General features: G+C 38.7%; 6 protein-coding genes across 10 annotated transcripts in view; 3 read left to right on the top strand and 3 right to left on the bottom strand.

The window, feature by feature from the left end:
- Nucleotides 1-33,361: 33,361 nt before the first annotated feature.
- Nucleotides 33,362-113,323, bottom strand: UMAD1 (UBAP1-MVB12-associated (UMA) domain containing 1). Of its 2 annotated transcripts, none has more exons than XM_086742565.1 (4): nucleotides 113,295-113,323; nucleotides 105,703-105,815; nucleotides 51,445-51,530; nucleotides 33,362-34,842 (listed from the first exon to the last, which is right to left on the bottom strand). In XM_086742565.1, exons 2-4 carry the CDS (start codon nucleotides 105,782-105,784, stop codon nucleotides 34,585-34,587), a joined length of 426 nt encoding a protein of 141 aa, XP_086598691.1. In that variant the 5' UTR covers nucleotides 105,785-105,815; nucleotides 113,295-113,323; the 3' UTR covers nucleotides 33,362-34,584. The 2 variants fall into 2 exon arrangements, with proteins under 2 accessions (XP_086598691.1, XP_086598692.1); XM_086742566.1 differs by lacking the exon at nucleotides 113,295-113,323 and adding an exon at nucleotides 108,133-108,377.
- A 66-nt stretch (nucleotides 113,324-113,389) lies between these two features.
- Nucleotides 113,390-117,620, top strand: RPA3 (replication protein A3). The gene is made up of 4 exons (XM_086741632.1): nucleotides 113,390-113,531; nucleotides 113,835-113,909; nucleotides 116,047-116,155; nucleotides 116,650-117,620. Exons 1-4 carry the CDS (start codon nucleotides 113,433-113,435, stop codon nucleotides 116,730-116,732), a joined length of 366 nt encoding a protein of 121 aa, XP_086597758.1. The 5' UTR covers nucleotides 113,390-113,432; the 3' UTR covers nucleotides 116,733-117,620.
- A 3,201-nt stretch (nucleotides 117,621-120,821) lies between these two features.
- MIOS (meiosis regulator for oocyte development) lies at nucleotides 120,822-134,340 on the bottom strand. The gene is made up of 11 exons (XM_086742382.1): nucleotides 134,224-134,340; nucleotides 131,895-133,261; nucleotides 131,588-131,686; nucleotides 130,389-130,646; nucleotides 128,894-129,063; nucleotides 127,207-127,272; nucleotides 126,439-126,597; nucleotides 125,377-125,529; nucleotides 123,849-124,053; nucleotides 122,634-122,763; nucleotides 120,822-122,392 (listed from the first exon to the last, which is right to left on the bottom strand). The coding sequence occupies exons 2-11, from the start codon at nucleotides 133,189-133,191 to the stop codon at nucleotides 122,296-122,298; spliced, it is 2,634 nt and encodes an 877-aa protein (XP_086598508.1). The 5' UTR covers nucleotides 133,192-133,261; nucleotides 134,224-134,340; the 3' UTR covers nucleotides 120,822-122,295.
- A 14,787-nt stretch (nucleotides 134,341-149,127) lies between these two features.
- COL28A1 (collagen type XXVIII alpha 1 chain) lies at nucleotides 149,128-219,978 on the top strand. The gene is made up of 36 exons (XM_086742381.1): nucleotides 149,128-149,372; nucleotides 150,252-150,408; nucleotides 150,959-151,518; nucleotides 152,972-152,992; nucleotides 153,628-153,684; nucleotides 154,898-154,951; nucleotides 155,473-155,514; nucleotides 156,213-156,239; nucleotides 157,379-157,423; nucleotides 160,021-160,065; nucleotides 163,800-163,853; nucleotides 173,057-173,125; nucleotides 174,967-175,035; nucleotides 176,273-176,341; nucleotides 177,278-177,346; nucleotides 178,932-179,000; nucleotides 179,723-179,791; nucleotides 182,839-182,907; nucleotides 184,052-184,123; nucleotides 186,039-186,107; nucleotides 186,624-186,695; nucleotides 187,321-187,389; nucleotides 190,153-190,221; nucleotides 194,467-194,535; nucleotides 196,691-196,759; nucleotides 203,321-203,389; nucleotides 205,447-205,515; nucleotides 209,551-209,619; nucleotides 212,500-212,580; nucleotides 212,671-212,706; nucleotides 212,894-212,930; nucleotides 213,237-213,791; nucleotides 215,001-215,188; nucleotides 217,352-217,571; nucleotides 218,020-218,196; nucleotides 219,132-219,978. Exons 2-35 carry the CDS (start codon nucleotides 150,288-150,290, stop codon nucleotides 218,187-218,189), a joined length of 3,492 nt encoding a protein of 1,163 aa, XP_086598507.1. The 5' UTR covers nucleotides 149,128-149,372; nucleotides 150,252-150,287; the 3' UTR covers nucleotides 218,190-218,196; nucleotides 219,132-219,978.
- A 16,708-nt stretch (nucleotides 219,979-236,686) lies between these two features.
- On the bottom strand, nucleotides 236,687-248,488 carry C1GALT1 (core 1 synthase, glycoprotein-N-acetylgalactosamine 3-beta-galactosyltransferase 1). 2 transcript variants are annotated; one of them, XM_086742377.1, is made up of 4 exons: nucleotides 248,374-248,488; nucleotides 242,107-242,346; nucleotides 239,756-240,423; nucleotides 236,687-237,342 (listed from the first exon to the last, which is right to left on the bottom strand). In XM_086742377.1, exons 2-4 carry the CDS (start codon nucleotides 242,327-242,329, stop codon nucleotides 237,133-237,135), a joined length of 1,101 nt encoding a protein of 366 aa, XP_086598503.1. In that variant the 5' UTR covers nucleotides 242,330-242,346; nucleotides 248,374-248,488; the 3' UTR covers nucleotides 236,687-237,132. The 2 variants fall into 2 exon arrangements, with proteins under 2 accessions (XP_086598503.1, XP_086598504.1); XM_086742378.1 differs by lacking the exon at nucleotides 248,374-248,488 and adding an exon at nucleotides 247,922-248,236.
- An 11,016-nt stretch (nucleotides 248,489-259,504) lies between these two features.
- Nucleotides 259,505-263,538, top strand: part of ASNS (asparagine synthetase (glutamine-hydrolyzing)) — a 19,274-nt gene continuing 15,240 nt past the window's right edge. For 2 of the 3 annotated variants that reach the window (XM_086742372.1, XM_086742374.1), the window contains exons 1-3: nucleotides 259,505-259,563; nucleotides 260,761-261,043; nucleotides 263,303-263,538. The exon at nucleotides 263,303-263,538 is cut by the window's right edge and continues 2 nt beyond it. In XM_086742372.1, coding sequence (XP_086598498.1) covers nucleotides 260,795-261,043; nucleotides 263,303-263,538 — 485 coding nt within the window. In that variant the 5' untranslated portion in view covers nucleotides 259,505-259,563; nucleotides 260,761-260,794. The remainder of the gene's footprint in view (nucleotides 259,564-260,760; nucleotides 261,044-263,302) is intronic. The other variant, XM_086742373.1, reaches the window with a different exon arrangement.

The raw sequence follows: 263,538 nt of genomic DNA, 5'->3' as shown, positions 1-263,538 counted from the left end.
CGTGCTGCCCGTCGGGGGCGGTGCGGGCCCTTCGGGGCGGCGAAGGCGGGGACGGCTGCCGCTGCCGGCACGTGGCCCGGGCGCTGTCGGTCTGCGGTGGGCCAGGCCGGGCGAGGGGAGAGGAGCCGTCCCCGCCGCCCCGCTGTTGGCGGCCTGGCTGGCCCGCGGCCGCTGTGCTCATCGAGCTTCTCCCTCAGGGCAACGGCCGGTTTCACCCCACAAAGCTGCCGCCGCCCGGGCCGTCCGGCGCCGAGGTGCGGCAGCGGGAGGTAAAGATGGCCGCCTCCGCTGGCTCCCCGTCGGGCGCGGGGGGTGCTCGGCCTAGGGGGGCCCAGGGGACGCTGCAGTGGAACGCCCGAGCCCGCGGGGCTGAGGAGATGGGGAGTGCTGGGCTGTACTGGCGGTCTCTGGAAAGGGGGGACGGCAGCCCCGGCGCGGGGGGGGGGTAGTTGAGGGGCTGTTCAGTGAGGTACCAAGGTGTGCTCTTGAGTTTAGGAGGATACCAACTTAATACCAACTAAAGAGTGAGCCAGGTCTTGCACTACCCCTAATCCCAGATGACTCTCTGCCTGTAACCCACCTCCTCCCTTCACATGCATCAAAGGCTCACAAACAGAGCCAAAATCACCTGCAACAAAGTTTATTCATATCCATCATATGTGACTGTCAAGCCTTTACAATAATTTACAAAAGATCGTGATGTTCTTCTAATGAAGTGTGGTTTCGTCATTTCATATGAGTATTTATGAAATGCATGTGACTTTTTCTTAATATGCATCCAAAACCACTTCTCAAAGAATGTCAAGAGGAAAATAAAAGAAGTTTTACACTGATACTAAGAAAAATCCTTTTGTTCCTGGAGGAAGAGATCCCACTGGATGAATTGGTAACATGAGGCAATAGGACATAAAGAAAATAAAGATTAAGATGAGTAGCTTAATAGCTAAGAAAGTAAATGACTCTAAGATCAGAAAGATAAGTTGAGCTGAGTCCATCAAGAGAGCAGTGTTTATGTTGGATCTGACGCAAGTAGGATGCTAATGGAAGTGAAGGGAAAATGCAGTGAGTCTTGCTCCATGGAGGAAGCCAGCTCAGTGTGGTGGCCTCTCAGATTCAAGGTCTAGACTTTAAAAGAACAAAAAGGACATAGAATATAGATAGAAGTAGAATGGTTGATGTTTAACAAGCTATATTCTGCTTTATAAGATACTGTCTTTGAGTCAGCCAGTAATTGAGGGAAAGCGTCACAGAATTAACTACATCCCTTTTTTTTTTTATTATATGATAAACACTCAGTTTTCTTGTAGCACACTTCAGGTTACTATGCTTGCTCTGTACTTCTGAAGCTGTCCATACCTATCCTTGTCCTCGGTAGCCCAGGAACCAGTTGATAGTCCCAATGAGAAACTGTATTCTAGGAAAATGCATCTATTCATGGGCTGTTAATGAGACTTTGTTTGCACTAGCGCCATGTGATGCAGTCAGCACGGTTATGTTACAGAAAGGGTTGGAATAATACACCTCACATCCACATGAGCATGTGCTTTGGCAACACAGCCAATAATGTAAATTATTTTTAAGAAAAATCAGCAACCATGTATTTTTCCATTTGTCCAGTCTTTTTTTTTTCTCTGCTAGCATGAGCCAAATTTGTTTGTATAACTGTGGTGTAGAGACTTTTCCCCCAAGGATTTTGCACTGTACTTAATCACAGCTTATGAAGTCTATCTAGTTTATTTTTTCTGCTTCACTGCACTGGGATCAAAATGGCTGGAAAGCATTCACCTGTAGAAGTAGTCTGCCCACACTCGTACTGGGAGTGTTTTAAACAGTAAGCATATTTTCCTCTGTCTGTAGCTTTGTCAGATAACATTGCTGGTACAGTAATGTCTCATAGACTGAAAATCATTTGGTGTCAGCTGAGAGAGAAGGTGCATCTTTGACCAGGGCCGTAGCTGGTACATTGCAGCTCCTGCCAGCGCTACATCAGATTAAAGTAAAGATGAACTCTTGAATTTAGCTGTTTAGACACTATTCTGCAATCTGTGTGAGTAATTCCACCATGTTCTTCCCCATCAAAACAAGTGAGAGATTTGAACAGGAAGAATAGATGCATAAAGACAAGGTAAACATATGACACACACACACAAAAAATCCCATAAGCCCCAATACAAAAAGAACCCCCCAAACCGTAGGACACGGCAGTCTAAAGTATTAGTAGCAAGTCTTCCTTTCCAAACAAACAGAAGACCATGCCATAACGTTACAGTCTGAACTCAACCCACGCGTCACCTGCGTAGCCTTTAAAGCAAGCCATAGAAGAAAAGATCAACTGGGACCACTTCCAGTCAAACTGTTACCAGACACATCAACAGCTGCACAGGGGAGACTTCGCTCCCCAAAAGTTATTTCCATCTTCATCCCTTTCTTAACTAGAATTAGCATACATAGTATAATGCCACCGTGCCATGTGCCCAGGAAACAGTGATTTCAGAAGAGATTAAGAAAGTATTCTTCCTTATTTTAAGATGGTTTGCCAGCTGCTGAATTTTTCATTATGTTTTTGGTCTAGGTTTCAGAGTACTTCCCTCAGGTTTTGTAATATTCAGGAGAAGATGTAACAGGGAAAGTGAAGCAAAAACTGAGCTCCTATCAGAATCTTCATATAATTCAAAAACCGTTGTTTGCCTTAAGTACCTTGAGACAACTTTTCAAAAACCACATAAGAGGCGTTTCTTACTTCTCATTTCCATTTTAAGAAGCTCCCTTGTCGGATGGCGTGTGCTTAAGGGAGTTTACACTGGAGGTAACGGATATTTCTGAAACTCAAATCCTTTTGGGAGATGCGGGCATCCTTAGCACAGCTTCTGGGAGAGGCAGCCTGAAAGCAGTGGAAATCATACATCACAGCCAGAATGTGGGAGAAGGGAGTGAACTCAAGGAGTGGGGCAACAACAGGCAAGCGCAGAGCAAAGCTACACACCACTCTGTTATCAGTTACTAATGGGTTCATCTCTGGAGGGCAGAAACAGGTTTACTTGAGCACTTTGAGCCATGGAAATTCAGAAGGTTTAGGCAGTCACTAGACATAGTGCAATCCTAATTCTTAGTTTGTTCCTACTTGAAGGTTTTAGAGAAGAAAAACTCTTCAAATCTGGACATACCTTTTGTTTCTAGGCCCTTACCTGGGTGTAAGGCCATCAATACTCTGCTCCCAGTGTATCTACCTGCTTGTTTAATTATTTTTAATTCTCTCATATCTCCTTCTGTCTGTTTTCTTTGCTGCCCTTTGCCCATTCCACTTAGAAATGAGTCCTTTGTTACTACCTCCGAGGTTTTCACACAGCGCCTAACACAAAATAGTAATGAGAAAGGGTGCATTTATCTTCACCTATCTTCAGATACATTCCCTGTATCTCACTTATTTGTAATGAATATGCAATTAGGAATATTTGGGAAGAGAGAAATAAGAAGATGAAGTACTTACGTCTCAGTAATATTCTGGAAAAGACAATCAGAAAGCATTACCTGTGGCCAAAGACTAGAACAACCCCAAACAACCCAAGGTGCAGCTCTCAAATGATAAAACTGGGTTTAAAATCATCTTGCCACTGTGTGCTTGCGGCTTCCCTAGGCAGAAACGGGAGCATCACCTGTAGTCAGGGCTCCTGTGCGAAACGCTGCTTTCTGCCCCTGAGTAGCTCTGCTGGAGCAGGAGTGGCAAATTTTCATTGAAAATGTCTATCCCAACTTGTGGGGGTGTTGGTTTAGTTTTTGGCCTGTTTTGCCTTTTAAAAAAGTTCTCGCTAGAACAAGCCAGCCATGGGAAAAAACAAAATAGACGGATTTTTTTTACTACAAGATTTTTTGACAGCTGGACACTACCTTGGTCCAGCACACCCCATCTTCTCACAGCTCCAAAAGGTTCAATGGCACAGATACAATCTTCTCAGATCAGTTGAGCGCTCTCTGTCTGCAGGCTTCTTGGGACTTACGTGGGAGTTGTGCCCTTAAATTCTCCAGGGCTGCTGAGACAATGGCATTATCCCCACTGCTGGTTTTGTCAACACTCACCAAGGAGGAGGCTGGAGTTGACAAGTCTGGGTGAAATGCAGAGGAGCGAGAAGGGCGATAAGATATTAAAAAAATACGTTAAAAAGAAGGAAAGTATTTGGGAATGAGGCAGGAGGGCCAGGATTTAGGCACAGAGAATAAAGGAGAGCAGGAGCCAAAACAGGGCAGGTAGAGGCAGGCAAAACTTCTGCCTCCTCATTCACTGCCACTGACGGCACTTCCAACTCATTATGACTTTAAAGTCTCTACACGCTCAAGTTATCTTCCAAGAACAAAAGGAAACTCGCTACTGAGGACTTACCTTCACATTGCTGATCATCCAGTTTAGGGCCAAACATAGTCAAGTGTTAGATTTCCTTTCCTCATGTCTTTGTTTTCCTGGAGATGGGAAAAAAGCATGAAGTAAAGGAATGTTAGACCTGTAGAGTCAAATAGTATTTATACTAGGTGAAATTAGTATTTATGAATACTCACACACTGGAAAATTTCAGAATTAATTTTAGCATCGAATTGCAGGAAAAAAAAGAACTACTATAGTGCTGTCTTTTTAGTCAAATGCTGCTTGTTCCTGCATTTCATTCAGTGCACAGGATTGTCGCTGTGAATAAGGACTGCATAATGAACAAGCCAGGAAACTACAGAATAAGAACCGTAAGATTTTCCCTTAAGAAAATTGAATACCATTTGGGATAATTGTCTTTTTTTCCTGTCTGCCAGAGCTTTTTTTTTGTGATACTGAATAACTCACTAGAACTGCCCATTAACCATTACTTTTGTTATAACAAAATCTTATCTCATCTGGAATCAGACCTGCTGCTACATCCTCTTCTCTTCAGGAAAATAGGCCAACCACTTGGGACTTTTGAATTATGTATTCCTTACGCATTTGGTTTAACATAAAGGCAAACATTTAACTCACAGCTAAAATCACCAATCCTTCTTCTTTCCAGGCTCCTCATTCAGTCTGAAGTTTTTCTTTGTACCCATTTGCACAGGTAATTCCATTCAACACTTTCCTTTAGCTAACAAGTCAGGCATGTCAGACCGGACCCCATGAGAAGCTGAATTTTCTCCAGCCAGCAGCCCTGCCTTACATTACTGTTCCAAGTTTGGTCACTTGACTCAATCACCGTCTCCATGCCCTTTCCCCAGTTCATCATCTGGGAAAAGAAATCCGATTGGCACAGCTGGGATGAAGCCGAAGTGCTTTCATAGCAGCATCTGAGGCTTTTGCAGGTTTGTTTTCCCTTTATTCCTTCTCTAGGCAAGTGTTTGAGGACACTTGTAGCCAAATTTGTGTGGCTGCTGTACGCCAAAGTGAAGCTGATTGAAACAGTGTAATTTGACATGTCAAATGTAATGGACAGTTCTAGCGTTTTTTATCTTAATTTCTCTTGATAATGTCTTATCTGTAAAATGTCAGTAATAATAATAAAGTTGCAATAACACAACACTTCATGTTGCATGGACATAATGAAAATAATTCTTCCTATTTATAAAACACCCTCATGCTATGTCATAGAACCATCTGTGAGGAAACAAATTATGTTTTCAGGGTAGCCCAGGTACTCTATAGAATCACAGAATCATTAAGGTTGGAAAAGACCTCTAAGATCATCAAGTCCAACTGTTATCCCAACACCACCATGTCCACTAAACTGTGTCTCGAAGTGTCACATCAACACGTTTTTTGAACACCTCCAGGGATGGTGAATCCACCATTTCCCTGGGCAGCCTCTTCCAATGCTTGACCACTCTTTCAGTAAAAAAAATTTCCTAATATCCAATGCAATGTATGTTAAGTATGTACAGCAATAGTACCTTGAATGGAAAAGGTAGAAACAGTAAGCAAATACCAGTAGCAATTTGAATATATTCATATTGTTATATTCATTACTAATCATATCAAATATAATGAATGAAAGGAAAGACTCCATTTCATGTGAGCAGTTACCTTGCTAAGAATATTAGGAAAGCACAAATGTGCTGTATAGTACTTTGATTTGTATGGCATTTTACTTTTCAAATGATCAGTGCCCCCTTAATGAGGTAGATTTGAAGACAGTATGATCCATTAAAACAGTTACAAGTGTCTGATAGTAGAGTCCGTGACATCTTTCCATTAAGATTTATTGATTTGGTCTATATCTAGGTTTTTGTTGTTCTTTTTGAACTGTATTAACTGTGACTACCCCAACCACACCAGTGCCCTAGTTGTCGGGTTTGTGCTGGTGGGCACATTTTGACACATTTTGACAATACCGGTTTAAAAGGCAAATCTGAGGGTTTGGGAACTGCAACCTCCATTTCAGAAAGTCCTTCTCTGGATTTCTTCTACTTCTCTGTTTAGCATACTTTACTTTTTCTCACAAATAAAGCCTTGTTCACCACCATCTTTCTTCCTAGGCACAACAAACAGCACCGATCTTTATTTGGAGCTTGTCACCACTGTTCCTGTACCAGCCAAATGGGATGCTGTTGAGTGACGCAGTGGACTCCACAGCCACTACTGGGAAGTAAACACACTGTCTCTACCTCTTCAAAGCAAGAGAATATTCTCTTGTTAAGTAGATTTTGCAACCTGGTAGGAAGAATAAGAATAAAAAGTATTAGAGAGACACATATTTTAAAGAATTTTAGGGCTTGCTACTGCGTAAGTGACATACTTTTAATAAGGATGTTCCATTTTGAGAGCTTCTGTGCACACGACAGGTTATGGGGCCAGAGCAGAGTCACAGCACTGAGATGAAATGCTGGAAATAATTATTATTTCCAGGCAGGTAATATATTCGCCTGTAGAACAAATATTTACTTGTAAATGTGGTTTGTTGGTGTGACAGCTATAAAACAGGCTTTAACAGTTTGCCTAATGCTAATTTACATACAATAAAAGTGCATTTACATAACACTAAGGAACAAACCTGTAAAAACAAGGAAGCATGCAGTTAGCTTAAAAGTGTACTGTTGAGGTGGCACAGTATTTTAACTGCATTTCTGTTTTAACTGCACGTTTCCTTGAGTTTGTGGGTTCATGTCACAGCCTTAATTGCATTTAAAAGCAGGTTTGGGGATGTGAATTTCCTTTGTAGCTTTCACATCCCAAACTAAAATAGAATGCAAAACTTAGGCATCATTAAAGGAGAGACAAAGGAAAGGGAACTGCTAGTAGTTCTCAGCAGCTGGGATAATCTCCCGTGGGGAGAGGTGGAAACCTTATTCCATGAGTCATTTAATACCAAATAAACAAAGCATTGGACAAGAAATTGTAAGGCATTATTTTTTGTTGTTGTTGTTCATTGACAGAGGGAAGGCTACTTGACTTAATGGAGCTTTTCCTTTTTTAAGTTCTGTAGTAGTAGAAAGCATGGACAATGTTATGGATATAGGTTTTTGGTTTTGTTTTTGTTTTTTTTTTCCTCATTGTCATTTCGGTTCTTGCTGTAACTGTAACATAGTCAAGGCATGAGTAACTTTAGCCCCTGCACTGTGAAGTAAAACTTTATTTGCAAGATCAAGCCCTCAAGAGTTGCTGAAATTCAGGATCCTCTTAGAAAGTGGCCACCACTGATGTAGTTACATAGTGTTTTGATTATAGTTCCATAAAAGTTTTTGCACACCCGAGGTCCTGCTGTTAAATGCTACGCTTTAGTGACAAAGCTCTGAGGAAGGCAGCTGAGTAAGCTGTGTATGCTGGCATGGCATGTTCTTGGTCTCCAGTGGAATCCAGGAGACTGATAGAAGGCAACAAATGACCCCTTTGCATCAGTACAGTAGGAGCATGTCTGTAATCAAACATAATTACGGAATCACTACCAGTCAGAGCTGTTATAGACTCGCCTGTAATCAAGAACAGCATTATTGCAACATTATTATTCTCAAGAGTAGTGGAGATTTATGGGTCCCTGGAAAGAAAAGTGTTATTTGGCAAATCTATCTATATGTATCATTTACGCATAAAGAGCGTGCTTTCTTTGAGAGATCAGAGCAGTTCTGGTGAAGTACATCATTTGGATAATTTCTTCGGATTCTTCATAGTCTTAAAAGACAAAAAGCCCACACATTACTTGAAGAAAATATTTCCAAGCTTGTCGTGCAAACTGGGACTGGCCAACCAGGTAGATATAGACACACATAATTTCCCTGACACTTGGGATATGATGTAACCACTACTGATGGAGATAGAACTACCACATTCAAATAAACAGCTGAAGTCAGTGTCATCATGCAGAAACTGAACTCTTTGATGTAATTATTCAGTTTTTATAAGCCCAGGATGAAATCTCTGAAGGCGAGGACCTTCTATGGAAGTTACGGCTTTAGCTCTTCCAGCAGACAGTGTGTCTCTGTTACACTAGAGGGAATGTTAATCAGAAAATGTATTTGTCTAAAGGACAATATGTGAGATAACTCATCATAAGGAGTATAGAGAAAGGGAGTAAGAAGTGCGGTTGATCACGTAAGGGCAGAAGAAGCTGTATCTTTTAATTTTGGAAAGAAGAAGAAAAATATTTTTTTTTGTGACTTCTTAGCTCACAAGGGGATGGAAGACCATTTTGAATTCAGAAGTGGATATGAGTCAGAAAGCAGTGGAAGAAGGATAAGCTTGTTACCTTAAAAATGTTACCCCAAAAGGTTTGGAAACCAATTAATAAAACCACATCAAAGCTCCCCAAGGAAACTGTGTGTTTTGTTCTACAAGTTACATAGATGATCTGTAGAGTTGATCTGGAGGGCACAAAAGCTGATACAGACTCCTCCCCATCCCAAGCCTCTGAGGTTAGGAGAGCCAGCTCCTCTGTTTGTGTATATGGCAACAGTTCTGCCAAATACTTCTCAGATACGGCAGCTTTATCAATGAGAAGGATCTTGGCTGCCATGCAAAGATAATCCTCCCAGTGGTGTGTCAGGCTTGAGGAAGGGTGTGATTATCATTCCAGAGGAGTGTAACATGAACCTGTGCCTCCCATTCAGCCAAGTGGTGGCTAGATCAAGGAGGCTTCCACTCTTAGCTCATTCTTGCTTTTCTTCTCTTTCTTTGTTTCTTTCTTTCTTTCTTTCTTTCTTTCTTTCTTTCTTTCTTTCTTTCTTTCTTTCTTTCCTTCTTTCCTTCTTTCCTTCTTTCTTTCTTTCTTCTACCTTTCAGCAAACAACTTATCTTCATATTAACTTCTTTTATCATGGACATTTAAGATGTCCAAAGCGTAAACCAACACCTCAAGGCACAGTGATCCTTGGAAATGGATCTCCAACTAGACCATCAGCAGAGTACTAGGTAGACAGGAGTTTCCCATCTTGGAGTGCTTGTATGGCTGCTGGCTCTGACAGGCTTTCTCTGAAAACAGTCCAGTGGAGTCTTTCACTGGGCTGAATCAGCTTGGCTAAGCCTGGTGTTTCAAGACTTCTCTACCAGCCGCAGCCTGGGACGCACAAAGCTCCAGTCCTCACGTAACAGTGACATTACACTTCCACATCTTTGACCGAACAGGTCATAACGATGGATGTTGCCTGTTCTGTCACTTCGAGGAAGCAGGCCCTCATCTAATGAAATCGGGTGTCTGACCTCAGGTCTCCTGAATTGTGCATCCTTTTTTTTTTTTTTTCCACAGGAAGGACAAGGACATCAAACACCAGATGGGAGAATGGTGATCCTCTATCCACATGGACTCTGCTTATTTATGGGTCATAATGCAGAACCAAAATATTTGTGTTTGTCTGGGGTTTTGTTCTTGTCTTGCAGGTCCAGTAGCAATGATGGGAGTTGAGCCTGGAATTTAATACACAAAAAAATAGAGAAAAGTAAGGCTGACAAAACTCAAGATTAAACAAATAACTACTGCATGACAACAGCAAGTGAGCTTGATCTTTTAAAAACAGACCAATTCCTGTACTGAGGCCCCTTTCCTCACTGCTGGCTGCATAAAGGAAGAAGCAGAGGCAGCTGCAACCACCGCAGCTTCAGAGATGGGACTCCCAGTAGTCAGTCCTGCAAGAAAACACTTGGCCGGCCTTAATGAACGTTATTTTCTAGAATGTTCCTCGAGCGTGCTGGCAGGGAAATATACCTGCTTTATAAGGGAGAACGTAAAGAGGCAGTTCTGAAACAGCACATGGTTTGACTTACAAAAACTTTCCTTAAGGGCAGAATTAATTATATATCATACAGATCTATTATATATTCTGTTTATACAATTATAAAGCATTATGGTTAATTAGTTGTGGTACAGACTCCTGAAGCAGAGTCTGGTTAGAGAATAAACAAAACATTTAGTCAGCTGTGACGGTGGTTAACAACTTGCACTTTCATATCACCTTTCACGTTGAACTCTCTTGAAGTGATTCATAAGTTATGCAATCCAGTGGGCTTAAGTTTTATATTTTTGGAGGTTTTTGCTTTTATATAAAATTAGAGTATACTGACCCCAAATGGCCTGGAATTCTCACACCTTTAAGAAATTAAATTCAAGGTATTCCCTAAACCAACTTTAATTCAACTGGTTTTCCCATTTACTGTTGTAGTACCTGAGTGACCTAGTGGTTAATCATTATCCTATTGTGTCTGGCATTGTATATAGACAGAACATAAGTGCTTTTTCTTCCCCTTTTTGTCTCCTCATATATAGAGCTCTGACTGGTAGCAGTGGGAATCTCTATCTATCTGCCTCATTATTCTAAAAATAGAGGTGAAATCCTGATGGTGAAAAGATTTTGATTGGATGGAAGTGCACAATACTGCATAGGTTTAGTTTTCAAATTATATTTCTACTTTATTTTAATGCAATGAAATGGGCTGACATGCCACAATATTAATGCCTCAAGCCATCTGACGTCTTTGAACTTAATTACTTTTTTTGCCTTCACATTATTTAGTGCTGAGTCTTATTATTGTGTATATGCTGCTACAGGCGTCCGGGGAGAGGAAGTGTTTTTGGCAATCTCATTGGTGTCATGTAAGTATAGTTACAAAAAAATAAATTAGTATTATTTGTTGTGCATTGGGATGTTGTACTGGTTACTGTGCACACCCAAAAAGGCAGTTCTTAAAGCAAGAGCTTGTAAGATTTATAAGATAAATAGAAGTAAAAACAAAAAGAAGGGAGCAAGAGTGAAGTTAGGGTATGTATTTAATACAGACTAGATATCTATACTGCAGAATGTAACACACAGCATATTTACAAATTACAAATAAATTCAAAAGAGCACTCTCCACTGAAAATGCCAGACTGATAGCAATTCTCAGTTTCCTGAATGCATTATTAAAGTAGTGAGATTTCAGATAACTTTAAAGGAAGGCTGTGTAGTTTTTTTTACAGTCTGTTTTGGGGACAGTTCTCTAGAAGAAAGCTTGAAAGATGTGCATGTAAGAACTTCTGAGAGAGATGTATGGGCAACTGAAAATGGCTTGGAACAACAAACTGCAGAGTAAGATACAAGATAAGATTATAGATGAGTGCCCAATGGATGCCCCTAACTTGTATTCAAAATAGCAGTAAAGGGAAATGCCAGGAAAGGATACAAAGACAGGCTGATAAAATCAGAGAAAGAATTCAGGAAGGTCATCTTGACATCAGTGTTTTAGGCTCAAGGGGAAACCAGGTATGTGTAATGAAAAGTGGAGAACTTGCGTTGTAAAGATGACAGTTGCATTGATGCAATCACAAGAAATCACCCAAGAAAACACACAAGTAGAATAATAAGAGGTAAAAACAGAGCCTGGTGAGTTATCTGTTGAAAGAGAAAGCTAGGATAGAGATCTCTTCTGGCTGGAAGAAAGGTTAAGGTATTGGCAATGATTTGGAAAAGAAAACAAGAAAAGATGGAGAGTCAAGAGAGACAACATTTCAGAGTCACAGTATGAGCAATAATGTCACCGGCTGTAGAGATGGAAGGAGTCTTGAGATTCGGTCACATCATTAAAAGTGACCTCAGAAGAACTGAGTGGAGCATACACAGCCGAAATTAAAAGAGGACTTGGGGAAAAAGTCAAGTTGGCAGAAAGCCATCCAAGGTAATTGTTTCAGGCAATGCATTATTTTATTTTAGAGGTTATGGACAGGAGGAGAACTCAGCAGAAATGCGGGAGCAAAATGAGGTCAAGTGAAGGATTTTTAAAAAGTATGGATGAGAAAGAGATCCTTCTATGTATGTTGAGATGGCCATGAAGAGTTAAGAACAACAAAGAACAAGGAAAAAAAACCCAAACAAGTAGAAAATTACAGGATTACTGGTAAAGGAAGAGGGGTAAAATGAAAATCTGATAAGAATTGCCAGGATAAGGGATTGGGAGAGGAAAAAGTGGGAGACTGGATGAAAGGAGAAAGAATGTGGATTTGTTGATTAGATCTTCTCTTGAAAAAGAAAACTGGTAAGATGGATAAGAAGATGGCAGAGGTGTGTGAAGTTGATTTCAGGAGAGCATTATTTAAATTAAATGTATTATACAAAGCAAATATATTTTTACATTGTAAACATGGAGAAGTCATTACTTAATTTGAATCAATGTGACAAATACGTAAAAAGTAAAGAACTTTTTCCAGTCTCATGTCTGAAGTATAAATAATCTAAGATCCTCAGGTGGTGACAAAAAGTTTAAATATTGCCATGGATTTGTGTGAGAGCCGATTATTTTTCAAGCAACTATCAGAGAGCCATTTTTTGTCTTCTGCCACTCAGGAAATACGTGTCTGTGTGGATGAAAACAAGATGACATCTTCAAAAATGTTACTCCCTAGTATGTATTAACATTTCAGGCAACATAAGGAGATTTTTAAAAAAAAAAATTACAAGTCCTATTCTTGTGTTTTGTGCAAGTGGAGGACCACTTTTGCTGTTAGTGTTTTGCCAGCTCCCAGGCGTTACCCTGCTTCCTCACTTGCTGTGTGATGAATAACCCATAACTGCTGTGTAAACGTCATTTCATGTATCTGCTTGTTATTCTTACATATGTATAAATTAAGCTTCTTGCTGCTTAATTTTAGCAGTGACAGTGATCAGACACATGGGGGTAGAAAATATTTAGAAGCTAAGCTTGTCCATCCAATAGTATGAAAAGCTGGAATATTCCATCCAGTGGAGGTTTAAGTTCCCAAATAAAACAGCTTTTCTTCTTCCAAGTGGTAAACTTTCCAAAGAAGAGTTCTCATTTACGAATTCCCATTGAACACTTCATTAACTTTCAGTATTTTATTGCTGTTTTCCATATATGCACGTGAGCTATGCTAAATAACACTAAAAATATCCCACTTTATTATATGCAAGTGAGGAATTTTAATTGGCATTAATTTCATAAAAACACTCAAGAACTTGAGTAGCTGTAGAAGAGTCTTATGTACGAGCCACTACGTAAAGAATAACTATAAAGTTTATGAGAACAAAGATTCTATTGGTTCAGCTTTTGCAATAGAGTTTTAATTAATGGATTTGGAAACTGTAATACGCGCACTAGCGTGATCACTTTGATGCTTTGATCCAGGCATTGGGATGCATGAAACTGACATCGCTGTAATCTCTGCGTGCCATGTTAATACACGCCTCTCACTTTTAAAAGTTTGTAATAGGCAGGCAGGCCTTTTGTATTTGTGTATGGGCTTCGTTAAGTGTGCCTGTAGTCCAACATCATCTTTCTGAGGATGTCTTAGTGTTTGGGAAATCCCTGCTTTGCCCAGAGCTAGCACAGCCCTTGGCAGCCCAGAAGCATCCCTCAGCTAGCGTGGGCTCTTGGAGACACTGGCAGTGATAACGGTGATAAAAAAATAACTTTGCTTCCCTCCCACCGCCTTTCTACTCCAGTGCAGAGGGAAGGAAAGGATATTTAGATCTGAAACTAGAGAGAGTTCAAGTAATAATAGCATTTCAAGAATAACTCATGAGTATACACCTATTTCAGGCAGTTTCCACCTGCGCCCAAATTACAGCTTGTAGTGCATCGCTCCCCGCAGCAGCCTTACACGCTTGGTAGAAAAGTACTGGGCTGAGCCTACGTATAAACTACAATTTAACGTGTTCAAAAAGTATCATAAATCAAAAGTACAGAACAAGATGTTATAAGACATTTAAGTTTGTCTTGAAACCACCATTTTCTTTCAAGATGTGCAGCGCATTCACCAGCACACAGCAGCAGCTCCAAAAAACATTGTCCTCCAACATTCCAGCTTTTTTGGGTGTGCTTGAATTAAAAGGATTCTGCAGAACAGGGAAACCTGAATCTTTAGAAGAAAAACATTGATTATAAAAGTACACTATTATGAATTCATATAGACTCACAGAGAAAAGGAGTACTTATGGTAATTAAATGGTAGAATTTTAAGAAAACCAAGGAAGTTATTCTGTTATATATATCAGCAGTTTGGAAAGAGAAACCTTGATATTGATCTGCTGTTATCAAAATAATAATGGTACATCAATAGAGTAACAACATAATAAGGGTGATCTGGTACAGTTCATAGCTTATTTAAGGAAGAAACTTCTACAAGAAATTAATTGGAAGATGAGAGTCAGAATTACCAGCTCAGTTTTATATCCACATATCCTATTTTCCTCCTGAGATACTGAGCGTATGATATACACAGATAAATGTGTAGTTATTTGCACCAATAAAACCTGCCAACGGATTTCCTGTGAGATGCTTTTTCATGCTTTACCAAATCAATCCTAAATGGTTCTAATTATATATCATTTCTTAGAGCATGTCTTTGGTACTGGTTATGGCACATTTACTCTGGGAAGGCAAAGAACTCCTGCCTAAGGTAATTCTGCCCCTTGGAGGTGTTTATTTGTGAGTATCCTTATTGCTGGTATTGCTCAATGTGTAGTTGTCCTGTTGTCATTTTTTTTCAGAACGGATATTTCTTGTCTCTCAGTCTGCATTGAGATAATCTTTGATTTCTTGTGTGAGACTAATACTGCTCTCCACACAGTGGACTTGCACAGATTATCAGTGGAAACACAGAGTCTGCTACACCTCAGAATAAGTCATGATTCTCTTCATTGGTCTTTTTACAATCACACCCATAAGATCAGAGAACTTTATTTTTCTTGCCTAGGAAAAAAATCCTTCAGAGGTCCACCCTCCTGGCCTCACTCCTCTACTACCTGTCCTGGAACGGTGTTCTAGTCGCAAAATAAACCACTTTACAACTACTTTTAGTTATGTTCATGTTTAATATTTTGCAGGGGTACCTGATACACAAAAATTTGCATAAGGATGGCATGCATTTGGGCAACTTCTTCTGTTTTCATGTCAAGTATTGACTTTTTTATAGTAGATTCCATAGTGCAAATTGTTTTATCAGCCCAGTGAATACATAATGCCACAAAATTTTAATTTTTTAACTCTTCAGATTGACATGGAGGGTAAACGTTGTTATGCATGAAATTATTTGCTTAAAACATACATGATGTATGTGGATTGACACACTTGGTTCCACAGCGAGATCAGCACTCACTCCACAGAAACTGTCAAGGTTGTTTTCGAAGGACTGTTGTAAGAGGCAAAACCTTGCTTTCCTAATGGAGGAAAGTCAGAACAAAGTTCGTCTTTGCCATGGAGCATATTCCATAAATGCTGAGATGATTCCATAAAGACTGAGATGGCCTTTTTCTAATCACTTTCTTGATTAAGTTTTATCTCCCTTTCACGACTAGAAGTCTCTCAAATGGGTTGGATAGATCACAAATACAGAATATATACGTTGTAGGTGAAAAACTAATCCATGACACTACCTGAATAACACAGTGGAAGTGAAAGACTAACCTGATCCATGGTTTGGGGGAAATACATCACTGGCATGAAAGTCAAGCACAGCATGAGATCTTTGCACAGCGTGCAAGCACATGAACAGCCGTGGTCCAGCTTGCTGCTCAGTTGCGGTGATGGATTCCCAGAGGACAAACAGGGGGAGGAAGTGCTTGGGCCCTTCTCCTCCCACTGGAGGACATGGGTCCTCCCTGTACCAAGCAAGGAACTGTCTGGGCCAGCATGTAAGGGTGCACCACAATGGAAAGGACCATTTCTGGAAAAAGCAGGGAGCCAGACAAGTTTCTTCCCAGCAGCATGACTCACCCACCCGACACAGCGCCAGGTTGCCACCTTTTGCAGTGGGAATGAACCCAAAAATTCCTTCCTATGTCTCTGGCAGTAGTTTTTACCTCAGTAAGAGCAGCTGTATGTCACCTGTTATCAAGAGAGCGGTTGCTGGCCAGGAGACCTGTGTTACTCCCTTCTGGCTTTAGGTTTTAATTTTCAGCTGCTGTGGAGAGATAAAATGAATTCCAGTTTAGCTTGACGGTCCTGCTTGCACAGGTGTGCTGTAAGAATACCACTGTTGTGCTCAGCTGTGTGAATGTGCTAGATGACTACAGTAATTATCAACAGTATGGTTTTAGTTTCCCCCCCAACTTTAATCTGGATCAGATTTGCCAAATAGTTTCAGCTGACTTTTTTTTTTTTTTTTCTTTCCTAGATAAATAAAGCTGGAGGAGGAAAAGGAAAGGCTGCTGCCTCCTTTGATGCAATACCTGGCACTTGAACAATGCAGAATGTGGGTGCTGTGTATTCAAGACCTTCCTCTTCATGAGATTGTTTGAATTCAGATTTTTAATTTCCTACCTAAATTAGTCCTCTAATTATCATATTGTTAGCTTTTCCTGGGTGGGGTCCCCAGTCCCTGCACCTGATACTGGTGTATTTTGTGTCTGTAATTAAAGATCCAGGGTGGAGCAGCCCCTCAACAAGCAGGGAAGGTTAGGAGGAGCTCCAGGTCATCACCCTAAAGGTGTCCAGCTGCTGGCTCTTCTGCCTGCCTGGGCTGGGAAAGGGAGGCAAGAGCCAGTGCCTCTCCTTCTCTGCAGTCCTTCTTTCCATCCCTTTGCTCCTTTGGCAGAGGGAAAAAAATGTGAGAAGGAGTGGCATCTTATAGAGATGGGCATGGTGTCTGACTCAGCTGATATTTATTCTGCATTTTATATAGAAGTAGGATGGAAGAGTTGCAGCAGGAGACACTGAGGGAGATTCAGCTTTGACCATCCTGTCTCCTGAGGTTGGAGGGTCCCTCCAAATTTAACCTGGGTTGTCGTATCTCAGTGAGCGAAGGGGCATGACCATGCAGCTGTTCAGCAGGGGGAACCACCTACTCCAAACTTCAGTGAACTGAGCTCTCTGATTCCTCTTGTTCTAACTACCTCTAAATAAAATAGCTAATTTCCTGTCAAATGGAACAACTTACTCAAATTGGGACTTCTTCAGTTTTTCTTTTCCTCAAGGAAACTTTTTCACCTACAATGTATATATTCTGTATTTATGATCTATCCAACCCATTTGAGAGACTTCTAGTTGTGAAAGGGAGAAAGTGATTAGAAAAAGGCCATCTCAGTCTTAACAAGCATTTATGGAGTATGCTCCATGGCAAAGATGAATTTTGTTCTGACTTTCCTCCACTAGGAAAGCAAGGTTTTGCCTCTTACAATAGTCCTTTGAAAACAGTAGAAAAATTTTATTTTGGGTCAGTCTAAACAGATTTTATTTAATATTTCAGTTTGGCAACTGATCCAAAAAAATAATTTGCACAGCTCTAGTTCCACTGTTACCACTCAACAGTTTCTGTAAACATAGCAAATAATTTGCACTCTAAAAAGACTTAGTACAGCTAAAAAACCCTAGGATACAAAAGTACACCTAGATTATTTCTCTCTGTGTTAGTGCCACCTATGTCAGTCAGATTAGGCCATCTCTAACATCCATGTAATCTACAATTTCTAAATTCCCATCCAGCTACACCTATGGCATTCCTTTGTTTTCAGTGGCATTACACAGGATTAACTGAAGAGGGAACTGAGTCTACAAAGTTAATGAAAACAATGTTGATGATGACCAGGAAGGCCTACTGACAAGCTATAGGTAAAGAGATTTAGATGCTCAACGTGGGGCAGTTGTGCCCAGGCTTTCAAGCTCATGGCCTATGGAAGAAAAATGCTTCTGGTTTCTTGTGGCAGAGAACCTGCCAGCTGCACACGGAGTGAAGTATGGCTGCTTCGGTTTCCCCCAGAGGCCCTGTCTTCTCCTTCGTCTGGAGGCCCCAGCTTCTCAGTCCGGTGCTGTTACATCTTTAATAAGATCAATAATCTTCCTGGAGTTTAGCAGCCTCATGAATTCTGATTAAGCTCCACGACATTGGCTGTGTATTAAGAATAATAGGCAAGAAGAAGACTTTAGTGTCTCAATCCATGAGGCATGATAGTTTCTTCTTTAGGCAAACTGTTATTGATTTGATCTTGGGTTTTCTCAGCGTGGCCTCTGTAAATAAAGTGCTAGCACACAGTACACTTACTGCGCTGCTCCTCTTCCCTGCAGACCAATTCTTTCTGATGAAGACTTACTTTAATTGCTCCATGACTACTAATGTGTTTAATTAAGGCTCACGTGGCTGAGCCTTCGGTGAGAAAACGTGACGTGCTTACAAGAGTTAATATAGTAAGAAACCACAAAGGTACAATCAGGAGGAAAAAATCAGAGTGGTCTCTAGCACTGCCTTTTAACCGAATACCAGCGTGTGAGTTTCTGCGCAACATTAAAATTCAATTAAGTATTTTGGGAGAAAATGCCCGGCACTGACAGGATACGTCATGTGACCACAGGAAGCTGTGCTGACAAAAATTCATAAAGTGGAAATTGGAAACCCATACGCTAAAGCTTTCCTGTATTAACAGTTTAATGACCAGCTATGTAATATATAATTTATGAGAATTCTCTAATGTGATCCAGCCTCACATATTTTGCAATTTATTATTCTTTTTTTAGAAAGAAGTGAAGGCCAAATGATTCTCCCTGATTTCTGAAGCAGTTTTTTATCATTTTTAGTATGTACTTCTCATGGTCATGTTCCATAGACTCTACTTTGCAAACCCCTGTTTTCTGCCCTCCCTAGTGGGTTCATTTGGCTCACTTCTTGGCCCCTGTTTTCCTTTTGAAGACAGGGAAAAGTTTCAGGGAATTGGATATTTGTGGGGGGAGGGATGATGCACTGTGCAGAAACATAGATAGAATTATATCGTTGCTTTAATGTCTTTTTGTGAAAGTGTCATCTAAATGCTGTTCTGGAAGGACTCCTGTTGTCACCTTCTGGGATTTGATATAGCCATAAACATCCACAAATCCTCTTTCCATGCACTGGATGTTTTGTTTTCTCTAGTCTTGTATATACTTTGTGTTTTAAAAGCAGATTTCTTTGTTGCTTATGGTTCTTCTGTGACTACAGTAGTACCTAAGCATCTTGGTTTAATGACTTTATGGGGTTTGTGGATTTAAACCCTTTCATTTCTGCTACTTTTTTCTGACATGGATTATGTGGAAAAACATTCTGTAAAACTCCTTTGTAAATCTCATTTTTGTTTTTTAATATCTGCAGCTAGTTGTGAGTATCCACTCCATTGGGAGCCTCAAGAGATACGATAGATGCCAAAAGTACCATATTTGGGAGTGAACCTACAGTGGAACAAGAGAAAAAAAAAAACATCAATGTGCTTTATTTGGGAAGGAATCTGTGGCCTTTAAGAACCAGAAAGGAGAGAGGCCGCAGAGTATGAAAATACGAAGAAGGATAACAGGCAGGGCCTTACTGTGTGAAAATCTGCAGAAGCCCGAGGAGAAGGAGCCGTCAGCGAGCCCTCGGTAGCCGCCATGGCAAAGGTGACAATGCCCTTCAGAGCGGTTACCTCTGCAGTGAGATGGGAAAGCAGATATCCACGACCTCGGGGAATAGCTTGCGGCAGGATAAATATGCCACAAAGATGAAGCGAGGGGAAATTGAATCCAGAAACGGGGAAACTAAAATTCAGTGGAAAACAGTCTGATAAGGAAAAGCGAAAGAATAATCAAAGCATGGGGACTAAAAGAGAGATTTTTTTTTTTTTAGTTATTTCAAGATGTGAAAGGTTTCTCCACTATTTGCTATTTGCATTTTGAAGTAGTTAGACATCCTGGACTCAGGGTATCTAGAAGAGGACTAACCTGCTTCAGGTCAGTTCAAAGGTGACACAGAAGAGTATTCAAAACATGTTTGTTAAAAAAGTAAACTTCACCAAAGTTTACTTTAAACTTTCCCATACTGTTGCTCCAAGAATTGTCCAAGATTACTGTAACTGAAAAACAGAGGTGAGAAGAAAAACTCAATTTTATGGTACTTAACATTATATCTGTAGATATTTTCATATTGCCCTTTTTAAAAAAAATAAAAACACTCCCATTGATTGTCTGGGTCTTCCATACTGCAATAAGGAAGAAAAAAATGTTTAAAAAATTAACTGGACAAGCCTGAGTACTTACAGATAATTTATTATCACATTAGATTAGTACAGAGCGACTCTCAAGCTGAGGGTGTTCTTACAGATCCCAGTATGATAACAGGCAGAAAGTGCCAAAAAAAGTCTCTAACAATCCCATGGGCAAAGGTCAGGACCTAAATCTGATCAGCACACTGTTACCTTTAGTGCACTGTTACTCGCAAGCACTCGGTTTTTGGTGTTTAAGCACGAGGTTGCTTTTTCTCCACCAATTCCACACATAGGGACAAAACAGCTTTGCCAGTTAGGACACGGTGCAAAATAAAGGAGATTTCCTTCTTTGTCCTTTGTAATGATTGCTGTGGTTCCAGCCACACTGCTGTATGTGTGCAACAGGGTTTAATTACATAGAAGCCAAGATGAAAATGGAGGAGCCCTGTAACCATGGAGATTAGTGATCAATAATATAATACTATTTCTTTATAAATTATCCATAGCCCATCTACCCTTCTGTAAAAGGCACATGAGCAAGTGAGATCCAGGCAGCGTGCTAAATTTATTTATATTTTCTAAAATCAAATGGGATTATACTTTCTGTGGGTGACTTCCCATTAATAATGTTATTTTCAAATTGTTCAATACAGTATGGATTAGGTGAGATGACTGTGTATGGAGGAGAAATATAAAGCTCCTCAATAGAGGAGTCATATAAAAATAGCAGTCATAAAGCTACATCTGAAGGCTGTGCTTCTTCTTTCAACCAAAACTCTTAGTAGACACTACCAGGCCATGTTACATCTCACGGTGTGATTAGGAAAAAGTTATGAAAGCATGTGCACCACAGACAAAACACAATTCACATTCCTAATTCTTTTTCCAGTTAAAAAAATTCTCATCATCAAGCTCAGTAATGTGGCAATCAGAATTTGAAGGCTGTCTCAGATAATTATTATGAAGAACCTGGAGGAAATTTCAAAATCTTTCTTGCTTTCAGATAGATTAAGACATTTTCTGACTATAAGCATTGCTTATCTTCCTTCTTACTTTGAAAGAAGTAACTAATCAGTTTTACTGAGAATATTTTCCACTGGAAAGTCAATAGTCATCAAAATTTAAACTCTTCACAAACTTTACTGTTCTGGCAACTTTTTACTTGGAAAGAGAAGAAGAGTTTTTCATAATATCTATTTCAATGTTTTATTCTAGTTTGTTTTCAAAATTACTTTGCCAAAAATGAATATTAAAAGTATTTTACAGTTTTAAATAATGCAAATCCAGAAGTGACCAGTTTTATGTTTCACTCCATGAGTTTGTTTTCTTTCAAGTGGGAATAATAATTTTTAAAAAGTCTTCCAAAAATATAAAATCTGTCTCCCCAACAGTTATGTGAACAAAGGGCAAAGCATGGAGAATTAAGAGCCATTTCAGAATAATGTCTTTTCATATTTCAGTATATCCAGAGAGTGAATGGACGTAGGAAACTGGATGATATTCTAGAATAGAGATACGGTTATCTGATCTGCATCAAGAGGATAAGAGGATAACAGATTTTATGACAAATCTCACTTTTGTAGCAATTACATAATAATTACATAATTGCCGTAATAAATCTCTGTTTTGTGGCTTCACAAGACAATTCAGCATCTCTTCAGCTTGATCCTGTGTTTGCTGAGCTCTTCTAGTGAAGCCTTTTAAATATAAGGGGTGCACATATGTTAGCGTTTCGGTCTGGGAGTCTGGATCATCCCAACTTAGCATGTTTCCATTTGAATCATGGAGCCATCTTGGAGCAAGCTCATTTCCTTCTGAATTGAACAAAACCAGAAGATGTGCTCTAGGATCCATGGAACATTCAGCCCGTAGGGCAAGAGCAACAGTAGTCTGAACTAGAAGTGCTGTAAGAGCAGGTGTTAAACCCTCGGCCTTGGGTTTGTTTTTTTTTTCACTCTACAGATCCACTCCTCTTGGGCTGCACTACTTGCATGGATATGGCTAATGAGAAGTGTTACCACTCTGGGTATTAACCAACCATAGTTGCCATAGTATCATCTTAAACTGATGTCCATTTAAAAGGATGGAGAGGGCTCAGGATTTTCTGAAAACCCCTCATCCTGCACAGATGCGATCATCCTGTATGCATTTCAAACCCAGCTCTTCCATTACTCGCTGCTCCCACTGCATCCTTGCTCAGCGGGTTAAGAAACTGTAATTACGCCGTGTACGCCCTGAGACAGCTTACCAGTTGCCCTGGTAAACGGCAGATTGATTTTAAGTTGGCTCTGCTGGCTTTCAAAGAGCCTAATGGTGTTGGTCCTAGCAGGATGTGAATTTTTCCCCAAGTGCCTCCCACCAAGGCAGAGATCGTGCTGGGCCGCCTGAGGCACCGAGGGAGCGGCAGTGTTACTGCTGTGAACCCAAGCATGTAGAACTTGTTTGCCCGTGACATCAGGCTTAGTTCATCCTTCACTCCGAGCAACACCTGGAAACATTTGTTTTCCAATGGTGTTTTGAGTATGAACAGACTGTACTCGAATGATTTTCTCAGATTGTTTTTCTTAAAACCTTCTGTTCATTATAGCCAGCTTCTAAAGGTAGAACACCTACCCCTCTGCTTGAAACAGAGGAGGAAGGCAAGGATTTAACCCTGAGGGTCAAGGGCCCCCCATGAAAGCCATCAGACTGCTGCTGAATGTGAGCTTTGGGAAGGGATGCTCCGCGATGCTGGATGCTGTGTCCTGCGGGCCTGGATCTCTGGTGGTCTAGATGGGGATCTGCTGAAATGCACCACAGCTCCTCCTCTACCCACACACATTCTTTCCAAACGAAGGCAACGTGGGGAAAAAAATAGCAGACGCCACGGCCTCATCTTGATGTGCACCCAGGACACAATTTGTGTGTGTGTCTGAGGCAAGAAGTAAGTCTTTCTGACCCCTGTATTAGATGTATAATTGCTAGCAACTCTGAAGTAGGAGTCGGTGTCCATGAGAAGCAGGGTTCAGATCCAGCGGGAGCTTCGAAATGGGACCAACAACCAAGTCATGGGAGCAAAATGTTGCTTTCTTAAGAAAATAAAGCTCCTGGCTCCCAATTGATCTCCCTGCTTCCACAGAGATCAATGATCACTCTGTCTCCAGGAACAGCAGGTGAACCCAGCAAGGGGCTGCAGGCTCCAATCTATGTCAGCGAGCCAGACAATTAGCTGAAAGTGTGGTCCCACAAAGCACAGCTTCTGTGTCGGTCGCCTTTGAGGAACCCTGCAGTAACAGCCACTTTGCTGAGTTTCTGGAAATACTCCAGATGCAGACTGTTCCCCCCAGTGCAGCAGAATTCCCATGCTTTTTTTTTTAAAAAAATTAGAATTTATATGGCTGAAATTGTCTACATTTTAAAAATAAAAACAACTCCAGGACAAGGCGAACCCAGGTCTTTCCAAAAAATCTATCACATTGACTCAAACTGCCACCCCACCTGGGCTATCAACTGAGGTCCAACTGTCTCACCAGTCTGATAGGTGAAAGCACCATGAAAAAGTACAGAAGACTGTACGGCCAACATGTCTCAGGTATTTGCTCAGAGCAGAGAAAAGGTGAGACAGGGTTGCCTAAAAACAGAGAGGAGATGCAATTGCAGGGTGAGGGCTGTTGGCTGGAACACACAAGATGCAGACGGGCTCCTTGGCAGGCATTGCACACACACACAGCACATTTTTAAGAAGCATGGAAGGCAGCCACATTTTAATAGACTTTCTCCCTATCCTTTTTTTTAATCTTACTTCAAAGAACAGGTCACCACAATTCCTTCTCCCCAGACCTCATTCTTGGAAATACCTAAGTCACTTAGACTCAAAAAAAAAAAAAAAGTAAGAAAATGTAGACTACAAAAAAATGAGCTGGACGTGATCCCCTACCAAGAGGGATCACTGTTCTTAACCAGATTCTGCCAGCTCTTTCATTATGAGGAATTTCTCCACATTTTACACTTAAAATCAATCACTGGGAAAGGGATGGAGAAGGAGAGTGAAGGGAAGGCAGCAATCAAAATAATAAACTATTTGGTTCCTGATAGAGAATGTGTCCTTCTTTAAATGACAAGAAAAAGATTACAATGTGTTTTCTTTTGTGTACATGAAATCAAATCTTTTCACACTAAGTCAGTATTAACATTTTTAAAAAGCTTTAAAACATACAACCAGGTTTTGTAGTTGATGGGAAAACATTTTAAATTGGAAATGTGAATTTAATCCACTCAATTAAATGCAAAATATTTAAATACTTAACCTGATTGCTGCCAACTGCAATTTCCTATAATAAGGAATCATGAGGATGGTGAGTGGTTCTTAAAGGCACAGGGTTCACATGAAACCAGCAAAGATCAGGTCTAGAAACTGGAACTTCATTGATGGATATACATCTTCACCCCTTCACAAAAGTTATAAGTGGGAAAATTTTGAGTACTATTTTTTATGGTGCATTAAAAAAAAACCCTTTTTTTTTTTTTCCTTCATATGGACTAGCTGGTAACGGCATTATTGACAGCAGATATGGCACAATGAGACAGGTTTCCAGCCAGTCGAGTCATATGAAGCATCTGACATCTGAATTAAAGGACATAAGAAAATTATTCTGGAGAAACTGAGGACCAGTCTCACACAATGTATCTCTTTGTGAATAACCATCTTGTATATCTATGTATAGATAGATACACATCATATATACACCTCCATATGTACACACATACATAATAAATATCTGCATTCTCTCTATATGTACCTGAGTTTATGACACATTTCTGTTGACCAAACTTTTTACATTAATATTGTTATAACCTTTAAAACAAATCCTGTTCTCAGTTATGACAATGTAAATTATAACAGCTTTGCTGAAACCTAAGTGTGTGCAAATAATCTCTTTTTCCTTTCAGGACTGCTTTTTTTTTTTTTTAATGTGCATAAAATATCTCTACACTAAGGACAAGATGCAGGCACCAAATGGCAACCGAGCTTTGTGAAAGTTTTTTGAACTTCCAGGGTCATTTTCTCACAAATTCGGAGAATGAAGCAGATGATTGAAAAATGCTGGTTGCTGGCCTACAACTAAGCAGTGTATTCTGTGTTCCACCTCAATCCACTTCAGGAAGCGGTCATTATAAATTAACTTCATCTCTCTACTTTGAGCTGCTGTTCACTTCGTATCTAAAACTGCATCACGAGAATGAAGTTTTATTTTTATCTGACTTTTTCCTTAAATCCTGCATATTCTAATTTCCTCCTCCTCCCTCCATGGCTGGCAACAGACCAGCTCTTTATATTTGGAGCAAAGAACCAGCCCACTGAACCTTTCTTTCCCAGACCGCGCTGTCAGGACTTAAACACTCTGAAAAAAAAAAACCAAAAAAAAACCCCAGAACTTATTTAAAAGTAAACTAATTCCCATTTGTAATACAGCCTTCCACTGCTAATGACAAGTCTGATCTCTGCAGAAATAATTCACCGGGAGAGAAATAGGACAAAAAGGCTGATAGGGATAAATTTGCCCCGTTTCCAGGCACTTTGCTGGAGCCACCTCTGGCAGCAGCAGTCCCTGCGTAGACAGCCAGAGGAAGAGAGGACAAGCCAGAGGGTGAGTCTCATTTTAACGTTGGCCGACGAGCTCCTCTTTCCCTCCTCTCCTGCGAGCAAATGGAAACTAGGATGACTGGGATTGTAATTAAGCACATCAGCATGGAGGAAGCAGAGAAGAGAGAAGATTTGTATCTGAGAAATTCCCCGCTTGGACCTTGTGGCCCGGACTGAGCCAGCACACCACTGGGCACTTACGAAAGGCACCTACAAGTCCAGGTTGGATGTATCTGGGACAAAAGGTTCAAGGGAGGAAATTCTCAGATAAGAATCGTCCCTCTTCTCTGTTTACCTGAAATTTCATCATCTTAATAATGTAATAAACACTGTAGAAGAGGCTTTCTCTAGGTCAGAGGAGTTTAAGATCAATAGATATATACAGGAGGAAAAGGTAAACAGAGTAAGCCAGAGGTTGCCGAGTTACTGCGTTCTCAACATTTCTATCAGCTATTGCAAAGTAGACCCTCGGTATTTTTAAAAATACAAGCAAAGTGCCAAGCTGCCACCTCTCTCTCTTTTTTTTTTTTTAATGAAAAGCATAGGATATTCTCACTTCTGATGCCACCAGTGCTCTACATGAAATCCCATTGTGGAGATGTCTTCTCTCATCTTCTAACGCTCTGGCAATGCCTACGCTGATCCAGTTTGCTGAGATGGCTTTGCACGGATTATCTGTTCAGATACCAATTTTGGAATAAGCCCTAAAAGACAACAGTGATTTTTCAGTCTCTTGCAGACTGAAAAATCACTATGTCATGATTTCCAGACTAAAGTGATATATCTGAAGCAAGTGGTGTTTCAAAGGAGAACCTTTTCAGCATTATATTCATCATTTGTTTCTTTGGGGAAGCAGAATATTAGTTTGTGTACAAGCCAAAATAACTCTTTGAAGCAAGATGAGGCAGTAGGTGCCAGAAAGGCCTTGTTCAGTTAATTGCAATTTATCTAAAACCACAATAATCTATTTGCAAATTTCCAAGTAAGATTTTATCCTTCACTTGAATTGCCTCATCTGTTTAAGAAGGGTGTATTAGTGAGCTTTTATTCTTCCTAACTAACAATTCTTTTTCTTTTTGAGAAAATAATCTTTGTACAGCTAGGTTGCTGTTGCAGTGGACACACTAGGAACACCTTTCCTACTCTGTGCCATGAAGACAAGGGTATGCAAACCCATCTTATACCAAAAAGTGATTTTTTAGTCATGGTGCACATGTTCTTATAAATAGCCAGGGACTTCCATTGCTACAGGAGATCCTTGCAGAGCAAGTCTTATCTGACTTCTTTTTGGTATCTATGGTGAACAGATCAGTCTCGGGATGACTTCCTCTTCTAGGAGATAGCATTTAGCATCTTGGCCTAAATCTCCCCTTTTGGTCTAAGCAGAGTGAAATGGCTCAGGCAGTCTGATAAGACTGGCGGGTCACCAGAAGATGATCTTGCTCAGTTCAAAGTTTTTAAAGGTACGTTGTTTTTCCAAGAGGACAGAGCAGGACTTAAGCACCATCTTTGATGCTTAGAACAACTGTGTCAGGTCTCTCCCATTGCATCGCTAGTCATGTAGGAGATGATAGGAATGTAAGTCAGTCAAGTCTGTGCTGCTTTTACCTACAGGCTATCGATATGCAACATCATTTTCTTTAAGGACTATCACCCTTGAGATGCCTCTCAATTAGAATATGCCCCATCCCAGAAGCAAAGCATCTGTTCAGACCCAACTGGATGGAGCAGAGCATCCCCCAGGAGGCTTCAGGTTGATGTTTCTAAAATAGGACGCAACTTTCTTCTGAAGGAGAGACAGCCATTGGAGGTGGTGGAGAAGGGGGTTAGTTTGAGAAGACTTGGAGGTCTTAAATATGAAAGTGAACAGTTTTGGACAAAACCTATCATCCCAGAAAATGGCTTTATTCACAGAGGTTCTCTTAAATTTGTAAAAATCAATAGCTAGAACAACAGTCTGCCATACAAAATTTTAACAGAAATAAGTGCAACACGAATAGAGGTAATTTTGCTAGTTAGCCTCCAAGTAAACAAAAAAAAAATCAGCCATCTTTGTTCATTCACTTTTTTTTTTACAGTTGTCCTAAGATTTAAAACTTGTCTTCAATTTATATTAAGATACAAGATGGATCTTAATACTGATTTCTACTGTAAAGCATTTTAGAGATCTGCAGCAAAGCACTGCATTTCCATTTCCATTTCTCAATCAACAGCCTCTTATTTGATGTCATGTAAAACCTGATGGCAACTTCTAGCTTTGAAGTAGTTAATTGAACTTTATCATTGAGTGGATACATATACAGCACGCTACATGCAGTAAACATATAAAAAGGAATTATCAGTTGCTAATATGACACCTTCCCACTTTGCCTACCCCAAAAACATGTTAAATTACAACACAAGTTGAACTACATCAAAAGGTAAAGAATATTTTAACCCTATATGTCCAGTGTTAGCCATAATTATACTAAGATTGACATGTAATATCAGCAAGCACTGTAATAGTACTTGAAATAAAATTTAGAAGCCCTTTCTGGGATAAATTTAATGCATTTGTTCTATTCTACCCTATCAAGTAGAGGGAGAAGTGTAAATGTGTTTTTTTTTTTTTATTTGAGAGACAACTGAAGGAGAACTAACCAAACTGCAAAAGACATAAAAGTCAAATAACAACAAAAAGATTCTTTGAATCACTTGGTAAGATAAATATTAAGTCTTTGACAAAAGCCCTATCTAAACATATAATAGACAAAACCAGAGTTACAGGAATCTAAAAATGTCTTTAAGAGCAGAATAAACCAAGCAGATGCACCAGTAGTTTCTAAAAACAGCTGAACAAGGAAATTACAATAGTTTCCAAAATATCACACATGGCTTCATTTTCTTAAGGAAAACAAATAGCCAATCTCTTTATAAAAAGGGTGACACAGTGGTCAGACCAAAGTCCCAAAGTCTTTTTCAGCTCTAACAAGTATCAGTTGCTTTAAATAAGTAAGTTTTAAATTTAAATTTAAATAAGTAAGTTTAAAAAAACCTTCTCACCACGATGGTCCGTTTCACCTGACTCGTCATTTTCTGAGCCCATCTGCTTCAGACTTCTTTTCCAGTGAGATTTAGATGGATGCCCAAAGCCGACCTCTGGGAACAGTTACATGAACATTTGGACGTGAGTGGCTACTCTACCATAATGCTGATATCCAGGAACAGTTGGATGAGGGATGTTTATAATTGAAGCTCATCTTTTTATTGTTTGCTTTTGAGCAGTTTCTTTTATGTTCTGTTATTGAAGTGCATGTGTCGACTGACTTGAGAGGACAGCCTTGTAAATGAGATCTTTGATCTCAAGAGTTTATTTTATCTTTGCAGCAAGGAAAAGTGAATTGAATTGGCTGGCAGAACTAAGCCCTCTCTTGTCTCTGTTCTACAGCTGCTGTGTCCTTCTGAGGTCATCATAATTTCCACTTCCACTGCTAGATACTCTCTTTTGCCACAAAACTAAAAAAAGGCTTCTCCAACATCTCCTTATAACCTGCAGTAGAATGTTGAAAGCTTTACAGCTCCTGCTTCATTGTATGAACTTTAACAGAATATGCACTGAGTTTTTTTTGAGTAAAACATAGTCTAGAAAGACTACTGCATGGAAGGCTGCAGACTAAAAAGAAGTACCTGCTTTGAGATACTGAAAAGAGTATGTAAGCCAACATTACTCTCCCATTATTTATGTTAATGTACAGAGGCATTAACTTTAGGGACTGCTGTGCTATCTACTACATGTAGACAAAAAATACTCTATAGAGAACAACACCAATTTACCTGTGATTCAGATCACCAATATGATAGTGTCATCATATTCTTACCACTTGCACTTCATTTAGTTTCCAGATTTTCATTACAGCCAATGTTAGCTACTGCAGAAATAATATTCAATGAAAGCTGCTTTACATGCCATCCCCGCTTTAGTTTGATGTAACGCTACTACGTATTTTTCCTTCTATACAACTGAAATAAATAACGAACACATGACAACTCTGCCATTTCATAGCAGATAGGTATCTGTAAAAAACTAGTAAGTTTTAGTGGCCTCAAAGTACTGGCATGTAGAATAGCCAGGCTTAGTCAAGATCTCTAGCACTCACCATAAAGGTAGAAAAGCTTTCCATTAATATGTTTCAGAAAATAAAGTTTAAGACATTATTTTTTAGGAGTTCTATTGAATGCTTAAAATCAGTTTGGGAGTTAGACTAGATGACCTTTAAAGGTCCTTTCCAACCCAAACTATTCTATGATTCTATGATTCTTACACTCCTGGCATCTGAAAATAATGAAATTCTGAACTGACAAAAATCTCAGTTTAATTCTACGGGCAGTAATGCTTCCAAGTTAACTGACTGTCATCACAACAGGAACAAGGTAGAGTCTTTTCTCCCCTTCCAGTAAGCATGAATACTTACATTTCTTGTTCTGGATGGCTGGGGTTCAGCCAGAAGGAAGGCTAGGAGAGGGTCTATGGGAACATTCTTTTGCAGAATGAAGCCCAGATCTCTTTTCAGAAAACAGCCTCATCTCTGTGAAGGATGTTGAAAAGAAAGTAGTTCTCTAGGATACTCAAAGGATGTAAATATCTAACCAGTAAAGAAAGAACACGATCTCAATGCAGGATACAGGGAGATTAATAATTTTCCTTAGTTTAAAGAATTTGCCATATTGATGGGAAGAAACCAGGCCTAATGCACCTATTTCTAACTTTGCAAGCTTGTTACAGAATGCCAGGCTTAATGCTGATGAAGAGATGCAGCACAGCAGATGGGCTGAACAAATCCAACTTGGCTTATGAAACCTTCTCCCTATGGCACTAAACAGGAGCCTACCTTTGTATTTCACAGAGGATTTTCTGCCTTTCTGTTGCTGTAATAGACACTGTCTGGCTTGAAAGAAAATCTGGTTAATCTGGAATTGTCCTGTCATTAGTAGAAGAGTTGCAGTTACCTAAGAAGGGAAGGACTTAAGAGCTGCAGTTCTGGTTCCTCTCCGTACTCGCTGGGCTGAGCAGAGAAAACCCAAAGCAAGATGAATTATCATGTCATAAGAAAAGGGTGGTGGTGGGGAGAAGAGCGGTTTTGGCAGCGCAAGTTTTATGCTATTGTTCAGAACAACCCACTCGTCTTGCCCAGGAGGCTGCTTTAGTGCTTTCATGAACATAACAGGTTCTCCAGCTAAAAGTGCAATAAATTGTGTGTTATTTTGAGATACTGTAATTAGTGCAGTGAATAGGCTCTTTACCTTTTTCCTTTATTTGTTCTAGGGTCAAAACCTCCCATCTATGACCACCCAAGTGTACATCTGCCAGCTGCAGTACTGTAGCACCAGGATTTGGATCATACTTTACAGAAAACATCAGGAACTGGATCTGTAGCCACCTCCTTGACCGACCTGCCGGACACAGTACTGCCTGGTTCCACTTCTGAGTTTGTCACCGGGGAGTTGTCTGTAGGGACCAGCTCCTGATCAGCCTTCTGTCGGGCTGCTCTGGATGCAATTATTCTTTGATTTACCTTTGAACACGTAGGCTTTGCTCCCCTTTTTCTACATTTAAAATTAGACTTTTCCAGAGCCTGTATTTACAACTTTTCCAGAGGAAATAAGGAGTGTCTTGTTATGTTTGATTTATTAGACAGTTCCATAAGGAAGCTATCATACAATGCAGAGTACATCTCTTGCAGTAGGGAACTGCAAACGAGACTCAAAATCTTCCATGACCAAAGTAACTCTAAATAAACTATTTCATAAAGGAGTGCAGGCTTAGTAATATGTCCTCTAATGGCAGTGACAAAGCTCCCATGTACAGCATTTCACTGGCACAGGATCACACCTCAGTCTTTCATTATTAGTTCTGGAGTTGACAACCTATCCTAAATCTGACACTAATGACATCAGCGATGAAATATCTTTCGGTTGTCTAAGCAATTTACATATATACACATAACACAAAGCAAACAGTTCTACTCATGTTCTCATTTTTATATACAGAACATGGAGAAAGGACAGCCAGGGTGGTTTAATATTTTGATATCAATATTAATTATATTTTAATAGTTTTTAAACTTTGAAAAACTAACTACATTCCTTCATCAGTGGTCAAATGTTTGAATGACAATATATAGAACCATCCAGTATTTGCTGGCTGTTACAGATACACTTATATTCACATATATTCTATACAAAAACCACTTAGCATATGATGTTAAATGTACCTTATACAAGCAATTCACATTTTTATATGAACTAAGACTCTTTGATATCTTTAATTTTGTGCCATCTTCATGTTATTAGTGGGAAAATAGTAATATCCATAAATCTTACTAATGTGTAGCAGTTTAAGTGTATTTTTTTTCTTTTCCCAGTGGGAAGAAATTCACCTTTGCTGTCTGGATACCATTAGGCTCCAAACCACTTTTTATGGATGATGTCAAACAAGGGAGAGGCTTGAGCCCCAGCCCCTGCTAAAGAAAGGGCAGTCAGGAGACACATTCCCAGTACCCTTGCTCGTTACTAGCACTCTTGCTAGATGTAAATTTTACCCTTTACAGAACACGGTTAAGGATGAAGGCCAAATGTTTAACCTACCATCCACATTTCTCATCATGGGTGAATACAACCTCCTCCCTACTCTCCTTTGCCTCTCCTTTTCATTTGAAAGGATGCTTGCGAGTGTAACAGAGTACAATTCCGACAAGATGTAATTATTTTAGATAAATTATCTAACTTTACGCAAAAAAAAAGAATGCAAAAAATTATATAATTATATGTCAAGTCAGCTAGCAAAGAAAGAACAAGTATTGTCAGCTCATTTGGTCTTCAACAGTGTTTTGCAGTTCTGCTTCTAGACCAGCTGAGCTGCAGAAACATTTCAGATTTGAAATGGGCAACTTGAATGGAAACATCCTATTTGCAGAATGGTTAATTTCTTAATGATTACATATAAAACAATCATGAAAATTAAATTTAGTCCTTCAGGTATCTGTTAACTCGAAAACTCCACACACAAACCAGTTCTAAACAATTTTGTAAAATCAGTTCTTCCTTCCAAGAGGCCTGAGTACTTCCCAGCTCACAGCAGTGTTATGGATGCCACCTAAACCACCGCAAGTCACCAACACAGCACACAGAATACATCAAATGAAAGTGTGATACATTTGATCAGAAGGGCGCTGATTTTTAGATGACACTGAAAAGACTTCCAAATTGAATTCCCAAGTTCAAGCTCCCACGAAGTCTGACAAGCAATTACTCTGACACATAAAAAATAACTATTATTTAGCATTTTATTTTATTGGAGTGCAGCACAGATATTTCCCTGAAACAATAACTTCAAAACATTTATGAACATAGCTGTCAAAAATATTAAATGCATACATTTAAAAAAATCTAAAACACGAATATTTAACAACCTAAGACATATTCACAATGTAATTTCTCCATCATCTACAGTATCTCAAATACTGCAAGAGGATGCAAGTCTGATCACAGAGCACAGAAAATACATGAAAATATCTACTAACATTTGGCACAATATAAATATTCTACCCTGAAAGAGAAAACAAGTGTAGTCTTTTGTGTGACACAGATCATTATTCATCACAAATCCTGATGTTACATCAGAGAGCTGTTGCTCATGCAACAGCAGCTCCGGTTTTAGTCGGGAAAAACATGTAAGCAGGGCACACAGTGGTCTGTGAGAATGCATGTTTAGGTACTTAGCCATTTAATTTAGCTGGATAAGAAACAATGTAATGTTTTCCTGTTGTTAAACATTGCCATCTGTATCTCTGGCACACAAATTAAAAAAAGAAGGGTGTGACCATTAAAAGTACGTGTCCTGAGATTTCCTTCTTCAGGGGGCAAAGAGGTTAAAATGGAAAAGCTGATCTGTGTGTAAATCAGGAACACATGTGGTAATGAGAACAAACAGCAGCCAACAGGCAGGCAGGGAGGACCTCTCTAGGCACAACATGAGATGGACAAACATACCATCTACTGGAAAGGGAGCGAGGCAACCAATTTTCAGTTTAAAAAGGGTAAGTTCAATCAATTCTATTAAGTCTTCCTAATTATTTAAGTATTCATAATTAACTCTAAATTTTAAAACTTTGTTTCATTGGAAACCTGTCTGTCCAGTAGCGCAAAGCAGCGTTGCTTTAGCATTTATATTGGTTTCTCTCTGTAGAAAATCACAGCTGACCTTTAAAGAAACACATGTAACAGGATCTATGTGTTTTGTATCTGAGTGAAATAACAAAACAGTGCAGGCGTGTGTAGACTTCATCTTAAAGTTATGAAATGTTTGTGTGTACCTACTGGAAGTAGATACCAACAGCCAGGCTCTTACTCAGGCTGAAACAGTTTTGCTTGATTTCTTTGGAGATAAACAGAACATTTAACATAATAAGTTACAGTTCACTTATAGCTAGGAAATACAACACAGTTGTGAATAATAATCCTTTCGATCCAATGCATCTGATACACCAGTGGCAGGCCCCCAAAATATTAAGATGCTTAAAATGAGTCTTTATCTTCACCTTAAGACTTGTTCCTTCACACAGACAGAAAAAAAAATAAAGAAAACATTATGGATCACAAAGCACTGAATTTTCAAGTGTAAAGTCATACCAAAACTTTGATAAATTATCGTTGATGTCATAGGTGAGGAGTCGGTCAGGAACCTCATTATGGGTGCCCTGTACTGCTAACACATGTGGTGCTAGGGCAAAGGGTACGTCACTCAGAAGATCTGACGTGAAAGGGCTGCTTTCCAAATTTTGACTCCTTTCATTCCCCACCTCTGCACTTGATACAGTCAACTGCGATCGGTGCCCTGTATTTATCTAAAGAGAACAGAAGAACAGAAATTTAGACGCGACAAATCGGGCAGCTAAAGCTTTGTACTTAGAGCCATCATGACCTGTTTAAAAAAAAAAAAAAATAAACAAACAAACAACATCAGTTTCAGAGTTGGGGTCAGGTAGTTCTAAAATAGGAATTCTTCATACATGTCAGTATAATTCTTTGAGTCAGGCTGACTTGAATTAAGGTTAAAACAATAGATTTTTTTTAATGAGTAGTGGGATTTCTCTTCTTAATGTTACTCTGCATTTATGAAGCCCATAAGGCTGGTGGGGCTTTTTGTCATTATATTCAGTCTTGCTTAGGGGAAATTGCTTCATATAATTCCTTTCATAAACTGATGAAACTCCATCTTTTGTTCCCCCTGTGCCTTTTCAGAAGTTTCCCAACAAATGCATGACTTCGATAATTACAAAAAACTCCTGTTCCAGTATCCGTCCAAGTATTACTGATGTCGCTTTCCAATTTGAAATGGAATTGCAAGACTGGCTGGTAAGGTCTATTATATGACAATATATGCATTGCCAAATACATGCTTTATAGAAAAACACAGTTGAAAAAACTTAAAAACCCCTGAACAAAACCCAACAATGAAATAAAAAAACCCTGCCATATAGAAGAAGTCAATATAATTTATGGAAGATGCCAGCAGACAGAATGCTAGACCCCACAGACTTACAAGCTTTTGGCCTACCAATATAAACTTATTGTCTATCCTAAAACTTATAGCATTTTAAAAACAAAGAAAAGTCTATTTACTTTGCCTCTAGAAATCAAATCTGACTTGTTTTATTATTTATAGCAATAAAATGCTATGCAAACTGATAGCTCTCACGTCATCTCTAAGAGTAAGATGTTTGTTATATGGACTTCTATTTTGTATAAGCACACATACAGAAATATGCAGTAATTTGTTCAAGAGTGCTTAACAAATCATGTCAGAGCCAAGAACATCAGACATTAATTTCTGATTGCAGTCCTGACTTTTTCCTTTCAACCCTCCATACTCAGCAGAGCCAGAAAAATCCAAAGCTTACACTGTTGTTAGGGAAGGGAGAGCACTGAAAGCTTTAAACGCTAATATGGTGTTCAACTGATTGTAAGAGTTAACTGGACTTAGTTGTATGGAGGTTGCTTTCATCCTAAATTATTCCATGATTTTTAGGGGAGTTGTGCTGCTCAAGACCTCACCTGTGCTGGAGCCAAATGTTTCAGGTCATGGCTGTTACAGAGAACCTCAGGTTGTGGCTGTTTGACAGAAGGACAGGTTGGGCGGTGGGGTGGTGGTGGGGTTGTTTTTCCAGCCTGGGAGTATGTAACGCAGCGAAGCATTTAGTCAGGTAAAAGGCATGCCATCTCCTCAAAGGAAGGACTGGATTTGACTTGAACACAGCCTGAGCACTACTCATTCCTTACACAACGCTATATATAATCTAATAGGACAGATAAACAGACATTAAACCTTCTATTAAACTGTCCACAATGAAATAGATAATCTTGCCAATCTAAGTCCGTTCAGAGTCAGTACTTGTCCTAGGTGACGGAGGAAGCTTGCCCCTCCATAAGCTACTGGGACAGAAGGGGTTAGTGGTGCTGCATGCTCTGAAACGGACCCTCATTTGGAAGCTTTTGTTTATACTCACGAGAACCAGAAACCTAAAGCTTAAGATAAATCTAATCTGTTACTATTATGGTACAGGATAAAATAAAAAAAAAAATTCCTATGGTTAAAAAGTTTTAATAAAAGGAATGACTGCTAGATACAACCAATGAGCTCCAAAGGAGGCAAATGAGGAAAGTCCCTTCCTGCTGAGCTGCTGGGATTCACTTCTCAGTATAAATCCTGTTTGATTTTTTTCCCTTCTCTTTCAGATCACCTTCCGGCTAATTGCTATAAAACATTTTATTTTACAGGTATCAAAAAGGCAAGAGTAGCCTCATCATTGTCTATTCTTCTAGGCCACTTCTGAGCCTGCCGGAGATAGACAGGGTATGTCACTGGGTTTCTCCTGCTGCAGCAATATTCTCTAAGCTATTGTAATACTGACGGGTCTGCACTACATAATTCCTACAGCTACAGTTTACTGATATTTCTATTTGTTCTCCATTTCCCCTAGCTTTCATCTTCTCGGTTCTCTATTCTTAGGAGCAGCTAACAGCTCTTCAGAAAGCTATCTGCAACAGCAGAGGCAAGAGTTGATAAGGAAGATTTCTTTTAGCTTTCCTTACTGATTCTGGTATCTTTAGAGGGCAGGGAAAATAGGAGAGCCAGCAGAGAAGTTAGTAAGATAGCCTGCATAGTTCTCCAACTGCAGCTTTCCAAGCTCTGAACAAAAACCACAGGCAATAGCACTGTAAGTCTGTAAGTTCAGGAAAAACCCTAAAACCTCTTGTACTTGTCTGTTCTAATCAGCACAGTTATCTTCAAGTCGAAGATCAGCAGCTTACACTTTAAAGGGGATCTTAGTTTCTATAGCTGCTAATTGATAACACGTACAGAGAAGTCTTTCTTCTTGTCGTGGCTCTTGTCATAGGCTCAAGGTGTGCATCACCACAAAGTTCATAAACATCTTCACTACAGGCATATGCTCTTGATAAGAACGCTGCCAAACATGCAGAACATTTATTTATGTTAACTATATCTGAAAACAAAACAACTCCACAATACTTTAAGTAAGTACTTAAACTTGTAGCTGCTGCAAACTTAAAAACTTCCTTTAATTTCTACTCTGCACAAATTTGTTAAACTCCTTCTTGAAAGAAAGAACCTGGGGAGCATTTATTGAGGTGCTGGTATTTGCTTGTATTACATCAGTCCTCTATTCTGAAGGCGAGAGCAGAGCCAGAAAGCCCCAAATGAAAAACAGGAAAAGGTTACCTCTAGGAATCAGTTAAACAAGATCTTCAAAGACCCTTCTGTCTCCCCTCACTCCCACATTCCAGGGAAAAATGATCCCTCGCTTGCTGTCCTATTCCCAGAGCTCAGATGATAATCAGAAATCCCTAGAATCTAATGTTTATTTTGGTTGGCAAATTATACTTTTATGAACACCTGTTTATATCTTAATTGTCCCACAAACTGGATGAACTCAATTTTCCATGCAAATTAGACTACCATGTGGCAAAACTAACTTCAAAGAGGAGAAAAAAAAAAGAAATCGAGAGACCACAAAGTATCTTGGATCTTCTTTTTTCCTTCTGAAAGCTTACATTTGTTAGAAGGGTGCCAAATGGGAAGCCCCAGAAATTAAAACCCTTTCTGCACACAGCAGATACCACGTATTGACAACAACAGAGCAAGAACCAGCTTTTCTTACTCTCAAGTCCCGCTCCACATTTCAAAACAAGACTGCAGTAAGGAAGGAAAATCGCATTAGAATTATTTTAACGTTAAATATATTTTTACTATAATCAATCTCTGCATACTGTCAGCAAGGTTCTTAATAGTCTATAGATTCTGATACTATTTGCATAGTCAAACCAGTATCCTAAATAAAGCCCAAAATGGCCGGGAGCAACACAGTACAGATAAGTCAGGAACAAAGAGAAGTGTCAGGTCAGTATAACAAATGCCATAATCTGATCTCAGATCCAATGATATTCGGGTCCCAGTCCACCCAGCCTCTCATGAGAAGGTCTTGCATCCAATGTGACAAGATCAGCTTACAGCAGAAATGAGAAAAGGATTTGAGATTTCCTATTTCAGTTTCACAGAAAACCCACTACTGTCTCTCCCATGAAAATGGCTATTTTTCACTATCTTAAAACGTTCACATTCACTTTTTCATTTATAGCAAGTCACATTTTATGTTACTATTATTGAACTGACATCCCAGCAAATTATGCAATGGGAAAAATACAAAACCTGGGGAGGATGATTCTTTAATGCAGTATACAAAACTTAAACATGGTAGAAAAATGCTGGCCACAGTTAACTGGAAAGTTAACTGAAGATAGGCTGCTGGAAAACTGTCACATTTGCAGCTGAATTCCTTGAATGCCGTGGAGCCCATCCTTTTATCTGCTACACAGTGTGTCATATGCATTATGGCATATATTATATTATCTAAATATCATATTATCTACTAGGTATCTACATACAAAGAAAAAAGTTCCTGTCCTGAACAATTCAGATTGCAAGAAGTAATTTTTCAATTCTGCCTAGTGCAGTCATTAGAGGCAACCACTGCCCTTTGCTATGCAGAACTGTATCTGAGGACTCTTGCAGTGATATTTAGATAATGGCCTCATGTGCAAGATCTTATTAAGCTGAGACATATTTTTGTGCTTCCAAATCATAAAGACATCCTTTAAATGGACTAAAACATATTTCACTCATACGCTGGAGAATCCACATCAGTGAAAAGGCCTTGATGAACCCAACCTGACCAGCAGGCTTTTATAGCGACTGTGGTAACGTAATGAAGAACTAGACACTCTAGTAGAGAACATCAGTCACCCATCGATGCTGAGATCGCCCAAGCTGGTTACAATGCAAACACCAGCACAAAGCTATGTGATGCAATCAAAGTCAAGGTTATGAAATGGATTATGTTTTCATGCATGCATTCTCCAAGCATATATAGAACTGCAAGTCCTAGAGAATTTGATATCCCACATTAGTCACACTGGTTTCTACTTATATGCCTAACTTATTTATCCAGAATACAATCTATTCAGAGCATATTCTTTGGACATCAGCTAAACAAAGCACTGCCAAATGCTATGATACACAATCCTACTATGAGAAATATTAATTGAATGCACTTAGAAGATCATCAAACAATTTGCATTTTACCAAACACCAAGGAGTCAGAAAAATAATTTAAAATTACAGAAAGTATGGTAATAAAATTTAATTCAAATAAGCAAGGTGTTTTCTTCATTCTTAGTTTTTGATCCAAATGAACGGCAATAAAATAAACATTATGGAAACATATATGGTAGCTGGCCATCAGATACTAATTGCGCTCTGACAGCAAGGGTGTTTTACGTTATTTCAAAACTTTAAAAGTACAAAATTATCCTCTAGAGTAAATTCTTCCTTTTTGCTCTTTTTTTTTTTTTAATGTTTCTCAGCTGCCTTTAAAAACATCTAATTTGCTGCATCTCTGTGTGCTAACCATAAAGTCTGCCAAGAGTCTTGTAAGGAATAAAAAATGCATCGTTTACAATGTACTGAGACGCTGGATTTACGGGGCTCTGAAGGAGAATCAAAGATCAGTGCTAGCATTATTATCACCCAAACTACTGAACAAGGTTTTCTAACAAAAAGTTATTCATTTAAAGAAATTTGTACTTTCTGTAAAAAAAAGGTTGGGTTTGTTTTTTCTTTTTCCAGAAGCAGACCCATTTTCCTTAAAAAGACAGCCTTGAGAAACAAACAGTACATTCAGTCTTCCAGAATATTTAGTAAATATCCAGCAATATCATAATTATGACAGAGACCTACAATACTACTGGTGATATAGAAATATTAACTTTATTCCAGGCAATTTTGTGGTATTACAGCAAATAGGGCTTCACAATGTATCTCAGAATTTATTTAGCATTATGTAGTTATTTCTGATGTACCTAGAAATGGAAATTGTCTTACTGGATTGTTGTTCCAATTGCGTTTCAGTTGATGCTTTTTAGAGTATTCACTGGGCCTTTTTAGAAAATTTGTAGAAATTCCAGAGTGAGCATCTTCATTGATGACAACGATTCACTTTTCAAATAAGAACAGTAACGGCAAAGAGGAACAGAGGGGGAAAGAAAAATTACTCACAAGGTGCTCTGAATTGTTTCGCACTTTGTATTTGAAAATTTAAGCTAGGAAAAAAGGATCAGTAAAACCTTGCTGGAGAGGGAAAAAGTGCACGTTTTTAAATGCCACAAAAAACCCAATGCAAAACATCAACAACAAAACACCCCCATACCCAACACACCAGTAAGACTTATATCCTTACAGAACTGTAAGGAGGGAAGAAACCCACCCAGACAAGCACAATACAGATGTCCCTGAGATGGTTCAGAAAACCTCACGTGAATCATGAGAGCTGCTATTCTTTTGAGGCTCACCCTAAAGTTTAGTTAGCATCCCCTCCAGGGACTCAGGAAAAAAGTTATTGCTATCTGGAAGAGCAAAAGTAGATGGGGGAAGTAGTGCTGGAGACCTTGCAGTAGCTCCTTGCCATATCCAAATGGCTTCTGGTCGCTTCATTGCTTTCTTAACAGAAATGCAGTGAAGGGGATTGTAACACTAGCCCAAGACTGGTGTTGTCAGTGGTTGCAAGAGGGCAGACTTCCATGCTGAAAGCTTTGGGCTGAGATAGTCCTTGGAGAGGCTTTTAGAAGCAACAATGGCTGTCAATGGAAATCAGCTTTCCCGTTTACTTCGGGCTCTTGTTTCCCAGCTTCTTATGACTCTCATGCTGTAATACAGCAGTGATTTGTCTTTCTTAAAGAGCTCCTGCTACCTGTATAAATTTTGTGTGATTAGTAGGCAGCATGTTTTTTCTCCATTTATCACTATTGCTGTTCAGAGTAAAACAGAACCAGATTTTAAAATAAGCATTTAAGTATATTTTTGCTGATTTGTGACATATATTTTAGATATTTTTCTTTGTCATTTTCCACTTTAAAGCATGCTTTTTCAGCCATTCCTTATACTAGAACAGAATCAAGGTCAGGTTAAGGTTGCTGAAATCTTAAATAAAAAAAAAAATTCTAAAGAAGCAGTGAAAAGTACCTCTGACATTCTACAGTTTTTGGTTATTACAGCAAAGCTCCCCACAGAGTACCCTGGCCTGCAAAGAACAGGAGGGGAACCTTTGCTAAACTGCACTTTCAGTATCAATAATGATGTACATTTGTACATCCTTCTTGGCTTTAAAGTAATTAGAAAAGTGTAATTATTTATAACTAGCTTTTTCTGTAATGTAGGAACAATTTGACATTTTAAATGCAGAATGAACTTTCTGTAATTAGTACATGCTCCTTGCCCTCTGACACAGGCAAAACTGTTACTCTCTGTGAAGGGGAAGAATTGCAAGTTTGCCATTTGAACTGTGGATACTCCAATGTTCCACGGTTAAAGTGTGTTAGTTTAATTATCCTAGTGTGTTAGTGTAATTATCCTAGTAAATACTGGAGATACCTATGAGTTTTATTTATTAAACACTTGTAAAATGCAATTCTACCCTGGAAAGTATTCTTAAGTACCACAAAAGACTGTGTATCTTAGTGTCTAAACCAACTATCTCATTTGTTCATCCTAGAAGAAAAAAAAAATAAAAATGTTGTACTTCATTAACAATTTTGCAAGTATCTTAGAAGAAAGAGAGAGATGTGAGTTCAGTAAGGAACAGTTTATCTAGTTCCTCTGTTCCTTCGGAGCACTACGCGAGCTATTCATAGCAAGTATCTCATCCATTGTAATAAGCAACATGAACAATATTCAGCACATTGTGCTTCTGCCAGTGCCAGGAGATGTTACTAACTAGGCCAGATTTTTTTTTGTATTATTTTTTTCTGTAGCATATGTGCTGAAAGATTAAAAAGTTCACAAAAATTACTATAGTAAGCCAGAAGAACTGTAATTGAAAATGCGGGCAGCCGTAGACATCCAGCAGTGCATTCCCAGCCACAAATCAGAACTGAACACAAGTCCATATACTGCAAAATGAACAGAGAAGTCTGATAAATGCTGATAATGGATTTGTTCTATAACTTCAGTGTCATCCAAAAGCACAAAGTACTCACATTTATTCTGCTGCTATCTTCATTCCTGAAGTAACACAAAACTCAGATATTAACTACTAAAATTCAGTTATCTACTGAAGCAATTTTGAACCATGAATGAGTTCTTTATATGTGGGGCAATAATTTTTAAATAACTAGGATAACTAGTTATTTTTAAATACCTAGGATTACACACCTCCCTAGAAAATACTCTTTTAACAGAGTTGGAATCAGGAGGAAAGGCTGTATTTTAACTTTTCATCATAGCCAGAGAATATACTAAGAAATTATTTTTTTATGAAACTTTAATTGCATATTGAAATAAACAATATTTAAATAATCTGTTTTAATTTAGCAGCTACATTTGGCCGATGTAGCTAATGACAACAAGATTTGAGTTTTTCTCTACTGCTCCAAGGAAAAAAAATATCCTGAAGGCTTTTTGGGAAACTGATGTCCTGAATAGGAGGAGCTTAGACAAACTGGGTCTCTGCCTCCATGTCTCTACCTCTTGTTCCCGACTCCTGCTGTTGTAGAAACTCCAGTATGGTAACTTGCTATGGCAGGTAAAAGACGACAGTTTCTGAGACAGTAGATGTCCATGGAGCAGAGATAATACTGTGTTCCCTCATTATTCTGCTAAGTGTGTGAAAATCCAAGGACTTGAATGGGAAAGGAAGCTGTCTATTTAAGAAAAGAACTTAGAAAAGTCAATTAAACATAAAAGACTAGTAAGAAAATATTTAGCAAACATGGTTTCACAAAAAAAGCCAGTAAATTTTTCAGCAAGTTGGACCAACTGGGAAAAGCTGCCTAAATCAGAAGTTATTGTTTCGAGAAGAAAAGGTGATGTCTCCTTGAGTAACTGAGGTAGTCAGCAACATCCATTAAAGGTCTCACTAGAACATTAATATCAGTGAGAGGTAAAAGAGGGATAACAATTTCCATCTACAATGGAAAGGAAAGGAAAAGGAAATTATATTGGATTTGGTTTTCTGAAAAACCTAATTAAGTAGAGTGAACAGGAAAGAATTACTAGTCTGCATCCAAGTGAAGCTTCCTCCAGCAATACCTGCAAACAACGTCCTCAGTGATGATTCCAGAAGTTCTGTTAGGTAACTAAACCCCTGTCTCTCTCCTCAGTCTTGAAGAACATAAACTAATTCTCAGGCAGATGTGTGAATAAAAATTGCTGTACTAAGTGCTTTATTCTGAGGTTTTTATCCTGCTGCTTGAAATCAAGGCATGTGACAAGACTAGCAATATGCCCTATTTAGAAATTTAAAATACTCTAATGCTGAAAAAGTGAATTAGGCAAGTATCTCCCCACACATTTTACCTGCTATCTCCACAGAGATTCAAGTCAATAAGAGGAAGGAAGGATGGATATTTGACTTTCAGTTCCTCTATACACAGTGTGTAGCTGGAGCATTTCTCAATGGCACCTTCAGCAAACAGCTTAGGAGGAGTAAGAGTTTGTAAAGTGTCAATCTACAGGCAGTAACAAGACTGTGTTGTCCTTAGCACCTACTGCGTAGGCTTTTGAGATGAAGGAATAAAAGCATGAGGACTTTTAGAGCAGTAAAGGACCAAATAATTCATTAAATAAATAAAAGGAAATAAACATTGGTCATCTCTTTCAATTAAGGTGGCCTCTTTAAGGTTCTCTGCTAGTTCTCTATGGAAGGAAGATAACTGGACCATAATGAAAAGGAAGAGTACTGTTTTGGCTTTTTAAATACATTTGTTTTTATCAAGCTGGACTACTAATTGCATTACAACATGAGAAAAGAATTCTTAAAATTTGTAATACTGTGGAAGCAAAGAAAAGAAATTTGCAAACAAATATTTTCAATTTTATCTTGTATTTTTTTAGAAGTGCTTTAGAGCAAAATTTGATTTTGTGCTACCCAATGCAGTCTTTCACAAATCTGATAGAACTGAATATTGGTGAAGTTTTAGGGATTTTTTTCAAGGCTGAAATTATAGCAGTAGCAGATTGTGGTGAAAGGATCAAACCACGCTGATGGAAAGTACAGAAAAACATATTCCTGTCTTGTCACTATTAGCATTTTGGACTGAAATGAGGCAGTTTTCATGTCATACTTCCTTTCCATGAAAATGGACTGCCCACTGCTGTTTGTGGTGGGTTTTGTGGTTTTTCCCCACCCTCCCCAGAAAGTGGCAGTGAAATTAACCTAAGGACATTGTTATTTTCCTTACTTGCTCTTTAGAATAATTACTAATAAGTTGCCCTATACCACAGTCTTTCAGCCACCATTTTCAGCGAATACATCATGTTGTAAATATCACTGTACCATCAGGCTGTATTAGCATACAGTCTCATCAAGCGATGTATGATCTACATTGCATTTTAGATCAATTTTAATATTTAGAAAGCCCAGAAGGGTTGCTCCCAGAGGCAGGATGACTGACCAATCAATCTGTTGACAGCAGCAAAGTGAACCAGCATTACTGGCTTTTAGTCCAACCGCACGTGTTTGGGCAAGAGATACAGGATAATCAGTAGTTTTATCTGGGGATTAAGCTACTCTTAAAATTAGAGAAAGGCTAAAAAACGTGATGGGAACATCTGGGCACCCAATTTGAGCATTTCCTGCTACAGATAACCACCCAATATAACTGAATAAGCAAGCAATTAACTCAAGGGTATAGTGAGTCTCTGCCCAAACTCACTAGCTCTCAAAATGAAGAGGCTGCCAGTCAGGCTAATTTTACAATTTTATGAACTTTCTACATGCAGATATGTACTTTGATATTTGCAGGCACTAATCGAAGAAAATACACCCTGCTTGTGTGCCATTCTTTCCTTACAGGAAGTAGTTTTGTCTTCTGTTGCTCAAACCTCGCCGATCATACAGACCGACCACAGCATGGTCTCTGGACGCCACAGGCAGGGCTGTGGGAGGGAGGAATCTCCAATCCATTTGTTGTGTTTATGTGTATTTGCTGGCCAGGCAGAACATTCAAGTCCCATCTTAAAAGACTCTAAGGTTTCCTCAGTTCTTGTTGTAATGAAATCTCAACTGAAGCTGAACAAAGGGTTTAACAGTATTTCACACTTGCAAAGTGCTATAGAAAAGTGCTTTGTAAGAGAGCACTGCATGACTTTTTTCAAAATGAACTGTTTTCTAAGTTCAGAGAGGAAGTTGATGACAACCACGTTAATTCACATCTCTCAATTCCCACTCCAGTTCCCTATATCTAAAAATATAACGCTTACCTTTAAGAAAAAAGACAATGGACATAGCATTCTTGATGTTACTGTGATTGCTAAGTATCTGAAATAACCCCAGCTGTGTATCGTGTTACAGATATAACAAGTCTAACTCTTCACTTAAGAATGGAGAAAAACTCTACAAAGTGGTAGTCTTACAAGACACCCCAGGTCTTATTGGTTGACCTTGGGTCAATAGATCACACAAATTAAAGTATATAAAATGCTGTTTGTGAGGCCGTTGCAACTTAGCCTTCGTGATGCGCAGAAGGAGACTTTCTTACGGATTATCACGGTGCTTAAATTTTACCTCTGTTCTATGACTATCTAATATATTTATATATAATATGTACATACACTTTCCTCTCCCCCCCCAAGTTGCCCAGCTGTTGAGGGCACACAGAAGTCCAGTGGTCCATACGTTTTGGAGATCCTCCTAATATGAAAAGCCCTGTTAAATATTTGGTCAATATCAATTATCAAATCGATAGCAATATGAACATTACAATACAATGAAGCTTTATAAAGTAAATATGCTATTGCATAGGAATAGTTGTAATATGTAACAGCTGAGATTTTTTTTAGCTGACTGGGCTTTTTACTTTCGTCCTCAGTAAGATCACAACCATATACTGGGCTCTCCTTATCATATGGCAGTTCTCCTTGGTATGCACTTCCGATCTGTGGCTGCACACGGGTCCCCCAAAGAACTGCCAGCTATTGACTATACGTGCAAAGGATGGAGGGAGCTAAGAAAGACAATGTCCACTGCAGCCACCAACACTGAAAACTAGTAATCCTTTCTTAAAGGTAACATTAAAACTTCACTTCCTATAGCTTAGGATCCTACACAACAGTTGAGTAAAACCTAAGATCTTTCTTCTCATGGTACCAGGATTCACAGAAAAGCACACCCTTGATGACCTGCTGCAGACTTATTCCAGTCCCTTCTAAGAGTGGATAATTTCATTAAGTGATTATTGCTTACATACTCAATTAAGGAGAGAGAAAATATGGGCCAGCATGCTTTAAGGACTTTGTAGCTGAAAAAGAAGATCTTGGAGCTAATATGACATATGACAAGCAATTAATCTAACCAGGCCATGACTAGAATTCTAGCTTATGAGAGCTTAAAAAAAAAAAAAAAAAAAAAAGCCAATCCAACAGTAACATTTTCTACAGACACTGCAATTTGTCAAAATGGAAGAAACTAATCACAAAAATTGGCCAATAATTCTGAACTATAAAGCACCTGCTCAAACATAAATGTAGGGAATTTCAAATGATGCAGTAAATCTAGCCCAGAACACCCTTCTTGAGTTTTTACATATGGGACCCTCTGAACCATAGAAGCTAAGAGTCGGGTGACTGAATGGAGATCAGTAATATCTCATTTTCCACTAACTTGTAAAAATACTCCAGACAGCCAAGCTTTAGTAAAAACTAGGCAATAACAGGTCTGGAAGAACCCATTAATTTTTTTTTTTTCAAAAAGGAAAAAAAGATAACATTAGCATTTATGCCCTAGAATTATATCAGGTGATTTGCTCAAAAGGGTATCTTAAAACTCTATCAGCTTGAGCAATACTTGCTAATTTCTCTAGCTGAGTAAAAAGAAAATTAAATGAATTTTTTCCTCTACTCTGTGCACTCACAACTCCCGTTATCTCTTCCTTGGTATTTTATATCTCATAATACTTCTGTCTTTTCAATTGACTAACATGACCCCTAGCCATATGCCCAGAAAACTGTTATTTACATTCAGAATCCTTACCTAGCAGCTTTACAAAGGATCAGTTTAATGAGAATATTATCTGCCCATTCAGATATAAAAATATTTTTTTCTAATTTATTTAGATGCTTGTCCCAAAACAGTGCACACCAGTATCTATATACAGAAAAATATTGATAACTGTAAATTTACTTCACGAAACATAATCTTTCTATTTGCTACATTCTCAGTTTGTAGTAGCAAACTATACAAAGAAAGGGCACAAGAACTATAACAAAACTATTGCAATTCATAAAGAAAACTATGTCCTATGATGGTAAGTATCACAGCAAGGTACATAATTAAGAGTGGCTATAACAACAACATATAAATTAGATAATTATGGATTAAGCAATCCCTTGGGGGATTCTGTCTTGCCCTAGAAAACGTATAACAAGCTCCTTAGATAGAACGCAATAGCTATTGAGTTTCAGAGGGAGAAATAGAACTATAAAGAAAAACAAAACAAAAAAAACACCACACAGTAAGAGAAAAATCTTAATTGACAATCTAAAGATGCCTCTCATTTTTAGTAGTTTATTTTAATACACTTACTGGTACACAACAGTTTTCACCCATTAAATCTGCTGACATCTGTTGGCTAAAAAGCGCCTGTCAGATTATCAAGAAGTGCAATATCAAATAAACACGAGCTGCTTCTTGAGGTGACAGTAGGGAGACACAAAACACTGCAGCTATTACCAGAAATGTAATTTTTTTTGTTGTTGTTTCTTACATCAATTTAATAATCCCAGGTGTCCTGGACAACAGACATACATAATCTTCATAAATCCTAATTCACAGCCATACCATCTGTCAAAAATATTTTTATGTCTCCTAATAGATATGCTACATAATCGCTCTCACAGTAGGACAAAAATACATGGTTACACTAATTTGCTTTACCAATGGAATAGCTCATTATTAAAAATAACCCCAGCACATTACTAGCGTTTCTAGCACTCTTCATATATCAAAACTAACCTTTCCATTCTGTTATTTTCTATAACCTTAAATTCCCAGTGAAAGCAGATAAAGATTGAATTATCTGGAAATTGTACTATAATAATGGAAAACTCGCAAGCATGAAAAAATAAAACTGCAATATCTCTTTCTGTTATGATGGTGTTGCAGTTAAAATTAGAAGCTTTGTATTTCAGTGTCACAAAGAGACTAATTTAAGTACCCGGCCCTGCAGAGTGCTACGCATTTTGGCTTCGATCCAGAAAAGCACTTAAATGTGCATATGACTTTTAGTTCATCAGCCTGAAGCAACTTCAGTGGGATCGTACATGATTAGGCCCAGAGTGCTCATCACCCTGCCAGACAACGCATCTCCCTAGGACTCAATCGGCACGGGGAGACGATGCTCTGAACCCTCCATCCGTACTCGTGGAGATGGAGAGGATACTCCACATAGGACTGTTCAAAGTAGGAGCTTCTGTTCCTGCTCTCTGCAGCAGAAGATGAAATATTTGGACTAAAGTTGGCCTTTGAGAACACCCTTCCTCCAACAGGTTTCTAAATATCTGCAGTTCCTCTAACACACATGCAATATCGAAACCTCTTAAAATAACACGGACTGCAGGTATGGCGTTCTTACAAGACGTTCCATTACATGTTGCTAGTTGCAGCAAGATGATCTTGGTGTAAGCCTTGGTTTGTGCATTAGTTTAAATAATTTACGCAAGATCGCACAAAAATATGTACTCGAGAATTCAGCAATTGTACAGCGAACAAATCCAACAGTACCTAAGTAAATGGGAAATTCCAAAGATGATGACAGTTATGAAAAAATACTCCAGAAGGTTCTTTCTTCAAAAAATCAAACAACCTCATTTTCCTTTTGAATAAGGAAGTGACCCATGAACAAAGTATTACTTCATTCTTCTTCAAATCACATTTCCAAAAGCATTTTCCATGTTTCACAAAGTCTACATTAATAAGTTGTAAAGTAGTTTATATTTTAAAATAAAAGCAAGTTTCCAGCAATTGAAAGATGCAGTTGAAGAACTAAATTGTTCAACTTCTGTTCAACTTTGCATGACAAATATCTGATACTACTTTGCAGTTTAACAAATATCTTTTAAATACTGTACTATGTTTTTGAAGTATTCTTGTTTTAATGCTAACAAGTTTATTATTTCAATTAATAGGACATATTGAATATGTAATAAAATGCTTTTCCAGTTTTGCTACATTGGTAAGAGTTCTCTCACAAATTTATAAAAAGATACCCACTACTGCAAATAGCAATATTGCTTTCCCAATGGCAGAATTATCCATTTCATTTCCGTGATCCTCAGTTACTCTATTTAATTTGAGAAATTGAGAATTCCTTCGAGTAAACATGAACTTCAAATACTGAAATCTAGACTGGAATTTATGACTTAAATACTACCAAACGTTGTATTTTAAATTAAGTGATGTTGTTGCAAGCCAGTTCATATGAGTATTTTTGTGACATATAAGTCTTCTAATAGAAAGATTAAATTAAACCTTTGTTTTATTTTCACTGTAATATCTGCTATTTTATTTTGAAAACTTTGCTTCTGTTCTCTAACTCAGAAACACTTAAAATCTACACAGGTTCCTGTTTTACTGAAATTCCTCAAAATTGAACAAACCACTAACGCTACGATAAGTGGCAGTTCACAATACCTAGAGAGAACATCACATTAAGAGAAACCATGTCTGTGCAGTAGGCAACCACAACATCAATGCATAACACCGCCTCAAAATTGCAGGACTTCAGTTGCAAAACACCCTGGCTCAGATGTGCATGGATCCAGAAGTCAGACTAAAATTTTGCAATTAATTCTAACTAATTCATACTTCCACATTATCAGAAGGCAAACCACTCACTACTTATGATGAATTAAAGATTTCTGTACACAAATTGCAGACACAGTTTTTAATCTGAAATTTAAAAAGGAGACTACGGATAACACACACATCTTGACCACTCTTAAAGATGCAACATTATCACACAGACCTCTGATATACCAAGGGACTTAGTAATATTAAATACTAAAATGGCATCAAGAAGAGAGAGACAGAGACATAGTTAGTTCTAAGGCTAGATATGAGAAAGAGAGAGAGAAAGCATAGGTCAAGCAAAAAAAAAAACAAAACCCCAAGCAACCACAAAAGCAGAAAAAGTCCAAGTAAAATGTCTCACAGTTATCTCGCCAATATCTAAAACTATATGGCAGTGGAAAACAGGCTCATACTCATTGCAAAACCATTTTTGGGTGAGGTGGAGAAGAATAGATGTGTACATCATATGCATAAATAGTCTGAAAAGCCCTCTTTGGTATACAGGGGTTAAATATTAAATAAACTACATGACAAAAAAGAAGTCCAGATTTACAGCCACACAGTACTAAAACAGAAAGCAAGCACACAATGAGGACAGTCTATTATCCTCACACACTCACAACATGTTACTTATAATGGTGGCTGTGGAAATAAATGACTTATGTAAATATTTGACATTTTCCATCACTACTTACCATGCTAATGCTTCTATGCAATTCATTAACATTCCAGCTACGTGTTTCTAATACATTTCTAGTTTCATGCCTGCACATCTCAAGTATAAAAATAAGATACTCAGCCCAGCCTTCTTACTATTTCTTTTTCAAATCAGTATCGGTGGCCTTGATAATATTGCCATCGAATTGCTAGCAATGCTTCCTTTATGATAGATGACAAGGAAGGCTGAGGAGGCACTCAGACTATGGAAGATGTCAATGTGTTGAAACCTTCTCCTGCAGGACACTCATGCCTCTTACAGGAGCTGCTCTGGAAGTTTCATTATGTGCGCTTAAGGAAATAATCTCCTACCTGTAGAGGTTGGTTGTACATCGGTCTGGTCTCCGGAAATGAAGTTTTATCCTTTGACTCTCTACTTTGATCATCAATTGTGTCACCTAGCAAGATAAACAAAAATACCTATTAAATCACTGAAATCTTTCACATTTTATATGGAATAACTCTTGAGTCTTCCTAAAACAAAATTATACAATTCCCCGGGAAAGGGGGAACTCTGTTGCCACATGTATATTTTACAATTTTGAACACAAGGAAAGAGAGAGACATTGAGAAGTGGTCTTCAAAACCTGGGAATTAGTCTGTGTCGATTAGTTAAACGGAAAAATTCAGAGAAAAAAAAAAAGAGAGAAAGAAAAAAAGCAGGGCCCTTATTTTTGTACACTTTAAGACCACTACTAATACTGGCAAAGTGTCAAACAAAGGAGACACAGCAGCACAAGCACCCAGTACGACGGCAGATCTTTTCTGGAGTTGAAAAATGCTCCTCAGTAAACTAGTAACTCTCTACATAAAATATTCTAAAGCATTTGTATTCGCACCATCTCTTCAAAAAAAAAAAGGTGGGGGGGAGACCAAAGGAGATGGGGAGTCAGCTCATCTTTAATTCCACCTCACAACACTGTGAAAAACAAAATTTGTAAGCACCTATAAGATAATGAGGTGACAACCATGAAAATAAATTATGTCAAGCCATTAGTTTACATTTGTAATGAAGTAGAGAGGTCTGCAAAGAAAAAATATCACATGTTTTGTGAAAGCACTCTGCAATGAAAGATTGCAAAAACTTGGGAAGGCATGAAAATGGTTAATGGATACATGAAGAGGACAGCAAGACATATTTTTGGTATGTTTGATAAGAGTGCAAACAAGTTTAACTTGTAGCAAATTTAGGCTAGATCAGCTTCTCCAGGAGTAAGGCTACTTAAGCACTTGAAACAACGTAAGGAAATGGTCTCTCTAAACACTGGTCCATCTTCAAAAGATTTCAGAGGTAGGTCAAAGAAACATCTGTCATGAATAGTTTCAATTCCTCCAAGACAAGAAAGATGAATGACCTTTTGTATTCCCTTCTAGTCCTACATTCCATGAAGGATGCAGGAGGGAAGACTCCACAGGATACCCCTCCCTCAAGTGAGGATTTGTCAAGGGAACTTATGCTGGCTGCACGGAGACCTGTGAAGAGGAAACTTGACTGCAGCAAGCTGGACAAAGACTCATCAAGTTTGTAAGGGAAATGCTCCACAGCCACTCAGTAGCAAAGGGACAGCTACTTGAAGTCAGAGAGATGGCACATGCTGGGTAAAGTTGGGTGTATGCACAAACATCCTGAAAGAGAGTTACATTGGAGATTTAAGAAACACAGAAAACAATTTTTTACCCTTTGTCATTCCATACCATTCCTGAGAAAGCACTTGGAAGTTTTTATATGCAAGAGACCAAATTCATGTGTGTTAATGCTATCCAGAATATACATTTTTCCTGTGATTAGTTTTTCCTTAAGATTAAAAGAAATCTTAGTTTGAAATCAAGATCAAAAGGTCAAAAATGTAAAAATGTTCACTGGAAAGGAAGAATAAGAAACGCACATGTGTAGAGAAATTAATTTTTTTTTACTTAGAACTTTGACATCCAATTCCCAGAGGTCATAAGTTCTTACAGAGACCAAAATGTAGCAATATCTATAGTGTTTCACAACTCAAATTGCCTTTGTAAACTGAAATTTAATGCAGAGCTCTTATTTACTTTAAAAAAAAAATAAAAAAAATAAAGCAGCAAATGGGAAAACCCCAACATCTTGCCAAATTTTCAGGCATATGGTCCTGCAAGGATAAGCCATGAATCTTTGTATAGAACTGTTATTATTTGAGTTAATGGAGTTAAAGCAGCTATAGGCAGCTGCACACCGAGCTGCCAAAGATATCCACTAGGATAGAATAGTTTTCCAGAGAAACCAGTGCTTTCACCGTACTAATTTCACCAGTTCCTATCACAAATAGCCAAACACATTCATCATCTTTATTTCTACTAGGCCAAAAAATGAATTAATTCTCAAATACCTCCTCAGCTCTACCAGTTCCCAACCTTATCAAGCTTGCCATAGGTGACCCATCTTGTTTAGCCACTCCCAAATTTTTTTTTGTTCAGCTTGTCTTGGTTTCCCATTGACCTAAAATCTAATCTCTTCCCTTAACTGGAAGTTACAGTCTCTCTTCCCTCTGATCTGGCTTTTCCCGTTCTCCACTGCCACCCCACAACCCGTCTACCTACATGTTAGGAAGGCGGATGAAGGTAAACGCCAAATAGACAAACATCCCATGACAGCACAGGCCTTTTGAAAGCAGGAACTAACGTGGATTCTTTTGAGCACTTTACACATTCTGGTTGATAGTTTTTGACTGTGAAAAAAACCCAAACAACCAAACCATTCTTCCCCCTCAAACACCCTGCAAAAAAAAACCCCAAACCCAGATAATTCCCCTTACATAATCCTGATGTAAATAGGCACATAATTACAATTTTGCCAAACTAAGCAACTGAAATTCAGCTCTGAAAAAGTCATAAACACATGATCTTAGCAGGAAGGGCTGCAAAATACCAAACACCCACCACCACCCCTCAAAAAAGTCTTTCATGAGAATATGTTCAGAGATAAGGCCAGAGGGAGCACCATCATCATCTAGCCTAACCTCCTGTATAAATGTAGGCCATAAAATTTCTTGAATTAATTTGTTTAAATTAGAACAAGTTTAAAGCTGTATTTTCGTTAAGAGATAACAGACAAAATGATTCATTTTACAAAACAATTAGATGCTGGCTCATATATCCCTTGGTTTAAAAGCCTTATACAAAGTTTTAGTCATAAAAGTCCTATTAAAAAAAAAAGGCTAAGTCATACAACTAAAAATGTCATATACTATTTAGAGACTGTAAGAATTAGAAATTAAGGTTGCTTCATGCAGTGTAATATGGTTTAAACATCAGCAGCATGATCTGTAGTATGCAGGATATTATTGGGAAAATTTATCAGGAAAAAAATAATCATGCTTATTGCTGTAAAAGATTCCCTTACTTATCAATGGAAAAATATTTTCAAGTTTGAAAAGACAGCAGTAGACATATTTATCCTACTGTCCAGATAAGCCCACATTTCAAATCCTCAGTCCTGGGAGGCTGTTCTTAAGTTATATTAAGCCTCTTGCAGGCCCAAATGAATGGTGTTGCACTCAAAGGTCAGACATACGTTTCTCCTTTCACTGAGCTGGTGCTGGATTTACACCAACATTCTCCAAGTTCCTCTGGTATCTTGTTTTTCCAAGAATTGCAGCCAGGTGTTGCACAGGAAAGAGCTATTCAGTCCAGTCTTCAGTAATGTACTATGTACATCCCCCCTCAGACCTCAGAATTTTTTATTTCTTCAGAAATCTGGATTCAGCTGCCTATCTGGACCTCAGCAAACTCTCATACAGAAGGGTTCAACCACAAGTTTGGCTTCTACTCAACAAGGAAGTGGAGTTGCTATTTATACTCTTTCCTCTTCCAGCATTTTGTTATCTTCAAGCTGTGTAGTCTCTTGATCAACAGACAGCATTTAGAAGTCTATCCCACCCTCAGTTTAAAAAATGAAAACCAATTGTTAACACATTTTAGAGTCTTCTGTAACTTCGATTGCCATTTGTCCTGGACTGTGCAAGAATCCTGTGAGACAGTGAAGCATGTGCAAGACAGCATGAAGTAACTATCTACCAAATAATGGCTTTTCAAACGTCATCTTCAGCTTCAAAAGGAAGACAGTTATTTTCCATACTTGTTAGTTGCTTAACTCTTTGTTGCCTGTCATTATCTTCTTTACCCTACATAGAAATGGCAAGAATAAAGAGTTTTCTGGCTTCTACTTGAAAGCAAAAAGACAGAAAGTTTTAAGAGAGGATTAGTAGGACCTGAAAACAGGAGAGGCTGACTCTGTGGAAGCATCAAGGTTTTATTACTATCTCTTGCCCCTCTTCCTTACTCATCAGTCCCCTCTCTCTCCCTGAGATAAAGACGATAGGCCAGACACACCAATTTTAAGTCACTGCTCCAGAACAAACCAACAGAAGTTCAGGCTTCGGCCCATTGACAGTAGTAGTGCTTTCAGCCGAGGGAGGTATTGAAAAAGTATTGTAACTCCCTCTCCCTTCCCAACATCTGAGTCTCAGAACTCCCTACAATCTCACTTCCATGTAAAGAGACAGTATCACTTTTCTGAGTCCTGCTCTTCTCTTAACCTCATTTAAATAGCCTCCGGCTCCTTCAGCAGCGACGAAATGCTCAGTCCCTCCCCAGCCCTGCTTGTTTCTCAGCACCCACTGCCAAGGTCTCACAGCTTCCATTTGCTTCCAGCACCACTGCACGTTTATTAGTAAAAAGCTCTTTTCCTTTCTCTGCGCATACAGCAGACAGGCAATCAGCAATGAATGTCAAGTGGCTGCTTTTCTCCTCACTGCCATTTTCATCCCCAAGCCTCATCTCAGTCGCCCTGTTTCCTTTCAAGAAGAGTCCGTAGCTACTTTTAGTACCAAAGGAGAGTGCTGAGCTGCCAATCCAGAGTATCAGTCAAATATGCTTACCAGCCCCTTCCTGCCAGCGAGTGAGCTAGGGACTGCAGTGGGCAGTACTAGGGAACACTGATGGCAGTATCCAGAACACAAAATTGTACTAGTTTTATGGGATCAGGACAATGAACAGAAGACAGAGGGAAGACCTTTAGAAATCTTTGCTAACGAGCATCGAAACACAGAACAGTTTGGATTGGAAAGAGCCTTTAAAGTTTATCTAGTCCTCCTCCCCAAATGTACTGTACACAATTATAGCAAAATACAATAAACTGTAAGCTATTTGACAGTTCCCACTGGTGATTAATAGACCATCTAATTACCCATAGGAATCAAATATCAAATCACCTGATCAGGTGCTGTCCTCTTCAATGAGAGATGGGACATGGATGGATAGGTGGTTCTTCTCTTTTCTTAAAGTGAGACTACTATTCTGTCTAGAATTAGTGCTACAAAACTTACAAATTAATCCTCATTAGTTTCCACGTGCACGTGGCCAAGACATAATAGCTTTATAAGAATATGTGTAGTTGGCAAAACAATGAAGTCATCCTAGTTTCAGGTCATTTCATCCTGGTTTCATATTAAAGCTTCTCATATCAACAGCAGTTTCATTTCAACAAGCTAATAATACCTCCTAAAAATCCAATATATCAGCAAAAAGATTCTCCACAGCTGCAACTTTCAGCAAAACAAGAGTTTAAGAGTTTATGCTGCATAAGGGTGAATGAGAAGGAAGTCTGCGTAAGCCCATGCTAAGGCAGAGCTCTGTGTTAGCCAGAGCAGGCACACGGTAAGTCTGTGTTAGCCTTATATTGAGTTTCAACAGTGTTTTTGTAGCTGGGTATTAAGGGGTCCTACAAATAAATCTTTGACCAGCAGTAAAACTTAGCAGTATCTTCTCTAATTATCCTGATGAACCATGAGAAAAACCTATATAAACCTTGCAAAATGAGAACACTGAAAGACTGATTTCTTCAAACTTTTAAAAGGGAGGGAGGAAATTGTAACAAGGTAAACATTATCTTGAATGGTTTTGCATTTACAGACATGAAGCAACAAGGTTCAGTCCTTTCCCAATTAAGAGGAACAGCAAATCCAACCACAGCACATGCCACTGAAGGTTATGGGAGTGTCACTCCAAAGTGCCACTCCCTTTCATTTCAGTATCCCCTCCTTCTGCAGGTGATCTTAATGTAGAGTCTCTATTTTCCTAAACAATTCTGTCAGGGTCTTCTCAGCTCTCATCCCACTATCAAGATCACAGCAAAACCACAGATTAAGAACCCCTCTACAGAAATGAATTTTTTTCCCCCAGACTAAAATTTTTAGGGAGATGGCAATAGCAAAACAATATGAGAGGATTAGAGGCTCCTGTAGAGTTTCAGTATCCCAGATCTATATACTTTTAAGTTTGCAAAAAGCTTTTTATTTCTGTGCTTTTTTGTATTTCCAATTGAAAAATTCAACTTCTTTCAAAGCTTTCCTGGATCCTAAACCAAAAGACCCTTAGAGTTTAAATCCAACTCCATCTCCAACCACTTCACTGCGGCTAAATCATTCCATTTCCCCTGACCTCCAATTTTTTTTTTTTTTTAAGAAGTGCCCAGCTCTTTCTGAAAGCTGATGAATCAAAAGCCAAGTTTCATAGCAAAATTTTGGTTGGAAGGAATCCCTGGAGGTCACACTAGCCCAACCTCCAGTTCAGCACAGTGCTAATTTCTAACTGAAACTATGTTCCTCAGGTGCTTGCCCAAATGAATTTTGAGTCTCCAAAGACGGAGGCTCCACAGCCTCTCTCCTCTTGGTTTTATTTATCCCCCTACTATTTGTTAGTTCCAGGTCCACAGTCATGTTCAAAGAAAGCTGTAGAGTTCATTTATCCATAAGCCAGAATCCCCTGTGATGAAATGTTATTTTACGTTGGTTTTAACTCACCATACTTTCATGTCAAGCATGAAGACATGCTGAGGATCAATCTAATTCTGTTTTACTGGTGTATGTGTCCATGCAACTACTTTCTCCTCTATTATATGCACATACCAGCCTTTCTAAGTAGCCCACAAATACACTGAACCCCCTCACCACAGTACATCTTTCCATAGATCTCACTTTTCCATTTTGCTGTTTGGAAATCTCATTCTAGAGTTCATTACCCTAGATGCTGCGCACCTTTCTTATCTAGTTTTGCTATTGGAATGAACAGGCGATATGACTTACCAGCTGTTCAGTACATTCTTAGTACTGAAGCGACCAACATAGCGCAGATCCAAGTAAGCGCTTATGACATGTTCAATCATCTCATAAGAAAGAAGTTGAAAACAAAAGCTACACAGGAGAACTGTAAGTCCTCTAAGTCTTCTGACCCAACAACTGTGCTTATCTGGGTGAGTGTGTGCCCATGCCTCAGGGAGAACCTCAAAACTATTCACTGCTCTTCCTTTGTTCAACTGATACTGTTCTGCGGATAAGCCTGCAGCATATCTATTATATGTTAGCATCCATCATGAGCATTGTCCCTAAAAAAAATATCTGCAAAACTGCCTGGAAGGCATAGATTAGATGCTATAGGCTAGTCTCTACATGCATTAAGTTGCAGTTCTTGACATTCCTAGAGAACCTTTAAGTCTTCCTGTCATTGACTTTATCTGTCAGTTAAGCCCCTCCTCATCATATCAAAACAAATGCAACCTTCCAAGCCCAAGTGAATCATACTTTTCTGGGGAAGTAAATAACTTATAAAACTTTTCTTTTTCAAAAAAGCAATTAAGATGATTACTCTTTTCAGGTTTATTGTTTACAGAATCACAGAGTGTTAGCTTATTGTCATGGTCCCCTAGACCAGCTCAACCATCCCATAGAATAAGTCCATTGTTTTAAGGTTAAGAACAAAACAAGAAGTCCTTTAAAGTTTTCCATGTTTGGAGAAGTTCAGTGTTAATTCATATAATCTCTTTCCTTTCCACTTTACTCTCAAATCTGCTTCCTGGGTAGTGAAAGAAGTCTACACTTAGCATAATCCAACATTTCTATACGGATTGGTTGGTATGCAACAAGTGCAAAAGAAGCAGCAGTTTGAAAGCCAGATTTTCTTCCACAGTTGCAGTCTCCCACTAGATCCTTTTTGCCTTTCCAAGGGATGGGGACAAAGGCAATATTATTTGCTTTTATTTGGTCTGTTTCTCTTGCCTAACTATGTCTTCTTTACCTTTGATGAGAATATGACAGTCATGATCTTCACACTCTTTCCTGCATTTTCTTATTTTGCTTGGAAGGATGATAAAAAGTTTAATCTCAAAACAATAAAAGTCTTTACATCTTCAGTTCCTGATGAGCAGTAAATGGCTTTGAGGAAACATTAGTAACAACAACAAACTCAGTGGAAGACAATAGTACAGCTCACACAGTGTACTGCTGGCAAGCAACCTCCCTCAAACGCATTTTAGCAGTATCATTTTCTTGTCACTTGTTAAGCCAACCTATAAAACATATCTCAGATTACAGGCTCAAGTGTTGCTCAAAAGGTCAATACTTATCAAAACAACCAACTTCTCACTATGAAATTAAGATTATTTCATTATCCTCATTTAACTATGAGATTAGGACTCCCCTCCTTCCGTTTTATTCATGATGTAATTCTAAAGGCAATCCTGTCCAGAATGAAAAGAGCGCACTGAAGCCCACTTAGATGAGGACAGAGATTCTCCTAGCACTTAAAAACCTGCAGTATGGTCTGCCTGTTCAGTCTCTTGGTTACACTGTGTAACTTGCATGTCAGTAGGTCCAGCATGCATTAAAATTGTTTGCCTGTCAAAAACTGAGGTGCTGATAGCATAATATTTGCATACGAAGCTTGCTACATAAATGCAAATTATGTTAGAAAACAAATAATGCAAATTTAAGCTGGTTTCCTAAGGAATTAGACTTACATGGCTGATCTTCTCTCCCTGATAACACAGGAAAACATTGTCAAATGTGGCTGAAACTGGCCCAGAGATAGAAGACTCAAAGATGTTTACAGAATATAATCATCTGCAGCTGGGCAGTAAAAAGAAACCACCAGTAATGACCCTGCTGAAGGAAAAACCCCTTGCTCTCTGTTCTTCTTGGCCTGCTAGCAGGTCAGTTGGCAAATATTGCTGTAGCTGGTCACTGGGAATGAAGGCCAGGGAGGCCACTGTAATAATGCAGGGAAATAGCCAGCGCTGTTGTGGCAGAGTAAAAGCACTAGATCTTGAAGGAAGTCCTTCAGAAACTGAACTTCATAATTTCTCCTATACCAGGGAACACTGTGTTTTATTCTATCTTGATAGCATTTCAGGCATGTTTAAACAAGAAATAATTTTTACATAACGTACAAGAGGGGAAAATCCCACAGAAAAATTTGTAAATCAATCACTTGGCCTACCCATCACTTGGCCATTTACATCTTTGTCCCACTAGCTGCTGTGGGACGCACTGTAGTGAGCAGATGATCATACACAACCTCATGCCAATAACTACCCTTCATGTGTGAGCAGCTGCCAAAAACATTCATGTTAGTTACTAAGAACTTTTTTTGTGACATCTTCTAGAAACTCTGAAAGAAGAAAGCTGAGTTAATACTTTGTGGGAGAAGAATTCATCCATAGGACGGAACACTCATTTAAGGTAACTTTTATGCAACATAATCATAAGACATCTTCTCCAAAGTAATAATTCATACTTAAAGTGCTACCATCCTCTCAGAGGCATGGAAGCCCCCACATATGTGTGTGTGACATACAGGCACCAATACACCTGATGCAGAAAGTTAAATCACAACAGCTAAGCTTCCGTCAGAACCCTAACAAATATTGTGGCTCAAAAAGTTTCCCTCCCTGCATTTTTCTGAAAGTTGTTTTCTAGATGGCAGCCTGGCGATCCCATGTCACTGTGACAATCTATATAATGTCAGTTCTGAGCAGAAAACCTTATGTTATATCCACTGCTGCTTCTACATTTCTGACACATGCTTGCAGAGTATTTCTGAACATAGCATATTTCGTTTTCCTCTAAAAAGAAGTATAAATGCTCTGTTTGGATTTTGCATAGTAACAAGTTTACAAACACACCTAAAATTGTTACACAAAGGTTCTGAATAAAAAGAAAAAGGAAAATCTACATCCAAACGCAATCTCAGTAAATTATTCAGTAAAACAAACAAAATATTTGCCTCCACAACTCCTTGAAATATTACTTTTAGTTTACACTGTTAATTCCATTGTATTACTACCATCTTCTGGTCTACCTCAGCCTTAGGGGATCTAAGGGGATCCAAAACAAAAAAAAAAAAACCAAACAAAACAACCAGGTTAAGAATAGGCAGTCTCCTCACAAAATAAAACATATATCCACTTAACCTGTCCTCAGAAATGGCAAAAACCAGCACAGTAGCTAATCTTTGAATCAGACCTCTCTCATGAATAACCAGCTCCACACAGATTATTAAAGGACTACATAATTATCTTTATTTATTTATTTTTTAGAGCACATAGGTCAATAATGTGGATTAACTAGGATTAAAGTGTTCTTTTCCGATTACTTTTGTCTTTAAGCTGGTTTAGTATTTCTAGGAACTTTATTTTAAAGCCAGCTTCTAAGAAACTTCTTGTTTACTTTTGACTTGCGTGTAAACAACACGGAAATGTTCACTTCAATGTATCATCGCTAGATTGTTTGATTTTTAAAGGCAATAAGATAAATAGCAATAAAGATTCACAGATCTTTAGTATTTCTGGCTTCAGTACATTAAAACCTTTCTAACCATTGTTTGGACCTTCAATTGCATTTTCATATTACACAAATGTAGTAGTGGAGATCTGTTAGGAAAAAAATTGAAGCATGAGCACAAAATAGCACTAGCAGAATGCTTTAAAGGGATTCAAAAAGGAGGGCAGAACTTATTTTGAGGGGAAGAGAGATGAATGAGAATTTCTGAATTTAGTTTACAACATCTAAAAAAGCCGCACCACATTAAAATATCCATTTACAAAGATACCAGGGCAACAGATGTAAAAGTCCAATTGATATGTTTTTGGCTGCGTCTTTGCAATGTCCAAAGGTCTGCATATACACCACAAAGTGACATTAACACTGCCCACAAAGCAAAGAGGAAAAAAAAAGAATAATTGTGCAGCACTTGAATAAGTTATTAAAAATAAATAATTCTGCCAGGACTATATTCTTATAATACATAGACAAAATGAAGAAAGGTCACAGCCTGCTGTAACTTTTATCATCAGCTGTTGATGGTGTGGAACAATGAGGGCTATGATTATTTATGCCATGTTATGCCTACACCGTCCCTTCCCTAAACTCTGCACAGAAATGCCATTTTCCAGGTGAAACCAAATCATTTAAATTTGTCAAAAAAACAACAATAAAACACCCACGTAGGATCATACCAGCTTCAAGAGCACAAAGGCAGACAAGCAGTTTAAAAAAAAAAAAAAAAAACCAAAAAACAAACCAAAAACTATTTCTTTTTCCTAAGATGGCAACCACCCACTTCCCCAGAGGCCTTGGGGAGCTGGTGGGACAAGCTGCAGTGGGTTTCAAACTCTGCAGCCAGAGCTTCAAGGGAACTCCAGGCACTCAAGATCTGTGGTGATGTGTCAGCTATGTTAACAGGGGCTACCATATCTTCCAAGAACAACTTCCTGATGTTCAAAGTTGAAGGACCACTCTGTCTCAGGCTTTCGAGCTTGCAATGTTCAGCAGACCAGAAGTACAAAGGTTTCTGAATTCCCCAAAATCCAACAAGTAGATTGTCCCACAGGCTGAAGTACAACATTTCCCAGGTTCTGTTGCTCCTCACCCACTTACTCAACACCAAGTTCCCAGACAAGTCTGCCCTGCACATGTAATTTTTCTGCAGAACATTTTCATGCAATGACACGATTAGAACAGAGTAAGTATCTGTTTCAAAATAACAACACACTGAAAACAGACAAGGCCACCCTACAAAAACAAACTGCACACATATGGTAACTCCCTTCTGGCTACTGTTTGAAGAGCTGTCAGTCAACCTGCAGTGTGAACACTATTACCTAAGGGTGAGTTTTCACAACAGGGCTGAGTCAGGCTAACAGCTGGGTACTGCCAAAAGGTGCAGTCCTGCCCTTCCGCCCAGCCCTGGTGCTCCCATTGTTTCCTTTCTGGTGGCTCCCAGAGCCTCCTGAGGTCTTGCAAGCCACCTGAGCTCACTGAAGTGGTTAAAAAAGACAAATACACGCTCCCTTTCTTGCTGGGTTAGTTTTCTGCCAGTTTAGTGAGCTAAATCAGAGACATCAGATGAGCTCCAGAGCTGGGATGAGGATAATGAAAAGTAATCCTGCTTCCAGGAGCAAAAAGCAGGATGACCCATTCTTCAGACAGTTAAGTGCCTCAGCTGTGGAAAGATACACTATCATAGCATCAGTCTTGCTTTCCACTGTGAAAAAAAACAAGGCAGTATTTCAGACCTAGAAGTAGCCACCACTCTAGACATTATGCAAATCAACACGGAGTTTCAAGGGTGTGCTAGCACTCACATATCAAAAATATGATGAAATTTTTAAATGTACCAAAATAGCACTCACATATTAAAAACATGACATTTTTAAACGTAGCAAAACTCCCAAACAATTTATTACATTAGAAAGTGCTCCTTTTTGTTATTATCAGTAGGCTGTAGGAAACTAGAGATTAATACATATTTTTACTTTTCTTCCTAAGGGGCCAGCAGTGCAATGAGTTTTCTGTCTTTTGCTTTCTCCTTATGAGAAATTTGTTTCCACTTTTACTTTGTTAGTCCCAGAGAATCAGAGAAGCGGACACCCACTACAGAAAGCTGAACTGGTGTGTTCCAGGAGCCATCTCTGGAAGCAAACAGCATTAGTCTGGATTACAGCTGTTTCAGGACTTCCATAAGCTGGCTTTAGGAATTACTGTGGGCAAAGTAATTTTATGAAAAATCAGAAATCTTACTTGGTCAATGCAAAGAATCCATCCAAGTATTTAATGTCTTGCAGGTACAGCAGTAAAAAAGTAGGTAAGGTTATGTAATTTCTATACATTCTGTTTAAGATGCACTTACATGAACCTTAAACATGAGGAATTTTGTGAAGATGAGACATGAAACAATCGTATTGATATTCTTTCCCATTTCTAGCCATACTCCTTACCACCTCCATTTTAAGCTCAGTACTCAGAGAAAAGCACAGACCAACAATATAACTCTGCTGTCTCCCTGTAAAACAAGCCAACGAATGAACCCATCCAATATACAAAGGGCTGTGTTACCAGATACCTATTCAACCAGTTGAAAATTGGCAGATGAAATTCTAGGTCACAAAGACCTGAACTCCTGTATCTGATAGGCAGCCGCTACGGTAGATTAATGATTTTCACAAAAAAAAAAAAAAAAAAAAAAAAAAGGAGAGAATTCAGTTTCCATGATGCAAGTACTGCTTTACGTGTGCTCTACTCAGGAACGCGTCCTGGATTCAGAACCTGAAATCCTCACACTACGACCTACCCACAATCATTATGCAGCCTGATGTGCAGAAAAACTAGAAGAAAAAAAATCCAGGGCCACAAACACAAAATGACACCACCTTTCTTCCCCAGAGACACCGCCTCTGTCTGGAAGACAATTGATTTCATATCTCCTTGAGAAGAGGTAAGGATCACAGGCTTAGTGCCTGGAGGATACCATACGCAAGGACTGTAGTGGGACAGATACCATACATGGTTGCCATCAGATCTAGTCAATGCTGCAAAAATGAGTGGACCTCTCTTTCCTCTCTGTTCTGAGCTGTTTGCTCCTGCCATTCCCCTCATCTGTTCTCAGGCTATCCTGGTTCCTCAGGGTGCCCACTTAGCTCTCTAATCCAGAAGAACTGTTTCAGCTGGCTGAATTTGCTCCCACCTTAGTAAGCAGACCTGGCTCCCTATCAGGTATCTGAACAGTACCAAGTGATGAGACACTGAAGTGCAATCAAGCAGCTCACCAATGTCAAAGGATGTGTTTCCATTCATACCTCCCATTTCTGTCTTCCCTCTTACCTTACCTGGCTCCATCGCTCGACCCCTTTGAGCCAATTCACCTGACCAGAACAGCACAGCAGTAACCCAAAGAAAGTTTACAAAATTGCAGAAAATTAAATTACTAAGAAGGTAGAGTCTGAAGTGGGATAAAGGAACTTGCCCTCCTTCAGGGGGACAAAAGATCAGTCCAGCTACATATGGAGCTAGCCTACGATGGGGTGATTTTCTCAACAGCGCAACTATTTCTGCATGCAATATGATCAGTCATCTTTAATTGTCGCTTGAATAAAGGTGACATTGTGTCAGACAACACGAGCTGATCTAATCGCTCACCATCATTGAGGAGGGGAGTTCCTCTTCCCTCCACTTGAAGGCACTGCCCTTGCACTGACTGACAAACATCAGACTTCTGTTTATTAACCCATCCTCACAAAATCCAGCAAACACTGGAGCTGGGGCAAAGTAAGATTCACTGAAGTGGAGGCAAGTAGCACATTTGCTTTTGGTTGGCAGCAAGCTGCTAAAATCAGATTATCCTCTCTTGTAAAACTGCTGCTAACCAAACAACTCTTAGATGAATAAGATCAGACATGGGAGAAGACAGCATACAGGATTTTGCCTTTGAGATATCCCACAGTACTTAACTTTAAAGCTTTTGTGGTTAGAAAAAATTCCTTTGCTTTACTGTCCTGCTCCAAAGGGATTAATTACGAACAAAGGCCTCAAAACCAACCAGTCTCAAACTTTTTAAGCAACTTGGAGGTTAGAAGAGTGTCCCTGTTGTGAGTTTGTTAAAATGTAGGTGTGGTGTACAAATGCGCAGAATGATTTGCGGCTCATTTATTGGGAAAGTGGAACAGCTGCAAAGTAGACCCCTAAGTTAGGAGATCAGGCTCCCCATGCAGTTATTACTAACAGGCTTCCCCAAAAGGTGACTAGGAGCCACCTATGCTAAAAACATCTGCTCCATATGCAGAGAAGCATCTTTCCATCCAGTGACTAAATTGGAAGAATTGCTCCCAAATGAAGACATCTGAAGTAAAACACTCCTGTAAGGGACCTAATTCATGATTACTACACCATTCTCCAACATAAAGGGTGGACCAAACCTCGGCAGTTGTTCTGAAAGCCAGCGATCAGAAGAAAAGCTCTGGCACAGTGAGAAGAGTTTCAGATATGGGAAGTCCAGCATGTCTCCAAGAGCATCCCAGCAACTTGAGAGATTTGGGGAGAAGGAAAATGCTCTGGCACAAAAGACACTTCAGCCTCCCTCTAGTTACCTGAGGTCCATCCTGTATTGCAGCCATGCTGCACGTGTTTTCTTTTAGGCTTCAGTGCAAGGAATAGCAGGAACAGAGGTCTCTGCCTTAACCATGGGAAGATCCAACCCAGAAGCACCAGGGGACAAGAGTCAAAGCTTCACCTGGACTTCAGAGTATGTGTTGAATGAATGTGTAAGAGAGGGATTTTGAGTTTGCCTTGCTTGAATTTCTTTCTAAATTAATAGAAAACATTGTAAAAATTAACCAGACTACAAGTGTGTTCTGAAGTATGATTTCCTTCTCCCCATCTGCCACTTTAATCAATTTACAGTTATAGAGTTATAGTTGCAATTAAAAGTAATGAGGATACAATACATCTTAGAATTAGCATCTCTTTACTACTGTCCCAGAATCCCAAATTAAAAGTTGAGGATAGCTCAGTTGTATTAGTATCCAATCCAACCTTTACAAAACTTTGTCACAAGAGGTCTCAGATTTAAGAAATGGGCTCTCACCTCCACAGACATGCAAATAATTACTTTCTTTCACTATCTACTTCTAATGCACGGGTATCAGGTGAGTATATCCAAAGATCAAATCCCCAGCAGTACATCAGAGAATGGAGTTCAGAAAACAACCTGGCCACCTTTTGATCTACCACATGTGAGCTTAAAATATCCTAGCCCTACCAACACTCTCCATGTTCCCAGGGGTCCAGCAGGAAAACAGGATTATTTTCTTATCTCAGCCCACATGGCATGCATTTCTTTACCTGTATTAACCTGGGACCAGGCTGTTCTCATCTGAGGTCTGCATTACCTACCATCCTCCTAGCTTGCTTCCCACAAAACTAAGTGTCATTTGTGCTAATAGGCGCTAAGTGAACCAGAAAGAGAGAATGGCAGGGATCCAGCTGACTCATTAATACCAGTGTAACGGATTAACCCTTTTACATTGTCTTCTCACCCCCCCCAATTAGTCAGCATCAAAGAGGTTTGAGACTGCACACACTGGAAACATAAAATGGGACAAACCGTTTGAAAAGAAAGAACATCTAGGAGCAATATCATATTCTGCCCTTATCTTCATATTACTTGGAAATAGTATTTTTTTAAAAGTTAAGCTAAATTTTATGTAAAAGGCAGCATGAGAATGGAATAGCCTGTCTGAAGAGAGCAAAACATTCTGATCTGTGTAATTAATCCATAACAAACTTGTCACATATATGAAGAATGTATAGTTCAGCATGAAACATACAACTAGCCACTCCAAGTTCAAAATTGTTATTAACTGTGACTATAAAATTACTACAAAATGTTAAGACTTAACATTTCTTCTTTTTTTTTTTAACATGTGGGCAGCACTTTTTGATTTGTGATGTGAAACAAGATATTTTTGGTTTAGTCAAACACTGCTATTTAGAAAAATCTGTTCTAAAACAAACTGTCAGTCTGCGGTTTTACATTATATGAGATGGAGCACTTATTTCCCCAATACTTACCTGCTGTAAAAAGTTTTTCTAAACGTGTAACTGCGATAACTGCCACCAAAGATTAATGACTCCTCTTCGTGCCTCCAGTAGTCTTCTATTCCATTTGATGAAATACAAGCATTTTTATTTCTTAAAACAAATGTATGTATGCATACTTGATGTATATACCTACATTCAGACAAACAGTGTAACCCAGATATTTTAGAAAAAGACCTCAACTATATTTGTAATAATGTTTTTGGAAAAGCGAGGCATTTCTCATTATGCAGTTGTACACACACTTCACCAAAACCTGGATTACTGCACTGTATATCTTAAATGCTAATGCTGAAGACTTAAACCCTGTTTTATGCAATATATGTAAGAACATCTCCATACATAAAATGTTTTATCGTGTAGCAAATTGTCGCCTGTATAAATGCTTCTCATCCTTACAAAAATTCAGTTACAGTTTAGTGAATATTCTGCTTTTAAGACATCCATCCAGCATTTATATTTGCTTCACATAGTCTGACTCAATTATACTACAGCTGTCTCACAGGGCATAGCTAGCCATCTCCATCATGAACAACTACCACAGAATTTGAAGTTCTTGATTAAAAAGCAAAAAGCTTGGTTTTGTGAGCCAAGCTAAAACTACCGCAGCTGCTCCATTTCACAAACCGAGTGCCATTCAGCTGGGAAGAATGGCACCGACTCTGAATTGTTCTTCCTGAGAGTTTTTACAATAAAAACAAACCATGCTACTTCCAAATTTTCAAAGACTTTAAAAAAAAAGTTCTTCACTATTCTGGAAACAAGTGTTTTCTTTTTACTCCAAGCTTTTGATTTCTACGTCACTGTTCTTCTATGAATAAAAAAAACCCAAAACCAACCCCTCCCCCAAGCATACATGCACCACGCGGGTTCCTGTAGATACTTTTAATGACCATCTCCAGCAAGTCTGCAGATGTATTAAATAGGAACTGCAATGCTTAACTTTAAAAAAACCAACAAACCAAGATACTGCTAATCAGCTGATCACTACTGAAGCTGTTAAATACCATACTCAGTGACAGGATGACTCATTATTATTATCATTGTTGTTGTTATTGATATACCTTAACACAAGGATTAAAAAATCATAATTTTCTTCATCAAGACAAAATATCAGTCAACTCCTGATCACTTGCTCTCCAAGACCAAACATTTCTCTACAACATATGAAATAAAACAATCTTGTTATAGTCTTGTTAAGTGCAATCTTGTTATAGTCTTGTTAAGTGCATCTTGTCAAGTGCATCTTGTTAAGTGCAGCAAATTAATTCTTAATATGTAATTTGAATGAAAGGCAACTTGCAATACACAACTTCTGTATGTGTCATCTCATTTTTTCAGGTAACCACAACAAAATGTAGGTGCTGCTAATATTAAAAAACATAAGACACCCAAAACACACCCACAGCCCCTCTTTCAGTCTGGTCTTCTAAGGGGAACAAGCAACTCAGTTCAACCAAACGACACAAGGATGTAAGTCTCAAAATTATTACAGATCAACATATTTCATAGACAAGACAGCTGTGCAGACAGAAATTAAGCTTCCAACTGTAGAAAAACGTTCAGCCAGATTTTGCAACAAATCATGAGAAAAATCCCTAGGAGTCAGGACTACTGTAACTCCATCCCTCCCAGAAACAGCAGTGTAATTCTCACTCTCAATAACTTTTTCTTTTGTGTTTTCAGGATAACTGACATATAAGGTGCAGGTGGGGGGAAGAAGGAGGGAATGAGTGGACCTACATATTGTGCCTATATTCCGTTTTTTTTTAGTTTCTCTATAAAATCATTTCTCATTGTACTAGATCTCCTCAGAATGCCCATTTGAAAAGTTTCTAGGATCCTTGTCTCCTCCAAGCCCTCTGGTGTTTTTATAAAGATGCAAAGTTACTTATTTGCTGGCTGTTCCTCCATTTTGAATCCTTATTTTCAATCACAGATGGGCCTAACCCTTGGATCAGCAGGAAAATGTCTCACTTGAATTCACGAGGGGAGAGGATGCGGCGGAGAAAACCATTGAAAGTTTTTAATGAAAAATCCATTTGGTGTCTATTATGTGTGCATATCACATGTCACCATTTTCTTATGGCAATTGAGTATTTCTAGATGGGGAGAATGAGAAACTTAAAATATAATCTTTAATAATCTAATAAATGTTTAATCAAAAACATTATCTAGTCTAGAGGTTTTGAATTAAAAGAAATGCAGAATCAGCTTTCAGTTGCAAATTAAAGAAAGTTGTTTTAACCATAACACAGCATCATGAAACTCCTTCTGTACTTTTTACTTTGGATAATACTTTCCAATTCACTCAGATGGAAGACCTGCTACCACAGCAATGTTAGTAAGATAAATCAGGTGACATTCCTTAAGGGCTCAAAAGAAAGCTAGTAAGGAGCATGTAAACTAAGGTCAAAAATCAAAGTAAGGCCTCAAAACTTCTTCAAAGCAATTATTTTCAAATATATATTCTTCATACATAGCTAATTCAAAATGAAGCTAAACCGAGACATTTAGACAGGTAAAATAAAAACTAACCACAATCAATATACTTTCACAAAGACTGTGCTATGTATATGCACCATGCATATACAGCAGCCATTGTGTAAGTTATTTAGCAAGCCTGAAAGTTTGTACTGAGTATCACAAGGCTATAAAGTACCTTTTCTGAAATCCCAACTATTTAAGATTGACAGGGATTTTGTGACAAAGTGCAAGGCACAACCTGCAAAAAAAGTCTAAATCAAAAATAAGACTGCAATCAGAAATAAGCAGACCTAAGGTATTTCAAGGGGGGAGAAGGAGTGTTTGGATTCAATGCCCACTTTGATAAAATACCCTGGCAGTAACGGAATCAACTGGATAGTATCATAACCTTTGTTATGAAGCAAATCTCAATAACAGTTTTAAACAAGCTAGATACATTGTCATTTAGTATGAAAAGCCATAAAATCCCAAGCATTTCCCTCCCACTTAGTATTACTATATTTTCAGGTTGAGTACTGACTGAAATAATCCAGGATTAAAACCATTTAAATCACATTAACTCTTTGTTCTCAATCATCTGCACTTCCATTAATTTGATAGTGCCAGTGCTGATACTGGTATTTGAAAGAGTGTAATACCACCAGGTTCAAAAGCTACAACGTATTTTCCTTTACAAAAACCCCTGATAGAAGTCCTTCTCAGTGTGGACAACTGAAAGAAAGAGAGAATTAGCTTCAGTACTACCACACTAATATTATCAATAAATGGATATACACGGCAGTTTCCTCCTACTGCAATGGAACATTTTCCATATTGCATAATGTTTAACCTCTTATTCCCTTACTATTGATCTCCTACCAGTGATTGCAACATTCAGGACACGGGGGAGCAACTTAGAGCAATGGCTGTGTAGAAAGTCACGATGTGTTTTATAGCTTACATATTTTTTATTGATAATAAAAAGGTGATAGGAGTTTTTATTTTTTTTCCATACAGAAATGACTGATACAAGTTTGTTCTGAAATGGTAAGTCTAGAAACAGGCACTGTGAGTGGAAGGTAAAGAGCTGGAAGACAAGATTTGAGAAGCTGCACTTGCTGATATATAGGGCAGTAGAGGAAAGCAAAAGCACAGTGCCTTTGTGACACAGTTTGCATGTGAAGACTTCAGTCTCCGTTATGCGAGTCACTGTCCTGGACAGATTTCCACTTTCAAATTTGACAAAGACACTTATCACCCAGTTTGCACAGTGACCTGCTTTCTCCAGCATGAGATTGGTGGCCCAGTGGCTTTTGCACTTTCTTTCATACTTCTCCCTGAACTTGCACTATTTCAGAGAAGTGACAAGGGCCGATTTTACCACTCGCACATCGTAGAGATTCTCTGGAACTAGTACACAGAATCAGCAAAACACTGTCTGCAAGCTCCCATTTAACTAATAAAACATTTGTTTAGTGATCAATTTATGTTTAAAGTCTCTCCAGTCTAATGAAGCAATGCAAACATGAGGTACTAGTTTTGAAAGCACTGAATGTTTAAAAAAGTATTTGTTTATTTATGGTACAACAGAGAAATGTACAATATTGCTGCTTGGCCCCATGTAAAAGTTAAGGCAAATGGGAATCGACATTTGGGAGGACCATGTTCCTTTGGACTATCAGACACTGCTTAAATTGTCTTCTCTTGATGGCAATATTTGTCTTTGAGGTCTATCATTAGTAAAACAAAAAAGGCACCCCTTCATTCAATACCTTTTGTCTTATTTTGCTCTTAATGAAGCTCTTCTGTGCATTTTTATCTGCCAATTATGTCACTTCCTTTGTACCCTCTGATTACTACTCTCAGTCTTAGCTCAAACATTTGTTCAACAGCAACAGAACATCTTTGCGTTTTTACTGCAACTCAAAACACGTGACCTCTGAACAGTAGCTCAGGCTGATTTTACAGAGGATTTACCTGAAGCAACATGATTCTGTTTCCTATAAATCAGGTACTATGCAGTCACTCCTAGCCTGTAGTTTGAGGACAGCTAAGCCAAGGTAAGACCTCACTAAATCAGGTGGTCCTTCAGACTGTCTCTGTTGTTCATCCGATGCTTCAGCGAGACAGTTTAGTTTATTAAGCAGGCAGGAAACCCCAAAGCACGTGTGGAAGTGGGGCAGTGTGACTTGTTTTTCACCAGCTTAGTGAAATGAATCAAATCACCAAGAAATCAGAGAAGTGGCTAGACTGACTCAGGTGCAGCCAGTCCCTTCCCGTGACAGTGATCTGTTAAATGGACTCATCAGTCCCATTTGCACCTTAAGTGGGAGCCTCTTGGGCAAAGCCCCACAACATTATTCTCCCATTATTCATAAATTCTCTCTCCTCTTTTTTTAAACAGAAGGACGTTATAAGAATGGCACTTGCAGCTAGTACTAGGCTGTGCCTCAGAAAGGGGGGGTGCGTGTGAACGCTGACATTTATTGCAGATCAACTAAAAATCAGAAACTCACTGAGCTCTAAAATTTCATCATTAATCACACATAATGCAACATTGTTTTTTCCACAAAGTTTCAGTTTGCAAATATACCAATCAAAAAGCACCATGTTTTGGCACTGAAGTCAACTATTTTATAGTAAATTATTTGTGATGGGTATCTCCAGGGGCAAGTATGAAGGGTTGTTTTCAAATTTTTCCTCTTGCTTTGAAATTATCCCTAAGTAGAATGTTTCTTTAAAATGATTTGCAGCAGAAGCTGCTGGCATTTGAAAGTTTCAATGGCAGAGTAGCATCCCCACAGACAGAAAAACTGTTACAGTTCTGCTGAAAATAAAGTAGGAGAATTTTTAAAAAAGAATCACTTTATGTATGTCCAATACAGTCCAAATTACTTTTTTAAATTGCAGCCTGGGATTTAGTATGAAATGTCACATTGTGCATACCCTAAATTTCATTTGCATCTGACTCGATACTTCCTCAAGATACCAGTACATTTTCAACCTCTTATTACCAAGTGTTTTGTGACATTCACAATTTCCAAGATGTTGCCACTGCTCCCCAGTATTACACTTAAAGTACTTCTACAGTGGGCAAATGTCTTAAAACATTGCAGAAGAAAAAAAACAGGTTGCAAATATGCAAACCAAAGCCAAACCAGTAAAGTTAAACATTAACTGCTGGACAAGGTTTGTATGTGCACATCTGACTGCAGTGCCACTAGATCAAGCATATTACACTCTGTGTACGACTCTTGGACTAGATTGCCGTGACTAATGAATACAGTGCTGCTGCACTGGCGCAGAAGCAGATACTAAAAACGCTGAAAAAACCAGCAAGTCAGACATATTTATTTCACTTTTTTTTTTGTGCTCTGAGAAGGATCACTTTACTTAATTTCCAGCAAGTCCATATTCCTGTTGGCAGCGTTCCTCTGTGGGTAAAAGAGGCGCAATGCAGACTCAAGTAGTTTTCTCCCCTTTGCCTGTTCCCTCCTTATCCACTGTTTCTGGAATCGATTTACATTAGCCTTCTTCTCTGTATTTTAAATGAGGCCAAATATTTTCTTCTTCTTTTCTTTTTTTTTTTTTTGTGTTGGGTGGGGAAAGAGAAAAGGGAAGGATTTGGGTCTTTTTTTTTCCAAATAACCACAGGAGCAATACCAAGTTACATATGCTTTATAACAGGACTTTCAAAATACTAAGTAAACAAGAGTAAAAAGCAGCACCATCAAAACTCATGGCATCCCTAGCCATTTATTAAAAATCTACTGAATATCTATTTGGCATGAGTCTTTCTCAAAATAACCCCAATTCAAAAAAATTACTAAGCAGATCCCCACATGCTCTGGGGAACTAAATGGAAAGTTGTACCTTTCCCAACAGCCCTGACATGTAATGTTTGGAAAAGCTGCTGAGAAGTAAGCCAGAAATTCCAGATAATGTTATTTCTTCCCTTAATTGTGTTACCCTTAAAATATCCTTGTATCCTCTCATGCGGTTTGATCCTGGTCCTATGAAAAGTAATTATCTTCTGTGATGTAAGATCAAGCCTAGTACAGGAGGAGAAAGGTTCTACTGTCTATCTACTGAAAATAAGCTTGTCACAGATATCCACATGATCCAATACAAAGAATTCAATGAAGGCACCTAAATTAGAGTCTAGTGAGTTCACATAGTCATCAAAGTTTTCTGGGGGCAATTCAAGGTATTTAAGTAGAAATGCTAAATGTTTTATCATAAGATTTTACTTTATTACAAGAGCTTGACCTCTTGATTTGTTTATATCTGCTTTCTTTCTGCCTGCAACACAATGCTGCTTTGCTTCTCTGTTTATCCAGCTTAGATCACTGCCATTATTCTGGTTCTGAGGAAAAGGAAGGGAAGAAACATTAATCATATCCTTACTAGCTAACTTTGAACTGATAATCTGAGTATTTACAGTTAGTCTGAATAATGATGGCTATGCCTAGGTTATCAAGCCTACAATTACATTGTACATGTTTATTTTCCACAACATACATAACTAGCTGTGCTTTGTGTATGTGCTTGTTTTATATAAAATAGCATCACTCTTTTTTTTTTTAATCTATCAATTATTAAAATGTACAGAGACAGATTTCTTTGCAAAGAAATATGCAGTCAGTCCCTTCTGGTTTTTTAATTCATGACTTATGATCTATTAATTGTCTCAGTTTTGTGATTCTTTGTATAGTCTTCATGCTGTAAAGACAGATGATGTTTCTTTGTTAAATGCTTTGCTGTTTCCCGTTGTGAGAAATTAATTGACTGTTACTATTCAAGTCCTAACAAACAGCATTTCTACTGTCCTTTGCTAATTATGCCATGCTTGTGTTTTATATAGCATTTCACACTACATTTGTTTTTCCACTTTATATTTTAGGGCAGCTTATTTGAAGAATGCGCATTTATGTTCATATTATCTTGACCCAACAGACCAGATCTGATTGCTTTTTAAACGTATGCGAATAATTGGCTTGGAAACAACACGCAAATACAAGTGCTGCATTTAGTGTAAATGCAAAAAAAGTTAAATTGGGCTGGCACTTTAAATAAGCTCAACTTGCCAGTTTAAGTACATGTTTTGCTTTGGGACCAGTAACAATACAATAGACCTATATTTCGGATAATAGCAACTGTGTCTACTTATCTCACTGAAAAACAAGCCTAACCTGCTGGAGAACCTAAGTAGTAGACTGTGTTAAATGTAAAATCGTGGTCAAGAAAGAGTGAAGAGGGAAATATCCAAGATGATCTGTTAATATTCCCACACATGCTCTCAGACAACTATCAGAATAAAATAAATGTCTGTCAGTTACAGTATTGGCAAATAACAAGTGACTTTTAAAAATAACTGTAGTGGTGGTTTCTTGCAGTTGTAAAGCTCTAAGAACTTAGGCAGGACAAAGTCTACAAGCAAAGGTAATATATCTTCGTAGATCAACTAGAGTAAACAGAAATATTAGGCTTTGGGTCACAGAAATCCTTTAAGTCTAAAACCAGAAGCAATTTATCTTTGAAAATGGAATATGAGTTAAAAATAACTGTCTGGAGTTCACTACAGTTTCTACATTTTTAAGTAGTATCTATTATTTTCTCTAATGGACATTAAAATTGTGGCCTCAAGGAAGATCTTTGTTTTACAGCAATTCTAAATCCCCATTGCCTACAAAACTCTTCCTCCCACAAAAATCTGGGTCCCTATCACCTTTCCTCCCACCTCCACTAGTTCTTCCTCTCCTTCCAAAAGCATGAACTCTCTTTTCTTCCCAGGATGGTTTAGTTTACCTACATTTTGAGCAACTGTCTTGGATGCTATCTGTCTGAGGAGCAGCAGCAGCAGCAACTTTCATTTTCACACCTGAAGAAGGGCTGGTGTCTCCAAAAAGCTTGTATAGTTTATCTAACGATACTAATGGTTAATAGGAGATATTACCTCTGCCTGTTAAAGTTGTCCTGCCTAAAGGCATTTTACCAAACATACAAAGTATGTAAAATAAAACCTAAATGAATAAAAAAATCATTCTCAAAGACAAACTCTATACCAGTTACTGAGAGATCAGGTTACCTCAGAGTTACAACTGTTCAACATTTCCTTTGAGAAGCAGAGGAGAAATACAGAAGCTTTCAATACAATGTGTATGTTCTCATATACTGTGGTTTAGTGAGAGAAAATCTGAACTCAGCTTATGAAACACAAGGCAAATTCAATTAAATTTCTGCAATTTTAAGCTCAAAGACATTAGAGCAAAGAATCCGTAACATAAGGCAAAGATCATTTTTAAGCACAGAAAGCAAAGTTTATTTTAAAATAGCCTGTTGTCATTAATTAGAGCTGTTAATATGATGTGTATGGACAAACAGTTAACACAGTGTAATCAAGCCTTAACTTTTGCATTTCCTGACGTCGGTTCTCAGTTCCATAACTGACACCATCTGGCCAAAACCTCAAATACAGTCTCGCACGTTATCTATCGCACTAAGGATATCTGACACCAGTTGGAGCAGCTTGAGCAGTTCCCATCCCCACAGCTGCTGGTCACCAACCCTGCAGAACAGCCAGCAGAAGAAACCATACTGATGTTCTTAATCTCTTTTCAAAGCAAAATCTTAGGCCCACTTGCCCTAGAAAATACTGTGACTATGACTTGGAGAAAAAATAATAAAATTAGTGTAACTAATTAAGTTTCCTGTACTTTAAAAGGTAGTAATGGCCTTAATGTAAAGGCTGATTAGAAAAAAACCTTCACAGGTAACAATTCACTCCAAAAAGCCAGTATTTGAAGCTGAAGCCAGTATTTGAAGCTGAAGCATATGCTGGTCTGGGGCATGATAATTCACAACCCAAGAAATGAACAGGTTTCAAACCTTCTGCTGAGATGACAGTCAGGTTGACAAAACTGGTTATAAGTCTGTGCTGGCTGGCAACTCACTACATCAGTTAATGCTGTAACTATGTAATTAAAAAGTCTCTATGTAATGCACAAAAATCTGTAGTCACCACTAGTCTCTACAAGTTGTCCCTGTGCATAGTGTGGGCATCATTTTAGCTACAGCTATGAAAATTTGCTCCAGATAACTCAATTACCAAAATCATTCTGAGCTCATTTTCTGACTCACTGCCACCCTTTCCACATTAGCTCCTCACTCTGAAAAAGCCTTCACCATTTGTACTGCTGTTATTTTTCCTTTCCAATGTACCCATGAAGATAACATCAGCTGTTTCTCTGATGAACTCCCAGATGCCATCAGCCATGCGTGGGAAAAATTACAAAACAAAATTCGTAAGAGTTTTCAAGACAATTCTCAAAATTCTTCTCCCTGGAACATGTACACCAGTTTGCCATTCAGCAACAACCACCCCGACTTTATTTTTAAAAAACAAAAAACCCTCCACAATCTTTCTTATTTTTCTTGATTTGTGCAACAGTTATCTGTCTTTCAGGTGAAGAATTCTTGGGACAGGGACACTTTCCCTCACACTGCATCCTAAAGTTGGCTACTAGACAAGACAAAGTTATTACCAAACAGGAATTACTACTATGATTTTGTTTAAATCAGAGATGAAATACAGCTTTTATTACAAAGGCTGAAGGAATGGGATGAAAAAGAGAATAAGTAACTGCCATTGCAATTTTGTGAAAGCTATGTACAACTTTTTTTACTCCATCCCTAAAGTGAAAAATGCTTTGGCCTTTAACATGTCCATCTCCAAATGAGGAATTAAGCCAGTTCATTACCCCATATTTCCCTCTAATGGACTGTTTCTTTTCAAGCTATAGTCCCTGTACTAACACAATAAAATCCACCCCCACCCCCGCCCCCCAAAAAAGGTGTTGTGCTCCTGCAAGGACTTCAGAACTAGATGCTCAGAAAATAACCCAATGTCCCCTCCTCTAATGACGAGCCAGCAGGCGTGTTCAGGCCCAGTGTAATCACTTTTCCACTATACCCAGCATATTGCATTAAACTCTAATTTAATTGATCTACTTCTTGGAGTCATTTATTACATTCTGAGTTCTGTGGCTAGTGATAGGGCCATAAATGAAGCTATAAAAACCCAACTCTTATCAGCTGGACATCTATTTCTATTACATGAAAGTTTAGTAAATACGAAGATTTATTACTTGAGCAATGCTCCATGAGAACATTGTTTATATAGTAAAGTGGAGGTGATTTTTCTTTCTTTCTGTAGTTTCCTTCATTTGCTACTTGCACACTGTTTCAAAGTCGAACTGGTTACAGATTTCTAATGTACATTTATTTCTCAAAGTGAGATTTAATTCTTGACAAACTAATGTAGTCTTTTAAAGCATGTCTGATCAAGATTGAAACTCTGGTGTCAGTATCTGCATGGGTTTTTTAGGTTAGTGAGCAGTGACAATAGATGAGAAGTTCTGTCTGCCACGTACCTCGTCCCACGCTCTGTGATCAGAGCTTTGTGAAAGCTGGAATTTCCTATTTTGAACCAAAGCCCAAAGCTTTATATTGGTAAGTTAAAACTGTACATTCTATATGTGTCAAATAGATATTTAAAAAAACTAGTCTGCTTTTTCAGTTTTAAGGAATAAATTATTTTTGCTCTGTGTTTAACAGAACTTTGCTGTACAAACAGAATTATAAACAATCTGTCATTTAACAGGAAATGGCAAGTGACTAACTAGACAAATAAGACTTTTTCTTTTTAAAAACTCCTAAAATATCGATTTTCTATTCTTCAAAACATCCCTGCTATCACCATAAACAGAGGTATAATAACATGACTACGAAAAATGTATGCCAACACATGTCTTTGTTGACATTTAAGAATCTGCTCCATTTCTGGGATTTTAAGCAAAGTTGCAAAGTTCAAATATATGATTAAAAACTGTTTTGAAGAAACATGCACAAAGCTAATCCCATGCAGTAAGTTTTACACGTAGAAAATTAAAAAGGTAACGAAACAACTGCACTAGTACAACAGAGCAGCAGCTCTTCTACAGCTGAGATGGTGAGGACCCTCCCACATACACACATACACACACACTTTAATCTTACATCTATGGTGACTTTGGTTACCTTGAAATACGTTGTACAGCCCTGAAGCATGCTGTAAGGAAGCAGTTAGTTCTACTAGGGTTTTCCTACATACAGCTCCCTAATTTTGCAAGACTTTCTATGTAGCAGGATGTCCTGGTTTTAAACTGTTAAGTGTAACTGCTTGGAATTGTTACAGTAAATCAGCTTAGGAAAAAAACAGTTCTGAAGGTTAAGAATGTACTAATCTTTACCCAATTTGGTGACACTCTATCACAGCAATAAAACAAGAAGGAAAAAAGAAATACTGCATGAAAAACACCATTACTTAGTCATAGACAAATTGACAGAGTGAACCATAAATGAATGACTCAGGACTTTTCAGTCGGTATGACTTTTTAATGGAATAAAATTTCTAGTCTCATTTGAAAAATCTTGCAGCTGCTTAAAATATATTCCTTACTAAGAAACCAAGGTTCATATTTGCTTAAACTGTGCCAGGACAGAACTTTGCACCTAAAGAAAATTCTGATGAAGCCTCTAAGAGACTCAGAAACTCCTCAGAGATGTGCATACAGATTTATCATGGTCTCTACCTCCTCACTGATTTAACCTGATGGATCTAGCTCTGTAACACAAAAACAAGGAAACTGAGCAAGAGCAGCAAGCCAGACTATCAAGAAAGCTAACCACTGAATAACTATCTCAGTGGCATCAATACAGTCGGGATACGCTATCTTACACTGATTTTTCATTTACGTTAAAGATATTGCCCACTTAATTCTACGATATATTTCTAATTACTTTTTTCTATGTTGAGTTTTAAAAGTTATCAGTTTTCAGAAAAAAAAAGAACTGCAATTGAAAACAAGCCTCCCTTGCATTGCTTACACACATTTTCTGATCCACACTTGTGAAAAACAGCAACAGTTACTATGAACATTTAGACAACTGTAATAATTTTATAAGAAGCACTAGATTTTCCTCACCCCATGTTTATTTACAAAAATGTAGTCAGTACACATATGCTCTACAGGTTTACTTTGAGGATTGGTTTCACAATCAATTTAACCAACACTAAGTGCAAGCTGCAGCTGAAACCGCCTGTGCTGTCACCCCCCTCTCTCCACCTGCATCCCCACCCCAGCCAGACGGCATCATCGCCCCCAGGCCAGACTCTCAGCGTGTACCTGATTTAGCTGATCAGTCCTGTGACCCAACTTGTGTGCAGCCACACCAGCAGTGTTGGCACATGGAATATACGTGCCTGTCGTTTTTCAGGGGTTACACGTATAGGTGTGCAAAAAGCAACCATGGAACCCTAGATTAACAAAAACTATCTGCCAGCTTATCTCAAAATAGCATGCAAGATGGCAAATGTCATGGATAATAGTAAATGCTATATATAAATTTATATAAATTGCCATATATGCTATTTGGCAAATGATATATTGATTTCCTTTCTGTATCCTCTGTATCTGCCCTACAATCCTTTTACAGAAAGTTTAACACTGCACACACAGAAATCTTACTTAAAAAACTCACAAGTCTTACGACAGGTTTGCTTCATTTGAAGTTAATTAGCTGAAGTGTAGATTCTAGATGCCCTCTTCTCGTAAAGTACCAAAAATGTCCTTAATTGGCACAATTCAATGATAATTCCTGTTTAGTCTATTACAGAGTCTGCACTAGGTCACTGAAACCAGCCATGTTATTGCCAATGTAAGTGTTGAGCCTTTACTGCAAAAACAATACACTGTAGCTAAGTCCTGATATAGTCAGATAACAGAAAGCTACTAAGTTTAATACTATACAGAGATTTAGACGTCAATAAATTCGTAAAGACAGAAATCAGAATTTTCAACGTTCAATTACTTGTTTTGCAGAGTACACCATGTGAATGTATGATTAAAAGCCAAATTAGATCTTAATCATATAGCAACACACTACAATGACTCATTGAACACAAATGTCAACAAGAGATCTCAGTAAAATTAAGTTTATTTTTAGTATGTTATTCAGGAGCAGCTGAACACAAAAGTGAAAGAAAAAGATCAAGGATGAGGTTCTTCGCTAAACATGCTTAGCACAGGATGTAGTGGAAAACTAACGCAGTTTACCATATCAATTCACAATAAAAAAAAACCCCAAAACATAAAACTTACTTATCAGGATAAAAGTCTTAAGAGGGAAACAATTAGTGGTAAGAGCCTGGATGCCCCCATACCTTCCAAGTTGATAAATGTAGTACTTAATATCAAACAAACAGTAAAGAATCAGACAGGATCTTTAGCAAACGCAGATGGAACTGTTACAGATAAACTCACTAGAGCAGATTTGTGCTGTTTGTCAAAGAACATATCTCTTGAGCAGACAAAAAAAAAATTCCAACCCAAAAAAGAGTCTTTCAAAATATTCCACATCTGCAATTTCAGTGGCTCTCCTAAAATCAGCAGCTGGCCAGAAACACCATGGCAAAAATCAAATGTAAACATACCTGATAACTATTTACAATATGTTGTATACAACTTTAACTATTTTACCTTTAATGTTGACATCTACAGGACTTTCCAGTTAATGTAAAACTTCTCGTAAGACTTCTACATCAAGCCCTTCCAACCTGGCTAATTTTGTTATACTATGTTAAACACAATGGAGGAGGGGGAAACACTGTCCTCCTTCCAATTTGATTTTTTTTTTTTTTGTCAGCTACTACTATGATACACTTTTAGACTGAGACAAAATGGAAATTACTGTAGTCTTAATGTTAACAGTGTTAAAAATAGATCTTTAAAGAACATGACAGCACCCATGGCAAAATATTCTAAGTATTGCCAGTCAGCTTGTATTTTGAAAACCATAGACACATCTGTAAAAACCAAGCAGAGTTGTACCATGGTATCAGAATCAAACAGCAGGAGAAGCCAAGTCTTTTCAACTCCTCAGTCAAGAAAGTTTCCGCATCCAGTATATTCAGCTACAAAACCTGTGACTTTTTTTTTTTTTTTAAGGAATTGCTAAACATATCCTTGAGGAGAAGTCAGCAATTTATTTTCTTGGCAAGTCTGAATATCCTTAGATATTCTGGACAATCTATTTAGCTGAAGAGTGAGCCAGAACTGTTGACGTTATCACTATTAAAGCAGCAGATTTCAGGTAAGCAAATAGGAAGAACAAGAAAAGACACAGATACACTGCTGTGTAAGATACTACAGTGTGCCTCAATAACGAGCAGGATCTGCCATTAAAAACAGAGATCTAAAACTAGGTAGAATTTACATAACAGTATTTTTTCCCATTTCTTCTGTTTAATGCATAGGAAAAGAAATGGTAAACTCAAATTATCTGTTCTAATCACTTGATCAATGATAAGATGCAATATAAAACAACAATAGAAAACCTCGAAGGGCACAACTCTACTTTCAGTTTCTAAAGATGGGACACATAACTGAAGGAAGAAAGTTCATCATTACATATGCTCTTTAAGAATGACAAAATGTTAAAATTGTTTGAGTTAAAGACTAAGCTTTAAGGAAAGTTCCCAATTTCAATTAAAATGATTGACTAAAAATAATCACTTCTGGGAAAATTATACCAGTTGACAAGAGATTTAAGTGAACTTGTTATTAAACTAACAGGTTTGGAACAAGACTGATGCCAAAAAAAGGCATTTAATAGGACTTCCTTTTCTTGAACATGCTCAGAAGATTGTAAGACGTATGACCTTTAGTTCAAATATAGCCTCCCTCTGTTACGTTTTACTGGACTAACACTGCAAAGAAAGTTACAGTATAAATTCTGCAGCAGCCACCAGTCATAAATTAAGGTTTTTTTTAAGTTCTATTGGTCTCTTGAACCTAAAGAACCATGTTATTCAATAATCTTTTAAACCAATCAGTTTCCAGACAGAAATGAGTGACACACTTGCCCGTGAAACCGAGAATGCACCTTTATGGCTATATGCTGACAGACAAACTCCTTTGCCAACCCTTCTGCGCTGGCAGGAGTCAAGACAACTGCAGCAGTTTGTCAACTGCAGACAATGGAGCTCCGTTACCGTGACACTAGCATCCAGGCAATTAAAACTTTGCTCTCATCAGCTCAGGCACAACTCAACACTTGCATTCTAAGAAGTACAGAAGTCCCATGTCTGGACAACCTGCCAAGTTCAGGAAAAACGAACTGGAATCTGTCTGGAGTCATCCATACAGACAAACCCACACACTGAAGATACAACTTACAGTTAAATCAATCACAAAAGCCACAGACCATCCAGGCAGAAAGTTTAAGAAAATCCATAGCAGTATCACTACCATTCTCTTTCCGTCAAGGTTTTATTAGGGAAAAGGTAAGCAGCAAAAAAGTTAAAAAATACAGTGATGCCATTGCTCTTTGTTCGAGAGTACAAGAAACAACCCACCATTTCACATCTTGATTATGACACACAGGGATGGCAACAAGGTATTGTACTCCCAGATGCCAAAAGGCTGGCCTAGCCAATCCTGCTCATGGTATGCTCTTCTTCTTGCAAATTTTGGTCTTCATCTCCCCCTGGTGGACTACGTACAGGGAGGGGAAACTATGTTCCACCTAGAACAGCTCCACCTAGAAAGAACTTTGCTCCGTTTAAAAGGTCCCTCTCTAGAATCAACACAACTCCATTCGTCTTCCATTTATTAGGAAATCCTCACCTCAGATGGACCAATAGACAAAACTTGCAAGACCATCTAGAGTAAGTGGGTTCTGAGGCACTAGTGTGGCCAGCATGTGGCCAAATGGGCAGGTGTAGCTCCCTTGCTCTGGAACTCACCATACTGAACACTTAGAAAAAATAATTATTTTAATACATATACACAGATTTCTCTGCACTCACCTGCTGTGGCACTGGAAGACAGAACTAGAGTTCAGTTTGCACTTGAACAGGATGCAATGGAAGAAGTATGAAAGAATATCCAGAATTATTATAGACATCATATGAAATCTGGATCAATAACGCATGAGAGTATACAGACTCAGAATACCTAACAGCCTTTCTTACATTCTTTGAAAGATGTCAAAATACAATACTACTACCATTGTCCACATGCAACAGAACAGTTCATCAACTGACGTGCATAACAACAGTGAAAGACAAGTGAATCGACCTTTCCTGGCTGATACTAGTATTAAGCTTTGGTCAGCAGAGCCAACAGAAGCTCTCTATGCCAGACCCATACTCAACTTCTAGACCTATGCAACAAAATCCATCTCATGAATTGTTGCAGCTCCCTCACTTTTATACTGAGCATTTCTTTGTATTACTTTTCCTCCAAATTCTGTCCAAGGAATTCAGGAAATGGGCAATTGTTTGGCATTTGCTCTTTTGTTTGGCATTTGCATTTACTCAGCTATTTCCAAAAACCTACACTCAAAGTGTGAGTGGCACACTTGAGAGTAAATCTCAACTACAGGTACATTTTAATTTATAGCAGAAATAGCTACACGTTTCTATTCTGTATCTTCTAAGCCCCAAAAATTTAGCGATGTTTACATACTAGAAGGACATATAGCAATGTAGACAATGTAGATGGATGAACTTCAATATCAAACCAGATCTACCAACTACACTGTTTCATTCTCACAAGTCACTGTGGTGAACAGATAAACTAAAAGATACGTCTCCTCCCCAGTCTGAGTTAGTACAAGCTAAAACATGCCATGCAAACTTTCAGGGTGACAACTGCTCTGTTCAGCACTAGGGAATTCTTAAGTACTTACAATTCACTAAAAATAAATTTGAAGGTACTATCCACAGGCAATATTAAACACCTTAGCTCAATGTGTCAAGTACACAAAACTGTTTAACTTTCTAAAAACTTCACTTAATCATATCAATACTTTGCAATTCTTAGTGAAAGCTAACTTGGTCAACATGGAGGAAGGAGAAAAAAGATGAGTCTGCACATAGGGCAGAAATACAGATGATGAATACTTTTTCTGGAGACTAAGAGATTTTTTTTGCAGCCTTATAAAATGTTCTAGCTTTATCCAAGTCTGCTGATAAACAGCCATCTTTTGTGCTAGCACTGGAATAAGTTTTTCAAGCTTCTTCAGTCTGAATTCAGTGTGGGACACAACACACGTACTTAGAATAATTGTGCAAAAAACTGCTTTCATGCCACTTGTGGAAAAGTTTTTATTTAAAAACCAGTAGTAAACACCTTAAACATGCCAGTAAAAGTACTTAAACTACAGTTGAAAACACCTGAGAATCTATCAGCTTAAAAAACAAATTTACAATGGCTATGCAGATGCATCCGTATACATATAGGCATTATGTCAGCATTTTCTCCAACAATGTCAATGAATTGAGGGATCTGCTTTCTTCAGATGATGCTTGGCTTTAATAGTTAGGTTGCTCTGAAGCTATCAAGCAATACCTCTGTAGACCTGACTTCTTTCTTTGACTGTGTGTCACACTTCATTCACCTATTCTCAATCACCTTCACTACAATTCCAGGTGGCAACCTGTGTTCTCAGGAACAAAACAGTGGCATCCTGCTCCCAATTTATGGGACTTCTAAAAACCCTTTTTTTTTTTCTTTTTTTTTTTTAAATGTTTCTCTTGTACACTTGTCTTTCCTCCCTTTAAAGGACACAATTTGAGATAGCAAACCATCCAGGTATCTAGCCAGCATAGAGATTTGCAAAAGCAAGTGACTTTCTTTTATGGCATGATGCATCTGTGAAACATCATTGGCTTATCATACTCTTAAGTCAGCTTCTGGCATGTGGTTGCTCTCAGACAGGTTCCCTATAGTTGTTTCTACTGAAATGAGCGAGCTCACCAGTGACAGGCTTTGAACTCACCTAATACGATGCTTTCAGGGACGGCAAAGTTCACAGCTTTATTTCTGCAGAGAGTCACCCTGATCAATCTACATTCCAGCACATTTATTTCACTGTGTATTCCCTTATTCTGTTGTTCTTGATATCTTGCACACATTCTCATTTACTTTGAATTTGGAGATTGCAGCAAATTTCATAACAGGAAGGCACACCCTTAACATCCAGCTTTTGTATGCCTAGATGGCTTGTCATCTTCTCCTGGCATGTGGACAAATGATGGAAAACTTACTTGCCATGTAGAACAGTGAGAATCAAGTCCCTGGGAATAATCAGTGCTAACTTTTTTTTTTTCAGTTGAAACATATAACCTTTTTGCAGCTCTCAATAAAGTTACTTTCTTAGTAAGGTAAGTCAAATATAGACTTGACTACCTTTTATTTAAAAAAAAAAAAACCACACAAAACCCAACAAACTAAATTTGGGGTAAAATCCACCAAAGCCTAGGCAGTTAGGTGAAATAATTCCAAACAAAGGATAAAAATAGTTTCAATCAAAACAAAACAAAAGAATTAGTATCAATTCAGTATCACAATACTTCAGTTGTGTTTGTGGAACAAGCTAAGTTACAGCTACTCGAGTTTTTGTAGATGTAAAACTAATGTACCAAGTCCTGTATACATAAACAATACTGTTATTCCAATAAAAGAATACACTGCTGAACCACTCAGTTTTGAAAGCAAAAATAACAGTGACTCAGCATGAAAATCTAAGATTTATCCCACTTTTAATAAAGTGTTATGTAATGGTTAGAAACAAAGGAAAAGATTTGGAAAAGGTTGAACAATTTTTCTAAAAGAAAAAGTAAATTTAGAATAACAATGCACACATACCCTTTCACAAGGAAGAGATAAAAAAAAATCCTGGGGTTTTTAAAGCTTCAAGCTGTACAGCTAATTTTTTTTTTTTTAAAAAAAAGGCTTTTGCAATTGGATGGCCTGTGTGTTTTCCTTTGTTATTTATTGATAACTTTTGTGATCATTGGTCTGTGTCAATTAAGCTTGAACTAAGTCCCTAAACCAGAGCTGCTATGCCAGGCCAGCGCAACCAAGGGTTGTATGGCTGTGAGCAGCCTCTTGAGTCAGTTGTTACCCACCAGCGGCCCAAAGCCAAGTGCTCCATTGGGCTTTCTGAGGGCGGCTACGGTCCTGTGTGCCGGCCACGTGACTCGAACCAGCATGCCAGCTAGTATTGGAAGTGCCAAGCCATTAAAGGAGAGATTTGTGGGGAGAAGGGATGAGACTGAAGGAGGATAAGGGAGGAGGGCCAAGGCTAGAGAGCAGTAAAGCCATAGGGGAGCAGGCTGTATGGGGTTTGCTCGTAATGCAACAAGTTGTTTTGAAAGGTGCTTTTCCTTTCAGATGCATTGTGTGTTGCATATTATTGCAGCCTGCACTTACCTAATTCACAAAATGCATGATTTTCATACCTAGTTTAGCAGATGATGAAACACTCAGCATAACTATCCTATTTCAAATTTCAACCTTTTCACCTAGAAATGAATATTAAGTTAGAAATACTGCAAAAATATTTTTATCTAATTAGCTTCCACTAGAAGAAAAAAACAGAGGGCTGGAGCACTTCTCCTGTGAAGACAGGCTGAGTTGGAGTTGTTCAGCCTGGAGAAGAGAAGGCTCCTGAGAGACCTTATAGCAGCCTTCCAGTACCTGAAGGGAGTATACAGGTAAGACAGGGAGAAATTCCTCAGCAGGGACTGTTGTGACAGGATGAGGGGTAATGGTTTTAAAATAGAGGGAGGCAGATTCAGACCTGATCTAAGGAAAACATTTTTTACAATGAGGGTGACAGAACACTGGAACAGGTTGCCCAGAGAGGTGGTGGATGCCCCATCCCTGGAAATGTTCAAGGCCAGGTTGGACGGGGCTCTGAGCAACCTGATCTGGTTGGAGATGTCCCTGCTCCTTGCAGGCGGTTGGACTAGATGGCCTTTAAAGATCCCTTCCAACCCTAACTATTCTATAATTCTATGAAAAAGGATTTAAATTTATGTTTTTTTTTTCATTTTAATGCATAAATGTACTATTTAGTTCCCAAAATAACTTTTTATGGTTTTAGCACAAGAACATATTCCATGCTTGCTTTCATCACTATTATCTGCAATAATCAAATTATTTACCTCCCCAAAAAATGATGAGCAAAATATGCGCAAAATTTTTGGATAAGATAGGCTCTATTTTGTTGTTATTTTTCTCAATTATGGGCATCACTCTTGTGTCATCACTTTGGATTTTTAAAATAAAAATATAACACAACTTTGATTACATCATACAGATTTTTAGAGTCAGAAAGGCATGTGACAAAAATAAATGTGGAGAGGAAATGAAGGTATTTTCTAGAACTATTTATAGTAATCCAGTCATCCTGAACTGATTGTATTTCCTCCTATATTTAAAACGTACAGACAGCTGCATACAAAATAGATGTCATCTACTTTCAATTTCCATATCGTGCAAAAAATAACAACTAAACATATTCGTAAGTAGACCAACATTGCTTTCAGTTCACGCAGGGAAAGAAAATTTTACTGTGGCCAAATCTTGAAGCCAACAATTTGTACAGATAATCATATATCTCTGTGAAATATATTCACATATAAGAACTCCTAAAGATAAGGCTCATTTTCTTAAGAACTAAATTTTCACATTGGTACAATATTTATTTCGATGAAAGCACTTAGACACAAGTAAACTGTTGACACCATGAAGTTGCTTTTTATTTTTTAAATTAAAAGAAGTTACAAAGTGTAATTATAACCTAAAGTTTTCCCCAAGTGTCTGGAAACTGGCCAAGAGGTATTGGTTTCTGTAAGGTATAAGTCTTATAAACAACAGAAGCTGAATTCTGAACAGGGATAGCTAATACTTTGTATCATGTCTTTGGTAAATTATGCTTTTTCTATCTGTCTACCGTTTCATTTTAAAATTTGTTAGCTTTGGGGTCAAAAGGGCCCTCTAATTTACATGGACAAATGAACCTACTGGACAGGCCACCTGAAATCATTTACTTCAAAGGTAAATTAAAGACATATTGGGTCCCTCTCCCATTTCCTCTCACGTTCTAAGGCATTCACCGAGGATTCAGTTGCAGTGGTTCCACCCCACGCAATGTTTAATGTTCTGAAATTCCCCTTTGTCAAGAGAGCATGATCATGGAAGATACTAACACACCTGACTATATCCTGGTATCCTTCCAGTGAAGAATACCCACATACAGGAGTTAAATGGTGCTGTGAGACCAGACCAGGTACTGCTACTTTTGCTACTCTGCATATCCGTTAGCTGCCTGCTTGACGATCTCCCCTGGAAGATCTCACAGGAAAAAGACATAACTACGGAGCTCTGCTTAACTTAATTAATTCCACATTTAGCTTTGAATCTTTTCAACTTTAATGCTATACTGAAATTATCTCCAGTACACAAACTTGTTTTAATTGAGGCTATTCCTTTAATTCACTGTTCAGAAAATAATTAATTGGCAATAGAAAAGCATATACATATGGCTTGCTAGACATTTTTTGTTCAGAAGCAGGTGGTGCACATCCAGTAAAGTTTTAGTACTGTTCCATAAGGATCAATTCCATAGTCTAGTATTTCCGCTACACTGTGTAAGCAGGGGAAAAAGGGCGACAATTGACCATCCCATGCTAAAATAGGGACAGAATTTAAAGGGGAAAAATGTAACCAGACACTCAGTTTACAGTAAACTAAATATAACAAAGCCTCCCCCATCTGCAATGCTGTTTATCCGAACTGTATTTATTTGATCTATCTACAACATTTACATCAAGATCTAAAACATCCAAACACTTCCATCATGACTATAGCATGAATTATGCTCACTGGCAAAAAGAACCTCAGTTTTACCAACAAAAATAATTGTACATAAATCCACCTTGGGAAAGTAGGAAAGCCACAGACACGACCCCAAACAAACACATCCCTAAGGTTTCAAGGGAATCTACAAACCATTCCCGAGCTTCTTTACCATATCTCTTAGAAAGAGTCCATCACGCTTAGCTTCAGGGTGTACAGCACTATGTACAAACAAGACATTTCTATTTAAGAAGAAAAAATACTTTGTATTACTTAGTATCCCACTAGAATGTGAGGAGTGTAAGAATATAGAAAGCTCTTCCTTTGGATGTCTTTTTGTCCATCAAGCGTACAAGCCGAGACTCTTCTATCTGCCTTTTGTTAACAAATACATTAGAAGCTAGGAATATCTAAAAGTAGACAGGATTTTAACAACCGGCAAAAGTAAATGTACTTCAGGGTATTTCTGCCTCTGCCTGACTAGCATTTCAGCATGTTTCTAAAGCAGTGAGGGTCACATTACTTATGCTGATTACCTGCACATTGTATTTCACAACAAGATTTCATATACATAATTCAATTTATAATTCAGAATCCGAATTCCCAGTTAGAAGCTGTTGTTTTGGAGGAAAGAAAGAAGGACAAGGATCATGTTACATTATGTTCTGACCTTCAAATGATTTTGACAGGCAGTTTATATAGCATTTATCTATTTAGTTATCTTCAAGAACACACTCAAAATCCTGACCTCTCAAAAACTGTCTGCTTTTTTCCTTTCCACACCAGTTCTGTTCTTCTGGGTGGTTTAACAGTAATAAAAAGCACCTCAGACATACTTACAAAGTAAAACTAAAAGCAAAAATCAAACAATATTCCCACAGTATACCAGCTATCATCTGTTTGCAGCATATCAGTGTAGCACATGGTTCAGTCCTCTCAAAATGGGCAGAATACACTGGACTCCTTAAACACTACATCAATAGACTGGTCGGTAACACCCCCGGTATCACATCAGAGCACTTATGCTACTTCAAAGTCACACAGAGAGACAACAAAATTATTTGTTGCTGTCCAGTTGGCAAAGGTAACAGAGGGTACCCATGAGGAAAGTCATCAGCAGAACGGCAATAGAAGTTGTAAAGCTAGAGCCTCTCAGAGTGTGTTCATTTGCACCCCATGTTAAGCCTGACCTCCAAAGCCAAGATCAAAAGTGCCTAGACGTGTTCTCACCAGAAACTTCTTAACTTCATAATTCATTCTCTGCACAAGAAGTTCATTGACTTTAGCTACAGAATGTAAGCAAACACATGGCTTATGCTGCCAGGAATGTGCTGAAGACTTAAAGAAATATAAACCCAGAGGATTCAGAAGTTTCACTGGACCCGAGGGAGAGGGTAGGAAAAAAGAAAAAAGGGAAGTAGTAGATGACCAATTTCACATATCACACCTTCTGAAATAAGAACACAAAATAACAACACAGACATCCTTAGCTTTACACCTGATTCATCACATAGAGGTTAGAAAAGAAAGCACTTCTTGCTCAAGGGTAGCTGTTACGAAGGTCAGTGTGTAAGATGTGCAGCTGAAAGATACCTGCTGACATTAAGCAGGTATGAGCCTGTATTGCTTAACCAGGAAAAGATATCACAAAAAATTGTGGGGAAGGAGGATATTAAAAAAAAAAAAAAAGCTTTGCCTTTTTGTTTTAAAATAGAAAAGAATGCAAAAATCCAAGACACTGCAAGATAAAATAGCTCAGGAGTGTAAGGATAAAGAGTGGACCAACACTATTGCACTATGGCCCTGATCAACTTTAAATCAACTTTCAGAGCAGTACTGTGTGCTTCAGGTTAAAAAAAAAAAGCAAGATCCAGACAAATAAAATTTAGAAAACATTTTCTAATCTGAAATTCTCAAGAAATTCTTATAATCAAATCTGGAATCAGAATGTGCCAGCTAGCTTTTACTCTTATTTTACATACAAGAAGATCCCATGTCTTTTATCAGCCAGCGTTGTTAGCCCAAGCCCCTCGGGTGGGCTGGGGCCCGTGCTCACCAGATCGCTAAGCCGGCAGAAGGAGCACGCACAAATAAAATGCACCCTGTTCCGCCGAATTGCTATGCCTGCACCACACCTCCCAGCAACAAAGCAGGGCTTTTTAAAATCAGCTTTTGACTGATAATGAATGCATTTGTGGCTGTGACAAGCTGAATATCACCCAAAAGTATGATCCTCAATTATTTTTCTTAGAGTTCTCCCCCTTCTGTCTTTTAATAGTTTGTTAATACTCCAAAAAAGGTAATTTAGTCTAATAGCAAAGACTTGCAAGTATAGAATTTTACTGCTGTTTAAAGCTATTTAAAATGAAAAGCATATTATAACAAACTACGACTCATTATCTTCACACAGTACGCATATTTTGCTATCAACAAGATTAGAAGGGGTATGATGCCTAGAAAGGCATACTCAAACAATAATCTAAAAAAGCAGCTGTCTCAGAAGCCACAAAATACGTTAGGGAGCTAAATTGATTAGCCGTTGCTTCTGCACAGGAACACAAGTGTCCTGGAACTGATCCGGAAGCAGCTTAACTCCTGCCTCCCCTCACCTCCCCCACAGCATGTTCCAGGCATAACGGGCACCTTTTCCCTGGAAATTAAAACAGGAGAAACAAGAGCAGATACTGCTTTTCCCCTCACCTTCTAACTGGCCCACTCAAGAAGCAATGGACCTGGGATCTGGTCCCCGTAGTCTGAAGGTATTCAAGCTCCTGCCTCCCACAGGAAGCCCTCCCGGTTAGCTACACTTTAATTTGCTTGGAGCACCTTCCTCCTCTTCCCTTTGAAGCTGGACCTGGTTCACCCAAAAAGGAAAAGTTGCTTGGGACAGAGGTAAAACGAATCAGAAAGAGTTTGAGCCTGATACCAAAGAGCTGGCAACTCACTCTTGTCTATTCAGACTTTTTGAGGGGTTTGGTTTATTTTTTTTAACCTTTAGTGATTTAAGTTTAATTAAAAAAAAAAAAAAGTGCAAATGTGCAACACATAAGGTAGGGAGTAGAGACCAGTATTCCAGTCTCCTTACTCCCAGGTCACCGCAGTTCAAGGATTAATGCAGCATCAGAGAAGCCCTTACATCTTGTGTTATTGAAGTAGGACCACTGTACAGCCAATATAAACAGTGGAGATCCTCCCAGCTGGACTATTCTAGACTTTGATGCTAGAAGATGTGCATCTGACTGCGCTATGCCTATGCAGAACTAGATTTGAGGTCTCCCGCTTCTCGGATGAATGCTTGAATAAGCACAATTACACACCAAACATATTTCAAGAAGAACATGCTGTAACTTCAGCTTTTGGTTTTGAATCAAGCAGACAGACGTGCTTGATGTATGGCACCTTGATTCGGACACTTCAGCTCCAGAGCATAAAAAGAATTCAAGCTTACTGCCGGTCTCTGCTTTTGCCAGAGGGTCATTTTAGGCAAATATGCTCAAAACATATTTTGTAAACTGAATTTCAGAGATGTTTAATTCTACTTCTTGGTTCACTCTTTCCTATTTTTTTCAAAACACAGTGCACAAGTTGGAAACTACTACTGGTTCCTTCCTGGCTCTCACCTCTGGTTCACCTAGTAGTAAAGCAGGAGTAAATTTTCATAAGAGCTGGTATATTCAACTGAAGTTTATATTCAACTGGAGTCAGTATATTAAATTTTATTTAAATCTGAGGAAAGCTCTTTGTGCATCTTTCTGTAACAGCGTTGACATAACTTGTAGGTGAGTAAATAAAATAGTTCTAGAAAAAAAAATCTCCCCTCTAATTCTCTCTCCTAATGAAGGGGTTTTAAGTAATATTGGCTGCTTTCTGCTGTAATATTTGCTATTGCTTTTGTAAATCCTTTAGTCATAGCCCTCCTCTTCTGCAAGACCTAAGTATGAAATAATTCAGAAGAAATTATGTAGGCACGTTCCTATTGAAAAAAATAAAATGGCAGAGAAATAGCCATAAGTCCCATTCCCTCCCTCTCAAAAGCGTGAAGCTTCATAAAACTGAAAGAAGGATAAAAATTAATCTTGTAGGTTTTAAGTTGTTCCTCTCCCTTATTCAGCCTGGAATAGGAGACGTATAAGCTTAAACTCCAGAACAACTGCAGCATATTGCTGGTCTGGACAGGTCTGAGCAGAAAGAGATTTAGAATGACATGGTCTAACAGCAAAAAATTTTTTTTTTTTTTCGTTCCAGGAAAGCTCTGTGACTTTGGGTCATTTTGAAGAAACAATATACAGAATTAAGACTGTGGTTACACTTTGTGATGTCCATGGTTAACTGTAATAACAGCAAAGTGTGCACTGTTAAAGAAACAAACTGTACAAATGAAGCAGCCCACTACTTCTAGAAGATCTTTGTATTTCTCTGTATTTTTTACTACTAATGTAGAAGGACATCCCCATGACAATGGAAACAGAACTAGAATAATTTACTGAAAGATATAAAAAGCACAAAGTGAAGTGATCTTCGTCACAAAAAAAATTATTACTGTACAATTTCCCCAGTAAGCCATGGTCAATGCTGTGAGCAAATGCTTATTTTTGACTGAAGAAAGAGAGAATAATTTCAGAACTCACTCCTTGCAGCCCTCATTTGTGGGGGAAAAGCAGCATGAAAAAGCTGAAGATAATTTAGCTGTGTGAGCAGAGATCAGAAAGCACATTACATTTTTGTCAGCCACCAAAGATGTGTTACAGCAGAGGCAGATGAAATAACACTGAAGTGCAAAACAACTGACTGGATAAATCATCTATATCCTTTAATTTCTTTGGCTCTTACTGAAAGGTACTTAACCTAGTATATCAAGAAAGAGCAGCCAAAAAAATAGACACTTTTGTGCACAAGGTGACAAGGCATTTTTCGTTTTATAAAGAAAAGCCTTAAACTTATGTTACTATTTCACATTGAAGCCTAAGACACAACTGACGTGAAACACTTATGAAGCACAGATCATAACTGTCTCGAGTTTCTTTATACTACCTAGTTAAAAATAAGCAAGACTGTATCTTTGGCAAAGTAATGTTTCTTCTTCCACTGAAAAAAACATACAAAAAAAATATTTATTTGTCAGAGACAGGGAGGAGTGTACTTAAAATTAGCTCAACATAACATTTTCTTCAAAAAAAATTGACGTTGATTAACATCTGTTGAAGTCAGAATGACTCCAGCCAGACAGGCAGTGATTGCATGGGCTAATGACTAGGGCTCTCTTTGCGAAGAACGATCTTCTAACTATGCTGTAAATTGCTGAAAGAGGGACTTCAACCTGAATTTATCACTTGCCAGAATAGCAACTTGCACTCCTGCAACACATTTTCCACCTCTTGTTTTTCACTTAGCCCTAGCTGTAAGTTTTCATCTTATACAGGAAAATCAGACTTGGGCTAAAAATATAATGTCATATCTTGAACTATTTTCTTTGCATCATAAAGCAAAGAAGTTTTTAATTCTAAAAGAGATTTAATTACCAGCATATTCTGGGAAACACAGTGTATAACCAGCACTTGGAATATCTCTACTTTTACACTACATTTGGTTATTTTTACTCTGTTTTAAAATAAGCAATCAGTATTTTCCTTTCTTATATTTCAATGTCAAATTGCTTTAAGAATGCTATATGGACAATAGAGTAAGGCACTACTACTAGAGTGTAAACTACTATGTATGTGAGTAAAATTGTCAGAACCCAGGTGTTAAAAGCCATCACCCTACTGTAAGAAAAAGTTAAAGAATACCATGTCGGCTATGTAAATACATTGTTGCAGAACAGTCACGTCCAAGCAATGTCTTCATCTTTTCTGAGGATAAATTTCTAGAAAAAAAAGGATTTTCTTACTTCAGCATATTCTACTTCCTTCACTATTTGCAAGAGTTAAAATCAGTAGGGCCAAATCTCTCAGGAGCAGTTTGGAAATCTGGATGTGTAGAAAGTGACTATTATACATCAAGTCAGAAGGCAGTTAATATGAAAAACAGGAACGCAACTCCAAACAATATTTTCTTAGAGGGCTGGCAGCAAACTGTCAGATGTATGTGTGACCTCAAAACAACCTTTTGCCAGATGCCTCTTTAACCTCGTACAATTACATCAATTTCTAAAAAGACGGGTACATTTTACCATTTTCCTCCTTTGGTTATGCAAATTAAGAAGATGTGCTTAAAAGACGTAGTGAAAATGTGTGGTTCTGTACATTTTTGTCTGTCTTAAAGCTCCAAAATAAAGCTCTCTAGTACAGCAGTACGTACTTTTGTTTTTTCCTCCCCAGAATTAAAACTGCTGTAGAAGCTAAACAAGAAGTTTTCATCTTCTTTTTTTTTCTCCTCCCTTGACTCAGTGTGCAAAACCAGGTAACTTTTTCAGATAGATGTGAGTTAAGGGGCCAAGACAATATTCAGCCAAAGCAATTAATAAATTACTTTTAATACTATTTACCATTTTTAAGTAACTTTTTTTTTCTTATAAAGTATGTTATACATCTTACATTGCAATCAACAGAAGCCAACACAATGACTCATATTATTCAGATTTAAAAATGGCCTGTATGCTAACATTTAAAGAAGGGCATTTCTGCAAATTTAAAAATAATAAAATTCATAGCATGGAAGCATTATGAACATGTTTCAGGGGTTCGAGCCTTAGAAAGCAAAAAAAAAAAAAAAAGAGAAATGTTACGGCATTAAAAGTAAGTAGGTCATGTATACTAAAGTGCTAAAAATACTAACATCTGATTTGCGGCTCAAAGAACTATTTTTAAAATCTAGAGATGTACAAGTAAATAAAGAATTGTATAGTCCTTTGTCAAAAAAAAACCCATGCTTTGATGAGGTATTAAAAAGAAAGATTCCCTGTGCTGTACAGAAGCCAAGAAAAAAAAAAGTATTTCCTTTAAGAAATATAGCTCCTTATACAGCAAAACAATGAATTTCAGTTGTTCTGTAACCCAGTTCCTTTAATCTGCATAAGAGATGCTGACTGAGTTCACTCAACCAAATCACTACTGGCTTTCAGAATACAATCAACACATGCTTTTCAACAGTATTAATATAGCATGAAGCTTGTGCTCCTAATTATTCATGTTTTTGCATTCTGTTTTTTCCCCCTGCTGTAAAATATGCAAATTTACTTCTTTGTGTTATTTAGGTCCCACATGGGCCTCAACAGCTCTGTTTGGAAGGAATTACAGGCCAACATCTAGATACATGCTGTCAACATTTCAAGCTTCATTATTTTTATTAGGTTGGAATGTCATTATAGATTTGATATTAGGCTTTAAAAAGCTTTTTATAAATCTGTTGAAAACCCACAGTCTAATAAAACGGTGTACTGGTAATTACGACTACTCCACTTTGTGTCTGTGTGCATGAAAGCGAGAGAGAAAAGCCCTACAACTCTTGAATACAAGAGAAATCCCCATCTAGTGGTACTGTTGAAAAACGCAGTTTGTTTTTGTGCAAAATTAGTACCCAAGAGGATTAGTTTGACTTCATTACTGAATGAAGGGTAGCCATTACCTCCTTATGCAACTACGTATCAGTAACAGGAGAGGACTGTTTCTTCTGAATTCCTCCTCCTTCCTTTTCAGTCAACTCTGACTGTAAATTCAATGCCCAAATGAGCTACTAACGATTTTTAAGCATAAAATCCATAAAGCAGCACTTCAAGAAACAGGTCACTTAGTACAGTAGCTTCTTGGTGTGCATCACAAGTGTTCATGTACAGCGGCACAGGCTGACACGTATGAAGTGTTCTTTAGATAAAAATATTAAAGTATTTCCCTAAATCTCAGATTATTATAAAGTTAGTATTAAATATTTTAAAACTTAAACAACATAATGAAATAGTAGCTTGCTTATTCAAAAACTGCAAGCTTGAAAATAACTACACAAGCACTTACTGTTGTATAAAAAATATGTAATCTAAGCCCATTGATGCAGAAAGTGAAAGGACATTGAGACACTGCTTTTTTTCCAACTGGCACAAAGCCTTGTGCATTTCTTTAACATAACAGTGTATTTTAAAACACGGTAGCAGCCCAGTCTTCTTACTAGCACCACTAAAAGCTCCTGAAATATTCATGAAAAAACATTGTAAAGATTCTCAGGAATCTACTACACATTACTACTGCCTCCTAGAAAACAAACAGCAGCAGTAACACTAAGAATTTACAAATCTCTTGATGCATTTAATCTTTGAGGTGTGTATGTAGAGGGAAGAAACCAAAAACTTTGAATAGCAGTAATAAACTAGTATGGGGGTAGTTCTTAGATTTGGAAGGATCAGTATATTAAATTTCCCTTTCATAACAGACTCACTCCTGAAGATTTTAAAATTATGCATTTTTCTCAGAAGGAAACATTTAAGGGGTTCTTCAAAATATATGTAGGGAGCTGGACTAAGATCAATATGGAAACAATATAGATCTTCTTGTAAGACCTTTTTACATGTTGGTTGATAGTGGGAGTGACCCTTAATTTAAACATGCAATCTATTCAACTCCTTCCACAATAAAAAGTACCCCCAAAACTATCTGCATGCAGAATAAATTCATTGCAAAATAGAAACGGGGAGGTGGAGGGGAACAAGTATATGTAAGATCAGTCTTCAGAAAAACAGCAAAGATTTCCAGAACTAAAGCCTGACTTGTGTTGATCATTTTACATTTTTACATCTTCAGTATAGAAGACTTCCTGATGTGTTGAGGATGTTCTTTCGCAATATAACTGCAGTTAACAAAGGGAAATATTTAGCTGGCTTTAAATCGTATTCTTCACTGTCTCACAGCTGAGTGAGCTGCCTACAGATGAGGATGAGCCCATACAAAGGAATTGCAATACTGAATTAACTCAGTAATATATATACTGAATACATCAGAGGAAGGTTCAAGTACCTCATTTAAGATAAAGCAAAAGTTTGAGTGCCTTGCAAAGATTAACTTAAAGCAGGAGGTCAAGCCTGAACATCAAAATTTTGAGACGGGAATACTGCTATCATTCATCATAATTTATCAAAATCATTGTGTACTCTTTGCATCCTGTTATCATAGAATCATAGAATGGTTAGGGTTGGAAGGGACCTTCAAAGGTCATCTAGTCCAACCCCCCTGCAAGGAGCAGGGACATCCCTGACTAGATCAGGTTGCTCAGAGCCTCATCCAGCCTGGCCTTGAACGATTCCAGGGATGGGGCATCCACCACCTCTCTGGGCAACCTGTTCCAGTGTTCTATAACTCGCATCGTAAAAAATTTTTTCCTAATTTCTAATCTAAATCTACCTCCCTCTATTTTAAAACCATTACCTCTCGTCCTATTGCAACAGGCCCTACTAAACAGCCTCTCCCCCTCTTTCTTGTAGGCCCCCTTGAGGTACTGGAAGACCGCTATCAGGTCTCCCCGGAGCCTCCTCTTCTGCAGGCTGAACAGCCCCAACTCTCTCAGCCTGTCCTCATAAGAGAGGTGCTCCAGCCCTTTTATCATCTTCGTGGCCCTCCTCTGGACCTTCTCCAACTGGTCCATGTCCTTCTTGTGTTGGGGGCTCCAGAACTGGACATAGTACTCCAGGTGGGGTCTCACCAGGGCAGAGTAGAGGGGGAGAATCACCTCCCTCGACCTGCTGGCCACGCTTCTCTTGATGCAGCCCAGGATGCAGTTGGCCTTCTGGGCCGCAAAGGCGCATTGCCTGCTCATGTTAAGCTTCTCATCCACCAGCACTCCCAAGTCCTTCTCCTCAGGGCTGCTCTCAATCCATTCCCCGCCCAGCCTGTATTTGTGCCTGGGATTGCCATGACCCAGGTGCAGGACCTTGCACTTGGCCTGGTTGAACTTCATGAGGTTGGCACGGGCCCACCTCTCCAGCCTGTCAAGGTCCCTCTGGATGGCATCCCTCCCTTCCAGCGTGTCAACGGCACCACACAACTTGGTGTCGTTGGCGAACTTGCTGAGGGTGCACTCTATCCCACTGTCCATGTCGCCGACAAAGATGTTGAACAGGGCCGGGCCCAGCACGGACCCCCTGAGGGACGCCACTCGTGACCGGTCTCCACATGGACATTGAGCCGTTGACCACCACTCTCTGAGTGCGGCCATCCAGCCAACTCCTTATCCACCGAGTGGTCCGTCCATCAAACCCATGTCTCTCTAGTTTAGAGAGAAGGATGTCATGCGGGACAGTGTCAAAAGCTTCGCACAAGTCCAGGTAGATGATGTCAGTTGCTCGTCCCTTGTCCACCGATGCCGTCACCCCGTCATAGAAGGCCACCAAATTGGTCAGGCACGATATGCCCTTGGTGAAGCCATGTTGGCTGTCACCAACCACCTCCTTGCTCTCCACGTGCCTTAGCATGGTTTCCAGGAGAATCTGCTCCATGACCTTGCCAGGTACAGAGGTGAGGCTGACCGGCCTGTAGTTACCTGTTCCTGACTTTTTCACAGCATGTAGTAGTGATGAATTCTACAACACCTTGCTTCTCACAAAAAAAAAAATCCTGAACTTTCCACCTTTCATCTAACATCAGTTCTCCTTTCTTAATAAGAAATATTTGCCTTATACTGTACTTCATCTCACAGGATGAAAAACAGTAGTTCCCAGCTCCTTTTCTGTGAGGTTTCAGATGTCGGTGCAAGCCTGACCACATTTGTTCTGCAGAGCTCCTTCTCTTCAGACATCAACATTGAAACAGAAGGTATAGGTTGGTTAATTCCATAGATCCAAGACTCACTTAAATACCACACGTCCTTCTCCTTATTGGGAAGAGATATCAAAACACTTAATTTCTTATGTTTATGACTATTTATGTTCTCTTCAGAGAAAATATACCAGGAAAAAATCATACTTGCTCCAAGAGCAAGAAGGATAACAGCTGCTAATCCAGAATTTGCTTACTAGTTCTATATGGCCTCCAAACCTAGGGAAGCACAGTAGGGAAAAGGGAGGTTTACAAAGCAGGAGCATATCTTCATTGTAAAAATCCTGCCAAACCTTCTCACCATGGCCACAGCTTCCCTGCATCTCTGACAGTCACTCCACTCTGACGAGAATCTCATGCCTGTCCATTTTTCCTTGGGTACTTACTCTTGAAACTTTGAAAAACTCTACAGCAAAATTGCTGGATGTCATAAAACAACCATCAGGTGACAGAGAAGTGCTCCCTGTAAGTCAATAACAATACTCCTTACCACCTGTTAGAGGTCTGCACCTGAGGCTGAAAACAGAGCTCTGAAGTAACAGCCATTGGTCATCTTTGAAAATCCATGTTAATTTACATCTAAAAAAAATGAAACAGGAAGCTGTCCTAAGTTCAAGGAAGAAACAGAAGTTAAATATGTCTACAAATCAGGTTTATCAGCACCAGCAACTGAATCGCTTCTCCAAGCCATTTACTCCATCTAAATTTACAACATAAAAAGAGAAAACAAAACAACTCTCAAATCCGGGAAGCAGATTGGTCTTTAAAACACAATTTAAAAGTAAACAAAGCAGACCTGAACTAAGGCATGGTCAAAGGCTCAGATCAAGAGCTTCTCATAGAATCATGCTGCCTCCAGATGCTAGTGACAGGCAACACAACCATCCTGGCTGTTGGGCCCAGAGTGCACCACTGGGGTCAGCAGCCCCTTCCCCAGCCCTGGGTGTTTGGCTGTCAGTGCTCATGGCTGGCACTGACACAGTGCAGCCTGAACACTTCCATCGGGGTCCAGGCAAAGAGTTGCGAGAGAAGCCTCATCTCAAGTCCTTGCATGAGCCACCCTGCAAGGATGTCTGCACCTGTCCGCGCACATTGATGACCCCAACCCAACTTCCTGGCCTGGCCCCTGATCTGCCATGTTTGGCAATTGCTGGACTCTCAGCTGACCCTGGTCACCATCACCAGACTTGCTCTGCTGTCCTTGTTCAGGTAGGTGGGACCACACCTCTCATCAGTGAGGTCTCTGCCCAAGACCCTGCCCTCTGTGCACCCTCACTCAGCTACAGGCTCGCCTGCCTGGTGGAGCCAACAACCCTTGCTGCCCCCTCACACTGGCTTACTTCAAATTTTTCTGGAAAAGTAATCAAGACCCTGCACATCAGCATCTTAAACTAAGCCTGAAAACAAAATTAACAGTTAGCAGTGTTTTTTAAAGAGCACATACAGAACAATATTCTAAGTGATTTTTTTTTTTTTTTGTAAACAGTGAGGGTGATGGACACTGCAATAGGCTACCCAGAAAAGTTGTGTTCAAAGCCAGGTAGGACAGGGCTTTGACCAACACGATACAGTGAAAGATGTCCCCGCCTATGGCAGGCAGGTTGGACTAGATGATCTATAAAGGTCCCTTCCAACCAATTCTATCATTCTATGAGATTTCAGTTGCCTTCAAGCAAAAAATACTCACCACCCATCCCAGTGGAACTGGCAGCACCATATGGATGTCTGCAGAGTTTCTCATCTTCTTCCCAAACACACACGGGAAGCAGCATACCTGTCTCAGTTTTTCAATTCCTGAACTAGCAGTCGCATACATCTGAAGGGAGATTTTTAGCTGTGTGCCAAACCAAAGTGCTAGCACTAACCTGTCGTCTTCTCTATGGCTAGCAGCAGTAGGAATGGATGGTAGGCTGGAATTTATTTTATATAACAAAAGCCACAAAACATAAGAAATTCCTTAAAAATTAATACTCTTCAGGATACCCAAGCTGAAAGCTTACTTGTTTTCTGAATTCTGGCATTCAGAATGTTAATTTTACAAACAATTTGTGATGATCAGGCAAACCCCGGAAACATTTCCCATATATCTACAATCATTTCACTCTTCAAAACAAATCACGTGTTGTGCATATTTCATAAGCCTCTTTTCCCTTTTCAGAATAATAGTTCTGCTTATTACAGAACGAGCACCACTTTTACAGCTTTATGAACAGATGAGATAACCAGTATCTGGAAAATAAGTGAACTGGTAGTTAGACACAAAAATGCTTTAGTCCCTGGTGGAAAACTACATTTTGTATCTATTTTGTAGAGAGTGAATGACGAATTATTTTTCCTGACACCCACACATGCAGTATTTGCCCCAAAAGCTAAAATAGAGAATTTCTTTCAGCTACTATGCTGCAAAGTTGGTTTTGTTGCTGTCATCGTTTTTATGAGTCATCTTTCTAGTCAAAGAATAGATATTCAGATGTTAAAATTCCAAATGCATTTCTACTCTACAAGCAAAAGTAGATTTAAAATATCGCAATATATAACAGGACTTGGAGGAGTTATGAAAAAAATAGAAAGCAAAAAAATAATCCTTAAGATTTGATAGGGTTGATAGCTCTGACGGATCTTCCTCAATAAAATGATGAACCTTCTTCACTCTTTTCCAAATATCAGATGACACAGAAAGAAATTAAAATAATTAAATATTGTTAGGAAAAGAACACTTAATTATCTACATTTAATTGTAATGCTAAGTACTCTCACTATATTACTGATTAGACTTCTTTTATACTTTAATGGACATGGCACTTGATTCTTTCTTGATAAGTTTCATTCAGACTTCCAGTAAGATTCCTGGCTGCCTTTATCAGTGGTGCATGGTGTGAACAGCCTTGCAAGGGATTTGTGAAGACAAGCTCTCCTGATCACAACTTTGGAAATCAGGAGCAAGGATCCCCTGAGGATGTATTTTTCCTCTTCTTTATCCAGGAAAGAAAGCAAAGCACTTCCTCCCCTGTCCACAGGATATCAGCAAAATAGGCTTTTTGTTCTTATACACTTTGAATGAAAGACTGGGTTTAGGAATCAACTAAAACATAAGAAATTAAATTCTTACTTTCTTCAAGAGTGTTCACTACCTACAGCAGTATGCACACCAATGGTCCTACAATCTTCCTGAGATTTGTTAAAGACATTTAGTGGTGGTACTCTAGAATATTTTATACCTAAGTTTTTACTTCCATCTCAGTAATAATAAAGTAACTAGCAGAATAGCTAGGTGTTATGTTTCTGTGGGGTTTTTTGGACTGCCAGTATTCCTAGACAAACAAAACTTCTAGATAAGTATCCACTTAAGTGCTGACTTGTAATTCTGCAAGTACATCCATCTAGCAAGACAGTGACATACTCCACTGACGAGGCTGACAGCAATTCTTTTGCCCAGTAAAAGTTAGTTAAGATGAAATTACAGTCCATTTCATTGCAGTTTGTTAAATTAAATTCTGTCTCAGCAAAAAACAATAATAAACAGAAATAAAATAAGAGAAGATTCAAGCAAAATTGATAGTTCTTAATTTTATATTTAACAGGTTAATGTAATATGAATTTATATAAACAAAGTTTAAATAGTCACTGACAGCACTTCAGGAAAGAGTAATGAAGCTAAACTGAATGCAGAATCAGGACCAGCAACTGTGGGACATAAGCAATGTCCGGGTCCAGAACACTCTGCCAGTTACAGAATTTCAAACTCTAAATGGTCTCCAGACTTTTTTGCGACGATGATGTGTCTCCTTTGACCCTTCTGCAATGCCAGTGCTGAAGTGATTTGATGTAGCTATCAAAACCAGTGCAGATGAACAAAATCTAGTGGAAAACAACCATTAAACATGACCAGACAGTCACAGATGTGAAACCAAACCTACTGTAACAACTGGTAGGTAGTTGGGAATATTTGTTTTAATGGAGAACGCTATTACAAAGAATGTAAGTAAGTTCTCCTCAGAAGGAGTTCCAACAGTCTCTCGCATTGCTAGATCTTGATAATCTAGAGGCTTTCACAACTTGAAAATGCCGAAGAAGTAATACTTAAATGGAGAAACACTGTAAGATTCCTGATAAGAACAAGTCAGTAAATCAGAGCAGGAGAAGCTGAATATTGATGATGACAGATTTACAAGGAGGAAAACACAAATTTTCAAAACTGAAAAAAGAAAAGGATCAGTTACAGCATGACAGCAATAAATTCTTTATCTTGTACACACTTGCGCTATCCTACAAGACTGTGAAAGAGCTTGATTAAAACTGCAAATTTAGACAGTTCACAGATGAGTTCGCTTCAAATCGATTTTTGAGCAACAAAAACACTTCAAAAACCCTGAATTGCTTAATTTTCATCAAACTAAGCAAGAGTCAGATTCTGAGACAGGACATCTACACTCGCTGTGTGACTAGAAATACACAGATGCTTCTTGGCTTCTAATATAAAAAGACTTTGGGGGGTAACACTAAAAGAAAGAATCTGAAAAAAGCCAGTCCTCTAACAACTGCAATAAGATATTCTCTTCCCACAACTCTAATCATAAAGCTATAAGCCTCAACTTTGAGCTTTCTTGTTTTGTAAGGACATAAATTCTCTTTGCCCACAATATGAGAGAAAAACAAGAAACTACATTTTCAATCCTCTTGGATAAGAGTTTGTACCTATGTAAATAAAACTTCAGCTATTTAGTCCAAATGATGAGACTAGGAATATAAACTCCTTCAAGAAAAGTAAGAATTCTGAACAATTTATCATGGTTTCTCTTAACAGTTCATTTGGTCTAAGCATCTCAAAGGAATTTTTACATTTCAAAGATGGTAAGAATCACTTCATACAGGAGCACCACTTACCCACAATAACAAATCCATCTGCTTCTCTTTCTGGCACTGTAACCTTCTTTGAATCTTGACTTTTTCGGAAGAAGCTGAACATAGCCTCTTTTTTTTTTCTTCTAAGTTGTTATCTAAAATGAAGACAAAACACAGTCAATAAATATAAGATAACAGAATTTACCACAAGAACTTCACACCACGCCAAAGGCTACATACATGGTATGTATACAGCTTAATCTTTCTCACCAGATTTTAAATATCAGGCATTTGTATGTCACACAGATTACCTGTCAATGTAGCAATTGACTTCTGTAGGCAAAAAGACAGTAAAGTATAAAAGGCTTTTCTATAAAGTTATGAATAGAGTGGAACCACTAAAGACACCTCTAAACATCAGCATTTTTAAAGGGAAGTGGAAGAAGGAAACTCCCTTCAACATTTATCCTGCATTTATCCATATTTTTCCTGCTACTTCGAATTGTTGTTACACAAACTTTCTCATCAGAGTTAGTTCTAAAGCATCTAAACTTTGAAGCCCAAAACACGACCTTATAGAAAATGCAGCTTTACAATGCAGGAATACTCAAATGAAGCAAATTGCACTAGAGATTTTCAGTCTTAAGTGTCTGTGCATCAATTAAAAAGACCAACCCATCCACCCTTACAATATTAGCATACTGCCTATTTTCATTTTTCTCGTTTACAATCTTAGAGACAGCTTAACACTTGGGTGTATTTGATTAACAGTTACCACTGATTCCCTTAAAATAAACTGCAACCAGATCACATGTTGCAAATTTTTCATAAGAATAATTCATTAAAAGAATCGTCCAAATCAGCTAAGAACTCTGAGTTCACAACAGCTAGAATGAAACAAGGAAACAATTATATTAGTGGGATAAAAACATTAACTGCAAAAGATTATGCTCAGTAGCTCTTCTCTTGCAAGACTGGAAGATAATGAAGCAATTCTGAATACCTTAAGAAGGACAAATTAATATGAAAAACCTCACAAGCATTAGCCGAAAGATAGGTATTTGGGCCAGCTTTTACAAAATTAAGTCCTATGAACCACTCCAAAAACATAGATACATCATGAAACATTCTTCTAAGCAAATTCTCTAATTATTCTAAACTTTAAGATGTAGACTCAAGGAAGTTTCTCTTCTTCCAAGAAAAGTCCTAAGAAAAGCTTTATGAAGAAGTGCTACTCTTGTGAAGAACAACCAACAGAACCACACAAAGCACATATTCACAGGTTCAGCTTATTGAGAAGACTATCGATGCTTTCTATTTTCTACCTAAATGCCACCACTGTATGCAGCAACTGAGAGCCTCCCCAGCCTCCTGTTGCAACAGCAGCTCCGTCTGTAGCACTGGGACAATGAGAAAAGGAAAGAGGCACAGCAGCAGCAGTCTTGCTTGCCTTCAGCCCCTGAGGGCTGAACTCAGACCACTGGACAATGCCAACCTATGGAGTAGCCTGTGGTCTGGCTGAAACACACTGTGTGCCAAACGCAGAGAGGAAGGTCTAAAGAAAGGTACATGAAGCTCTTCTCTACTAAAATACCAATATAAAATTGGGAAAAGTGGAATAATGTAATTTCAAGTTTGAAGTAAGAGTTTGAGAAGCAGAATCCTGATTTACTTTGCAGAAACCAACATTTAATGGAGAAGGGACTGACAAACGGATAGTAATGTCTAATAGACACCTCCAACAGAGGAAAGGAGCCCAGCCTAAAGAAAAGAGTCAAGCTTCGGTAACATTATTTCACACTAAATTTAACAAAGAAGAATCTTTAGAAGGTGAGAAAGAGCGCTATCATGTAGTATTTAGATTAAAAAAAAAAAAAAAAGAAAAAAAGAAAGATAAAAATTTTGGATTAAAGATTTGCCCACTTCTGACCCAAATATTCATGGTACCATAAGCAAGACTTTTCCTGCCCCTAGCCAGTGAGCTGTAGCAATTAACTGCACAATCAGCACTGACTATTCACCAGACATAAACTGCCTATGCTTGTAACTATTGTGCTGTTACAAGCGATAGCAAACACTTACATACTTCAGATCACAGAAACTCCTATATGAAGTGTAAGCACTGGCTTTCAGGAGCAGTATACAAATAGAACACGGCAAAAGCAGCCATGATTCAAAGCATGGCCTGATACCCAAGATTTAAAAGACTGAATACCTCGCAGGCTGGCCAGCTACTGCTTGCTTATGCTGACACAGTGCAATTTCTAGCAACCAGATAAACTACACTGATGTACAAAAGAACAGAACAAATCATCCAGTGCCAGGTATGCAGTAATTAAAAAAAAAAAAATTACTTATCTGCACTTTATTCTTTTTTGCTTATTTTCCTACCTTACCATGTGAAATACTGGCATTTCCAGTTCCGTGGAGATTACACAGTAGAAACTCCTAATTATCTCATTTATTCCTTACCTTCCCCCACACCCAGGCTCAACACATGGCGCCAGCAGCATATTCCTTTTTCAGCCCTCAGGGAATAAGTCTTCTCCTGCTACCAATTAGGGTTGTCAGTCCCATAGCTCAAGTGGTAAAAACCTGTGCTGTAATGCTCAAGAGTCAGGTTTCTGCTCCGATGATGTATGAAGGAAAGGCAGTTGTGGAACAGTTTAAAATGCAATTTTACCTTCATCCTAAGTGTGCAACAACAAGAAGCAAAATCAACTTGATGTGTAAAATCTAACAGCTTTGGTAGAGCCCGATTCCAGTCAGCCACTTCAGGTGCCAGAGCTGCAGTTGCTCCACTCACATTTTTTTCTCTTTGAGATCTGCATTATTGTACAGTTTTCAGCTCTATCACATAGTGTTCCCCTTCCCTACTTTCTTGCACAAAGAAAAGCATCTTAATCAGTACACAAGTGGCACAAAAGAGTTGTATAGGAAACCATGCATTTTAATTCAGAGTAAATTAACAATTAGTACAATTTGATCTAGCCAAATTAATGTTACAAGCACTTGCACATACTAGATTTTTTTCCTTTCATTGACAGAAGGCAGCCTGAGTATCCCATTTTTTTCTAAATCTCACAAAATTCATCCTGTCTACATATATGAGGGTGGATCTTTACTTCGTAGTTTTCAGCTTCTGAAGTAGCTTTGACTCAATTCCACTGCCAATTCTGTATTTCTCAAACAGAAAACAAACAAAAAAAACCCCCACACATCCTTTTGCTTGAAGCAGAAAACCAAACAAAGCTAACAAAAGTACCGCCTAAGCTCAGTTCTTATGCTGTTAAAGCCACTGGTCCAGCATGTGTTGTATTTTGTGATTGTGAATGTTGGGGAGGTGGGAAGAAATTCACGTATTGAAAAGACTAACGTGCTCAGTGAGGCTGTTTCCTTCTCTGGGTGTTCACCACTTAGAAACAAAACCTGTGTTTGTAGATCTTGCAGGTCTGCGTGACCGATGCGCAGGAAGGAGCTCGCCAACTACTCCATACAGTATTTCTGTACTTTTGCTGAACACAACATTAAATTTAAACTAAATAACAAAGAAAGACTAACAAAATAGGAGGGGGGCACAGAAACAAAAATTAGAGCTGTATGCAGTATAGGATAAGTAAAGGAAAAGCTGTAGACAGGCAATACTGGGACATTTGTGATATTTGTTCTCTTAAGAATTTTATCAATTGTGGTACTTCAAAAGTAAACATAAATCTCTTTAGCAACGGGAAATGCAACCACTAAATTTTTTGAATTACATGTTAAAAACAGAACAAAGTCCCTGTCCAACAAAGAAACACAGAGTTGAATGGAAACACTCGTGCTCTTGAAGATAAGAACACAGTTTAAGCACTTGCAGAGTCAGGCTGGAGTTGTACTACTTGTAGATAAGATGAGGTTTCAGTTAACGAAAGCTGAGAACAACCAGTTTTTGCACAAGTTCCATTTCAGAGTAAAAATTAAATTTGAAGTTTGTGGACCTGGATGCATGGTCTCACAGACTAGAGAAAAAAAGCACTTAGCTGTGTTTTTTTTAAAAGCTGTCAGCACAAAATCACAGAAAATAACACCCGCCATTCAGAGACAGTACCACGCTCCTGCAGTAATTTCTCCTGTATAGCACAGCACTTTTCCCTTCCAGATGGGATTAATTTTATTTCTATAGGAGACTTGAAATTGAATTCACTGCCTAAAGATAAAAATCTCCCTTGGTAGGAACATGCAATTCCCTTCTCCTCATGTTTCCCCCTCACCAAAAAGTGAATACAATTTTTTCTTTCTCCAATCTCAATCGCTAACAGTTAAGAGTAATGTTTTTAGAAACTGCTTCAGTCATTAGCAAGTAATACCCTACAAACTATAGCAATTCTGTGAGGCTGCAAGAAATATTTTGTCTTTCTGTGAGGCTCGGAGAACATACACGCAATTGGATAAAGATGAGTTACAGAGCTGCACAAAGGGGTTAATTTATTCCTCCTGCATTTTGTCAGTCTCCTTTGACAAGAAGTATGGGTGACCTTTGAGCCAAACCAATATGTTATATCCAATAAAATTCTTCTGTTCAATGAAGATCCTAGCATATTTAGCATTACTTTTTCAGGTTTTTCCTGCATATTCACAAGTGACAGGAGGAGAACGGTAAATTAACATTAAAAACACCAAAGATGCAGACTAAGATAAAGCGAGGATGCTCAGGAATACAGCAAAGTAGAATTGCAGTGGCACTGCCGGTAATTACATAAATGATGAAATGAGGTCAGAACAAGATACAAAACTGACCTCAAAGAAAGAAGCAGAATAATTTCACATGTAGCAGTTGAAACTATATAAACTACAGAAGGAGAAAAAAGAGAGCATCAGAACAATTTTCTCTTCCATATTAGCATCTGCTGTGATTCACCAATAAAGTAGCAATAAGAAAAAGACCAAGATGTTTACAGCCCTGTACAGCCCTGCTTATGACAGGAAAACAACCAGTTTAAGAGTCAAGAACATGCATGTCAAAAAGATTTCTCTGTGATACCAAAAGAACAGTTTAAAAGCTCTTGGCCTAGTGTAAGGCCTATTGAAGAAGAATAAAAAATATGACAGATAATTTCTTTTATCTGGCATTAACTTTAGTCATATTCCTTTAGTTTGTGCTTCTTGAAAGCAGAAGAAAGGAAAGTAAATGTCAAGAGAAACACAAACACAAAAAAGGATATACATATAACAAAACATTGACGAAGACTTTTTTACTTACATAAAATGTGAATATTTAAAGTTTTTATAAAATTTAAGGGAAGCAGAAATACCAAGAACTATGCAACTCAAATTACTAGAGTATAAAAACACTTGAAGATGCTGAATCGTAAAAAGCAACCACAATCAAGTCAGACAATAAAAGCATAGGTGACAAAGGCAAAGTCAGGAGTGAAATAACAGTACTCAAACTGATGTCAACATCAACCCTGAAGAGGAAAGAAAATACTAAAATATAAAGCTAGATGTTTATCAGATGTAATACACAATAGGTTGAAACCTACTTCTCTCCCTGCAAACAGTTCTCGTTTGACTGCAAAACTTAAAGAGCAGCTAAGCAAATACTGACATGTATTTGTAAGAACTTCTACAATGCGTTTTTCTAAGAGCTGACCCTTCAAACGTGGCAGACAAATAGCCCTAGAAGAGGCACTTTGCAGCAGCCTGCTGTATCTTGCTCCAATTTTTACATTTATGAGATCGCTCCTTTAAAATCTCTGAGGATACGCTAAGGAGATGAGGATATTCTCTTGCAAATAAACTACTGAAAAGGTGAATGGCGTAGTGACACTGAGATGACAACAACCAGCTACACCCCATTGAAGATATAATCCCACAGCACTCCCCTTCCCGGCCACGTGCTGGTTCTGCACAGCTTCTGGTGGCAGCTTGCTTCCATGGCAAGCTGGTTCAGCTTGCTGAGCCATCACAATGCTAACCCAGGCAACTAACAAACACGGCTTTGTGCTGGTTAGCAAGGTGAACTAACCAGCGACTGGTTAGAAGAGACGGTCAGCACATAGGCAGTGTTGGGATCACCCTTTTAAGCCAGAGCAGTTAGATTTTCTCAAACATTTCCTGAAACACCAGTCCTGGAAATGAAAAGGAAATCACAGGACGGCTAAGGTTGGAAGGAACCTTCAGAGATCATCCTGGCCGACCCCCTGCTTAAGCAGGGCCCCCTAGAGCTGGTTGTCCAGAATCATGTTCAGACAGCTTTTCAGTATCTCCAAGGATGGAGACTTCACAGCCTCCCTGAACAACCTGTGCCAGTGCTCAGTCACTCTCACAAAGAAAAAGTGTTTCCTGTTGTTCAGAAGGAGCTTCCTGTGTTTCAGTTGGTGCCCATTGCCTCTGGTCCTGTAACTGGGCACCACTGAAAAGAGGCTGGCTCCGTCCTCTTTGCACCCTCCCTTCAGGTATTTATGCACGTTCATAAGATCCCCTCTGAGCCACAGGAACCTCTCCACACAAGGAGAGGACACATGGAAGAGGGCAAGACGTGGTAAGAGCGCCATGTCCAGATGCTAGCTCTGTCTCACATCCGTCAGTCGCTCTAACCCTGAGGATGGAGTGTAGGCTTTTAATGATGAAATTAAATTAACAGAACAGAAAAGAACAGAATAGTTCAGATTGAAGGGGCCTACAACAATCACCTAGTCCAACTGCCTGACAAGTTCAGGGCTGACCAAAAGTTAAAGTATGTTATTAAGGGCATTGTCCAAAAGCCTCTTAAACACTGACAGGCTTGGGGCATCGACCACCTCTCTAGGAAGCCTGTTCCAGTGTTTGACCACCCTCTCTGTAAAGAAACGCTTCCTAATGTCCAGCATAAACCTCCCCTGGCGCAGCTTTGAACCATTCCCACACATCCTGTCACTGGATAACAGGGAGAGGAGACTGGCACCTCCCTCTCCACTTCCCCTCCTCAGGAAGCTGTCGACATAAAAGAGGTCGCCCCTCAGCCTCCTTTTCTCCAAACTAGACAAACCCAGAGTCCTCAGCCACTCGTCACAGGACGTGCCTTCCAGCCCTTTCATCAGCTTTGATGCCCTCCTCTGGATGTAACTGTAGTGCACAGAACTGCATACAGTCCTCAAGGTGAGGCCGCACCAATGTCAAATACAGTGGGATAATCACCTCTTTTGACTGGCTGGCTATGCTGTGTTTGATGCACCCCTGGATGCCGTTTGCCCTCTTGGCTGCAGGACACGCTGCTGACTTCTACCGAGCTTACTGTCAACCAGCACCCCCAGATCCCTTTCTGCAGGGCAGCTCTCCAGCTACTCCTCTCCCACTTTATACTGGTGTCTGTAGAAATACGTGGTTATCCCAGCAGTAACACGCAACGTTTTGAGTACCGACTCCGGCCTGTAAAACAAGCGAGGGTTAACAGATCGGTGATGGGAGCGCTTGGCTTGGGCAGCTGAGGGCGAGTATCCAAAGGGAGAGGGAAAACAGCCGTTAGGGGAAGAGAAAATACGGGGTAACTTAAGAGAAAAAGATTAATTCACAGGATAGGGCTGGAAGGGGCTGGCCTCCCCGCCGCGGCCACACACGCCCCGCTGTCACCCCCCAACCGACCGCCCGATGCCGCCGCCGCCGCCACTCACCAACTGCCGCCTCCACTTCCGGGGTCGCGTCAGGCGAAGCGGAAGTCCCGCCCCGATGCTGTCCCCCTCCACCCAATCCCCGCCCACCAGGGGTCGCGGCGCCCCTCCCCTCCGTCAAGGGCGGGAAAGCGCGCCGCGATGGGGGACGTCCATGAAGTGCCGCGGCGGCGCATCGCTACCGCTCACCTGGCGCAGCACATCGGGCAGCCCGTCTGCTTCGTGGGTCGCGTCGAGAAGGTCCGTGATCTCCTCGGTGCTCGGCTGCTGTCCTTTGGGCCTTAATTCGGGGCCTCTGGGGCGAGTAGGTGCCCTCTCGCTCTTGGGTAAGGCCTTGCCCCGGGCCGCGCTCCGGGCTGGGGCCTTGCCCGGTGCAGGCTTGGCCTGAGGGAGGCCGGCGGCTCCAGTAACGGTCAGGAGGCGGCCGGAACGGTCGGATCCCGCGGGGAAAGTCCCCCCCCGGCGCAGCGCTGGTTGAGGCGGCTTAAGCCTGTAACGCTTACAGCTGCCTCTTGAGCCCACAGGCCTGATGTCTTTTTGTAGATTCATCCTACTGGGAAGTTTTTCGTGCTTTCGGATGGAGAAGGGAAAAATACGACTGTGGAGCTGAGCGAACCTGTAAGTTAAGGAAAACTTTGGAAATACTTGGTGCTGCCTCTTGTGGCTACCAGAGGTTTTGTCCTTTCTGAAACCTGTGCATTTTTAGTCAGGGGGAAAAAAAAAAAAATCTGTTTTTTCCCCTGAGTTTTTGTCCCTTCTGAAACCTGTGCATGCCTTGCACGTATTGAGTTTTTAGCCAGAGGAAAAAAAAAATTTAAGAAGCCTCTGCTTCTTACATCCTTTCAGCTAACTTGCAGTCTTCGTATTAATGAAATGCCTTGGCCCTCAGCAGTTTTCAGCTGGTGTTAAGAGAGAGGATTCATTCCCTGTCAGACGCATCCCCGTTTAGCTACTTTGTCTTAACTCTATTTGTTGTCTACAGTGTCATATATTCCACTACAGGTATTAGTTCTATTTCCTTTTGCTTTTTCCTTCCCTACTTTATTAGTTTTATCTTTATATGCCTAACAGAATATTTTATGAAGATAATCCAAAAAAACCCAAGAATATTATAGTCTCAAGAGTCTTTTGAGTTGACATTTCTCAGTACTCTTAGAAGACTTGTCATAGCATTCTGATAAACTTCATAGTCAGATTGAAGCATTCGTTTGTAAAAAAAAAAAAAAAAATCTAGCAATTAATGCAATGGGTGTAAGATATGCTAATAACTACTGCACAGAAATATTGCTTCCTTTTTTATCACATACCACTAAGGGAGTAACACCCTGGCATTCTCTTCTGTCTTTATGTATTTGTTTTTTCCTCGAAGAAATGTTGTAATAAAATGATTATTTTCATTGTGATGACAAATGCTTTAGCTTAACTGAGCGTGTGTGTAGTCTTTCCGTGTTTTTCTCTGAATTAATTGTTAAGTGCTGAGAAGTCTGTCCATTTCTGTGTGAAATAACTGCATGTGATACCTTCTGACTTCCAAGACAAGAGTCTCACCTTGTGGGTGAAAAATGCAGTTTGATCTCGCAAGCAGTTTTGTCTTACAAGTGTGAAGCTTGCTGACTTGATCTTCAAACTCCAGAAAATGTCTTTCCTACAAGTTCTGCCTGTAGCTTTGAGCTCATGAAAAGGTTTCCTGCCTTGGGTTGTTAAATTGTCAGATGCCAGCATCTTCCACCGCTTTCCATAACTGAGTAAACGGTTGAATTTCATAAATGCATAGCTACAATGTTAGACACTTTGCAGTCTATATCGGCATGTAAGGGAGGAGAAACTGGTGTGTGCAGAAAAAAAATGTGCAAGGCTAATTTCTTCACTTTGCCTGACATAATGGAGGAACTTCTAGATTTGCTAATCAAAATGCTTTCTAAATTCTCTCGCCCCCCCCTCTTTGTTTGCATGTGTGTAGTTCCTCCTTTCAACAGAGAAACCCAAAATTATGGGAAGGAGGTGGGAATCTGTTGCTGTGTTCCAGGAGGCTTGCTAGAAAGTTAAAAGTAAGACTTAGATATTGGAAGAACATTACTGAAATTGTACTGCACTCTTAAAATTAGTATTTTAAAAAAGAAAGAAAACATGTTCAAGCAACGTAATTCTGAAGTAAAATAAAATTTTAGTTCTTCCCCCCCCCACCCTTGTTGAACCAGAGGCTTGTTATTGTCAGTGTCTTTGTATTCTGAACAGTTGCTGACAGATTACTTAAGAAATAATTTTGGATTATACATCCTGAATCTAGAATATTGGAACTGCTCTCTGGCATGTGTAATACTTTCTTAGCTCTCACAGAGTTCTGTAATTTACTCGGGTTTTAATGCAATGCATTAAAATCTGGATTCTTCTGCTCACTATGTCCTAGATTAGTCTCTCTGTTCAGTGATTAAATGACATTGTTACTTATAGATACACTTATATACGTATACTTATAAACTGGTATCTTCCTGATGCTGCTTTATATGTTTGTGTGGGTCAGTACTGAATTGGCTGTTACAAAACCTGTAAATCTAAGTGGCTAAAGGCTTTTGTGGGGTTTTCTTGGGAAGAGGGGGACGAGGTGTTCAGTTGTACTGTATTGTTGGACATGAAATAGAATTTGTTGTCATGAACAAGCCTTCAGTTTCTCTTGTGGAGAATTCCTAGCTTAAGTCCTGTGCAGTAGAGATAGCTGATTTAGTGGTACTAATTTCATATTTGGTATGTTTTCTAGCTAGATGAAGAGATCTCGGGAATTGTTGAAGTAGTGGGAAGAGTAACAAATCAGGCAACCATCATGTGCATGTCATACGTCCAGTTCAGAGAAGATAAAAGTCCATTTGGTAAGTAAGAATATACATCATGACAGATTCATTTTCTGTCTGAACTCTTCTTCAATAAGTAAGAAGGGAGAGCCTGATTGATTATCTTTTCTTATGGACAAGGTCTTTCTTCAAGCTTCCAGATATGGAGTAGAATGTAGAAAAGGAGAGTGTCATGGGAAAAGTTTTGTACAAAATATAGTGGTTTACGGTCAAACTGTAGGGACTGACTCAGCTGGAGCCAGTCTAGATTGTGGACTGATGATTCTCGCACTCCCAACCGCATTGCTCTTGCCTTGTACTAGACCTTGTGTGATTGTGCACCTTGCAGGCCTAAAAAGAACCCCCCAGAAAGCAAGCAATGAGAGTGTGGTGGCTTGGGAAAACTGAAGAGGATGAGGGGGACTGGGAATGTTCAGCTATGCTGCTTTAAAATAAGCACTGCTTTAATGCTGTCATTTGCTTGTGAGGAATTTAGCTTATGCATCATAACCATTTTCTTTGCCCTGTTTCAGATCTGGAACTCTACAATGAAGCACTAAAAATTATTCATGAATTCCCTGAATACTTCCCATTTGGTACTGGGAAGAACAATTGATTTTCTTTGCGTATATTTAGGGCTTCAGAGGGGACAACAGTACCATAACTTTCTTGGCTGACAGCATGGTAACAGTTGCATTTATTTCCAACAAATACACTGAAAAGATGCTGTTAGGTGTGCCATGTATCATCAGTGAAGAATGTTTTCTTTGAAAATGTATTTATTCAGCAAGAAGGAGAACGCTTCTGTGGATATCTCACTGTCTGTATATATTTAACCGTTTCGCATCCACGAGGAGTGTTCTCTTGCAGGATTGCAGGACTTGCTAGAAACTGAAGTTTTGAAGGCATCTTTTTGTTGTTGTTGGTAGAGGTTCTAGGATACTTCCCAGGAAACTCATATTGAAGACATTTGGTGGGGTTTTAATGTAAAGATTTTTTTTAAATTTGCTTTGATACAAGTTTATTGAACATGGAGGGTATTTAGCATCTTGAAAATGGTCTCCAATAAAAAAAGATCTGACTGTATTTAACTATTTGTGTCAATATTGTATCTTGGAGTGCTATTTTCAGTGATACAGAGTGACTGCTGTTCTATTTTACCTGACACAAGTAATTTTAACAAAGTGGAGTACAAGGCACTTGGTTTTTGCACTGATGTTAAACACTTGGGAGATGTCTAGTTAGGCTTGGGGATTTCAAGCACTGTTGAGTTGCCATCACAACCTTCTTTCTTGTTGGGAGTCTAAGCAGAAGGACCAGATTCAGCTAGCTTGGCATGATGATTTTAATCACAGCAACTTCTACACCGTTCCCAGTTTTGTTACTATCCAGGCTACTTAGAGCACGTAGCAGAATTCTTACATCTCTTAAGGTAACATAATCAAAGTGAAATCTAACTTTGGAAATATCCTCTGTGAACTAATAAATAAAATATTTCAGAGTATTTTAAGTAAACCCTACCCTAGTAAACCCTTTTTTGTTTTCATACAAAAAAGTTTCAGGTTTAATGGCTACATTTAGTGCTTTATTAAGATGGCTAGCTTCATGTGTATTTATAGACATCTCTGTTTCCACTGAAATAATTTATGTTTTAAAGACTTCTTATATATCAAAGTTACTACAAACAGGGTGGATGATCAAGTTAGCAGCTGATCTGTTTTTTTTCCCTCTACTTAGAAAAGAGCCAGTGATAGAGTTAGTGCTACTGGGAAGGAGGTGGCCTTCTGGAGTAGGCGTCAGTCTCATAGAGCAAGCAACGTGAGGGCCATGTGGCATACCATGCTCTGCCCTGTAGTGCTATCACAGCTATATTTTACTGCTCAGTAGCATAAAATGCCATTCTTAATAACTGCATGCATGTATTCCTAGCATTTAAAGGTCTTTTGTACTATTCTACTTTAGAAAACAGATATTTTGTCCATGTAGATATATTCTGTAAAATGTAATGTACAGCTAGTTACCAAGACTATCCGGGCCTAATAAAATAGTCTACCACCAGATGGCTATAGCACTTAGAGAGACCATCCTTGGATATGTGGTGTTGTGTGTAAATATTTGAACAGATCTGAGTGGGAAATGCTAGTTTCCCTTTGTCAGTCAAGGCTCTTGTTCATCCAGTCCTGCAGCAATGATACATGGCTAGACGAGCAGTATAAAACTAATTTTCCACTACATGCTTTTCATTTATCTGTGTCTCTATAGACTATCAAGGTCTCTGCATAAATGGCCTACCTCGGCTATATGGCTGTACTGACAAGACAGCAATGCAAGGAACTGTAAAATATTCTTGATATTAAAGGAAAAGTAATGCTCTGGTCATCTACGCACTTACCAGGAATGTGGGAAACTAGCAGCCATTCCAGATCCCCAAGGGAAAGGAATAACCATGGGGCCTGCTAACTAACCCTCAGTTAGGATGGCACTACGAGATAAAGGCGTGAGAAACTGCCAAACCTTGTAGATAATAAAATGGGAAATAGTGGCTTTTTGCGTTGCTGACCAAAGGGGAGTCACCAGGACACCTGTATCATAAACACCAAAGAGGGGTGTCACCAAAATCACAGCCAGCAGCAGGGCCAGTAACAGAACATGCGAAGAGAAGCTGGTGGCTTCTTTGGGAGGACATGAGAGTGGTAGAGGGTGCGAACCTGGGAGAGGAAAGGCGGGTAGGAAGTGAATGATGCAATCAGGGCTGACTGGGAGAGGCTCCTGTCATTTGGAGCAGGACAGAAGCCTACTGCTCCCACCCTGCTTGTGAATGACTTAAGTCACTGGAAAAAAACAAATCTGTTATAGAACGGGCATCTGCCAGAGGCATGGGGAAGCACAGACTGGGCAAGATAGCTGTTAGAAAGGTGGAAGGGGATTGAGCAGGTCCCAAACTGGGCTCCCTTGGCGGCAGTGGTTAGGCTTTAGCAGAGGCTGGTTACTAAGCACTTCAAAAACAAGAGGTGGCTTAAGGCTGTCTGCCTTGTTGCAGGGGCTGCAAGGTGGTCCAGTCTGAAGTTGGAGAGCCATGTTTTGGAAACAATTCTTAACCATCCATCTGTTTTAGCTGTCCAGCAGGCTGAACTGCAAATAAAAATTATGAAACAGAGGTGATGGAGTTTTATTTAGGGAACCTACACACGAGATGAAATAATATCTGCCTTTTAGGAGGGCAGTGGCACAGCTGCATGCCACTGGCCCTTATGTGGAGTCACAAGAGATTGTCACTGTAACAGGGCCATGCTGCAATCCAGGTGTTCCCACTTTCTCTAGCCAAACCTCTCCTTGGCAAGTCTGGTGGACATGGTAATTATCATGCAGTGGTTAAGTCACTCTTGCTAAAAGTCCTGTAACAGTGGGACAGAAGAACTCCCAGGTAAGGAAGCTGGGAGCAGCCTTCCTTGTGGGCCAGCAAGCTAGTGACTCCCCTCTCTGCTCTGACGGCCCAGAGGCGGAACGGGTTTATGTCCCAGTTGGTTAAGGAAGCAGTCCATGAGTCTGAAATGGAGGAACAGACTAAAATCTGGCAAATTCTCTTGGGGAAATTCAGTTCTAGTGGGGATCCCGAGGGAGGCCACCAGAATGCAGCCGGGCAGTGAAGTACTGTGCATGTGGGAGGCTGGGAGAAGCCTTGTCAGGGGTGTCACTGCAGACTTGTCGGGCAACCGCTGGACTCTAAGCTGAGCCTGGTCACCACCACCAGACCTGTTCTACTGTCCTTGCTTGGGCTTGTGCTCATTTGCAAGCAGAGAAAGTGGTTGTACTTAATCAGGGAAGGGAGGCAAGGCTGGAGCATGTAATGAAGTGAAAATAATTAATTGTAATCAGCACGAACCATAAAGTCAAAATGGTTTAGCATGCAATGCCACCTTCATCTAGTTAACTCTGCCAGAGTCAAGCACATATCAGAAAACAGTAAATGTAAAAGTAACTACACCTAATAAAAAGTCTGCAGCTATAGTTTTTGTTAGACAAATGACCCCCAAAATCACAGCTTTATTAATGTAGAAGCAAATCAAGGAAAAAATCTGATAATGAAAACACATATATCTCTTACTTTGTAAATTTTGCAAATAGCGTAATTACTGGCCTGAAATCCAGATTACCCATTAGAACAGCCAAAACTGCTAGTTATACTATGCCAGAATATGTACATATTTATAATCCAAAACATTTCAAAGACATGCTGAGTATCAAAGTAAGCATCTAATTTAATGAAATGATAGAATTTGACAGAAACAGGTATAGTCAAGTTGAAAACATTACAAATGAGTTTTCTTTACATAAGAAAATGAGACATAGTAAGTAGTTGCATTCACCTGGACATGGAATTTATCAGGAAAATGTACTAATTATCGTTGCTACAGATGAATAAAAACATATCCTTGACACTTACAAATCCTCATTTCCATAAAGTAAAAGCTTTATTGCCTGTATTTATATAAATAGAGTATCATACATTAAACCTCAGTTTACAGTTATAAATGGGGAACTCTTCAAGAGCAACATAAAGTGTGCAAAAATACTGGAAAAAGAAATAAATATTCTAACAAGAAAAAAAAGTAACTGCTCTCCCATGCCTACAAATATCAAGTACCTCTTAGATTTTTAACTGTAAAAAGATCTTTGTCAATTAGGCAAGAATTTCAGATCAGAATAATTGTAGCAGATGTATTACATTAATGCTAAATCAGAAAATAGAACCCAAAGTCATGTATGAATGTAATCATGTGCATCTACAGAAAAGGTTTCCACATTCTATCTTGTCGCAACTACACTAGAGCACTTAAAACTAGTGGTATATTACAATATATTCTCTTTTAAAAACACACGTTTTCACAGTCCTGGCAATACAGTACCAGTTTATTGCTCGCATTCCATTTAGTATTTCATAGCACGCAAGTGTGAAGTAACTCATATACTGTTTCTACTAGTAAATAAACACACATCAAGTAAACTGATGCTATTATCACATACCTTAAAACAGGTTTTTTTTTCCCTAATTTGTGTGAATTTTGTTGCCTACAAAATCAAGGACAACAATACCAATTAGCTCCTAGCACAGTATTAGCAAAGTATCATTGACGCTCTCTCAAGTTAAATAATCTTAATTCCAGCTGGTAATATAGCTAGACCTACTTCTGGTCAATCACCTAAAACTGTGCAGCCTTTTGGGAGCAGACTGGTGTCCACAACTGACCAGAAGCAAGATTTACATAGGTTGATATCACACCTCCCAGCATACTTCAGAAGTACAGGGAAATGCTGATTATCCAAAAGTCTTCAAATATTTTTGTAGTCAAAACTCAGCATGTAGTTTAAAACTTAAATATTTACAAGTCCCCAGTCCTTGAGATTTCTGATCTTCACAGTACTGTGTTTAAAATTATCCATCAAATGAAACCTTCTACAGTTTACCTGCAGTCTACACTGAAACAGACACATGACTTTTCAGGGAACTCTTCTCCAGGATATAGACGTTGGTAGGAGACAAAACCCCCAAATTCTTCAGCATTAAAATTCACATCAGGTAGGTATGTAGGTAAATTAAGTAAGACCTTGAATTGCAAAGATATTGCTTCACTATTAACAAAACTTAGGAACAGAAAGAAATTGATTTTTCTTTATAATAAAAATCATTAGAATACAATTAACAGTGGCACTTTCAATGAACTTACAAGGAAAATATTGTTTGCATACAAGAAAGTGTGATGAAACAATGAACAGAGGAATCCACAGCATCACTTTACGATCTTCTGAAGAACACTTTTCAGGTGTTTATTTTGAAGGCCCACTTTCACTAAACACAGCATATAAACACTATTTTGTTTGGAAAACAAATAAAAGGGCCGATCAGCATTACCCTGAAAACTTTATTTAAAAGTTGTAGCAGATCCAAAGAGTCCACAGTTCTAGGAATGCTTTTGAACTGAACTGCTTCAATCTTCTGGACAAGGACCACATACTATATACCCAGAGACTCATTTCAGGAATACCTGTTTCTAGCAAGCACAGTCATACACACATCATTTTACCAATCTGATAGCAATTTATTTTTTCACAGTCAGTAAAGTCACAAAATGACCTTTGTCTAAAATATATACGCTTGGACGATGATTTTCAAACAATGTTTATGCCTGAACAGTCTCTGCTGGAATGAGATTCCCTGTTGTATCCAGCTGCATACACTTACAAGAGCAGGCAGAAACTGGGCACTCAGTATGGTCCCTAGATCGCAACAGCAGAAAAGAGAAAAAAACAGGTAAAATAAAACTAACAAGGACTTTGTAATCTATACATTTAAGTACGTGCAGGGACATAATATCTCAGAAAAACTCAGCATCATAGTTAAGTTTTGTATATGTTCTAAACCAACAAAACATTATCATGATAGATACAGCAAAGGAGGCATGTTCTACTCAGTGCAGCATACACATATGAAACAAGAAAGATTTTAACATCAACTTACCTGAACCAGCTGAGCATGTGCCCAGCATGTCCACCATGCCTACAGTTGTGACACCAAGTAAACCAGTTGTTGAACTGGGCTAGCTTCTTGTCTTTGCTAAGATCCACTTTTTCATCTGACTTGGATCCTCCTGTGCAGAGGCAAACCCACCCCCACAAATATGCCTGTAAACCATTATGCTTCATTTATATTTCAGTCCCAGTAACATTATTAGAATAAATTTGAAATTAGGAACATTATGTGAAAAAGTGGCCTGATTTTAAAAGAGAAGTCAGTAAAATTACTAAACATAAATGAACTTGTGAAAAGCCAAAACAAAAATTACACTGCTGAGCTGCTGTTTCACATTTTACAGACATGCTAAACTTGCCTATTAAATAAATTTTACAGATGGAATCTCGTTCAGCAGTGACTTATGTTTCAGGATTGATTTATGTTCCAGTAAATTATGGGCCTTTTTTACTGCAAATGAAATGTTCTGCTTTAGGGAAAAAAAAAAATAAAAAATATTAAAAACTGAACAAAATCTTAACTTGTGAATTGGAACAATTACAACATAGAAGCTGTAACAGATCAATGAAAGAATGAGAAGACATATTTAAAGAAAACTGCACAGCTGGTCATGGCTCTGTAACAAGACTGAACTAAAATATATATACAGAATCAGTTTCATTTAAACATTGTATAATGCTGAGCCCAAGAAATTCTGGTCATAATATTTCTTAGCTGTGACAGCATGACCTGTACATTATTTCATATTTACTGACAAAAAGTATACCACATTAAATTCCTCCTCCAGCTAAAAATCAATTCCTTTACATTCCAAGATTGCTGTGGCATCCCCACAATTCATCTGAGGAATCTAACTTCCCATTTCTTACAGTTTTAAGGCTCACAATATGACCACCACAATACCTGAATCTTTTAATCTGTTTAACCATGGAATTTCATTGACAACCTCACTGGGAAAACTGTCAGAACCAGGTAACTGCATACTGTTTGACACCAAAGAACTGACACATATGTTTCATCATAAAAATCAGATGGGATGTAAACAAGTTTTCAGTTATGGTCTTCCTCCTTCAAAATGACATGTATGAATATTTACAGTACAAATAGAACGAAAAAGGTGCAACGAAGATCTTCCTACAGGAACTGCTAATGAGACCTCTATCTAGTACTCTGGCTGAATAACTAAAACCCACTGTGTCATACCTGGACAGCTGGAAACTGGCGTTCCCATATTTATCAAGCAAAGTGCACAGCGAGGAAGAGGTTTACGGCAACCGGGACAGCTCGTAACTTTTGACTTAGTTGGTGAGCCGCTAACTCCGTATTGGCTAAAACCCCGCCCCTGATGAGGAATAGCTGAACAGCTGTAAGAGATTGATTTTCCACAGAAATTGCAACTCACAAACACCTAAAGAGAACAAAAGCCCATTAATTTGTTGGTTCAGTTCCACTTTTGCTACAACTAGGAGTGAATTTGTTCAAGCTAGCAAACACTTCCTGGATATTCTAGAGACTGCCCTGGAAAGCCAGGCTGCTTGTGAAGGAGCTTCTAACATCTTGGCTTATAGACGTGGCACACAGTCCTGAGAAGCAGGTCTTAATGATGCTCACTTACCTCAAAAGCACATAAAAACATGCACAATTGCTAAAATTTGGAAAGGTATTATTTAAGATAATAAAAAGCTACACCTGCAGTACTGAAAGAAACAAAGTTTACTCTTCTTACTGCATCATTAAATCCTGTCTCTCCCTTCCCTCCTTATAGTCAGGTGACCCACTCTAGAATCCCCAACATGAGGATTTTCCTAATGATCTTTATCTGCATACCTTATCCCACAAGTTGTGACTTGATACCAAGGAGCACATATTTTAAACTCTTTAGGGACTATTTATGTTGATCATACAAGGAAGGAGCAGTAAACTCAACTTCCTCACACTTGGAGCAGCTCTCCTTAAACAGGTGTGACAGATACATGAATTAAAAATAGCCTTCCTTAGAAACCTTTGGGCCCTAAGGCTTGTCATGTACATACGTAGCAGACATAAGAGTGGAAGGTACTGTGGTAAGACCATGTTGGATAAAAATGCCACCAGATGTTAAGTAGATAACATTTGGGCAGGGCATTAGTTTTTGGGTTAGCTCATGTTCAGAACTGATAACGGAAGTTGCTGCTGTTCAATTTTAGTTTAAGGTTCAAAATAGCTTTGAGCTATTAAAAGAGAGCCAATCTGAATTGGTTCTTGGTTCAATTCCTTGGTTTCAGCATCATCACTATGATGCAGAATTCAGCTGGATGATATATCTCCGATTTTGTTTTGCAACACGGGAGGCAAAAACCCCACAGTTTTCCCAGAAAAAGTGTTGGAAAGTTACAATTTCTGAAAGACAACTTATTATTTGAAAGAAAAGGGTTTAAGAAAAGAAAAAAAAAAAAAAAAAAACAACTTGAATAAAAATGGTAGGGAACTGATTTCCTAAATTAGATATGAAGAAATGTAGCTTTGTTTACAATATTTCTATACTCTCTATCAAAACAGTTATTAAGTCCTTTCTCAAAAATTATTTTGAAAAAACCCATGGCTACTTTTTTAAGGCAACCTTAGTTGAAATCTTTCTCTTACACATGAATCCCCACAAAAGCCAAGGTGTGGCCAGCAACTTTTTTCTAAAGAAGTACCATGCCACTTTCCCTTCTGGATTGGTCATACTTCACGTAAGAATTACATTTACCTGGGCTAAAGGTTTTGAACTGGGATCCAGCTTACTCCTATGGATATCAAATTCTGCACGTTTATGCCAAAACCTCCAGGCATCTAAAAGATTCCTGTAGTTCTCAATCCAGTACTGAACCCTCTCATCCTTAAGTACATCTGATGGAGAACCCTAAAGCAGTCAGGAAAAAATGTCAGACACACACTGAATTTACACAATACACATTATTCACTTTTTCAAAAGACTTTACAAAGCGTATTACAAGATATTAGAAATAATGTGTGTCGTTTGTCTAGAAAAAGATTTATTTCCTGTTAAACTGTAATGCAAGTTTGATAAAAATTTCCTTTAGTCTGTCTCTTTGGTTGAACATACCCATGCTGCCATGTCCTACTAAAAATCCGTGTCTGTCAAACGAAGGATTACAAAGTTCTGTCATGTATCAGTCTATATCATTGTTATGATTATCTATGCAGTTAAACACACTGCTGGCAATAGCTGCAACTGCGTAAGGGCCAAGAGAAGTCCATCATAAAAAATCCAAAGCCAATACCTATGCACGAACAAAAAAAAAAATCTCACCTCAGTTCGCTATCAAAATTCTGAAGCAAAAAAATAATGTTTTGAACCTATCAGGAAACACACCAGCAATAAGCCGGGGAATGAGTATTCCCAGTTCAGTGTTGGAGGCCCCATCCCTGGAAACGTTCAAGGCCAGGCTGGATGAGGCTCTGAGCAACATGATCTAGTCGGGGATGTCCCTGCTCCTTGCAGAGGAGTTGGACTAGATGACCTTTGAAGGTCCCTTCCAACCCAAACCATTCTATGATTCTATGATTCTATTTTTTCTTTTTGCCTCTTCCCCCTACTGTCTCCTCAAGCTATCTCAACTAGAAAGAGTGAAGATATACATTCACAGTTAACATTGAGTACTTCAGATGATTCCACAAAGCACACAATATATATTGTCACAAATTATTATAGAAAATACTTTTTAGCTCACAAGATTCAATACTATACTGCTAAAGAAACTATGCTTAGTCTCTTCTACAAAGATTTATTTCCGAGCAAAACACTAACCTGTAGCATACAATAGCTTGCTGTCTGGACATCTCCAGTTCTGTCAACATAACTTTCCATCAAGTCCACTCCATCTTTTGTTAACCCAGTTAACAGTATTCCCTCCAAATTCCCAGCTTCTTTCATTTCATTCGTCAGTTTTTCAATAAACCTGTTCAGCTATTAAAAAAATAAATAAATTACTTTTGCCATTTATTCATCCCTTCCTAACTCATTTATGTTGGCTTATGTCAAAACTTCCAAAAATTGAGCAGCTTTCTTTAAGAGTGCCTTTTGCTAACAGAATACGCTGCTTGCTGGATGTTATAAAAGAAAAGATATATGGCTATATCCACGTATTGCAAGAATTCAAATATTTATCAACAAACTTTAAGCCTCTTGATAGGAAGTGCAAAGAGGGAGATTACATATTCTTTCAATATTTCAGTGAATTTAGAAGAAAACATTCCTGCTGTAAAACCAAGCCTTAATTCAAGAGAAGGTAAATATCTGGAAACAAATACTGAATAAGTGCAAATGCTCTCCAGTAAGACAGTTAATACAATAACATTTAACAAATTAGCACATCATCAATATTTTTTAAAAAAAGAGATACAAAAATCAAGCCGAAGACCAGATTATACCATACCTTATATCCTATTCTGATGAGAAAAAACAAATCATTCATGACTCTGCTTGCACTCTTCACCCCTTGACCTCAAGAGTTTCTTCTATTTCTAAATAAAACTCAGCTTAACAGTTTGTATAAACATGCAACCACAGACTTACCTGAGCATCACTGAGGAACTTGCAAGCAAATGCCACTCTGTCTCGTACAGCTACATTATTTTCATACTTTGGAGAGAAAAACAGGAATACTACCATCACATGAGGGCTTCCACTTTTTGTTTGTAAAAGCTAGAACATTTGCGCTATTGTGTAACTAATACTATGAATTTGATAATGGACGAAGAAAGCATCGCATCTAAAGAAAGCTAACACTAATTACCAAATGAATTGTTTATACTTAGATACAGGTATCAGAGCCAGATTCTGACTACTGGAACAATCTACTAAATGACAGAAAGCCTGGTACAACACATGTTTATGTTTATGAAACTCTGGATACAGAAATTTTGCAACACATGTAGGGCTGGGCTATAGTTCTTCTAGCACATACAGCCAAAAATCTCACCAAGTCACAGGGGCAAGAAAAACAAACAACCCTTTGTTTACCATCTTTACAAAACAACTAGTCTGACCACTGGATTCCTTCCTAAAATCACACCTAAAAGTTAAAAAAAAAAAAAAAAAAACAACCAAAAAACCAAACAACAACACTACAAAAAACCAAACATCCAGAACATGGATTTCTCACAAGTATATTGGCACTCAAGGTGCAGCAATGCAATAGTGTTTAATTTCTGCTTTCTAATCCTTTTACTAGATCTGACACTTAAGAAAATAATCCTTGACTAGATTCATTCTGGTACTTAGTTGTGCTCATATTTATCCCTCTTGGTATTTTCAGAATAGAAATTGCGATTGACACTGCTAAAATAAGGAGATATGCATGGCAAAATCTTTTTCATGTACATTCCAACAGGTTTCATTAAAGTAAAAATTAAAATTAAAAAAAAAAACCAAAACCTTATGGTCTGTCAGTTTCCAATTAATCAATAAAAAAACAACTCTCTTGCCAGTGTAAAAAAAAAAAAAGACTCAGGTTTCCCTCCTCTGGGCTTCTTCCCTTATTTAATGCCCTAAAAGCACTGTATAATGAACACATTTGTCTTCAACAGGTTTAGGACAATTACCCTGCTGCACAACAGGACTCCCCTCCTGAGCTAAATCATTCCTACTGAATTAAGTATTTCTGTTGTTCTCTAACCAAGGACTAAGTATGTTACTCCTCTAAAGGCTCAAAATATCTCATAATTAAAGATTTAGTTTGCTCTTCACATGGCAAGTTTATACCAATTTCAGAAGATATGAAACTGTTGTTTACTGTTTCAACACAGTAGAATTATTTTAACAAGCAAACGAGGAAAAATAAAACACAAATCAATGCAAATATAGCTTGATGGAAGTTCTGCAAACTTCCCTGCACTTACTCTCTTTTGCGCACTTCCATTGTTAACCTCTCTCTCCCTTTTTCTTCCTGCTTGAATTATTTTTATAATATATTTCTAATAGTTTAAGAATTCCATATTAAAGAAAAAAAATCCTCTGTGTGAACTCTATTGGTATTTTGTCTGCTTATGCATGTTTTTATAGACTTTATTCACTAACGCAATGTTCACTAATATGAGCTGTCTCTTTAGGACAAAAAAAAATGGTATCTGCCAACACAGGAAGAAAATAATACATTCTAATCTGTTTAATTAATGAAGTATATAGCACTTCTCCTACATATGTGTGTATATATATGCACCTATTACTTAAAGGAGTTTTAACATAAAGGAAATTTACTCACCAAAACACCATCATATGAACCAGACTCACTTGTCAGGAAAGCAAACATAGCACACAAATAGGGATTGTTCAACTGCAGTCTTAGAGTACTGCACATTTCTCTCCAAAGTGAGTTCTTCTCATCTGTGTAGCCTGATAGAGCCATTGCTACTACATTAAGGTTCAGATCACCTGATGTATTAAAAAAATCAATGAAACAATATTCAACTTAACGACTTTAAAAAATCCAATTAAAACTGTAATTGAAAGCATCAGTTTGAAACAGAATGTTTTTTTCAGAATGCAAGACAAAATGCAGTAGAATTAAAGCCAGCTGAAAATCAACATGCACACACTAGCACTTTTTAGTTTCTGCTTTCAACGCCTCTGTTCAGGTAACTTAACAGCTCTAAAAGGTACAAGCCCACATCCATGACAGCCTCAGTTATACTTTAAGGAATATCACACTGGTTCTGGTATTTTGAAATAGTTTTGAATTGCTAAATGTATTCCTATCACTATCAGAAAAGATTGTCATTACAATAATTCATATCCACAAGAGATAGGATTGTATATATAGCCATCACTTAACAGATCTAGCTGGAGGGTGAAAATGCCATATAGCAGCTTCAAGTTAACAAGTTTCCTAAAAACATTAAATCTATTTACTCTAAATATTCATTCTGTCAGAAAGTTCAATTTTATTTTTGAATTCAAAGATAGCATGTCTCCACTCTGAATGTCCCTATGGAAAGCACACAGACACTTCCTCCCACCAAAAAGGAGCAATATTAAAAATAAAAGAGCAGCTCTCTGCATGTCTTACCTATCCACTTAAGCGGCAAAACAGTATTTTTAATTTAATAAGAGAACACAGATGCAAATCGGAGTTGTAGGAGGACTACTGGCAAGAAAACTGAACAAAAATGCCTCCACCTCCTGGCTCTAGTATCTTAACTTTTCCCTTATACATTGCAACTCTTGCCAAATATTAGTTTGAAACAAATGTTTTCTGCAGCCCCTGAATATTACCCTGAGCAATCTGATCTAGTTGATGATGTCCATGCTCATTGCAGGTGAGGGCTGGACTAGATGAGCTTTAAAGGTCCCTTCCAACCCAAACTATTCTGTGATTCTATGATTACATTTCAGTTATTCCACAGCCATCACACTGGCAGAAAGCTGCATACAGCCCAATGGAAGCAGACGTCTAGCCAAGACACAATTCCATTAAAATAAAAAAAATCCCACTAGTTCTGCATGTAACACTTTCTGGGGTATATATCAATAGGAAATTCTGAAAAATACAACCTGTTTTAACTAGACAGTAAGGCATATGATAGTCTAAGGAGTGAAAGATCCGCATTTGTCAGATTCTCAGACTCCAATACAACCACTTCAAGTAACTATTTTATAAGACAACAGGCATCTTTTCCATACTATCGTCCACAATTCTGTTTACAGAAGAAAATACACAAAGGTGATACAAAACAAAAGATACTAAACACAGTACACACCTTTTCCTGAGGAAGCCCCTTTATTTAGAATTTGTATTGCTCGCCGTATGTCCAAGTTGAAAAGTGCTACAGCAGCAGCTCGCTCCCAGTCTCCTTCCTGTTCCAATGAATTTAAAAAAGGTTCCACATCTAAGTCAGTTCCCTTCTTTATCCACCCACAGAGCTGCAAAGCCAAGGATCTCTCCTCACTCAGATACTGAATAATATCTGCCTGTCTATCAGACCCACTCCTGCTGTGCCTGAGGTTCTCTGTTGTTCCTAGAAATGGGAAATAAATTAAATTATGCTTAAATCACAATTTCAATTGCAATCACAATGCTTTGAGTTCAATCATAAAGTAGAGTACAAAAGCTGAGTATCATACTTTAGTACTTCAGCATCACTAAAAACTCTATGGTAAGGAGCAACATACACAAAATTATTTTGATCTTGCATCTAAAAAATCATGCATCTAAACTTGACACATATTCCTCACTAAGTCTTTTTTCTTTCCTCTACCTCCTAATTTTGGAGGTTCTTGTTACAGCTGACAGGAGCGATCAGTATGTTGAATTTTAAAATACATAATACGCAGTCAAGCACCTGCTTTACCAGTTCTCTTTAGCAAGCATCAACATGCCAGAAGCTTTCCCACCGCTGAAGAATCATTTTTTGCTCCAAGAAGCGTAAATATTAGTAGACACGTAAAGAACAGAGAAGGAAAAATTCAGATAATAGATTACACTAATAAAAGCTTCACTGAGCATGAGCATGAGAGGCATCATGTGATGCACTAGGGGCAATTACCACTTCAGAACAAGACACCTTATTTAAACACAGTCACATAAATGTACTCAGTGCAGTAGCAGCGACTACAGTAAAGTCAGCTTCCTAGAACTACACTCCTGTGTGGAACTTTGAAAAATATAATAATTATGTGGAGAGGAAGAATTTTCAGTGCCATAGTCAGAAGCCAAACGTTTCAAATAGTTCAGCTGATGATTCACCTCTGAGGATATTTTGGTTTTATGATTACTAACTTTCCAAGAACACTGGAAATCACTGTAATACAAAGTGTTAACTTAGGAATATTAAAACACAAGTACTTTGTTTCTGTATTTTAAAATAGCCTCTTTCAATAATTTTTAAAGACAAATCCGTGAGTGCATCATTCTGTAAACATACTACAATAGAACTTATCAAAGTTGGAACATTCTTACCCAAAGATGACTTCACAATTGATTTAATGCCAGCATAAACTAAGGGACCTTTGTTTCCTGTAAGTTTTTGATCCATATCTTCAGTGTACTGCTTCATAAGTATTTTAATGTATAGGAAGCTTAATTTTTCCCAAGTGTTTGAAAAACATTTTTTTTTTAATTTAAAAGTCACATCTTATTAACATAGGTAAAGTATTTACAAGATGTTGCATTGTATTTAAAGACTTTAAAGCGTTTCATATAACTGACTTACAAGTAAAGGTATATTGCTTCTTTAGGATATAAACTACAGTAAAATAAAGGATATAATGCAGAGTGTACCAAAGCGATTTCAGCTGAGGATCTTCATTTCCAGCTAGGAGGTGATTTCTCCAAACTTGTTCAGTATCAAGACCATACCTTGACAGAGCTCTGAGGCGCATTTTGGTTGCTATGTCTTTTTCCAAGGAGCTAGCCTTTCCTTCTTCTGTACATTCATACAAATGTCGTCCACAAGCCCACATTAAGGATGTCACTGGACTCCACGCAAGAGAAATTCTTTCAAAAACTGTGAAGTCAGACATAGTCCTGTTGGGAGTCACTACTACCATTCGATTTTGACTTGTGGGATGCCAGGCAAATGAAGCAATGTAGTTTTCACATGGTTGGACGCTTCTTTCAATTATTGTTGGCTCAGTTTCATCTCCAATGGGGGTGGGAGTATGCTGCATGTCATACAGTCTAATGATATTACTATCCCTTGTTAAAGTAGCTAACAGTCCAGTTCTTGTTGGACACCATGCGACTTTTGTTAAGGGTTTTGGCTGCTCTGTCAAGGTCAAAACTGGCTTTTCAAACTTTCTTAAATCCCATATGGCAACCTGACCTTCATAGAAGGAAGCTACACGATCGTGGAAATACGGATCGACAGTCACTCCTTGGACAGCCTTGGTGTTTACAAATATTTTTTGGCTCGTGTTCCTCAGATCAAAGATAGCCAGATTTCGATGCATTCCAGCTAAAAGAAGCTTCTGATCCCGTGGAAGCCAACAAAGAGAGAGGCAAGCATCGTTCTGTCCTAATTCATACAGCGGCTTTGTTACTACCAGTCCCGCTTCCGGATCTCCTGCTGAAAGTCTTACTTTCTCTGTAGCAACTGCAGTCTCTGGGGCGTATTTGCTACTGATATCCCAGATCAATACCGAAAAGTCAGCCCGATGTTTATCCAATCCGGCAGCAAGCCAATTGCTATCTAGTGGGTTCCACGCAAGGGTATTGCATTGCCGGGCGTGTTTGGGAACAAACTCTTTGCCTATCAAGTCTTTTGACTTTGAATTGTGATCTTGACCGAGGCTAGTAAGCACCACTCGACCATTGGCCTGTCCAACAGCAAGCAGACATTCAGGATCGTACTTTGGATACCAAGCCACACATTTCATATATGGTGTATCTGAATTTATTGACAATAGCGTAGCTGTAGTTTCTTCCGATAAGCGCAAGGACCCTGCCTTGAGTTCTGAACTTACAGCAGAGTCAATGTGATAAAGGCTCAATTCCGAATCGCATACAACAAATCGGTCAACGTGGTGTGGGGCCCACAGAATATCAGGTTTGGAGCCACTCATGTTTAGGGTCCGTTTACACGCAATTTAAACTCTTCTAAGAAGATTCAGGTGATATCCATGCATATGGAAACTGTTGAGAAAATAATTTGTAGGAATGTTACCAAAATCCAAATTCATTTGTAATCTGAGATTACCTTTAAACAAACAAGAATATGGTTCTGAATGACTTCTAGCCCAAAGGTTTACCACGTACACATTTCAGGCCAAAACCTGAATCCTCTCCACAGCAGCATGCCAACTGAGACAGAACCAACATAGCCACCTACAACCTGACAACAGGATCTGCTGTGTTTACAAACTCCACACCAGTATTATTTCGTTATTATGGAAAAAGGGATTAACCGAGATGTGGTGTGGCATGATATGTGGGTGCGCTGCTGGTAAAGAGCCACTCCCTAAAACGTGTAGAAAATTTCTCTGCCTAATTGAAGTGCACTAATTGACAAAAATTAGCCAGTCTGTCTGGTTTGAAATTTGTTCCATAGCCTAGAAAGGCTTGCCCTCTTTGAAGATTTCTACAGAAATACTACTTTCCACTCCTCATCTTATTCTCCTGCTCCTAATCCCACCTTCTGCCTTAATAGTACCTTGTCTTTGTTTATATTTGGCCCAGCAGCATTCACAAACGCACATTTCTGTTAAATACCATTCACATTTTCAGTAGCCGTATGCCCAGACCCATTACACCTGCCTACATATAAAAAGACCCCACAGGCCCTACAAAATTCTTCTATAATTGGAGACAGGGACATACTAGAGTGGGCAGCAAGGAAGCGTTTTTAACTCCTCCCTAGCCCCCTTTGTGTGCCTGCTGGTTCCCCCCCGGCCCTGCTCCTCCGCGCCCCGGGCTGCGCAGGGCCCCGCGGCCGCAGCCCGGCCCGCCTCGCCGCTCCCCACCCAGGGGCAGCGCGGCGCAGGAGCCAGGGAACGAGGAGGCCGCCGAGGCGCGGCGGGAACGGACCGGAACGCGGGCGGCCACCACCTCCCACCCCCCCCCCCCGCCCAACTCCACCGGGCGCGGCGGCTCCTCACCCAGCCCGCGGGGCCCTCCGACACCACCGCTGCCAGCGCCGGGGGGGAAGGGGGAGGGAAAAAGGGGCAACAAGCTGCCGCCAGCCGGCCCCTCCGTCCGAGGAGGAAGAACGGGAGACGCACGGCGGCTTCCGGTTGCGGGGAAGGAAAAAACTGTGGCGCTTCCGGCGCGCGGGGGAGGAAAAGCTCCTGCACTTCCGGCGCCCGGAGAGGCAGGGCAGGTGAGCGTCAGCCCGCACAGGACGGAGCCTGCGCTCACTTCCGGCCTCGGGCCGCGCTTCTTTCATTGGTGCACAGCGGCGGTTGGGGGGCGCCAGCGTCACGGCCGGCGCAGGCGCCCTGCGGCGTGGCGGCTGTCGTCGGCCTGGGGCGCCCCCGGCGGCGCTGGGCGGAGCTGCGCGGCCTGCGGAGCGCGGGGGGGCCTGGGCAGCGTGAGCCGCCGGGCTGCGCTTGGGCGGCTCGGTTAAAGTGGGAAAGCTGGCGTTTTCACACGGGTTCGTGCAGGGGAATGAACACGGGTCACACTGTGACCCATGACAGAGAGGCGAAGGGTCACTGGGCACCCGCCTTGTTTTATTTCTGGAAATACTTGTGCTGCTTTATGTCACGTCGCTCAGTGCCTGTCATCAGTGAAAGGTTAGTGTGGATAGGTGTGCCAAGGACAGGTGGGAGAAAGGCTGACAGTGGCAAGGACACCCGGTTTTTACACGTCCATGGAAGTAACAAGCAGGAGCAACTGAGTGCAATTATTTACACTGAAAAATGCAAGGAGTGTGAACAGAGATGACAAAATCTCAGAAAATATCATTTGGTTGCTGCTGTTGCCTCTTTGCCATGCAAATGGCTCTCCAAGGCCCGTCCCACACGGAAGTGGGGTGTAATACCAACATTTTTTGGTAGCAGTAGCTCTCCTTGCTTCAGATTTTTCAGAGCATCTCATTATTGGCAACGTAGCAAATACAGATTCTCTCATGTGCATACACAATAAATCCTGTACTTCTGCAAACACAAAAAGAGTTGGATATGACTGATAAATGGGATGACAATAAATTGTGTTAAAACTTTTTCCGGTGGGAATCTTGGACATTTTCCTAAATTAAATTTTATTTTTATATGGAGTGGTTTTGCTTTTTCTGAAAGTAATATTGTGACATATTAGTGCCATTGAAAGAGTATTTCTGTTCCAAGTGGTGGCATGATTGGGATGTTGTTTATATTGGTTATCATCTCCAATGCTGATTGTTGCAACTGAGAACTTTTCTCTTGCCAGTATGGAACAGAGAGTGCTGAGTAACAAGATGTGCAAGCGTGTGTAGTCAGAAGAGGGCAGGTGACAACTGGCCTAAAATTCTTCTGAAATATTAGGAGTGGTTTGCTAATTGAAGTTGGAATTCTTCAGAAAACATGTAAAGCAAACCTAAAAATTTAATGTTTCTGTGTGAAAAAAAGAAGTTCTCCTAATCGATCAGCCGTTATCTATGACTGGAGGAAATACCTGATACTGGAGGGCTTTCTAATCTTGCAGATAAGAGCCTGTGGCTGGAAATGGGAACTTGACATTTTCTGGCAGAATATCAAGTTCACATTTTGAAGAAGGAATAACTGCTGGAACAGATAACAGATACAGTGGTATTTTCCAACACTCGAACTACTTCAAATCAGCTAAAATAAATGTTTTATTGTATGTGGTATTTGTGTATTTTACGGATATAGTGTGGGAATCACCTGCTGAAATTTTGTCAAGTAATACAGGAGGCATTCTCCCTACACTCTCCCTAGCAATGTATCTTATTCAGAAGAAAAAAGTTTGTATTTCATAAGGAATTGCTAATACTTTCACCATGGAAAACACTGAGTTCATTAGGATCAGATTTTATCCTTAGGTAAGATTTGAAATCTTCCACCCAGACATTACCTCTTGAGCTAATGTAGTAAAAGATGGCAAGATTAGGTTGTTACCATCTATGGGGACTATCCCGAGAGGGATGAAAAAGGTTGGGAAAAATGTCATCTGACTCCCTCTTTCACCTTCTTTCTCCTTCCCTAAGCTCTTCACTTTCCAAAGTACACCTTACTGCTCTGAAACATTACGTATGCTGATTTTATTTAACCAAAGGAAAACACCTGGTTTTTGTTAGCTTCATTCTTGGAAATGACTGGATGGCTTTGGCTAAAACTTAGATGGAAAGACATCTGGCATGAATAGTTTCAGTTTATGTCTTTAGAGTTACATAAAGCTATAAACAACAAAACTCAGAGTCTTAAAAAGGAAATATTGGGCAACCTTAATGAAAGGACATGGTACCCAGCCTGGCAGTAATGATACAGATGTGTTCTACACACGCTTTTTAGATGTGTCCTTTGCTTCATCTCTGGTTTTGAATGTGCTCTGCGGTGGGAATTACAAGTGGATATGGAGTCTAATCCAAGCCCTACAGATGCCAAACAGGAGTCTTTGTTTGACTTTGTAAACTCAGAAACATGCTCAAGGGAGGAACATTTAACACATGTAGGATAAACTCTAAATTCTCTCAAATATACTTAATGTAAAATACTGAAAAATTGATATTATTGTCATTGCTCAGGTTTGTCATGTGGATCGTAACTAAATCCTTTTCACAGTAATTCTGAATATTTTTCCTTACATTCTATCTATTGTATCAAAGACAAAATGGAAATGTTTGTAAATTCCTACAGAGCAGTCATTAAGCAAAGCACTTTCACTATCGCTATTGATAGTGAGCTGAAAAACAAGCAAGTTTTGTCCAAAGAAGGAAAAAAAAATAAGTCTGCATCATGGTAACATTCTGAAGGCGCAGGAAACATTGTGTCTCCCTTGGGGTTTGTAGCATCTCTTCAGGAAGAAGGGAAAACGGGGGAAAAATGTTGAAATAACACTCAAGAGACGATTAATTAAATATCTCATATGAAAAAAAAAAGACATGAAATGCCTTAAACAAACTTTAAGAAGCTTTCAGGAGGCCAGACAAAGTATTTTGGCAGATAACAGGAAGTTACTGAGTATACAGGCGTTCTGAGTGTAAAAAAAAGTAGCCAAGAAAACTTCACATTGAATCTGTTGGGAAGCATTATAAAACTTTTTTGGGGTAAGTTGTAAAAGATAATGATGAAACAAACATTTGCCATCAGTGAATATCAGAAACTGTAACGAACTAGGAAGGTTTACAAAGGGCAACAAAATACTTGGTTTGGTATGGAGGAGGATGGTTCAGGATATTTTAATGCAGAATACTGGTATATTGTTTAAAATTATTTTTTTATTAAGCTAATATTTAAGAATTAATACGGAATATATTTTATTTTACATTTATTTTTAAATTTTGATAGTCCAACCAAATTATTAGTAATTATTAAGAAATATTAATAAAGAAAAATACTTTACTTTTGTCTTTCCTTTTTTTTTATATGTAGAGACTTGAAGGTCCATTTGTCCCTAAAGGACCTTGAGGACCTCAGGTAGATGAAAAATAAGGTTTAAAAATATTCTTACATAGTTTTCTGAGAGTTCATTTTGTATTTCATACACAATCTAATTTTGTTGCTAAGTGGTACGCATTTAGGGGGGGAAAAAAATGATACATTTGGGTAATTCCAAGAATTTGCTGCACATGTGGCACAGGGCACAGAGCTGTGTTGGTGCAGTCAGCTGTTCAGCTGGGCTCTCCGTGTGTGCTATGGTACACGTTTCCACGTAACTGGCAAAGTAACTCCTCCAACGGCCAAAGAGACTGAAACCGATCAAGTAGCCTCAAAAATGCTGCGATTCTTAGGTAACTGTGCTGAATCAGAGAAAAATCAAAACCAAGAGTCCTCTGGGTAGCAGTTGCCCAACACTTTTTTTTTTTCGTTAGCTGTTGTCGGTGCCAGGTCCTGATTCTTTCTGTCTCTGCAGTTCCTGGAAAAGGTTATAGCAGCGGTTGTGTATTTTAACTTCTACAGTCTTTTTGGAGGGGAAACAGAGAGTAGAGAGTTGCTTGCCATGACAGTGATCACATAAACATTGTTCTATGTTTCTAGCTCTGTAGGTTGAGAAAGTGAGGACAGAATTTTCCTGCACCACTTCAGTGCAACTGCATCGACATGAGCATCTCTGGAGTGGATGAAACAGTACAGCCAATACAGAATATCACAGATTCACAAAATGGTTGAGGCTGGGAAAGAGAGTAGAGAGTTAAGGAGAATTTACTCAGGTCAGAACATGAGCCTTTAGTCCTAAATTCCATTCTGCATAGTTTAAAGCAATATTACTCAGTTTTCCATATAGGGCACAGTGTCATTCCTATGACACTATGCAAAATTAATATTTTTAGCAAAACCAAATCTTTTCTGTCTAAGAAAAACCAACATTTGTTATTCTTCCTCATTATGAAAGAAAAATATTAAGGATTTGGGAGATTTAAGATCTGCCATGAAAGAGATTAACAAGAGAAGCAAAGGAGTCAGCATTTCCTTGCAGAAATTAAGCTGTTACTGCAGTGTTCAGTTTGTATACTTTAAAATGTCAGCTGGTCTTCCAGGTGAAGTCACAGCTGACTTTTATTAAACTAATTTTTTAAGGTGGAAGCAGGCCAGATTGAATTACCTTTTTCTTTTAAGTACGTACTAGTTATTTTGATTATTACTTTTATAATCTCTTTATTTCAAGTCCTGCATTAATGCTGCGTAACATTACAGCCTACATTCTGTTTATATTTGACAGATTTCTCATACCAAACAGCATAACTGCTGAAAAGTAAAAGCAGATGACAGATGAATATTCCACTAAAACAGAGGATTGATCCAATAATTTACTGTAACAGCAAATACTGGGAATGAGTTACTTACTAGTGGGCAAAAAGATGAATATGTCATGCAATAAATAACATTTTATATTAATGTAGTTATAGAGAATTAAATGCTAGTAAGTTCCATTATTTCATAAAGAAAAATACAAGCCTTGTAAAAGAGTGGCGATTTGGAATACTTTTTCTGTTTTGAGTTGTAACAGACTTTTACATAAGATGTTGGTGATTTTTACATATCCTTTTGGTATTAATTTAATAGGGTGTGATTTATTGTTTAAATTAGAGATAAAAGCTGTTAAAATAGCTGAGAACATTTTTTGGGTTAGTGGTCAGCTCAAAAGTACAATGGAGGAAAACCAGGTATTAAACAGGTAAGCATGCCTACCCTAACCCGTGTACATTTGTTTGTCTTTCCTCTTAAGCAAATTGGCCGATGTCAGACCTTTAAAACAGGGAGACGTCTGAATTGGAGCATGCTGTTTCTGGCATGCCTGGGTTCTCGATCATTTCTTTCCAAACCATGAATTTTGCTTTGACAAAGTGAAAAATTTGTGTAGTTATGTATTTTTGTATGGTTTGTCACCTTGTCAGACCTCTTGTTTGTTTAACAGAGGAAGCAATGATAAACATTTTCATGTCATTCACAGAAATGAGTTTTTTAACATCATGTTTGAAAAGCCAGGTGAAATAGGTACACATTTGTAAGCCTAGGACCCAACCCACAGAGTTGCTGAGGAGTTGCAATGGGAGTAAGGTGCACCTGTGAGAACATTTTTGTACTTTGAGTGAAATTTCTGAAATATGGGTTAGTTTCTCAGTGAAATATGGCCTGGTATCGCAGAATGGCTGAGATTGGAATGCAGCTCTGGAGATTATCTAGTCCAACTCCTCTGTGTAAGGCAAGGTCAGCTAGAGCAGGTTGCTGGGGATCTTGCCCGGTTGTTTTTGAGTATCTCCAAGGAGGGAGACTTCACATCCTCTCTGAGCAACCTGTTCCAGTATTTAATCACACTCACTGTAATACAGGTTTTTTTTTCTTGTTTCCAACTTACCTGATAAAAATACATTTCCTTGGTCCTATGTGATTAGGGCTTCAGAACCTGTTTTCTGCAAGGCATGGAGGTGTGAACTTTTACCTTTTCTCTTTTGTTTGTTACTGACTCTCTTTAAAATTGTCTAAAATAGAAATCATAAGCTGAAGTACTAATTAGGCAATTTCAAACTCTCTGAATAACTTCCTTCTTCAGATACAAAGGCTGATAGTTGGCCTGGAAATATTCCAATGTCATATTTGTAACAGTTTCTTTGGCGCTGTTGGAGTCAGAATCTTAGTTCCTTATTTTAGTTGCCTCTCCTATTTCTTTCTTTTCTCAGAAAAAAAAAGGAAACACATAGTCTTTGGCTTCCTTATTAAATATTTTTCTACTTTCTCTTTTGAATTACGGTAAATAATTTTTAATGGTCTTTCCAATGTTTTTATAGCTTTGCAAAACTTTTTAAAGAAAACATCTGGAAAACCATTGTGCTTCCATCATTCCAGTAATCTCCTGGTATTCAGTGACTTCAGTTTAAAAGCGTGTAGACGGACTGGCTTGTTCATCATTTGTGTTAAATTTGTTGACTGTTTTTTCTTGTCTCTAAACATACCGGAGAATTTGTGTTACCCAATAAACTACATTTCATGTGTTATATATTCACAGGGTTTATTAATTTAAGCCACAAATATAGTCTAATGATACAACAATTGGTTGACATAGATTTCATTCTAATATTCCTTCCATTCTTCCTCATAAACCTGGCATTTTTTTCCTTAATAATAGTAATCTTTAGGAACTCAGCAGTTGTTTTGATAAATAAAGTAAGCCAAAATGTGTGAAAAAATTAAGAGTAATTCAAATACAGTAGTCTGTCATATCAGAGGCAAAAGTCACAGCCTATATTTTCGTGCTTATCTGTTTCATTTTTCATCATTCCACTTCCTCTGCTACTGTTGAAGTGAGACATAGTGACTTTTTCACGTATGTTTCCAATAATCACCTCCTGGTCCTTTCTATAATAAAGGCGAACTTCAGTTTATGTATTCCTAACATTTTTCCATAGGGAAGTATGGGACATCAGTTTAGTAATACTTGCAATAATCGTATTTTAAGAGGAAGTTCTTTAGTTAGTAAGGAATCAGCAGCTTAAATATCTGACATCTTACTCATTACTTGGGTCCTAATGATGGTCCAAGTGCACTACAAACATATCCCAAACTACAGAAGAGGCGTTTTCTTTGTTTCCAGCACAAGAGAGATTCAGAGAAATTTAAAAATGAAAAATCGTTTTTTGAACCAGTAAATGCTGTTAGTGTAATGACAGGTACCAAGTAAGTTTAATGGAAACACAAGAGCTATTCGGCATGTAAGAATGCAAAAGATTTTCACTTTTTCAGAGACCACAGTGTCACAGTTACTAGATCACATGAACTGTTGGGACATACACATTTTATAATTGATGATTCTATCATCCTCAGAAATTATATTTCCTATGTTGATCTCAAAATAAATGCTGGAATAGTATTTGTTTAGTGACGCTGGGAATTTCTCAAAAGTTTCTGAACCTTTTAAACTCTTGGATCTTTGCTTCAGTTTTCCACACTGTGATGTTCTACTTTTAGATTTTCTGTAGCTATCTCTACATTTGCACCTTTGTCCAATAGCAGCATCTTTAGTTATAAATAATGCAGAATATTTGTTTACTTTTGAGGTTGTACCTAGATGATTATTAATCTCTTCATCACCATTGCACAATAGCTGCTTTTTTAATTTCCCCGTTCCTTGTAATTTATATAGCTAAATAAACTTACACATTAAAAAAAATATAGATCATTAACGATTTAATTCAGCTTGACTTGTAGCAAGTCTCATTTTAATCTTAGATTTTCTGGCCTCTCAGACATTGCTTACAGCTCTGATCAATCCCTTTTATATTCCTTGTAAGATCTGCTTAATTCTACTACTGTATGTGAGCATTGTTTTCATGCAGTTGTATCTCAAACTATTTTCAGCAATTTCTCCTCATGGATGAGGAGAATTTACAGAAAAATTAATTTTTTTCTAACTGACTGCAGAATATTCCAAGTTTGCTCTATGTACAAGTCTATGAGTTCTTTAAGAATTTATAATCTTATAGAGACTTTGTACTGCGAAAGCAATTTCAAGCTTCATTTCTTCTTTAAAGATCTTTTAAAATTAGTATGAGATCAAGGTATACCAAGGTTAGTTAGTGGGTTTTGATATATTAATTGGAAACAGTTTTTCCCCTATGACTTAGTTGTGCTTTTCCATATTGCATTCCCGGAAGGCTGGTTTTTCTTTCAGTTTACATCCATCTCTGAGATTTATTGTATTTGTGCCATTTCTGGCCCAGGGGGACTAGCCGAACTAGCTCAGTCCTTTCAGGAATACAGAAACAGAACACCTAAATACTGCTGAAGTTTTACATGTTGCAACATGATGTAACACGGACTTTTTAAAGACATAGCAGTTTCTGATCAATTTATATAAGTCTGCTACTGCTCTTCCCTTTACAGAAAAATAAAAAAAAAATATGTAGTCTGACATTGCTGTCATTCACATTACTTCTGTTTTGTATTACAGTTACTTAAACTTGCAAAAGCTTTTGCTTGATGGAGCCTAGCAGACCATTTCAGATGTGCTATTGTAGTCCTCCGTGCCATGATGCATTCCCTTATACGCTGCATACTGGCTTATCTGGTTTAAGTGAAAGTGTTAGTTACATATGGAGTTTGAAGCTGGGGTTCAAACTCCTCTCAGTCTATGTAAAATGTATGCCCTTTTAAAAATATGCCAGATTCAGCAGTGTGATTGCAGATGTTGTAGGTGCAGATTGGAAGACATTTTCCCCTGGGTTTTAGTATTCTGAAAATAGTTTTGGTCCAAAAGGAGATTGTAGGATTTTGGGAGGCTGGACTGCCAGGTAGTAAAGTAAGGCTGTTTTGGAACAGTGACTGTTTTAATCCTTGCTCTATTTTCTTACAATTCTAAGTAATAATTTACCTTAAGACTAATGAGGAATTTTTCTAAGGCCAGTGTTACATGTGTTCCAAAGTGACACAACAAGACTGTCATTTGAATTCTCTGAAAAGCCAGAACTGTACTTACTTCAGCAGATTATACTACCTTGCTGATACATTCACTGCTCACCTTCAGCTTTCATTGACTTTGTAGTGCTCGGAAGATCTATGCATCAGTTACTGGTGCTCCCAATCTGGGTATCTAAGAGAGGAATGTGTGAAATGTGTATTTAGTTTCTCAGGATCAGATAGGAACTGAGGAGTAAAACCAGTTCTTCCAGGAGATATCTTCCCTCCTCTTAGTCTTTAGCTTCCACTTCCTATTATAAGGGGACAAATGTTTTGCCCGGACAGCAGCCTCATGTTCTAGCTGTGTCCTGATTAAACTCTGAATGAATCACCCACTATGAAATACTATGATTGTGCATTATCATGTAGATACACCAGAGGGCAGGATGTAGATAGCATAAGTGTATTTATAGCTTATATAAACTGAATTCAGCAACTAAATACGTTTGATACGTTTATTGCAATCTGATTTTTAAAAGGCTGGAATCATGCCTTTAGTTACATAGTCTATGAATAACAATGACACTGAATTAAGATGTATCTAGTGTTCAGAACAGTGGTTTTCAAAAAATTGTTTAAAATATGTGCTTCAAATTGCATCGATTAGCTATGTCTCCTAGCCAGAAAAAAAATTCTACCATTCTTTATAGTAACTATAGTCATTCTTGTTGAGTAAAGAGCATACTGGAGAAAAAATGTGCATTTAGGGCAGTCAGTTTTGGTTAATATAATTGGCCAAGCTGATCCAAACTGTAAGTCCTTTGACATATTACATTCAGCTGCTATAGAATAGTCACCTTTTTTCATTCTTTTATAGATTTGTATCACATTTGCATTCGGTTGTGGCTTTCCAAGCTGCAGAACTGTAATTTACTTTGTCTTCATACAGAAGCTATCTCCGATCTTTGTCAGCTCTTTCTGTTTCTTCTCATTTCTTCTTTACCATTTTTGAGTTGCAGTAACAAGAATAGCAGGAAGCATTCAAGGAGGATAGATATTGTACCAGGAAAGAGAGCTGGTACATGATTTTTTCTAATAGAAAAGGTGACTTGACATGGATGCAGGAACTGAAGGGCTTTTCACTCAAAATTCAATAGAAATAGAAGATGAGTTTTTCACATAAAACTTTGAATTGCAGTCCAGAGCTTTAGTATGGTGATGTAATGAGTGCATTTAGACAGATTCAATAGTCCTGGGAGCTAGACATTCTGAGCATGTGGTTCAGAGCACGTGGTTCAGAGCAGCCATTGAAACACTGCTGTGCTAAACAGTGTAGCGAGAAGTATTGGTAGTGCTAAAGACAATGCTGTAAATCTGGAGACATGACTTCCATCAGATTTGATTTCTAAGTGAATATAAAGTTACGAAACTATGAACTGGCAAGACTAGTGAAAAAATGAAGCTCTGAATTGTAAATCTACAATCCTGTAACAGAACTGTCAAGATCCTCATTGTACTTCCAAAACACAGTAAGTAGTGAAGAAGAGCTTAGGCTGTTTCCAGACACCGGTTACACACAACACGCAACAGATCTACGGATTTTCTAGCCAGAAAAATACAACCAAACTTTACCCCGTTGCTATCTGAATACTGGATGTTTGTGAGAACTACCAGCTTAAATCATAAATGTTAACATTTTCTGATCTGTCCCAGATGAGAACCATGTTTGCGGGTCCAAAAAAGAGTGAGAAATCTTTGAATACAGCTGGAAATCCATTCATTCTATTCTGTTTTGGCACATAGCGCAGATAAACCTTGACAACTGCTGGAAAAAAAGCATTCTTCTGTTTCTGGATGGGCAGGCTGTTTGCAAGTCTTGATCTAAGCATGCATAAGGGTAAGAATATGTATGTAAACAGTGTGAGTGATTCTTGCAACTAGTTTGTTACTAATGAAATGTTTAATCATCACCATTGTGTCTGATCCCACAGATGCTGGATGCTGCCTGTAATTATAATTTATATATAGCATTAACAGATATTTAGTGTAAAAGATTGTATTCCATGAAACTCCTCAGTCTCAGTTTGTATAATGAAGGCAACATTTATTTAATTAAGACAGTTAACCTCAGTGGTGGTGACACTCATCCGTCATCTGGCAGGAAATGATGTGGAGGTTTCTGGGAAGAAGGCCTTTCAGGAGCAGGTTGCAGCTGCTGGGACAGCTAATCCTTCCTCAGTTGCACTGGGGAAAGAGTGTGAATGGTGGTGGCATGTATGATTTTTTTCTGGTAGCAGCATTTTCGTCCAGTACATTTCATGTTAAGAGAGTATGCACATACTGATAATTCTGTGTAGGAGTGATACTATGTACCTGATCTAGTCAGGGATGTCCCTGCTCCTTGCAGGGGGGTTGGACTAGATGACCTTTGAAGGTCCCTTCCAACCCTAACCATTCTATGATCCTATGATTCTACAACCATATGGCAGATGTACAGCTCTCTCGTGCCACCAGGTTAGCATTATCTCCATCTTTGCTAACAGCTAAGGCCTCACTGAGTCACTTAGTATGTGTTGTCTCACCCTTTAAATGAGTCAAAGTTACATATGCTGTCATACTTATGGCTCACAGCACACGTTAATAGATTACGGATGTTTGCAGGGGTGTGATTTCTAGCTGAGTGTCTTTGTAAAAAGGGATCTACCCTTGGAGAAGCAGAAGGTGAGTACTTAAGTAAGTATTTGGTCTAGCAATGGAGACCTTGCTTTCAGGCTGGGTGAAAAGTGCTTCTGCTAGCCTGAATGAAGGCAGAAACATTTTTATGCTCACTGGTAAGTGGTGCCCTACTGTTTTCCCCCCGTTCTTTCCCCTTCACCAAAATACTAATGAAATCAGCAGAAAATGTACTCTGCTTACATAAAAACTTCCTAGTTAGCGTATTCCATTGCCATTATTTAAACACCAAATGAAAAGCAAAGCAGGCATGGATTCTGTACAGTTCTCTACAAAGGAACTGAAAAGAGACAGGAAAGTGTCGTTATCTACACTATTTTATAATGACAGTGCTTTGTGAAAAACCACTTCCTTCGGTGTCCGTGGCCAGGGAGATCAAATGTTGCAATGACTGTCTGATTTAGAAGAAACCCTAGCCTATAAGACATTCAACTACATCACTATTGGGGTCTGTAACTGTACCAGAAATTAAAAAGGAGCATTTGATTAGTGAAGTTTAAGTAATTCATTCTTTTTCCTTGTAGTTTTTCATGCTGCAGAATTTGAAGGTAATGTGAATTTTAGAATGTTACTCTCTTCAGTGGACTGGTTCTTCCCCTCGCTGCTCATCTCTGCTTTAACTTCCTTCGAGAAGAATATAACATTTGTATCCAGATTTATGAAATGTGCCTTCCAGTACAGCAGTTGTTTGATAAACCGTGACAGTAACACTGGTCTCCTTTGGGTCCTACATCCCTTACACTCCCAGACATACAACAGTAACCTCAGATTTCCCAATATTTCTGTTTACTGGAATGCATACAGGTACTCCTCCAGTGCTTGGAGTCCTCTTTTGCAGTACTTCTGCTCCTTTCCCACATTACTTAAGTTCCTTGTCTTCATTCCCTTTCACTGTTCTCACTACACCTACCCACCCTACCAGCCACCCACGTCTTTTCCCTCTATTCTGGTAAGAGTTAGCGAATGATGGGTCTGGTTTGCAGCCTTGAGCTCTGATTGCCAAGTTCACGAGTTCATCCGGACTGAGAAGCTGGTGGAGGAAACTCAAGGTAGGGCTGACCTCTCTTTGCCATGTGTGTGTGTGTGTCACGGGGGCTGGGGTAGATGCCACCAAGTACTGCTTTCACTACACTGTTCCTGTTTCTTATTAAAGGTGCACAAACTTACTATCTTTCTTTTAAATCCAGTAGAAAGTAGCCAAAGAATTCAAAGGCTGACTGCATGGAATTCACTTAGATTAGAAAAGAAGCTCTTGGGATTCTACAGGAGGGAAAAAAAAAACATTTTCCACCTTGTTTAGTCTGCCGTAAGGAAAATATCCCCCATTAATTTTAACAGATTTAGTTTTATATGGATGTAGTACATAGACTGCTGCAGGCGTAGTCCAGTGGATTTATAATCCCAGAAGGCTGGTCTTCCCTACTTGTGTACTTATAGAAGTCCTTTTTGTTGCCTTAGGCTTAGAGAATCACTGAATGGCTTTGATATGTTCCATTTTGCATTTTTAATTTAGCATATGAAACAGCATTCATGTTAATCTTTTGAGTTATAGTTATTCTTTTTTCTTTCTGTTTCTCTATTCTCGGCATATTAAAATCTAGATTGTAGCAAATAATCAGCCTTGTTAATGGAGCTTATTGATCAGGAGACTGGGAATTCTCTGAGAGCAAGTACTTGCACTCTACCATGTTGTGCTCTAACAGCTTTCTGAGGGGCATACTGTGAAAGAGCTATGCTTGATGCAGGATAAACAGATGTGCTTCAGTGTTTTTTGGAAAGTTGAATGCCTTCAAGAAAGGCTTATCAATGGCAATTGATAAGCATGGTATTCACTTTGTTTCTACTAAATAACCTGATTAACTCTGCAATATCAAAACCAAAGTCTAGAAATTCTGTACTATCTACCTTTTCATCTTTCAGATGCACTCTTCCTACAAAACTAGAAAAGCAGAAATCACCTACAGAGAATGCAAAGCCTGAACTTTAATTTTTTTTTTTGTAAGACAATAATTCCTAAACTTTGCCCACTGCTTCCCGTAGTGAAAGTGTCTTCTGGATAATGAGAGGTATTCATTTCACCATGAAACTTTAATCAGGTGCTGGAACAAAAAGAGCACACACAGTCCTTGGTTTTATAAACACAAAAAAAACCCCCAATGAATAGACAAGATTAGCGTTGTATAGAATTAGATACTGAATCTATTTTTGGTGTATACATTTAAAAGCAGTGTCCCTGACATAAGCTACCGAGGTGATTTCAAGACTAGAAAATCTGTTTTGAGAAAAGTTAAGGAGTGCAATTTACATGACATTTAGGCAGATTTTTTTAAAAGCTATTCAGTACAGTTGAATGGTTAATAAACAACGGTTTATACATTTTCAATCCTACGTTCCTGATGAAAGATTGGACATTTGCAAAAAAATCTACTTCAATCAAAACCATCTTTTTACTCTATGTTTTTGAAATGCCCAAATTATTAGTAAATTGTTTGATCTATGACTGAAACATTTCAATGCTTAATCACACAGCAGTCCAGGGACCTGATCTATCCCGGTAATGAAGCCTGAGTCCTCCCTTCTGCAGCATCGTGTGAAGGAGCTCTCCATTCTGTCCTGCCACCAAGGCGCCAAGGGATGTCTTGCTTGGTAGGCATTGCCTGTCCAGAGGCGGGGCGCTGACCTTCTGCTGGGCATCTGCGCAAAACTTCCTCAAGGCGTGTCATGATTCCTTGAGACTTACCGTTGGCATACTTTCTCTCACCCTGATTTTTTACTCAACACTGTGACAATAAATTTTTACTCTGAAGCCTGCCGTGAGATAGAGCAAATATAATTTGCATGCAGCATGCTGAGAGCTACCTAAATCACAGCCTCTTTTGGATATCCCGTTTGTGTCTGACCCCTCAGAGGGTCTAAAGAGCAGAAAGAATTTCCAAGGAAAACAGCTCAGGAAGACTTTTTTTTCAAGTTGTCTTTTATTATTGTAATTGCTAATGCAATTACCACTTTTGAGACATACTCATGGTCCTGGCAGGCTCACAAACCATCAGGTCAGAGTCCAGTTCTAGCCTACAAATGGTGATGTACTCATCTCACATCTCTGATCTAGCCAGTGCTGCAGCATTAACATGGAGAAGCTGAAGAGGTGTGGCTGGCAAAGTGATGGGTAATGATGCAGATTGTCGAGAAGTGAGCTTTTTGATGTAAAAGTTCGGTTATTTAAAAAGGGAAAACACTTGTGCTCCCAGACTGACACTGTTCCTTTAATAAAATAGCTTGCTGTCCCCCGCAGCCTGGCTGAGTGCCTGACCTGTCTTTATTTAAACTTTGGCCAACTGAACAGCAATAATGGACCATACAGGATCTAGATGTAAGGTAGAGGCATTTACAAGTGGACAGGCTGTTTATTTACAGATTGCTTTATTTTGGTAAACAAAACATATTTTCTAGTATGACTTGCTGGACATATTTTCTACACTGACATCTTATTTAATCCACAATTTGCTCTTTGAATGCCTTCGAAGGTAAGAGACTTAGTTATTTCCTTTCTGTTTTTAGAGGGCTGCACTGATGGTTTCTGTATATGCAACTGCTTGATGGACTTGAAGAGAGGATTTAGGAAGTATATTTAAATTTAATATATTATTTTTGCTATTAATAATATTTTAAATGAATTATTACAGGCATTTTTTGTAAATCAATTTTAATAGAGTTCACTTTTCTCTCAAAATATGTCGAATCACTGACTTAAATGTTCCAATGATGTTCATTTTGTTACTGTATAGTGTTATTAAAATAGAATATTGTCTTTATGGAAAGTATTGCACCCATTCTGTTTCAGCTATGTTAACATAAATAATACATTCATGTTTTGAATTTTGTTACTAAGCCATTGTTTCTTAGAAGAATAAGTTGTTCATACTGAAGATCCAGACCTATATACCTGCATCCCAAAACACCCAGGTCTTTGTTTATTCCTAACAATTAGGGATTGTCTAGAAACACACTGTATTCTATGTTTTCTATAATATTTCTGCTCATTTAATATAATTAGTTTAATAGCAATGTACATAATAGCAGTATGTGTTAGTAACAATTTCTTTGACCTCTCTGTTAGATGTTCCAATGCAAGCTAAAGATAGCACTGGATTTTTTAAAGAAGAAGAAGAAGCACTGTGTTTGTTCTATCCATATTTATTCTCTAATAAAACAGGTTCTAGTATCATGTGAGCTGCAGTTGGGATTGTACTGGCTGCTATGCTTAAATCACCTACGCAGTGACTTTTTGTAATTGTTTTTTATATGCTGTCTCTAGAATTGTGCCTCCCACAAATGTGTATTCTGTATTTATTTATTTGTATCTATTAATGAAATATTCACAGGTGGTTTTTTACTTTTAACAGGAAGGAAAAGTTGTCTAATTTGTGATCAAAGTCACTATGTGGAAAAAGCAGTTTTTCTTTTACTTTTTAATTCTGTCTGTGACAACAAACCAGATAGTATATGGGCAAAACAGAAAGAAAGAAAAGACCTCTTATTCTCTCATGCAAAACAATGAAGGTAAAACCATTTTCTTAAAATTTCCAATTGACTATGTTGTATGTCTAGAATTAGCTAGTAACTGACAACTTATGTATGCGTTTATAAAATGTGATTTATTTTGATTATCATACCTGGAAAATACTGTGGTGACATTTATTTGGTCATGGGCTCCAGATTGGTCTATGATTCTTATTGGCAGGTATATTTCTTTTAAGATAAATTATAAGGAGCCTAATTTTTAGTTTGAAATTGCATGTGGAAAATTTTGTATACAAAATCAACTAACATGCTAAACCAATCCTATCCAGACTCTAATTTGAAAGTTTTTGTCTGTAGACTGTATTTAATAATACTGGTATGAATTAAAGTAACTCCAATTTAGTTATTTGACTTCAGTAGAATTTCTTGGCATTTACAGTGAAATTTATCCTTAGAATTTTTGCTGGGAAGACAGAGGGGTTCTTGGGGAAATGATTTGAAGTTCGGGATTGTTGCAGAGAATTATCTGAAATCTGTTGTGCACATGTGCCCATTGTTCATAGATTTAACTTTTCTTGTTTCATTACAGGTAATATGTGTCTCATTGATATAGTTTTTATCTTGGACAGTTCAGAAAGTGCCAAAAACCAGTTGTTTGATTTACAGAAGGATTTTGTTCAAAACATAACTGACAGCATTTTCCAGATGAAGCCAGTTAAGTCTCAGAAGTATAATGTCAAACTAGCAAGTATGCAGTTCAGCAGCACAGTGAGCATTGATCATCCATTTACAGCCTGGAAAAATGTGCAGAATTTTAAAGCAAAAATCAAGTCTCTGGGCTTTATTGGCCACGGCACCTACTCCTATTATGCAATTTCCAATGCCACTCAGCTGTTTAAAACTGAAGGTCGTAAGAGAAGTGCTAAAGTGGTTTTTTTGATGACTGATGGTGTGGATCATCCAAACAGCCCTAACGTCCAGAGTATAGCCACAGCAGCTAGGAGTCTTGGAATACAATTTTTTACCATTGGCCTTTCTAAGAAGAAAGTCCAAGAAGAAAAATTGCGCATGATATCTGGTGATTCGTCCTCTAAACATGTCCTATGCCTGGATGATCAGAACCTCGTAGTTGATGTGGCATTGGAACTGGTAAGTAATGCTGATGTTAATCTTGTCACCCATCTGTCCATGGCAGATTTAGTTTAACTTTGATAGGTAAGTCCTGAAGGCAATGCAGAGGTTTGCAGTTGAACCAGCACTGAAGCTGGCCTCAGGTTTGGAAATTCAGGAAGATTGTAAAGATCATGTGAGACATCTGCAAGAGCTAGGCTCCAGCATTGGTGGCAGAGAAGGTCAGTAACTATGGGATTAAGAATTAACTTCAAGAAAGTCTACTGAAGGAAATAGAATTTTTTTTTATTGACTTGAGTAGGATCAGGTTTCCAAAGTACTGTAAATCTGCCACTTCAGTTATTAATTAAAGGCACTTAGCTCTCTGCCCTTCTAGCGCAGCATAAGGGACATACAAGAAGATGTAGCTAATACTGCTTAATTAATTTCTCAGTTTAGAGTAAAAAAAAGTGTTGCTGTGAGCAAGATGTCAGCTGGACTTGACCTTTCTGACTTCTGAGCAATAATGTGCAAAGTGTTGGGGCAGCCTAGGAAGTGTTTGGGGTTTAAAATCCTAGAAAATATTTTTAAGTACGAGAAGACTTTGCAAATAATAAATTAAGACAATTTGGAGGGAAATAATTCTTAGAAAATGCAATAGCTTTAATTAGGGAATAGTCCATACAGAGTTTATGTAATATTCTTGTAGTTTCTTAAAGGTGGTAAAAAACTAATTTGGAAAATTTAAAATAAAAAATGGAAACTTGCTGGGTGATACATGTAAAAATAAATTATTATGTTGTGCAACTGAGCGCATGGCTAGAGCTCTCCCAGATAGAGTAAGTGAAATAATTCATGTTGTTATAAGTCCATGTTTTGTACCTGTGAAGGCATATATTTACAAAAGAAAAATTATTCCCTGAGATCTCACAAAATGGTGCTGTTGTGAGGAATGTTTTTGGGGTGCATGTCCCTGCTACATCAGGAATCAGGACATAGGGAGCTTCTTCCTCCCAACTCCTTTCCAAGGAGTTGCGTGCTTGGACAGTAATAGCTCAGCTGCACTGATCACTCATGAAGGGACAGGGTATTTCCCAGCACACAGAGTGTGTCTTTGAGCATCTGATAATACTTTAGAAGGTAACTTGTTCTCATTCATAAGGCTGATAAAATCACTGAGTCCTTCCCCTATATATTATGTTAGCAAGGCCTTCCCTAGTAAAGCCTTTCACTAGGAAGTCTTTTCATATTCCCCTTGTTAGCATTTTTCCTTAATATTATCTGTTTAGCTGTCCTATTACAATTAATTTGTTTTCTGATCATTATGGGTCACATGAAGTAACACCCTATTCCTACCAGAGAACCCTTTTTCATATGAGTATTTCCACAAACTGGTTCTTAACCACTGTGAGGAAGGGATGAGGGCTGAAGGTATTAACATTCTTTGTTAAATTCAATCTATATGAAAGTAATATTTTTCTTTTCTTTTCAGGAAGCCTTGCTTCAGAAGCAGGTAAGGTTTTGAGTTTTGTGTGTTTTGATTACTCCTATTTGTAGTGGATCTCCTGATGTCTGCTGCTTCTGTAATGCAACAGTACTCTGGGATTAATCAAGCTTCCTTCCCTGAATAAAGTTTCCAACCATGGTTGCTTTTATTTTAACTTTTGTGGATTTCTTCCACCGCTTCTCCTGAGACATCTACAACTTCTGTTCATAAGTGGCTCATATCAACAGTAAGAAATAAAGAACTCTTCCTACCGGAGTGGTATAGATTATATGGTATAACGCATGCAAATTCATTGGTGATCTCATTAGAAAACAATAGCAAGGTCAAAATGGTCCAGAAATTATATAAGGTTTCACAATACTACATGCTATGCATATGCTACCTTAAACATTTGTAGTTACAGTACTTAACCAATTTATTTGCTTTTGTTATAAATAAATCAAGCAACTGATTTTGATAGGGCTATACAGAAGTGTAGTGTTGATTAGATAAGGAATATATGTATTAGAAGATAATTTATTTCCTGTTACCACTTTTATGTTCTCTAGTCTGTGGATAGACAAAACCAGTGTTTTGGCTTTAAAAAACTGAAATAATACATTTGAAAAATGTTCTCCTTAATGTTTCTATTAACCTTTTAGTGTATGCAGAAGAACTGTGTGTGTGAAAAGGGACTAAAAGGAGAGAAAGGTGATTCTGTAAGTATGCATTCATTTGAAAAGCCTCCAGAATTTGAATTTCAGTCATTGAGGTCACTGTTGGTTTCTATGTCTGTAAAAAGCAAGACATTAGCTGTGCACGTACTGCAAAAAGAAGTGATGCATCGTAGCATATCACTGTGAAAGGCCACTGTTACAAGAGCTCAGGAAAAAAATCTGTCCATAATCACATACTATCTGGAAAATATATTTATATTATTGGGGAATAAAACACTGTGGGTAAATAGAGACATGATTTTGAAACCCAAATCAGAAAGCTATTCTTGAATCCTGCAACGGGGAAGGAGATGTTGATTAGACAAAGGTTTACTTCCATCAACAGCTTCTATTTGTGTGAGGGATAAAGGTTCAAAAGTTGAGGGTAATAGCATATATGAAAAAAAGATCTAAAACTCTGCTTCTAACACTCTTTTTTCTCTTGTGACACTTCAACATGTACCTGTTCCTTGACTCTGGTAAAGAAGAGAGAAGTGGGAGTTCAGACAGTGTGAGATCTCTCTGATCCCTTTTGTGTCTTTAATAGCTCCCCCAGAGACAATCAGTGTACATACAGAGTTTTTTGCCTGTCTACCTAGATACTAAGCAACTGGTCAACCAGATGTGTAGCAGGTTATGACAGCAGGGCCTATCATCCAATCCTTTGGCTCTGGATAATCTGGAACTAAAACCTTTGTTTCCAATTTAAAAGTTAAGACTCAGGAATTTTGAGTTATTTAAATCAAAATGATTAGATGTAACCTATTACATATGTATTTTCTATATACAGGAATAATAGTGTAGTAATTTCTTTTATTTTGGGGTTGCTGAATATTGACACTAAGCTGTTTTGTGCACGGTTTGTTTTTTAAGCAGAGAAGATCAGATAGTGGTGGGTAACTCCGAAAAATGGGAAGGAGGAACTGTGTATGTTTTCTGTAACACCTTCCTGGTTAGATTTTCAAATCTCTATAGAAAAAATATATATATATATCATTGAATATTGATTTTTAAAAAATCACAGATACCTTATAATACCAGATTTTTTTTTTTTAGCTAGGTGAAAGTGGTGTCACCCATGCCATACCTGAATCAGTGTGGGTTTCTACCTAAGCTTATTCCAGAACGATTTTGGCCTACTCCCAAGATACAGTCTTAGGCACACTGGAGAATTTTGTCCTCACAATAGTAATAACATTTTCCTGCTTTGTTTCAGGGCAGTGCTGGTAACAGAGGGGAAAAAGGTGAGCCAGGACCAAAAGGAAACAAGGTAAAGTGAATTTTAAAAAAATTACGTAGTTTTCTATATAGTTTAATTCAAATTATAGAAGTGAATACAGCAAAGGAAAAATATGTTAAAATATTATTTAAAAGATTGACTTCTGCTGTGAGAGGTTTATAGTTAGCTGCTTTAGAACTGAGAGAGAAAAATTTGAAACTAAACTGCTACCAAGTTAACACTGCCTGTCATTCCAGTTCCTGTGGCAGCGGAGGTCTCTCAATCTAGCTGAAGGCTCTCTAAGCTCCACAGAGCTTTCTAACAGTACACAAATCTCTTGAGTAGAGTGACTTGCTCTGATGACTAAGATATCAGTCATGTAATAACAGTAGTAGAGTTTTCTACATCAACGTTCAGGAATTTTGTGTTCTTGATTATGGGAGGAAGAAGTGTGGTTGTTCGTAAATAGGAAAAGTAACTTCTGCTCCTTAAACAGTGTTCTTGGTTTTAGTGTAATGGTGGTAAATAAAAGAGCAATACATATTTCAATTGTATTCCTTTGCTTCCAATAGGGCGATGCTCAAAAAGGAGATCCTGGAGAAAAAGGTGAAGAGGTATGTGACTTCTACAGTGCTAGCTCGTCTTTGGTCCTACAGATTATCTTCCAGATCCTGATTCACAGTTTAGTTCCACTGAACTGAAAATGTGTGTTCCGTTTTTCACACATCTACTTCATTCAATTATTTAGAGCACCTAAACTAAGTTCAGGTTTAGAGAAGCATCTGTACTGAGAGAAAGTCTAACCGTGTGCTTAAGTATATAAGATGCCACTGAAAAAAGGAGCTTCTGAAGCTGTGTGGATTTTGTATTGACTTGCATTAGACTTATCCCAAAGATAGGATTGAAAATGTCAGCAGTAAGAATATTTAGATAGTTCTCCAATGGCATCTGATATTTCTCAGTTTGAAGTACTGTTGATTCACAGTAGAAAGATTAACACTACTCCATACATAAGATAATTCAGTTTAGAAGTCTCATTTAAATGGTAGCATGTATCTGCTAAGAGGCTGGCAAACTGAAAGGCATATTTACAGCTAATGTTATGAGGAAAAAATACACATCTAAATTTGCAGAGATTTATATGTTAAATGATTCCAGAGATATTTTTTTATTGTTGTGAATAGCTAAACTTCTGAAACGTAATTCTTTACTGGGTTTTTTTTTTCCTACTTAAATTAGCAGTATATTATGCCTTTGCTTTCTCTTTTGTGATTTTTTTTTCCTCTTTTTTTTTTTTTAAATTGTCAAATAGGGAGCTCCTGGCTACAAGGGAGACAAGGTAAGTTTTTTTTAGAATAGAACTAGTCTGAAAATAGATTTGTCACTTGCTAACAGTGCATGTGAAAGAATGGAAAGAAGAGCCTGTCTTATCTTTTTGTCAAGAGAGCTCCTAATACAATCCCTAGGAGTAAATCCATCATTTAGGTAAATGCTTTTGGACTGGCTTCTTGGAATTAAAAAAAAAAAAAAAAGATCAGAAAATGTAATCTAAACATAAGAAGAAAAATGTCAAAAAACAGAAATAAAGCTCCCAGAAGGAAAGGGAAAGCTGAGGATTGAATAAGAGGTTAAGTAGAAAGAATGTTAAATTGTTTACTACAAACACAAACAGATGTGGCAATCATTAGCTTTTAAAAAACTTGCCACAAGGAAGTTTACTTTTAAGCTAATTATAACTTGCAAGGGCTAATGCTTGATCAAAATAAATCTCAAGAGATCAGCTCTGCAAGAAGCTAAAAAAATTATACATTTCATTGACTTGCAAGATTCTAGAGCAGAAATTTACATTGCAAACTAGACCATCATAGCCAGAACAGAAACAGAGATAAACCCATTTTGACTTTGCTTGGTTTGGACACTTATCTCCTTACAAGGACTGTTAATAAAAGTGGTGCCTCCCAGAATCTTTGTATTCATTAGAAAAATGCTTCAGTAGATTTTATGGAAACATTTCATGGAAATGGGAAAAGTAGACTCATGTGTCTACTTTTCATATGTCTTGTTGATATGTTAAATTATCAGTGAAAAATGCTAGTAATTCTCTTTTTTCATTCCATTTATACAATCTCACAATTGTTATTCAGGAAAATCTCAGACATCACAGTAATGAAATCAGAATGTAGAGGGGATCTCCAGAGGCAACACAGTGAGGTGGGAAAATACAGCAAAACTCATTAGATATTAAATGTATTATCTTCTTAGGACGTAGCTTGGAAATTTTGTAGGCATTCTTAGGGAAAAAGTATCTATCTTGAGTAGGGCAGACCATATCTTCTACAGGCCATATCTAATGATGCCACTCACAGGTCCTCAGAATCTACTACATCTCTTGTGCTACTGAACTGCTTGCAGTCATTAATGCATGTAGTGTAATCAAAACATCTTGTTTAGCTGTTAACCTTTTGATTTCTTGTAAAGGGTGAAAGAGGAGAATGTGGATCCCCAGGAATAAAAGGGGAAAGAGTAAGTATAGTTTTTATTTGAACTGTTCCACATTGATGAAGATACTAGAAAATTGTGTAAAATATTGATAAACATAGATTGTAAAGATTACTGCAACTTTGCAACATCGCATAATTCCCTAGTAGTAGAGATACATACATAGTAGAAATGTGATTCATAGAAACTGAACCCACAATTCACCATATTCTTTTTTTTCCATTTTTCAGAAGAAATGTAGTCACTTACCTAAAACAAAAACTGTCCTGACCAATGCCAAGCCCTGCTTACAAAGGACTGTGAGCATGTTACAGAGTTCGCCAGATTTTTTTCCTTGAAATGTTAATTCTAATTCAAGTATATAAAGTTGTATTACAATAGAAGCAGATTCTTACACAACCTGAACAACTTTCAGGCCTACCAGCCCATCTGTGGTCACTTCACACTTCTATCTAGTCCTCCTGTTCCTTTAACCTGAAGTGCAGAAGTCATACAAGTGAATACAGATTTTTACCTGGTTTTTACACTCTGAAAGATGGAAGGATAATGTACTCCTGAATGAGACAATCAAGTATCTTGAGCTCATGTAAGCAGGTTTTTATAAGTATTACAGACCATTGATTTATAGTTAGGGTTGTTAAGTACTACGAACTAGATTGCAATTGATCATTCTGTTAAAGCACATTTCATTGGTTTTAACACCTATGTTATGCTTACCTTTATCAAAGACCAACTTGAAAAGTTTGTGGTTCCTGGATCCTGTTATTTGATGATGAACTTCAGGTAGGAATTAGGAAATATTCAAAGCAGCAGTATTTGTCGCAAAGAAAAAAGGGCATTATACTATAGTAAAAATCTAAAGGCTGAGAATATCTTGTTGGATGTTGGGGTTCAAAATGGCAGCAAGTGAGTCAGAAAAGGCTAAAATATCAATGACAAAGCAGAAAGATCATAACTTCTTTATCCAGGCAATATGTGAGAAATAGCAAAAGGTTATGTGAAATGTCTGCTAAAATAAAAGGAAGCTGTTTGGAACCTGGCAAAGAACATAACCAAAGCAGCCAAGAAATCTGGATGTAAAAAACATATGCCAGGGCTGCCGGAAATTTGCTTGTTTCATTTCTGTGAAGGACAGTGATGAAAAAAAAAGTTTGACATCTGCAGAGGATCAGAGATTATAATGGGTTATGGACTTCAAGAACTTAGTGAACAAATGACATTACAGTCATTTCCAGAATTTTCAGCTTCACATTTACAAATATAGAAGATAGAACAATTTATTTTTTTTTTTAATTAAAGTAGTCTATGCTGCACAAAATCATCAGAAACAGAACATACGTCGCCAAGTATATGAGAAATAAATTCAATATTCCGAGGTGGATGATTAGCTGCAGTGATGGGCATTGAAGCATAATTGGCAGTAGCGTTGTCTGATTTGAAAATGTTACATTTTTCCCCCGCCACTTTCCCGTCTCACTGATCAGACTGAGTCTAGCAGGGGGTTTGATGCCGGGAATCTGAGTTTCTTGAAAAGCTGTTCAGGCTTGAAATTCAAACAGTTTATGTTCAGCTTTGAAATCAAGACTGACTCCAATCATATGTGTATATTCTACCAGAAGTAGCTTTCATCACATGAACATATTGTTGTTTGTGCCATCCATGCTCGTGTAGTTTTGTAAATGGGCTAGAACTGAGTGGGGTTATCTCTTCTCTCTGGTGGCTGATGCTTGCCCTGGGAGTAGAGTATTGTTGAAAAAGTTCTGAATCTGAAGCTGTAGGGGAAGACAGTTGAGGGGGTGTGGCTGCGTAGGTGTCACTACTGAATTGAAGGCTATTAGAAGTTCAAAATGTGACACATGCCTTGAAAAATGCAGCAGTCTGCCAGTGTCTGTCTGTGTGGAGATGTTGCTAATTAAAAGAGAAGAAAGAGAAAGAAAAGACCAGGAAACTATTTGCTGAAAGCTATTTTTGCTTTAGAAATAAATTCTAACTGAATATTGAGTCAACTGGAGGTGAAATCCCATAGAATGTGCATTGTGGTGACTGAAGAAAAAACAGTGCAGCAGAAAGATTTGTGAACTATCTACAATGGCAGTAACTGGTAAGAACTCATTAAACAGAGAAATCACAGCTAATAGGATAAATGAATACAACATTTTACTTTTTTTGAATGCATTTTTAAATGGTTTTTGTGAACTATTCGTGTGGTTCTGCCATGCTACTGATCAGCAGTTTGAGTTAGTGAGGCAAAGTTACCTGAAGTGAATCTGGTGTGAGCACTGCAGCACTTTTTAAGGACTTTTCTAACTATTAAACTTCTAGAAATTGAATTAAAGACCTGTAGCAAGTAACAACTAGTTAATCAAATACCTCAGATGTTGAGTAGCCATCGACAATGTTTGCTGTGTATGAAAAGTATTTAACCAAATATTGAGGATGGAATGTAACAGATGACTAGCGAATACAGAATGAGAACAGCAGTACTCTGGAGAGAGAATAAACCCCTTAGAAAATCCTTGAAGAGATATGAGTCATTACATGTACACTGCGGTTTTCAATACTTCATAGCAGATAATTGCAATTTCATGTTAATCTAATAATTGAATCTTGGTTTTCCTCAGGGTTTGGAAGGCCCTTTTGGCCCTAGGGGACCTCGAGGACCTCAGGTAAGGAAACTAAAAACTACCAAATAAAATGAAAACACATTGTATTCTGTAAGTTTCTTCTGCAGACAACCCATCGCCTCTGCAGAGAGTAGCACATCTGGTGCATGAGGCACCAGGAGGGCAGAGTCTGGCAAATCATTCTTTTGGACATAATTCTCAAAGAAAAAATCTTGGCTGCTGCTGCTGCTGAAAGCTACTCAGAGATGTGTAGCCTGCTTGGGCTCTCCAACTGCAGAGCTCTCCTCTTACCGTTAGAGTATAATCATGCCCTGTCATAGCCTCACTTGGGAAATATGGCAGCGTAATATAATTATGATCTGTTATATCACATGGCAGCATCTGCCTTATCTTGGCAAGCTGTACACAATCCTCTTGAAATACAAGGCAGCCAGAGAGAATGAAATTTATTGGAAAGATTAAAATCTGCAGTAATTATTTAAAAACCTGAGAAGTTAGTCAGACAAAGTCCTAATGTTAGGAGCACAGGTTGTTACCCTTCTCAGATCAGTGATCATTTATTTGTTACCTGTACAGAAGTCCAGATCCTCCTCTTCTGTCTTTGCAGTTGCTGAAAAGGGTTGTTGCACCTTTGTATTTCTTTTAACCTGTGTAATTTCCTTTAAAAAAAATATACCAGACATGTGAAAAGAGCTGCTGTATGGAGTAGAAATCTCAAGAAGTCATACCAGTCTCCTAGTAAATCCATAGGTGATATGATCTTGCCCAATCACTTCTTTACAGAGCCTGTTTCCGGGTTATATGAAAGAAAACAAAATGATGGCGTAATAGGGTAACAGAGATCTATTATATGGTATTAAGATGTGAACATTTAGTCTTAAAAGCAGTTTTCAATGTTTTCAATGCTTTCCTTTTTCTTGGCAGAGGACATGCAGTAATGCTACAATTTATTAGTTTGTTATTTTATGCTCCAGTAATTCTGTCTGGTAAGCAGTTAGTGAAGATGTGATCTGTGCCCCAATAGATAACACTTATTTTTTCTTATTTATTAAAAAAAATGGAAACACATGCAGTCTAAGAGATTTTTGGCCAATTTTGACAGGAATTAATAAGACAAATCAGATCACCAGCATTTCCCTGTATAAATTCAACTCACCATGCAGTATATGTTCAGTTTTGCACACTGTAAAATACTAACTGTTGTTGCAAGTCAAGCTATCTCTAAATTCTCATGCAATGACATAACCTGATTATTTTAAGGCAAAATCAATGTTTTTTCTTTTCATATGCAGCATCACTTCCATTACAGCTACATTATCACAGTTTTGAGATTAATATTATGTAGTGTCGTATAGTACAATGGTCTACATTCAGTTTAGATTTGAAAGGCTTATTACAAAAAAAAACTTCCTAACTACTGGAGAACAGAAGGAGACACATGTACCACTGTACAAGAGAACTACTCAGTGATTACAGGGATTTATCATAGAATCGTAGAATCATAGAGTAGTTTGGGTTGGAAGGGTTCTTTAAAGGTCATCTAGTCCAACCCCCTGCAAGGAGCAGGGACATCTCCAACCAGATCAGGTTGCTCAGAGCCCTGTCCAACCTGGCCTTGAATGTTTCCAGGGACGGGGCATATACAACTTCTCTGGGAAACCTGTTCCAGTGTTCTACCACTCTCAGTGTAAAACATTTCTCCCTTATATGTAGTCTAAATCTACCTTCTTTTAGTTTAAAACCATTACCCCTTGTCCTATCGCTACAGGCCCTGCTAAAAAGTTTGTCCCCATCTTTCTTATAGACTCCCGTTAAGTACTGAAAAGTCACCATAAGGTCTCCCTGGAGCCTCTGCTTCTCCAGGCTGAACCCCAACTCTCTCAGCCTTTCTTCATTTAATGTAGTTCTGGGCTATGAGAACTAAGTAATTACCATGGGAACTACAACATGCTTAATGACTAAAAGGAAGATAGGATGCGATGAACTTGAGAATTATTTATCTTACTTATGTATTAAAATACGTATTTATATTAACAGATTGTATTATATATTTCTATTACCACACCCTGCCTCTAGCACATTGCCATTTTACTGCTGGGATATTTGTCCATCTTACATCATGATCATAATTTTTTTACTTGGGAAGAATCACTTATAAAAATGTGTTTTTTCAAAGTCTGTTTTGGAAATACTTTTCAAGTACTAAGAGATTTTTAAAAATATTTTGTTTCTTTATATGACATCAAGATACTAAGAGAATAAAGCAGACTTTGCTTCTTTGGAAACAAGCAGAACTGCAAGATTCCTTTTAGTAAATAGTACTCAATTAAAATGCATAAACCAAGGAGTAAGGCCATCTAAGTGAGTTTGTGCACATTAGAGCACTTGGGACATAACTGTGCTCTCATAAGACAGTTATTCTCTCATTTGTAAAGTTATGATCTGAGCATAATTTGGAAAACCAACTATATTCATTTCATTCACTGTTTTCCCCCCAGTATTTGATTTGTGGTTGTATAACCACTACTTAGGTGTGTGATTGCATTTTTGCATGCTTTGTGCAAAAGCTGCAAAAGGAAAGGAGAGAATAATAAATATTTTTTTTTTCTGACTGGAAATCCATGGGAGACAGAAAATCATAGATATTCAAAAATTTTAATATCTGTTTGTGAGCCAAAATGCAATATTTTTAAGGATTTACTGTAGCTGTTAATGATGGTAGCTGAAAGGGATTATTTTTGTTTCTTTTTTTATAGTTGTGTGTTTCCTGTAGTTTATCACATTTAAGAGAGGGAATCAGTGCACACTGAGTAAATTTTTGTGTCAGCAATGAAACCAATATGTTTAGATTTGGGCCAGTTCTTGTCTTTTTATAAGCAAAAAATTATCCAAATTTGAGCCAGCATTTTTTTCTACAATAAACTGTAATTTTGTGGTATTATTCCTTTGATAGCTCATGATTCTTTTTTCTCCAGTCACTTAAAAAACTTAATGAGGCTTCCACTTCATTTTCATTATCGACTCTGTTAGTGGTAGTTGCAACAACGTTGACCAGTCTGACCCAACTGGGCACCCCAGCAGATGCCAGTGGGATGTTTGCTAATTCACAAGTTGGTGAACTGGAGGGTTCCAGTAAAAGTTAATGCTTTAACACCAGACTTGGAAGTAATCCATTCATTCTGTGATCTTACTGCTCTTCATAATTATCAGGCATACTTTTTTTCTAGCTGTTGTACCACCCACTGTATTGTTGAAGGGGCCTCTTCAAATGTCATCACTCCAGACAGAGAGCCTTATCTGCTCTGTCTCTTCCAAAGAGCCGTTAATTATTTCCTTGTGTCAGCGGACACAATGGTTGTAGTAGCACCAGGGAATTAAGATTAATCTCAGCTCATCATCAGAGACAGATGTAGGGGAAATGATTTATTATTACTGAATCTAAATAGGACGTGACAGCTTAGTTTGTTTGCTTGGGCAGAAGAGAGAATATTAAAATATGGCAAAGTCAGGAGCAGGAGAAGAAAGGAATGGGAAGCTTCAGGTAAAACAGATGCAATTCACATAGAGCAGTAGGATAACCTTTCTGCCAGGACTAATTATTACATCTTAACAATGTTCAATGTGTTGGGCACTTTGCAGGATATGAAGCAGAAAACTCTTTGTCTTTTAGAGCTTAGCATTGTGCTGGTTTACTGTACCCTGTTCAGGCCAAATTTAAAAGAAACTTTACATGCATCTTCAAAGGCAACTCATTCTATACTTTGGCTTTTGTGCAGGGTATCAGTGGACCTCCAGGTGAGCCAGGCCCAAAAGGCATTCAAGGAAACAAGGTAAGATGTAGTTGTATATGTGTAGAAGTTACTTATATAGGTAGAGAGGATGCAGAAACTTTCTGCAGAATCTTTATACTGTACTATCCTTTTTTCTCAGTAGTTTTTTGTTTGTGGTGTCCTTTGCACAGCAATAGTGTGCGTCACCTGCTTGGTGCACCATAGCGCCATCATGTTATAATGGCTTTGTATCGTTGACACATATGGTATGTGTGTATGCCAATATATGATGTGGCTGGTTCTCCATCTGGATTTCTGACCCCAGCCATAACAGCTTAGGAGAGCATTTTGAAAAGCCACAATAGGGTGCTACCAAGGACCTTCCTAGAGCCACAGCACTTAGGTTGGAGTTTAAATCACTTGAAAGTGTGTCTTGGCGTCCGCCATCAGTTGGGAAGTTTTTTTCTAAAATATTTTCTACTAAAATGCCTTATGTTTAAAGATTTTAAACAATTCCAGATAGTAGTTATAAAATCTTTAGACTGAGTTTTTTAAGTAATTTTTAATTGCTGCTATACTGTACAAACTCAAGACAACTTTGAAATTGGTAGAGGTGTAAGATTTGATGATGATTAATTGATTTATATTTAAAATAGATCATTTACAGTTAATGACTACAGCTTGTCAAGCAAAATCAGTTGGATAAAGTATCTGATTAATTTAGGCAGTCTTCTGTTTGTAAACCTTGGGGAAATTCCTCTATGTAAATTCAGTTGTCTTGCCCATGGGACAGCTAGTAACATCAGTGTTTGGTTCAGAAAGATCTTTCATGTATCAGTTTGAAAATGTAGGGTCTAATGATAAAGACTTTCTACCACAGGATTATTGATAGCCTGATTAATACATTGCCATATCTAAGTTATACAAGGCAACTAAATTCACACAAAGTAATTTGCCAAAGATGCAATATCTAAACACTCATGTTTTGTTTCTTAGGCAGCAATTTGATTTGAAGATTCTCAGAAATAAATTTAGATATGAGAAATGTTTATGGTAAAAAGTTTAGAATACTGGCATCCCTGATTTTCCTCTTTCTGACAAATGCTTTTTCATACTTCTTATTTCTTCATCTTCTCAACAAAATGCTTGATTAAGAAAGCTGCTACAGAATGTTTCAGAACTGGGGAAAGAAAGAGGATGATGGGTCTGAAAGAAGCTATTCATACATGTGGTGGAAAAGTTATGCCTCTCTTTAACTCCAGCATAGCAAATTACAATATTTTTTTAATCTGTCATTTCACACTGATGAGTCCAAGATAGTACTACCAGATACTTTTATTTTACACTAAACCGTATTGGTTGAATGTTGTCTGTCCTCCTGTCAGTCTCTCCACACACTTTCATGTTTGTAAAATACATGCAGCTCTCTTTAGAATTCATCTACCTGGATATAATCTTGTCCATACCTAGCGCCAAAGTGTATGGACCTTTGGCATTTTGGACCTTACTTGAGATGAGTGAAAAAATTTTTAATGATCAGTACAGATAATCAGTGGTTGTGTACAGTTTAATAAACACCCATTCAGCTAGTAAAGGTCAAGGCCTTTTTTGGTTCAGACACGTAGCAGTCTTTCCAGTATCTTTTGTCCTTACAGAAGGATTATTCAATTGCTCTTTTAAAATTAGTTTTCATGACACATAACACAATATCTCTGTAAAGTGGCAGTTATTTATAACTGCCTTGGATAAAATAAATAAGTCTATTCTTAGTGCCATTCCTTATAACCATGGCCTTTCCATGCTAATACTTCCTGCTTTTTGAGCTGAACTGGTGACTTCACCGCAGTTTAGCAGAGCTAAAGGCAGTTGGATAGCATTAGTACCAATGTGACATAACACAGATCACCACCGCTGAACACTTTTATTCATTCTTTGTGGGCCATGTTGAGGTTTAAAAGAGGAGATTCCATTCCTCAAAATATAAACTCCGGATCAAGCTCAGCCTACAGACATTTTGGGTCTCATTTGTGAAGTCTACAGTTCATTCATCTGTCTGTCCAGTTCAGTCCATCCCGCACCTCTGTAACACAGTGCCAAACTCGTTCTCTTGCTTTGCAGAGCCAGGCGTCAGACACAGCTGGGGACAGTGTTGTCCGTGTGCTGTTTGGATGCCACTGGCTCTGGCAGCCACCAGCAGGAGAGGGCTGGTGGCATTGCAGCTTCAACTAGTTGACTTGTCTGAAGAAAGGTAGCATAGAGTCCATAAACATTGTCCAAGAAATTACTGAAAATAACTTTTCATACCTTGCTTCTTCTGTTATTTGTACGTATTTTCTTATTCTGTCTTAAGCCACTGGCTAATCTGTCAGTGTGAAGTCTTACTGGCTGCACAATACTCTACTTCTATCCCTTTTTATGGTTCTGCTTTATTTCATTGCTAGTAATGAGTTGAATCTCAACGTGCCACTGCCTGCACTGACCAGCTTCCCACTGACTGCAACAGGAACTGAGCCAACTTCAGACACCGAAGTTTAGGAGTGATCATATGGAGCTGAATCACCTCCTTAACCTCTTAAAATCTTTCTGATGCACTTCACAATCAGCCTTCATCTTTAATATACAACCAAACTTTGTTGCTTTACTTTCACCCTCTTTTCAAGTCATGTATGAATATATCGAACAACCTATATCCTGCACAGAATGCGGCTCAGCATGGGATTAACTAAAACCAGTTTTTGCTATTAATCAAACTTTTAAAAAAGATTTCTCTATTTGCATTTCTGCAAAGTTATAACATCTCAAAAACATCTAAATAGTTTTATTACCATATATACAAACCTTCTCCATAAAGAGGCTGATGAATTTAAAATTACAAATTTGAGCTCCACTTCTATAAAAATAAAAATACATGATAAATAATCTTATATTATTATTAATTTACCTGACGAAATATATTTGCATTTAACCAAATGCTGAACTTACATGTTAACAGTAAACCTACAACACAGTATAAAACATAGTAACTTTAAGAGAAAAATATTAGAGTAACAGGACATTTCGCTTAAACTGGGAACTGGCTGTTTTCACTGCGTTCCTCCTGTCTTCTGAAGCAGTCATCTTGGTCCTGTTCCCTAAACATGTCCTGAGCAAAGGACCAGGGTTATTCTGTTTATTTTCTGTTTTACTGACTTTCTATTGCCTGTTTGCAATGTTTCAACAGAAAGAAGTTAAATTAACAGAAGAAAAATTGTATTGTTAAAGCCAAAGCCTACATTATTTTCTCTCTGTCACTAACTTAAAATACCAAGAAAAAATACCATTCACAGCTATGCTTTATATTTTCTTACACGTTTGCTTCATTTCAAGGCATTCTTCAGCTTCAACAGCCACCACATGTTATCTGCATTGTAACATAAAACAAAAACATGAGTCAAAGTGTACCATATACCTCGTTCAGCTATAAAGCATGTAAGGAAAATTACAAAAACACCATAGGAAAAAAAAATAGGTTTTTTTAGATTATCACACACAGCTAATTAAGTGAATTTCAGAACATCAATTTATAACCCTGGATCTAAGGTAGAAACAGTCAACTTTTGTCCAACTGCAGCTTGTAGGAGCAAGGAACTCAGATTTTGTGTTCCTTGTCTCCCTAAGAATGCAAGGATGGCCCACAATAAGATTTTGCTGGCTGATGCAACCATTTCCAAAAAAAACCAGAAGACACTATCTCACTTAGAGAAAGACTATAAGTGCCAGAAACAGAAAGTCTGCAAAGAGAAAAGCCAAGCCAGGCTTGGTTCTGCTCCAGTAATGTCCCATATTCCTGCGTAGATGGCCAAGAATTCGCTAGATGGCTGGTTAATAGGCAGTTTGGGGATTAAATCAATTATGGTTGCTTGTACTTGGTATGCTTCTCGAAAATCCCACTGAAGTTATTCCAGAAAGCCATAGGCTTTCAAAAGGGGACAGAGGACATTAAGTCAGTTCTCTACTAATAGAAACAGAAGATTTACTTGCTTTATAAATGTAATATATTCTGTCATAAGCAATAGTGTCCAGAAACCTTATCCAGTGAGAATCCCATCTCTCGTCCAACATTCCTAGTAACACGTTTTCTGTCATTTTCATACTTGGGTTCTACGTATCTCTTAACTGCATTGGTTAATACAGTAACATAGTGTTCTAACTGGCTACTGCATTTACTTTCGTTAGATTTCTTTATTACCACATATATTATGTGTTATGTTCTCATTAGAAGACAGCTTTGCCCTTCCATGGCAATAAAAAACAGGAAAAATGCAAATATTCTAACACAAAAGGTCTTCATGCATCTTGGTTTACTTTCTAAAAAGAAAATGGAATCACCATGATTTTTCTTAGAAATAGAGGTCTAAGAATGAGTATTATGTCCTTTATTTTGATCAAGCAAACTTCTCAGCCCTAAGGTTCTGCTGCTTACTTTTTTGCAAAGATAAACTACCTCATTGGGGTCGACAATGTCAAATGTGCACATCCACTTTCCCCTAGTATTCTTGGTGTTAGAGAAAAAAAGATTTTTCAACATGCTTAGGTCTATTAATTTATTCAAAATAGTAGGCATGATTTTGTCTGTTTTCATTAATTTATTAAAAAATGTTTGACTTATATTTATTAAAAAAAAAACAAGACCATATTCTATACAGTAGCACCGGTAAGGTTCTATAAGAGTTTATATTCAAGGTAATTTTGAAAATGTGTTAATTAGTGAGGGGGACAATAGTGACTGTTTGCAAATTTCAGTGGTCAATTTACAAACAGAACGATGTGGTTACAGATTACAAAATTGGGGCATAAAATCAGGAAGTGAGCACAACCTATGTTCCACTCATAAAGAAGTGTCGAACTGGGGTTACTTATGGTTATCATTTTAGAAGTAACATTGGGTTTGTTTGTTTAAACTCTTAGACCAGATACTGCAAATAAAGTAAACATTTCTAGAAACCAGGATATATTAATGGAAAGATTGGAAACAGCACATTCCTAAAAGCCACTACAGTAAGAGCCTCTCTGAAGAATTTAATATGCACAGTACAATTCTGAATTAGAGTCTAAAGTTTTATGAACAGACGTATTCAAACTTTTAAGGAAACAAGTAAGTTTGGACGTGGGTATTCAAAGCAGTTATTCCCATAAAAACATCTTGGGATAATCCTGTGAAAAATCCATCATGGCATATTTCCCTGAAAATGTGTCCCAGAATGAACTGCTAAGGGATGCTAATTCTTCTCTGATGATTTAGAAATTCTTTCCTTACTTATGTGGCAAGTTACATCTTTCCCAGGAGACTGAAAAAATCCAATTTTCCTGTAAAGAGGTATCATTTCTGGGTACCCCAACTAGCTTAAAAATACCAAGTATCAATAATATCTGTGAAAATATCCGTATCTACTTGCATTGTTGTTGCCAGTGTATACCTTAAAGATAAGATAATTATATTTGAAAGATTGTTTTTTGCTGTAGCTTAATCATTATCGTGTTACAGACTGAAATACAGTCTTTGTGTTCCTTACAGTATGTATACACTTTCTTAAAAGTAAAGAGATTATTTATGTTGGCACTAAACTGATAGTCATCATAATGTAACAAATTATTGGGGGGGGGGGTTTAACAGTAAGTATGTTCCAAGCTTAAGGTGGTACAGTTTTAAGATGTAAAAACATTAAGCTCAAATCAAGTGTAATTTTCCCTTCCATTGCTCTAGCTGATATTATGTGCCACCTGAAGGAAAATCCTAATAGAGAGAGAAAAAAAGAATTTGAGCAGACTGTTAGAGAAAGAAAATAATTGGGGAGAAGCTACTTTGAAAAGCAGGTTTTTCCTTCTACGTGTGCACGTAATGATGTAATTGCCAGCATTTGATGGTTTTAATAAATTCCACGTTACCTGTAGCACCAAGACCACAGTCGATAAAAGCCAGGGTTACTAATAGCCGTATGAAGTTTGGAATATACAGTCTTTACAATACATTGAATAGTTTATGTTTCCAAGTTTTGCATGTTGTCTGGCAGAAGGTGGGGTTTCTTTCTCCATTAATATTCAGGCATCTTCTGCTATCAGTAAGTAAGCATTTAACAGAACCAAATTCCCGTACTACCCCGTGTGCTTTTTATCATAAGGACTACTTAGGATAAAGGACTACTTATCATGACTACTTACACAGCCTACAGCAATACCTCCTAGTACAGCTGCTGTGAGGCAAATTGCATGACACCACTCATTGGAAAGAAAACTGTATAATGTTTATGTCATAGTTAAAAAAAGAGCTTTTGAAAAAACATTAACTTCAGTGGGACTCCCATCTGCATTTAAGGCAGCACATATATTGACATAGCTCTAGCATGTGGGTGAACTTGCAAAGGAGCAAATGATTTATGACAGGAAGCATCCCTCAGAGTTGCGGTCCTTGGGAAGTTCTGTCAGGGGCTGTCAGAAATAAATACAAAACAAAATTTCCATTTGGATGACAGGACAAAAAATTTGGAAGACACTTCCCAAACACAACAAAGGGTTTTGGTTTATTATTTCAGCTGAGAGATGAGCCTGTATTTTTATCAAACACTGTTTTTCAGAATGGAACAAGTTCCATCAGATAGCAGTATGAACCGGTTCCTACACCATTTCAGAGGTTTAGTTTTGACAAACGGAGCCAATGTGTTTAGTGGCGTGTGCCCTGAGCACTCTGCTTACACATAGTGGTGCTGCATGCTGCTGAAATTTATTTTTTTTTATCTAATAGATTTTATTTAGTATATTTTCAACTTTTCATATCCTTTGCATTCATTCTCTGGGGCGTGCTAATACGTTGTGGGACAACAGAGATCCCAGGCTGCCTTCTCCTGAAAGAAATGAAGGCTGTGAATGTGAACAGCTAATATTTAGCACGCTGCCTGGTCTTACAGCAGCCTGTGCCTGTTTCTTTCTCACTGAGGCATCTCTTCCTTGAAGAGGGGAAGTGTATCCCTAACCAGACTGTCTCCAGGATCTGAAACTACAGGGATCTTTATCTATTAATGTTGCTGGTCAAGTGGGCAGCTATTGAAGTAAGAGTTGGTGTTGGGCTAAGGGAGCCTATAGGCTGCAAGGCAAAGCTTCTTGGGCACCAGACTGGTGTGCTTGGCTTAACATTCTTCCAAAACCCATGCTTTGTGCATCCTGCCCAGCTTTGCAAAAAGCACAACTATGGGTAAAGTAGGCAGAAATATCTCTGTCCTTGAGGGAGTGTCTATTCATGGAAATTTGCTTGCAAAACTTTCTACTGAAACCTTAACACAACAGTTTTATAGCTTCTGTGGAGATGATTTTGCCCTAGAAGGAGAGCATAGCACAGGGCTGGGTGTGTGTAGCTACAGCACTGTGGCTTTGCTGGTCCCGTTCTGCCAGTGCACTTCTACGTACTGCGAAAAGCAGAAGCTGAACTCCCATTGATGCTTAGATGCTTGTGACCTGTTGGCATGAATGAAATTCAGTAGCCTAAATTACTACTGTTGGAAGTGAAATGGAGACTTCTAAGTCACTAAAACCTTTCTGAAAATGTTGCTTTTGGCATATATTATGTTCTAAAGAAATAGTATAAAACATATCCTTACTTATTTCCCCTACTTCTTGCCTAAGCAGAATCAGCCCAGAAAGCACTGAAATTCAGCTAACTGTTGGCTTAAAGGACAACAGTGCTTAATACAGAGTTTGTAAAGAGAATTAAAGAGGGGACAAGTATAAGCTTTAGTTGTATTATTCTTGGCATTCTCTAAATTTCCTGCTGATGGGAAATACTTAATAAAAATGGGTTTTGATCAGCTGATTTCAAAAGGACAATTTGTTCAATGCCAAATTAATCCCATGGAGGAACAGGGAGTCTAGAAGATGGGCCATTTGAGGAATTTTTGTTGTTGTTTGATCAGTTTCAAAACAAACACAGGAGGAAAAAACAACTATGAACAAAAAGGATCAATTTCTAATTGGCTTTATGTCAGTAAAAATTACATCATTTATGATAATCTGCATACGCATCAGCCAGGTTGTGACTCTGGTTCAAAGACTTCATGGAACTATTAGGAAACCCTAGGTCTACCTAGGAATACAGTAAACTTCTTTGCTATATTCTGTATTTTGGCAACAGCAACATGCACAGAATCCACATTAAAGCAATGTCAGTGTTGGTAATATGGTGTCACTGTGCTATGAGGAGATATATGTGCTACTCTGCTGAGTTAAACCAGCTTTCTCTGATTTTTCTCTGCCTTTTAACACTTATGTCCTATTGATGCTGTATTAGATTAGATTATGAAGTTGTGCTATAAAATCTTGTGTTTTGAATAAGCATTAAATTTCATAGCTGTTCCTCACATTATCATCCTGTCCTGTAATGGAATGAATTTAAGACTGGGCATCAAGTTCCACTTTATTCTAGGTTTAAAGCTGCAGTAGGAGCACTCCGAGTACATAGTTATCAGAAATTAAGTTTCAAGGATAATCTATTTATTTATTTTCACCATATATTTCCATTCCTGTATCTTTGGCAGATTACAGACTGGTAGATTTCTGGAGAGATATCTGGTTTTGGAGGTGTTTTTTACACTTCCATTGACCTCTCAGGTGCAAAAATCTCGTGGAAAGCTTTCAGAACTCAGCATATAAAATTTTTTGGTGTATTCAAAATTTCAGCCCCCCAAATATGAATACCTCCCCAGAAAATAAACAAGTTTTGATGAAAAGCCTTTTAAATCATCATATGGCTATGTTCACTTTGTTAGAAACGTATTAAACATGCAAGAGATGTAGGAGCTGCAGTCAAAGATAGCAGTACAAACAATTGTGCACAGTTGTCGCTATGGGAAAAACCTTGAGCGCAGTGTTTAAAGAATAAACACTGCTTAATTTCCAAATGCTTGTCTTTCCAGCAGGAAAAAAAGCTGAGGAAGCACCAAATTATAGGATAAAGTCAGAACCAATGATATGACAAAGAAAAAATGGATTTTTTTTTGTCTTTCCTGATGTATGTGAAAGAACGGCTTTATAATACTATTATCTATCCCAGCAACTTGTATGGCCAGGATATTGACCCTGCTCCTAATCAAAAAACTTAGCATTAGGACAGATTTTTTTTTTTTTTACTTTGAAAACCTATTTCTATTGCCCTAAATGAGCCTGTGGAAGACACTCTGAGGGAATTGGACTAAGATTCCATTTGCATTCATAGTTTATTTCCTTTTTTTTTCCTTTAGGGAGAGCAAGGCCCTTTAGGTCCCTATGGTCCTCCAGGACTCCCTGGTGTTGGACAGCCAGGACCCAAGGTAATTCTGAGTAAAGTGTCTGTTAAAGTGCTAACTGTGGACAGTCATTTTTTGGACGAAAGCTCTCAACTACTGTTTTATCAAACTCAAACTCTTATAATCTAAAACTGATACAATATTGAAATGTTATTGTATTTGTATAGGATGGAGATAACAGACCTGCCTTCCAGCAACTCTTAAGTTTTTGTTATGATCCCATTGATGTGGAGGCAGAGAGTGCAGTACAGCTGTTTGATATTGACGAATTTGAGCTATGTCCTTGAACACCGCTTGCTCAATTACAAAAAAACCAGCAACTAGAACAAGATAAGGAAATACCAAAGGCAAAAATAGTAAAGACAACCAAAAAACTGTTACCAATCCAAATGAAGCATAAGGCGCGTGAACAGTATATGGCTACCAATCAGATTAGAGATTAAGTGCGTGCACTTCGCATGTAACTTAGATAGACTATAAAAGACTAATGCTGACTAACAATAAAGGTCTCCGGAACACCATCCACGGAGTCCGTGATTTACTGCCACACGTTGATATCGCAGAAGTCAGATATAATGCTATTTAAATGGGGGTGCACTAAATGTAGTAGCAGATGCTTGCTCTAATGAGTAAACCATACTCCAAGGCACAGAAATATATCTCAGTCAGTGTGACACACAGTCAAGTGACAGATTGGCCTTGTTATTTCTTCACTGGGGAACAGATGTTCTTGTAGGTTATAAAATTATCTCTCTCATGCAGCATTTAATTCCTCCATCTTATTTTATTGCAAAAGACTAGAAGGTGGAATCCAATCTTGCTAATTTGTAAAAGTCATGCTGCCTATGCTAGCCAGCCAAATCTCCTTTTGGAAAACCGCAGAAGCATCTACATAGGAAATATTGCTACTTAGTTAATGAGAGTTTTGTCAGAGACCTACAGCTCAGACTCAAAGAAGAAATCTAAATTGGGCAGAACGAGATCTCACCCTAGTTCTTCCAGCTGCTAAGTCTTTGGCGTTGCCATATTTTACCTATTTTTTGGAGCCAAGTGCCAGTGTCTAAAATACCTGTTGTACTTTTTTGCTTTTACTGCTCTGATTTGTATGTTTATTGATCTTCTGCATTTTTCCTGTGCAGTGGGGCAGACTCCCGAACATAGAGAGGATTTATATAGCTCAAAACCTAGTAATTTGCCATGTAAAAGGAACAACATTTGGTCATTCCAGCAGGGAAAATAGTTTATGGAGAAGGAATGTCACTGCCAGTCTTTGTACTACTCTGGAGAGAGGTAAAAATCCTCTGTGCTCTTATCCTTGAAGCACATAGTCCTCAGTAAACTGGAGGAATTGTGAAGATTATGATACCTTATAAAGAGCCTTATAAACAGAAGATACAGAAATTATGCAGTTCCTGGAATTCCCGTGCAATCCCACATTCCACTGAAGCAGGCTTCAGTTCAGTTTGAGTGTCTAGATAGAGGCGACAGTGAGGATCTCTCACACCTGAGCATTCCTGCTTCACGGTTGGGTTGTACTCCAACCAAATTTATCCTGACTGCTCCATCATCCCTGTCATCTCTCCGGTCCTACACTTTTAAGCAGTTGCCCCTGTGCAAAGTGATAACACCCCTTTGATGTTGGTATGAGGACTGGAATGACATCTAGTGCTCCATGTATTAATTGAAAGGTACTTTTAAATGTTTCTAAATTGTTATTTAGGTTTTTTTTTTTCATCAGGAGATGTTAGACAGTTGATTTCAGACCTTTCTGTTCACATCATTAATACATCTGTATGCAAATGTTATGCTTTTGAAAAGCATCGAGTCGAATTAAGACTGAACTTTCTAATACTCTTTTTCACAAGGGTGTTGAAGGTCGAGAAGGTAAAATTGGATTGCCAGGACCTCCTGGAATTGGTGAGCCAGGATTACCAGTAAGTCAGTGATATATGCATCAGAAGTGGAAATATAATAAAATAAGTCTTAGTGAGTGTAATTGATTGACAGCAGCTATATTGGGTACTGATTCCACAAACCACCATATACCAAGTCTGGAGCAGCGGAAGTGCTGTCAGAGCAGTATTGCCACAGTAATTGCATGTGGCTTGCCCAAGTAGAAGAGTAAAGCCATGTCCAAACAAGTCTTGGGGAAATAAAAAAAAAAAAAATCTTGATCCATGTAAGCAGGATTACAGTATTCAGTTTTCAGAAGGAAATGGAGTTGCATATAAATAGCTGTACCCCTACTTGTTTGAATTGAGGATAATCTTTAAATTGTCTAAAACCAAATTTTAAGAAGATGAAAATCCAAGCGCTGAGACCTTCCTCAGCTCCTGTGTGTAATTTGGGTTGCATCAAAACCAGAGACCCAAATTATATGCTTTTAATTATATCTTTATCTTCTGAATTACAGAACTTGAGCAAGATTTTTGTAATGTTGAGTTAGTGCTCACTGGCTGCTTTTTCTTTCTGAAATCTGTAAAATGTATCGTTCTCTTGTATATTTAATGAAAAATCTCAGAGAGATCGTTAATTAAGAAGCAACAAATGTGGATGAGCGTTAGATTCGTTCTAATAGTATTTTTGAAGGTCACTTTGTGGTTGTAAGAGATTGTTTTTCTCACAAAAAAAAAGTAGAAACCTTTTTCTTAATCAAGATAATTCTTAAAAACTCTCTGTTAGCTTTAAATAATGAAAGATAGATTAATTTTGTGGAAGAACAGGAAGTATTAAAAAATATTATTTCTGTACTTCTCTAGTTTTGTGTGTTTAACCTGCCATTTTGTATGAAAAAAAAAACTATGTTCAAATTAATAATTTTCATTATGAAAATAATGAAATTATATTAAAGTACAGGGAATCAATTTCAAAGTGGTAAATGTATTTATTATAAATTAACCTATAGGTTCATCTGAGTTTTAAGAGTACAATCTTTAAACGTTAATTATGTGATTCACACTATTTCAGCATTAGCTTACTCTTATCTAAATCCTCCAATTAAGGGTTGCAACACTTTGTTTTAATTGCCTGGGCTCAACTAGCTGTTATGGAAACATTTTTTACTTACCAATGTCATAAGAGTTCCAAGAACCTATATTAGCAAGTTAGACAAAATGTCAATTAAAAACTCAATTGCTGGTATAGTCTGAATATATTTTTCTTTTCTTACAGGGACCACGTGGCCCTGATGGTCTGCCAGGTGAGACAGGTCTACCAGGAGAGGGCATTCAAGGCCAGAAGGTAGTTCTATGGAATTTTTTTTTTTAACATTGTAGGCAAAATTTGCAATAGCATCTAAGTTATTTAGTAACACTGATCATTCAACTGGTATAAAATGTCAGTTGATGAATCTTGGTCTTCTGAGTCACTGCGCTCTCTGAATATCCCTCCAAGTTCAGAAATTCTATGAAGATAATTATAAAAAAGTTGTACAGTCCCTCTAACAGTAGTAAGTTAATTATTCTCTTATTTATGTGTTTAATAAGATACCTTATTTTGGTAGCATTAATATGATAAATTTTCTTCTGAACAACTACTTAGCTATTTATGTTCTGTATTGGAAGAAAACACTCAGGAACTGTTTTCGTTCTGTCTTACCATTTTGGGAAACTAAAAGATGGGTTGTATGAGCCTCTATGGACAATGACCTCATTAAGGGCACTTGCTAGGTTAATATATGTGAACATTCCTTTTTATAAAAATAAGTACAAAATAAGCAAAGATTTATGATTGGATCACAACTGGGCTTCCCATCAAAATGTATCCCTGTTTTTTAGTGGCTTCAAGATTCTCTAGAGCCTTGAACTACTAAGCAAAGAAGATTTTTCTTCCTTTCATGGAAAAGAAGTTAGTTTTGTCCTTGCACCAGGTTCTGAAGTGCTCTCTCTGATTAACGAACATATTGTCACATTCTCAAACTGTAGCTTACTTCTTAGGATTTCATTTTCTCCTTTTGAAGTCCTTTATTCAACAACACAGTGAATGCAGATGAAGCATGTTATGAATTGTAACTGAGTCACTTTTCTCTAATATTGATAATTCGATTGACTATTTTTCTTGTTTGTTCATGAAGGAATACTTTTCTCTTCATTATCCACATTGTGATGAACAGTTTGTCTAGGATGATGTTCTTTATAAATTCCCAAATACAGTTACAAAACTGTCACATATTTCTAGGGTGAAAAAGGCTCTGAAGGTGTAGCTGGTCCTCCTGGACTGCCAGGTCAACAAATCAAAGGTGATAAGGTGAGGCATGGGGTATTTTTCTAGTCATATCTGTAGTTAATTATGTTTAGAGTTGAATTAATGATTAATTGTTCACACAATATCACAACAATACAAAGGTATGTTTTACCCCAAATCTGAGGAGCTCTGCTGCACCGTTCCATGCAGCTCCATAGGCTGCACTCACCTATGCAAGTAGCTGAGCCTGTTAATGTTAACTGAGACCACTAAGGACTGTATTCTATGCAGCTGGTAGTATGAGGGAAGAAATTGACTTTTTGAGTCCTAAATTTATTTCAGAAATATAGTATTTAAAATATTTTAAATTTTATTTAAATATTTTTTAAAATGTAAAAAACCCTTTGAGTCATCTAATCTAATGGACCTAGGATAGGTAAAGGAACACTCAGGCTTTTGAAATTTGTTACCTTTTTGGTGCTGAGTCCCCAGGAGAAGTCTAGAACATTTTTAATACCCTTGGCTTCATTGAGACTCCAGACTATATCTTGTGCATCCCCAGAGGGCAGCTAATGAAACATACCCAGAGGTCCTACAGAGCAGAGGCAGTGATTCCAGATCTTCCTTCTCATGATTTAGTGCCATAGCACTCCTCCTACTCCTTGTTCTTTTCCTTCCCTCCTGTCCCCACATCTCCTGCTCTTGTTGCCCCACAGTCAGCATCAGTGGGAGGAGAGGACAGCGCTCCCATCCAAAGTTATTGACTGCTTAGTCAGCAGGGAGTGCTTTGTGGATGTGGGAAGTTTAATTTGAACTTACTCATCTCACTGTCCAGTCAAATGGCTTTGCAAGGTCTTCAGAGCAATCTAGTGTGATCTGATTTGGCCTGTTTGTGAAAGATGTACTCGTTTAGCACCTGCCAGACCATCTTGCTCGAGGCCTTAGTTAGAGGAAGATTGGTTTTCTGTGCAGAAATGAGCCGTCTTATTCCCATGTCTGTATAGCAAAAATGCAGTGATGGCCAGAACAATAAGTGTTTGGGACCATGTCAGTAAATAAGTGTTTCTGACATAAGTGAAACTAATTATTTTTTCTTTTCTAGGGACTGGTGTCACATATCTTTGACACCTTCATGGGTCTGTGCCACTTCCAGTACCCACATGACCTCCCCATATTGCCCTAATTCCCTCTGTCATAATTCCTCTATTCCTTCCCTCAAGTGCTGTACAATACATAACCATACCACATGAGCAAGACTTTTCAAAAATACTCTCTAGCTGCACTGTTTGCACTTGCAACATTTTCTTCTGAGTGTTGTGCAAGAAATTGTGTATATTTCCATATAACAAAATCTTCACATTTAATCTCAGTATGTGTAAGATAAGCTATGAATTCTTCTAGTAATAAAGTTATGGCTGTGATCATCTAATGTTATAAATGAGAAAGAGTTTGTAAGTAGCAAGGGGTATTATTCTTATTAAATCAATTGCCGTAGGCAGACCTCGAAGTATTCCCAACACATTTAACTCAAACAGAAGCAGCAAACTTCAGGATAATACAGCTTGGGAACTGTTGCTCTGTGTTTAAATACGTTAATCAGCTAGCATGGACTATTGCAATTTAGCTCTTGGGAATATTTTTTGTGTAGGGTGAACAAGGCCAAGTAGGACCACAGGGCCCAGTAGGACCACCAGGAATAGGCAATCCAGGGAGCCAGGTAAGTCTACATTTTGGACGTGTAATGAGTGTTTGCATGTAGTTTTCATTTTATACTTTATCAGAGCTCTAATCTTGATGTGAAGACATTAAAAATCTCACAGTGATTTTTCATTTTAGAAAGTATCAAACTAGTCTTTGGGCAAAGCTTGTAAATATAAGTGATTCCAGCTGATTTGAATGGTCTTGGAGTATAGGAAACAGAAATTTGGTCTAATCTGCATAGTAATTTGCATAGGAGATAAATCAGATGCATTGCTAGGATGATGACATATTATAGATAAGTTTCACCAGGTAAGAATCCACCGCTTCTGAATTTCAAGCCTTTTGAAGCTTGAACACAGCCTTTAATAGTTGGATACAGAAAAACTGAAACTTCTCAAAAGAACTTTTGGGTTTTATTTTTTTGGAGAGAAGATAAGAGTTCATGCTTCCACCACACTATCCCAGTGACTGAGGGCTTAGATGCAGATACTGAAACACTTCCCATTTGTTTTCTCACTAAACAGTAATTGTCATTACACTTGGATACATCAGTGAAATACACAGGATAGTGACAAAGGAAAAATAAAATAAAGATTTCAGAACTAGGCCTGAGGGCAGGCAAGCAAATTGTTTTCTTTTAAAGATAAGATAAAATCGTTATTAACTGAAAGATGGACTTGTGGTGAATTTCAGATGTGGAAGAGTGTAATGCACTAACTCATTGATTTTGCTTTGTAGGGTATACAGGGTCCACAAGGAAACCCTGGGGCAAAAGGATCTAAAGGTCTTGGTCTACCAGGTCCAAAGGTAATGATTCAGACATTGTTTTTTTAAAAAATAGCACCAGCAAGAAAGGTCCTGCACATGGGTCGTGGCAATCCCAGGCACAAATATAGGCTGGGCGGAGAATGGATCGAGACCAGCCCTGAGGAAAGGGACTTAGGAGTGATGGTAGATGAGAAGTTTAACATGAGCTGGCAATGTGCCCTTGCGGCCCAGAAGGCCAACCGCATCCTGGGCTGCATCAACAGGAGCGTGGCCAGCAGGTCGAGGGAGGTGATTCTGCTCCTCTGCTCTGGTGAGACCCCACCTGGAGTACTGCATCCAGCTCTGGAGCTCCCAACATAAGAATGACATGGACCAGTTGGAGAGGGTCCAGAGGAGGGCCACGAAGATGATCAGAGGGCTGGAGCACCTCTCCTATGAGGACAGGCTGAGAGAGTTGGGGCTGTTTAGCCTGGAGAAGAGGAGGTTCTGGGGAGACCTGATAGCGGTCTTCCGCTATGGGGAAAGGCTGTTCAGTAGGGCCTGTTGTGACACGACTAGGGGTAATGGTTTTAAAACCGAGGGAGGCAGATTTAGATTAGACATTAGGAAAGAATTTTTTACAATGAGATTGGTAAACACTGGAACAGGTTGCCCAGAGAGGTGGTGGAAGCCCTATCCCTGGAAACGTTCAAGGCCAGGTTGGATGAGGCTCTGAGCATACTGATCTGGTTGGGAGATGTCCCTGCTCCTTGCAGGGGGGTTGGACTAGATGACCTTTAAAGGTCCCTTCCAACCCAAACTATTCTATGATTCTGTGATTCTATGATATCTTTGCCAGGCTTTTCAAGAGTGTGTTTGATGAAGTGAAAACGTAACTCTTCAATGAAGATAACAATTCACTTTTGAATCTTTGAGGGAAATCCGCCCACGTTTTCAAGATGTTCACAACGTGGAGCATATGACTTCTGCTTAGTGTCCAACACTTAACCTTTATCGATACGGATTTTAGGTTCTAAATGAATACAAATTTATAAACACAGTGTCTTTCAAAGATGTTTACATCAAATGAGTTTGGTGCCACATGCACATTGTGTTCAAGTAAAGCATTTTACCAAGCAACTTAGCTGTAAATCAGTGATGGTTTTGCAACTTAAAGCTAGTCGCACCACACCTTCAGCTTGTCCTTCTGCCTTCCATGGTCGTCATGAGAAAGAACAAAAACCAAAGACAGAACCACTAGGAGAGAAAAAAAGAGCTTAAGTGTTCTTAGTAACTGACACTGCACCACAGGGGGAGGGAAAGTAGGAAGAGAACAGGAAAATGGGGTAAACGATTCCTGCTGTCAAAGCCCAAGCCTCTAGTGATACAGTGTCAGGTGAGCACCGTAAAAGGAGAAAAAGGGAATTGATTACATACTAAGGAGAGCAAGTGGAGTAAACTGATGAACTGTAAAGCAGAAGTGTGGTTTCTAATCACCTTGATTTACAAAAGGAAGGCATCAGTCACTGTAGCAAAAGCAGGGAGAAATACAATCATTTTCTTCTGGGCTTTACTTTTGCATGTAAGTAGCAGTTACAGCACCAATGTTTAATATTTATGTAGGAAAAACAGGTAGCTGTGAAACATGTTACGTATGAGGACAATTTTCCTAGTGTGAAAAAGCATTTTAAAAAGCAAAATTGAAAAAATTGAATTCCTATTTCTTTAATTGTTTTAAAACTGGAAAAAAAGATCCTGACGGTGAAACTTTCTCCTAAACAGAAGTTCTGATTTTTCATTATTTGGACTCATTTTCATTCAGTGGGCAAAGAGTTTTTGATGTAGTGGTATAAAGTAAAAAAATAAAATGTATTAAAACAAAAAGGAGAAAGTTGGAATGATTCCACATTCCTCAGGGGTCGGCATTGGGACTGGTGTTGTCAGCAACATGGACAGTGGGATAGAATGCACCCTCAGCATGTTTGCCAACAACACCAAGCTGTGTGGTGCAGTCAACATGCTGGAGGGAAGGGATGCCATCCAGAGGGACCTTGAGAGGTGAGCCCATGTGCACTTCATGAAGTTCAACAAGGCCAAGTGCAAGGTCCTGCACATGGGTCGGGGCAATCCCAAGCACAAATAGAGGCTGGATGGAGAATGAATTGAGAGTGGCCCTGAGGAGAAGGACTTGGGAGTGCTGGCGGACAAGAAGCTCAACATGAGCTGGCAGTGTGCGCTTGCAGCCCAGAAACCCAGCCACATCCTGGGCTGCATCAAAAGAAGCATGGCCAGCTGGTAGAGGGAGGTAATTCTGCCCCTCTACTCCACTCTTGTGAGGCCCTGTCTGCAGTACTGTGTCCAGCTCTGGAGCCTCCAACATAGGAAGGATGTGGATCTGTTGGAGAGAGTCCAGAGGAGGGTCACGAAGATGACCAGTGGTCTGGAGCACCTCTCCTGTGAGGACAGGCTGAGAGAGTTGGGGCTGTTCAGCCTGGAGAAGAGAAGGCTCCAAGGAGACTTTATAGGCACCTTCCATTACCTGAAGGGGGCTTATAGGAAAGATGGGGAGAAACTTTTTAGCAGGGCCTGTTGTGATAGGACAAGGGGTAATGTTTTTAAAATAGGGGGAGGTAGATTCAGACTGGATATAAGGAAAAGTATTTTTACACTGAGAGTGATAGAACATTGTAACAGGTTGCCCAGAGAGGTGGTGGATGCCCCATCCCTGGAAACATTCAAGGGCAGGTTGGATGGGGCTCCGAGCAACCTGATGTGGTTGAAGAAGTCCTTGCTTCTTGCAGGGAGGTTGGACCTTTAAAGGTCCCTTCCAACCCAAACTGTTCTATGATTCTGTGTTTCCTTAGGCAAGCTTAAATAAAATAGATGCAGTCCTACAAGTTACTGGGGTTTTTAAAGAACAGAATTTTCCATTTGAAAACTGCTTGGCTGAAAATTTGACCACTTAGAATCATAGAATATCTCAAGTTGTAAGGGACCCATAAGGATCATCCAGTCTACTTCTAACTAAAACTGTTAGTGAAATAGTGCAAGTAATGAACGAGGCTAAGTTGTGTTCCTCTGTTAAACAAAAGTCTTTTTGTTACTAGGGTCAACCAGGTGAACCTGGACAAAAAGGAGAACCAGGACTTCCAGGAATTGGCGTGCGAGGACTTAAAGTGAGCCTATTTTTTGTTTTTAACTGCTCCTTACAGGGTCTTCTAATTCTTTCACTTGTTGCTGATAAACTAAGTAGAAGATTTTTTTTTTTTTTTTATAAATTGACTATGATCAAAATAAGAAGGAATTTCAGTGACAGGTACTGCCTTAACTTCACAATTTTAGCTTTTAAACTCACAATGCTGTGCTAGAGCTCTCACCCTCTCTCCTAAAATCATTACTGCGGCCATAACTGGAATAGAGTTTTTCCCCATCTTTTCTAAGCTAGTGAGTTATTTCCTAGGCTTGTTAGAAATATTTCCTCTGTTCCTCTGCAATGACTGGAAAAAAAACCCAGTCTGTGTGCCAGAGGTGGCCATACTGCCTAAATGTTAGAAGAGTTGTTAAATGCTTAAAGCTTTGACTTCAGCTGCCATTTTAAAGACTATATACTATGTCCTTGATGATTTAAGTAGAGCTTCCAAAATCTTGGGTAAGATGGCATAGACACTTTGGTTTCAGTGATTTTTCCCAGGATCATGGAAGAAGCACTTGGCAGGACTAGTTCTTGTGGATAGTTTCAACTCTTTGTGGCAAGTCTTAAAAGTAATGCCTTTACCATTTTGTACACTGGTGAGGTGATAGTCTCCAGTCAACAACTCCGTTTATGGTACAAACCAGTCTATGAGCATCATGCAATTCATGCAATGCAATGTGGTCAGATAAATCAAAGACTATACAGTAGATTCAAAAGTGAGGTGATTAGGTTGGACAGGCATTTTTGGCTGACCATTCTTTAAGTACTAGATGTTTCAATTTGCAAGTAAATTACATTAATATCTTATTGTTCTTGTGCATGGAATAACAAGCAGTATTCTATCATATTTTTACTCACTGAATAAATGTAAATTTGTTTAATACAACATCAAGATGTAAGAGGTAGGCAAGGAGCTTGGAAATAAATTGAAAATACTTATTTTAGATTGTAGGAGTAGAAAAAGTTACTGGCCCTATAGCGTATTTAACTTACTGGGAATAACTACCTTTATTTGAGAAAAAAAAATATTATATGTCATTAATTAATATTTTAACACAGTTAGATCCATTTTACAGAATAAAGGATTTATCTAAGTATGCAGAAATAATTATTTATTCTTCTTTAAGGGTGATATAGGTCTCTCAGGACTCCCAGGAGAGAGAGGGGTGCAGGGAGATCCTGGGAAGTCAGGGAAAAAGGTAAGGAAATGTATTTTACTGCATGTAAAAGGTGTAGATGAAAGAAGAACAAATCATTATTTGCAGGTATGCAGTGGCAAGAAGTTCATCCTGGAGAAGGCATGTGGCAATACTTTTGCCAGGAAAAGGGACTAGACTATTTGAGATGTTTCCAACAAACTTTACTAACAATGAATCTGAGTCTGCAACCAATTTAGCTGCCCTGCCTTTTGTGGGCTATTGAGTACTGTTAAATTTCACTATCTTCTTGAAGAACAGATTCCTTGTGTCTTTAGCCTATTCCTTACAGCCTGTTCAGTTTTTTCCTGACACCAATGAGTCATGCTCAGATTGATGTGACTTAGGGCATCTAGCAGGGTGGTGAGCTGTGGCTGAAACCTGTCAGCCTGGCACAGAAACAGTCACAAACAGCCGAAAGCAGGGCTGCTTTTTTCCAAGGGTAATCTTGAGATTTTAAGAGAAACTCTGGCACATTGGGAAAAAGAAGCATAAATTAAAAATAGTGGAAAATAATTTAAAAGGGTGCAAAACAGAGTGCCCAAAATAGTCAATTTAGAGTAAGTTAAATGGAGGCTTTTAATTTTACTGTTTCCAAATAGAATGAGCTGCTGAGTGAGCAAAATTCACTGCTTTGGCTGATTGTTGAATTGCTGCTGAGAATCCAGGTGCCTCCAAACTCTGCTGCTGTGCAGCTCTTAAATGAGGGTAGCAGCTGGCCAGTGTGTAGAACTGATGAACTGAGCATGATTCAGAGTAAGCAAATCAGCATTTTTTGACAGCAGCTCTTCAATTAGAAAATACCTGAATAGCTGTGATAAACATCAATTAAGAATGCAGCTTCACATTTTTGTCATCTACAAGGGCAGTGCAAATAGCAGTTTGACAAGCTGCAGCCTGAGGCAGTAAGCCTTCCACTGTAGAAAATTATGTAGCATTTCTGTTGCTACTTAATTATTTTTTTAAAATTTGAAATTGCCCACTATAGAGGTGCTCAAAAATTAAGATCCCCGTGAAGTGAAACATAAAAATTAAGAATAAATGTTAAATTAAAGCTACAGGTTGCTTTTGTATTTGGGAATACTGGGGTTTTTTTCTCTTGCATATTGCCTTTATTCTGATGATCAACTTGGTGCTGTCACCTTCACTGCCGTAATTCATTATAAGTGAAAATATTAGTACTGAGCACCTACCTGGAGCATTCAGGACAGCGCAAAGAACAGCTTGATGCCTGCAGTGACTAGCACAGTGATGTTATGAGTTATTTGCAGATGTGAAGCTGTCTCACAGAAGTGGGATCCAGACCGATGCCTATCAACAGCAGGCTCTGTAGTGCCACTTCCACCAACAGCTCAAATCAGAAATTAATTTTTAAACTTCATTTTAATCTACTTTTCACTTTCTGAATTACCTACAGGCATTCTGATATACTAATCTGACTTATATTATGCATAAATATTTTGTAGATAATGTTCCTTAATAGAAAGTTTTGTGTGGATTACTTGTGGATTGTCTGAAGTAATGTTTTTGCCAAATATTTGCAGCCTGGATTGGCCTGTGGCTACAGCGTTGCCTAAAATTACTACTTCTTAAAAGTTGTTTTTCTTAGAATTGGTCAGCCAAGAACTTTTCTGATAATTTTGCATACATTTATCTTCCTTATATGAGTACATGCACACAATTCTTCCTGCAAAAGATTGTTGCAATTGTAAATGGCACTAATACAAATATCTGAAAATAAAGAATAGAAATGCAGGAGGGTGGAGAGGGTTTAAGAAGATAAATTAAGAAGATTTTTTTTCAGGAATAAAAACCCCAGGTATTTACTGACAATTTTGGCGTTTATGCAAGCATTGTTGCTCATAAGTCTATTGAGTCAAGCTACATGAAAATTAATTAACCATCTAATCTTTGTTAGGGGGAAAAAGGAGATCAAGGTCCAAGAGGCCCGGAAGGACCCCCTGGCAAAGGAGACATAGGCCAAAAGGTATGGCTTGACTACAAACTTTAGAAGGACCTATTTTATAACAGTTCAGATTCTGGCCTATTTTTCCATTTATTATTTCTTAAGTAGCAACTGTATTTTAACTGATGATTTAAAAGGATTTAAGAGGGAGCGATGTGTTCCTTAGCCTGAACAAATGCAGCAAAATCAGATTATAAACATAGACCTTAAAGTTAATTGGACAGTAGAGATTTCCTAAAAATTCAGTACAGAGTTTTCATTAAAATTAGGAGGAGGCAAATTATCTCTGATAGGGAGAGAGAAGGAACTAAGAGAAATTAGGTGACTAGTTAGATATCTAAATATGAAATTAAAATCCTGGAAAGATGTATGAGTAGACAGCTTTTATCTCTCACCTGGTTAAATTGAAGATATTTGGGGCACCTTTCTAATTACGGGTGTAATTTTCATTGTGGTTTTAGTTATTTGTGTATCTCCTGGTTGTGAATGAATCTTTGCTGTGATTGGAAAAAAAAAAAAAATGTTTATTTTCATCAGGGTGACCCTGGAGAGAAAGGATCCCAAGGACTGATTGGTGATAAAGGAGTACAAGGCCCAGCTGGACCAAAAGTAAGCTTGTTCCACCAGAGTAACCCTTCACTTTGTATTTTATAGAAGAAGCTGTGGAATTTATGTAATGTACAAACTTCTCAAGCCTCTGATGCTTGTAGGCTTAACAGAACTAAGGAAAGGAGAAACATTTCCATACTCTGTCCTGAATGACAAAGTCACAAGGAGAAAAAGAATAGATAAACATATCATTACAGACCTTCTAGTTATGCATGAGCACTGAGAAGCTAAACTAAATTTGTCCAAGTGATTCTAACCACAACCATTCCGCATATTTTTTACTTTGAAACATTCTGTTATAATATTTTGTGAGTAAGTATCTCTCTGAATGATAGGGAAATTGAAATAATACAAGTATTCTGGTTATTCCATTGGCTTTGTAAGCCGTACACAAAAAATTACTTCAATCAAATACACAGTTCAAGCAATAGTTATTTAAAATATTAAACTTGGACCAGCTTTCACAAGAACAATAAGTTGATTTATGTTTTTTCTCAAATACCGTCTATTTCGTAGATAGATCTGTATTGTAGATATTTTTATAATATAAAGTGTTGAAAAACCTTTTTGCTACTTGTGCAGAAAAAGAAACTGTTTAAATCTGGATGATACCATTTTGTAACAGGGTGAACCAGGAGAGAGAGGACCGCCTGGTGTTGCTGGATCATCTATTCGGGGACCTGCTGGACCAAAGGTCATTATCTGATAATTGTTTGCTGGAGACCGGAGATTGGAAAATTTCTAGTGCACATTTCTGTCAAAATTAAAAGAATATAAATTAAAGAAGTTAAAATTCCTTGTTGTAGTAACAAAGATGACTGACTTCTAGAAATAAGGACTAAAAGTACTAAAAATTAATGGAGAGTGTGTGGGGGCCCTTTAGCAGGATGCTGAACTTAGTACATGTTATTCCCTCCTCAAGCCATTTGTTAAAAAAAAAAAAAAAAATCCCGATTACATTTCTGTTGTGTTTTGGTCCCTCCTGTTAAATTAATCACTTTGAAGTCTTTTTCTTCTCTCTTTTTTTTTTTATTTTCAAATTTACTATGCATTTTGTTTCTTAGACTAAAGGTTTCCTGAATGTGGCAGTAAATCCCTGCAGGAATGTATCTGTTTATAGTTCTAGGAACTTATATGCTGAACTAGAGGATTTTTTAGAGGTAAATGTTTGTATGTCACTTCCAAGTGAACAGCTGGCCTGTAGATACTACTTCAAATAAAATGTCATATATGTGATAGCTAGAGCTACATCCACCTCATTTCCTCTATGGGGAAAATGTGCCTGAAATGAGTGGGACTTGTCCTGCTGAGCAAAACAAGTGGATTCAGTAAAGCTAACTTCAAAGGTTTTAAAACCATTTGAAAATTCATTACAACCTCATTTTTAGTTTAAGAACAAAATAGTTGCCGTTTTCATAATACATCAGTTAACTTCAATTTTAATTGATGCTTTTCAGCTTTGGTGATAGTTTTTAGGGTAGAGAAATCACTAATGTACATCCTATCCCTCTGAAGGAGTTTCATCCCCATTTTTCTTCTACCTTAAAAATATATATACCCCCACACACAAGCAAATGTAGGTATTGTACATATGATGTACTCATCAGCCTGCCAACAGGACATCACAGAGGGCTAGGATGTGGTCTGGACTTGTTTGTGCATGGAGGAGGAGGGAAGAAGGGAACACAAGAAGCTCAGGGTACACCTGGTGAAAAAATGCAACCACAGAGAGGAAAGAAAGGAGAGGATTGTGGGGTGGTCATATCTCTTATATTGTTTTAAAACCCTAGTAATGTGCCAAACTTTATGTCAGGAAAATTTAAGTGGCATGCTATAAGGCATAACTTGTATGAAGACAGGTTTCACTACACCAATCTCCCTTCTTCACGTTTTCTTGGTTACTGTGACATTTTTGAAGAGACCAGTAAGTGAGTCAAGGTTGTTTCTTGATAAAATTCATGATGACAAGTAAGAACTTTGTATACTTTATTGCCTTTTTCACCATGATTTTATTCTGTTTGGTACAGTTCGTATCACTTTCATAGTAGACTGGCCATGATCCAAAATCCACTGGAGTCTGTAGGAGTTGCTGAATTTTAGATCAGGGCTTTTATGTGCAGTGGCTGATGCAAGAAAACAAGTATTTGGGGTAATTATAAAATGCAAGTTGATTTTTAGAAAATATACAAAACTTTGTCTCCTTAGCTCCATAATAATTTCTTTGTTTAAACAAATACCTGCTGTGTTTCTGACAATTGCTTAATAATGGCTACACAGGTCCATTTTCTGTCTCCACTGTGGAACGCACAATGATTGCTAGTAATTGTGTTCTTGGAACATCCTGGTATCTGCAGTAGTGAAGCCAGACATTATACATTTCTCCTGCGGGGAATCTGCATGTTTTTCAAGGCTGGGAGTTATCATGGTCTGAGGGCATTTTAGTACATCTCTAAGTATTTGATATAGTAGTGGGTGATTGCTAGAGATCTTAACTCCTGGACAGCCATGGTTTTGTCCACTGGAAATTTATTTATTTTAAGCTACATCCACATTTGGGGACTAGAATTTTATTTCCCTTGACAACCATTATGCTGTTACTAATACGGAGAGAGTAACATTAGAGAGCTGTTTTTTTCTCATATTCCCTTCTCATGGTTAAAGCTGCTTGGTGGTTTTGATAGAACATTTGATCTGCATTCACTATTGAATGTTTCCTGAAATACTGCCAGTCCTTCTCAGTAGTGTTAAAAGTTGCAAAAGCTTCATTGAAGATTGGATTATTTTTCTTTAAGATCCTTAATGTAAAGTAAAACATCTGTTGCCATAGATTAAACACTAGAAGGAACCAAATTTTGCTCTGTGAAGGGATAACATGAAGAACTTGGATTCTAAGCCTAATTGCTTTCCAGGAAAGCCACTGACAGAGCTAAGATTACCAAACAGTTGTACTGAGTAATATTTGAGGAAAAACTCGAGTTTCTTCCTGGGTCTTCAGACTGTGGAGCTTGCAGTTTTGAAGTTCTGTGCCACTGCATCTGTAGCCTTTCTAAACATACCCTTGTTAGCACTTGTCTGAATTTCTTTGCTGTTCTGAATGTGCTCTGGTAGAAACAAGGTTATGCAGCCTTGCTTGTGTGGGCAGAAGCAGGCAGAAGCCACAGGTGACTCTGGCCACTAAAACTAAATTATGATATTCAACCTTCAGATGAAAATTAAAGCCATAAAGTTATTTGTCAAGGCAGAATAAATTCTTTGACACATTTGCAGAGAAGCAAAAGTATAAGAGAGGTCAGAATCAAGGTAGTAAAAGCTTCCTCTAGAAATAGTAATTTCATGTTACCTAGCTCAATAATTGTCACTGTCGGAAAGAACTGAGTACTTGTTCTTTTCTTTAAAACTTCAATAATTAAAACTGAAAACAATGAATATGGTTTTGGATTTATTTCTTTTTGGATAGGGGGATCCAGGACCCCGAGGGCCACCAGGAGATGATGGGATTCCTGGAAATTCAATAATGGGACCGACGGTAAGAGTTTTTAGACAAAAGATGGAAAATAAAGAAACATGAGACATATGCAAAACTCTTGTGAAAATGTAGAAATCAGTTGAACAACTTTTTCAGGAAAGTAACTGACCAATTCTTCAACTTTTCCATCATTCCAGGTTAAGTCTATTTTTTAAAAATAAACTTACTATCTTTGCAAAGAAACACAAAATAGAGTAAATAAGTAGTCCAGTGTACCTCATCCTGCAAACTTCCCTCAGGAAGTCTTCATTAGGAAGGTAGCTCTTCAAATTCATCTCCACCTTTCATTATCTCATGTGGTCTTTTTATACCTCTGTATGAACAGCATGCTCTTTACTGAGTATAAACTGAGAGATGTTATTATTTTAACAGTGGTGTTTCAGTGTTACCAGCCTTGGACATTCATAAGTAAGACCTAAAATAAAGTATTTTAAAAATAGGTCTTTTGGAAGTACTTATTTGCATATAGGTTACAGAATAGGATTTACTTGGTTATTTCCTTTACATTTTTAACTTCAACGGGAATGGAGTATAGTAGTCTGTAGCAGGATTGCTGTGCTCGCTGTTTGAGCCTTTAGTGGTCAACAGGCAAGATCAATGTGCAAGTGAAAGACCAGAGATATAACTGAGGAGTCAGTGGAAACACAGAGATTGCAGTCTTTGCAAAAGTGAGAGACTGACAAATTCTCCTCTGTGCTACATGTGAGTTGACATAAGGCTGCTTGGAGAATAAGATGAGACCAAGGACCTTCCTCTTGCCAGTGGGAAATAAGTTAAAGAACACAGATCAATTTGCAAAGCATGAAATTTATGGGATTTTATCACTGTTGAACAATAAAGTGACCTTTCCAAAGAATGGTTCTCTCCTGTTTCTTAAGTGGTAGTAGTAGTTCAGGATGACTGTTAGGTACATAAAGTTATGATTGCTTTTTCTTCTTGCATAATGCATTACAGTTATCAGCATGGAATTTTGTCAGATATTTTATCACCAAATTACTCAAACTCTTGAGTGGAGTTTTTCTTCAGCTCTTTGAAATTCATTTAACTAATCAGAATAATATGACATCATTAGAAAACAGTGCCACTCACCTTTCTACATTATTTAAGAATAAACTGAAAAGCTCAGTCCCTAGAACAGATCTCATGTCCTCTACTGCAAAAACTGGATATATTTCCTTTTACTTTGCAACTTTCACCTCCTCCCCTGCAACACATTTTAAATAATATTGTACTTCTATCAGTCATCATCTGGGTTGAAACTTTCTATAAGCCTTCTGCCACTTGTGATAAGGAAGTAGTTCGGGAAAACTTCCTTCAGTGTTTGGGAAAGGTACCATTCTTGTGATCTTTCCAGACTTATATCAGAAGCCTTCTTAGTAAACCTCTTTTTTTTTTTTTTTTTTTTCACATTTACCACATCTGCACATAACATGTTCCACTCAATTCCACTGTTTCACTCATTGGGAATTTAGCTGATAGACTCAAATTCAGAGACCAGGTTGTTTATGTGTACCTAACACAATGTGCTTCAAAATAAAGCAACTTAATGCAATAACTTTTGTGTGATAACATCTTAAGAGTACCAATAATGCTTTAGTCCCGGCTTGACAGATTTTTACCAGTACACCTACCAGAGGGTGCTGGATAGCACATTGATCCATATGCATTCAGTAGCTTGTATTTTTGAATTTTCAAAAACTCTATATTTATTTACTTTGTCTATAAGTTAGAATGCTCCTTCACTCTGTTCTTTTTATCAAAAAAAAAAGTGATGAATATGACTTAATTATCCAGTCATATACTTAATCATTTATGTTTTTATTATGGCATTTGTTTTTTTTTCTTAACAATGACCATGGACACAAGATTTATGCTTATATTCTGCTTATCTTTTTTTTTTTTCTTTGAAAGTGTATAGAAGCAGCTATCTCTATATTACTGCTTCAGAAAATGGCTTTAAAACATGCCCTGGAAAGACTGGCAAAGTAGATGAATGAATTCAGTATGCCATCTGTGACATCAGTAGCACTTGCCTTGTTTGCCAGTGCACTGACTTAAAGTCACTGAGATATTGTCTTTTCCAGACCTCACAAAACTGTGGGAAGCAGTAATCATAGAATTCCTCCTGGGCTATCTCTTGTGCATTTTTGATGCAGCTATTAAAAAAAATAAAACTAAATAATCTGAGCTAAAGAACTGTTTCTTATAGTAAGTTTGGCTATAGATTTGGCCTAAACAGATTTATAGCTGTGTTACTAACAAAACCAGCCACTTAACAAAATCCAAATTCTTACAGAATATAATGTGTTAACATGTATTTGGTATTTACAATGGTCTGCTGAGATTAAATTAAAACATCTGTTGGCTGGTTTTTACTGTAGTGGAATTAGAAGTAAAAATAGAGATGAACTCATGATCTGTGGTTTCCTTTCTTATTAAAAAAAAATGTTATTAAACATTTTTAAAGCATTTTGCATTTTATCCACAGTTTAAGCTATTAAGATATCTTAATGATATTAAGAATGAGGAAGAGGTAAAATTTGCTTTCCATTATAAAGCTATTTGTAAACTAGAAGCACAGTTCTTGGTTAAATTTTGCAGAACTGGATGAGAATTCCATCATTTAAAAATTAGGAAACATGAAGAAACATCTTCCAGGGCTGATGCAGTTTGAATCTAGTGGTCAGGTTGTGTTCAAAGTCTTCTAGTGAAACTATCCCTTTGACTGGAGAATAGGAGGGATTCATACAGGAGTGACCTACCAGGTACAATTTTCTCTAAGCGTAAGGAATGCTTGCATCCCTATCCCTAATTTAAACCTCTGATATATGTCTTTAGGAGAGCAAAAGCAGACCTTTCCTTTTTCCTTGACAGGCCTGAAATGGTTAAGAAGATCTGATTGCTTTTGTCTGTGGTAGAGATGTTCCTGGGACCGGGAAATTTGGACCCAAAGTCCGATTTTGTTGAATATCTAAGTAGAATATGAGTAGGTTTGTTCTCCAGTTATGGGCACTGTATTCAAACAGATCAGCTGCTGAGATCTGAGCAGCTATCAGGACTCCATTAGTGGTTTCTTGAAGCATTATGTTATTGCAGAAATTTCCAATGCACTGATGAAACAGCAGATTTCAGTCATTTGTAGTTTATTTTTTTCTAGCTATTTATTTTTACTAGAATAGACAGGGAAATATTTGCTGCTTGTATGTAATTATTCTTCAGGATATGTTATCTATATGTATATTAACAACTGACCTTCTGACACTCTGTAAAAGAATCCATTTACATTTCTTGGTTCTGTGGGACTGAGTGAAGGGTGTACACTTCTCCCTGCATGGCTCTATATGTACCGTGCTTAGGAGCGGCGTGGATGTGTGACCTACAAGTATTTCTGATTGGCAATGCTGCCATGTGAACATCTACAGTACAGACTGCCAGCCTATCTTGAGGGATACCTCAAAGGAATATGTTTTCTTTCTTGGTTCTGTAAAGAACAGTCTGTTGGAAGCTCAGTTAATTTTCTCATTAAATGTCAGGAAAATGATCACTGGAATGAGGGAAGAGGAAAAGATTGCTATTTGCTTCTCTTCTAGTCATGAAAGGAAGCATTGAGGTTTTGGAAATGCACAAATCTTTAGTGGGAGTCAGTGTAAGAGTCAACAGAAAGAGTGATTGTCTCCTGATACAGAGCATTTTAGGCTAAACTAAGAGAAATTATATATTTCTTATACTGGTTGTATTTCTTTCTTTTACTTCTTTGCCTCGTAGCATGCAGTTTTGCGTTACCGTGTGAGAGAACCAATGTGATTAGCTGGAGGCACAAAATGTGTAACATGTGATAGCTTAAGACTGGCATATTATGTTTCAATATTGTCAACTTAGTTGTTCAAATGTCAGGACTTAACCCCAAAGTTATAAAAGTTTAACTTTTAACAAAGAAATTTAATGTTGTATTAGCTGAAGATAAAGTCAGTGTTCTGAAGATTTCTCTCTGGAACTACAAATCTAGAAATTAATAAACTCCTAATGAGAACTCCTATTCTTCTGAAATCCTAATTTGATCAACTGAAGTGACAATAAAAAACCACAGAAATTTGTGAGCTTTGTGAACAAATTACAAGAGGTGGTAATTGCTATTCTAGATTTCCAAAAGGATTTTAAGTCATTTCCTTACATATTAGTGAATATTTGTTACATTGTGATGATCCAGTCACTAGCATGATGTCTAACTTACTATTTTGTATTTAGGGAGACCGAGGACTACCTGGACCACCTGGACCCCGTGGAGCAAAAGGCGATGGCCACAAAGGTGAAGCTGTAAGTACAATTTTAATTCTGTACCTTGTGTTCTGTGTGATAACTCAATATTTAGTTGCTTAACTAAGTGAAATTAATCTTCTCTTTCATCCTTTAGCTAATTGAAATATTTCATATATATTTTGAAGTCCTTTCCTGTCCTAGATATAGTGCCAGTTCTACAGGTTCTACAGACAGCTAGAAGTGAATATAAACTGTTCTTATTTCAGCACCATGAAAGGGATACCATGTGATTCCATGAAAATCTTCGTGGCTGCTCATACATGTTTAATATAATCACTGCTTTGAATTTTTTCCTTCCCTTCCTCTCTTTTCTTTACTGTTGCTTGTTCAAGATCTCTAATAACATCTACTTGGCCAAATTTTGCAGCCTTCAATTCCTTGTTTTTTCATCTGCTTTTCATACTGAGGGGTTAAATCCTCTTTTTTTGAAGATTCCCTGCCCCTCTTTCTTTTCTGGTGGTTAGCTCCAGAAGGGGTTAATGCCCAAGTATTCCAGCTGGCAATTCCATTACAAGGGCATATCATCCTAAATTTCAGTCATCCAAAACCACGCAGACATGTTTGACCAACCTTTGGCTAGAATGTGAAAATACTGTTGCCATCCTTCAACAATCTCATGTCAAACTTCCCTTAGCACTATTTTCTTTATGTCTGTAATCCAGCTTTATTTCAAACTACAGCCACAAAGGCACTCCGAAATACACTGAGGTGGGATCTGAGTGCTTCCAAGTAAGTCACAGCTCAGCTCCAATTTCCTGTCATTCAAACTGATCCATTGGGATCAGAATTAGTTCAGAGGGCATTCACTCAGAATTCCTGGTGTGACGCCATGTACCTGGCACGCTTCACAGGATGCAGGGACCCTAGACCAGCTCAAGACTCCTTGGAGGGTCAGGGAGTGCCATTAATGGACCAAGTCCCATTAAACAGAGGACATGCAAACAAATTAAAAAACCCTACTGTCATCCCAAATAAAAATGAAAAGTGAGTGCAAAGGCAGTCATGAGGAAGGCAGTGATGCAGATAGATGACTGATGAACTTTTAGTAGGCCTCAAAATGCCTCCTAGGAACTGAAGTTTTAAGCTTTACAAGTTAAGATATCTGTTTAAACTATATGAAAAAGAAGTATTTGTAGATACAGAATCAAGGAGACCAGTGAGAAGCTGAAAACTTTTCATTTCTAGTTGACCAAAGAATTCAAGAGAAGCCTGTTTTGGTAACCATTGATTAATAAAACTGTACAAATGCTGGTTGTAGTCTGCCCAGTCACAGAATGACAAACTTATTTGTATGCTCTTCCTGCATTTCTACTAGTGACTAGACAACAACACCAAAAAAAAAGAGCTTTGCTCTGCAGTAGTTTTCCTGAAATCGTGTCTGATTTGCAGATTCCCATCTGCAACTGCCATAAGAGTCATGCTTCTCTGCAGCTCAGTCTCAGGCTTCGGTAAAAGCTGGTTGTGTTTCTCCCAGCCACATGAGTACACATCCTTGAAATGTGTGAAGGTTCTCTTGTGCTGTAGCACACATCTTTCCCCTTCTCAGGCCATCTTTCCATTCCCCAGGATCTGGAAAGCCTAACTTCATAAAGCAATGGGAGATATGAACAAGATTTATATATCTAAGCCTTTGTAGCATGGTGGGGCAAAGACATCTGCCCTATGAATGCTGAAAGGGAGGCTGAGGATGTCTTCAACAGTATGAAGGGTGGCTGAAGAGGCTGTGATGGATTGAGCGGGGAGTTCAGGAGAGCAGACTATTGAACACGAATAAACCCAAGTATGTTAGGGTTACCCAACCCCCAAATTTATATGGGTTAGCTCTAGTCTCCCACATGTGTAATGCCTGCAGTGTATGAATCATGGAGCAGTGGCTGCTTTCTCACTGGTTTCTCTGACCTGAGAACAACTTTGATATTTTTAAGTCAAGAGCTGGACTTTTTTTCCACCACTCTGGTAGTCTTTTCAGGTTTGCATCTGGGACTGGGGATGACTGTTGCTCAGTACATATCAGAAATGTGAAGAATTGGAGAAAATACATAAAAGCCAAAGAGAATAGTACCTATTGCTGAAATTCTCTTCTTTGTCAAAGAAAACAAGTGCTCTTCCTTTAAGACAGCTACTGATATGCTTTATTCTTCTGCCGCACCAGGGACCTCCAGGACCAGCAGGCCCCCCCGGACCAGCAGGCCCAAAAGGCGTGGGAGATGCTGGACCAAAGGTACTTCTACAATGGTAGTACACGCATCTGACTAGTAAACGAGGTAGACAAGCATCTTCTGGAAAATGCAGTAGATTAGAATGGCATATATGTGGCAAAATGCTGTGATCTCTTCTCCCACTTTGCATTTCAGCTAGAAGAAAAGCCTGCAATAGATTTTTCTACTGTGATAGATACAAACCAGTTCTTGCTTTATCTCCAGATTTTATGCCAATCTGCAGATTTTCCATACATCCAAAGACCCAGGATGTTTCTAGATGCTGGAGTTTCCATGTGGAGGTCAGAATCCAACAGAGGCACAGTATTGCCTCATAATGTTGCACTTCCTTTCTCCTACAGAACTGCAGGGGACAAGGCTCCAAAGGAGTCAGGGGAAATGCTGGTTATGTGGAACTAGTGAGGTATTTTTAAAGTTCCTAGAAATGGATTCCTAAGAGAAGACTATAAACCATCTAAAATTAATATTAATTTAGAGGCAAAACAGGGCAGCAAAACAAAAACAAAACTGACAAAGGGATTAGAAATACAACACTGAAACATTTCCAAGTTTGGTTCTTAAAACATAGAGTAGCCAAAGTGTTATAAAGTTCTAAGCAATATGTAATTCACCTAAAAAGTCGCATTGTAACTACTATGTTATAAAAAGTTGGAAAAAAAAGAGACTTAAAACTAAAATCATACAAGAAATTGCTTTAAAATATCCCACAAAGTGGTTTTATTAATGATTTCCTTGTTACATATGTGAAATAGGAAACAGGCAGCCTGTTGCAGGAGAAAGCAAAATAAATATCTCCCAAACAAGTTTTTTTTCCCAAACAGAAGGAACTTTCAACTTCAGTTCCCAGAACATGAGAATTCCCATTTAAAATAAACAGCAACAATAACCTCTTAAAAACATATCCACAATAAAGGAAAAACTGAAGGACACTCATCCTTAGAATGACCATAGAATGGCCTGGCGATGTGATCTGGGAAATCTGGCTTTGTGCTCCTATTCTGAATTACCACTTATCAATACCAGACATTTCACATATCGTAATGCAAGGTCTGCCCCATGACACAAACTACTAAATTAAAAGTAATTTCAATTTTGTTATTCAATATAGATTTACAGAAAATACATACGGCTAAATTAATTAGATTTTTTTATATGAGATTATATGTCATGTGTTTTCTCACAATTTCAGGTCAGATCAGGGTTGTCATGTAAGTTGAAAGTATCTTCCTCTTTTCCATCAAGTGATCTCCATTGTCACAAAAATTGTCAAAATTAGGTAGCTTGATTCTAAGAACCACATTGTTGAAAAACATGGATGCAAAGGAAGCTGTGTTTTCAGGTTGACAGAACAGGGCTTGCAGTGGTTGTGGGAGCTGAGTGTGATACTTGCCTAATGAGCAAGACCTCAGTGTGTGGAGTCCACCTCGTTCCGGCAGCCACACGTGCAGACTTGGAGTCTCCTCGAGTGAACTGCGTGGGTGTTTTAGGCTGCATCAGAAATGTACTGTTGAAGTGAATCTCCCAGTGGGCCCATTTTCTGTGCTTTTGGTTCCGGACCAAAAAGAGGTCTGAGCAGTCCCACAATCCGGGATTTCCTTCCGATGAAGCTAAACTGGATTATCTGATCTGGAAATGCTTTTAATGTACTTCTGCCCCCAGCAGGTGATCAGTCCACAGAAGCAGACCAGGCAGATCTCCTCACATTGCGTACAGTGTAAACATCAGACTGCAAATCCACTGCTACTGGGCCTGTAGCCCGATTTGTTGATGGACTCTAAATAGAGTTAGAAGCTGCCAATCAAGCAGAGATTTCTACTCATAATAACCAGTTGTGGGGTAGATTTAGAATGTGCCATGGGTTATGCAGAAGTGGCAACTTGTTTTAGGAGGAGTTGTATTACAAAGAGCCCTGTAGAGGAGCTGTCTTTGCAAGTAACACAACGCAGTTATGGCAAAATGTGCTCACATCAAATTTAGTATGAAAAGTTTTGTGTGGATCTACAGGTTTGATTGTGTTACACTGTGATATTGCCCATCAAATCTGGCTGTTGAGAGTAGTGCTTATCTAACAGTCTGTCAGAAAATTTTAAGAAGTCAAGAATTAAAAATATCTGATAAAAAATTAGTTTGTATTTTTTACTTTAAGATAGGTAAGTTTTTCTTTTTTATGATGCACCTAGATTGGTGCATTAATCCTATAGGAGGAAATGCATATTGCTTCTATAAACAGTAAGCAGCTGTAGCTTTTGGAGAGTGTGACTGCTGCACCAAAGCATGCATTATCCAAATAGATAGTCACATCTGTGATTTAGTTCTGTGCATCCATACTGGGCATGTTGTAGAGTACACTGGAAAAAAAAGGAACGAAGTATATAAGCATCTCTTATCCCTCCCTGATTTTTTGCTCCTGTTTGCTTATACAAAGTTTTGAATCCTTAGACTCAATGTAACTTCCTGGTAGCAAAGGTACAACAAGAAAAAACAATTCACTTGAATTGCAAGAATTCCCCCAGAACTTAGTTCATAAAATGGACAATCTTTTTTTTTTTTTTTTTTTTCAAATAAAATGTAAGTGTACTGGCTACCTCTCGTCCCTTCCACAGAAAAAAATTACTATAAGAAGAACAGCAACAATCTCTGCATATAAAAAAGAACATTCATTTGATAAAAGAGACTCATAAATTTACACACTAGTTAATTTGAAATTCCTTTGAGTATCATTATATAGGAATGTTCCACTCAGCTGAATCAGAGCTCTGTTATCCCCACTTTCAGAAATGGCTCACATATGTGCTCACTGCTAGATAGGAATTTTTTGTATCAGAGGTCAAATTCACATGAAAACAAATTTGGAACATGTGGAATGCATTCTATCCTGGCAGCACTCTATTTTCTGTAGCATTAAAACAGAAGCACATAATGTCAGTATATAATAAAAAAATGATTTAAAAGGACGGTTGCCAACTAGGAGGTGGGTTACAGACATTCAAGAGCAAGAGCCCAGCACTAGAAATAAAGCAAGCTTCATTCTTAGTAACTGGATAGCAGAAGGATTATTAAAACCCCTAGCGTAGTCCCTAGTGCACAAACATTTGGGCTGGATCCAGTTGCAATATAAATAACTTTTGCAGCTTGGGCCCTGTCCATTTGAACTAAAAAGTAGAAAGTAGAGATGCAATGTCTTTCTTTTTTTTTTAATATGTTCTTCTGACAAATACCATTAGATCCAATAGCTCTCAGTAAAGAGAGTATCACAGTGTCTGTGTATCAAATATATATGCTTCACAGTAAATGAGGTATATATATTTGGAAGCCAAGAATTATTTTTCAGATGACCATTAGGTCATTTAATGAATTTTCTTGAACAAATAGTACAGAATAGACATTGGAATCCCATACTTTACACTGTTTTGGCTCAGCTCTTTACTTCTCGTTTCAGTGGTGTTTTTCTAGTTCACTGTTCTGCTGATGGTGACAAGTTTGTCTACAAGTACAATACAGGAAATAAATTAGACCTCATCAAAAAGTAGTACTAATCCTTCTTGAAATGAATTCCCTGGAGGATAGTTTAGTGTCACACCTTAGAAAAAAGGACTGCTCCACTTCACAACTCGTAAAGCAAAATAGAAGTCTTTTTCTCTAAGCCAAGAAATACAGAAATGTTGAGGAGTACTATAAAGCTCTACAAAAGAGCTTTTCAGTGAGACATCTGGTATTAACTAAGCATGTGAGGCTAAAATTCAGTCCTTCACCTGCAACGACCCTGTGTGAGAATGTGTTACCCAGGGGAGGAAAAGGCAGATGACTTCAAGTCACCCTTCACTCTTTTGAAATGGCTTGTCTAAGAGCAGGTTGTAGGTATATTGGATACTGGACCATAAGGAATCATTTACTTGTTTGGTAACCTCACATTCAGCTTCCATCACAACAACTTACAGGCTGTTTCACAGGCCACAGCAGCCCAGGATCTCATAAAAAAAAACTTATAATGCAAAGTCTTATCTGTATATCCTCCGCCTAGCTCTGGCAGGTTTCAGAGGGAGGCTTGGGGAGGGAAAGCTTTGGCTGCTCTGTGCAACTTCTGCTCATTAATAGTTCTCCTACAAACAGCTTAAGATTGTATTATGGTTTGCGGGGACATTGAGGACCAATAATTATTCCTTTGATAGTAGATGATACTAAATAGGAAGATGACTACATTTGCCTAGACTCTCGGTATTTCCTAGTAATACGGCAATCTCAAGCTAATTGTAAGCAAGTGCATTGCGGAAGGAATTGAGAAACCAGGCATGTTTTGAAAGATCAGGAATCTCTACCGTTCATCCCACTGCAGAGGGGCATTTCCCAGGACCGTGTACCAGACTTAAGTGCTACAATCTTTAAGTACTTAAGATTGTAATCTTTAAAAGTTTATAGCTAGAATTTGGAAAAAAAAAAGGCAAAAAGTTCAAGGGCATTGTCAATATCTTGGCTCTTTGCATTAGCAGAGAAGGTGTGATGTAAAAGCCTTAGGTCATCTGAAGAAAAACACTGCTAAACAGCTCTCTCTTTAGTTCCCTTTTCAAACCAGCCTAGATGAAAACAACAAACTCCTTTCTCTGATCAAATCCAAGGGAAAAATTTCCTCCCCACTGAACATATCAATCAGTTTAACCCAATCAGCTTGACACACCAATTTAAAGCTAAGAGCATCCCTATGTCCTGACTCAAATTGGCCAGTCTCCAGTGCTTTGGAAGAAAGAGGAACTGAAAATAAATTCAGAAGCCAAATGTTACATCAAGAAGGAAAGCACTATAAGCTCAATCTAAGCCTTAGCCTTTGGATTCAGAGTTTGCATTTCTCCAAATCCATCAAACCTGAGCATAGTTTTGTCCCTAATATATTTACATAAATAGCACGTATGCTGGGACTTAGCATGAAAGTATCATAGCCATATATAAAAAACACAGATTGGAGTGATCACGTGCTAGAGATTGAACCTTGGGTATTTCACCTAAAAGCAGTCATTGTAATGACTGCACACATTCCTCCAGGAAAGTAAAGGAAGTCAGTAAAAGGTTCTGTACTTTTGTTTCTTTCTTTTTAATCAGTTTGGTACGTTGTTTCTTTTCACCAGCTTTTTTCTTGGGGAATAGTGTTCTTTACCTAGAGCTTAAATAATGTGAGTGCCTGCATTTTGAGCTTTTTTAAAAAAAATATCTATTTATAAAGCAACTGTTTATGCATGTAATGTTTCTTTGTTTTGTCTTTTAAACTCAAGTGTCATCTGTGATTTGTAATTCATACATCCACCTCTCTCCTAGTTAGAATGCTCCCTCTGCAGGCACAGTTATTTCTACAGCTTTTCCAAATGCAAAAACAAGTACAATTAAGAGGTCTTATAAAGAAATTTTTTGTTTCATCAAGAAATTAATTTTTTTCTTGACCTTATTGTTAATATATTGGATGACCAATAGCTTATCAGAACATTTCATTCTTTTGCACTTGCCTGCGCAGGCATAGGTTTAGGGACATTTGCTGAACCTGATCCAGAATTTTCTGCGTCCACAACTTATCAGTTATAGATTTCTTTTTTCTTTTCAATCTAATGAGAATTTTCTAGTAATCACGGGCTGAATGTGTGGCTATTTCCACACTTGTACTATTATGAACTGAGGAAAATAAAACCGCCTCTTACATCCCTGTGCTTTCCCCCTACCAGTCATGTCCCCCCATCTCCTTTGCTGGGCTTGTCTGCAGCACAGGGGGCCTTCTGTCTGCCTGCTGATTAAGGGGTGAGCTCCCTCTGGTTTTTTACCCCCTGCTAAAAGCATAAATTGAATCTCTCTCCTTTACCCAGCCTCCAGTTATCAACAAAACTGTCGAAAATGAATATGCTCAAGGCCTCTAAATTTCTGATGAATTTGGCTGAAATCAACTGATCAGTTCAAAATATACTGGGAGAAACGAGAGGACTGACACAGACAAGCAGAAACACAGGCAGAGTATCACTTAAGCCTCATTTCTTTAAGAAATCAAGCTGAACACATATGCATTAAGGTTTTTTAAGAAAATAAAGAAAGGGCTATTCTTTTTGTTCTTCTGTATGAATGCTATTAAAATTCATTAGTTCGACAGTTCTTGAAATTAAATGTCTCTAGTTTTGCAACAAGCACAGTATCAGTAAAGGGCATGACCGCTGTTGTGTCCCACTAGTAAGCTTCCGGTCCATCCTGGTAAGCCCCTGCAGAACGTGATGGAAAAATGCTGTTGTTTCCAAATGAGTTGAGTTGTCTTTTTCTTCTGTAGCTGATAAGTTTGCAGATTAGAGTCCTAATTCTGTCGGTGATTTTAATCATGTGGACTTTTCCTTGGGGAATAGTGTTCTTTACCTAGAGCTTAAATAATGTGGGTGCCTGCATTTTGGGCTTTTAAAAAACTGTCTATCTATAAAGCAACTGTATGTAACATTTCTTTGTTTTGTCTTTTAAACTCAGTAGTTTGACTGACTACTTCATAAATGGATGAAAGATGTAACAGTTAATAGGTGATAAATTACTGACATTTCTGTGAACGTTTTCAGGGAGACCGTGGAATAAGAGGTTATCCTGGGCTCCCGGGGCCACGGGGGAGTGGAACAGTTGGTCCCAAGGTTGGTATGAGGCCGTGTTGAAGCTTTCCTACTCATTTGTGATGCTGGCTGCCAGACTCTAATCTCAGACACCAAAATATCATCATGAGTTTTTGATTTACATTGGTGCAGCTGCAGGAGAAATCAAGCATAAAAACATGGGTGCTGACCATACACTTCTACCAACCAGATTAGGAAGGAATACTAACTGGATGAAAATTGCATCTGCAGCTAAACTTTATGAGATTACAGCTGAAAATTGAACAGAACTATCAGGCTGATAAATTAGTTAAATGATGCATTTCTTCTATTTGTATCTATTCTGTTTCCGAGAGATTCTTTTGTGGTGGAAAAGATATTAAATGTGAATTTTATGTTTGCAATTTTTGCTCAATGAAATTGAATCCAATTAATTTCATTAGTAAAACCATTTGGAAAGAAACATGAAAACAAAAAGTTAATTCTATAAGCAGCCAGCATGCAACAGCTGGGCAATTTTTTCCTCCCTCCACTGAACTGATTTATAATTCAAAAAAGTCACACTGGCAAGAAGAGAAATTCAGTGCATGCCTGAATTTTTTTTTGTTATAGATATATCCATCAATTATTTTTACAAAGGCAATGAGGAGAAACATTGTGTATATTTCTCCACTTGAACTTAAGTTAAAAATAGATATGCCTTTGTAACTTTTTCTGTGATTTCCTTAGCAGAGATTAACAGAAGTCTCCACTGCCATTTTGAATAAACTGGTATCTAATGGAGAAACATTACTATTACCAACATGTTAGAGAAATGCAATGAGCAACAAAGCATGAATATTTTCTCAGGATGTATGTCTGACTTTGCCTTGCTTTCTGAAGGTTGCAGCAATTTCAGTACCTTGGTAAACCATACAGACACAGTCTGTTTAAAAAAAGTAAGTTTGGACAGAGTGACAAAATCCAACAAATGTGTGACACTGTGTGCTGCTTCCACAAAGCCTTTGAGAATGAGAAATGTGTTCTCTTTGGGGAAACAATATTTTGCTTTCAAAGGTGAGGACCTGCTTGTAGCATCTAGTTCTTGAGATAAACTATTTCGCACAACATTTTGTGTGAATACCTACTTATAAATATATAAATCAACAGTATTTTTCACAAGACAGTCTGTCAAAGTTTGTGGCAAATTTTTTGCCTACATGGATGAGAATGATGACTTTTCAAACATTATTAACATCTAGAAGTTATATATTTAGAGCTATATATTTCTATTTAATGATAATCAAGTTTTGATATACTTCACCTGAATTCCATTTACTGTATTGGAGCATGGTGCTTATTTATTCAATAAGTAATCAATAAGATAAGTAATCAAAAATCCAACCTGAACTCTACAGAAATTTTTATGTAGCTTGGTCAAATTTCAAAAGCTTTTTTCAACTAAAAACAAAGAAAAAAAGAAGGAAAACCAAACGTTTCATTTTGTTGTAATAAAAGGGATATGCTTCACTTTGTCACTTCAAAATGTTAGATTAGCCTGCCTCCAAAGCACAAGGGCTTTGCCTGGCTTTGACCATATCGACACAAACCAGCAGGTGCTGCTTGGCTTTTCTCTTTTCCCCTTGCACTTAAAATTTTTTGAATGACTGGTGGTCCCAGAGGCTTGGCATACATACCTGGTGCACAAGAACTAGCTAACAAGCCTGGCAGATGCACTCGCGCTGGGTTTTATTACTCTGGTCCTTTGTGCCTCTACTCTTGTGCCTCCCTTGTGTGGAGTGATTGCATGAAGCTGGTGTATAAAAATGGTTTCTATTGGTTTCTACATGGGAAAAACTCAGGAAAATATCACTCTGTGTCATAGGCAAATTTTATTCTTTAATTGTTTTCAGCTTAATTGTTCCTTTACTTTCCTGGGAATTTGCCAATGGTAGTTACTAAGGCATACAGTGAGAAACTGTAAACCAAGGAAGAATCAGAACTAGAGTCTTTGACGTGGTTTTACTTTTTGCTTGCAGTGACATTGAGATTACTTCCATAGTGTTATTAGGAATAGAATTTACCTCCTAATTCTAATTTTTTCCCAATGACTGTTATAGGGTATTATGGGACAGAAAGGCTTGCCTGGTCCACCTGGCCCCCCTGGTGACAGCATACAAGGAAGCAAGGTAATCCAGTTTAAAGTGATCTCTGTCCAGTTTCTTCTCAAAACTGTCTCTTAAGGAGATTCATTGTTTTACTTTTTGCCGTTGAGTCAGTCAACTCCTGCAAATACTCATTGTATATTTAAGTTGCTTGTTCATAAGGTGAATTTTTACTTTAACCATTGAGCTTTCAGTAAAGAACTATGGGCCAATCAGATGCACCTCTGTGCCTGGCAAGATCATGGAGCAAGATCCTCCTGGAAACTGTGCTAAGGCACATAGAAAATAAGGAGGTGATTGGTGACAATCAGCATGGCTTCACCAAGGGCAAATCGTGCCTGACAAGTCTGGTGGCCTTCTGTGATGGGATTACAGCATTGGTGCATAAGGGAAGAGCAACTGACGTTAACTACTTGGACTTGTACAAAGCTTTTGACACTGTCCCACACAACATCTTTGTATCTAAACTGGAGAGACATGGATTTGATGGATGAACCACTTGGTGGATAAGAAATTGGCTGGATGGCCACACTCAAAGGCTTGCAGTCAATGGCTCGATGTCCAAGTGGAGACCAGTGATGAGTAGCATTCCTCAGGGGATGGTATTGGGACTGGCACTGTTTAACATCTTTGTCAGCAACATGGACAGTGGGATAGAGTGCACCCTCAGCAAGTTTGCCAATGACACCGGGCTTTGTCATGTGGTCAACATGCTGGAGGGAAGGGATGCCATCCAGAGGGACTTTGACAGGCTGGAGAGGTGAGCCCATGTGAACCTCATGAAGTTCAACAAGGCCCAGTGCAAGGTCCTGCACATGGGTTGGGGCAATCCCAAGCACAGGCTGGGATTGGAGATGGGCTGGATACAGGCTGGGTGGAGAATGGATTGAGAGCAGCTCTGAGGAGAAGGACTTGGGGCTGCTGGTGGACGTGAAGCTCTACATGAGCTGGCAATGTGCACTTGCAGCCCAGAAAGCCAACCACATCCTGGGCTGCATCAAAAGAAGCGTGGCCAGCTGGTCGAGGGAGGTGATTCTGCCCCTCTACTCCGCTCTTGTGAGACCCTGTCTGCAGTACTGTTGCCAGCTCTGGTGTCCCCAACATAAGAAGGACATGGACCTGTTGGAGAGAGTCCAGAGGAGGGCCACGAAGATGACAAGCAGTCTGGAGCACCTGTCCTGTGAGGACAGGCTGAGAGAGTTGGGGCTGTTCAGCCTGGAGAAGAGGAGGCTCTGGGGAGACCTTATAGCGGCCTTCCAGTACCTAAAGGGAGCTTATAAGAAAGGTGGGGAGGGACTTTTGATGAGGGCGTATAGTGAGGGGACATGGGGTAATGGTTTTAAACTGGAAGAGGGTAGATTTAGATTAGATATGAGGAAGAAATTATTTACTGTGAGGGTGGTGAGGCACTGGCACAGGTTGCCCAGAGAAGCTGTGGATGCCCCATCCCTGGAAGTGTTCAAAGGCCTTTGAGCCATCTGGTCTAGTGGAATGCGTCCCTCTCCATGGCAGACGTGTTGGGACTAGATGATCTTTAAGGTCTTTTCCAACCCAAACCATTCTACTATTCTATGATTCTATGGTTCTATGATCACTTGATCGATACCTCTGTCTCTCTCTCTATATATATATACACAGACAGAGTTTTGGCTCTTATGTTGACACTGCTAGGAATAAATATCTAAAGCATATTTTAGAAGTGTACAGAACCGAGTTTCATCATGGAAGTTTTCCAGTGGAAGAACGTAGTCCACTGACACACATTGTCAGACAGACAAAGGCATGTTTGGAATGTAAGAATCTGGAATTTAGGGATATAGGAAAGTCATGTGCTCTGACTATGGAAGGTCTTTGGGTTTGAAACAAAAACTGTAATGATGTGGTGGATCAAACTCAAGTGGTGTTGTTTCTGTAGCATTCAATGAATTGTGTACATACAGCCTTGTCATTTAAATTTTCTTCTCTTAACAGTAACTTTTTAAAATTATGGTTATTTTAATGTAATTCTTAGGAACAACTTTTTTTTCTGAACAACTTTGGCAACTGTCTTGCTCTTGTAGTACCTGTTTCCTTCATATGCTGATGCTTGTTGAGCTTCTATCTGTCTCTTCCGTCCTTCTGTCTCTTCACAGCCACGTCAAGCTTCATTCTTTCTGGCCACTCTTCATCAGCTTGAAGCTACTATACTCCTGCATTTGAACTAGCAATATCACTCCAAGTATTTTTTTTTTATATACATAGACCTCAGTCTGCATGTGGTAAGAACAGAATGTCAAAAATGAGATTGTTTTCGAGTAACTTTATGTTGATAGCTACATTTACAGGTCTTCTTTTTTATGTTTGGTTTCCTTTCAAAACCACGGTCTAGACATTCTCACATCTGCACTCAGTTCATGGAATTACATTTTTACATAGAAGTCTGCTTATTGATCAGCAATCTAGCAGGATATTAGGGTCAGGGATCCAAGGGTCTGCATTTTCACATGCACACCACTTTGGTTTTCATGATAAGACTGATGGTCAAGTTTGAATTTAATTATGTACATGGACTGAACTGGCAAAGCAATAAATATTTTTTTAATTAATACAGCATACTTCTTGGTTTTTACTAAATGTTCAGTTATGGTATCTATGATAAATCCTTCTTATGTTGATTGATGGCAGAAGTAGAGGAAGCAGGATTTGGTTCTGCAGTTGACATTTTAAAGGATAAAACTCGTGTGTGCGTGTGAGAAATGTCAGCTGTACTCATATGAATTTTTTTAGAACAGTAGGTCTCATTCAGTTTTCATTGCCTGAACACCATCCTAACAATATCAAATGGGCTGTAACAAATGTCAGCAATAAATCTACAGTTTTGTCAGATCCGACTTTTTTTATTAGTGAGGAACCATTAGAATACAGAGCATTTCCTAATTCTGTATGTGCTCTGCAGATCTGCAAAGGTGTTAATCAGGAAGCTGTGTGATGACCCTAGTCAGGAAGGGCAGTCCCAGGGCTGGAGAGCAAGCATTGAAACAAGCTGGCACACAATTTCCCTATGTTTAAAAGCCATTTGCATTAATAACCTACATGAAGGACATGGGAAGCACAATCCTGCTAAAAAGTGACTTAAAGTAAATAAGATTAAATAGTCACTGTGTGTTCCTACATTTGTGAGCAGCTATACAAGTATTAGTAAAAGGTGCTTTAGTGAGACAATCTGAGAGGTCTTGACTGAAAAATAAAACTAACTAACCTTGTGCTTGCATCTCATAGGCTAGGTTTGGTACAGGTGATGACTGCTCCTGATCTCGTTGATATTCTCTGGAGCTGGTTTTGGTATCTGCACTGGGCACTGCTGTTATGTGGATTATGTGTTTAATGTGAATTATGGTGAAGCATTTATGTACCAGGGAATATACCTCTAGCTGTGTTTAAAATTTATACAGCAGTTGATCTGAAAAAAAATGTTTTTGTTACCCTATTAAATAAAGCAGGGAAGTTTCTGGAAGCCAGATGCTGTGAAGGGTTTTCTGTACGTATTTTGTAACAGCTGTGTTTTATGACATGTTGAATGCCCACACTACTAGCATGAACATGGTTTTCAAGTCCGTGTGCATGCAGCAGGGCATGTGTAACAATAATTATAAACAAAATGTCTTTTAATTTACTTAGGATCAGAAAAACTAAGTTAACCATGCAGAGATTCTGGGTGTGTATTTTTAGATAATCTTTGTGTTAGACCTCATTTTACTGCTTGTAGACTGGACAAATAACTGTCTGACCCTCAGTGAGGTTACTTTTGTCTTTCATCTGTTTCAGTGAAATGACAATATTTAATTAGTCAGGAATAAATTTTTCATTATATACTTTATAAAGGCTTAATTTGTGCTCTGAATGATACCCAATTCCTTATTTCTCCAGCTGCAGACCACTTCTGTCTTGAAAATTATGTGCTTCATTGCATAATACAAATATCTGATTTTCTCTGTGATGCAGAATGTTATAAAGTGAATAGATAACAGCATAGATTTTACTTTAATTTTCAGTTAAACTTACTTTCCCTATTCTGTTCAGGGAGAAAAAGGAAATCAAGGTTTTCCTGGACTAAAGGGATCAGTAGGAATCGGCCTACCTGGACCAAAGGTAAATCCTAGATTTGTGGTAAGAAAAAAAAGGTAATTTTTTCTTCCTTTATTGGTTAATTGGTGTGACATGAAAATAAATAGAAGGCAAAGACATTGCCTTGTATAGCTAGCAACATAAGTACCTACGACTTATTGTCATCTTTGGAGTCTGTGAAAATCCTGATTGTCATTAAGGGCCAGGCTCTGAAGTAGGATCTGGAATGAGGTCATACCTGTTAGCAGAAGAATAATATTAGTCAAATTATGTGTTGAGTTACCTTAGATATTTTTCAGGTATATACAAAATGTCCTTTTATTTGCCAGGCTTTGACAAAAAAAAAGAATTGCTTTTTGACTAAAGTCTCTTAAGGGGTTTGTTTTATTTGACTCATTTTTTTACAATGATTGAAGCCCAAGCTTGACTCTTTCCTTACTGAACAACTTCCTGGTTGATATAAAAATTGTAAGAATTTCCTACACATACTCCCATCTAACAAATTTTGCACAAAGAGAATTTAAGTACTTTGGCTATTTATTAGTGATTTTCAGATGTGCAGCTTCTGGTGGGAGCAGCCTAGCCAAAGGAAGCCAAGGCTCATGGTCAGTGTTGATGTGCAGACCAAGTGTGTGCGTACACAAGTGAGAACAGGTGGAATGAGTGCTGATGTAAATCCCTCTGCAATAGTTACAGTATAGCTGAAATATTGAATTTATTGTGAAGGCTCTCTCTGGAAAGCCTGAGGAAAAAAAAACATGGCAGTCTTCTTGGGAGAGCAGAGATGATCAGGCTCCCTAAGTCTAAGAAGTTACTTAAATAGGAGTTCAATTCTGTCAGTCACCTGAGGCAGGCAGTACCCATTCAGAGCCTCAGACATTTGTTGCCTACACTAATGATGTTCGAGGTACTGTGGTCTACGCTAGCTCACATTATATAGCACTTGCCCAGACTTCTGTATTGTTCAAGGTACTACAGCTTGGAGCTTTTATACAACAGCAAATGTCAAGCTCTTTCATACAGATTCAAATTTCTTCCTCCTAATTCTGCTTTCTCTCAGATTCCACGTGCTACATACTATAATAATAATAGAAATATTTGCACTGTTTTTAATATTCATCTTGTATCTTGACTAATCTTTGTGACCCAATGTAAATCTCTCCAAATACTCACTATTTTTCTGTTTCCTATTAATGTCGCAGACTTGTCACACATTAAAAGGAATGGTTTGATTCTGTAGGAATTTCATGTAAGTGCCAAATACCAAAGAGATCAGGTTTTAGTACATATATGTGTAAGAGAGTAGCAGCACCACCACAGTCAGGAGATCGTATTTGCTCTCCCTTATGCTGACGTTAACTTTGATGAGGTTAAATTCAATTCCTGGACAGGTAATGGAAAGTAATACCCTTTGCTGGATATTATGATTTTGTGAAGTAGAATAGAAACTGTCTTCCAAGAGCTTACTTAGCAGAGACTGGTTTTCTTGATGCTGTGGAGGAGCTATGTACAATTTTCAGTTGCACATATGTACAATAAGATCAGAATCAGACTGAGAGAGTCAAAAGGGTTCCTTAAAACTGATAGCAATCACCACAGCGAACGCTGTAACACAGGAGGTATCTGTGTGATTCCATTGGCTGGGTGAAAATGAGGAATAATATCAAAGTGGACAGTAATCTAGATACATTTCTCAGCTTTAAAGTTTCAGGTGAAATGTAAGGCAGTCAGTAACTTCCAGAGAGAAGTTGTCGTAGTTCAGCCCCAACGGGGACCAGACTACGCAGTCTCTCTCTCACTCCCCCAACTCTCCGAGAGAATAGGAGGAGATTTGACAAACAAAAGAAAACCAGAAAAAAAACCAAACATGCGGGTTGAGATTGAACAAAAAGTAAATTTAACAGTAATGACAGAAGAAAACAAGACAGTGATGGAACACAAATACAGTACAATAGCTCACAACAGATCTCCACATCCAGCCTCTTCCAAGTAGCAGGGGGCCTCCCTTCAGCACCCTCCTCACTTATATACTGAGCATGATGTCAGATGGGATGGAATAGCCCTTTGGCTAATTTGGGTAAATTAACCCCAGCTGTTAGCTAATTAGTTAACTATCCCAGCCATAGGGGCTACCAGCTTCAGTTCTCCACCCAGCTCAGGTAAATATTAACTCTATCCTGGCCAGAACCAGGACAGAAGTAAAAAACTGTCCTGCACAATCTCCTTCTTGAAGAAAGGAGAACCTTATTTAGAACCTGAATCTTTCGGTAGTTTGTTTCATATCTGCATTATGTGAGAACTGTCTCCTGAAATACTGTAATGTTGAACCCTTTCCCTTTTTAGAAGTTGAAAGGTCTATTCACTTGAGGAAAAAAGTGCAGAATGGCTTCTAGAAGTGAAACTACATATTTTCCCATGGATATAATGGTCCAAGAATGCCTTTTCCTCTGTTCTTTGCAAGCGCCCAGTTTTTTGTGCAGGTTCTGTACAAAGCTGGTGTGAGTTTCAGTACATTGACTGATCTGAGGCAGTTGGTCTCTTCATAGGTCTGAGTTAGCATAGGTCCAGTATAAACATTGGGTTAGCATTCCAGAAAAGCAAAGAAGAGTAAAAAAATTATATGTTCTTGACATTTGCATAAAGATGTCTTTACCCCTCTCTCCTGAATTAAGGTAATTTTTCATAGAATTTTCTTAAAGATGTTTTTACTGCCTGTCTTGCTGTCTCCGAGAGCCTGCTTTCAGATGTTCTCTTCATAATACATACAAGATAAACCAGCCACACACACACAAAAAAAAAAACCCAGAAAATTTACCTTAAGAGCTCATTGAACCATAACTCCAGCTCTCACTATCAACAAAACTGGAGTTCCTAACTGTGTTTAATACAGTTGTTTTAAATTAGGGAGACTATGGAGATAAAGGTGATCCAGGGAGCAAAGGTGCCAAAGGAGAGATTGGAGACCCAGGACCTCCAGGACCAAAGGTAAAACACATTTCCATATTACTTAATTTTACACAATAGAAATTAGACAAATTTGGCTTTTGTTAATTATCTCACTTTACATATTTTCAGGGAATTTGGGGAAGAAAGGGTGAACCTGGTCTTTCGGTAAGTATGTACATGAATTAATTTAAAAGATAGGAGTTTATTTGGGGGAAATAAAGGTTATGTGATGTTATGCAAGGTTGTTTATGGGGCATTGCATTGCCTGCATTTTTTTAAATAAATAAATAAATAGATAGATTTCACCATTCTTCAACTGGAACACGGCAAATTAATTAATACTCTTTTTCAGAGAGAAGAAGTTATCAGACTTATAAATGAAATATGTGGTAAGCATTCCAGTATGGAAAAAAATATTAGTTCTAATAAAACACACTAAATTTATATTGACTGAATGGCTTTGTCCTCTGCATGTTTGTGTGTAAGTGTACCATTGATGTGAAAACAATGCTCACTATGATGCCAGAGCTATATTGGAAGTAATTTGGTCCAGCTCTGTTTCTATTTATCAGTATCAGTACTTATAAATTAATTCATTAATTGAGCTTTAACTGACTGCAAATCTGATATATGAGTTCAATTAGTTTTTATGAAGGTGGTTTCTCATAAAATGTTTGAAATGTTTATTCTTCTAGGTTGTGGTATCAGATGTAGAGTAACACCACTGGAACTAGTATTTGTCATTGACAGTTCAGAAAGTGTTGGACCAGAAAACTTCAATATTATCAAAACTTTTATGAAAACAGTCATTGACAAGGTATCAGCCAACCATGCTACAACCCGCATTGGCATTATCAACTTCAGCCATAAAGTGGAGTTGGTGTCCTCTCTGAAGCAATACACAACCAAAGAATACCTGAAATCAGCTGTTGATAAAATGCCCTACTTAGGAGAAGGCACGTACACAGCTTCTGCTATCCAAGAAGCCATTCAGTTATTTCAGGCAGCACGCCCAGCAGTAAGAAAAGTGGCTGTTGTAATAACAGATGGACAAGCGGATACTCGTGATAAAGTCCAACTGGATACTGTAGTAAGACAAGCCCACGCTACGAATATTGAGATATTTGTCATTGGGATTGTTCAAATGACTGATCCTCATTATAATGATTTTCTGAAAGAAATGCAGCTCATTGCAACAGACCCTGATGAAGAACATGTTTACCAGATAGATGACTTCATGACACTTTCAGGTAAAATAAACTATTTTAGTAAGAGGAAACTTAAATAAGCATATAAGAGAGTTTGGCCTTTCGCATAGCAAGGCAAGGCAGACTGCTCAATGGCAGCTTATATTTCTCTTTTGGATGCAACTCTTTCTTCTGTTTCTCTTCTTCTTTGACCAAATGAAACCTTTGCCAAATTTTTACCTCTTGCAGAAACAATAAAACACAATGAACAACAGTTTTCTGAGCCAAGGCCTTCTTTGAGGCACCCCTGTTTTGCAAGAGCTTGCCTCAGTCTTCCCTTGCATTCCTTTTGTGCTTGGCCATGGTTTCATCCCAGAGAGGAGCAGATTTCTTTCCACCTTGAAGCAACATCTCTGTCTTTTTCTCTCTATATTTCATATGGCTCTTGTTAGTCTTGGAGTCCCTCTGCCATCTCTTACAAGCACTCTTTTTTTTTTTTCCTTTTCTGAAAGGCATAGGGAAACCTATGCTTTCACCCTGATCCTAGGGGAAAAATTGGTGGAGTAACACATGAGGGAATGGGGTCTGATAGTACATTGTCTATTTCAAATTGTGCCTTGAAAAAATCCTATGGCCACAGCTGGAATCAGGGGAAAAATCCAGAGGAAACCTATAATGACCCAGAAAAAAAAAGTACATTAATCTAAACTAACCGCAGACTAGCCCTATAAAGTATACTTTTACTAGGCATAAACTTAGCTGAGCCTGTGGATGGAGTTACATCTGGATTTAAGGTGTTAACAGTGAAAAGAGAGTCCAAGCTAAGGTTCTGGTCCCAGCTGGGGTTAAACTTAGGGCTCTGACTCAGGTTCCAGCAGTCAACATAAAAGTATTCCCAGTCACTGACTTTTTTTGTCCAAATAAGTAGAATGTGTTGCCAACTTTTTCTTTTTCCTTCTAAAACACTAAACACCTTCTTTCCTCCACTCTTCTTTTTTCTTAATTGTTGAGCAATGACTTCTGCTTAAAAAAAAAATGACTTAGTATTTTTATGTTTCTTCTTAAAAGAACAAAAAGGCCTTAAAATCAAATAATTCAGAGAGTGCATTACTTTATTACTTCTCATTTGTATTTTGACATAACTTTAGAGAATGGTCTTTCACAAGTTACTATTATTAAAAATTTATAATTAATACTGCGCTAAAAGCTTGTGGTGAATCATTATGACTTAATTACCCTTAATAAATTTCATCACTTTGTTAATCTTTTCAGCTCTTGAAAATAAACTGATCACAAAAATCTGTGAGAATGTGCCTGAAGTCTACAGCAGAAAAGATAATGTTTTGTCTCCATCTCCAAGTCCAGAATCTGAAATTGCTAGTGAAGATACTAATAGCCAGTTACCTAAAATGACTGCTTCTGAGGTTTATATGCTCCCTGCAGAAGGAATTGGTTACCCAGTAAGTAAAGAAGTAACAGTTACCAAATATTTATAAAAGATGTTTCTTTTTTTTTTTAAATTCAAATACTGTTTTTTTTCACCATTCACCAGAGAATTTCACCATTCACTGATTTGTTGAGAACAGAAACTTAGAGAAGAAAGAGGGCAATACTGTTTCTTAGTTGCAATAAATGCCAACAGTCCTCATATTTTTTGTAGTTCTTATTAATCTTAGAAGTGAGTTAGAAATCTTACAGATACATCTCTATTGAGGCAGATACATAGCGTATAAGGCACTTACTTATGTGCAAGCTGAGTGTTAGTACCTTACAGGTGTTATTAAGCCTTCAGTAGTGTTTTGCTTTCCACATTGGGCTGTACTTCTGGGACTCCTCATTCATGTTACTCTTCATTCTCCACCGTTAAATTCCTCCTGCCCTGCATTGTTTTCTGCCCTCCAACATAGTGCTGCTGCACAGATAGACAGGTGGAGTTTTATTGCAATCGATAAATATTTTCTGCAGGTGTGTATCACCTTAGTTCCCTTGTTAGGTCCTTGGTATTTTTCGGTCACTGTCTTAGTATCAGAGTGGAATATTTGTCACCTTTACAGTATATTAGCACTAACTCTCTAGGGTGTGTTTATTGCTTTGCCTAAAAATAACCTATTATAAAAACTGAGCGTTGGTTGCCCCTGTAACCTGTTGAATAAACTATTGAAATATTTGATGTATAAACCTCTGTAGCTGCATGGAATAGATATAGTGGACCATGATTTAAATATTAAGTGAATTGAACACAGATTGGAGCTAATTCAATAGTATTGACTTACTGTCAATGGATTGGCCTATATTAATCCTTTGGCTTATTGTTTATGTAATATAATTCACAATTAAATAGTTCACTTTCAAAATTAAGGTTAATTTCTCTGAATAAGAGCTCCCTCAGTAAGTGTGACTGATTTAGGTTTGGGGTTTGTAGTACCTCCGGTCAGATCTGTGTCACACTGAGGGACATTCTGTATCATTAATAAAAATAAATGTAAACCTGGATTTGTAGATGCTGTCTTAATAAAGCATGTGATAGGGATCACAGATAGGATTAGTTCTAAGTGAGTAGATGCTCACACACTTGGTTCTGGCTGGCCATGGTTATAGTTAAATCTTCAAAACTGTTGAATTACTATCAGAAATAAATAGAGCCATTTGTAGACCTGGAGAAGAAAAGAAGTATGCAAAGGTTTGGATGAATTCTCTGCACATTTACAGTTCACCTAGACTTGAATTTTCATATTCCCAGAGATTCTGAAAAGTTTTCTTAAACTGACTGTATGTGTCACTAGTGGCCTGTAAATGGGAGGATACTCAATAATATCAAATTCCTTCCTGTTCTTGGAAGGTAATCAACATGTGGGATCAATGCAGTTATTTGTACTACCCTATATGAAGATCCTTGCAAATCTTCTTGAATATATTAAAACACTAGAGAGGCAATTTTTTATATAATAATCTTAATTTGAAGAGCAGAGTTGGCTTCTTAATGCTTCTATCAAGGTAAACTCTAAAATTCTAATGATTAGCAACTGGCTGTTAGCTAGAAACGGGAAAATGGGTGGTTTGTCACTTGGCTTAATACAGGCAAGCAGACATCTATGAGAGAATTTTATTAATAGGATATTATTCCCATAATACAAGTTTTGGAAATTTTTGCTGTAGTTGAAAGATCTTTGGAGGATCATAATATACAATGTGTTTTTCTATCAATAACAAGTGCCCTGTTCTTCCTGCGTGCTGTTTTCCATTTCTTAACAGATTGAAGATGTAAGATCATTCCCGGTGAGTGTACTAGATATTAAGCACTGATTTACTCCAGAGTTCCTTCCATTTTTTGTTTTATGTATATTACAGACTAAGTGGTGACTAAAATTTTGCTTCGATTGAATGAATTCAGCTTAGTGCCTAAATTGGAGGCATTACTTTGCCTTTTCATTCAGCTGTTAGTGTCAGAAAATTATCATCACCTACTGAGTAATTACTAGAAGGAGGTCCAAACCTGGACCTGGTAATGGTATTTTTTCACACGTTATTTACCAGAAGTTTCCTACATAATTCTCTCAAATTTTTCTTTTAGCATCCGAGCCCAGACAGAATTTTAAGTTATAAGATTTTTACTCCTTTTGCAGCTTAGTCCACCACAGACCAGATATACTGAGCCACTGCCATCTGCCCAGGATCACGCTCTGACCACCGTCTCTCCTCATAGAGAACTGAGATTTCCCCCGCTTTATAACACACTTGAAATCAGACCTCAGAGTCCAGTTGTCAATCCTTTGTTCAATGTTACTGCTACTAAGGATGATCACCTAACTGTGTCACAAACACAGGTGGCAAGAACCCAAAAATGTAAGTAATAAATACTGTCCTCAGATAATTGGGTAGCAAGTCTGCACAAGAAAAAACAACGAGCAAATCCTGCTTGCTCCTCCAATATAGCCACTAGGTTTTATCACCTTTTATTTTTCTGAGTTCTCTGTCTACAGACATCATACAGAGACAGATCTTCAAACCTAGATGACAAACAACCCTTGCATTCCAATTGTGTGCTTAGGTATTTAAATAGCAGCTTGGCTCTTACCTTAGGATTTAGGCTATCTCATTTCAGATTGATCCTGTATTTGTTTAGGCCTGTTCAGGTAACTCATTAATAGAAATGGAATTTGCCTACAAATTTGAGAGAGGCATATATACTGCCAGGCACTACAAGAAAGAAAAAAAGGGGTGCTCTTATTACTTCTACGATGACATAACTTATCCCCAGAATTCAAGCTAACTTTTACTGATACACTTTCAGATCCAGGGTGCTTGGAACCTATGGAACCAGGGGATTGTCGGGACTACGTGGTGAGATGGTATTATGACAAGAATGGCAATTCTTGTGGCCAGTTCTGGTACGGAGGTTGTGATGGTACCAACAATAGATTTGAAACAGAAAAAGAATGTCGAGAAGCCTGCGTTGACTGACGAACAAGTAAGTTGTCTCCATCAGTCCTTCTTCAATCACCTCTTTTCCGGGCTAAGATGATTTTGTCTATTTAAATGTTTCCCATAATATAAAAACATATTTTATCATCTTTTATACCTTTGATCAGCTTTGATATCTTTGTCTGAATCTTTTTGAGATAGTTGGACCAGAAATCCATGGTAGTCATGGATTTATACAGTGACACAGTGAGGTTTTCAACTTTGTTCTCTATTCCTTATCTTACAGTTTCTAACATTGTATTTGGGTTTTTTTGACCGTTACTGAGATTGGAGGTGGTATTTTCATAGATCATAATTCCAAAACTTCATCTATAGGATAAGCTGAGAACCTATCATATTAATTGTGAATTTGTGATCATGTTTCCCCTTGTGTATTATTTCACATTTATCAAAACTCAGTTTTCCTTTTCCACTCACAGCCTACACAGTCAATATCACAAAGTCCTCCTGCAATTTCTTTACTTTACTACTTCAGAGAAACACAGTACTGTCACCAACTTTGTCACCTCGCTCTTTACTCCCTTTTCTAGATCACTTACAACTATATTGAGTACAACAGACCATAGAAACATCCTCCAGTGACTTCTTTCCATTGACCACTTATCCCCTTTCCTTTAATTTGTTCTTTTCACCACTTACAAATTAGAAGACCTTCCTTTGGAGAAGGACCTTACATTTTAGAAATCCAAGCAGACTATACTAACTGCCTTAGGTCCACATGCTTAACCAGTAAGGCATGGGCTTCAAAGAGATTGCTTGTCAGGAGTGCATAACCTCCTTTACAAAAGCCTTATAGCTCATCCCCAATAAATTGTATTAAATACTCCATTTCATCTCTCAATATAGGAAAATTCTATTGAACTGCAGTGTGTATTTTTCTAAACATTTCAGGAAAATTAAACAATTCCTTATTTCTTCCAGAAATGACTGCTGTTTGGAGTTTTTGAAGCTGGAAGTTCATTTGTATTGAGGAAGAACTGACTGAGAAGAATCCAAAATGATGTGTTAACTTAAATATATTACCACCACAATCTGCTGCTTTCCCCACTATGGTATTCATATTAACTAGATTCCTGTATAACATACGTTATCTGCAACACCATAACAATAACTTACAATCACACATACACACACACAGAGGAACATACCTTTTCCCTCCAAATTTATATTAACTTGCTACTACTACATGTAGCAATGATGAGATTCTATTTTTAGGATTAAAGTGTCAAAAGTGTTTACACTTAGCATTTAATGACAGAGGTCTCTTAGTCTCATGGGAGAATAAAATTCACTCTAGTTTTAAATAAGAGTAAGTAGTTCCTGAAACTAGCACTCTTAATACAGCATTTAGAGGCATAAATTAAGATTTCTGTTAATTAGAGTACCTCTTTGGAATGTAAATACCACAGCTATAGGTAATTAGACGGGGTTTCTTTCCCTCCATTACAGCACATTTGGATTAACATCAATATAATCTTTTCAGTTATAAAGGTAGGACTTTCTTTCAGAATTACATTAAAACCAGGATTCTTTGTGTCCTTTAGGCTAGTCAGTACATTTCAATTTCTCAGGGCCTCTGTGTTAAAAAAATAAAAAAGTTATTTCAGTCTAATATATGCCATTAATTTAAAAAAGGGAAAAGCACTGAAAGATGTATATAAATGTTTACTTATATCCTTTCTACTTTTAGCCATAATCCTATATGAATATATCGTTAAAACTGAAAATGATGAGCACGTGATTAAAATGGAAAGCAATACCTGATAAAGAGTCATGCCTTGTTATTTCTTCGCTTCGTATCTACACAGGCCGTGTAGGCAGTTCTTGATTTGTTTAATCAAACAATTGCTTGCACAATTTTCCCCCTCATGTAAACAAATGATAGCATGTGCGATGCAAAATGAACTTGTTTGCAGCAGATAGGGTGGAAACCTAATTCTATGCAAAGATGTGCTTCAAGTACAGTTTAAAAGTTTGTAATCTTTTTTTCACAAAAATCTGGCCTTGTTAGTGAGTTTCAAATTAGAAAGGAAAAAACTGACAGCAGACCCCAAGAAACATCCTGCTCTTATCATACTCAGAACTGCTCAAAAAAAACCCAATATGTGAGCGCAGCATTAATTTCTCTGTGACATGGAACAGCAAGACTCAAGGACATTACCTTGTGCTATATGTCTTGTGATATCTTGAAAATGAAGGGACTCAAGAGTGTAGAACAAAAGTCAAGCTGTTGAAATAAAGAACTTGTTTCCTTTCACAGAAAAAAAAAAAGTATTCAGAAAGTAAAATTTGACACAACTTTTAATAAGTTTGTTAGAGTTTCTTGCATCAGAAAAATAAATAGCTTCAAAGTATACAAGAAATTATATAGGTGGACTCCTGCGATAAATAAAATCAGCTACATATAAAGCTGAACATAAGTAGGAAATAAAAGGTCAAATAAAAGGTTTCAAGCAAACAAACTGCGTACTAGCGGTGCAAAAAGATCCTGGAAAGAATCAAGCCACTCTTCAGTAGTGAAGCCAATGCCATCATACCAAGAATATCAATGCACTGGAGACCTGTAATAGTGAACAGATGTCCAAAACAAGACAGGAATAAACACAAAGTTGAAGGGAAAAGAAGAGCAAGAGGGATAGAGACAATGATGCTTTCAAATTGGCTAGAAACAGTAGGTTCAAAACTTAAATCATACTAAAATATAATGTTAACATACTGTCAAACTTGAAAGATGTATTGAGAGACTATTTTTCTAGGCTAGGTCTCAAATTCCATATTCAGAATTCCTTCCAGATAGATGACAAAGGCAGTGTAATAATAAAACAGAGAGGCAGTGCAAACATTTTTTTTTTTTAAGATTAGCATAAAATATGACTCTCAAAAGTTAAAAAAAAGTCACCAGCATCCCCCCACCCCAAAATGACCCACCGCAGTCTGGAGTCAGTAAGTGTGACATCCTACACTTCAGCAGGAATGACTCATTGCACTGATACGGGCAAGCACGTTATTTAAGTTGGAGACATAGACAGAGATAGATAACTAGAGAGAGAGAGAGGTGAAAAGATGAAAAATATGCACAGTTAAACTCTACTGTCTATTACCTTATGGATAGCTACAAAAAAACCCTCTGAGTGTAACAGGTTCCAAGATCCACTTCATTTCACACCTACCAGAAATATTTTAGGTTTAGCTGCTGCTGGAAACCCGCAGAGCAAAGCCCACTGGAATTGCCAGAAAGTCTAGGAATTTGCAGGATCTTTCAAAACTGTTCTAATCTTCTGTGCCTGGGCAGTTGCTTCAAGGATGGGATTAGCTGTTGTGTTCAGCCCCAGACTTCCAGGCAGAGATGTCTTGTCTAAGAAATACTGGGGATAATGAATGTGGAAATAAATGTGAAGATGCAAGTTACGGGTTTGCAGTAGTGTGGCCTGTAATGTTAAGTGCAAACCTTTCTAGTAAGGTTGACAAGCTTTAATAAGTACAGATAATGACACCATTTGCTATGTAATAATGCTAAAAAAAAAAAAAAAACAAACAACAGTTACTCTTTAACATGCACACAGAGAATCTTCTTAATGCAATTAAACCAGTGTGATCCAGAAGGTCACTACTTTCTTGTCCATTTTCATGTAGAGTTGACTAAGCCTTTTGTAGCGAAGAAGCAAAAGTGAAGGCTGTAAAGGTTTTTTTAGAAGTTGTGTGCTGTTCAAATCAGATTATCCTGAAATAAGCATCCTTCTCTATTCAGGTCTTTCTGTGAATCCCCAGACTGACAGCTCTGAATGTATGCTCTGATATTTAGTAAACCATGAAAAAGCACCTAAGTCCCTGCTGAAACGACCACTCTAAATCCGTATGAGCACTGGCTGGCAGCATCAGCTCCTGTGTCTCTTCACCCAGCTCTGCATCCTCAAGGCTGTCACGGGTCAATAAACCAGGAGAGGGCACCTCTTGCCAAACATCCACTGCTTATTCTCCAGTTGTATAAAATCATAAAACATCATTACTAACTGAAAGCATTACAGTTTCCACTGGCAAACAAACCCTATGTTTACATCACAGGTGAATTTTAAGAGCAAGAATAGTTTAATCATGAAATCCTTAAAACTTCTGCTAGACCAGGCCAAATGCTATAAACCATAAAAGCTAAAAATGGTAGAGAACAACAGAGGCTTTTTTATAGAACTGATGATTGTAAGGTGAATTCTTTTTCAGAGACCCTTGCTTCTAACAATTCTGAAAGAGACTTGGAAAATTAACAAGAAAATAGTACCCAATCTGCTCATGGTAGAACAGCAGCAGCTTTTCACTTTGGGAAACTCTACCAGTCTCTTGCTAACAACTACCAAATTGAATTCATCTTTTGCCTTAACCCAGTTCAGTGGCTGGCCGTCCCTAAGGCCCATTCAGACTCTTTAATAACGCTGCCTATTCATTGACTGTCCTGCTGTCTGCACTCCTCCGTTTCTTCTACATCTTCAAATTTCCTCTCTGTTACCCTAAATTGACTGAAGATACGCAACATTTCCCACACTGCAGTTTCAAACATCCTCAGAAAACTGATTACCACGTTTCCTCATTTGGAAGTTGCTGTCAAAGACATTCCTTAGAAGGGGGGAAAAAAAAAAAAAAAGAAAGAAAAAAAATACTTTACTGATAGCATGGCTGAGGTCAGCATCCACTTTTTCTAAAGAAAAGATTTATAAACAGTATAGATTTAGCACAGTATTCCTGCACTTTTCATGCTTAGCTGCTTTCTTAGCTCTTTTGGTGCCATCTGTACACACAACACACCCATCTCAAAGTTTGTAAAGGGATCCAGCTCACAGCACATAGTTTAAAGCAAGTTCTCACAGGTAACTTAGTGAATTTTTTAAAAAATCTTTTATTTAAAACAAAACAAATAACACTTCTGCCTCCACCCCTCTGTGAAAGGGTCGAAGTCTTCATGGGCAGGTGTGTGGGCTGGGACACGCCAGCTCTACCTGTGAATAGAGCGACTTTTCTAAGGTCTCCTGACACACGAGATCCTGTAGGTCCAGCACTGAGATCTTTGGCATCCCCATCATCTACTGTTATTCCTCTTGCAGCTTCTTATCAGGTGCCTTTATAATAATTCCTGTCCCCTCAGGCTTACTTTTTACCTTCCCAGTTGCAGCTTTTCCAGCTGCTGCTGAAGCTGAACCTGCAGCAGATCAAGGTTTTGAAATCACACAGGCAAACACAAGCAGACATCTCAGCTATCATACTTGGACAAAGAAATACAAATTATATTTAGTTACTATATTTTTACTGGAGACGGCCTTAAATGTAAATGTCTTTACTTCCAGGAGTACTATCACGTATTTTAGTATGGACAGAATCAGGTCTAAGCTTCAGGGGTAAATGAAACCCAGATTTTGAGCCAAATCCTACCTAAGCTTGGCTTTTTAATTTTTTTTTTTCCCCCTAACCAGGAACATGTAGAAATTCAGCCAAATGAGTAAGGCTGTAAAACATGATCTATGGACTTTCTACTTTGGCTTCGTAACAGTATGTAAGATCTATTTTAGAGCAATTTCTGAGATGAAAGGAAGAATACGTGGGCTCCCTTCCTTGTCTCACAATCTCTGCTTTCATCAGCTGTAACCTCCCTACATGCAGACAGGGAAGGAAAAGGAAGATTTTTGCAGTTTATTGGCATCACAAAAGCGATCTGTACAACATCTACACAGCTAACCCTGGGACACAAAGAAAACGATTTCTTATTGTAAAAATAATGGTATATAAGAATTTTGACAGGAATAAACCTGGCAACCACAAGGCTCAACATGTGAGTAAACCCCTCAAAAGTTTTGGATTGGCTTTAAAATTGTTGCAAAATCAGCTAATCCCAGGTGCTGCTGGAAGTATTTGGGCTGATGCTTCTCTCTCAGCAGCTTAAAGCTTTCAAGACACTTAAAAAAAAATAACCCCAAACTTGCCAGAGCAGTAAATAAATGAGCAGCAATTCAAAAAAAAAGCCCCCAGGCTGAGGATGTGCCTGGGTGCATCCCCTTCTGTAGCAGGGCTAGGGAAGCAGGGCTGTGGGGAGAGAGATGGTCCACGTGTGGAAAGCAGCGATTTGGAGAAGGATTTCTGGGATTTTGTGGTCTGGTTGCTGCCGGCTGGCTCAGGGCTGTGGAGAGTGGGGCAGGGGAGGGAGGCTGGGGACAGATAGTAGTGTTTTTTCCATGGAAAGCCAAAAGCTAGTAATTGTTCTGAATTACCGTCATGACATATTTGGCAATTTCAGCTACTTCTTACTTCATTCAGGGCAACTCCCTCGAGTATCGTGTTTTCTCAAAGGATGGCTTCTATCAGTTTTAACTACATTGTAAATTAATAGGTACAATATATTTCTGCTGACTGGAAAGGCTGTGTTTTCCAATTAATTCAAGCATAATAACATTCATATATAAAATCTAGTTTTGAAAATTAATATTTTCATTGCGATGGCCCTCAGGGAACTACGACTGGGACTCCATCAGGCTGCGCGCTGCATAACTGTGTGGATCATAAGTTCCCTGAGGCACAGGCTGCCAAAACACACAAGTTACTGTAATAACCAGAAAGCGTACTGGCGAGGGCTGTGCCAGAGGCAGAACTGCACTGTGCCTGAAGGGAATATCACATTTGCAAACCGAAATCTTCAATTTTTGGTCTGGATGAACCATACAATATAGGCAACCAAAAGTCACAGTAATTGAAGGATATTCTAGAGCATGCATGTTAAAACCATTCTTTGAGCAGGATCCTTGAGAATTTAGTAGCTGTAAGTCAGACTTTTTTGAGCTTTTTTGATACACTTAGTAATGTGTTGGATTTGTTTACAATTCATAAGCTGGTTGAAACTTTCCTTTTTAAGAGGAGAAAAATCACCCGACAGAAGGTCCCTTCAGTAAGTTAAAAGTCCACATCAGTAATTTAGGTTGACATAGAGTAAGGATGTTGTACTAATCCCCAGGTCAAGCATTACAGAACTTGTTATGTCAGCAAAAATAAATCCCAGCATCTTAAATGATGCAGCTGCAGTACATGGCCCCAACAACAACAGCTTTATCCTACAGTGCCACCAGGAGGAAAACAACAAAATGCCTCTATAAAACAAACAGTAAGACATCAACAGGTTTTTACAAATGATATCAAAATAACAACTTCCAAAACTCAGCTCAGCAGCAGTAGCTGGTTAAGGACTTTTAAATCACCTCTTAATTCATCTCACAAAATTACATTTTCTACTGGCCATTGGAGCTACTTCATGCTCCTCAGTCTCTGACAAATTTCTCAGTTCTCTGACGACTGATGTGTAATCTGGACGTTGTGCAAACAGGATGTTCAGCAAACCAGATACTGAGCATTGCAGAGACAAGTCTTACACGGTATTTACACTGATGCAGGAACACAGCTGTAAAAAGGGCCCTTATGCCCTATACTGAGTATGAAAGCCAAAGAGCAACATACCCCATAATCACATCAGAGGAGGCCGCAAAGATGATCAGAGGGCTGGAGCACCTCTCCTATGAGGACAGGCTGAGAGAGTTGGGGCTGTTCAGCCTGGAGAAGAGGAGGCTCCAGGGAGATCTTATAGCGGTCTTCCAATACCTCAAGGGGGCCTACAAGAAAGATGGGGAGAGGCTGTTCAGTAGGTCCTGTTGTGGTAGAACGAGGGATAATGGTTTTAAAATACAGGGAGGTAGATTCAGATTAGATATTAGGAAAAAAAAATGTTTACAATGAGGGTGGTGAAGCACTGGAACAGGTTGCCCAGAGAGGTGGTGGATGCCCCATCCCTGGAAACATTCAAGGCCAGGTTGGATGGGGCTCTGAGCACCCTGATCTGGTTGGAGATGTCCCTGCTCCTTGCAGGGGGGCTGAACTAGGTGACCTTTAAAGGTCCCTTCCAACCCTAACCATTCTGTGATTCTATCTTGAATCCCCTTGCAGCACTCCACTTCATCTGCAACCAGTGCAACATTGCTGAATCCAGCAAATTTACATCCAGCAATAAATGTCAAGCCTCAGAGCACTTTCTGGAAACCCAGGCACCCAGGAAGTCAGGCCTCAGTGCAATAGCAGTGGTAATAAATGAGAGCCCCTGGCCCCAAGCTGCATCTCCAGTACAAAGCCAGGTGAACATGCGATGCTGGAAACGGAGCTGTTACACAGAAGTGGCCTTTACTCTCTGCCAGATTACTCATCCCAGTGATCTGAGGTTCAGGGCTCCAGAGCTCATCAGCTGGTGGGCAGGAGGTCCGAGACAGGAAGAAAGAAGTTTGGTGTCTTGGTGTGCCCAGCATGACCCCTCCTGGGTCACGTACCTGGGGTACCAGCTGAACTACCTTCCCACCCCTCCAGTGAGCTCCAACTAGCAACACCCCAGAACACCCATGCTCTGTACAGCTTTCTCACATTACAGCCCTGAGAAGGCGGCTTCATTCTGGGAACATAATTTCATTAAATTCTCCCCTTTTTTTTTTTATTGGTGTAATTTGTACAGGGAAGCATTTTTACTTTTATGTATCTGACACGGTTTTCTGTAGCATCCTGTTCCAGCTTTTGAAAAAGCAGCATCTCTTACTCCAAGAACAGCATTAACATCAGATCTAGAAATTATTTGCGATATAAAACTCACTCCATCGCATCGGGATCGTTCTCACTCTCTGGCATACGTTGACCTTTCACACTCAGGACATATCAGTAAGTAGCACACGCTGGTCTCTGCCTCTGCCTGTCCTCTCGTGTGCTGCCTGCCAGCTGGTTATCGCAGGGTCACAAGCAGTTCTCTGGACACTTCCTGCTGTGGGTTTTGGTGTAAAGTTTTTGGATACTGCCTATGTTTCTTCAACTGTGCTTTTTTTAACCAGCTTGCTTCCTCCTCTAACACGGAACAGATGTATGTGTGAAACAGAAGTGAAACGCTAAATATCAGCATAATGCTGAACTGAACATCAAGGGAAAGGGTTTACAGCCTTGTTTCATTTGTTTCCTGTTCTTTATGTATTTGCTTTTTAGGAATTACAAGTAATTCTTAAGCACTGGGCTTAAGTTAGGCACAGGTGCTGCAGGCAGTACTGGCCCCTATGAAGACATTTTATTACCTCCACTTGGGAAAAACTGTTTTGGATCCTGTTCTCACATTGCCTATAAGCATTTTTAATGGCAGCTACCTGCCGGCTATCGGAGATTAGAAGCTTTTGTAACAGACCAAGGAGCTGTGCCAGTACCAGAGTCAACCTCGTAGCTCTGCATACCAAAGAAACATTATCTCTGAGTTCAGCAAGCAACAGGCACAACTACTGTACAGGAACAGAGGGAGGAGGGAACCTTTACACCCATAAAACTCAGTGTGCATTAACCAGGATACAACACTGGAAGGAGGGCAAACTCAGCCTGTAGTCAGTCACTTATACGATGCAGGAGAACAGTCCTTTCCCTGCGCGATGGAAATAGGACACGTTAGCATTGAGAGGAAACAGAAGAGTCTAACAACCCTTCTATAAATTGGGACATGAAAGTGAGCCTCATCCTCAAACCTGACCGTCTTGAACAGCCCGAAGCTCCTGAGGGCAGTCAGATGGAAAGGCATGGGCAGGTACGAAATAGAGAATGTGCTACACAGCAACAGGAAGTGCAAAGCGTGGCAGCTGCACATGGAAAACCCGTCATGAAGGTCTTCCCTTGATGAGCTGCTCCAACTGAAAGAGATGGTGGAGTTCAGTGATCCAGGCAGCAGCATAACACAGAAGTGCAAAATCAAAAGGGACGTCTCTTCAGTCACGTTAGAATCTACTACTCCTGATTGACACACTAGCATCTTCTTGCCTTACACTTATCTTAGAGAAGCTGCTTCTACAGTACACAATTGTATGTTCAGAAGTCAAAATAGCAGGTGGTCCAGCTGAATGTATGTAATTAACCTATGTTTCATTGCAAAAGCCATAGGACCAGCCAACATCTTTGGTTCATTTTTAGGCTGCAATAGCTTTCTCCCTCTCTCTTGGGCCCCCACATCTAGCCCACAAATATATCTGGCTAACAGGACACAACAAATATGTCCTTTTTCCAACCATGATTTCATTTTTTTCATGCTGTTAGACATCTGTAACAGTTTCCTCATGTTCACAGTGATGTCAGGAGTAAAATTCCTAGATGCTATATGTAAGAGTAACTCCCTCCACTTCTTTGAGGCTCACGAGGACTGAGCGCTCAGGGTGGCAGCTTGCCACCAGTGCAGATGGATCTTTTAAAAAGCTTTGCTGAAAGTATGCATGAAACCTACAGCCCTGACTCCCCCAGAAAAACATTCAGCAACACTGGCACTCTTTGCTGCAGGACTGATCGGTATGGCAAAGACCAGACCAAATCAGAGAGCCAAACCATCTGTAAGATACTGGTTTTCAATCAGTACCGCTGAAAGCTCCTGGAACAAGCAGTGCTGCCAAAGTGTGGACTGGCATCACTGCATCTACAATGGTATTTTTCTGCAATTACAGTAGGATTATATAAAAATAATAAAGGGTCTGTGAATCTAACTCGCTCTCCCAGAGAAAGTATTAGTAGTGGTACGGTGATTAATGAGACCCAAATGCTACTTTTGTAATGATGGTTTTAAAGCAAGAAGATAGAGGTGATGCATTACACTTCTCCCACTGGCACTGGCGTGAATTTGTGAACATTCAGGTCTACATTTGGTAAGACAACTTCTGCATTTAAAGATCATGAAGCTTACCTAAAACAAATGCATTTTGAGTAACATTTACTGGAATGAGTCCTAACAAGGTGCAGGAAATGCAGCTTTGGAAGCTGACACACAACAAAAGCTCATGAAGCCCAAGCTAGCTGACAGGGAAATACTTTTAAAGCAGGGTGCTGGTTAGCCTGACAAACGATGTTCTAATGTGGGTAAACAGACACCGCCTATCCTCCACTAAAAACCAGGGTAACTGACAAATAGGAACAAAGACTTCATTGTTCACACGTCAGTACTGCCAGCTGCTGAACAGGAGAGTTTGCTTTTCTAAACCGCATTTGAAAATCGGTTTTAGACATGCCTACCCTACCTGTCCTTGAAACACTCATCATATTTCAGCTACGATTGCAACAGAATCCACAGCGGAATATGTGAACCTGCTGTTTTCAGCAGTAAACGCTTGAACCGCGGGTGCTGGTGAAGCACCCTTCTGTGCCGGGAAAACGTCAGACCCTCAGGTGGGATTTTCATACGATGCATGCTTAATCCCTGCTGGGTGCTCACCTAGGAAGGATATGGGCTCCAGTTTACAGCCATCTCCTCTCCTTGCCACAGAACAGACACTTAACAGTGCTGTCATACTACTTTAGTAAAACTAGGAGTCCGCAAAGAAAATTAATTTAAAAAAATAATTACGGAGACATCTATTTGTTTTTTATCTCTACTAAGTACACAGGATTTGGCCCTAAATTAGCATTTGTCTTGAATGTTATGCTTTCCATCTCCAGAGGCAGGAGGCAGGAAGACAGCACTTAACAGCAAAACATTCAGGTGATTCCTAGTTAAGAATTCATGTGAGACAGTGAAAGGAGGAAAAAAAAAAAAAAAATCATAGTCCAAGGTTTTAAAGGTGCAGGGTACTAACATGCATTAATTTCTAAGTTTTTTTGATCAGTTCTTAGACAGAAGAGGAAGAGTCAAGACCTTGACTACCAGAGATCATGCAGCATCCAAAGCTGCTGGGGAACACTGGAAACTCAGGGTGAAATGGTGAAGCAGCAGCAGCAGGCAGAAGCTGATCTGGTTCCTCAGGTGACTGAAGTTACTGACACTTCGTCCTTTCCTTGCAGTGGGTTAGGATTTTATTGTAGGAGGGGAAAGAAATCAGAAGAGGTCAAAGAGTTGCTGGAAGCCTGGTTAGAAATTCAAAGAAGCAAACCAGCCTTTCTGACTTGGAGATGCCGAAGCGATGGGTTCACAATGCACCACAGTTTGGTTTCGTACAGCTGAAGAACAGTACCCTGCAAACTAGTGTACCTACTCAAGCAAAGCTTTAGAGTTTAAATGAAAGCAGCAAGCTGTCCACATCAACTTTTTATTTAACAAACATTCATGAGAAACTCACATCTCTGTTCAGATCTACTTTGAAACTCTGTTGCCATTCAGCTTTACAAAAGACTGTTCACCTCTTTGTGCAGAAGCAAAAATGAGATAATGAGTGTAGCAACACTTAATGGATTATTGGGAAATTCAAGTTTCTTCTAGAAGAATATTCTGCAAAGAATTCCCTCTTCTCTATGGAAAATATTCTTCATACACCTTTAAAACAACTGGGTGCCACAGTTTGGAGCCAGTCCACCTGTCCCTCTTACCAAACAGAGGGTTATTTTAAGCACCAAATGATAAAACACGGTTCCAGCTCTTGCTTTGATAGTGACTTATTTAGGCTGATTTTAAAACATGTTAAGTTAGTAAAGTTTTACAGAGGGCAGCGTACATTTCACATACAGACCTGAAGTGAGCTGCAGCCACCTGGGAGTGTGAACATGACAGCAATCCATCCTTAAAAAGCATTTTGCAGAGCAGAAGGTGAAACTATTGACAGGAAAAGGGAAAAAAAAGCGGGGAAAAAAAAAAATTAAAATCTGTTTAAAAGACAAATCATACCTCCAAAGAAGGTATTTTTGAATATGTGCAAAAGACTTGACACTTTCTCATCCCAAGAGCTAACACATCAGAGAAGCCCCAAGTAGAACTGGGATGCTGGGGTAGGGAGTCTTGGTCAGTACCAGTGCAGACTCCAGCACCCAAGGCTTCAACCTCCCTACATAAAACAAAGCCTACAGAAAAGCATTTTCGGGGAGCCGTACTTCACAGCCTGTAGTTTCACCACAAAAGAAGAGTGTTACCCACAACGGAACAGGTGGCTGTGGGAGTCTGGAAAGAAGAGTGAAAATGAAAACATGTGGGTCACAGCTCAAAATGATATCAAATCTGAACGCTACTGGTAACAAAAGCATACTTTGAAGGAGTCTCCCTGCCACGTTTTGTGGTCTAACCAGCATTGAGGGCATCTCTACAATTTATTTTTATTGGCATTTCAAGCAGTCTTTCAGGAATATACATTAGAAAGCTGAAAAATGCAGAGCTCAGGCTATGTTTCTGAATTAAATAACCAATTTTTCCTTTATAAATGCCAAATGCCACCCTAACACCTAGAAGTGAGATGCCATGGTCCAGCTGTTTTCCCATGTCTATCTTAAATTCCTTTATACATGGAGCAGTGAAAACATTCACTGCAGGGCTCTGATTTTCTCACTTATTCCTCATAATACTTCTCAGAGTAAGTCTCTCACTAGCAGATTTCTGGAACCCATAGAAGGGCCTCATTACGGTGAAACAATGTCAAAAAGGAGGAAAGACAGCTTAGCATTTTTCAGCCAAAGTTGGAACCAGCAACACGCAGGCTTATCTTCCCTGCAGCTTAGAACAAACTTAGCAGTTCCTGGGTGTAAGGTATTTACTTACATTTCTTTTTAGTTCACACTGGTGCACAGAGTAGTAGGCTAGGAAAATTCCCTTGGACCAGTGAAACGTTAAGTGAGCAGGTTATGAGAGGTTACCTTCACTGAGTATGTCACTTGTGTCTACAACTTCTGGTAATCAAATACGCAGAGTCTCTTACAGATTAAAAAAGCAAGCAAAGCAAACCCACATTTAAGAAACAGTTTTTGTCTGGAGTAGCAGCTGTAGTTTTTGTTCTACTTGCACCACCCTGGAATTTGCTGATCCTGGCAGTTTCAAGTTATAGTAGCATCACATAAAAGCATAACCTGTACGTGAAACTTCAGAGAGGAACTTTTATCGTCTGTTCAACTGGCTGTTGTTCCTTTGCTAAAATATTCTGGCTTTTGAGCACAGTTAAATTGGTTGTCACACGCTTCCTGTACCTTGCAGACAAGCTTGCACTCCAGTCAAGAGCAATGAAATAGTTAATTAATCCAGGTTAATAGCACTAGCAGGGTCTATTACAGTACTTAAGGTAATGAAACACAGTTGTGTTCAAACCCTGCCTCTGCCTACCATGTCCAACAACCATTTTATACTTAAAGGCACTTCCTATCTGCGTAAGTGGAATATTCTTTGCTGCTGAATACTATTCTGCATGAATAGCAGAAAACTAGATTGGAACAGCAAAACACTTACGTCTTAACAGGGGTTTTTTTTTCGTTTCTGGTTGTTTTCTTTTTTTTTTTTTTCTGAGAAGTAAGAGATTCACTGAAAGAATATATCTTTTTTTAAAAGGTGGATAATTTTGAACAGTTTTGCTTTCTCTTTGAGCTATCAGCTACAGCCAGTTCACTCAGGACTCTAATAAACGTGGAGACAATGAAAAATCAGAACAATGCAGAAACAACAGCCTGGTTATGTGAATCTAGTACTAGCACTTATGATTCATTTTACACTTTAAAAAAATACCATCTTTGTTTTCAAGGTAGCTTGCTATATGTTCATATCATAAATATAACAACAGAAAACAGCAAGTCTGAGAAGCTTTTTGCCTTTCCTGTGCCCACCCCATTAAAAAAAAAAAAAAAAAGAAAAAAAGAAGAATGTTTTTATTACACTGTTATGCTGCTACGCTACACTACTAGCATACAGGAGGAGCAAATGAAGACAGACATGCACTGTGAGTGAGATAACTTATTTTATTTATTCAATTCTGAACTGAATTTTGATGCTAAAAATTGATCAAAGGCACTTCAAAGAAGGTATTTAACAAACCCTTATGGTGATCATTCCAGACAAGTCACCAACACACACCTGCCATTAGGGACACGACTACCTATAATTGCAAAGGGAAACATTCACAGGTTTTAAGTGGAGCATACTGTCCAGCAGCAATATTCAATTCTTTTAGAGCATTAATAACATTTGTTGAGTATTTTAAATACAACATGGTAAAACAAAGCAAATTACACTTTTGGAGTTCCACAGAAGTTTTTCTTGACAGAAAAAAGAGAAAATTGCCTTTCCAAGTGGTCCTGTATTGAGGGATCTATTTTCATCTGTGCGTGCACTATCAACATCAGTAGCAGGTACATCAGAGAAATAACCCACGCTTTTCTGTCATACAAAGATAAAACACCCTGCTCAGATAGCAAACTGTTTATAAGAGGTCTACCAGCTACTCACTAAAATTTATACTTCTGGAAGCGTAACAGAACAAACAGCACCATGTTAAGAAAAAGTGAATTTTAATATATACCCCCACCAAAGCGAAACAAAGAAAGTGTCCCTACAGGCTAAAGGTACTGGGAAAAGAGCTTCCGCAAAATGAGAGATGGTGCTAACATCACCAGTGTTTAACCTCTTAAATAAGACCAATATAAACTGCAAAAGTGAAACAGGAATGAACGAAGATTAACAATAGTCTTTTTCTGCAAACATAGATTAATACTATTCTTTGATGAAGAACAGTGATCAGAAGGTAACTTCTTGGCATTCTCATTCCTTCTGAACTAAAAACCAGTTAACACAAGGTTAGAATGTTACTCTGTTGCACCAAGTGACATTCCCACATCCAAGTGCAAACAACTGCTGGCTAGTCATTTCAAAAAACCCTAGTCATTTAAATCACTATGGTGCCAATGGAAGCATTTAAGTTCTATAAAATTATGAAATCTCTTTTAGAAGCAAAACAAACCAAAACACAGAGCAATAATTGGTATAGCCTAAGAGAGCATATGTTGCTGTGCTTCAGAAAGGCCTGTCCACCTGAAATACAGTAGCCTCTTTGGGCTGCAGAAACACTCTAACTCAATAAATACTTTCTCAAAGCACAAAGACCTGAGAGTGTAATAACAAACTACTAGTAGTAGTGTAATTTTGTGTAATATTGTACATTAAAATTATACTAATTGTTCACATATCAACCTTGTCTGCTGAAGCTTTTGAAGGCAGTGAGATACAAACTAATTACTTCAGAGGTATCAGCTCATTGTTACGGCAATACAGTTCAACGGAGAACGAGAGTCCTCTGTTATAATCACAGAATGTAAAAACTGATACTTTTCTAGCTTGTCTGGAAAGAAAAAAAAATTCTTGCAATGCTGTTTGAAAGGCAAAAGAAACATATTCAGGGGCCTAAGAGCAAGGACACTTTAAAACAAAGCAAGAATGGATGCTTGAAGAAAAGGCTACTCTTCTTTCTCCAGACAGGCCATCTGTTTATCACAAGGTAGTATGTTCTTAGCCTTATTCCCTCAAGAAATTGAACTTGTTCCTTTATTTCTCCATTCCCTCTGAGGTCCTGCATGTTTTGTGGAAAGGGACATTCCTGCCCCACCCTGCTAAACCCACCAGACCCAGCTGGGCAGCAGACAAGAACTGGAACTGCTGCCAAGAAAAGGCTTCTTTGTGAGCCCAGCAGCGGCTGGTTTGACTCGCCACCTCAGCAACCAACCTGTGTGGAGCTCAGATATCTCACTATCTGCTTCCTCTTGTTCACCTGAGACTTATGCATGATGAAACTGAAACCCAAAAGACAGGATAGTCAGGATAGTAAGGAACATGAAGAGGAAATGATGACACTTCACAGGGCAGTACAGGGTACAAATCTGCAGAAAATGTGCAAAGTTCTGCCTGTTGTGGAAGAAAATCTTTAAATCCCCATGGATGAACTGAGGAAGAAAGCAGTAACAAAGGAACAGTACAGTAGTTCTATAGATCTTCTATAGAAGATCTATTTCAGTACGTCTTCTACATGGGCTGAATTTACAATGAGATTAAGTTGGGATCTTGATTTCATTTTATAACTTCCTTAAGTATTCCAGAAAACTTTTATTGTGTGTTTGAACAATGCCACTGGAGTTATCAATACCATATGGATTTCACAATATTACTGGTTTGTGCTGCATGTGGGATAAACTTTTAGCTTAGAGAAGGAAGCACCTCTCAGCATGGTACCGTCCACTCTCCTCTGGACAAGCATCCCTCTGACTAGAGCAAACTGGTGACTTTTTCCTTTTTTATACAAATACAGTTATAATTTTCTACTTAAGACAACATAAAATAAAGCTCGTGTCCCTTTCAGTATTTCAGAGGCAGTCTTGCTCACAAAAGACCAACAGATTTAACCCTGCAGGAACTATTTGTTTAATCAATACTTGATATATGAACCCAGCCTATATATACAGGCAGAGAAGATGCATGTAATATTTCAACTCCACAAGATCTACCAGTAATTGCCATCATGCTGCAGAGCAATGGTCAGAAAGGAAGCATGACTCTTTACTGTTGGACAACAGATATAACCCCAATCTGTACAAAAACTACCTTCGGAAAAAAAAAAAATCCAGTACTTTATGTCAACATCACCTTCCAGGAACATCCTGAAGGACAGCAATAGTAAATAAGACTGTCTGCTACCAGTATGTGCCCTTTCCAAAACAATGACTGGAGGTAATTAGGTTATGTCCAAATTCATCAATATGATGAAGGTGAAAAGCGATAAAAATATGAAGAAACTTTTGTCCAAGTGTGGAATAAAGATACATTACATGTCTAACTTAACCCTGTTCCCCATACTGCTATTCACTCAATCTGAAAAAAAGAAAACCAGAAAGTTCTACATCAACTATATAAAACATTGGCTTGGCCTCTGAAAACTTTTCAGTAATTAACACACCTATTTTGTCCCACACCAAGAAAGTGTTTCCAGTTAAGAGGCAGAGATACTCATGAAGTATTGGAGAAAGATTCCTGCATTCAAAAAGAGTGAAATAAGGATCATTTAACACTTCGGTCTGAAAAAGGTAACAAGAAGCATATACAAAATAAATTTTAAAAGTGAAGAAAAAAAAAAATGTTCAGGAAAGTGAAATTAAGTACTTTAGCCAAATAAACCAGATGTGTAGGGAAGCAGTCAAATCAGCTTTGCTGCAGTTTTAAAATAGGACTTGTTTGTGTCTGTGAAATTGTAATGAATAAGGTAACTCCACAATCTCAAAGTATAGTGACGTGAAAATTAAATGGAAACAAACTAATTATAATACTGGCTGAAACCAAGTTATTATAATGCCATTGTAACTTTGCTAAGATACTATTCTTTCTGGTTTACATGGAAGGTGCGATGGAAAAGAGACTTCTGTTTCAAAAAGCATCTACCTTATCTTATGCTGATAAATTCTGAGATGAATTTTTATATCCATCCAACCAACAGGATAAGTTAATACAAGAAAAAAAAAAAAAAAAAAGCCACAGGCAAATATGTAAGCAGCTTGCATCACCTCAGCAATTTAAACAATAGTAACTATTTCTGGGTTTCTCCCTAAAACAGTAGTGATCCAAATTAATATTGTTCTGTACAAGAGACTTAAAAATTTTAAAATAATTCATAGCAGTGAAATCCATTTCTGAAACAATTCAGATCAATCTTTTGGGTCGATCTCTGCCTATTCATAATAACCAGTCTGGTGTAACTTCAAGATACTGAGAATACTAGAGAAAGTCATCATGAAGTATTTGACAGTGCAGCATCCAATTTCTAATATTAGAATTGACCTAACCAGACATCTGGAAGGAAACAGAGGAGAACAGAAAAAGGAACAGAAATACTGTAAGATTACCTTTGAACCACTCCACTATGTTTTTTACATAAATTCTTCCAGATATTAGTGTACCAGAACAACTTCCTACTTCACAGCTTTAAGGCCCCAAATCTTTATGGGCAGGGCTGCAAGGTCACACTAACCCAAACAGTCAGAGCCAGCACCAGACTCCGTCGCATACAGACAGTGACAGGAAGTACTGCCAATGTGATTTTTGAAATAAGAATCACCATGAGTAATTTTAGTCCACAAGCTTCATGCAGGAGTTTCAGACTCTTATTCATCGTGCTGGCTTCTCTTAGCTTTCTCCAAAGTCCAGTCAATTCTCAGAAACTTTTTGCTTTAGCTTTTGATTATCCTCCAGTGCTTCATCTTTGCTCTGTTCTTCTGGATTCTTTGCCGAATCAGGATTGTATCGATACAAATACCCATATGGACGGAGATGATAAATCAAATATTCCAAATGATACATAGTCACAGAATCAACATAGTGGAATGAAACTGCTAGATCGGAGCAGCATCCAGGACCCTAAAACACAAAACAAGTCAAAATAATCAGCAATAATTTCAAAGCATACGCTGGATTAAAGATCCAAGAAAAATTCAAACACATCCTTGACTTCATGGTGAGAAATTCACTATCATCATTCATTCACAAACTTCAAAACTTAATGTTAGGCAAGCAATATGTATCAGGTATATCTGCCAAAGCATCTTTCCAAAATAAAATTGGACAAAGTATTTTTCTTCAGTAATCAAGCCAGTGAAAACACTAGCTGCCCGCACTAATGTCAGAGGTTTTTTGCTTTTCCATACTTCTTTTTTATGTTGATGTTTAAACAAAACCAAGAAGCAGCAAGCAGGTGCAAACACTTCATTTATATGTGAAGCAATACACTCTTGTTATTCATGACAGCATCCATCCAGAGTATACAAGCACCTCTGCGCACGTGTGTTCATACATTATACAGTTTGGCAAAATTGCCAGTATCTAACCTCCTACACACAGAAAGCTGTTACAAATAATTTTGTAACTTTTTTTTTAAGTTTATTAATTTCATTGACGTTATTAAGCATTTTTGCTTAATAACAGTGATCTTAAAAGCTAAAAGATCACTGTTGACACATTTGTTACAAATTGTATTTTCTAGCTCAAATTCAGCTTTAAGAAGGCTTTTCTGGAAGATAGTTTTGTGGGGATTTTTTTTTATCAGATTCAACTGCACAGCTGCTAATATTCCAAATCTAACTGGAACCAAGATTAAATATTTAAAGACACAGAAGTGAACAATAGTTATGTAATTGTTATTCTTTCAATACTTACTAAGTTTGATCAATATAGCTTGGTTTTGATACAAGATGAAGTTGTCTCTATCCAAACACAAATACGATAGGACATTGGCGGTTTCCATTATGAATCCTCACCACCACTGCATCAGTTACAGATGTAACTGTCCACAGTTCAGCCACTCGTGAACCGCAACCATAGCTAAAGCTGCTGCATTCTGACACACTAAACACAGTACTGTAACTGTTCTAAGCTACAAAAATGCTCTAGCCACTGAACACAAGTATAAAAATAGATGCTTTACAATGAAAAGAGTCTACTGAAGAACTACACTTTTTTTCCAGGCTTTACTGTGTAAAAATCCCATATCCTAGCCTTGATTTTGGCCACCTAGGCTGATCTCAAAGCTTGATGAAAAATAATACCTTTAGAAGTGTGACTATAATCCTAAAAAAAGAAGCCACATCACAGATTTTATGATCATAAAAGTTTACAATGCAGAATACCTTCAGGTTGCTTTAATTTCAAGTAGTGGCCTGCTCCCTTCCCTCCTTTTTTTTTTCCCCAACCATGACTTTCAGATGTGTAACACAAAGGACAATCTGAAGTTAGTAAGAATGTTTCAGCTTGTAAATGCTATTTTTGTTGCTACAATAAAGGAATTTTTGAAAAATTAGCTTTGCCAGCTCTCACACTTGCCTCAACTTCTACAGAAAGTAGACAAGAGTTCAATGCAACTACATAAGGAAATCTAATCATATTTCCTTGTTTGGGTCATGCTTTTACTTCACTTCCAGGCAACGTTGATTCTTCTGTAATCTTTTCAGAGGAAGTCACTTACATATACATTTTAACAACCTTCAATAAAAAAAGTGAGGGCAGGGCAGCTAGCAGCATTCAAGCCAGGTAACACTACACAGTTATCAGTGATAAGAGAAGTATATTGCAGCACATCTCCATTTGAAGGGAAAAAGACTACCAAACAGTACAGTCACATACACAGCTACCCACCAGCCCCTCTAGTAACTTGGGAATCTCTTAGCCAATTTTAATCAACCACCGTAATGAGCAAGTCTCAAAATTAGTTCTATTTTTACAGGTTTTATGCAAACTTTGCAGTTGGATAGAAGACAAAGGTGTATCAGTGCCACCTTCCCTTTCAGTAGGCTTTACCGTACTAAGCCATACTGTTTGAGTTGGCTCTGCACAGTTAGGACACACAGCTTGGAAGGAACCATGCTGGTCTCACTTCTCACTGTAGGCTGGGAGTTGTGTGGCTGGAGGAGAAGTCAGGGACACCGCGTGTGAGATATGAGGGAAGAAAACAGAACAATAACTTTGCAAGGAAAGTAGTAGCGGTGACAGTAGACAAACATGTCAAAAAGGTTTCATCATTTTTTGCTGTCCACAGAACATAGCAAAACTGCAATAATAATTTAAGATTCACTAGCTCGTTTGGAACATTAAATTCTTAGCATCAACTTTTAGTTGATGACTAGTGTATTTAACACATCTACACAAAGGTATATCACAGAATCAGAACAAAATCTTCTTTTCTAAAATGTATTGAGCTGCTATTAAACTGCTAATTCACACATCATACACATCATAAGACATACTTTATAAAATGGGTACCAGGTTCCTAAGGGCTTACCTCTACAGCAGGATAATAATTGTAATTCCAGTACCAGAATGTTTTTGGTAGGTATCCTCTGATTAAGTGATGTTCTGGAACAAAGGGATGAAAGGTTTCTCTACCACTTGTATCCCTAGAATCTCCTGCTTCCACATTAATGATCTCCATGCATTTTCCTAGGGCTAGGTCTTCAATAGAAGAACTGTGAGAGCATTTGTTCGTTTTAAATGCAGTAACAAATCTCTTCAGAGCTTCTTTGCTTAGAACATATCCTGCTCCTCCACTCATGTAGCCCTGTTTCACATAAGGCTTAAACCGTCTTCCAAAGTATATTGGTTGTTCAGGACTGTATTTTGAAAGAAGCCATCTCAAATTGTCCAATATAACATAAGTGTCATCATCTGCTTTCATAAACCAATCAGCATCATCAAAATAATGGTCATATACATATTGAAAAGCTTTAATAGTCTTCCAGTACAGTTGGTCCCTGCCTTCTTTGGTTTCTAGGCCCACAGCTGGGAAGTCTTTATTTTCCTCAGAGCTCATAAAAAGTATTTTATTGCAACGTTGGGCCCAAGTGGCCTTAACATGCTTGGCTTTCTTTTCTAGATTTTGAGGTCCTGTCATGACCCAACACAGTATTTTCACCTTCTGATACAGTCCCTCTGCAATATTTTTATTCTCATCTAAAAAAAAAAAAAAGAGTAAAGTTCCAAAACAGTATTAGACTTGACTGCAAAACAAACATAAGAGCAACCTCCCCGCAGACATTCTGTTTCTAGATCAGAAAAGACATCTACAGAGAGAAGAGGCTTTTTGCTTGCAAATGTACCAGTTAATGAAATCAGTGTTAGATTCAAGAAGAAAACAAACAAGACTCCCCAAATCAAGAAACTAAAACTCGTAAAGCTACTTCAACTTCACAGGATAAAGGAGAGCATAAGACCTGTATCAAAATGAGTATTTGTTCAGCGAAGTGTGGCTTTAGAAAACCTTGATTTCTACATAAAAACTGTTCACAGGCAACCTCTTTACGGTGCCAGAGGACTAATGAAAATTAAAAAGCTGAATATTTTTGCCATTCACAATGAACACAATGATTACAACACAGAAAAGTCAAACAGCTAATAAGCTCTGTTATGTATATTCATGTTAACTAGCAAAACCTAATACATGTTTCTAAAATAGCAACATATTTTTTAAGAAAAAAGCAGATGGTAAGCCAGAAACAAAGAATTTATCAAAAAATCAATTTAAATCTTATTTGTAAAAAATCAGATTAAGTAAGTTAGGATACCACGAAACTAGTATTATTGTTGTTCTAAAATGTTTCTATTCTCAGACAATCCCACAGAATAAATAGGTAGTTAGTTGAGGTGTGCAATATCATGAATGCTTTGGCAGCTTGGAAAATATTTCCCTCAAAGAAACATCGTCACTTGATACATACAGAGGGATTTTAACTCATGTAAAAGAATATTCCATGGAGAGTGAGATCTGTATAACTGATCCTAAAATACTCCTGCTTACACTTTATGCAATGATAGATCAGATTTCTCTGTAACAATTTTTTACAGTTACATGTGAAACACTCACAAACTTGTCTTATGAAGTTTTCAGTTTAAATAGCAAATTACTTCTTAAGCAAATGCCTTATCACACATTTTTTCTCATCCAAACTGTCACAACATGGACACTATCTGTACTTAAGATTTAGAATTAACTCATTTAGTGAGATGTGTCAAATGTAAAAGCATGTCTGAAATGTTAGAAGGGTGTACTTTGTTTGAAAAACATAAAAATCTAAATCAAAGTGCAACCAGAATTTCTCTGGTTTTGACTGTGAACAGCAACCTGTGTTTGGACTGCTGCATGATCAGCTTGGCGAACAACACCCACAGTGATCCTCTCTGCCCCCCCACCCCACTCCAGTTCCAAGTTTTACTAATCATGTCCAAAAAAAAGTGATTTTTTTTTTTTAAGCTTTATCTGAGAGGCTAGATCAAAAGTTAGAAGTGGTCCAAAATGAGCTTCTTAAAGCTAAAAAGCTATTCAGCCACATCTACAGTGGCAGCAAACCTATCTGCTTAGTTCATTTGAGAAGTTCCTGCTGCTCCAAACAAGTCTGGATAGAGAAGATGGATAAATACTTGAGCTCTAAGGAAGAAAATCACTACTGTAATAAAAATTGAAACAAAGAAAAACACCATTCAGCAGACCTCAGGAGAACAAAGTTATTTAGATGTAACCTGAACATTGAGAAAGTGAAAGAAAAGGATTCATACAATTTCTTGGCAGTGAAGAAAGCAACATTTTGCAATGCATGAAAAGGGGGCATATGAAATAATTAGTCAGGCATAACAAAATACCTTTATGCTGTCCAGAGTCTGCATTGAAATTCATTTGTCCTTGCAGCTGATTGTTATCAGTATCTGCTGAGTGTTGGCCATGTGGATCATTGTGAAGGATATGAGGCTGGATCTTAACCTGTTCTTCTAGTATAATGCTAAACAGAAGATAACATACGAAAAATCCTATTGCTGATCCAAAAGTGAAGGTTAGAAGGTTCATCAAAGACTTAGAAGATGCCATCTCCTGAAGGTAATACACTGTCAAAAACAAATGAAAAATACATTAAGCTTATAAAGTCGCTTAACACAGAAATCTAATCTAAAACTACAGGAAGAAATCAAGGACTAAATAACCAGAAGGAGAGATCTTATTTCTAGCTCAGATTCAGCTGCCTTTGGCTTGCATGGATGTTTAAGTACAAAAGCAATGCAAATATCCATATAAAACTGCACAACCATTGATAAATTTAGGACAAAAGGCATACCACACAATCTTTAGCTTAAAATTATAAAGGACAGTCACAAATCACAATAGTGACTGTACGTACAAAAGCCATTCATTATATGTACACAATATTTATAAAAGAATGTATACATTTAAAGTACTATATTTTAATTATAAAATTGTAATATATCTTCTTTTTATTCTCTTTGTTCCAAGAAATCTGTGCTTTAAAACATAATATATGTGTCTTTTATGAACCTAAGAGATGACGATCAAAGGCAATCTGCAGGTCAAGGTACAACAGGGTCATGAGATGAACTTAAACTCCAGGAGTCAGTATATTACAGGAATTCTTTAACAGATGTCAAACACAAGCAGATTTTGAAGAGTTATAAAAGCAAATCTACTCTCAAAGTAGGGTAGTTTTCCTTCAGCTTTTAGGAAGTACTGAGGACAGACTTTCAGAAGAAAGCGTAAGGCAACATCTCAATTTTCATATAGAAACATCCATTTTTAAAAGGTATTTGGAGAAGAAAATGCATCAACCTCAAGGCCTCTTCTACACATCAAAAACCTTGTATTCTAGTAACAAAAAAAACCCTTCACTTCAGCCACAGCCTTGCTCCTCATAAACTAAAGGACTTGGCTGACCATTTTTCTAAAACTAAACAAAGCCAGCATCTACACCTGCATAAAGAGAGCTTTATACACCCGAATGAAGTGTAAATTTTCATATATTAAACACTTGCAAACCAATTTTAGGCTGTTCAGGCCTGAGGCTTCCTCATCTTTGCAGAGGGTTGAGATATCTTCCAATAATTCATGACTAATCTACAAAAACATTGACTGTTAAATACATACTGGATTCAAGCCAGAGCCTTACAAACAAGTTAATGATGTTCCCTCAATTAGTGTCATTCTTAACATCAGTGGGCAGAACCCGATTTAGTTAGTTAGGGAGCTGAAAAAAAGAAAATTACTAAATGTACAGAGCATCGATGAAAACCATTGATCAGGAAAGAGCTGCAGCCACTAAATCAATTCATTTAGCCTGCATCCACTTCTCTCACTGGCTGTGTAGGGTCTATTGGAAAACAACTGTAGCCAAGCAAGCCGCATGAATCACTTTGCAGTAACACCAAACACCAGCTTTCTGTCTGTCTGAGTGCTCTCCTGAACAGAAAGCACAGAGGGCAGAGAGCATATTGTTAGGTTGGCACTTTCAGAAATCATCAGATTTACTGCACACATGCAGATCTAGATCATTTGAGAGCAAAGCAGCTCTAACATGGGATATGCTAGAAAAAGGAAAGAAAACTGGAAACATAACTTAAAGCACAAAATAAAAATCAAGAAACTTAAAGGTTGTATCAAGTTCACATAATTATAACTGTGGTTGATAAGGATCTGTAGTTCTTTAACATGAAAAAGTATATTATTTAATTTTTTAAACATATATTGCCATCCCTCAGTTCAGCACTACATCTTGGTGGAGACAAAAAAATTGCCTTTAGACATCACATCTTAAAGCATAAAATTGACTGTATTATTATTTGTGACCCAGGTCTTGAAAAAATGACTTGGTTTCCAGCTTTAGTTCTATTGCCTTACATGCCACTAACTTGGGAGGAAAACATGAGGACCCAGATCTTGCAAAAAAAAAAAAACAAAACCAAAAATAAGCAAACAAAAACCAACCCAAAACACTTAAGGAAAAGCCTATATGCACAAGCAACCCATGACACCGGAAAGCATCCACTGTACTAAAATTATTTTTTTTTTTTTGTTTTCACTTTCCCCACTCAGCACCACAAAGCCCCCTCAAAATTTGCAATACACAAAGGAAGAGTGCCAGAATAAAACAATGCCCTCCTTCAGCATATTAAAAGGGGAAAAAAAAAAAATCCATGCATGCACACAGCATAGCTACAGCACTTTCTAGAATAAGAAGTCCCCATTGCTCCACTTTTCAATATTAGGGGTCTCTGACATAGAATTTCAGTTATCTGCTCTAATGGCTGTTAAAATTATTCTTGCTTGGAGAGAAAAAAAAAGGAAATCACTTGAAAATAACTGCTGCTTATTAAACTATTGAATTATATTAGACTCTTTAGAAAAAAAACTTTAAGTGTATTGGAAATGCTAACGAGAAAAAAGTACATTAATTGCATTTGGAAATTAGAAGATGGCCTGGCAGTATTCCACGAGCAAAGAGGATTTCTGGGAGCAGGCAGGGACACATGCTGAAGCATCTTCATATTTGATATAAAATGTCTTTAGTTACAGTTTTCAATCTAAAACAACCTGCTCATTGTTCTATCACTTTTATATCAACAAACTGGACCACTGTATACAGGTGTGTATATCTGTATGTTGATAAACTCCATCAGTAAACAGGACAGAAATCTTTATTATTTACATTATCTTGATATTTGACATAAGTAGAGCCTTTTAACTCACCAGCAAAAATAACTGAACGCTATAGCATTAGACTAGAATCAGGAAATGTGTAAAAGAAAATTCAGTTCTTATCATGATAAGCATCCCCGCTCAGACTGTTGACATGCTTTTCTAAACAGGGGTTTATTCAGGGGCAAGACAGGCAAAACATTTAAGTGCTCAAGATCAGGTTGCAAAACTTACCAAGTCACTCAAAAGAGCCCATTTTTATCCCTATTTCTATTTTCACTTCTCGTGACTTAAAAAACAAACACTATTTAAAAAACCACTTACAACAAAAGCCTAGGTTTAAATTTAAATTATACTCCACTACTCTACCATGGTAGCTTAAACAAATATATCTTTTTACATATTCATGTAGGTAGTCCTAGTCACAACAAATATTTTAAAATTCTATCACAATAGTCATTGTAGATTTAGCTCCAAATTTAAGTTTTGAGAGTAAACAATTTCTGCATCTTCAAACTTACAGAAAAAGTAGTTTTCCTGTGTTAGAGGCTGTTGAACCTGGCAGCCCAATGGAGACAAGGCCGTTGCAATTCCAGGTGCCCAGGTCCAGCCAGTGACAAGGCTGTGGATGTACTCCCATAGTTGCATATGCAGCCGACCATACAGATCAACACAGCTAAAAACAGTGTTCATGCAAACACAAATGGGGTCTGGCCCTACGCTGCTCCTCTCCCTAACTGACCAGCACAAGAGTCCATTACTGGGGAATATACACATGCAGACAATGTGGAGCCCCTCCAGTAACTGGCCTCAGACACTTGATCTACCCAGGAACCAACCCTGAATCCTCAGCCTCCCCAGAGCCCCACTCCAGTTGCTGCTGCAGACCACCTCACCCAGATACGCACACATGCAGCTCTCCACAGGATGATCTCCCAGTATACAGCCTTAGACATTCAGCCTACTCAGTAGCTGGCCCTTGGATCCTTTTGTCTCCAGTTGTCTCACCCAGAGACACACAGGCAAATGAGCCTCCAAAACAACTCCCAGCTCCAATAGCTGGCTTGGACCTCCTGGACCCTTATATTGTGAAGCTGAAGACCCTCTGATCTCACCAGTACCTCTTCCACACTTACAACCTGCCTCACAACCTGCCTCCCAAGCCTCTGCTCCAACTCACTAGCTAGCCATGCATGATGATACGCACCAGCACCAACACACTGGCATACTTGCCAAGACAATACGTGTGCACTCTGCTCTCCCCAGTTACTGGCACTCCAGACACACAAGCCTCCATAACTTACGGTCTCCACTCCAGTTGCTGGCATTTAGACCCTCACCTACTCCAGTCTCCCCAGTTGCTGGCACACCAAACACACAGAGGTCCCTATAACTTACGGTACCACTCCAGTTGCTGGCAGTTAGACTTCAGTATGTAGACAGGAATATAGCACAGAGTTCTCTCATCCAGGAAAACAGCTAGAAATGGAGCTTAATAAGAAAAGAGGACAGGCTGTGGTAATCTAGCACAGAGTACGATCAAACATACTGACCAGCCACTTGTTTACAATTGTCCAGGCCCTTTATCCCCTTATCCTTCTATTCTCCCATACTTGTTCCACCTCAAACAACCTTGTATCCTCCCTTCAGTCCCTCTCCTAAGCATCCCATAATAAGATTTATACAGTCACAAGATGCTCTTCTTCTGCATCCCACAGTATGTCCCAGATTCTGTGGGCAGTTACCCCTCTCAATCTTGTAAGCTGTTCCAGAGAGCCTTTCTGTTGATTTATCTTGATGCCTGTCACACCCGGGCAACAGCGCTGGTGGCTCTCCAGCGACACAACCAGGGGCTGCTTCCTCCGATGAGATTAATGCCCCCTGCCTCCCCGACCCTCGTTGTGCCTCTGTGCAGTCCTGGTGATGAGCCTTTTAACATATTAACCTAAATTGTTCTTGCTCTGCTAGCTGTTCCGACAAGGGTTACGGTCACCTTCCTAAGCCAAAGCAAACTTGGGAAATCCCTACGCAATAGGAATATATGATACTGGAGCTTGCTCCAGCTCCACCCTCAAAAAAATAAAAAAACCACCACCCAACCACCTTTCAGATTAATACTTTTAAGCAAGCTCCTTTCCTTTTCTAGAGGAAACACATTCAACAAAAAAACCAACCAAATCTGGGATTTTGAAATTTACAAAATGCAGGACATAACTCTAGATATTTTTGTACATGTTTTTCCCAGTATCATTCCATAATCACTTTAAGATTTGATAAATTAACTATGACAAATATGGCTAGCCTACATATACAGCTGGCTGTTCCCTGTATCCCTTACTTACAGAGTGAGGGGCAAGCTCTGAGGCCTCAGCATGAAACAGAATGTAAATGTCCTTTGAAGGCTGCATAATTATCAATGAAGTTGATCTCTGCTACCATGTCTTTAACAGTCAAGCAACACATAATTAAAGTAAAAATATAGAAAACGTAGTTAGCTGCACAATGCCAAAGAAAGGTCATCTTGCTAAGTCCTATTATTTCTAGAAGCTTTATAAGTACATATTCATATGCTTCTAAAATGAAGCTATACGCAAAACAGCTGTACATTTGCTAACGTTGTCTGCATCAAGGATTACTGCGAACCACTGCCGTTCCCTATCAACTAAGCACAAATTTTATTTTTCACTTTCAAAAATATTTTTTTTAAAAAATAGAATCTAATGTTGTAAGCATTTCTTTGGAAAGGAACTTTTTCCATCCAAAACTCTTAGTTGTTGCATCCAAAAATGCAGACAACAAAAGCAAGGTATTTTGGTGCAGGTGGCCGGTAACAGCACTGAGACAAGACGTTAACAATCCACAGCACTGGGGAGACGGAGGGAAGATCTCGATAATCTCCTTCCTTATTCCAAATACTGACGCTCTCCTTTAGCAACAAGTTACCACGTCCAAAGTACGGCTGGCTAGACCTCTACTAACCTAGTCCTTACTAGAGGGAACTGCGACGTCAGTCCAGGAAGTCCCCGTTACAAGGCGCAGAACGCGGCCGGGCGGGGAGCAGCGAGCAATTCCCCCCGCCCCCCCGCAAGGCACCTTGCCGCCGGCCCTCCCCTGTCTTCCACGGAGACACCCCTCCTTCGGGGGCTCACCCTCCCAGGCAGGGGGCCAGGCACCTGCTGTCCTCGCAACCGCAGTTCCTGCGGGCAACCCTCCTCGTCGCAGAGGTGGCACCCAGCACCCCGGCCGCCTCCTCCCGCCCTGTCACCGCAGGGAGGCACCTTCCGTGCCTTCCTTCACGTCGCCTCCCCAGATCGGGTGCTGCCTTCGGGGCCCTGCCCGCCCTCGCTTCCCCTCCCTTCCCCTCCCTCCAACGACGGCCCGGCCCGAGGCCCACCACAGCCGCCGCTCGCTCGCCCCCTCCCTCACCTCGCCTCGCCTCGCCGGCCGGCGGGCGGGCAGGGACCCGGCGCGCGCTCAGCCGCGCGGCCCGCAGGCAGCCGTTGGCCGCGCGCAGGGGAAGCCGCCGCCAGACCCGCCGCCGCCGCCGCCGCCCCGCGCCGCCACCGCCGGCACCATCCCGCCTCCCCGCGCTGCGCACCCGCGGAGCGGGGAGGGGATGCGGCACCGCCCCGCCGCCTGCTCATTGGGTGGCGTGCGCCGGGGAGGCGTGGCCAAAGCCCCGGCACTCACATTTAACCCTTGCCCGCCGGGAGGGCCCCGCCGCGTGGCAGCTCGCGCGCCTTCTCGGGCTTGCGCCGCCGGTGGAGGGCGCGGGAGGACGGCGGCTGCCCCGACCGCTCTGCCGCCGCGCGGGAACGGGAATCCGTCCTCTCGTCCGTCCCCCCCACCTCCTCCCGCCTCGGTCCGCCGAGAGCGCGGCCACGTCGGCGGGCCGGGCCGCGAGTGGAGCCCGCGCCTCCAGTATGGGGAGGCCACCGCTGGCGCGGCGGTGGGTGAAGGCGGGTGCCCAGGGCCGGAGCTGCAGCGTGAGGGCGGGGGCCAGCTCGCCTGCCGCGCCTGGTCAGGGCTTGGAGCGGTGTGGGGGCGAAAACGGCACAGGGCGGAGAGGGAGGGAGTGTCACCTCCCCCTCACCACTCCGGGGTCTGTAAGCGGCGCGGTATTTTGGCGGTGGTGCCTCCTCCGCTGCCTCCTCAGACACATTTAGGAAAGAAATGTCCGGGGCAGGGCTGTCCCTCCACCCTGGTACGGCGTTACCTTGCTCGTGTCTGCCTGGGTTCGCCTGGAAGCAGCCGTGTCGTGTGCTCGGGCCCGGCTGCGGAGCTCCGCTGCTTTTCAGCCCCTCACCCCTTCACTTCAGCCGGTCTGGAGCCTCTGCACTTCCAAAATATCATGAGGCAACTGCAAGGGACGTTGCTAGGTAACTGAACCCTCTGAAATCATTCCTTATCTCCCTGTGCTAATGCTGCCTACCTTTTTAACATCTGTGACGTTTCTCTCTCGATATCTTTCCTTAGGAAAAATCTATTAAATATGAAGAGGGATTATAAATTTAAAAGGTGGTTTACATTACAATGTAACCGAATGATAGCATTTTGCAAACAGCAGGTAGCTAATGGAGCTTTGCAGTTAATAGGTAGAGGGGTTTTTAAAAAAAAAAAAAATTAAAAGAACCTGGGGTGTAGGTATGTGCAAAGAAGAACTGGTGTGTGCTGAGAGCCACTAACATTTCTGTAAATGGAGGTCACTGCACATACAGCTCTTGATGTCTCCCTTCGTGGGGTTCTGTCCTTCTTCCAGCCTGTCCAGGGGTTCAGTTCAAATTATAGCTTTGCCTCTTCACAGCTGCAGTTTGCTTTCTGCCTCCCGTCTTTCCAAAACAATTACCCCCTTGGGGGTGTGCCCTTTTCTCTTCTGTTTTTAGTTATTTTTCTCTGGACGATTGGTCATCCAGGAGATGCTGGCTTTTGTACTGGTTTAAGAAGCTCCCATGTCACTTGTGGCTCCAGGTCATAATTTCTCATCCTGCCCCATCCCACATCTTGCTGCCTCCTTAAAATAAAAATTACAAGCAACTTGGTGAATGGTATCTCCTTGGTTTCATCATAGAAGAAAGGGCAGAAGTGAGGTGAGCACAGTTGTTGTAGGGGGAGAAGTTTGAGTGTTTCGCAATAAGAAATTCAAGTTTAAACAATAACAAAGAAAATGGAAATTGCAAAGGCTGCTGAAAAAAAGAGGTACCTGTCTTCTCATTTCCTTATTTCCTCACCCCCACCACCAAATTTTGATAGGAGTTCCCTCCACTCATATCCAGGGCATGCCTTAAAATTCTGAAATAGATTAAGTTAAGTTTTTCAAATGTCTCGTATTACAGGTAATGCAGTATGATTGTATTGAATGTAAGACTTCATTTTGCTTGGCAAACTCTAAAGCCTGGTCTTGCATCATGGGAGTTCAGTCAAGGACTGAGGCCCGTGTATATTACACATGCGTCTATGTATGCATGCAGTGCTATGCTTTTTCATACCGACATGTTCATTGAGCCGTCTCACTCTTTGTTAGGCTAGTTTGAAAGGAAAATTTCAAAGAGAGAAGATGGAAGGTACTGTAATTTAACAGAAGTCAATCATAGGTTGCCTATTAATATTGGTGTACAGAAAGTTTGCTTTAACAAATGGGACTAGTTTGGCCACATTGTAATGGATATTTAACACTTTATGGAGGTGTTTACATACTACACATACAAGCAGGTGTTTGGTTGGTTGGTTTGGTTTTTTTTCACTCGGGGACAGATGAGCAATCTGGCAGTTCAGTGTAAGGGAATGTGCCCCTCCAAAGGGCTGCCCTGTGTGTGCAGTGGTAGCAAACACTTCCACACCTTTTGCTGTGCAGCACTGCTTTGCATAACAAACTGCTTCTGGGTGTCTCTGTAGAGGGAAAAGCCATTCTCTTGCTCTGGGTTGGACGGGAAAAGCCATTCTCTTGCTCTGGGTTGGACGGAAAAAGCCATTCTCTTGTTCTGGGTCGGACGGAGGAGCAGGGCTGGTGCTCTCTTGCTTGCAGATCTGCTTGACCACAGTCCCTTTCCATATAAATGTGCTGCTTCTACAGGAGACTGCTACTGAGAAAGCTCAGCAGTGATGAGGGACACACTGATATCACAGTAATACGGCAATGAGATTCACATCACTTACCTTCAGGCATGTATGGCTGGGAACAAATGAGAGGGAAATTTAAATTTTTAGTAATTTAATTTAAAAGGAAATAAATCACTGTGGCCTTCATATCAGTATATACAAAAGAATGAGATCTTTCCCTACCTAGGAGGGCTACCAATATTCAACATAAAGACTGTTTCATGCATGCTTCCAAAAAGTGCAGGGCAAAGGCAGGGTAGCAGGTGTTTAATCCCTTCACTCATCACTGAGGAGGTTTTAATGAGCTGCCTGGCTGGGCATCTTCATCCCTAAGCCCTCTGGAGAGCACTCCAGAGTATGTGCCTACCATAAAAGCCCACTCACAGATCAGCTACTGCCCTCAACTCTTTTCATTTCCATGTGCAGGAGTCTGAGAATCCAGGTTTCTAAAGAACAAAGCTGACACAAAGTTAAGGTGGAAGGTAAAGTGCTATAGCTGTTGTGAGGCTATATAATTTGGCAAGTCATTCACTACACACATAACATTTAAATATTGAATTAGATATCTAATATATAACTGCAGTGAAACTGTAATTTCCTTCTGTAAGCAGCTTGCTAATGGCTGACAAGGAGCCAGCTTTACCAGATCAAATTCTACATACTTCCATTCTTAACTATTTAGTTTTCTTATCATTTTGTTCAATTATATGTCTTATCTTGACTCTGTTCGTGCCATTACTTTTACAGGTCATCAGCAAGACCATGAAAATATATATTAATGAGTAATTCCCATATATTTTGACCGAAAGCTACTTTTGTGTTCTCTGTTTCACTCCTACTTGGTCAAACAGACAACCAGATTAAATGAAATTCCTTATTTGCTTAATATTATTTATAAAAAATCCCACTAACTTGACCGTTTCAATTCAGTGAGACCATTCTTCTCTAAAGAACCTATTACCCATTCTGTGTCAGCTTGTGAAGTCACGAATTGTAGCTGCAGGCACAGTGGAGCAGATCAAGTACAAGTATTATCCATGCCTACCCTAATTCCTAGAGCAGAACAAAGGCCTTTAGGAAAGTGAATGGAGTTTCAATTTACCAGCACACCTTTGCCCACTTGAGTAGGGACAGGGCACACTAATTTGGTGCTGTGGTGTCCTGGAACAGTCAGAACCATACACAGAGCTGTAAAACAAATTTACCTTATTCACTGTAATCTGTTTGATTACTGTGTCAGATGAAGCGGATTATAACATAATAAAGAAGTAAGAGGGTTCTCCATGCTGAAGTGTATCACCCCACCTTCCTTTTACCCATAGGAACACCAGTTGGCTGAAAATCTAACATCCTGTTATGTTACGGAACTTCACTCGGTGTATTTTTTGCATGGACAATAGTGGAGTTGCCATGTAATAATACACATTACTGATCTGTGAAGTCAGAAGTGCTGTCTGCATTTAAACAATGTACAATCTCTACACTGCTATTCGTCTTAACCAGATCTGCTTGCAACAGCTATTTGACTTAAAACACACTATTGTCAACTTACAGATTTGTAATCAGTGTGTGCCAAAAGACTGGAGTGATACATTTTAAGTGGCAGAATGAGAAATTAATCATTGGATCTTGCTAAAAATTTAATATTTTTAAAGAACGCTTTAAAACAATTTGAAGTAAAGGAGTTTTGTTCTTTCCCAAAATTAAAGATATTAAATGTCTTTATATTTTGATTGGAAATATCAGACAGAATGTAATAAGCTATTGTTCTGAAAAATCAGCAAGAAGAGCACTTCCCACAATATTTCTGTCCTGCTTACAGACCTGCCCAAAAGCCTACTTCAGAGTTCTCTGGAATATATCCAGATTTCTATGGCTGAAACAGTGCCAGGGACTGTTCTTTGACATAATTATTTTACAATTTTTCAGTTCAAAGTAAGTTGAGGGTTGTGTTGCAGCCCACCAGAATGAGATTTTCCTACCATGAAACTGAGAAAACGACACTCATTCTCAGCGCTGTGGGATGTGGTGGGAAGGCATGCAGGAGCACGGACAGGTTGTGCTGGGATTCCCTTGGAGGCCCGCACTGCGGATGGAATGAAACATCAGTCTTGTCCATACTCCTCTTTAGAAATAGCTCTTGGCAAGTGTTACTCTGTAAACCATGCCCAGAGATTTTCTCAAGGAATGCTATTTGGCATGGACATAAATCACACCCATGAGTGTGCTAATAATTAGCCTCCTGTACTTAAATGTACTTTCTGGCCCTGATTTATTTATAGAAATGGCCTTGCAAAACCTACTTAAGCACTTAAGAAAAATACATCTCTCTTATTCTTGTTACTGATACATTTCTGTACAGATAAGCGTATTTCCGTTTATTTTACATATGCGTCCACTTTAAAAGTTAGCCAGGGCAAGTGCATATATTTTCTCTGTCAACTCCTACAATAAGAATAAAATAATAAATTTTCATATAATAAAATGTCTAATAAAAGATATCTACTTCAGAACAGCTTGAGGTGTATCTAACACTTGCCATTGTGATAAGATGAGGGGTAATGGTTTTAAAGTAGAGGGAGGTAGATTCAGACTTGACAGAAGGAAAAAAAATTTTTACAATGAGGGTGGTGAAACACTGGAACAGGTTGCCCAGAGAGGTGGTGGATGCTCCATCCATGGAAACGTTCAAGGCCAGGTTGGATGGGGCTCCGAGCAACCTGATCTAGTAGGGGATGTCCCTGCTCCTTGCAGGGAGGTTGGACTAGATGGCCCTTAAAGGTCCCTTCCAACCCTAACCATTCTATGATTGTAAGATAGATTATTTTGTTTGCCTGTCTTGTACCTGTTCCTGGCAAAAGCAAAGAGGTTCAGAGGATCACTGTTAGCTAAAACAAGATTCAAAGTAATGCTGCTATACAGTATCATTCTTGTATAACTGTATTTCTATGAGAGTTGATAGATGTTTTTATTTGGCTCATGTTTCTTTCCTTTCTTTGAAAAAAAAACCAAAAACTTTAATAAAAATGTTGGAATTAATATTGGAATTTATCCTGTTAAACTACTAGAAATATCCACGTTATCTGGCATCTGTGATAAGAGATTAGGTATTGTTCAGTAAGAATTAGAATGCAGAACTAACTCTTCTACTTTGCAATCATAAATTGTTTCATTCTTTTAATCCTTTTGAATTAATACTGCATTTTGAGTTCCTTTAGAATTAGTTTTCTTCTCTCTTTCTCATCAGGAAGAATTCTCTTTCTTCTCTTTCTGTGTAAAGAAACAAAGCTCTTTTTACAAAGTCTGTTGTTAGAGTTTCTAGCTACAGAAGAATAGGGAGGAGAGACATCCCATTTTACTGTTTATATGACAGCAGTAACAACAACAGAAGTTTACCTCTGTAAAGAATTCAGAATTAATTCCTAAGAAAAAAGCAGAGTAAGTAGCTATAATGAAGACACAACGTAATCATTTGAAGGGTTCAATACTACTTTATTTAAGAGAATTAGTAAGAAGCCAGTAAATACTGTGAATTGAGCTGTATTTTAGTGTGCACTTCTGTGAGAAAACGGGAAAAAATTATTTCACTATTAATTTTTTTTCTTTATTGCCTTAGTGTATGTGATAAGGCAGTTGTTTATTTTCTACACGGCAAAGTGTTACATTTGCCAGTCTAGTTATTTTATTGCAGACCTTTGTTGTATTTGTTCAACACCTCTATTTCTGATAACAATACTAGCAGGGTGACAGTTTCTCATTTCGAGGTAATAGCTCGACCTAGTGATGGGAAAGAGCAGCTGCAGTCATGTTTTAGAATAGTTTCTCAGTCTTTTATAAATCAAAGACCATCTAACTTTCTTAAAAAAAAAACTTCATGCAGTGTTCAATAATTGTTATTCTTCTTCCTCTATTGTTTTTAATTGTATTTAGGAGAGCATATGCGTGCGTTTAAGCACATTTAACTGGACACTTTTGATATCTGCCAGATAGATACAAATCACAAAATTAAATACAGTACTTTAAAAGGCTACAGCAGCACAACTGATGCGTGTCAAACTAACTTTATTAGAATTATGTCATTATTCCAGATGAAAAATACATTCCAGTGTATTTTTAAGTCTCTGTTTTATATGTTCAAGCATGAATTTAGCTGTTACAGCTTTATACCAGCTAACCATGTCTCTTACAGTGTAATTTAGCTGTATTCTAGATGAAAAGGATCTTGTCTGTATTAAACAAAACATCTATTGAACTGGGCAAAATCTCACAATGGGTGAATTACAATGAAAAAGTGAACTGAAGATTGTAATTTGCAGTTAATCCTGCTATATTGACTGCAACGGTTTGTTTAAATGCTAATTCAGCTGACACCTAATCTTTCTTACTGTATGAAAAAGAACCAGAATTTAAATCAGTTCTACCATTAAGGCTCTAAAAACTCTACGGAATTATTCCGTTTTATGGTATAGCATCAACATTCAACATCAGACAACTAATTTTCCTTTCTTATTCTGCAAGTGGTTAAAAAAGCATATGAAATAGTTCTTAAGTTTTGTGGTTTGTTTGCCACTCCCCCTCCCCAGGACGAAAGAATAAATTACACAGGATTCCTTCTCATTAGCCAAGACCACTATTCAGTTAAAGTCAGCAATGTTTCATTCTGCCGTGGTCTTGGGCCTACTGACAATAGAGCCATTGGTATGCCATATGCCGTGCCCGCAATGCGCACTGTATGGCCAACAGCCTTTCAACAACCCTTTCTTGTCTGTCTGAAGAAACACGAGGCATAATGGAGGAGCTGGGATGTTAAAAAAAGGATGCAGCTGTAGTGCAAAAAGCTTAGTCTTTTGTCCGGGCAATAACAAATCACCTTACTTTGTGTTCTCTCTCGCTGCTGCACTAGTCATGCCTTCCTAGTACTTTGCTGAAGTTCTGAATACCCAGGCTCTAGAAGAGATTTTAACACTTCAGTGCTGTGACCTCTAATTCCGAGGTCAGAGCAAGTCTTATTTGTTTTGAAGCTTAACATAATTAAGCAGAAAGAAAAGAAAAAAGATTAAATAAGAGAGACTATAGCAATAGGAACTCCCAGTGAGAAACATAACTACTTTTTATACCATGAGAGAGAGGATGTTGTCTGGAGGAGAGACAAATAGCCTCCATGTGCCTTAAATGTCTGCCAAAGGAAGAGCAAAAGAACACAGAGGAAAAAGAAGAAAAATAGATATATTCAAAATTATAGGAACAAACAGCTCTGTTAGGTCAATAAAGCTGCAAGCTCAAAGCTCGCTGGCACATGGTGCAGTCCCACTGGGTAAAAGGCAGACCAAGTGATACAAATGGGAGCCTACCTCACTTGAAGCTACAGATCTCCAAACAGCTTTTGAATTTGACAGCTTTTTTTGCAATTGCCGTGCAAGAGGCTGGTGCAAGGCTGAGCCGAGACACATCAGTAGAATTTCAGATGTTTTACAGTCCTGCCTGTCATAACAACCTGGCCCATGAAGCCACTCCTGGCAAACTTCAACAAACACCCTCCTCAATTCCTGTCTGAGGACATGCAGAGGAGTCAGAGTGTGTGCATTTGATGCTGACAGAAAAAGGAAAGTCTTTCTCTGAGTCTGGCTGTTGTTCTCTACTTCACATCTTGTTTTCTTGCTCTCACTGGAGCTGTGCAAAGGATGGGAACTGAAAGCTGGGAGAGCCACCATCACAAAACCAGCTGAAATGTGTTCCCTCATGCAAAAAAAAAGCCAGAAAGCATGAGGGATACCTTCAGGATGCCACTCCCTGTAAAACACCCAGGCACTATAGGTTGTTAATTTGTTAGTCATCACTGTGAAAGCAAAAGACCTTCACCCTTAATCACAGGCTTCTCTCTTATCCACAGCCTCTGACTTCTCCACTTTCCCCTCAGTTCTGCCTTCTCTCCAAACATATTTCAAGGATCTCTCAGAACTCAGTCACATTTCCAGTCTTCCAGGCATGCTGGTGGCACCACATCCGATGGATCCAGCAAAGGTATTAATCTTTAGTGGGAAAAAAAAAAATGAGAAGCACAGACTTCAGTTATGAGCAGCGTTCAACTGACAGTTGAGCTGACAGTGACCGGCTCAGTTAAGTGTCACACAGCTGCAACAGTTCATTCTACAGTGTTCTCATTTACCTGTTCACTTTGACCTTTAATTTACTCATTTACCTGCTGCCTTCAGATAAACCTCTTAGCCCTTCATTTCAGCTGATTAGAAACAAAACTAATCCAAGCCCTTCTTAATTAATTAATCAGGAACCTTCTTACAGTGTTTTTCAGCCATTCTTAAATGGTTTTAGCCTGGGGCCAGCTGGTTACTCTCAGGTACTAAACACATGATAGAACAAAGTAGAATGTCTCTTAGCTACTCATCGCACCTGATATTTACATTCAAACCTGTTCTTTTCCACCTCACTAGCATCAACTTAAATTCCTATCAACAAAAATGGAGGGGAAAAAAAAAATCAGCTTTAGGGGAGTGTGGTGGAGAAGACAATGCTTTGGAGAAACTATTACATATGATAATGTCTGCAGGAAAGAGAAAACTGAGAGGGAAGATGACTGAGAAGAACAGAGCTGTGAGACTGGGGTGTAATTACATCGAGTGCTGTCTGCAGAGATGCTGAAAGAAAAGACTGGACATTGAAGAATGACACTTACTGTAAAGGGACTGTAACAGGCTACTTGACAATAGCAGAGAAAAGGCTACAAAAGGGCAGGGACATATCAGTTATTACCTGTGCTAATGTAACTACCAAACAGCAACATTGCCAATGTTTAATAATAGATTGTGTGTATCAACTCCATTAAAATAGAGGATTAAACATGCAAGACATAGTAAAATGCAGTAGTTATCCTCAGTTTTTTAAAGTGGGAGTAAAGGGGAGGATAAATATGTGGCTGTTACCCACTGTGCCCTAAGGGTGCAGACATTAATGAGGACTTACGAGGTTTCATGCTTCTCTCTCTGTGCTTGCCAAGCCTTACTGGGACACTTTCTACAAGTTGCTTCTCATCCTCCCTGCTTCAGTTTCTTTATGAAAATATTCTTATTTTACTAAATGGTTTGTGATTTTCTATCATAACACACTGTATGAGATCTAGTTATGAACCAGGAATTGCTCATTAAGTGAAAGTGTCCAGACAACAACTTAAGCCTAAGCAGAGTCCTCAAAAAAATCTTTTCTCTGTGCAAAGAAGTAAAGATATAAAGAAAAGCTGTTTACAAAAGTCTCTGAAAAAAAAAAAAAAAAAACAAAAAACCACAAACAACCTAGATTAATAAAACATTTGTCTGTTATTTCTTGTAGTTTTTAAAAATGAAGAGCTTGTGATATTTAGATCTCTCTGAAAAAATCCAACGTGTAAGGTGTTCCCCAGCACAACCACTACTTTTCCGAGAGCGGTGACTCAGGGTGCCATTGCCCGCACGTCCGCTCTGCTCTTCCAGGCAGCGCACGGCTCTGCGGACTGTAGGCATGGCGTCCGCAGGGCGCCCAAGGCCTCGCCTCTGCTGAGCCCAGGCCTGGGCTACACCTATGCCTAACGTCCTCCATCCATTCCTGATCAGCGCTGAAGTCTACTTCTCATGCACAGGACACTTCAACACATTTTTCCTTCTAAGCCCAAAAATATCCCTTTAATAGCTTCTCAAAAGGTCCTTTTAAAATCCTACACGCAGCGCACGCTTATTGCTAGCAGTCTGCATTACCTGAAGAACTTCACGCACAGCACTGCAGTTTTACACTAAGTCCGCTAAAGCAAACTATGAAAGTGCACCGCATGCACTGTACTGCTAATGGCTCTCCTGAAGTACGTGTGGAGAATTAAAGCTTCTATTTAGCACTTCACATCTTAGTCCTCAGAATTGAATTTCATTTACTTTAGCATTCATTCTCAAAGGCAAAAAGGCACAACTGTCCATTAATGAAGTTCAGGTAGGGATCAAAATCCCTTTTTACTTGTATTATTCAAAACTGAGTTTTGCACAGCAGAATCCTAAGTCCTCAGTAGCTTCCTCAGAATCCTAATCCTCAGAAAATGCTTCAAAAGGTGTAAGCTTTGCAAGCGCTCTTTCCCAAACGAAATAAAGCAGCTTCAAGGCAACCGGATGCCGGCGGCTGAGCTCTTTTCACCTCACCCAGTACCGCTCTGGGCAGGTTTAGCAGGAACAGCATTTCTGATGGCCGCAAATCGTCCCCTCAGGCTAGAGAGCCCAGCAATGCCTCGTGGTGGGCGCTTTTCTTTACAGAGGAGGCGGCAGACCCCGCGTTTCCTGCCCTGCAGTGGGACTGCCCGAGCCAGAGCCGCAGGGAAAGGCGGCGGGGTGCCAAATCCCGACCCCCGGGGCGGGAAGGCGCATGATGAAACTTCGCGGCCAGTTTCAACAGCAGCGTGCGGCGTAGGGGAGGAGCCGGCACCGGGGGGACCCGCCTTCTTCATCACCCGCCGCGGCGAAGACTGCTGCTCTCCCTGCGCCGGCGGCCGGGACTGGGTGAGGCACCAGAGTGGGCAGCGGCGGTGGTGGCAGCGCTGGCCGGGGGGGAACTGGGAGGCTGGCGGGCCGAGCGGCCTTCGGGCGGCGCCGGCTGTAGGACCCGGCCTTCCGCCGCTCCTCCCGAAGCCCTCGCACCGCTAGCGTGCGGCTGCTCCACCTCGCCTCGGCTTGCGAGCAAGGGGCGGCGGCCCTGGGGTGCGCCGCAGCCGCCGGAGGAAGGAGAGGCCGTGCGGAGGGAGTGGTGGGGGTAGCGGAAGAGCGCGGAGGGAGGCTGGCCCGGGGGCCTGCGGTCTCCTGTTAAAAGAGCCCCGGAGAGCGTGGGGGATATGGAAGCCGCCCCAGCTGGAGGGAGAACCGCGCTCCATGTGCTGAGGCTGGGCTCCCCAGCGCCATCGCTTGTCCAGATAAGAAGGGTGCGGAGGGAGCAATGGTGGTGCAGTGCTGTGCTCTCCTCGCCATGCCTTTTCCATCCCCGATGTCCCTGGAGCTGTGGGCTTTGTGGTCCTGTGAACCCTACCCCTAACGGCAGCCTGGGGCTGGGGCTGAGGTCCCCAGCGCCATCACTTGACCTGCAGGTCCGCAGCCCACCTCTGCCGTTAGGGTTCGGGTTCAGAGAGCCACAAGGCCTGGATCTCCAGGGACACTGGGGCTGGAAAACGCATGGCGAGGGAGCAGGCACTGCACCACCATTGCTCCCTCCACACCTTTCGCGTCTGGGCCAGCCATGGTGCTGGGGAAGTCCTGTCCAAACCTCCCTCCTTTCAGTTTGAAACCAGTGCCCCTTGTCCTGTCACTGCAGGCCCTGGTAAAAAGCCTCTCTCCATCTGTCTTATAAACCCTCTTTATATAGTGAAGGGCCACAGGCTGGAAGGCCTGTTAAGTTTTCTGCTGAGATGATGTTACTTCAACAGCTCATACCTGATGCTCAGTAACAATTTGTTCCATTTGTACTCCATAAAAAAAAAAAAAAAAAATCACAGACTACCTTGATGTAGCTAAAGGTAAATGTAAGCCTAATTTGCTGGCCAAAGGTTGCTTACCGTATTCTGGGCAAAACGGGCTTTACCTCATGTTAGTGAAGTCTGCTGTTCTTTTGATCAGTCCTCTTCGTAGTTAAGCAATTAGTCTACGTTTTTTATGTACGTCTTCTAGATGGCAGCTCTTGCTTAAAACATTCATGTTTTTATTGAACAGGTTCTCCATTTTCAGGTAGATCAACAGCTTCGCCATGTGTGGTATCTGGGCCCTGTTTGGGAGTGATGAATGCCTTTCTGTCCAGTGTCTAAGTGCCATGAAGATAGCACACAGAGGTCCTGATGCATTTCGGTTTGAGAACGTCAATGGATTCACCAACTGTTGTTTTGGTTTCCACCGCCTTGCAGTTGTTGATCAGTTGTATGGTATGCAGCCTATCCGGGTGAAGAAATTCCCGTATCTGTGGCTGTGTTACAATGGAGAAATCTACAATTTCAAACAGGTAAGTGTTGTATGGATCATACAGCATTTTCTTTTTTTTTTTCTTTCCTCTTTTTTTTTTTTATTTCAAAACTAGTGGATATTCAGAAAATACTGAAAATGTGGTTAAAACATTGTTAATAGTTGTCAAATGACTAATATTTAAAAGGAAGTATGTTACCTCGGTGAGCTGTGAATCTGTGGTGGCTTAGATAGTAACATACTTAGTCTTTAGTACTGAAAAATCACTTTTTAATTGACAGGAAGGGCAATAAGTATTTGTATCTTCAGGTTTGATCAATTTAAAATTATTTCTTGAGGAGGGGAATTCCAAGCCTCTTTCTTCCCTTCTTCTCTCTTTATAGTGCAAATGCTTTCAGACTGTCTTGTTCTTCGGTTATTTTAAGCTGTCCAAGCTGTCAGGTGTTGCATTTTTATTTCTGCATAGATGGGACATCTCACTTGTATTAATGTTTAGCATGCATGCTTATGTATTTATGTAAAAGCAAGAAGAACGAGGGAAATGTTTCCAGTATGCCACCAAAGTCATTCAGTGTATGCAGCTGAAGGTGGATGCTTTGTTGGGTTTTTTGAGAGCAACCTAGGCAAGTCTCTTGGGTACAAAACAAGCAGCAACTGTGTACTTGCTTCCTGAAGTGTTTGAATGTCCCTGATGGGTGTGATACTGCTGCCGAAGGTCATCTGTGTGCCTCAGTCCCTGTGCTGGGTCAGTGTTCCTCGTAAAGGGAAGTGATTTAGATAATCCAAATTTGGTGTATAAAGCAGCTTACAATTGTGAGTGTTTCTGAATCGTGCTGAAACTGAATGCTTAAAATGAATCATAAACTGAGCGTGGTAGTATCAGAAATGTATTAATAATCTGAGGTGTCTTAGTACTTCTAACATCACATTTTTGAAGTTAGTCAGGCTGCTGTCATCAGTAATGTCATTGGGAATTTGAATGAAAAGGTAGGAGACTTTTTTTTTTTTTTTTTTTTTTTTTCCTTCTCTCCAATCTTTTAAGTATTTGGCTCTTTGAAACATGAGATACATTTCATATGGACTGCAGGGCAAAGTGTGTTGTACCAACCGCCTGTGATACTTGCTGTGTTTTGCATTGTGTTTTTTCTGCTGTTGAAAGCAGGAAGAATTACTCTCAGTTGTGCTACGCACATAGTCCCAAGGGGAATTTAATTATGTGAAGCTTGCATTGCCATCAGCAGGAATTTGTTCAATTGTTCTCGCTACATTATGTACCCTCTTTATAAAGAAAGAGACTTTTCTTTCAAGCTTGTGGTTGAAGCCTACCTAGGAGTGGATCATTGGTGTTTTGTTTAAGGCAATGACTTAGTTATTTTAATATTGACTCAATATGACCCAAGACTTCGCCTCATAAAAAAACAACTAAAACCAAATAATTTACATTAAAATGCTAAAACATTGATTTTGTGAGGTTTCTTATCTCTTTAGTGTTTTATTGAAACCTCCTCTTTGCCCATCTGGTAGATATTGAAGGGATTTTAAGAGTAGCGCCACGAGAACATTAAGAATATTTGGTCTGACTTAAGTCTGACAGCTAATTTTTTCCTCCCCCACTCCATCTGCACAGGCAGAGTGAAAAGGTTAGGTTGAGGAATGCAGGAAGATTAGGCAGAAGCAAATTCTCTGTGTGTAAAAAATAAATAAATAAAACCCCCCACCACTGAGGAATTGCAGTGACTGCATGAGTAAACCAAAGTTTATTTCTGAAATACTTAACTCTGTGAGATATTACCAGTCTCTGTGTGGTTTGGGGGAGGCTTACGTAAATGTCATTATTATCTGATAAGAAAGTGGCACTGAGTGATTTGGGACTACAGAAAATGATGTCTTTGTTTCTGGTCCAATTTTTGAGTTGGATTTTTAGAAGCAGTGGCCGCCTGCTTCTGCCGTTTTTCTGTGGGAGACGGGGAGGCTAATGCTTCTGAAGACCAGGGTCATGAGTTTGCAGTCTGACATCCTCAAACAGAAATGTGTCCCTGAAAACTTACCATAATGTGAATTGCTTAAGACTGCAGAGTTAATCTACATTGTCTGAGAGATGATCCTGGATAATAATTTGAGCACAAAAGTGTAAATTCCTCCTTTGGCAGAAATGTTTGTATAACTTTTGAACTGTGATTTTACAAAAAAAAAACCCTTTCTTTTTAAACAATTACGTGAATAGTGTTGTTTTTTCCATTAATAAACAGACAGTGTTTGCAAATGCTTATTCATGTTTTTCTTTATATTTTTTTCTTAGTTGCAGAAGCAGTTTGGATTTGAATATCAGACATTAGTGGATGGTGAGGTTATCCTTCATCTTTACAACAGAGGAGGGATAGAACAAACAGCATCCATGCTAGATGGTGTATTTGCTTTCATCCTTCTGGACACTGCAAACAGAAAAGTGTTTCTGGCAAGAGATACCTATGGAGTCAGACCACTGTTTAAGGTGCTGACTGATGATGGATTTTTGGGTGTCTGTTCTGAGGCAAA

Source organism: Chlamydotis macqueenii, chromosome 2 (assembly GCF_036417535.1).
Source record: "Chlamydotis macqueenii isolate bChlMac1 chromosome 2, bChlMac1.mat, whole genome shotgun sequence".
Taxonomy (NCBI): domain Eukaryota; kingdom Metazoa; phylum Chordata; class Aves; order Otidiformes; family Otididae; genus Chlamydotis; species Chlamydotis macqueenii.
Note: the sequence above shows the minus strand (reverse complement) of the source record. Positions and strands in the feature narration are given on the sequence as shown.

Coding starts and splice junctions, on each gene's coding strand:
- RPA3 (XM_086741632.1), top strand. CDS start 113,433: ATGGGGGACGTCCATGAAGTGCCGCGGCGGCGCATCGCTACCGCTCAC. Junction 113,532..113,834: donor TCGTGGGTCGCGTCGAGAAG/GTCCGTGATCTC, acceptor GTCTTTTTGTAG/ATTCATCCTACTGGGAAGTT. Junction 113,910..116,046: donor CTGTGGAGCTGAGCGAACCT/GTAAGTTAAGGA, acceptor TATGTTTTCTAG/CTAGATGAAGAGATCTCGGG.
- C1GALT1 (XM_086742377.1), bottom strand. CDS start 242,329: ATGGCATCTTCTAAGTCTTTGATGAACCTTCTAACCTTCACTTTTGGA. Junction 240,424..242,106: donor AGACTCTGGACAGCATAAAG/GTATTTTGTTAT, acceptor TTTTTTTTTTAG/ATGAGAATAAAAATATTGCA. Junction 237,343..239,755: donor ATTATTATCCTGCTGTAGAG/GTAAGCCCTTAG, acceptor TTTGTGTTTTAG/GGTCCTGGATGCTGCTCCGA.
- UMAD1 (XM_086742565.1), bottom strand. CDS start 105,784: ATGTTCAGCTTCTTCCGAAAAAGTCAAGATTCAAAGAAGGTTACAGTG. Junction 51,531..105,702: donor AGATGGATTTGTTATTGTGG/GTAAGTGGTGCT, acceptor TTATCTTGCTAG/GTGACACAATTGATGATCAA. Junction 34,843..51,444: donor TGTACAACCAACCTCTACAG/GTAGGAGATTAT, acceptor TGTTCTCTTTAG/ATAAATACAGGGCACCGATC.
- MIOS (XM_086742382.1), bottom strand. CDS start 133,191: ATGAGTGGCTCCAAACCTGATATTCTGTGGGCCCCACACCACGTTGAC. Junction 131,687..131,894: donor GCTTTGGTACACTCTGCATT/ATATCCTTTATT, acceptor ACATTAAAATAC/TTATGAAGCAGTACACTGAA. Junction 125,530..126,438: donor CAAGCTATTGTATGCTACAG/GTTAGTGTTTTG, acceptor TGACTGCTTTAG/GGTTCTCCATCAGATGTACT.
- COL28A1 (XM_086742381.1), top strand. CDS start 150,288: ATGTGGAAAAAGCAGTTTTTCTTTTACTTTTTAATTCTGTCTGTGACA. Junction 157,424..160,020: donor CAGGAATAAAAGGGGAAAGA/GTAAGTATAGTT, acceptor GGTTTTCCTCAG/GGTTTGGAAGGCCCTTTTGG. Junction 217,572..218,019: donor GGTGGCAAGAACCCAAAAAT/GTAAGTAATAAA, acceptor ATACACTTTCAG/ATCCAGGGTGCTTGGAACCT.